General features: G+C 45.6%; 5 protein-coding genes across 7 annotated transcripts; 3 read left to right on the top strand and 2 right to left on the bottom strand.

Annotated features, from left to right (window-relative positions):
- Positions 1-4475: 4475 nt before the first annotated feature.
- LOC119655426 (coiled-coil domain-containing protein 86) lies at positions 4476-9333 on the bottom strand. The gene is made up of 2 exons (XM_038061317.1): positions 8995-9333; positions 4476-4797 (listed from the first exon to the last, which is right to left on the bottom strand). The coding sequence occupies exons 1-2, from the start codon at positions 9237-9239 to the stop codon at positions 4506-4508; spliced, it is 537 nt and encodes a 178-aa protein (XP_037917245.1). The 5' UTR covers positions 9240-9333; the 3' UTR covers positions 4476-4505.
- A 240-nt stretch (positions 9334-9573) lies between these two features.
- LOC119655425 (PR domain zinc finger protein 5) lies at positions 9574-26451 on the top strand. Of its 2 annotated transcripts, none has more exons than XM_038061316.1 (7): positions 9574-10161; positions 17722-18430; positions 18490-18617; positions 18678-18767; positions 18835-18924; positions 18997-19149; positions 25856-26451. In XM_038061316.1, exons 1-7 carry the CDS (start codon positions 10030-10032, stop codon positions 25961-25963), a joined length of 1410 nt encoding a protein of 469 aa, XP_037917244.1. In that variant the 5' UTR covers positions 9574-10029; the 3' UTR covers positions 25964-26451. The 2 variants fall into 2 exon arrangements, with proteins under 2 accessions (XP_037917244.1, XP_037917243.1); XM_038061315.1 differs by having other exon boundaries at positions 18832-18924.
- Positions 26452-33114: 6663 nt separating this feature from the next.
- Positions 33115-81893, top strand: LOC119656033 (armadillo repeat-containing protein 2). Of its 2 annotated transcripts, none has more exons than XM_038062299.1 (10): positions 33115-33757; positions 42105-42378; positions 51577-51682; positions 51765-52057; positions 71559-72136; positions 72526-72660; positions 72718-73349; positions 73623-73806; positions 80725-80970; positions 81039-81893. In XM_038062299.1, the coding sequence occupies exons 1-10, from the start codon at positions 33692-33694 to the stop codon at positions 81810-81812; spliced, it is 3288 nt and encodes a 1095-aa protein (XP_037918227.1). In that variant the 5' UTR covers positions 33115-33691; the 3' UTR covers positions 81813-81893. The 2 variants fall into 2 exon arrangements, with proteins under 2 accessions (XP_037918227.1, XP_037918228.1); XM_038062300.1 differs by having other exon boundaries at positions 33118-33757; positions 71562-72136.
- Positions 81894-99033: 17140 nt separating this feature from the next.
- Positions 99034-214209, top strand: LOC119655492 (gustatory receptor for sugar taste 43a). The gene is made up of 12 exons (XM_038061394.1): positions 99034-99187; positions 99239-99293; positions 104671-104815; positions 112593-112692; positions 112865-112930; positions 113225-113368; positions 123138-123335; positions 153855-153939; positions 154082-154274; positions 183744-183812; positions 197480-197569; positions 213876-214209. Exons 1-12 carry the CDS (start codon positions 99034-99036, stop codon positions 213936-213938), a joined length of 1362 nt encoding a protein of 453 aa, XP_037917322.1. The 3' UTR covers positions 213939-214209.
- LOC119655493 lies at positions 160580-168257 on the bottom strand. The gene is made up of 6 exons (XM_038061395.1): positions 167865-168257; positions 167545-167788; positions 161501-161678; positions 161270-161435; positions 160993-161210; positions 160580-160933 (listed from the first exon to the last, which is right to left on the bottom strand). Exons 1-6 carry the CDS (start codon positions 168093-168095, stop codon positions 160666-160668), a joined length of 1305 nt encoding a protein of 434 aa, XP_037917323.1. The 5' UTR covers positions 168096-168257; the 3' UTR covers positions 160580-160665.
- Positions 214210-237005: the final 22796 nt, after the last annotated feature.

Raw genomic sequence — 237005 nt, 5'->3', positions numbered from 1 at the left:
GCTGTTTGTCGTCTTTGGCTACGCTCCATCGCCGGTCTGTCACGCTTTTTCGTTTCTACCATAGATATTGCCCTTATAGACTTTCCGGGTAGGATCATCCTCACCCTTACGAATTAAATGATCCGCCCACCGTAACTCATTGAGCCGGATTTTATCCATAACCAGGCGGTCGCGGTAAGGCTCATAGATTTTATCGTTATATGAGCTTCGGAATCGTCCGTTTCCGTCTAGGGGGACAAAAGTTCTTCGGAGGATTCAGGTTAAATAGCATGTATGACATGGCTTCCCCTTGCCTTAAAATGTTGTTGGTGGATAAAGGTCTCGAGAGTGATCCTATTGCTTTTATCCAGCCTCGCATATTGGCCAGGGTCAGCATAGTCAATTTTATTAATTTGGTTAGGATGTCGAATTCTCTCATGGCCGTGTACAGTTTTCACACTTCATCTCGCTAACTTGTTGATACAACTTCCGCGCTTGGTTCGGTTGCTCGCTGTACTTCTCGAGTTCATAGACCCGTTGGTTTTCCTAAGTTTTCTTTTCCTGTCACTGAAGTCGCTAGGTTCGACCGCGTTCTTTGAGATTATTGCATTCTTCCATCGTCGAACCAGTCGTTCCGATTTTTTTAGTGATTATGTCCGAATATGTTTGTGGCCATACTAATGATGACCTTCTTCAGGTACTTGTGAAAGTCATTTATCGATGCCTCCCCTCCAGGATCTCTTTTAGCTGTGGCATCTATACCCCTTTACAGGTCTTACGGAGGACTTTGCTATGTGCGGTTTCTGTCGCCTGATCGTCACAGGGGATTCGAGGTGGGGTTGGAGTCCAGAACATCATGCCAACGAGATAGTGATCCGAGTCTATATTGGACTCTCTCTTTGTTCTGATATTGATCAAGACTGAGAGGAGGCACGTGGTCAATTTGGTTGAAAGTGGCCCGACTCCCGCGTCAATCAGTTGTTTCCGACAACTATTTTGCGAGACACTATATATTTGACTGTCATTTACCTCTGTGGGGTATAGCGCGTCAACCACACTCACGCGCCATCGTTTGCGGTTACCTGAAATGCCCTTAAGTCCCCCGCCCACGATTTCCCGAGACGCCCGCATCAACCCTCTATTGTTCTGTGCCAAATGCCCCTGGAGCGACCCACTCGTTAATCATCCTCGAAGAGTGCATTCCGCTGCATGGCATAGCTCGCAATGAAATTATCGCTCCTCCTTAATATGTAACGTATTCACTGCCACTTCCGTCTTCTGACTACAGTGCGCATGAGTGCCAGGCCTAAGCGCCGACCAGTTTCTTCGCTTGAGATAGTGTCATGCCAGCGTTCTCTGATAATACGACGCAGATAAGTGTTGACGAAAGCTTGGAGCTTTTAAGTAACAGTGGAATTTCTTTTCCATCTGCTACTCCCATATAGCAACACCGAAAGAACCCTAACACAGAATAGTCTCAACTAGGTCTTGGTCCTGAGATAACTGCATTTCCAGATTTTAGACAGGGCATCAACGTAGTCGAGGTGTTTGATGCAAGATGTCATAGTCGACGTCCTCTGGACAAGGCAGCATGTAGGACGTCACTGATAACAAGAAGAAGTAATAACGGGGGAGAGATGCAACTCTGGCAGACTCCGCATTAGACCTCAAAATTTTTCGACATTTTACCTCGATGCAGCATGCGAAATTTCGCACCATCAATGTCGCTTCGACAATGGCTATTAGTTTCTCCGGAGTGCGAGAAAGATGTCAGCCCCCACCTTGGCATTCAGATCACCGATTACAATGTCACATTGAAGCCTCTGCGTGTAATTGCTCGTAGAAAGCATCCTTCTTCACTATATTGGAAGTCCCCTGTCAAGAGAGCACGTCGTGCGGGAGCCGTCAGAAAAAACTCGACACCAGATTCGTGTCTGCTACCACTTGGGCTTTCCAGAGTACAAAAGCAGATTGCCATTAGTGTGGCAAGAGGGAGAGGAGTACTCTCGAGTCCCGTTATGTTACTTCGCTCAGACCAAGAATGTCCAGTATGCGTGCGCACATTCCAGAAACTAATCATAGTCTGTTTTCGATACCCAAAGCCCAAAAATTGCTATCCCTTGTAGTCGCTTCTTGCGATAAGCAGGGAGAACATTGAGTGTATTCCTAAGTCCCAAAACACAGGGTATAATTATGAGAAACTGCTAGTTGAGTAATCTGCAGACGGTTGTCATTACTGATTTATGTAAGCTATGCAAGTCGACGTTTAGCCTCCCTACTTGGCTGTTAAAATCTAAGAATGATTTGGACATGATACCTAGCGTAGGCTTCGAGGGATCGTTCCACTGCCTCGTGAAAGATATCGTCCTTTTTCAGTGTCCTCTCTGTATGATAGTAAACGTCAACGCCCTTATATTTCGAAATTTGCCTTGCAAGCGCAAAGCGCATATCCGTTCGCTTATATCTTCAAAGTTAACAACAGCAGGTTACTCCGAGCAGTGCATCGTCCAGTGCAGCTCTTCTAACGCTGTTACATCAGCCTTAGATTGGGACAGGGTATCGACGAGTTTTCGACGTGTACAGGAAGTGTGCGTTCCATGAGAAAATGCGTAAAACCTCACATCCACTTCGCTCTCGGCTTTATCGTTGTAAAATCAATCCCATCTCAGGTACCCTATGTAACTTTATCGTCGTTAATTCGAGTAGTCAGCCCTACACTTAGAAAACTTGTTGTAATAGTTTGTCCCATTTTTGGGCGCGGGAGACTCGCCTTCGTTCTTGTCTGCAGGTTTTTGGCAAGAGAAAACTCCCAGCGATTGCCACGCGGCGATAGAGGCAGGGTTTGATAGCAGAGCTGTTGGTCTTGCTTCAACAGGCGTGACCTTGGAGATTCACTTGTTGGAGCGGGCTAAGAGAACCTTATCGTGTGGAGGAGCTATCTGAATTTGAGGTAGTTATCCATTCCCTTCGGTTGTCATTTTTTTAAAAATCGTTCCGGTTCGCAAAATTGTTGTTTTCAGGGGTTGGATCCTTGAATTTTCTATCGTCGTCGTTTAAGATACGATTCCTTGAATCGCCTCGATCCTTTGATCGTGCCCTCCAATTATTAAATTTGAGAAATGATTCCCTGTCTTCGTCAACTGATTAGATTGAAAGCTAAGTTTTCATATTACTAATGGTCGTTTCGTTGCTCACTATCCAACTTATGACGGATCAGACCAATTTTCCAAATATACAAATTTCTCGGTTGTTATTTTTTCTCGGATAGAAGCCATTTTTCTGTTTGTCAAATTATTCTTCTTACTTTCATTAAACTCACTTCATTTTCTTTCTTTGTAGATGTATTATTTGTGTACATGGCAGCTTTCATATGGGTGAGCTTCGGTGCTAGAGAAAGGTCATCTTATTCCCTAGCTTTAGCCTGACATAGGTCCTATACACATTTTTTGGGTTTTATTGATTTTTATCGTTGCTATTCTTACCAGTTTTGATGGGAGTCTCAAGTCAACCGTTATTAGGTACATTATATTTCGGTCCCAATTACGGGCGGTCAGACCTGAATCCGTAAGGGACTTATGAAGTGGCTTCTGCTACGAAGGTTATTTAGTGCCATGGGGACGGTCCTCAAGAGAATTCCTGGAGGATGTATTCTCGACCCGCTGGTCGATGTTGGAACACCAGTTTATATACCTTTTAGGCGATACCGTCGGGCCCTAGCGCGTCTGGTTTTTCATAAAGAGTACTGCCTCTCCCTACTCTTTTATAGAGGAAAGTAGGCAGTCCTCGGCACTTTCGGCGAGGCTGTTATCAATCGGTAGGGGATGCGCCGGGAATAGTGCCCCTTTAATACGGTCCATTTGCTCGACTTTAAGTAAACAGGGTTTCCGCCAAGCCCCAATTCACCATTCCGTTGTCCCTAATACATAGAAGGTTTGCCATATCTCGACGCCCTTCTGGGAACGGAAGCTTCACAGGGTGTCGTTATCAGGTTTAGGGCTCAATTTACGACAGTGTTAGCTACAGCGCCATAACCCCCAGGAGTGCCCCAAATCCTTCAAGAACCTCAACAAATCCTCCGGTGTTCTCCTTCGCGACTTTCCACCCACACACAACGAATACACAAAGCGGCTCCCATTGTGGTCCCCAAATCAATTCGTTTCGAAGAGGATCGTAAGATTGTGCTTGGAGAACAGGCATTTGCACCCCAGGACCTTCAGTACTGCTACTGTCATATGTTCGCTTGAAACAAGCAAATATTTGGTGAACCTCAATTTTTAATTTTTAACTCTTTTCTTGTCTTTGTCAATTACCGATATTCGAGTTTGAAAACTCTCGTGGTATTTGTCAATCATCCAATACAAGCCTTGTTACTCCTGATTAACATAAAACAGCAGATACCTCTTTTACCTAATGGACACTTACCTTCGTAGTTATTTTACATTTCAAACTTGCTTCTACTTAAGGTGTCAAAAAAAAAAAAAACGAAAACAAACGACTTCAATATTCCTATCACAAATTTATTTCTCCTAAACAACTTTAATATTAGCCAAATCTCTTTTCTCGATCATGCGTAACTGCTTCTTGCGCATTCTCTTGATCTTGGCAGGATTCTTAATGATTTGCACGATTTCAGCCTTTCGTTCGTTCTCCAGACGTCTTTTTGCATTTTCTATTCGTCGCTGTTTCTTCGCTTCATTTTGTTCCTTGCGCTCTTCCTTTATTGATTTGGACAATTCCTTTATGTGCTTCAGTTCATTTCGAAGTTCCACTTTTTTATCGAAGGATCGACGATGTAAGGATTTCTTCACTGTTGAAAATCTGGGAAAGGAAATATGCGTTTCTTAGATAAAGTGATACGCAAATAATCGGGCGGAGAACACATATCCCGGGAATTCTCCTGCGACATATGAATTCGGAGGGCTGTCCCGGTTCGCATAGTACTAAGCCTCACCAAAGATAGCAACGAATTGCACGCTGCCTTTATCGTACTGGATAACTGGATAAGGTACTTCAGAATATTAATCAGAACATAAGGGCCATGATAATAGTCACCTGGTTGGTGTCCAGCAAGACCCAGGATTAAAGAGGAGTAAAAGCGTCAAGTCAAAACGTGACACACGTGTTATCTGTTCTAAACAAGTGAAAGCGGGGAAGAGGCTGCGCGAACGGTTGACCTAATCGACGGCAAACCCCCAGAGAAAAAGGGCTTAACTCCCAAAAAAATGTAGCAATTGAAGAAGACGGCTGAAGCTGCCGGGGAAACTTACCAATTTGGGAGATAATGTTGCGGACAAATTCTCGAGTTAAGTTGGAAAGCTCTTGGTACTGGGTGCTGCAGAGCGCTCGGGTTCTGGATGCGAGAGGACGTTGGCCGAAACTCATATCAGGAAATATTAACGCGTGGACTTTTGAATGGGGCAAGCGGATAACGAATGTGAGAGGATGTATTCTGTTCGAAGCATTACTCGCCAATGTCCGGACGTCATACGCTCGCAGAAGAAGGAACCTAGGCTATGCTCACAGTGACCATTAAGCTATCTGCATGGAAACCAAGGATGAATTGAGGTCGAAAAAAAGTTCTCACAGAATGTTGAGTTGTTCGTCTGGGTGGATGGCGAAAGCTTTTGAGGAGACACGTTTTCCGCGGCGCTCAAACCCAATATATCTAAGGTTGGTGTGGCCAAAGAAAGTCATCCAATCACCAGATGGATGATGGAAGAATGCGACATTATTACGCCCACAAGGCGACTGATCCTACTGGGGAGCAGTGATCCATCAATATTGACTATATGTTTCCGGCCAATGAAGCGTTACCAGAGGTTTAGGGCCTAAAGAGGAGACATATTTCACAACTTGGGGCTGTTTGATACTGGCCAATCGGAAGAGTAAAAAGCACTGCTTTAAGCAGTTGACCTACCGCGTTGGTGCCTACAGGGTGGTAATAGAAAGACAGTGAAGATCATTTCATGATTGACGCCAGAATGACCTTCAGGGAGCGTCAATGTGGCGGAACGAGAAATTTACGTGTCGGTCGCACGCAAGTATGAATCGTGACGGTCATGGCATCGAATGCGAATTTTCGTAACTATTTGTATTCTTTGTGTAAAGGCCGCAAGGGTCGGCACTGCCTTTTTCTCTTACCATAAAAAAAAGAAAATGCCGCAAGAGACAGCGGAGGACCGTTTTTCTTCCCCTACGTTCATTCCACTTACGCGTTCTTTCTCTTGTAGGTTGTTCGTTTTCGTCAACGATGTTCTCTGGAATAGAGGCAAGGCTCGCGGTAACTACCGCGGTGTTTGCATTTTGGTACAGGAGCTCGGCAGCATGGTTCCCCCAGTTTGAGACCCATTTCGGTTTGGCCAGTGCTACAGCGAAAGCCGGCCGCTGGCCTGGCTGCACAAGGAGGCAGTTGAGTTTATCTCCGACGTCCTCGACGACTGCTTTTATAGGCAATTAAAAAAGCAGCTCATAAAATGCCTGTCAGTGAATGAGATGGCTAAACTTCACAATTTACTGACAGTGCTAACGCTAGGGGATCGTATGTCAAGCCAACTGCTGCGTGAAATGAAGCAATTGGGTGGTGTCAAAGTCGGCACCGAGTTGCTACGGCGTTAGTCGTCATCGCGGACAAAATTCATGAGGATCACATGCGACCCATGGTGGTATGTGCCTCGCGAGAACTTAGACCAGGCGGCTCAGCTGCAGCGGTTGAGCTTCTTCTCCAAACAGCTCAATCTCAATCAACGGAACTACAGCACCTATGATCATGAGTTACTCGCCGCGTACCTTGCAATTAGATTCTTCCGGTATTTCCTTGAAGGCAGAGCGTTCACATTATTCGCGAATCACTTTGATTTTGCTTTAAAACGAAAGCCCGACAAAGCGTCCCCTCGCGAACTTGACTTGAGCTTTATCAGCCAGTTCACTTCCGACATTCATTCAAAGATAACGTGGTTGCTGATGCTTTGTCACGTGTTGCAGAGATCAAGATCCCCTCTACCGCTGATTTTTCGTCAATCGCCGAGGCGACGAGAAGGACGACTTAGTTCTTCAGAGCTTGAGGACCAACTCCAAGGGAGTTTCCTACCATCGGTTTAATATCCAGAATATATTGCGAGTCGTCAAACAAGGAACCAAGGCCATATATTCCGGTCAATTTCCGAAAGGAAGTTTTTTTTGGGATATTGGAGTCCTGAGTCCTGAATCCGCACCAACTTGGTGTCTTTTTTGGGTTAAAAACCCAAGTTTTCAAAGAAGAATGAAAAAGTTGACTGACCGTTTCGTCCAGGGCAGAGGCAACTCATCAGACGCTGCCTTACCTCTGCCTTGGGAGCAGCATGAGCAAAAGTAATGACAGATGGTAATCGCTCCATTTGAATATAATCGTAAACACGTAATTGGGTACGCTGTTCACTATCTGGCGCAGCCAGGCATTTGGGCAACGAATCGGTTAGTCACCGCGAAGTATTTTAAGGAGATTAATTCTTTGGTTACGCAGAGCATTGCATGTCAGAAGAACAATATTATAACGCATGTGAGGAAAGAGGTAGGACTGTTCTTTCGGCCCACCAAGCGTTTCTGCACAATCCACCTCGACATCATTGGCCGCACAGTTTTAGGTATTGCTTCACAATCATCGGTATGTTCACGCGGTGGCCTGAGGCGATGCCCCTGAAAGACATCACTGCACAATCTTGTGCAGGACCCTCTGTCGTGGATGGATTCCACGCTTTAGTGTGCCGGCAATAATAATCACCGACTAGGGAATGCAGTTTGAGTCCTCCCTTTTCTCAGAGTTGGGCAAAATCCTCGGCTTAAAACGCTACCGGACAACCACGTACCAACCGCCGTCCAATGGGATGCTCGAAAGGTGGCACAGGACGTTTTAATGGTCACAGATCCTGCCACACGTTTTGCTTTTCCTTCGCACGGCCAATCGAGAAGAATTTGCTGCATGTCCCGTGGAGCTGACATACGGAAAGAACCTGAGATTCCCCAGCGACCCTGTTCTCGACATTAGGTCGGGGCAATGCCAGAGCAGTCCTTATAAGGGCCGAAGTCCTCAAGTGAGACCGACATCATTGCAGCCTCAACGTCGGGGGCACGGTTAAACGGGTCTATTTGGTTCGACTAAAGCCCTTCATCCAGCTAGAAAACGCGAACAGAGCGAGTGGCGCGCAACGCGTCCCTTTTGACTTGCGGCAACCGAATTGAGGGAGCCGTGCCTCTGGTTCCGCGCCTAAATGGCCCCTTGGTTTCAGCTGGGGATGGAATGATGTGGCGGAACGAGCGACTTGCGTGTTGGACGCAGGGAAGAGGACTCTCTGGTATGATACGGATGGGTATAATAGGGCTCGGTATTGGGGTCTTTGCCATGTATAATGGGGCGTTTGCTCTTTCCGTCCCAGAAGAGGCTACGATTATCGGCTTTGGGGATGACCTGACTGTGGTTGTTATGGCAAAGCACCCAGAGCAAGTAGAGGTCTACGCGATGATGAGAAAACGGGTGCGACCTTGATAACGAACCGTTGAAAGTAGAATGCGGTGCGGTGAACTGAGGTTAGCTCAAATACCTGAGGGTCATGATTGATGCCAGACTTACCTTTAGGGAAGGCTTAGACTATGCATGTCAAAAGCAGCTAGTGCCGCCACGGAATTTACAAAAATGTTGCCGAATATTTGCGGACCGAAACACTATCGGAGGTTACTTCTAGAAGGAGTGGTGCGACCCATTCTGCTTACCACCTGTGTTGGCAGTCCGTATTCTGACGATAGAAGAAGAGCACACAGGGCGCAGCAATGCGGTAAGATCAGAGCTATATGATCTCTGGCAACGCAGATGGGACCGGTCTACTAAGGATTGCTCTAACGTAAACACGAGAAAAACAAGATATTTGAATACTCGTTTTCTTTCAAGGACAAAGAATGTGCAACCAGACCTGATACTTTCAAAACACAAAAATTTACAGATTTTATTGAAAAATCAATTATTTCTATGTCTCTCTATGCACTTACTTCTGTTTCACAGACTTCCATGGCCTTCCCGATTTCGGTTGTCCACGCGGAATATTGTTTTCTGCCTTTTGCAATTTTGTTTTCTTCGATGCAGGCGGTTTCGTGGGTGCAAGCTGCTCTGTGGACGCCCGTTTCGATGAATTCTTGTTGATATTCTCCAATATTGAGTCAATATTCGGGGCAGGTTTACTTTCCGTCGAATCTGCAACAATTTCCATGGTTTCACTTTTCGATTCCTTCGTCATTTTTAAGGTTTTTATTGAACTAATTTACAAACAACACGCGAAGATAAACAGAACACCATTCACGTGCGAATTTGAGGTTGGAACAGGGCCAGGGAAGTGTCATGTTGACAGTGGTTGTAAATTGTAAACATATCAGGAGCAGGGTGAATGGTAAGTTTCAAGGCTGATGTCCGGGAAATTGGTTTCGATTGGGAGAAATATTGATTGCTTGGACAGGAATGGGCTTCATTAATCGATTAGAACGAACACGATTGTGATAAGATGAATTAGAATTGGCGGTTTCGCGAAATTCTCTCAAAATCAAGAACTCCAAATTGCGAAATCCCAACTAAACTACACATTGCCCGCCATGGCATTTGACATTTCGTGTTTACCATCAAAAAAGGGTCGCAAGTTTACTGCTCTCCCGCTTGAAATTTTCACTAGTCTCGATTTGTTTATGTTTAATCATCGACAAATCCGTTTTCAAAACATCCCGCAAATATAAACAAATCCCCTTCCCGGTCGTGAACACAATTAAAAGGCATTGAAACCATCATTTTCGACATTTACGTGAAAGTCTTGTGGAATTTGCGCGAATTTCTTTCACTTGTTGTGTGTTGTGTATTTTTCTTTTGCTGGCCTTCTGGTTCGGGGGGAAAACGTCGATCGGTTTGTGTTGGATTCTGTGGGGAAACGTCGATTGTTCGAGCAATTTAAGTTGTTTATGAAGAGCATTCGGACAGCGAAGACATTGGTTTGGCGTTGATTTCGTGGACGGTGCGCGGCTCAATTGAAAATTATCGACGAAATGGACTTTATGCCGGCGAAAAATTTGGAATTGGATAAGATTTGTCGTGTTTGCTTGGCAGCGAAAAAGGATATGCGACCGTTATTTGGTGAGATGGTGGCCGATATGCTGATGGAATGTGCAAGAGTTCAGGTGAGGATGGTTTTTGGGATTTGACAGAAGGTTCCGATCTGATTTCAGGAGGAAACTTGGGACCTCAGTCCTGCACTCAGGGTGGAAACTTCTTCTCTGATTTCTCTTGAAAGATTCTTCAATTTCCCATTTTTCTTAATACTTCCGGATGCGCAGGCTATTAACCCAGTCCCAACGCATCCAAAATGGACCTTTGCCCAGGCTATCATATGAAGCTGATGCGAAGTCCAGAACCTCCCATTTGACGCACCACCAGATAGTGCCTAATAAGTTGGTTCCCTAGAAATGATTTTCGGGTTTTGGCTAATATTTTTTACGTTTTTGCGAGGGTGCCTGAATATTCGCAGCGAAAGGTGATACTATGCTGACCTCGGTAATGAAGAACCATTTGGAAGTGGAAGCCCAAGGACCATTATTACCAACAGGAAGGGCCAGATGCCAGGTCAAATAAGAAAATATTTGTAAATTTTCTTCATGAATGAAGGTGGAATGAAAGTCATCACGAATTAAGCCCTTTTTCTCGAAATTTTCAATATTAACGGAGATGCGAGCGTTTAAAGTTTTTCAAAAGATTTCCTCGATCAAATTTGCTTTGGAATCATCATCCTCCATGACGCAAACCACCGGTATCCCGGTTTTGCGCAGAGATCCCCCGATTCGATGTTCTTAAATGCTGCCTGGCACCCTGGCCTACGCCATCGCTACATTTCAGGCAGGGCCTTCATCGTCTTCTTTATCTTACATAGCTATCCTCATCCATACGAAACCTATTGAGCCGGATTTTATTCACAACCAGAAGATCGTGGTATCGCTCATAGATTTCGTCATTATGTAGGGTACGGAATGGTATATCCTCATGGAGAGAATCATCTTCCCGGCTTGGGCAAAGAGGCTCTCATCATCCTCATACACAATTGTGGCGATCGTACACTTGCCCAGAATTACCGTCCAATTTCCCCCCTCTCCTCCTGTTAAAAAATCCTGAAAGGATATGTCAGTGACTGGTTGTCCGCCCACTTTGGCCACCACATAGTGGAAGAGCAAAATAGCTCTGTTAAGCGTAGGTCCACTGCCTCCAACCTGCTTGACTTTACCAACTTTGTCGCCAAATGTCTAAATTCACGGTAAAAAGTGCATACCATTTACACTGACTTCGCGAAAGCCTTCGACACTGTAAATCACAAGATACTTCTATCCAAACTCTCGTCTCTAAGCGTTCCCATTTCACTTGTTTTATGGCTTGCCACTTACCTTTCCAACCGATCCTGCCGCGACCCTTTTGACGGCTGTACTTCCCGTTCCTCCTCCTCTGGTGTCCCACAGGGATCTATTCTGGGCCGTTTGTTACTTTTATTTTTTATTGACGACCTTCCGCCCCTCCCCCCTCCCTTTTACTTGTCTCTGTTTGCTCTATACAGACGACCTTAAGCTTTTTTCCGCGACAGATAGCTTATCTATTCGCTTACGCGAGGAATTAATAAAGCGGTTGTGTGCCAGCCAGGAGGAGAAAACATCCAAATCCGAATCCAACATCCACTACAAACCGCAGCCGACGTAGCTGACACGGTCTACGCGGTGCTTCTTTCGTCACCATGCATCGTGGAAGCAAAATCAGCCCTACAAACATCACCACTACAGCTGGCTCAGCAATGTTTAAGGCAACTCGCAGAGCTACGAGTAAAGATAAACGGCAGATTCACTCCGTGAATCCATCCGGGTGGTAATCTCATCGTACTAGGCCAAGGCCCCGTACATAGCGCAGCTTTAAAAATCTTGGCCCGAAGGGTATATGTCGGTATCACTGGATGTTCAGTTCCGAAGTCATCAAATGCACGAAGCCATGTAATAGGATATCATCATCATCATCCGGATAGCTGAGTGGTTAGAGCACAGGGCTGTCGTACGAAAGGTCGCGGTTTAAATCTCCCTAGTGTCAGTGGAATTTGTATCCTCATTTGACGTCGGATACCCGTCGACTCAGCTCTAAATGAGTACCTGAGTTCAATCAGGGTAATGATCTCGGGCGAATGCACTCCTGACCACATTGCCTCTTATAGGGTACGTACGCTATGGTCTTGAATGAAGTGCTCTAACACACTTCAAGACCTAGATCCAATATGGATTGTTGCGCCAACGATTATTATTATTATTTCCGAATTATCACCATCTCGCCAGATGCCGGATTTTATCTAATACTAGCACTAAGTGCCAAACATTTATGCTTGGACGATCCTACCTACTTAAAAGATAAAGGGGCGCTGGTGGTGGTGGCCGATGGTAGGTCAATGGGAGAATCCACCAGAATTCCCCGCAACGAGCACGTATGCAGTATGGTTTACTTCTGCATGGTTTGGACCAGAGTATGTGAGAGTCCCAGGACATGAAGGAAAGCCGTGAGGGGTTTAAATGCAATACCTGTAGCTGACAATATTATGGATACTACAATCACCCGCCAAAACGCCAAATTTATTTGATTTCCCGAGCCAATGGCTCATAGTTCACCTTCTTCTCCACGTATTTCCGTTCAATGTTGCTATTATGGGGGGTAGCAACATCAATAATATACGCGGAACGACCTGTCTTGTCAACTAACAGTACGTCAGGCTTGTTGTGCGGTATGTGGCAATCAGTTAGAACTTGCCGGCTGCAATGCATGCTGTAAGCAGAACTATCAAGGACTCCCTGCGACCCATATCGGTAAATCGGACATGTTCCCGTGATCAGCCCATGCTTGTATGCAAGGATTTGATGAATCACCTTACATACATCATTGTGTCTGGTGAGAGGTGGTCCAACGTCTCTAACGCCGAACCACAAATTCTGCGCTGGTCGCTCTCCATCCGTTCTTTCATGATGAGATTTTTATAAGCTCGGGTGGCGATCATGTCGTCCCTCCGTCTCAGCAAAGGGCTCCCTAGCACACAGCCATCTATTTGACAAATGCAAATCGACAAATGGCTGCCCATGGCAATTCACGTGTTTACTGTGCATTGCCTTCGACTTTCATTCATCGATTCGCTTTTGTTTCGACTTCGCCCCACTCGGATGATTGAAAGATCGATCCTTCAAGTTGAGTGGAGTCAGTCCACAGTCTGCCCTGCTGTAAAAATAAGCGCGCAGCGAGTCGACTTGGCGATGATGTTGTGCCGCCACGTCAATTACGCCCCTACCTCCGATGTCACGAGGCAGGTTCATCCGCTCCACGGTAGAGTTTGCGTATCCGCGGTTGGACGTTTTCCAGGTCGGTCTTCGTCCACGGCAACATACCGAATGCATAAGCCAATGAAGGGATAGCAAATACATTCAACGCGTTTATTTTATTCTTCCCCGAGAGATGCGATTTCAACACCAGCTTCACACGTCGTAGGAGTTTGGACAGCAGAGCATCTTTTAGATCACCAACTCGAGCATGGGGTCCTTGCTGAATTCCTAGGTACTTGTAGAAGTCTATCTCGGTCATAGTTTCAATGTGGAGGTCACCAATGCTATCTCCGGCATGCGGCTCGTGATGGCCTTTGCGGATTGCTTGGATTCGAGACTTGTCTAATCCAAATTCCATCCGAATATCACGGCTGAACATGTCAACTATTCGCAACAGACTTCTAACTTCAGTAGCTGCATACAACTTGATGTCATCTAAGTACATCAAGTGTGTCAGTTCGCACTTAGCACGTAGGCCATACTCTATTGCAAAACCATGTCAGGCGCATTGGCAATGGCGGGTGGCTTCGGCGGTGATCCACTCAGCATGCTCAGTATTTTGGGCTAAAAGTCCACCCCAATACTCTTTGGCTTCCGTCACCGGAAACTGGACTGTTTGGACGCGCTCTGTTGGATTCGTTGAGTGGTCTAAAAAATTCTGCTGCGCGTACGTTGCATTCTGGACACGTCTGGAATGGCTTTCGCCATATCGTCGTAACCGACTGCATACGACCGAAAGTTTCTGCTTTAGTGTGTCCAGAATTTCCACTACGTGTGTTTCACTGGGGATGGCATAGTTCCTGTAAACCCTCTGTATTTTATTTCTCACCCGTCTGCTAGCATTGCCAGTGCTGATCTGAATCAGTCTAGCAATGTTCTGCCTTAGTGAGTCCCGCCGACGTTCCAGACGATTTTTCCATGGTGGATCTCTTTGGTCACTCAAACCAATAACGGGAAAGCGAATGACAGTCGCAACTGCACCACAATACACGAGTGATTTTAGTTGTAGCAGCGACATATCAGCACACAGTCGAGATGCAATCTCCTCATTGATTTGAGATAGAATTCTCGGAGTTGCTGGAGATGCATAGAGTCTGGTAATACCTGGTCTATGCAAAGGATCCATTTCCAAGTATTTTATACAAGCTTTTTGGAATTCGTCCCGAACCTCAGCGGAAACCTCAGCTGGACGGTGGACAAGAGTACTTCGGCGATTACTGAAACTGTTGCCTGCAGTGTGGCGTGGTGTTGTTGATGCCTCTCCCCCATCGACTCTTGGTCACCAGTTTTCGCGATGATCTCAAGTCGAACACGCTCCCCTGATGATAGCCGAGATTGTGTTACTGCGAGTAATAAAGCGGTACTGCTCTGCGGCTCGTTGCACAGTAACGTGCGCGAATTGCGGGAACGCTCGACGAATATCTAGTGCAACAAGGGGCGGTAAGATGTTGTACCCGCCTTCGTTGTTATTTCGTAGTAGGGGTGGATAATGAAGAGGTTCATTTCTTCAGTTTACTTCATCCGCTGCCTACACGAACCTGCTGAAGTGCTCGCCATAGATTATGGCGAAACAGCTGTAGCAGATGGAGCAATGCTCCTGGTCGTCGTGGTGCCTAGACGTCGAACCGCCCCACGAATAGAGGTTTCGACGCCGTGCTGTCCATTACGGGAGTCCGATCCAGTCATCAAGTCAGAAGACTCTCGTCGGTTATCCGAACTGGACCCCAAATTTCTTCTCATTTTTTGTGGTGCATTTTATCCCTAGTTGCCAGGTGTGGTGATAGCTTCCTCAGTGAGTAATTTGCAAGACTGCAATGTTTCTGCACTTTCCTCACCTACCCCCTTGAGACGCTGCGCGGGTGTACAGTCTGAATGGCTGACTGAAGCTATCCATCCCTCCTCCTTTTACAATCGGGCTTGGGACCGGCTACGGTGGAGTTATTCTATTATTATTATTCTCGTTTAACCAGGGCGGTTTGTTGGTTCTGTCGTTTTCGGTGCTGACGTTGCGTCGCCTGCTCGATCTGGATGAAGGAAGTTTGTACGTCTCGTGTCGTTCCTCTCATAATGTCGATATCGGCAGCATAGGCCTTCATCCTTCTCCATCTGCAGCTTTTCGTTAAGAAAAAGCTCCTAGTGGTCACCACGTGAAGGTGGAGGTAGGGTTTGGCAGTAGAGCTGTTGGTTTTGGTTCAGCAGGCGTTTCCCAGGTTTCATGCTCCATCGTGGGTATCAATCCACGTTTCGGCCTGGGACTTATACTACCCTTTGTTCGCCTGTAATAATCAGACTAAATTCTAAGTAACGGTGATCTGACAGTGAGACTTCATTTAGCACTCACCAGTTTCTAATCAACTCTAATAACTTTCAAGTGCAGTTTGCTAGGTCCATTACTTCACTTAGGAACGCATCCTACGTTCGCGGTCATCACACCAGCTGAAGTGATAAAATTAAACAGCTTCTCTTCTCTAAGATTGCATTTGCTACTGCCCCAACAAGTATGCTGAGCGTTCGCATCACAACCTAATAAAATTTCAATGCCACTTGATTCTGTATACACTACCAGATCCCTTAGTTCCACCGTGGGCGGAGGGCAGAAAGAATCACAGGGTAACTAAGCAGAGGCAACTATAGCGTTTGTCCTCTTATTAAGCTGGTGTTGTAAGTTGACCGCAACAAGGTCCTGGGAACAGAATTGTCTCAGCATGGTTGCCTCTAACAATTTTGACATCGGAACGCGGGCCCTCGGTCTCGAGGATCTTTCATCATTCAGTCTAATATGAAACCTGCCGCAGTTTGAATCTCATCAGGATTACCAGCTTGTCCTCACCTTCCGCCGAAAGTTCCGCTTTCTTGTGTCCGATTTCTCCGGATATCGCCACACTTGGTGGTGTAGCAACGTCCATGTCCTCATTCCCAAGAAACTTGCCTTTTTCTCAGTGCCTCCTGTTGTCGTCGGCTGGGAGCCTTTCCAGGTTCACGGTGTCCGGGCTGCATGGATATGTTTCCATATACTGGCGTCAGACCAGTTGCGTCCACACCATAAGCTTCTCTTTTTTTCCGTTTTTTCAGGTAAAGGCGGAGGAGAAGATTCTGGCAAGCAAGCTTGCAGTCCTTTCTCCTTTGCGGCTAAAGTTTTCTTCTGCCTAGCCTTTCTCCAACATATTTTAGAAGAGTTAGGCAACACTGTCATGGACAGGTCGGTCCTAGTCAGGTTTCTGGTTCCGCTTGTTAAGGGAGTTGCTGTACTATCCTTTCTCGCCGACCGCGTCGTAGGCACCGGCTATAGGTTTTCCACTGAAGTGGAGAGCCTGTCTTTCACAGATTTCTCCGTGGGGGAACATGAGGCCTCCGAAATCCGTGGGTCCTGGTGCCTGGTGATCGCTGTGGGTGTAGTCATTGCTGACGCGCCAGGACATACTACGTGCCAGTGTAGGGCTGACAAAAGTTAGGTCTACGGTTGAGGCAGACCTCCTTTTCTGAAGGGTGTTTACATATCCTTCGTTGGCCGGAATGATATCCAACTGTGCGAAAGCGTCTAAAAGACTGCGGCCTCTTGCATTTGTCTCTTTGCTACCCCACTCACGGGCCCAAGCATTGAAGTCACTAGCAATCACCCTTGGACTATGACCCCTTGCGTCGAGAACGACACTGTCAAGCATTTCCTCGAATTCGGGTAGTGTCAGGCTTGGTGGGGCGTAACAGCTGTACACATATACTCCGTTTATTTTCGCCCACGCAAAGCCGCTGTATGTCTGACCCCCAGTGAATTGTATGGCTTGTCGATCACATGCCCATATCGCCGCTCCATCAGTCGAATCTGTAACCCATACGCCACCGTGAGAGTCGACCCTACAATGATTGAGGTTTATTTGTCGTCCGTCCTGTCGCTCTCTATGGTTCTGAATGTTGACCGACTATAAAAGACAATGAACGGCGTCTTGCGGTAATGGAGACAAAGATGTTGCTTTGGATTAGTGGCATGACACGTTTTGATCACATCCGAAATGAGGATATCCGCGATTGATATGAGGTTGCAATGATCATGGAAAAACTGTGAGAGAGGTGTCTTCGAGAATTCACTTGCCAAGGTTGGCCTGAACTTCGAAGTCGATGGTAAGCGACCAAAAGACCTGCCGAAACAACGTTGGCTTGATACGCTGGATTGTGTTTTAAAAGCCTCGCGACTGCATCCAGATCAGGCATTTGATAGAACCAAATGGTGAAACCGATCACAATGAGCCGATCCCGCTTGTGAACGGGACGAAGACTGAAGAAGATTTTTAAATTCAATTTTAAGAATGTTGTATTATTATATTAGATCAGCTTGAAAATAATATACCAAATTGTATTTTTCAGATCGATAATACGGATGGTTGGCCCGACAAGATATGCGTGCAATGTGTCCATCAAGTTTCGCGCTGTCACGCTTTCAAAACCCGGGTGGAAAAATCGGATCGCGAGCTACGAAACTACATAAAAAAATTGACGGTCATAGTTGAGGAGCCAATCACCCAATTGCCTACGAGTAACTGCAACGACATTACACTGAAAAATCTTCAAACACGACACGTGCCCAACACAGTTCAGGCCAATGATGTAACCACACAAATGGTCATTTCAAACGGACAACTGCACAACGCACACATTTTGAATGCAGCACAGATTGTTACACATAACGGGCAACATGTCGCGCAAATAGTAAACGCCGGTCAAATTGGTCAATTATTACAGTCAGGGAGTACCGTTCAGATGATACATCCAAATGGTCAGCAGACACAGGTGGTGCATATACAACCGTCATCGGAAACTCCATGCGAGATTATTGTTCAACCTGATCTGGATGACGATGATGATGAGACACATTTCTTGGAGAGTGTTGAGGTTTCAGAAGCAATAACAACGGAAGAGGTGGATCAGGACGATATTATTCAAATTCATGAAGAAGTCGAGGAGGAGGTGAAACACGAACCTAAACCTGATGAAGAGGAAGAAATTGTTTCCGATGAAATTGCGTTTGCATTGGACATTTCAGATGATTCAGATGCTGATGAAAAGATGTATCTAGGTGAGAAGGGATATTTTTTAAAGTCTTATCGTCGAGGATTGTATTTGTTTCTCCTTTAGCCGAATTCATTAGCTTACAAACAAGCTGTCCGTCGCCTGGGCGATACGTTTGCAATCTTTGTAGAAAAGAGTTTAAGCATAGTCGATGGATACAAAATCATATGAAGTCACACTCAAATTGGATAAAGGTAGAGATTTTCGTACTTAAAAGTGGGAGCAGAAAAATTATGTTTTGTTTCACTTTTCAGGCCAACTGCAAACGACAGCCACAATGTGAAATTTGCCATAGAAGTTTCAAAGGTCCGGGTATGCTCAAAATGCATATGAAGACTCACGAGGTAAGCTTTCCCCATTGTTGCAATCATCAAGTGTTTTGTTTACATTCGATCCTTTTTGTCTCAGAAGACAGCAGATAGAGCACCTGTTTGTACTATTTGTAATAAGGAATTCAAGTCGAAGACAATTCTATACCGGCATAGGCAAACTCATCAGATGGTGAGTTGCATTGGATTTTATTTGAATATAGTTGTTGGCTTTAATGCTGTGGTTTTTGTTTATGGTGCTTAGAAATCTTATCAGTGTGGACACTGTCTGAGGCCGTTCACATCATCCTACACTCTGGCGTCGCATATGACGAAGAAACATGCTAACAGCGAACATACTCGTAAATATAAATGCGCACACTGTGATGAAATTCATACAAATATTGATGATTTGAAGGTAAGTAACTTCGATGTGTTTTGATAAACAAATTGGAAAAATCATTTGAACGAATGGACTCCATTTGATTCTCCCATGTCGATAATAATACTTTTTTTTGCTTGTGTGGCATAAGAGTTCTAATTTGTTTTATTGATTGGCCAGCGGAATTTCACGCCTCGAACAAATTTTTAACGAACGATTTTAACGATCCCAACATTCGATTGCGAAAAATCAAACGAGACTTGACAAAGGAAAAAGATTATATCCTTAATGAAATGATCCATGTTCAGAATACCGGTGCTATTAAATATAGGTCCGGACTGTTTTTGAGTATGATAAGTGAATGTGTTTACGCATAGAGTTTTGAACTTGCTTTTCATCAAGGCTAGCGTGGAACCGTTTGGCACATTACTTCGGCTAGCCCTCCCGCTGGAGGGAGGAGAAAGGAAGTTGTTCAGGGAAGCCCTTGCTATCCGGTCTCTCCGCCGGCGAGCTCAATTTTCTGCGCAACAAGAAGGACTCGAGCGTAAACCCGCCTCGATCTTGCAGCGCCCCTTAATATATCTCTGACTATGTTGCCTGGGGAGAGCACCCCCGTGCCTGTATAAAGCTGTTGACGAAAGCCATTCCACCTTTCCGTAGAGAAAAAGTTGTGTTCCATTGCAGAATACACAATCGGTGAGCCGTCCAGTCTATCTGCCCCTTATCTCATTTGGCCAAGAGATTTGCCACTCGGTAAGTGTGGGTTGATGTTTTTCATGGGCAACTACCTCTCTTACTCGTAAGTCTTCACTCTTGCCGTTGTAGATGGCTTTACGTCCCTTAGCAAGAGGGCAACGGGAATCACTACCACGGTCACTATCACGGCAGTGCGATAAAAGCATATGCTAACCCGCAAAATACTTGGGCAAGGCGCTTGCGATGTATCTTCTTGTCAACCTCCACGCCGTAGAGCAGAACAGACTGCGTTGCTTCCATAAGAAGACGCCTTCGCCATTAGCCAATTCAGCGCCGAGACTCCAGCTGCAGCCTTGTCCGCTGCTGCTTTGATTTGCTCGAAGTTTTTCCTTTGAGTATTAAACCAACGTATTTAACCGCTCGTTTTGACTGTCGTTGGTAAGTGATCAAAAGGTCGACTAAAACAACGGCGGCTTGATACGCTGGATAGTGATTTGGAGGTCGCGCGACTACATCTAGATCAGGCCTTTGATAAAATAAAATGGCGCAATCGATTACGACCAGCCGATTCCGCTTGAAAGAAGAAGATTTAACCGCTGGTTTTGACTCTATAGTTAACTCGCAGGATCGGAATTCTCTTTTTGGCCAAGATGATTACTTTGGTTCCCATGAGAACCATCCGCTTACCCGTCGCATCAATATGCCAAGTCTGCTGGGCGCCTGTTCAGCAGTGCGCCCGGCAACAAGTGCCGCAACGTCGTCTGCATAACCGGCCAGGCGCGGCTTTTCTGGCACGTCGAGTTTTAGACTCGGTTCGGCCCTTTTTTTACTCCCGTGATTACTATCACAGCCGGTTCGGAGACGGTGCGATAAGCAGACGCCACTCACAAAGCTCCCCGCCTCTGCAATTGAGCAAGGCGCTTACGATGCACCTCCTTGTCAAGGGCATCAGCCCATACATCCGCGCCAAAGAGCAGAACCGACTGCGTTGCTTCCATAAGAAGACGTCCCCTAGTAGATATGGGGCACCCGACATTCGCCATTAGCCGACTCAACGCCGCGAATCCCGCTGCTGCTTTGATTTGCTCGAAGAAGCTCATCTTCGAGTCTAGCATTAAACCAAGATATGTAACCGCTGGTTACGACTCTATAGTCAACTCGCCGATGGATATGGGACGCAGGGTCGGGATTCTTCTTCTGGTCAAGATGACTACTTCCGTTGTTTTCAGGCGTAAGGCTGAAACCGTGAGCAGTCATTCATCCGTTTACCCCTCGCATCAATGTGCCAAGTCCGCTTTGCGCCTATTTAACAGTGCGTCCAGCAACAAGTGCTGAAACGTGTCTGCATAACCGACCAAGTGCGACTCTTCGGGCATATCGAGTCTCAGCAGACTATCATAGGAAGCTTTCATGACGTGATTTCCATCCTGCCCTCCTTCAAGCAAGCGATGAACGCGTCCAGCAGCAATTCTGGCCGTTGGCGGCACACTAGTTTGTAAACTTCTACTTCTTCGAGCTCTCTTATTGTGAAAAGGGGGCAATCCTTGACGCTTTCCGTGCTATTGATATCAACCCGTATAGGGTGTCTAGTGAACAATGCCCGCACAATGCGGTCCATCTAGTCGGTACTCAGTATGCAGGGCCTCCGCAAAGTCCTGATTTTCCGGGTGACAAGCTTATAGCCAAGTCCCCACGGATCCTCATTCACCTCGTTTAAAATGCGCCGAAAGTCCAACATCGTTTCGTTTGGCGTCAGGTAAACGCTAAAAACACGTCATCCCTCGGCCTTCGATAAGTCGAGATACCATGAGGACGGTTCCGTGTTTCGGTATTGCTCGCTAATTAGCACTAGATCAGCATTTACTTCCGCAGCGAACTGTGCTAGCAACTGGTAAGCGGTTGCACTCCGGTGCATGTTAATTTGTAAAATGCGGATCATGCTGTTCGCACCCTAGGCCTTTTCAATTCCGTCCTGAAGATCTTACACCGTCCCGGGTCAGCAGTGTGTGCGACGCTCTCACCAGACGCGCTACGATCCCTGTAGAGAACGCAACTCTCGCTTTCATTGCAGGTCTTCGCTTGACGATCCACTGGGCCGCATCTCCGGCATGATCTCCTCCTATCAGGTCTCTTGCAAGCTGCTGACGTGTGCCCATAGTCCAGACACCTGTAGCACTTAGTGAGGACTATCCGCATTCGTACCCTGCATAACTACCCATCCAATTTTTATTTTCCCGCTGCTAAGGAGTTTCCTCGCATATTGCTCAGGGACTTTCACCACGGCGAGCTTTCGGCCTCGGTGGTAACTACCCGGGCATTGGTTATCTCTGGACCTTCACGCTTTATCGCCTCCTCTACTTCGACTTTTTCTGTGAGGTAGTCAAGGTCCCGGATTTCTAGAGAGTACATGGGCTCTATGCTGGAAACAAGAGCCTTCTCCCCCAATAACCCTTTGAACGCTTTGCAGAACGTACTCTTGTTAGTCTTGTTAGCGGCTCGGCTCTAGGGTGGATCCCAGTGACGTGATCTCTATCCTCCTTTAGCGCCTAATAGAGCAGGGAGTGGTCCCTCAGATAAACCCTCAATGAGTTTTTTAATGTGTGTCCATCTTACCGAATTTAAGGCATTTCTGATATCAAGCGTTAAGGGGTCCACTATCTGTTGAGGCCGGAACGGAACCAGCAACTGGAGCGTCATAGCATAGTCAATGCTGCTTTCAAAAATTGAGAAGAAGCTTCGCATAATGGCAGATGGCAGAGCCTTATTGCTACTAAACACACTAAATTTTTGCTGCCAGATCCAAACAAACATACTGCAAAGTTTATCCTGGCGAAAAGAAGAAGGATTTGCAGGACTATTTGTAGCTATTCTGATTGGCCATAATACACTAGCTGGGCATATGTTCAGAATAGGGATTCTTTAAGATGATACGTGTCCATCCTGTAATAAGGGAGCGGAATCTACGAACATTTTCTGTGAGTGTATCAGCAATGGACGCATCAGACATCAAATGTCCTCTTTGGGATAAGTGTTGAACGCCCTGAGCAGCAAGTCTAGCTGTTGGCGGAACGCCAGCTTGTAAATTTCCGCCGGGCTATCATTAGGACCTGGTGCCTTCTTATTTTTCATGATGAGAGCTGCTTCTTCGGACTTTTTCATTATGAAAAAGGGGGAGCCATTGACACCTTTCGCGCCTTTGATATTAACCCGGACGGGATGTTTGAGGAAGAATGCTCGCATAATGCGGTTCATCAGGTCGGTACTTAGTATACAGGGTTTTCGCAGAGCCCCGGTTTTCCGGGTGATAAGTTTATATTCAAGTACCCGTCGGTTGTCATTTACCTCTTTGACTAAGTTCTGCCAGGCGGGAGTTTTGCTTTCGTTAATCACCCTGCGGAGTCTCCTTGTTGCTGATTTATACTCTTCTTTAAGGTGCAAGCCTGCTCGCGGATCTGTAAACTTTGTGCCAAACGGTGAAGCTTATAACACTCTTTCTGTAGTTCGCGGCTTGTTGCGGTTGGGGCCTCTCGGGGTATGGAAGCTTCACAGACTCGTTATCAGGCTCATCATTAAATTTACGAGAGTGTCAGCTGCAACGCTATCACCCGTCGATGTTCTCCTTCGCGACGTTCCCGAAATTTTCCAATGTTAACCCTCGCGACGTTCCACACGCATCATAGTTCTCATCTGTCCACTAAATTTCGCTCGGATCGGTTTAGTCGTTTTGGAGAATTTTAATAAGGTTTTGTTTTACACAAAACCTTAAAAAGCATTACAGGAGCATATTACATATCATTACTCGACAAGCTAAAGGCAGTAATTTCGGAAAAACAGCCAAATTTCAAGAAAACAAATTCTCTTTCTCCAAGACAATGCCCCTTCTCACACCTCTGTGTTTGCTATGGCGAAAATCCACGAATTACGGTTTAAACCACTTGAACACACTCCTTATTCATCAGATCTAGCCTCAAGCAACTTCTTTTTGTTTTCTAATCTAAAAATGGCGCTCTGAGGACAAAGATTTTCGTCAAATGAGAAGGCCATAACCTTCATAAACAATTAATTTGCAACGAAAGACGCCGAGTACTATTTGGACCTCCCCCTCGGGCACTGGGGGAGCTTGTGGTAGTTTACTACTACACTAAGAGTGTCCAAAAACACATGAAGATGAAAACAATGGATTGTAACTCTCCAAGTGGTAAGAAGTCACAGACTTTGAATCCCTCCGCGACTCCGAGAAATCAGGTCGTGGCCGAGGCGCGGATTTTGGAGGCCTTACCTAATTCATGTTCCCCCACAGAGAAAACTGTGGAAGACAGGCTCTCCACTTCAGTGGAAAACCTACACCCGGTGTCTACGGCGCGGCCAGCCAAAAAGTATAGTACCCTTAATGAAAGGAACTGGAAATCTGACTACGGCCGGTCGGTCGGTGACACTGTTACCTAACTCTTCTAAAATGCGGGGGAGGAAGGCTTGGCAAAAGGAAACTTCACCCGCAAAGGAGAAGGGAGTACTGGCTTGCCTGTCAGAACCTTCTCCTCCGCCTGTACCAGGAAAAACGGAAGAAAGGGACGCTGGTAATGTGGACGCAACTGGTCTAACGCCGGTATGTGAAAATAGATCCATGCAGCCCGGACTCCGTGAACCTGGGAGGGCTTCGAGCCGACAACGGAAGGCACTGCGAAAGAAGGTGAAGTTTCTTGGGAATTTGGACATGGACGTTACTACACCACCAAGTGTGGTGATATACAGAGAAATCGGACGCAAGAAAGCGGAACTTCGGTGGAAGGTGAGGACAAGCTGGTAACCCCGGTGAGATCCACACTGAACGCACCTGATTTTTCAGTTAGCGGCGGTTTTCATATTAGACTGCACTTATGGCTACAAATATAAGGTTAGTCAAATTAGTCGGCAGCATGCCGAAGCTTCTTTCTATCTACTGGCGGCAAAGCTGGCAAAGTTGCAGGACTGTCCTTATATATTTATGGTATTGGATCAGTCAAGCAGAGGCAACCATGTTGAGACAATTCTATTCCCAGGACATTGTTGCGGTCAATTTACAATACCAGGTTAATGGTAAGAGGAGAAACGTTACAGTTGCCTCTGCCTACTTACTCTATGACTCTTTGTGCCCTCCGCCGACGCAAGAACTAAGGGATCTGGTAGTGTATGCAGAATCAAGAGGTCTTGAACTTTTAATAGGTTGTGATGCGAACGCTCAGGGTACGCCCCTACGTTCGTGGGGCACTTCAAAGTTGATTAGAAACTGGCGAGTACTAGATGAAGTCTCACTCTCAGATCACCGTTACTTAGAATTTAGTCTAACTATTACAGGCGAACAGCCTGTAATACAAAAACAGAATCCTAGGAAAACGGATTGGAAGAAGTTCGATGAACTTGGTGAGAAAGTTGAGCTCCCTAGGCGACTAAGGACTTCTTTGTTGATAGAAGATCAATTGAAAACTCTGAATCGCAGAGTGCTTTGAATTTCCCGAGGCCAATGTGGTAAAACGGAAATCGTGGTTGCAAAAGCAATAAAGGTGAAGACTGGCTAAACTTCCGGAACTCACAGCGTGAATATAAGAGACTCGTAAAACGTTCGAAACGAGACTCTTTTAGAGCATACTGTGAGAAACTGGAAGGTGAAAGGGAGACTTCCAGGTTGGGCAGAGTCCTTAATAAGAAAGTTAATCGTAGTTTCTTTCACTGTCGGGGTTGCACCAAAATCCTTAAGATAAAGAAGTCAATGATTCCAAATAGCTGATGGCTTCGTCGTCAGGGCAACCTCTGCCCTGTGGAACAACGCGATCGAGAGCGACTGCTGGTGTTGTGGGTTCCAATTGTATTGATTTGAAGCAGTAGATGTATTAGTTTCGTTGGGTTAATTTTCATTTTTCTGCTTGAATTTATTTTAGAATACTTGAAAAGAAAAGAGAAACAGAAAAGAACTTCTTGGACCAGAGCCAACCTGTAATTGGAGAATTTTACTTCGAGTCTTTTTTCTCATTGAATTCCATATTTAAACTAGAATCTTTCTTTTTTTCAGAAACACATACAAACAGCTGGACACATTGCTAGGGAATCTAAAGCAGATGAAAACAATGCAATGGCCTGTAATGAAAATGTGAAAATGGAATCCATAACGACTAGTTAAATTCTCGTTTCCTTGTTTCCTTGTTCCCTTCTCGTCAATTCATGTATTTGTATGAGTTAATTGATTCTCTTAAAGTTAATTTCATATTCTAATACGGAAACAAAATAAAAAGAAAACAAACATAAACGAATTTTACATTATGAGTAACTTTGAATTCAATTTAATTTCTGCAATGCAATAATAATGGGGATATTCTCTTTCTGGCAATAATTTTATTAATTTGTCCATGTTCTAACTGTACAGCGTAGTCGATTATGTTTTACTTTTAAAGTTTTGTTACTAAATTAAAAAAATCGAAATTGTTTTTCAAGGACATGAAGATTTTGATAGGCAATCATGGCTTTAGTTTTAAGAGTTTTTTGAATCGTGTCTTCTAGATTTAATTTAGAAGATAAGATGATGCTAGGTTTAAGTGAAAACGGAAAATGTTAGTGGAAAAACAAACAAAAATTATTAATTCGGAAATATATACATTATATTTACAACAAGCGATTTTCTTTTAACTTTTTAGGTAATGCACCATTTCTGGGCTCTCCTAACCTAAATCTAATCCAAGGTTGAACACTCTAAATTCTAATGTCATCCCTGATCATATAAAATAGGGACTTAAGTCAATGCTTTATCTTGAGTCAGTCATCTCTTCGTAACGATCCCGCCGCATTTGCTGTGCTTTAGTCTTAATCAATTTTAGAGGAAGTTAAAAATTGTAGCGTTGGTTTGTTGATTCTCTCTTAAAGGCCGCAACACCCCCTACTTTATCACAGCTTGAAGTATAAGAAATATTTTCTGGAAACACTTGGGCGGTGGTGATTGAAGAACTTAATTTCTCTTTTTCCTTTTTTACGCTATTACAGTAGAAGTTACCGGATTGGTAATCCTTCCGCCACCTATTCGAAACGTTAACCACGAACTCTGAAGAACTTTCTGGCGTGGAACGCTTTCACTACTTTCGCTCCAGCCTCGGTGGTAACGCCGCCGCCTTTATAAAAATATATCGGTTACTGTCGAAAATTGTAAATGCGTATGGGATCGGCTCATCGAGCATTACAACAATCAACGTTTCTGAACTTGTTTCGATCTCCAGCAAAGCCCAAGAATCAGCGATCACGTTATGAGGGCTTCGCGACAATACAAATGAAGAACTTGAAGCGCATGACGCTCTTGGACGCCCGGTCAAGCACTGGACGCGCGCATCACCCACGAATGGTAAATACCATGGAGATGAACGACTTTTTAAAGACTTGAATCGAGCCATTGCAGCTTGTCGAGCTTCCTCCTCGACGCGAGGAGGCCCACGCACTTATTGATCCATGTTAGGAAGTGGATTTCGTATTTGAATCACTCGCGCAGCGGCTTCCCCGGCACTCTCCATTTGTACCAGTCTTTGGTGTCGGGGGTGTTCGCTGCCGTTGACTTTCTTCGCACATTTCGATGATTTGAAGCGCTAGCGAGTGAACCTTTTCATTTTACCGGATCTGACGGATTATGCTGTCGCGCATCTGTAACCTGGCGCCTCCGCTTTCTATGCCTATAGATTGTAGCTTGCGGACTCTTGTTCGATTCAGATGACGTAGTCGATCTTATCATCGGGGCGGATTTGTTTCGTCACCTCGTACTGAACGGAACTATGCGAAGCAAGGATGCCGCCGCCGTTGCTCAATCGACGAAATTCGGATGGATGGTAGGTGGATAGGTATTAGTGGCCGAGTAGTCTAATCAGCGTTGTGGTGCGCCGTTTTGATGCCTCAAACTCCTAAGACTGCTATTATGAGAGCAAGGAGACAGAGTCCAGCCCGTAGCATTAACGAAGGAAAGCAGCTCTGCCACCCTGCAGCTAGAAATCTCTCTGACGTCCCCAAAGAATGGTTTACCCAGTGTCCGTAGCTTGACTCTAGCTAGAGCTGGGCAATTGCAGGTAAAGATCATGAGGGTTTCCCTTCCTTCTTTCCAGCTTCGGCAATGCGAATTGTAGGGTATGCCGAGCCTGGTGGCATGGTCCCCTATGGGCCAGTGCCCCGTGCGGACCGTTGTAATCTTGAGTGCATTTGCACAGGAGCCCTCGTGATCGGACTATGTTATAAGCGGGCCAAATCCAAGTAGTGCGAGTAGACTTCGCCCTTGACAGCCGCTAGCGAGACACCGATTGTATTCATCGAAGGACTGCCAAGAGCAGGGCTCCGCCTGGCCAATCCGTCAGCCCGCTCATTCCCCTCTATGTTCCTATGCCCGGGAAACCAGAGGAGGGTGACCTTGAACGTACCGCCCAGACTGTTCAGCGCGTCTCTGCACTGCCCCTCCAACCTGGAGGATGTTGTCGCTGAGTACAAGGCGTTCATGGCCGTTTGGCTGTCGTTCAGAATGGCTATGTTACGTTTGGCGTTCAGATCACGCTGCAGCCATCGACAGACATCTAGTATCGCCAGCACTTCCGCTTGGAATACAGTGGCGAAACCTGGGAGACCATACGACTAGGATACGCTGTGTATTCAAGAAAACCTCCGCGCCAACTCCACAGACCATCTTTTATCCATCGGGAATGCCCACATTTCCCGAAGTACTTCGTCTAGGATGTTACTGCGGGCGTAGGACTTCGCTGCCCAGCATCCGGACTCACGTAGTCTGACGGCACTGCTCGCTACAACGCATGTGGAGGTCTAGGGGGAGGAGATGCTGGAGTTCATTGAGAGCATCTGCCGGGCAGGACTGCAGAGCCTCAGTAGCACCTGCACACGCGGTTCTTTGGATCCTATTAAGCTTCATCCTATTGTATGTCCAAGGCCGCCCAACACCAGGCCGTTTTGAACGCGTACTTGCCTGGCCCGAAAACAAAGGACACACGAGAGATTGTGAGGTTGTCCGCGCGTTTAATAAATCCCGACAACAACTGGCTAATGCTACACTCTTGCCATTTCCTCGACAAGAGTCTGGCAGCCGTTGAGCTTCTTCTCCAGGCAGTTAAACCCCGCTCAACAGAAGTACAGCACCTACGATCGAGAACTGCTCGCCGCTTATTTGAGCATTAAGTACATACACACGTGGTTCTTTGAATCCTAATAAGCTTCATCCTATTTTGCTCAAAGCCTGACACCATTCAATAGAGCCGTACGTTAGGATTGGACGCACCACAGCGGTGTACCTCCAGAGAACCATCCTCGGCCGGAGACCCCATTCCTTTGGAAAGGTTCTCTTGCAGACATAAAAGGCTATACATGCCTTCTTTACCCTCAGTTCTATGTTCAATCTCCAATTTAGTTTTGGATCTAAGATTATACCCAGATACTTTGCATCAGAGGAAAGAACCAATCATTGTTCATTCAGGCGTGTTAGGTGGAATTTAGGTAATCTCGCACAGCTGTGGTGGTCGCAAACCGTCGAAGCAAGGTTCTGACTCAGAGTCCTCCTTGCTGGCGGAAAAGTGCGTTTGAACCAGCTCCAAGGCTTCACCAGAAAATGCTGTCCAGGAGCCTTCCGACTTTTTAAGAAAGGATGGGCTCTTATATTCCTTGGACAGAATCTTGCTGAGCCTTGCGGATTTGCTGGTGCGTAAAGCGTATGCCTTGCATTAGCGTCGGAGCCTATCAACGGGTTGGCCTTCTTTATTGCTATGGTGTTCGTCAGATGTTGCAGTTCTTCTGGCGGAGCTGATCGGTCGTGAGCTATGCAAGCCGAGGAAATATACACGTTCTTTCCCCTCGCCTGCTCCAGCTTGACCACGACTAGGCCGCTGGAACTCAGGTCCAGACACAGAAAAGCGTGCAGACTGTTCCTTGCCAGGATAAATGCTCTAGGTCTGATCAGCACCTTTTGTGCTCTGGAATAAATTAAAATGTTTGCTTTGGAGCCCTTTGATGTTTCGGTCGCTTCCGACCCAAAGCTCCTGTATTAGTGTGATGTCAAATGTCAAGCAGATTAGCCGAGGCGCGTTTCGAGTGCTGCAGATTTATCTGCGTTACACTCAGTATGATCTGCTTGCGTGGGGGGTCCGTCGGTCCCCGTCGGACCGTCGACCCTCATCTCCTCCATTGTCGATTGGATCTAATTCGTCGTTTGACTTTACAGAACGGAACACTTTTACCTTTGCGTTCCTGACTCCGAACCGCACATTACAGTCGACTTTTTCCAGTGTCTCCAGGCACTCACCGTTTATACGGAGAAGAAAAGATTGGCTGTTTGTCTGACGTTCCTCCTCTTTGATAACAACCCAGTCGTGCATGGGAATCTTGGGGTTTTGAGATCCTGGGGTCTTTGGCAACCAGATGTGAGTGACCGGTCTCCTGGGAATCTCGTGGCAAGGGATGACATTGAGCTTTTCGCCCTGCCAGACGTCGCTGATCTAAGCGACGCACGGACCGAGAAAGTCCCTAGAGAATTGGTCCTCGCAAGCTATAACGTGGAACCCACGGACCACCTGAGAGGAATCAAAGCAAGGGATGAATCCCGTGTGTTTGTCTTCGGCGTCTAGGGGATGTTCAGTGACCATCCCCGATAGCCTGGCCTCAACTCTGGTCCACACCTCTGGCGCTAGTTTGCCGCTCGCGGAATAACCACCCGCCAGCGCCACACGTAAATGGCTCCTGACCACGTCGCTGAAGGGTTTTCCAGTTCGTAGTTCGTCGGCTGACTGTTGCTGCGTACTTTTCTTCAGATGTTGCTTAGCGTTTGAGTTCTTGCCCACTCTGCTCGATCTCGTTTTGAGATCGATGCGTTTCAGAGCGATGGGTTCCCCTTCTGCTCGTCTGCCAGGCGTTGGTTGTTGTATTCCTCAACAATCGTCTTCCTTATTCTTAACAATCTCGCTGAGAATATGCATGACTTTCTGGTACTGGCTCTTGAGCAGGACACCAATGGACCTTCGCTTTTTAGTCGGTTTCCGGTGACCGACATTATTGTTGGTCTTCATTGTTAAGCCATCCCCCGACGTCGAGGGTTTTGGGTTAAAGTACTATGTCTGGTACTTGCTACACCCAGTTTGACGGCAGTGGATTCCAGGCTGGAAACCACTAGTCCATCTGCCACCTCGCTTCAAGAGGTCCCTGCGGTTGGTTTAAGCACAACGGTGTTACTGTCTCCTGGCTGGATGCCAGCAGGTCGTCCTCCGATTTTTAATTTTGAGTCCGTGTCTTGGTCCTACGAGTAATCCGGGAAGAATGTCCTCCCTGGCTAGCCCGGCCATCAGGGTAAGGGTCTTATTTGAAACTAAAAGTGCCCAAGGTAGTCAGAGTTCGCATACTAAAGATCAAGCTCCCCGTTGGCCGTGCAGTCCTCCGCGTATGCTGTTTCAGCTTAGGCTGGGGGCCTATTAGCACCTTCTCCAGTGCAGGGAGGACGGTCCCCGGGCTGTTGCTTCGGTCCACCCCCCGCCAGATCTACTTGCTCCTAACATATGACCAGCAGCCAAGTAGATCCTCGTCAGTTGGATGAACCCAGCCCTAGCTCGGCTTTACACATTCTTGGGCCCTCCGAAGACGGTTTTCAGCGGCCACCACGAAGAGGTCGTGTGAGCACTTGCCGAATTATGCAACTTTAACCTGAGGCATAATCAGATCAGGCCGAGATCGATGTGAAAAATGAGGTTTATTGAGGTTCAAGAGACGGCATAGTGAGATCAATTATAATCTTATCTGGTTTCCCATGGGGTATGGAGGATGTCGGTAGTACCTATACAGGTTTAATCTGGAGAATCAGGTGGGATGATTGTCCAAACTGGCGCGGAGACTGCTCGTCAGGGCTTTGTTTTATCGATGACTTGGTTTTGATTATTACAGTCAAGCACGCTGAAGAAGCAAGGATACATCCAACAGAAAACCAATCAGGACATCAAATTTTGGCTGCAAATGAGTAAGTCCCATGCAATTAGGGAAGACACGGATTTCCGATAAAAAATACCATCGCTATCCAGGTTCGTAGCTATAAGGTGGCCTTAAAGGGAAGTAATGATTGAAGCTAGCTGAAATTCAATAACCGAGGTTAACCCATAACCAGTAACTTACCAGGGAGATCAGAATAAAGGAGGAGCACATAGGTGTCATGTTAGATATCAATAATTGTTCATTCTCTTTCGATTAATTTGATTACTTGTTCAATGGAGTCACTTTATTTGCTAATATTATATGCCGAAGTTCAGCCCTTATCTTAGGATTAATCCAAATTTCGAATTTAATGTGGGTTGCCTTCAAATTTTATTATCTAATAATTGTGTCATGGCAATCATGTGGGCCATTTCCATCCCTACATCACCGAATAATGCTTGGCAAAAGGACACTGTCCTGAGTTTCCAATCGAACCTAATTTACATTTTCATTTTATGGCCATAATTTATTGTCTCCTGGCAAATAGAGCAACATCTTATCATATTAATTGCCGGACAGTCGGTGGCCATCCATTCAAGTTTTCGTTGCTATTTAACGACATCATCATATTAATTGCTACAGGCAAAATTTCCGATAGGGGACCATCATAAATTTCAAGAAATTCCCGAATAAGTTTCAATTCTTTCTTGGGAACTTTATGACTGTGCTAGATATGACCTCAACAAAGGAACCTGGCCACATTCCGCGGGGATGATAGTTCATAAAGGTTGGATTTATTGCTCACGCACGCAACTAAGTCATCATATTTTTTCAACGTGGTGTGAATTCAATGCCAAGGGAACTATAAAGGTCTAAGAAAAGGAGGCGAAAGTGAAAAGGAAGTTTCATTTTTTTTTCGCAGAATACTTTCGTAGTTACTTCAGTTAAGCGTTGTTGAAGAGTGAATGACGAGGATGAATACAAAGGAGTATAGTCAGGGATTTTTTAGGAAACCAACTAGAGTGCGTTGGGGGTTGTATGTCCTTTCAACTAAAGGTGCTGAAAATTTTATGTTCGGAAAGTTGCATTGATGCGGGTGACCCTTTTTGGTAATAACTTATGCAGTCAGGCCTCGTAGAGTACTTTTCAAAGGTGGTTAAAAATTTAAAGTTTTCGAAATTTCTGGGATTCATAATTCAACTAGTTAAATATGAATATGAGATCCACAAGGACGAAAAACATAATTTTTACCGGCAGACCCTTGGTGAATTTATGAGACCCTCGCTGATAGTATGTGAGTATCGTCATTGAGTTGTCATGCTTAGTCCGATTCCTGCAAAACTAAAACAATAAATTAATCTGCGTATTACAATCGGAGACGGAATAACCTTCCCAACACTGCTCTGGATAGTCGTAGTATTGATTTTCAACTACTCAAGGTGTCACCTACCCCGGCAAAACGTTGGTGGCGGTTTGTTTAGGACACACCGTTGGCATGGCACGAAGCTATCGTTATTCCAGTCACTTAACTCCATAAGAAACTGAACTCATCAGTAACCGAGGGAAAACCAGGAGGGTAACAATTCCTCGGACTATTTTTGCTGCTTTTCAAATATAAGCAAAGTTAATTCAGGCAAACACCTTGAGTCACTACTCCTTGGCAATAACACCGCGACACGCGTGACTCCTTTGAGTCGAAGACTTTCAACTTTTTGGTCACGATTATGTTGTTCTGGAGAAATTACCAGTGAAATGGCGGAAATAGAAAATGTTTTTGGTTTAGGGTAAATTCAATTAGGATATTTTTAACAGCCACCTTGGCGGCCTTAAATCAGTGGTTAAAAGTGATACGTGATGTGATGTTAATTTGAGGAAGCAGTTTGGACGAGGTCCTTTTAGTGAGACGTGATTTTGATTTTTCATACAAATCAGTCAGTTTATGTGTTGTCCTTCCGGGAGCTCAAAAGTGAAGTTTGATGTCGAAGAGATTTTTCGCAAAATTTTGGTAATTATCGAACTGAATCCTTGAAATAAATTGTCATTAGAACATTTTTATTATGTCAAGTTTTTGAGGGTAGCTCGAATAATAGCTAGGAAACATTGTAGAGCAGGTCCTTTGTCGTCCTATTATAATCAACTTCGGAAATCATCCTTAACCGCAGGCCCCGCATTCTAAGGTCGCTCTCTTTTCTAAATTTGTTTTGTATCGCCAGTATTGTTGCGTATACCCCTGTCCAGTCCCAACATCTCATTAATCAAATTGCGTAATCATCATATACACACCTTGATGAGGTTCCCACCTTCGACCTGGATCTCGGTCCAGAAAACAATATATGCCCCTCGTCCCCTGATGAAGCGATGCAAGTGATTGGTGTTTCGTAAGACATTGTGCCAAATGAAAATTACTTCGCCATATTTTGGTGGCCCCACTTTCCAGTACACAGGATCACTGTATGATTCCTGGGTTGTGGTTACCAGCCTGATCAGTTTGGATTATCCTGATTCTTAGCATGGATACTATCCAATTTGTAAGATGTCTCTCCAACCCTATTCTGGTTAAGGCAGCTTCAAGCACTCAGACCTTTGCTAGGCCCATTGTAGTATCCCCTTCAGAGTAGACTTGACAGTAGATGGCCAGATATCAAAAGTCGGTTCTGGCCCCACCATAGCGGATTCAGAACCTTTTCGAGCCACTCTGTTAACTTCGTCGTTACTAGCGATGTTTGAGTGCCCTGGACCCACATAAGGAATGTTTCGTTCAGTCGGCTAAGTTTCAGCAGCACCTGATAACAACTCCACACCAACTGGCTTGATATGTCATTGCTGTTTAGTGCTGATAATGCTGCCCGACTGTCAGAAAAGATTCGAATGGTGCGGCCCCATCATTTTTGCCGCAAACATTCTTCTGCTGCCAATAAAATGGCATACATCTCTGCCTGGAGTATGGTCGTCATTTTTCTGAGATGTCGAGCCAGTTCCCTAATCGGACTTCTCGAGAACACCCTTGCGTCAGATCCGTTTTCCACGACTGACCCGTCGGTGAAGATCATTAAGTTTGTAATCCCAAAAGATTCGTGGCCTTCTATCGACCATTTTTATCTTTTGGTGATGACGACGGAATCTGTCTTTTCAAAGACGAATCTGGAAACCATATGATCGACGGGCAGCGGAGCCACCTGATATTTGCAAAGAAATTTCCAGATGGATGGATGGACCGTATGATTGGCCACCTTTCTACGCGCCAATTATATCCAGCCTATATGCGCTGATAGTAAATTTAGACTAGCTGCCACGATTGGTGTACTACTCATTGCTCCAGTAATACTTAGATAGCCGAGCCTCTGAATCTGCGTCAGCAGCTTCTTGCCGTTAGCAAAGTTCAGTCTCGGCCACCAGACGATGCACGCATAAATCAAAATGGGTATTATTGTACATTTATACATCCAATGAATCTGTTTTGGTGAAAGTCCCCAGGTCTTACCTATCGTAGTCCTACAGCCTTAGAGCAATCTGCAGGATTCCGAAATTGTTTTTTCCTCACTCTAGCATGTGAAGGATCCAACTGATGAACAGCGAATCGATTCCATGCTGTCTTGTGAATGAGGCATAATTGAAGGCGCCTTCGACGGCCCCTAAGGCGTATTCTTTATCGGACATAGCTTTCTCAATTTTTGCCGTTAGTTCATGGAGTGCTGTCTCTATGGATTTGCCTTTCTGGTAGGCATGGCAACCTAATAAAGCAGGCGCCTCTACAGAAAGAGTTGTCCATGTGGCCCAATGTATCGCCAAAGCGTGCGACGCGTCCATGCCCAGGAGGTGCGCATTCCCCAGTAGAAGACCGAACTACTAGTGGAATACTGAATTGGCCAGCCTTCGATCAGCCTGTCACCGAGCCAGAAGGGCGGCTCAAAGGGCAGTAGGCAGAATCGACCAAGGGTAAAAAGAGCGCGCCCATAAGGAAACCCGCAAAACCCTCAAGCTCGCCATACAGCGGAGCAAGAGGGAATGCGTTAAGGAGCTCTATTCGCAAGCGGACGTAAACTCGTGGGGGGAGCGGCTATAGAATTGTGATAGGGATATTCAGAGGCCAATTATCTCCGCAGATCACACGCCCTTCACTCTTGTTAAAAATTATCCAGGGGTTACTCCCCCAGCAAGAGGAGGGCATAAACAGCTTACAGCGACCTCTGAATGTGAAGGCAATACCGCCAGTCACCAATGACGAGCTGCTGAAGATCTGCGCTAGGATAGGTGATAACAAAGCTCCAGGTCTGGATGGCGTGCCGAATAAGGGCCCTTAAGCTTCCCGTGAAATCCAGACCCGGCATGTTCGCTGAGTTGTTCGAAGCGTGCATGCCCGAGGGGTTATTTCCTGCATCATGGAAGCGACAGAAGTTAGTGCTACTGCCTAAGGCCGGGAAACCTCCAGGTGAGCCAACCTCCTACATACCTATTTGCCTTTTGGACGCTGTGGCGAAAATGTTACAGCGAGTAATCTATAATAGTTTACTCCCGGTTGTTGAGAGCTAGGGAGGCCTCTCAGATCGTGTCCACCGGGCTCCGTACTGGGCCCACTACTGTGGAACGTCATGTAGAACGGTGTACTAATCTTCCCTTCCCGGAGGAAGCCACGGTGGTGGGGTACGCCGACGATATAGCGTTGGTTGTGGTCGCAAAGCACTTCGGAGATGCTGAGTTATACTCATGCGAAGCGATCAGTGCTGTTAAGGGGTGGCTACAGAGTTCTGGTCTGACACTTGCGGATGAAAGAACGGGTGAACAGCGGTCCTCATCAACAAGCGCCGTAAAAAAATTTTGCCCGTATTCAAATTGGCAATCATATCATCACTTCTAAGCTGCCATCAAATAATTGGGAGCGATGATATACGGGAAGTTTAGCTATAAGCAACACGTGCAGTATGCTAATGACGAAGCATCCACTGCAAGTGTGGTCCTGACAAGGATGATACCGAACGTGGGAGGGCCACTCTTGAATGAGGCCCGTTGACATTTTGGCAGATGAGATGACGAATATATATAATGCGAAGTCTATCTCTCCTTTATCGCAGACGAAGAACACCGAAGGAGAGAGATCTCTAAATAGGTGGCTGAGAGCGCTTGGGAGGGGGTCGGTGGACACACAGGCGCATCCCTGTCATCAAGCAGTGGTTGGAGAGACGGCACGGTGAGATTAATTATGATCTTACCCAGTTTCTGACGGGGCATGGAGGATATCGCCAGTACCTGTTCAGCTTCAAACTAGATACTTCACCCGATTGTCCAAACTGCAATGGAGTCCCAGAGGATCCAGAGCATGTATTCTTCCACTGCCCAAGTTTGTGGGGGGAAGGAAGAACCTAGAGGGGACTTTGGGAGAGGTACTCGTACCAGAAAATCTGGTGCGAAGAATGTTAACACACCAGGAAGACTGGGATGCGACAACTCCATGGTCGCATCTATTCAGAGAAAACTGCGAAAGGCAGAGGAAACTAGAAAACGCGGTTACGTACGCCACGTAGAGGCCAAAGGGGACCAAGCTAAAATGAGCTGATTCCGCCCCGTGATGTAATACCGTATGGTGGTTCCATGGGCCTTGGGGGGAGTCGGGGGTGATTTTAGTGGGTAAGAATCCCACACGCTGGCGTGTCCAGGCCAGTGTCTTCCATTTCCTAAAAAAAAAGCCTTTTGCCTACAATAAAGTGGCCACTCAGGGATATGTGTATCCCTTAGGAACCGATCTACTAGACTTTTCAGCCCTTTTAGCAGAAAAGAAGTTAGGCTGATCGGTCAGAAGCTTTTTGCGTCTGTTTAGGTGGGTTTCCCTGCTGTGGGAATAAATATTACCTTCATATTACGCCAGTTGGAATATAAGCGTGTGCTAGGCAAGGGCGGTATATATTCCAAATGTGCATGCCCAGGGCATCCATTCGCTCTAATACTTGAGCATGAATAATGCCATCCGGACCTGCAACTGCTGGCTACGTTGTTTGACAAGGGTCTGCTTTAGCTTCGAGGTTCCTTCAAGAGAGTTGGTCTCTTTGCAAAAGCGTCTTCATAATGATCATTTGGTCGACCTTATGCTTTTCTTTAGAGGTTTCTGCAGCTTTCTCCCTATTTTCCGCACCGACAACCCATGGTTCGTGTATGAGGTATATATGCACATGTCTGGTACCTATTGATCCGACGAATGATAAGTGCAGTCGCCGCTTTACAATGCTGCAAATTTATCTGAGAGATATGGCATCTCATCTACGATTCAAATGAAGATGCCCTGGCACTTGTACTTTGACGGTTACAAGCCCGTAGTAGAGCCGGTAGCCCGTTTGTTCTCGAGCTTCTTATTATCCGGTCCAGGAACGTCGATAGTGAGGGAAATTTCCGGCCTAACGGCTCTACCCCTACTTTGCTACATAGTAACATCCAGGTGGAGATGTTGAGGTTATTCTGGACTCCAAGTTATTCCAGGATCTCAACCCTATTACGCTCCTCTGCTGGAAGCCAGAGAAAGCACTTTCTAAACGATGGTAACTCGGAAACCCTCTTCTGGATCAGTCGCGTATCCTCCCACACATCATTGAAAGAGGAGCAGTACTGTCTAAGCCACTCGTTCGTGCTTTCGTCGGCAAAGTTTATCCGTAACATTTTACGGTATACAGCTAGGAGGAGTTTTCACCTAAGCTGATCACACTGTTCTGTATCGCAATCAGAAGGACTGGTGTCGTCATACAAAACCCATCGATCGGCTTCAATAAACTTGGCTGCAAATGAAGCCTTAGCCGTTGTTGGCCGAGCCTTCTTTGCAACTATTTGAGCCGAAGAGTTGGGATCGTCAGAAGACTGCTACCGCCTTGGTTTGTCCTTAGCCGCGGGTGATCCAAATGATCCCCTTCAACATTGGTATAACCCAGGGGTTGCGTTCTGTCCGGAGGCGGTTTTCCCGGGGCCGGTATGCCCAAAGGTGGTTTGCCCGAAGGCTTTTTGCCTGTAGGCATTGTTTTGCACAAAAGCTCTTTGCCCAGAGGCTATTTGTTGCTCGAAGACAGATGCTTACCCGTAGTTTTTGCCTCAGCAAGTGGCATCGATTGAAGCCTGGGGTCAGGAATGCTGAGAAAAGGGTACTGCTCCGCCTCGTCGCCTTCACTCAGAGTTTGATTGTCATGAACAAAGTACTGTTGAATTCTTTTACCGGGGAAAATAAGTCAAAGTCGGTAGAGCCCTTTTTGCCCAGACAAGGCTAGTTGTTCACGGCCACATCTTAACTCTCGTGACCATTCAGCCCTCGGCACAGTAGTCACACCTTGGCTTGGGGTTTTGATTACCGCTTAGCTTCACGTATCAGCTCTGGCTCCCCAGAGGATCCTTCTTACTGAGCTCCCTCACCACGACAAGGTGTTCCCTCTATATCCAGGCGAAGGAAATTCAACTCTGGTATATCTTTGAAAGCCACGACGTAGCTCTTTTTTGATGTTGCTGGGTCAGAATCTTGCTGAGTCTCACAGACATACTGTAGGTTTGAATGACTTGGCTATCAACATAAATACTAATCGTATTCCTTTTGCAATAATTGGTAATCGAGATCGCTTTTGTTTTGTGTTTCAGTAGGTCAGACTAAACCATTTCCAGCCACGCTTTTATGATGCTGATGGCTTCGTTATGGTGGACTTCAAGATCTCCCAGTTGTTTCGCGATAACAGACATGCCAGCCAGCCAGCCAGATCATCTGCAAAACCGATTATCGTGTTTTTTTTTATATGGGAAGGGCAAGGACCCCATTGTACATCATGTTCCACAGGCGAGCGCCCAACACTGAATCCTGTGGTACTCCTGCTATGATGGGGTATTGCTTAGGTCCCTCATCCATATTGCACTAAAGTGAACTTTCCGTGAGGTTACTTTCGGTTTGGTGTTAATAACGAATTTAAGGGTTCTATTGGGCACAGCACCCAAACCGGGAGCTTTATTATCTCCGATTCTTTGACAAATTTGCACAATTTTTTTCTCACTTATCGCGGGTATGGTGAAGACATCCAACATTTGTTTATGTTTTTCACGAGGGGAAGAGCGCCGTCGCTATATTAAGCGGAAAATCCGGGCAGGTGAGTTGTGATGTTCGCCTCTCCCATCTTCTTCATAGCGACCTTGTACGCTGTTCGCTAGGGGCTTTGGTCTGCTTCCGCGTAAAGTTCTTTAATACATTCTGCCTTGATGGCGCATATAGGTTGCTTAAGTCCACCTCGAAAGTTCACGAGTACTTACCGTTTTTCGTCGAAGTCTGGCTTTCTTCTATATCGTTGGCATATTCTTCTTGGTCTAAAATATGCAGCCCACAGGTTCGCGATTTCTTCGTTTCCATGAATATAGTGCTCACTGACAAAGCAGCCCGGCCCTGTCCGAAGAAAAGTGGATACATTTCTGCAAGTATCAACTCTATTTCCGCGAAAGCCTCGAGCAAAATACGACTCCTGGTGTTAGTAGTTCGACTTTCCCAATCACCTGCTGTGATTTTCAGGTTTCGAAACCAGTATACCGCGTTTGGTGAAGCAAAGCAACTATATATGTAGATGCCAGCTATTGTGTAACTGTAGCCCAGGTACCACTCTTATTCTTGCAATGAGCCTCGCTGACTATGGTCGTTTCGATTCCCTTCTTATAGATGGTTTGAGAGTGTAAATCTTGTGCTGCCTTGTTGTCGTTTAGGTTGATTTTTATAAACCCCATTTCTTTATTCCACCCATGGTTCTCTTAAACACTGTGCATCTGCTACTGTCTAAGACGTGCCGACAGACGGCACCCTTTTTCCCCTTACGAAGCATACATTTAGGGTGAGCCTTGCACTCCCTGAGTATATGATTTGCCCCCACATTTTCTGCACGTCTTTGACCTGCAGCAGTCATAGGTCCATTTCCTCGCTGTGTGACCAAATTCAAGGCCTCTAAAGCAGCGATTGAGGGACATCTGTTCTCTGAGTCGAGAAACGGTCTAACCAATTTTTACTTTACCAGCCCCAGCAGTTTGAATGCTGCTTCAGTCGGTGAGCTTATAGTTGCCATTTGAATGCCTCCATATGCCTTCCTGGTCCGAACTATTTTCGACCTACCGGATATTCTTCTTGGTAGTGACTTCATTAATGTCGTTATATTGTATTCCGATCTATTGCTTTTTGGCCCGTAGTTGTGCCTCTTCCTCCAAGGACTTCTCCACTTGCCGAGGAAATTTTCAACCTCCTTGCCCGGGGACATTTCAACTCCAGTATAAAATCTTCTTCTCCATCTGATTCGGCTGACGCTCCAAGGTCCACCAGTTCCGGATCAGATTTGACCTTTCAAAGGATATCAGAGTATGTTATATCACCTTTCTCAGAGGTGATGATCAATTCGGGCGGTAACCTACTTTTGCGGGTCCCGTTCCTCTTTCCGCAAACCTTGGCCTATTCTTCCCATGATTTTTGGGGGTTTCGCCTGCTTTGAGACCACCGGCTTGGTGCTCTCCCCACAATTTTGGTTGTTTTGTTGGCCTTTCCTTTTTCGGGTGTGAGCCCTTTTTGCTTTTTCGCGTCATGCGAGGATCCAAAAGAATCGTTGCAACGGGGTGGTGACATGCGATTTGGATGGGAGTTGCTTCTAAAGTGTCATTCTCGATCTGCATCCTTTACTTTTTATTTGGGGGCAAATGTTTCGTGTTTGCCTGATTTGGTGGACTGTCCTTTTTGAGGAAGTACGTTAATCAGTTGAAAGACGTAACATTTCAAATATGCTTCATTGCCTTTATGAAGATAACCTGTCGAAGCCGGGTTACTAAACAACAGTAACCCGGAGAATATTGGCATAAGATGAATCGTTTTTCCATTTGTATTTTGCCGGGGGTTTTCTACTATCCACCTTTATTTCCGTTTCCTGTGTAATTTTCCCATTAGTCATCTAAGTGTTGTTTTCCCTTTAGTGCCGATAGTAAATAAGGCTAATTCAGTAATTTGACTTCAATCTGTTGTGCAAGTTGTCCAGCTATGCATAATTGACAAAATGACCCAGATTCCATTCAAACAAGAAAATAGAAAAACCTAAACCAAATTGAATTAATGCGAGGGTCGACCCTTATCGGAATCGCCAAACAGTAGATCATATTTAGGGAGAGTGCTAAAAACAAGGCAATACAAATTCATTGATTATTTCGAGGGTGTTTTGTGATTCCGATTGGGGGTGTACGAATAGTTATCCGCCAAAGACTAGATAGATTTGAATCCGTTCCGCTGTAAACGTTTATCGGTAATCAAATAGAATTGAACAAATAGCACTGACTATTTCGTTGTTTTCCTTTGTACGACAAACCCAATATAATATGAATCCTTTTTCCAGCCCATTTCTGATTATGGTCAATTTGTTCGCTTTGAAATGAATTCAACAGTAAATAGGCCACTACAGTTACAACGACAAGGATCTCGGCAACAACAGCACCAGCAACAGCAGCAACAAAAACAAATACCCGCCCCACCTGCACCCTTGAAGCGTGGCGCCAGCTATCATCAGCAGAATGCACTAACAGTCCCACAACGGGGTGGCGGTCACTACAGGAAAACTAGCGCAGAAATCGTCAGCGAGGCTAAAACCATGTTGGCCGGTGGAAATGGTGGTAAGTCAATGAACTGAATTTCAACTTTATTCAAAAATATCCGAAACTATTGGAAAATTCGGGGGTGGCATTTTACATTGTATGTCGGAGGAATGTAACAGGTTCCTGGGAAGGACGGGGATTATCGACTGGTCTCATACTTAGGGAATGTGTTCAAAACAAGTCAATATCAACTCATTGATTGTTTCGAGGAGGTATTGGGTTCCAATTGGGGGTATGTCTACAGACGCCTCTCAGATACATCGAACGAGATATATTTTAAAATGTCCTAGATACCACCCTCCCACGAGTATTTTCTCAAAATACTCTTCGGTTCATTCAGCGCTCTTCTGGCTGGGTATGCAGTGGCATGAGCTGTAAATTCGTTTTAAGTTCCTCCTGATCAACTACTAGTGTGGCTCTGAGACAGGGTAGGTGTGCAATCAAAGGGTGGAAAAACCAGTTGATTGCCATTGCTCACATTCTCATTCGTGTATATCAATTTGAATATGGGAGCGTGTGGCCCCAATTTCACTGCGGTGATACGTTATATTGGTTGGAAGGACATGTGATTTGATCCGGGGTGTTCCTAATAAAGCAGGTAATATAGCGGTCGTTGGCTCCTAATTTATGTTTGATGAATGCTTGCGGTGGAGATGCAAGTGGTTACAGATAAGGGTTATAGGGTTTATGGTTGCAACACTATTGGCAAAGCTGGTTAGCTATGGACATATAATACATATGTGTAGTTTCCTTATTGGTTGTATAATATTCTGAGGAAAATTTAATGATGGCTAGTGTTCCTAGACAGTATTTTCTTTAAGTTTTCCAGCTCCTTTGGCATTAGGAAAGGGTAGTATAGATAAACTCGGTCTGAGACACTTTGTCTACGGTTTTGTCCAGGGCAGAGGCAACTGATCAGACGCTGCTTCATCTCAGCCCTCGGACCAGCTTGCTGTTCGCTCTCCTATATTAATTCAAACGAAAATCCGCCAAGTAGTCCTGGACTAAACCGATGAAGCTAAACTAATTTTTGCTTAGAATTCATCCATGAACTAAAAAGTAGGAGAAAGTTTCTCTCCAAATGGTCCAATCCATCAAATGGGTGGCGGATTCAGGGCACCCTCCCTCCCTCCAACAAAAATAAGCCCTTTTGAAGGTTTTGTGTAAACACAAAACTAAGCTAATTTTAGCTTGGTCCCCTTTCGTCTGTACATGGCGTACGTATCCGCGCTTTTCTGGTCTCCTCTGCCTCTCGCAGTTCGCTCTGGATAGATACGACCATGGAGTCAGTCTTCTTGACATGTTAGCATTTTTCGTACCAGATTCTCTGGTACGAGCATCTCACCTAGAGTCTCCTCTAGGTTCTTCCTTTCCTCCACAAACCTTGAACAGTGGAAGAATACATGCTCTGGGTCCGCTGGGACTCCATCGCAATTTGGACAGTCCGGTAAGGTATCCAGTTTAAACCTTAATAGGTACTGGCGATATCCTCCATGCCCCGTGAGAAACTGAGTAAGATTATAATTAATCTCACCGTGCCGTCTCTCCAGCCACTCCTTGATGGCAGGGATGAGCCTGTCTGTCCACGGACCCTTTCCCGAGCATTCCCAATGCTCTTGCCATCTATTTAGCGATCTCTCCCTTGCGGCGTTCTTCGTCTGTGATAAAGGAGAGATAGACTTCGCATTATATATATTCATCATCTCATCTGCCAAGATGTCAATGGGCCTCATTCCAGAAATGACGAATGCTGCATCATCTGAGACAGTCCTGAATGCCGAGCAAACCCTTAGGGCTGTTCTTTTGTAGACTGAACTCAGTTTGTTAGCGTTAAATGTAATCTGCAATGCCTTTCCCCAAACTGGAGCTGCATAGAGCAGGATCGAACTCACTATCCTAGCTATAAGTAACCTGGAAGCATGCCATGGCCCTCCCATGTTCAGCATCATTCTTGCCAGGGCCACACTCGCAGTGGATGCTTTGTCATAGACATACTGCATGTGTCGCCTATAGCTAAGCTTCCCATCTATCATCACTCCCAAGTATTTGATCGCAGGCTTAGAAATGATGATGGTTCCCAATTTAAATACGGGCAAAATTTCTTTTACGGCGCTTGGCGATAAGGACCGCTTCCGTTTTTTCCTCCGCAGCAGTCAGACCAGAACTCTCAAGCCAACCCCTAACAGCACTGATCGCTTCGCATGAGTATAACTCAGCATCTTCGAGATGCTTTGCGACAACAACCAGCGTTATATCATCGGCATAGCCCACCACCGTGGCTTCCTCCGGAAGGGGAAGATTAAGAACATCATTGTACATGATGTTCCACGGCAGTGCGCCCAGTACGGAGCCCTGTGGGATACCCGCGGAGACAACGTATTTCTGGGGTCCGTCATCGGTGTCATACCAAAGCCTCCGTTCTTGTAAATAGCTGTTGACAATAGCTGCAAGATAAGCGGGAATACCAATCTTCGCTGGAGATTCCCGTATTAGGTTCCAATTGGCCCAATTGAATGCATTTCTCACATCCAGGGTCACTACTATGCAATATTTGCCCTTTCCGTGGATTGCATCTTCGGTCAAGCCAGTAACCATTTTGATGGCATCAATGCTCGATCTGGCTTTACGGAACCCATACTGCCGATCTGAGAGATCTCCCTGGCTCTCAACAACCGGTAGTAATCTATTATAGATTACCCGCTCTAGCATTTTGCCCACAATGTCCGAAAGACAAATAGGTCTATAGGAGGTTGACTCACCTGGAGGTTTGCCAGCCTTAGGCAGTAGCTCCCACTTCTGTCGTTTCCATGATGCAGGAAATATCCCTTCAGACATGCACGCTTCGAACAACTCACCGAACATATCGTGTCTGGATTTTGCGGCAAGCTTAAGGGCCTTATTCGGCACGCCATTCAGACCCGGAGCTTTGTTATCTCCTATCCTAGTCCAGATCTCCATCAGCTCGTCACTGGTGACTGGCGGTATTGCCGTGTCGTTCAGAGATTGCTGGAAGCTGTCTATGCCCTCCTCTTGCTGAGGGAATAACCCTTGGATAATTTTTAACAAGAGTGACGGGCACGTGATCTGCGGAGATGATCGGCCTCTGAATCGCCCCATCACAATTCTATAGGTGCTCTCCCACGGGTTTACGTCCGCTTCTAAACAGAGCTCCTTAAAGCATTCCCTCTTGCTCCGTTGGATGGCGAGCTTGAGGTTTTTGCGAGCTTCCTTATAGGCGCGCTCTTTTTGCCCTTGGTCGATCCTGCCTACCGCTCTTTTAGTCGCTCTTCTGGCTCGGTGACAGGCTAATCGAAGGCTGGTCAGTTTAGCATTCCACCAGTAGTTTGGTCTTCTACTGGGGAATGAGCACCTCCTCGGCATGGACGCGTAACACGCTTTGGCGATACATTGGATCACATGGGAAGCTCTTTTCGTAGACGCGCCTGCTTTATTAGGTTGGTCTAACCACACCTCCATGAAGGTCTGCTCATCTAGAGCTTTAGCGGACCAGCCTGACATTTTTCTCGGTTATAGCGATTGACACCAAATTCGGCACAAAGGTGGGAACTGTGAACGCTCATGCATACAGTGAGTTACATCCTATTACGTCGAATTTAAGAGGGGGTCCCCATACATGCAAAAGGGGGGTATACATTTTTTGTTCATCGAATATAGTCATGTGGGGTATCAAATTAAAGGTCTCGATTAGTACTTTTCAAAGCCGGTCTTAGTTTTCACATTTGTTGGAAAGATGGGGAGTGCGGGGGGTTGAAAGTGATCATTTCTTTAAGGGGGCCATTCTCAGAAACTACCAAACTGAAAAATTTGAAAAAAATCAGGAGGCTGCTACTATATGGTGCCTGGGCTCCGAAATACATTTCATACCAATATCTGTTCAAATAAAGTTAATAATAGTATATTAGTATAATTTTTAGTAATTCGCTGCGAAACTTCCCTTAAGTTCATCCTAGTACCGCGAGGCAGGTAGGCTATAATGTAGAGCATAATCTTGCCAAGTTTGGTGGAAATCGCACTATTACTAACAAAGTTATAACACGTCAAAGTTGTTGCTTCTTTGAAAATTGAAGACTATGAATGTCAATATCACCCGAAAGTGGATACTCTCACATAATATTTGGATATATAATATTAGGTGCTACGTACTAAGAAATACACAAAATCTTTCGTACCTGAAGCGTCCAGCTTCCGGCTTCCCGACTTGTTTATCATTGAACACTCTCATTAGATATAGCTACATTAGAAAATTTCCAGTGGAATCCGGTCTGATCTGCGCTATGTGTGTCACGAGGGCCAACGTAGAACATTAGGTAATACAGACCTTGAAAAAACCACAGCAGATTCGGTGTCTCAGTTGAGGGAGGTTGAGAGTGCGGCGCTGGAAAGGATATTTTGCACAGGAGGAGAAAGTTATTTTGAAAGAAGAAGGGGCGGGAGAATTTTATTTGTGGTTCTGATGCCACAAACTCCTAAGACCATGGCTACTTTGATAAGAGCAAGGAGGCAGAGTCCAGGTGGTTCAGACCTTCAAAGCCAGTCCAAAGCATACATGAAGAAAAGCAGCTTTGTAAACCTGCAGCTAGAGGTCTTTTTGAGGTCCTCAATGGGCTAGCCTTGCTCTCGCTAGAGCTGAGCAATCGTAAGGAACTGCTCGATGGTTTTCGTCTCTTCTCCGCAGCTTCCGCAATGCTTATTGTAGGGTACGTCCATTCTGGTGGCATGGTCCCCTATGGGCCAGTATCCCGTGCAGACTGCCGTAATAATAAAAATAATCGTTGGCGCAACAATCCAATTGGATCAATTTATCTAACTCTTGAGAGTCGACGGCGGCACACAGTGTGTCAAGAGGAGAGCCCTGTCTAGCCGCCCCGTCAGGCCGCTCATTCCCCTCTATGTTCCTATGACCGGAAACCCAGAGGTGGGTGATCTTGAGCGACTATTCAGCGCGTTGAATACAAGGCCTTAGTGACCACTTGGCTGTCGGTCAGGATGGCTATGTTATGCTTGGAGTTCAAATTATGTCCTAGTCACCGACAGCGTTTCAATATTGCCACTGGCGAATCCATGAGGATGTGTGTATCCGAGAAAGTCCCCGCACCGACTCCACAGACCAGTTTTAATACGTCGCCGGTTTTCCACTCTGTCCTGGTTGGAAAATTCACAGCAAAGCTTCTTATGGAGTTCAGCTTGCGCGGGGCGTAGTCCGTGGGGAATGTCCAGAGTTTCCAATGCACTTCATTCAGGATATTACTAAGGCCGTAGAGCTTCGCTGTCCACCATCCGGACACACGAAAGTCTGACGGCACTGCACGGTACAAAGTATTTAATGTTGTGTCTAGGGGGAGGAGGTATAGGAGTACATTGAGAGTATCTCCAGGGTAGGACTGCAGAGCCCCGGTAGCACCTGCACACGCGGTTTTTTGCGTCCTATTAAGCTGCGTTCTAATGTACTTTTTACTCAGAGCCTGCCACCGCACATTGGATGGGAAGGGATGAATCACAGCGGAGACCTCGTCCTTTTGCAGGCATAGAAGGCTATATAGGCCTTCTTAACCAGCAGTTCAATGTTCAATCTCCAATTTAGCTCCGGCTTCAACTTTACACCCAGATACTTTACATTAGAGGAAAGAACCATTTTTCGTTCATTCAGCGGCGAGAAGTAGAATTCGGGTACCCTTGTTTTAGCGGTGAATAGCATCAGTTCTGTTTTGGATTTACGCCGAGTCCACATCTTACCGGGCATAGGCACACCACCCCCAACACTCCTTCCATGATGCCACTCATGATGGAGGGGAATATCCCTGACACCAATATCATCAAGCATACGTCACCACCTTCACCTCGGTCGTGTCCAATATCCGTAAAATTTTGTCTCTCACTATCAACCAGAGCACCGGAAAGATGGTGTCACCCTGGGGCAGGCCAGGTCACAGCTCTGGCAAAGTGGCTGCCTATCAAATCCGACTGCATTATCCTGGTTTTAGCATGGATATTATCCAATGCGGAAGACATCTCTCCAATCCAATACTGGTCAAGACTTCCTCGATGGCATTGGCACTAACGTGGTTGAATACTCCCTTTATATCCAGGAAGGCAACTGGTCTATATTGTTTGTATTCTAGGACTTAGAGAAAAGCATTCTCCCCATAATTGTCCTTAAGTGGATGTCCAGGACGCGCTCTAGGGTCTTCAACTGAAAAGAGGTGAGGCTGATTGGTCTAAAGTCCTTCGCGGATACATGGCCGCCCCTGCCCGCTTTCGCTATGAAAACCACTCGCGGGCGTCTCCAAGACTGTGGTTCGTAGCCCAAAGAGATACAGCTCCGGTAAACTTCGACAAGCCACGGCCAAACCCCTTCTTAGTACTTCTGTAGCATGATTGGCATTATGCCATCTGGGCCTGGAGATTTATATGCGGAGAGATCGATTTTGTCCTCGGTAATTACCAATTTGGTATACTCGCATGACTGGAGCTGCATACGTTCTAAGTAAGGCTCTGACTTATAGTCCTCCTCGCTGGCGGGGAGATGCATCTGAACCAGCAGCTGCAGAGATTTGCTACAAAATTCCGTCCAGGAGCCTTCCGACTTTTTAACAAAGGATGGCGTCCTATGTTCCCTGGACAGAATATTACTGAACCTCGCCGACTCGCTTTCAATGTTCTGACAATAGTCCAACCAGGATCGCTTCTTGGCGGTCTTGATGGCGGATTTGTACTTTTCCAGGTAATCCTTGTATGGCTATCAATATTCATACCTGAAGCATATGTTCAAGATTTCGCTGGTCACCTTCTTGAGGTTGAACAGACCCTTATTTCACGACTGTGGCAGTGTCTTCTTGCTATATTTAACAGGGCACGAGATGGTTTCGAATGCCTTTTCTAGAGCCCCGGTCTTTACTTTAACTGAGTCTGTTTGTCGTGCCAATTTTACCAACTTGCACACCAAAGAGTTTGTTCTTCATAACTTGACTATACTTCTTCCAGTCGATCCTCCTGTGGCCTTTGAAGGGTGTAGAGGCCTCTGCGACAAGATCGAGACTGAAAAGTATCCAACTGTGATCTGAGAAGGATCTCTGGTCAGACACTTTCCAGTTCTCCACCCTAAGAATTCAATTGTCGGTTAGTAGGGTTATATCAAGGACCAATGATGCGCCAAGCGTCACCACTTCTTCTTCTATAGTCTGTTTTTTGTGTTTTTTATATGAGCCCATGTTTTGGCCTCACGAGTAGTTCGGAAAGAATGTCCAGCCTGGCTAGCCCGGCCACCAGGGCAAGTGCCTTATATGAAACTGAAGGTGCTCAAGGTATTCATTCTCAGAGCAATTCCCGAAGATGTTTCTAACGAGGTAGTTGAAAACTGTCAAGTAGGGCTGGATTGAGGAAATGCTAGATAAAACTAGATATTTTGGAACATGATTGATAATTTCGACGAAGTGAATGTTATTATATAACCAGGCATTGAAAGGAGGTCTGAAATAATAAAAGTTGCCTATTAAGAGGGGATAAAGAAGCTTTCTATAAAACAGGACAGTTCAGTAAAGGGAAAAAAGGGACGAACAGCGCAAGGTTGTTTGCGTACAGCAGACAAGGTTCGGTGAGGAAAAAAGTCTTTAATAATAAATAGGAATAGTAGAGGGCCTAGTAAAGAGGCTTGGGGAACGACGGAGGAAATTGAGTACAAAGGCTTTGGAGAGGAATATGTTGTGGCTGTCGGTACCAAAAGTTTTAGAGAAATCTCCATTTTGTACCTTCTGTTGCGAATTAAGATGTTTAGCAAAGAAGTTGGTAACATCGTGAAAGTTGGAGACAGGGGATCACCAGATTTTGATTTGAAGCTTATGAATGAGGAATTTAATCAAGAAAGAAGAAGGGAGACAAATTACGATCTGATTTTCCTCGTGGTAAGAAGTTTCTTCGCGTGTTGCTCGCCAACTCCCTCCACAAGGTGATTTAGGTCCTGAGAGTTGACAGAGGTGATACCAATTCGGGCATTGGTTTCTTCCGAACATTCGCGCTTGATAGGGTAGTCAAGATCTCGGATTTCCAAACAGCAGGTAGGTCCTAGGCTAGAAATCAAAGATTTCTCTTCTAATAGTCGCTTGAGTAGTTCACAGAACGCACTTTTGTTTGTTATCTTTGGGCCTAATTTGACAAGGATTCTACCACTCTTTATTTTTTCGGATGAAAGACACTTCTGTTCCGCTATCTTCGAGCCCAGTTTCACGTCTTTTCTAATGGGACTTTGCAGACCAAATACGCTTTACAACTGCCACACATATCTTGATAATCTCAGCGGTTTTCGTTGCGCCTGTTTCTGGAACAACAGCACTGCGTGGTACTGTCTGGGTTGTCGTCTCCATCCCGGGTGCTGCGTCACGTTGCGAGACTTTTTCTTTATTTGGCTGTGCGCATCCTGATGTTTCGTCACCCCTATTGTCTCTTCAGTTATGTAATTTTTGTTCCCCCCAAGTCTTTACCAGCGCATCGTGTGTAAGGGGGCGCACGGCAATAGTCAGGGACGGGTTCACCTTCTGGGACAAAGTGCCTACCCCAGTTCGCTGTGGTCTAACTTACGCTTAGCTGATCCCGGAACTTATGGACCGATTAGCGCTTCCTCGGAGCTAGTCGGTCTAAAAATCCAGGTTCAGTGCACACTACCCGACTAAGGTCTCGAAGGAACTGGCTTCCTGATACCCGTTACATCTACCATCTTGGCAGAGCTAGGCTCACATCAAGGAAGGGAAGGATTTCTCGGCAACTCCGGGGACTGTCAGTGTGTCCTGGCGTGTATTGGCCATTAGCAGTTTGCACTTCACTAAGAAACTTTCTCAAGGCTATAGGCAGGTATAGAGCAGGTCGGAAGCTAGCTAGGACGCATAACTTCCCGTATCGAAAGCGACCCCTTAAGGTGCTCGTCCTTTTACTGGGTACACAATACCAAGTGTGACAATAATAATGTAAGTGAAGCATAGTGCCTCTGAAGTTAAAATGGCGCCGATGGGAATGGGGTATGAACAATAACAAAGAGACTCTATGGATGCCTTATTTTCTACAGTTTCGATTGTTCGTCCTCAAACCACTTTCCTTTTTAGTATATAGAATGACTTCATTCTACTCAATAAATCTTGAAATTCATTCGTTAACTTCTTAAATGAATGACAACTAGCAAATAAATTTCAATCCTTTTTCCATTTCCAGGAGGAGCTCGTTTGGTCAGCACTCGACGGCCGATAACACCCCGTGAACCACGTCGTCAACTCTATGGAAAGTTAGCACCACCAGGACGTCCGCCGAGTGCATTTAGGTAACTTTCCCAGCAAACACCAAATGTCAATAGCTAACAACGAGCTGAACACATAAAAATATGTAACCCCCACCACTTTCAGTTTACGCTATCTGCAGTTCGAGAGTCGGGCACTTCCATCGTTGGAGCCAATTCAGCAGCAACAACAGCGTCCACAACAAATCGCCTTAGAGGAAATCCCGACAGTTCCGCGGTCAGGCTCGGTGGGAACTCTCCTTGACTATGTCGGTGCTACCACAAATAACAATTCTGCAGCCAGTTCCAACCAGAGCATTGGAACTACCACCGCCGCCACGACCAATAATAATGTACGACTGCAGGGTAAACTGCCAGCATTGTTGTCGCCACCGAAAATCACGGCATCACTTGATAATTGTGAGTAATTACTGTTGAAATCCCTTTTGCTGATGACAAAAGTTCCGGGAAAATGTTTTGATGTTGGAGGGGTTGATTTGGAAGATTTGATATTTGCGTGGAGATATGCGGGTGTTTATGGCTGAAGTTATGTGTCAGGATACGATTGGATGAATTTTCTTAGAATCCTTCTTTGAAAATCTGAGAATGCTTTGAAGATAATGTTGTGCACTTCGAGTTTAATGTTGGGTGTGAGTGAACTTCGAAGAGTTGTTTTTTGCCAAAGAAAGGACTCTTCGAAAGGATGATTCATTTTTGAAGTTAACCACCCAACCACCAATCATAGACTTAATTTTCGGTACTCTCTTAAGGACGAAATGATGTGCAGACCATCAGTTATCGATGTGAAAACGTGGTAATTAGCAGGCACAATATCTGCGGGTTTGAAACTGAGTTATGTTGCTTTTGAACCATTTCAATAGCTTCCGAAGTTTGGACTCCTGGGATTTCAAAACACCGTATTTAGCACACGAAAAGTTACCTAGAAAAATCCTTTCTCTTCTTCCTTTTCTGCTCGGTCAGCTGCCGGGATAGGTGCTGTCTGTTACCAGGCGAAGTGTTTGGCTAGTTAATGGGTTGTTCTGTTGATGGGAAGTTCTGGATAACACTGTTTCGGACTACTAGTTTTTTGGTCTTAGTTATTTGGTAGATTGTAATTTGACAAGGTCGGTCCTCTCCTTAGATTACAAGTTGGGGAGTAGCATTTTGAGTATCCCATTAGGGTACCCTGGTTGACCTTTGGACCTTTGTATTGGAGACAGACAATGTTCGTAAATATCCCTAGCTTTCTCAGGTGGTAATTTTGCTGTACTCCATTCCAAGGTCCTTTTGGTGAGATTCAAATAATCCTTCCACTCCAGGTACATTCGCCGTATATTCCCTCATCGTTCCTCCCCTTTCCTTAGAATCATAGCCGTGAACCTCCTTGCAATTCGACAGATGGGTTTCGGTCCACTTAGGAGCGATTCTGCTGCCTACTTGGTTGGTTCATCCGCGGCCTCATTGCCGGCGAACCGAATAAGGCCCAGACCCAGACTATCCGGAAAAAGGGCATGTAATTTACGTTGGCATTGCTTCATCGGTATTGAGTTCTGAGTTCTGTTTGGAAATGAGTGCAGTTAGGATCGTAATGTTCTGTCCCCATGTACTTCCTTAGGAGTTGAATTAGGCACACCTATCTATGGCGTATATTTCCCCTTGATAAATATCAGTACTCTTGCCTTTTGGCTGGTTCTCCCATCTAGCGCGTTTCTTCGTGCGGATAAAGGAACGCTCGGTGGATGCGTTAAGGACATGCACATCCATTCATCAGGAAATGTGCGTGCATGGGCATGCTTATGCGCAGGCCAGGTAGGTGAGAAATAATCGCCCGCCCGTAGATAAAAATTGGCTATGGGAAAGACATCCAGAAATCAAACCAAATATGGAGACGAGAAAGGTAGTTTTTTACGGTGTAGGGCTTCGGAAACCCAGTACCGGCGGCTTTTGGGAGTGGGCAAGCGGGCTCCCGGCCGTCGACATCCAACGACCGCAGTGCCTCAGTAGTGGGAAACTTGGCTACTTTGGCATCTAATGCTACAAGAGATCTTAGTGAAGTGGAAATGAGATATACACGGGATCCTTTTCGAAAAGCTCAAAACTTGGGAGGTCACCACTGAAGGCAACTTTACCCCTAGGCAGTCGAGATTCGTCGAGGGGTTCGGAAAGGAACTTGGAGAGTCCCCGGACTGACATATCTATCGATACTGCAAAATGCAATCGTGGAAGGCAGCAAACTGTAACAGCGTTTGTTTCGTGGGGGAAATGTATAAATGAACTCTGTGAATTCGTTAAGGAGAGGCGGAATATCCATCAAAATATCAGGGCTCTGATACGAGGTATTAAGTTGTCTTATTGGTGGAGGAGAAAAACGTCCAAGCATCATGTGGCAAAGTCACACGGGAGACGCAGGTGATACCACTCAAACGTCAGATAGTTGAGAACGCGGGCAAACGGAGTAGGAATGGAATAAGTAAATCCATTGGTGCCCAACAATCGGCCAAGAAGAAAGAAGCCTTCTCGCCAAAGAAAGCTGCGCCAGCGAAAGTTCTGGGTAGTTCTGCGAATACGGGTCCCACTGTGACAAAAGGGAAATAGCCTATAGCTTATAAATCCGAAGAATGGACAAAGGTGGGCGGCGAAAAGCGGCACAAGGAAAAAAAGAAGGCTCGTCCGGAAGTAATCATTATTTCGAAGAAAGGAGATATGTCCTACACCGACATTCTTCGCAGAGTGAAAGCCGATATGGAACCGACAGACCTGGGTTGCAGTGTAAGCCGTATCAGGTGTACGCAAAAGGGGGTTCTGCTGCTGGAACTAAACAAATCTAGCGAGAAGATAGTGGGTAGTCCGCAGGTAGCAAAGGTGCGAGATGAACAAGTAGACGTGAAAGCTGGGAAGCAATAAATAGTGATAGAGTGCAAGTACCTAGATTAGGTCATATCACCAGAGAATATCTGTGCTGCGCTAAGGGAACAATTTAACCTTAGAGACCTAGACGACAGTGCTATCAAAAGGATGAAAGGCATAGCTTGCCGGTGGAATCAGGGATTAAACTGATTACCACGGGCAAGGTAAGAATAGGTTGGGTCGTGTGTCGACTTAGGGAGCAAATATCTCTGAAGGGTCACTTTGCAGCAGCATGTACTAGCCAATATGATAGGTCGAGAAGGTGCAGGAAGTGTGGTGAAGAGGGCTACCTCATCAAAGTCTGCACTGTAGATCCACGATGCATGTTGTGCAAAGGGAGGACGGAGTAGATGATCGGCATGTTGCAGGTGGTGACAGGTGCCCGGCATATAAGAGGGAGCTGGATCATCAGATTGTCATTGCGAGGCAGCTCAAGACTCTCTCAAACCATTCGGGGGTCGAATGTGGATGTGGTGGTAATATGTGAACCGTGCCGAAATTACGATTGTGTGTAGGTGAAAGACTCATCGGGAAGCGCGGCAATATGGGCATGTGGACCGCCAGCCATTCAAGAGACAATAACATTCCCGGGAGCTGGTTTTTTATGGGCGAAAGTCAACGGAGTCCATATCTACAGCTGTTATGCTCCTCCTAGTGCTACATTAGTGCAATATGAGGAAATGCTAGACAGTTTGGTATTGGGCGCTAGAGACCGCAACCCCAAAATCATTCCCGTCGATTTCAGCGCGTGGGCTTTAGACTGGGAAAGTCGAGTGACGAACAGCAGGGGCAAAATCTTGCTTGAAACCTTTGCGAAGCTGGTCATAGTACTCGCCAACGTTGGATGCGTGCCTACTTTCTGAAGCGGAGGACTAGGCTCAATCGTCGATCTAACCTACCTCAGTACCTTGTTGACGAGAGGGATGGTCTGGCGGGTGAGTGTGCACTATATCTACAGTGACCATCAGGCCACCTTTCTCGACGTCACGAATGATGGAGGCGACAGTCGAGTGAGCATCAAAAGTGGAAAAACCCGGATAGTTGGAACTTTCTAGGAAGAGACATTCCTGGTAGCTTTAGAAGGAGGTTACGACCCGAAAGGAACGGCACTGGGAAAAGTGAGCCAATTATGTCAACGGATAACTGAGGCCTGCGACTTTACAATGCCGCAACGCAAGTTCCAACACAGTAGGAAACCAAACTATTGGTGGAACCAAAAAATTTAAATTGCGCTGTTGGGAGCATCGTGTCTGCAAGCAAGGTGGCTTTGCCAAAGGACCAGGGGGAAGCCAGAAAATCAGCAGACGGAGAAAGAATACCGCGATCTTCTCCTCCAGGCGCGACTTCCTCTTTCCGCCTTTGTCCAGCTCACTTTACAACGAACTGTCTCCAACTAGTTTGGGACTTACAGTGTTCTCAGCGGGAAGTGCAGTTGTTTTTGCTTTTTGCGCATTTTCCGCTGCTGCAGTCCTTTCAGCTCTTTTAGCCGTTTTTCATGTTTTTGCTCACGTTTTTTTGGAGGAATGTTGCAGATCGCATGCACATTAACACCTTTCCTCTTCGACTCTAGCAAGGACATTCGACTACGTTCCCACTTGCCTTTTGTTTGAATCTGCTCAATTTCAAGGACTTTCTATGGGTTTCTTTCCGGTAGAGGAATACCGCAGAGTACTGAAGTCGCCGTCCCCGAGCCAGCACTCGCATCGCTTTTTGTGACTTCTTCGTCCTGTTTTTCGTGTTTGAGCTTGGGCACCCCCGCGTCTCGTCGGGTATTTGAGTCGTTCCTGCCTCTTTCACTGGGCACTGCGGTCAGCGACGCATTCTCCTATCGTCCCGAAAATACAGTTAACTCTTCTCTTTCCTAACATTCCATCAATAGTTAGTAACGGGTGTACCCTCGGAGACAAAACCTGTACCTGAGTTCCCCGAGGCCTGACCTGAGTTGAGCTGTTCCCGGAACTCACGGTCGGCTCCATGCACACTACCCGGTCAGGTGAAGGTGCTGGCACAACTACCACCTTGGCTGAGCTAGGCTCACATCACTCTATCGAAAGCTGTTGACGGCTTCGATGACTCTCAGTGTTTGAGCGATTCCCACAAGCCATCGATCGCTTAAATCCGCATAAACACAGTCAACAATCACCGGCAGTGCTTTCTATAAGGTCAGCGTACGTATAACTTTGTAAGCGATTCCGTGTTCCGGCTTGCTATCGAGCTATGTCGTCACCAGTACCATAGATCCAGTGATGTATGCACATGAGTGATAATATTCTGACGACATCGCCTATCGGCTGACTGTTGTATTTACTGTTGTATCTAGAACTCACAAACTTCTTGACCTGGGCAATTCGGTAGGTTCCGGGTTGCTGCAAGTGGTCTTGGCGACCGAAGCTATTTAAGTTGCAGCGAGGTGTGATCTGTAACCGGAACTGCCAGCCTCTTTCCTTGTCTACCAGCGCCCGAGGATAGCCGATCCAGAAGTTCCCAGGCCTTCTCGTAGTTCTCCCCATGCACTCCTAAGTGCTCTACGACTCTCCTCGTATCACCTTTTAATTTGCTCTGCAGCATCATTAGTCTCTCTGCTCGCCCAATATCAGATCCTTCATAGATTGATTGAAAGATACTGCGGAAAGCCTCACAGTGACGAAGGCCCCCATTAAACGAAGGAATATTAGGGACTGGTGGACAAGCAGAAGGTCTATGGCCGCGAATCTAATAAGGAACGCCTTCGGCCTCGGAGCTTCTTAACCGGAAATCGCTTTTCGACAACGGTATGTTACTAAGAGTCATGTTCAATTCATCACGAACCCTGGGAAACCAATCCTTAGAAAACAAGTTTTCCTGCTGTTTTGCCGTATCCTCCGACTCCCCTCGAGCATCGTTAAACCCTGCTGAAAGTACGGGGCGCGGACTTGATGTTGTCCTGCCGCCTGTGATTTCTGCACCGACTGGAGAGCTTTCGGGAATGAGATCGCGATGAACACGCCCAATCAGCTCCTTAGTCGCATTGAAAATACTGATCAATACGGATAATTTATTTTCTCGAAAATAAGTCATGTCCTTAGAAGCATTTCGGCGAAGAAGGTGGTTATGGTCGGTGAGGAAATCCCAGTAGAGCTGCTTCACTTCTTCCCATGCCGCAGAAAAACCCTCTCGCGTCCTTTTTTCTTGCGGGAGCTCACAATTTCGAGTTTTGTGACCCTTTCCTGCAGGGCATCAATAATTGCTTGAACCTCCATTCTAGCTATATTTGAAGATCGCGATAATATCGAGCGATAATGTTCTGACGTATACTGGTCACTCGCGATTCGCTTTTTACTGCGATATTTTCTCAAGAACGTAGGTATACTGCCAACTAGGGGTTCAGAGCTGTTTACTCGGATATCTCGGGGACGTCATTCCGCGGATCGTGAGCAATGAAGATCGGAGACTACTTCTAAGGAGATCCTACCTTAGCATCAATACATTGGGACGGAATAGATTGTTCTCGTCTCCTTTACCTAGGCTTCCTTAGGTAGGAGCTATGATTGGAAGCAGAAGATGAAAGTATGCCTTGAAGTTGAACAGCTTTAGGGAATTCTGTGAAGGGATTGAACAGATCACACAAGCAACAAGGCTGTGCGGGGGAATATCCTCTGTCTGCTTGAAAAAGGAAGATGGGACATTCACTGAGAATGAGGAGGACAGGGTACACCTGCTTCTCAGAACTCATTTTCCGGGGTCCTACCCCACGGTGACAGGCGACAATAGTCTGCCTGACACCCCAACAACGAATAAAAGGGGAAGGAAGGATAGCTGGAAACTAGCAAAAGAGGTATGCTCAGAAGCTAGGCTAAGATGGGCAGTGGGAACTTTTAAACCAGTGAAATCTCCCGGAGTAGATGGCATTTTCCCAGCATCCAGAGAGGCCTAGGAATTATGTTAGAGTCTCTTCTGAGGGTGGTAAAGAGGAGCATAGCCCTGGGTTACATACCAAGGGCGTGGAGACGGGCAAAAGTGGTCTTTTTTCCGAAAGCGGATAAAAGGGATCCTTTTCACCGTAAATCTTTCAGACCAATCTGCCTAACATCGTTCGTACTCAAAACGGTGGAGAAGGTCATAGACAACTATATTAGAACTAACGTTCTAAAGCGTAATCCCCTACATCACTGTCAACACGCTTACCGGGCAGGACGGTCAACTGAAACTACTCTGTATCAGCTGACAGAGGTACTACGGGACGCCATAGAAACAAAAGAAATTGCACTGTGCACGTTTTTGGATATCGAAGGAGCGTTTGAAAACACATCGCACACAGAGATACAGGATGCCTTGAGCCATAAGGGAGTGGGAAACACCCTGGCACTCTGGATGGGTAAAATGCTAGAAAGCAGACAAATAAAGGTACAAACAGGTACAAATTCTATTATCATGAACACCACTCAAGGCTGTTCACAGGGTGGAGTACTATCGCCGCTGATGTGGAGTATGGTAGTGGATGAACTCCTGGACGTGTTAACTAATACTGCAATACAAGTCCAGGGCTACGCGGACGACATTGTTCTAATCTGTAGGGGCAAATATGAAGATACCCTATGTGATAGAATCCAAACTGGATTAAGGGTTACTAGTGCCTGGTGCAGGAAGGTGGGACTGCGGATCAACCCAACCAAAACCACTATAGTACCATTCACTAGGAGGCGTAAGCTGGATCACCTGAAAGCCATAACATTACATGATATGGAGGTGAAACGAGAAACAGAGGTAAAATATTTGGGAATCACGCTAGACCAAAAATTACTCTGGAAGACACATGTCGGAAACACTTGTCGGAAAGCCACGAGGGCTCTGATGACTTGCAGATCCATAGCAGGAAAAAATGGGGTTGTAGCCCGAAGATACTACTTTGGATATATACTGCAATAGTAAGGCCAATGATTACCTATGGAGCGGTAATCTGGGCAGAAAGAACCCAACTCAGCACACAAGCCAGGGAATTAAATAAACTCCAAAGGCTGGCTTGCGTGTGTATCAGTGGGGCAATGAGGACATGCCCAACGGCATCCCTGGAGGTCCTTCTGAGATTAACCCCTCTCCATCTGCACATACAGATGCAGGCAAGGAGATCAATATTCAGGATGGCCGGTAGTATGAGTGAGGCGGGGAGCTGCCTAAATCGAAGGATCCTTTCTAGGCAGTATCCCGAATTACTGATACCGAGGGACAACATGACAATGAGGTTTCACTTCGATAAGAAGTTTGAAACACGTTGGAGTAACAAGGCAAACTGGGAGAGCGTGGCTGCGACATACGGCTTAAACCAGCAACTGATTACTTGGTACACTGACGGAACCCTCACAGCAGAGGGAGCGGGTGCCGGTGTCATTGGTCCAAGGAAAATGTACTTTGAGCCAATAGGCAGGTACACTAGCATATTCCAGGCGGAAATTTACGCCATAGACAAATGTCCCTCTTTTAATCTGCAAAGGAACTACAGGGGGCAGAACATAGCTATTCTCACCGATAGCCGATAGCGATCAAGGCACTTAGGTCCAACCAGGTGAATTCTAAACTGGTATGGGAATGCCTTGAGAGACTGAATACACTCGGTTCGACCAACAAGGTCTGGATACTTTGGGTTCCAGACCATGATGGGTTGGAAGGCAACGAGGCAGCGGATGAACTAGCCAAGAACGGAGCAGGGATGCCTTTACACGGGCCAGAACCCTTCTGTGGAATCGGAAACGGTTTCATGGCTATGAATCTAAAAAACGAAGAGAAATGGTTGAGGGAACTATATTGGGCGGGCCTACCAGGGATGGAGCAGTCCAGGGTGCTTATTGGGGGATACGAACCCATGCGCACAAAGGCTTGCTTAAACCTCACCAAAAAGAACCTTCGAATCATAGTGGGAATTGTCACTGGTCATTGTCGGCTGAACTATCACCTAGGGAAGCTAGGGATATCTACGGACACTGCCTGCAGGTTTTGTGAGGAGGAGGACGAAACCTCTATGCACGTCCTGCGACAGTATCCGGCACTTGTGCAAAGTAGGTCGATACATCTGGGAGAACACTTAATACCAGATGCAAAGCTGAAACATCTGGAAGTGGGGAACATACTAAAGTTCCTAATGGTTACGGGTCTGCTTGAGATACTATGATCAACGGGTACACTATAACCGGTAAAAGGGGCACAATAGTTCTTCAAGGACGCGGTGCGACTTTCCCTTAACAGAATAATAATAATGCCTTGAAGTTATGCAGTATGTCCGCAAATTATTCAGTGAAGGACCTGTCCGGTAAGCGTAACCCTGTAGTTCTCTTCGGGTAAATATGGAAAGCCAATTTTTCTTTCTACACTTTCAAGGAGAAGTTAGTGATTTGATTCGAAGTTATTCATGCTATCGGATGTAGGACTGATAAGAAGTTTGGATACGAGCTATGTTAACTTCTGTAAGACTCTATTCGATCTCTGGAGAATACTCCAACTGTCATCGTTCCTACAACTGTTTCCCAAAACATCCCAATTCCAAAATCGGAGCCGATTCTGTCTCCCTAAACTGAAGTTATAGTCAAAGGAGGAAAATCCTGGGAAAGCGTCGATACTTCACAAGGGTATCCATTCCTACTACAAGACTCCTCCCCACCGCTGTCATCATCGGCACAAAAACATACTCTTCACATATCCAAGTGATTAATTAGTTGTCTACTTGTGTATTTGAAGTATTAGACCGAGGGTGGTTCGCATATATTTTGACAAATACATTCTTCACTGCTGTCCTAGGATCCACTACATGCTACCAACATATTGTACTTGCGGAGGCTTACTTCAATCGCACTGTCAACCACAAATGTGCATCTATTGCGGTTCAGATTGTGGCCTACGACGTAAATGACTTTGGCTATAATTCCTCTTTCAAAAACAATTGCAACATCTGCATACAGAAATGGCTGGATTTCGAGTGGTTACCAGGACCAACAGAAGGGTTGCAGGCATACATTAACATTCTGCGTTGCTCCTCTGGTTAGCCTGCAATACCGTACGAACTACACTACACTACAACATGCGGTCCATGTTGATTACTTGTCCGGCATTATAGATATCCGGATAAAATATGAACTTTATGAGGATACAAACCGCAAATTGGCTACCAGAGAAATATGTTTGGAAAGTGGCAGGAGAGGTTGCTCCGAAAGGAGGACTGGGACTGGCCGGCAGTAAATTGAGTTGCTTCGGATTAAAAACTAACCATGGAGCCTCGGTGTTGAAGGGGATGATCGGGGGAGAATTGTTGCATGGGAAATAATTGGAAGGATAGGAAAATTCTGAGCCAGGAATTAAGCGAAAGTTCAATTCGAAATCAAAGATTAATATCAATTCCAGAGAATCCATCAAAGATACTTCCACCAAACAAAAGATATTCAGGGGGTGGATTTGGCTCCTAATTACGAGGGACATGCAAGCGCACAAGTGTCCTTCATTTCTCAGGATTGAATTCAAAGAATTCCTGTACAGAGTTTCGGAATGACAGTCGATTAAACTGTCGATATTAGTGAAGTACTTCCAAAAGGACATGCTCGGTGTCTTCATGCAGATGTAGACAGGTATTCACAGAAGAACTGTTGACTATCATGCCGTCAATCGAGCACTCTTTCAAGAGATAGACACCAGAGATATGTAAGTCAGTACAAGTAGTGAACATTAGTAAGGACACGAAAAGGAAGACGTGCGACTGCCAGTATTTGTATTCCGGAAGAGAGTATCCTTTATGATTACGTACATTTTTCCATTGCTTTGTATGTCAGAATGTTTAAGATTGTTCCGGGCAGACGGAAGGGGTGGAAGTAACGTCGAAAAAAGGATACGTGCGACGCCGGAATACATTATACTGACGTCAGGTGTAATTCAAACAAATTGTTCATGCGAAACTGGATTTCGTCTTATCCAGTTTGCAGTCACGTCCAGGATAGACGCTCATATCAATTTATAGTCACGAACTTTTCTCTTCGATTTGTATTGATGATGTAGTCTTTAATGTGAATTTAATGAGGACAGATTTGCTCTCTCATCAAATCCGGGGATGGCAGTAATCACTGACGAGCGTGATGATGGTAATCATATTAAAAGATGTTTCTTCCATCTTAATTTGACGTGCCTTAGTGAAGCAGTTGGCGGTAATTACGGAGTCGGTCGTAATTTGGGTCATGAATTGATTAAGGATATCCAATATTGATGAGATGGCAGGTGAACTGTGACTGAATGTCGGCTTGATGATGTGGCTGCATGGATTGATGAATTGGAGTCGAAATCTTGAGAGCATTTGCTGGAAGGGGGAGTCAAGTAATTTGAATGAAACAATTAGGAATAGCCGTGTCTACTGCTGGGAATCTCATCTACCATGGATTGAATTGTGTCAGGTAGCAATTTACTTTTTTGTACCTTGGCGACATAGGATCCGATGTGCCGCCACATCACTTCGACCCCAGCTGAAACAGCGAAGCAAACCGACCACGTGATCTCGGCAATGAGGGTCACGGGACGAATGTGACGCTTCGCGGGCGCTTTTTGAAGCCACGCTAAGGATACCCACTTGGGGCCGCCGTCGGGCATTAACGAGTGCTCGCCTCATTGCAGAACTTTAAAGGGCCCTCGTATGGTGGTTGAAGCGGCCTCCGAGGAGCGTCCACCCTAATGAGGACCTGTCTACACGTCTCAAGATCCATAGGGGTTTTGACCTCCGATATCGCGTATCGGGACGGTGGAGCTGACCGCATCTTCGCAGGCGCAGCATTCCTGATTCGCTTAAACCTATTCTGTTGTTCAGCACAGGGTCGGCGGGGAGGCGCCTGGGCCTGAATTCCCCTCGTTGGGCTGTACGGAGGCCGAGGAGGACGAAAGGTAAGGACCGCGACCACGACGGATCATCGTGAACCATTAAGGCGGTCTTCAGCGTCTGGTACCAACGCTCCAGTATATCGTTGGACTGTGGATGGTATGCGGTAGTCCTATGCTGTTCGAGGCGAAGTAGTTTTTCTAACTCCGCGAAAAGAGTAGATTCCAATTGGATTCCCTGGTCCGTGATGATTGCGGATGGAACACCAAAGTGCGGAATCCACTCTCGACAAAGGAACTCGGTACAAGATTGTGCCGTAATATAATATCGATGATTATGAGGCAAGACTTGAATCCGTGTGAGTCTCGAAAAGGGCCGATGATGTCGAGGTTGATGGGTGTGAAAGCGCTTGGTTGAGCTAGAGAATACGCCTACTTCCTTTCCTACGTGTTTGTTGATCTTGCACTTCTGGCATGCGATGCACTATCTGGCCCAAGAGTTTATGTCCTTTTTCATGGAAGAAGTAAAGTGCGTGAAATACTTTCCTGGGAAAATCGAAGTTTGCCTTCAGGCTCTGAAAATCTGCTTTGTCTTTTTGTGCCTCAGCGATTGTCATATAATCAATCGCGGTGGGTACTGTGAACTCTGAGATTCGAAACAAAGCGTCTTTTCCAGACACCTGTTGGATATCAGAAGTAAACTGGCTGATATAACTTAAGTGTCGAAGTTGGCGTGGGGATGCTTTATCGGAATTTTGTCTAACCGCGAAAGTAAGCGGCTTATGGCCCATGAACACGGTGAACGGCCTACCCTCAAGGGAGAAACGGAAGTATTTCGTAGCTAGGTATACGGCAAGTAGTTCACGATCGTAGGCGCTATATATGCGTTAAGTCGTTTTGAGCTGTTTTGAAAAAAAGCTCAACGGTTGCCAGATTTGATTTACCCATTGGTGAAGAGTGGCGCCTATCGCGTATGTAAGGCATCGACAAACACAGCTAGGGGTGCATCTGGCTGAGGAAATGCCAGTAGTGTTGCATGAACGAGCTGCTGTTTGACTGTCTCAAACGCATGGACGACCTCAGCAGACCATGCAACCTCGCGGGAGTCTTTAATTTTGGGCCCAATCAAGTAGGCGTTCACGATCACTTGGTGGCTTTAGGCAAGAAACGACGATAGAAGTTCAATATGCCCAAGAACCTTTGCAGAGCCCTTACCGTGGTTGGAAAGCTCTTAATCGCCTCAACCTTGTCTGGGCCAGGTTGGTTGCCGTCAGAGATTATCAAGTGGCCGAGAAATTTTACTAGCCTTTGCAGGAATCTGCATTTTTCAACGTTTAGGACAAGTCTCCCCTCAAGGAGACGTTGAAAAATGCGCACGAGGTGTTCAAAGTGCCCCGATTCAGAAGAGGAAGCGACCAAAACATCATCCATGTAGACGAAACAAAAGTTCAAGTTTCGCAAGATAGAGTAGATGAACTTCTGGAAAGTCTGCGAAGCGTTGCCCAAGCCGAAAGTCATCTTAGTGAACTCGAAGAGTCTGCAAGGTGTGCATGTAGCTGTTTTTGGAATGTCTTTGAGAGCGACAAGGATTTGATGATACGCCTTGGCTAAGTCCAAGATTGTCAAAATACGGCAGTTCGTAAGCGATTACCCAAAATTATGGATGAGTGAAGTGGGGTATCGGTCTGGAACTCTCTAAGCCTTCAAACGCCTCCATTCGCCATTTGGCTTAGGGATCTAATGAAGTGGAGAGGACTAATAGCTATTGGATGGTCTATAGATGCCCTGCCCCATATCAGCAAGGACTGCGGAGCTGACCCAAATTGTCTACTGTGCAAAGGAAAGGAGAGTGTGTACCATCGGCACATTGCGGGCAGCAGCAGGTGCCCGGAATACAGGAGAGCCCTTAGCAAAAATCGCAGATGAGGTTGATACAAATCAACCTCAACCACTGCGAGGCGGCGCGGGATCTACTCGCGCAAACCATCCGCGAGAAAAATATCGATGTGGCCATACTAAGTGAACCATACCGAAACCACGGTGGTAGCGTTTGGGTAAAAGACCAAACGGGCCAAGCAGCGCTGTGGACTTGTGGAGAACAAGCCTTCGAGGAAATAATGGAGCACCCGGAGGAGGGCTTCATCAGAGCGAAGGTGAAGGGCATCCACATCTACAGTTGCTATGCTCCACCCAGCGCTACACTCGTCGATTATGAGCGGATGCTCGCTGCTCTTGTTTTGGATGCAAGAGGACGTTGGCCGATAATAATAGGAGGCGATTTCAATGCGTGGGCTCTTGAATGGGGCAGCCGGATAACTAATGTCAGGGGACGTGTTCTCCTCGAAGCATTCGCGGAGCTGGACGTCGTACTGGTGAATGTTGGGTCTTCGTACACTTTTCGGGGAAGGGGCCTGGGCCACTTTAGCCAGTAGAATCGCTTGGCATGCCAGTGAGGACTATGCTCACAGCGACCACCAGGCAATCTGCATAGAGATCAAGGGCGGATCGAGCTCGAAAAAGAGTTTTCGCAGAATGCCGGGTGGTATGCTTGGCTGGACAGTGAAAGCTTTCGAGGGGGACACATTTTCCGCGGTGCTCAAATCCGACATATCCCTGAATGGTACGACTGGAGAGAAAGTCACCCAGATCACTCGATGGGTGACGGAAGCATGCGATGCTACTATGCCCAGAAGGCGATTGCTCCCCAGTAGGCAACCCAACTACTGGTGGAACAACGAAATCGCAAGTTTGCGAGCCGCATGTTTTTGGGCAAGGAGGCTTTGCTAGAAGCTCAGGGGAAAACCCGGTGGCGACGGTCGAGAGGAGGCACACAAGCAATTGCGTGGCCGCCTAAAGGAAGCCATTCGGAGGAGCAAAAAGAACTGCTTCAAACAGCTGTGCGACCATGCCGACATAAACCCTTGGGGCGAGGCTTACAGAGTGGTGATGAAAAGGCTGCGGAAATCACCTAAGGTAACCTGTCCGCGCCTCCTGAAACAGATTGTTACCACTCTGTTCCCTCACCACGAAAATAGGGGAAGGAAAATTTTTGTCCAGCTAAATGACGGGATAATACCGCCTGTAACTGTGGAGGAGCTGCCGGAAATATGTGGTAGGTTCGGTAACAACAAGGCCCCAGGTTTGGATGGCATCCCCAACCGAGCTTTGAAACTGACAGTGAAGACTAGGCCCGACCTTTTCGCCAACACCTTCGAGGCGTGCTTTAAAGAAGGAATATTCCCTGCCCAGTGGAAAAAGCAAAAGTTGGTGTTGCTTCCGAAGCCTGGCAAGCCACCTGGAAACCCAGCGTCGTATCGTCCTATCTGCCTGTTGGATACAATGGGGAAGATGATGGAGAGGGTCATCTACAACAGACTCCTGCCCATCGTCGAAGCCAGCAATGGTTTGTCGGAACGCCAGTTTGGTTTCCGACACGCCCACTCTACGGTGGACGCAATTGGCATGGTGGTAAACCTGGGAAAAGGTGCGCTGATTTCTGGTGGCTGCTGTGCCGTGGTGGCGTTGGATGCCAAAAACGAATAGAATTAAAGGGGCGTTGGCTGACATAGGTGTCCCCGGATATTTAGCGAATTTGGTGGAAAACTACCTCTCAGAGAGGACTCTCTGGTACGGGATGGTTGAAGGCCCCAAAGAGTACATTGTCACAGCCGGGGTACCACAGGGATCGGTACTTGGTCCCCTGTTGTGGAATATCATGTATAATGGGGTGCTTGCTCTTCCCGTCCCAGAGGGGACTACGATTGTCGGCTTTGCTGATGACCTAGATGTGGTTGTTGCAGCAAAACACCCAGAAGATGTTGAGGTTTACGCAACGGAAACAGTGAGAGCGGTAAAGTCCTGGCTAGAAAAGGCCGGGCTGACCTTGGCGGACGCGAAAACGGAAGCGGTCTTAATAACGAATCGCAGGAAAAATAATACTGTGAAAGTGGAGGTCGGTGGACATACGGTCGTATCAAAACCGGCTATCAAATTCCTGGGGGTAACAATTGACACCAAATTGAGTTTTAGGGAACACTTAGAGTATGCATGCCAAAAGGCAGCCAGTGCCACCACGGCACTTGCAAAAATGTTGCCAAATATTGGTGGACCGAAACATTGCCGGAGGTTGGTGCTAGCCTGAGTGGTGCGCTCCATCCTGCTCTACTCGTCGCCTGTGTGGGCCGAGGCGCTTGCAAGCTCACAGAGACGGAAGCAGGTGAACTCGGTTTACCGGCGGATGGCTTTGAGGGTTTGCAGTGCTTTTAGAACCACATCAGATGAGGCAGTATTGGTGGTGGTAGGCATGATCCCGGTGGACATTCTGGCGAAAGAAATGAGTGTCCTGTACAATGCAAGACGTATGGAGGGGCATGCACAGCGTAGAAATGTGGCAAGGTCAGAGTCGCTTGATCTCTGGCAACGCAGATGGGACGAGTCTACGAAAGGTCGGTGGACGCACAGGCTCATTCCCAACATTAGAGTGTGGCTTGAGCGAAAACATGGGGAGACCAACTACCAGATTACCCAGTTCCCTACGGAACACGGTGGTTGCTACAGGCAGTATCTGCACCGTTTTGGGTTGGATGATTCTCCGAACTGTCCCAGATGCGATGGCATACCGGAGGATCCAGAGCATGTGATGTTTCACTGCCCACGATTTGCGATGGAGAGAAGGATCTTAAACCAGGTGCTGGGCAGGAGCGGGACCCCGGAGAACTTGGTTGCTGATATGCTGGATTCCGAGGAGAAGTGGCTTTCGGTTGGCTCCGCAATCATCCAAATGCAGGAGGAGTTGCTGAAGGAGCAAAGAAGGAGGAAAGCTACAAATAGGAGAAGGATGAGTGCCTAAGAGCAAACCTACCCCGCGAAGTAATATCTCAATGGTGGTCCCGCGGGGCTGGGGCTGGAGAGACCGGGGGTGGTTTTTAGTGGGTGTGAATCAAACACGCGCCCGCTGTAGTTCCACCGTTCGGGCGGCGGAGCTGCGTCGGACGTGTCTTTCTAAGATTTTCCACCTCCGTGTACGCACAAAAGAAAAAAAAAAGATGCCCTGTTTAATCAAGTATTCAAATTCTTTCTTCGCAACAGTAAGCTTTTGGGGTAAAAGTGGACGCTCTTACGAGAAGATTCAGCTGGTAGTTTTGATTTTGTGCTGTTTAACCGGCTTAGAGAAACTACTTTGGTATGTCGGCAACATGCTCGAAAATTATCGTGCCATTTTGGCAGACAGAAATTTTCCCTGACGTCTGTAATGAGGTTGTGCGGGTTATCAAAGTCTTGTCACGCAAGTCCAACAGTAGCCCCCCATGCTAATATCCGCCAAAATGAAACGCCACGAAAACGTCTGGCGCAGTCCGAGACTCACATCCGCCTGCTTAAAGCCATATGAACAGATGGGAGAAGAGTTTGCGGCAGCCAGTCGTAAGTTTTGTGGGATTAAAGTGTTCGGACGGGGTACAGGGAGAACCGACATCTCAGTGCCCGTGTCGACGTGCATCCGGTGGTACATTTAGTCGCTTAAGCTCGGTTTTTACGATGGTATCAACAAATTGTCGAGGTCGATGAGGGTCCCGGCGTACGACTACACGAACGGTCATTTCGGGAAGCAGACCTCGACCGTGATTGTGATCGAGATCTACCTCCCGAACGCAAATTATCAACCGTCGCTGCTCGCTTTGCGACCGCGTCGCCAGTGTTGTCACCATTGACTTAAGTTTCTCCACTTACCGAGTTGTGTTTCGGGAAACTTCCGCAAAAAGGGGGCGCGCGTACACCTCGTGTATCTTGTCGGATGTGGCGGACAACACCTCCGGCGATCCCGAGTCCGCGCAGACCAAGATTGCGCGGGTGCTCTCCGGGAGTCGTTGCAGTCAGAGGGAGTTTAGCAGCTCAGAGCCGACCCTTATCCCCACCCAGTTGCTTCATTTTTTGAAGCAACTGGCTAGAGGTACGGTTGCCTAGCGTCAGCTCATTCAGCAAGTGGTTAGGCTTCGCTTCCTCACTTATTGAAAGGCGCCGAATCAGCTGCTCCTTCAAGCGGACGTCCGTGACGAGTCCAATAGCTTCCTCGTCGAGACTAATGAGGGCGTGGTTGAACCGGGTGGCATCCGTCGTGACGCCCGCCATCGCAAATTGCGCTTCCAGTTGGTGGAACTAAGCAGCCGCATTGCGCCGCCACAAGGAGGGCACCCTAATGGAGACTGCCGCTGGTGGTGGTACTGCACCTTCCGCAGATTTCTCCTTTCCCGACATATTAGGAATATCAGGGAGAGCGAAGAAAAAGAAAAGGGACAGCACACCTGAGTAGAGAATGGCTGTGGCCCAACTAAATTTGTGTCCGCCGACGCAACAATTTCCGCAGCCACGCGGAAAACGGACTGGCAGAGATCGGAGGGAGCAAATGACAAAAAAAAAAAAAACTGAAAAGCCCCACCGACCGTAGCAACATTTCAATTTAAGGAAATAAATAAATCAGAAAAAGAAGAAATAAAAATGAACAGTGAAATGAAAAGGGAAAAGAAAAATGAAATAAAATAATTGGATAATGAAATTAAATAAACTAGGTTCCTGGCTTTCTGGCACTGCTCCAGCTGAATGTCGACTCAGCCTGTTGTTCGCTATTATATTGTACTAAGAGACCTGTGGTGGCTTTGGTGTTGGACCGCTCAACCCTCCAGAATTTTGTCTTCACTGTACTTGGAGATGGACGATGCTCGCACCAGTTTAACCGCTGATTCCATCGGAAAGCAAATAATAGTGGTCTGTGTACCTCCATGTGCCTTCTTCATCCTCTTTATGGTACCTTTCTATTCCGATAAAAAGTTGAATTGTTCGCTTAGCACAATACAGATATCTCCCGGCGACGTAACCTCGTATAAGTCTTTCCACTCGATTATTATCACTTGCTTTCGAGCTTTCACTCTTGCTCCTTTACCAGGCCCCTTTTTCCACTTGAACGCAAAAATTCTCCGCTGACATCTCGTTGCATTTTTTTATTTCCAACGTCAAATCCTTTTTCTGCGTATGCCTGATACGACTCGCACTACCACCCAGGGCTGCCAATTGTGGCTGGGGCTGGATCCGCTTTGACTTTGCGAAGGATATCGACGTAAGAACTCTCGCCGGCTAACGTTTCGTTGGAAAACATACCTTTTCCTTCTTGGTTATCAGCTGGGTACCAAAGGGTCCAATAATTCCATCCCTACTCTGTTTGCCAGGGTACTCACCTACTCTATGTTGAGTGCTAAGTGCTATATATCAAAGCCCCGGTATTTTGCTGGATATTTTGCTTCTCGTTAATGAACTCATAATGAAAAAAAACACTGTTCCAGGCTCCTGCCTTCTACGCTCGTCATTTACAATGACAGCATTTATGTTGATCCCGGGACTATCCATATTCCTTTCCGCGTCTCGAAATGAATCTCGATTGCCTACGGGCAACGTTGCCCTTAGTGGTGACTTTCCTTGCTTTGTGGTCTTACCAAAAGGATCCGGTGCGGGCCTAATTTCTACTCCACTATTATCACTTGTAGTATTAGATGTCACAGTAATCAAGTTTCCCACTAATGAGATGTTTTCGAAGCCCTGCACCGTCCTCCCTTTTTCGTCCTCCATATTTGGTTTGACTTCTGGGTATCCTTCCTATAGCCAATTTTATTCACGGGTGAGCGTTTCCTCTCACCTACCCGGCCTGTGCATATGCATTCCCATGGGATTATGTGCATGCCCACAACCGATTCGCCAAGCGTTCCTTTATCCGCACGAAGGACGATTTGGCAACTCCACGCAAAAGGCCATGATGTTTCTAATGACACCAGATAGCCTCCAGTGAGGCTTTGTGGGAAGAGTCACTTTAAACGAGTCTCATGCAGGTTCGAGTCTGCACTCCTGCAGGATATGGGTATTTCCCAATGTCTTGACAGCTGCAAGGACTAGGCCATTTTCGAGACTAGAGTAGGTGCTTTCATACTAGCCTTCCCAGATATTCTAGTCTCTGTTTTTCATTTACCTTGCATGGTATCCTTTCTGGAACCGACAGTCAGTCAGATCCAACAGTTTGTAATCCAATTTTGCGTTTGCGAACCGATTGATTTATGTCGTCTGCAGTGTCGAGGCGCTCCTTACATACAAATACGTACTCCTTTCTTCCTTGAAAAACGCTTCTAATGCAATTCCATCTTTTTTATTAAAAAAACCCAAGCAGTATCCGAGGAAATGCCACCACATCATCCGGATCTTCAAGACTCCATAGACAATAATCTCAGCCACGAAGACCAACCACAGCAGGAGCAGCAGCAGAATCAGCACCAGCTAGAGGATAACGTCACATCCGATAAAATTGACATAAACCAAAATATTGAAAATGAATCACAACCATCGGCAGCCATAAAGGACACTTCCACCGCAGCAACTACATCCTCGTCCCATACGTCTTCATCGAGAGCTGGCAATCTTCTCCGGACGCGTCAAACCAAATCCTTCGATGTGGCGCTATCATCCGCCAGCGGCGATGGTAATGTTCCAGCAACGATCCCGTTAAAGGATAAAATTCCAAACAAAGTGGATTTAGTTGGAAATCATCGTCGCAAGGATAGTCCTGTTCGTATTGGTGGTGCAGTGGGGGTAGGTGGAGTGAGTGCTCCTTTTGTGACCAGGACACGTCTCACCCGAAGCAATGACCTCTTAGCACAATCGACTACCGAAACGTTATTGGATTTGCTCAAAGCACATGCTGGAATAAAGGAATGCAATGAGGAAACTGTTCAGCATATTAATGCCGTAAGTATGTGGAGGACAATTGATGTCGGCAAGTTATTGGTATTTATGTTGGATCAAATGGCGGGAAAAAGAGTGTCGACTTTATAGTTTTATTCATGGACTTGTCTCGTGCTGAACAAGTTAATGTGAGGATAAAATTCAGGATATCCTATTGGGTTTTATGGGAAACTGTTCGGGAACTCCGGGATCAGCTGTTTCGATAAATCTCAGGAAAGTTTTATGATCGAAATCCTGTGAATAGTTACAGTCTCGGAGCTCAATGTCCTTGTTAACATCATTTGCATCGAAATAAGGTTTAATAATCTGCTCGATTTTCCTCTGATAATGTCATTGGAAAAGGAGTTGATGGCTTAGTGCTTTTGTGAAAATAAATTCCAACTCAATTTCAGATCCTGGTAGAACTCTATACGAGGGTCAAGGGAGCTAAGGGCAATTGGCGAGGGGCTATCTTGGGTGGCTTATATGGCCTAGTGGAGTGTTCCTCACCGAAGATACTTCTGGCGGTCGCTCGGGTAGTTTTAGCGGTAAAACCAATTTGAATCATATTGAAATCCTGGATTATCTAATGACCTTATTTACAGCTTTGTGTCACGGGCAGCAACCTAACCGGAGCCTGTAAACTTGTCTTCAAAGTGGCTCGCAGCGAGACTAACGACCACCTATTCGCGGATAGTGACGTCCCAGAGTTACTCATCGAAGGACTTGGTCGTGCCAGCCCAATCGACGAGCCTGAAGCTTGCATCTACGGCTACGGGGCTGTCCGTTTCCTTGCCAGCGCCATACAACAACAACCCAACCCTACAGCAAACGTAAACGGGAAATCCCCTATCACTCAAGTGACTAATAAACAGAAATCAATTGCTCATCGTCTTGCCCGTCACGGGGCTGTTCAACTTATGGTCCTTCATCTACAAATCCTTAATGAAGTCGGTGCCGTGCAGAAACTTTCCGGGCCACCCTTACACGCTCTATTTCAATTATCGGCTGCCCTACGAGCGCTGGCGGGAATACCGCAAGTCATAGTGAATAGTGTAAATCTCTCAAAGTCCTTGGTGACAAGTGTAAGTTTGCCCGAAGGAAACTTCCCCATCATTAAGGAGACGAAGGAAAAGCAGGACATTAACTTGGAGCTGGCATGTCCGCACTTGGTGAAGGCCGCTGAGATATGTTTGGGTGAACCCGAGGTGCAGGCGAATATAGTCAGGACATTAAGGTAAGGACGGGGTGGGTGAGTGCAGTAAAGTAACAAATGTTTGCAATAGCAATAAAGGACCACATAAACCTTAACTATAAATTAAACGGTTGTTTGAGTATCATTGACTAGACCAGGTTGTATAATGAACTCGGCAACATTTGCTATTCAGGGAGTGCATTTACATTTTTGGCAGCATCCTTAATGGTTTCTTGACTTTTTCTTTGGCTTTTTTTCAAACAAAGGAGTTGGTATCTTACGGTGAAATCCAAATTTAATATTTATTGATTCCAGTGTTATGTCTGAGCACGATAGCTGCTGCGAAGCGTTGTCTATGTACGCGGCCAGAATCGGGATGTTATTGGGTCCCAGCAATAATATACCGAATTGCGGAGTGGAGAAATCGTTGGCATTGCTCAGTCGGCTAGGATACATCCTCGGAAATATTATGGCGAAATTTGATTCAGCAAGAGTTCAGGTAAGTTAGCATGTTTACAAGTGGATTTATTGTTGGATAATGGACTAGGAAGTTTGGTGGATCTGGATATGTATCATATCTAAAGCAGGACCAAACTGTCAAGATGTTATATCTCAGGACCAACTTTAAGTTTACTGAGCAGTTTAAATTCTTCCTTAATTGTTTCGGCCCGGATAGCTTGCGGTTGAGTCGCTTGCCAGTCAATGGAATCACTGCTTCCCCCAATGATATCACTGTCCCTCCTGATGCCTCTCCTACTTACCCTCCTAATTAGCTCTTTTGCCTATTTTGACATATTCGTGGATACGGTGGTTCATTCGAGATTTAGTCAGCCCCTTGATATAAGGACGAGTTCAGTCTAAGGTGGAGTCTTATTTAAAGTTGTCCATCGTTTTCTTCCGCTGCTGTTGCACTGGAAAGCTAATAGAATTCCCATTTCAATACCATTATGACCTCCCTTTTTATAAGCTTCAGTTTCATTAAGTTGTTATTGAATTTCGTTGGTGTCCTTCATTATTCTTTGGGTCGAAATTATCCTGAATATTTAGAGTGACCTACTCAGAACTATACGATTTAAGTATCTCAAATCAATGCTATCAGGTAGTGGTGAACTGCGGTATGAAATTGCTGCACGCATTAGCGCAGCCTGAATGAAGTGGCATTCCACAACTGGCGTTTTTTATGATCGACGTATCAAATTCAAAATTTACGGCAGAGTCGTTCGCCCCTTTGCCCTCTTTTGTTCTGACTGTTGACGGACTGTAAAAGCGAATGAATGCCGCCTCGCAGTAATGGATACGAAACCTCTTTGTTGGACCAGTGGTGTGACACGTAATGATCACATCCGAAATGAGGATATCCGTGATCAATGGGCTGTTGCGAGAGACGCGTCTGATTCTCGCTAACGAGAATTCACTTCCCAAGTTTGGTCTGAACATCGGGGTCCGTACGAAGCAACGATGGCTTGATATCCTGGATGGTGATTTGAAAACTTCGAGATCGCATCTAAATCATGCCTTTGACAGACTAAAATGGCGCAATCGAACAGGACGAGCCGACCCCGTTTCTGAACGGGACAAAGGCTTAAGAAAAAGATTAAGAGTGACAGCAGTTAGTTCCCTGCACATTTCGTACATGATTAGAGTCTTATTCCGGGCATTGTCGCTTGTGCCATTATTAAGGTCAACCATTTTTAGACAGATTTGTGTCGAAGAGTAGTTTCAGCCCAACTATAGATTTCAACATCGTTAGTATAGAGAATTTGAGTGTGTTTCATCTTTTTGCGTGGTATAACTTGCTGTGTGAAGCCTCAAAATTACGACCGAGACTGTTCGCTACCTATAGCTACTGGCTTTCTAGGTATAACTGATGTTGCAAGCTTAGTTCTGCTGAGAAGAATTTTAAGGGATGATATTCATTCGACGTTCGACAGAGCTGAGGAAATAGAGAGAATTTTAGTGCAACTTTTCTAACCCAACCAACAGCCAAGAGCAAGTATTAGCGTCATCTGTCAGTTTTTTGGGCAACATGTATTGATTCTTTTACAAGACAGGCGCTGTGAAGAAAAGGCCTTCATTTGGACGTAATTCTACATTAGACGAACTAGCCTATTTCATTCAGCAATATTCGTTCTTTGCAAGCGCGATGTGATCTGTGCTGACAAAGATCAAATGACATTTTGCAAGGTTAATAGTTTGTCATTCACCATAACTATGCATTTGCACAGCTTCTTTTTGGAGAGACCTGCCAATGCAACGAAAATTTATAATTTATTATTCATTTATATGACTGCAGTAGGCTACTCCCATCACTATGGGATACAAATAGTCAGAACTGGCTGTCCAAGGTACTGCCTATCGCATTGTGAATCACTTGGCCATCATTGGTAAACCTGCTTTCCAAAATTTAAAGGCAAACCCCATGCGGAATAAAAGTAAATTAAACAAAAAACCGATGCTATAACAAGGAAGGAGGGAGAGTTGCCTTCATTTGGGCTCAGCACAAAAATACGTCCGTCAGCGAAAGGCCGGGACATCGGAACGTCTAAGTAAAGAGGAATCCTTGCAAAGTGCGGGTACGGCAACTCCAGTACCCTGCATTGCTCTGCTTCTGGAAAAAAGTCCAGTCAAAATCGCTAAACGAGAGCAGGTGGATTCGGTTACGAACCGAGTGGAAATGTAGTCGACTGTCCTAGCTAGAGCCGAAGAGGAAAAGCTCACCAGGAAATGTGCGACAGTGGTGAAGCATATGCGTTTGGTAACGTCGTCAAAAATGGACTAATGGAACTGAAGGAACAATTGGACTGAATTTCCTCCGACAAGCGAACAGTGACAGCAGCAGAAGTCGCGTGACAAGCAGAAACAGTCTCACTTCCTGCTGAGAACACTGTAAGTGCTTGAATAAGACTCTATCCAAGTTGTTTCCAGGGCCCAAAAAAGATAAAAAAGAAGGACAAATGGAAACAACACGCTACGTCGTCGGAGAAGAAGATTACGCATTGAAAACCACTAACAGAAAAGGCAAGGAAACGAAAAAGGATTAGATCGTCGAGTCTGCTCAATAAGCTGGCGGAAGGCAAGGCGGTCATGGAAGCTCTCTCCGCTACAAGACAAAATTCGAAGACGATGGAGCAGAAGTGTCTTCCATATGGAAAACGAAGGGTGGCGGAGTCCATGCTGAATTAGATCCGAAGACAACTACCAAGAGTACGCACGGTGAAGCGATCAAGGGGCTACTGGGGACGAAGGTTCTAGCTTCTAGGCTCTACGCTATGTGCTCCCTATAAATTCGAGATCAAGACTGTTTCACAGAAAAGGTTGAAGGGGAGGAACCCATAATGCGTGAATATCCAGAGGTAACCAATGTTCGGATAGGTATCACCTCTGTGAATGCTAAAGGCCAAAAATTCGGTGTGTTGGAAGCCGTCGAGTAACACGCGAGGTATCTCCTTAACAGCGGTAAAATCAAAATTGGATGGGTAGGACTGAGGGCACGAATGCGGACAACCCCTGCCAAGTGTTACAGATGTCTGAACTATAGGCACACGCCTGTAACTTGCCAGACACCTGACTGGAGGACAGCTTGCCGCAGAAGCGAAGACCTTCAACGAAAGCAAGAATTGTGTTCTCTTCAAGGATTGCGGCGTGCCTGATGAAAGCATTGCACATATAGCTGAACTAGAAAGGGCCAGGACCGCACAAATTAGCATGCACCGGAGTGCCACCATTCACAAGCTGCCAGCGCAGTTCGTTCGAAATAAAAGCTGGTCTAGTGCTAATCAACGAGCAATACTGGAGCACGGACCCGCTTCACGACATCTTGGCCTGTCGGTTATCGCTGTCATTTGGGTTCGAAGGAATGACTTTGTCTCTCTTGTCTTTGTGCGAATCCTGGTAGGAGCTGACATCAATACCAGAGTCCTTGAATGCGGCATGCCTCACCTAGACATCTACGCTAACTTTCCGGCCCCCATGTTGCCGAGGGCATACCCTACGTAACTTTTGCAACGGAATCTCTGGCACCGTTGATCATCGAGGGGTGAGTTTTGGAAGCCTTTTCAGCAAGTGTTCACCAGTGAATAGCATTGGAACTGGTTGGCGCAGCGTGCACCAAAGCTCTTGCAACAGGCAGAGTCGCGCTGGAGAGCACTTTGGTGGGTGGTGGCTTTGCTGTTGACATTGTTGTAAGTTCAGTGATGAGTTGTGTGAAGCTTCCATGCCTCGGAGAGGTCTCAACAGGCTTTCTGTGTACTTGTGGATGGCGGAAATTGTCCACCTACGGTAGGAGTGTCATAAGTTCTGCCTTTTGGCAAAACGTTTACACGCCTGCGAGGGGGCGTGCGCCACAAAAGCAAAGTACAGATCAGCAAAAAGGAGCCTTCGCAGCACGATAAATTAAAGAAAGCTTGTGGCTGAGATTACCTATCGAATGAGATAAGTGGGGGCTAGTGGGGGGCTTGGGTATCGCACCTGGAAAATCGCGGCTCTGCGGAACCCCTGCATACTAAGTACTGACCAGATGGACTGCATTGTTGACGAAGGCTTGGAGCTACTCTCATATAGCAACACTGTAACAATCCTAGTACAGAATAGTCTCAGCTTGACTCTGGTGTTGAGATAACTAAATTTTCAGATTTTAGACAAGTTAGGGAAAGCGGATCTGGTCGAGCGACATCCAGTTCGATGTAACCGTTGGCAGAAAAAACGCTTTCTAGATATATAAATTGATCGACGTTTTCGATGCCATGCCCAGTAATATAGGTAGGGGGAGTGTGGTGAGTCGTCAGAGGGAGAGCCTTGGTTTTGTCGGTGTTTATCTTCAATCCAATTCTATTTGCCTTTTTTCTAAATCCTACTTGTCTAAGATCTATGACTCCTGTGAGAGAGACATCATCACGAGGCTTTGAAAAAGGGGTTCGACCTTATCGTATTTCCGAAATTTGCGTTACTGACATACAGACCGCTACCGCTACCAGTGGAGACAGAGGTCAAACTGTTGGACCACGAGGAGTTAAATTAGACTGGATTCTATATTGCTTAGGAAGCAAGACTAGTTCATGTAGCGAATGAATGTACCAATACGAATTACAAGTTCACCCAATGGAGAAAATGGGAAACGAGGGCTTTATTAATAAGAATTACGAAGTCCGTTTTTTTAGAGACTAGACTTTTCAGGAGATAATGGGCCCAGAAGCGATGTCCCCAAAGGTGAAGGTGAAAGGAGTCCACATATATATACAGCTGCATTGGTACTACCAACTTTACCCTTATAGATTATGGACGAGAGGACAGGTCCTCAAACTTATAGCGGGGAATACAAGCGCGTGCACTTTTGAGGTTTTGGGAGGGTTTGGGCTAGCCGAACAATAATATTATGGGAAGTGTACTGTTCAAATATTCATGTATGTATCTGGACTCTTGGGGCCTTTGCGTCAGGTGATGTGTTCAATTTGAACTGGTGCAGGTACTGTCGAAGTCCTCCATGATTGATTTTCCCATGCCATTTCTCCAAACACTCTTTGCTGACAGGGATTAGCTTCTATTTCCATCGACCCTTTCCAGAGCGTTTCCAATGCTGTTGCCATCTACTTACATATTGCCTTTCGACGTTTTTCATTCGCGGTAATTATTGATTTCATGTTATATGTTTGTCATCTCATCTGGCAAGATTCCCTAAATGACGAACGGTGTATCTTTCGAGACAGTTCTGATGGCAGAGCAAAACTTAAGACCGGTCCTTTGAGATCTGCAATGCCTTCCTCCAAACTGGGGCTGTATAAAGTAAGAGCAAGCTCACTACCCTGGCTAATGGCAAGCTAGAGGTGTACCGAGGCCCCTACGTTCCAGTTTGAATGTGGGCATAATTTCTTTTACTGTGTTTGGTGATGAGAACTGGAAAATAAAGCATATCATTGGATATTTCTCAGCAGTAGGCCCAGTTTGGAGAAAATATACTCCTGGGGTCTGTCATCGCTGTTATACCAAAGCCTCCGTTCTTGTTGCTATCGACAATAGCAGTGAAATAGGCGGAAATATTGGAAAAGCATTTCTGACTCCTAGACCTACCATCACGCCTTGCTATTTGCTAAAACCATCTTCTCTGTGAATTACATATAGTTGATGGCTCAATGGTTGATTTAGTTCTACGAAACCCATGTTGCCAATCTAGGAGCCACACTTGGCTCTCATCAACCGGGAGCAATCCATTGTAGAATACTCGCTCTTGCATTTTGCTCATAGTGTTCAGCACACAAAAGGGTTTACGAGCATATTTTTGCGGACAGGCATCCTCCAAACAATTTAGCGAGCATGCCTGGTCTGGATTTCACAGTAAGTTAATGACTTTATTTGGTATGCCGTCCAGATCCGTGGTTTTACTGTCGCCTGTTGTTTCGCTGATCCTCATCATAGACAAGTGACTGCCGGAAACCTCATCACATTCAGGGGTCGCTGGAATCTATATCTTTAACAACAAGGCAGGGTACGGTAGGGTGCTGAGATAAGTGGTCTCTGAATCGTTCCATGATGGCTCTATAAGCATTCATCCAGTTTCTTCCTACAATATTGGTAGCAGGCAAACGGATTTTGGTCAGTTGGATGAACCTACTCTCAGCCTGGTCCTGCATTCACTTGATCTGTCCGAAGGTGGTTTATAGCGGCCACCGCAGGGAGGACGTGTCAGGACTTGCCGAATTTTGCAACCTTATCAGATAAGTCCGCCGTAGGGGATTAATCCTCCAGGGTATATTGGAGATATCGGTACCATAGGTTCCTGCGTATGGGTTTAAGGTATAGAGTTCTTTAAAATGAAGATCTTTCAAATATTCAACAAATATCTTTGTTTGTCGAGTTACTAAAAATGGTATCATTCAAGGACCAATGTTTCTGCCATCGTTTATTCTTTATCTGGTATCAAATTGTGCAGATGATCACGTATAAGATATCTTTACTCTTATCTCTCTACTCATTGTCGTTTGTGTTCTCGTCTGATGTTCAGTAACTTTGTATCTTTTATCTATATAGTACTAATTTGCATCCTTCAATTAGATTTGAAAATGTTGTATTAGCTTGGAGTGAATTTCATGCATTTTATGATAGTTATCTCAGATGTGTATATCTTTTTTACGGGTATCTATTTACAAAAGAATCAAAGTTGCGTCACCGGAGTGCTGAAACATTTATTTTTGTTGTTTATCTTGTTATTAGTCAAATATTTAAAAGGCACTATTTGAGTAATATACGTGTATCTACATTGCAATTGTTATGTTGTTGGCACCCACAGAAATTTTGGAACAACTAAGTATTCCTGAAAATCTAGCTCCGATTCCGTGATGGGGATCCTCCAAAATCCTAGATTTCTCCATTGTTTTTGCATCTTTATATGCACAAATTCATTTTTTAAAATATCTTGTAATTTCAGTTTTACGCTAACGATGTGGCTATGGAATACCTTCTGGATTCGCTCAACACATATTCCAAGCAAAAATTGACAATATCAAATCAAATGGGTGATACCGTCTTGGATGTCCTTGTTAAACTTGTCCGCGTTGTGGCCAACATAAGTGTAAATGCGGAAGTTGGACATAGCCTTGGGTCGAGACCAATCTTAGGAGATGTGTTGCATCATCTTTTGATTGTAACCAACGAAGAAAAGGATGATAACATGGTGAGTTTTTTGACACCTCAGTCATTTGTTCATTTTTTAAGAATTTCGTGAAACCTCATCCCTTTCAGACTCCCGAAATGGAAGAACTACTTCAAGCTACACTTGGGGCCTTGCACAACCTCTGCTTCTACCAAGAGGATGGCAATGAAAACAGAGAGGATGTAAGTGACGGTAGTATGTGCGACTGTCTGTCAGCTCTAAGTATTGCCCTCTGTGAGACCCTCAATTCAGGGCCACAGTCCGTTCGCGCAGAAGTCGCTCGAGTCCTAGGAAATATGACCCGAAATGAACTAGCTCGTGAGTCCTTCTGTTCAGCAGGAGGCTTGAAGGCTATTGTCAAATGCTTGGGCTCAGACGACTACGAATTGGCAGCAACATCCTCCGGAGTCCTAGTCAATCTACTGGGCGATTGGGAACGTCGAGCACCATTCCGTGAGCTTAAGGGTCCCGTATTGCTCCGTGACATTCTGCAAAAAGCTGCTGTCCAAGAAGACTGGCTTCTGGCGGGGATTGTGTGCCAGGCGTTTTGGAATTTTCTCATAGACAGCGGGAATGTCATAGGTGCATTGGGAGAAGATGAAGCCGATTATATTGCTGGAAATTTAGCGGAATATTTGGATGAGAAGAGGATTTTTAAGGAAGATCCGCCTGATATGCTATGGGAGCAGTTTGCTACTGTTGCGACCGATTTATTGGAAAGGATCCAGGCGTCTATGTCTTATGGAAACACGCCGTGCTGTTCGTCAGATGATGAGAATGATATTATTGGATTTAATAACGTTGATACTCCGGAGATAAGCGAGAAATGGAAAGGAGAGTTTAAAAGGTGGTTGGACAATTAAAAGTTCAATACTTAGAATGTTAAATTTTTGTTAATAATGTTTCGTATTTAAACACTTTCAAATAAATGCATGATAAATTAATTCAGTTGTTCAAAACATCCAAATAAAACCTGGAGTTTATTGCGTATTTGGGAGAAAAGACAAGAGGAAAAGAATACTTGGTCGGTGGTTAGTTAGCCTGCCAACTTTTTATAGGAAGTAGTCTAACAGCTAAATCTATATCCTCTTTCCGAAAAGAACGATCGGCTGGTAGGTCATCAGGAACCTGACAAATGCTGGGGAATGCTTGTATCACAGAAGGTTAGTGGAAAATGCTTCGACAAAAAAATAGCTTCGTCGGGAGTTTTGACGTCGACTACTCGAATTGGAGTAACACGACGCCTAACAATTTTTGGCGCGACTACTTAAGCGATACAGACGCTAAAGTCTGGGTTCTACTCATATCATCATCATCATCATCAAGGGCGCAATAACCGGTATCCGGTCTAGGCCTGCCTTAATAAGGAACTCCAGATATCCCGGTTTTTCGCCGAGGTTCACCAATTCGATATCCCTAAAAGCTGTCAGGCGTCCTGACCTACGCCATCGCTCCATCTTAGGCAGGGTCTGCCTCGTCTTCTTTTCCTACTATAGATATTGCCCTTATAGACTTTCCGGGTTGAATTATCTTCATCTATACGGGTTAGATGACCCGCCCACGGTAACCTATTCAGCCGGATTTTATCCACAACCCGACGGTCATGGTATCGCTCATAAATTTCGTCGTTATGTAGGCTACGAAATCGTCCATCCTCATGTAGGGGGACAAAAATTCTTCGGAGGATTCTTCGCTCGAAAGCGGCCGAGAGTTAGCAATTTTTCTTGCTCAGAACCCAAGTTTCCGAGGAATATATGAGGACTGGCAAGATCATAGTTTTGTACAGTAAGAGCTTTGACCCTATAGTGAGACGTTTCGAGCGGAACAGTTCTTGTAAGCTGAAATAGGCTCTGTTGACTACCAGTAACCTTGCGCGGATTTCATACTCATATCCCGGAATCATAAACTAACACAGCAGTCCTTAAATCTGGCGACGGCAAATTCCTCGTTGATCCGCACGTGTGGCTGCAAATAGGTAGACATGAGTCTAGGACTTTGACGAGTGTTTTCTTGCCGCTTCATTATCGCAGATATCAGCGCTCCCATCTTAGATGCAGACTTCCGGTGTCCCTAAGGATTGATGGTGGATCTACACAACAGATTCCTCGTTGCTTCCAAAATACCGAATAATGTTGACATCGTCTTTGAGGACGCTGCTGACCCACGTATTCGCGTACTTGTTCAAAAATACCCCAACATCACTGATGAATGTTGTCTCTCTGAGCCAGTTAAGCATGATGTTCAGAACTAGGTCAACACTAGTAGCAACCACCTTTTTCTAAAGTGTGTCCTTTACCACCGCGGAAGCTCGTAATTGCGCGGAAAGAATCCGAGGAATTTTTTAAGTACATTATTTGCAGTTGGTCTTCACTACTTCACATGGTCTCTAAACCCAATGGCCATTGGAGATCTTGCGGCGATTACAGGCATATAAACGCCCATTTCACGCAACCAAGATTTCGCGCATTCTATCGCTTATTCCCGTATTTTGGCATCATTCTTCAATTTTTCTAGGATAACTTTTTAACTGTACAATTTTTCAGAGATTCATTCACTCTGTGCTATGGAACCTCCACTTTTGTTTCGTATATTTGGATGATGCTCTGGTCACGTCGTCCTCTGAACTCTAGCCTTTAGAGCACCATAAATGTATTTTTCGACGTCTCCTTGAGGCCATGGGGGAGGTTTCTTGGCCACCTGATAATCCCTGAAGGCATCCAACCGGACCCAGCCAAAGTGCAAGCGCTTTCAAATTGCTTCCGAAAATAGCTAAAGATCTGAAAAGGTGTTGGCTACTGTTAGACCACCGTTGATCGATTCTTAAGGCTTTCTTACCTAGGCCGAAGAGCATAGACTCCCGCCTGATTACATGGTCCCCCTTAGACATCGCCTTAGGTGCTGCCTTTTATCAAAAACGGAACCAAATCTGGCAACCGCTGAGTTTCTACAGTCCTTGAGGGTTTAACTTGAGCACCTGTCTGGACGACTTAATCACATGGTCTTCTTAAGATACGGATCGATTTTGTGACCACAATCAGAGCCCCGCTGAGACAAGCAACAACGGTACCAGTCTATACCAAGTGCATGGCTTAGCATTCATACTGGTGGATGCAAGACATAGCTAAATCTCTACCGAACTAAGGAGTACGGCACCCTTGTTGAAACACAACACCACGCCGAGGCCCGAAGGTCTCTTCTCGTTTGAGCATAACCACAACCCCGATGAAACTCACCCTAGGGGACCAACCGCAAACAACCGAGCTGTATTCACATACAACGGGAGTTCACCCGAAGTATGAGAGTCTAGGGGCTATCCCGGTTCCCATGGTACCAGTATACCCCTGGTAAGGTTTCGTGACCAAATTGCCACTTCAGATGAGTCCCCGTGCAGACTCGGGTCTGATCGCTCTGATTAGGCCTTTGGAGCATTCGCCTACTGTATCACGGCCTGCAAGCCAAAGTGAGTACAGCGTCTCCCGGTGCCACCACTATGGAAGTTCTCCTCGGCTACTTGGTTTTGGTTTGGCCGATAGGGTTGCCGCCCCGTCTTCCCCACCGCCACCTCTGAGCACCGCGGAGTTTCTACAACAGTAATTATAGCAACTACAATCGTATATTGTTAGCCGTCCGGTAAAGCGTCTCCTGGATAACTTCAGCGCTTGAGCTTTATTAGCCAATATGCTCCGACATTTAACGCGTGCCTAGAAAGGATAGCGCTTTGACATATTCTACTGAGATCAACGTTCTCGTCACCTTCGGTTTCCCAGCAAAGGTTGAGGCGCAAAAGGATGACAGAGTGTTAGAGCTGGAGGACCAACTCTAAATATACATTTAAGGGTTTATTTTATCTCCGGATTAACATCTAGTATCAACTGTTAGACGTCAGGCAAGGACCAAGACCATATATTCCAGGTGCCCTCAGGCATTCGAGCAAATTATCGGTTAGTCAACGCGAAATATTTTTGTCCGTTCATGAATGAAGATATTAACTTTTAGGAGAGGCAGTGCATTACATTCCAGAAGTGCAAAGCAGCGAAACATGTGAGGAAAAAGACGGGTGTCATCTTTAGGTTTACCAAGCCCATCCCGTACACTTTATCTTGATTGATTTGCCCCTTTATGAGACTTACATAGCTTTAGGTATATAGATTCAAGCGGTGGTCTGTGCTGATACCTCTGAAAGCCATTACTGTATAATTTTGTACGAAGATCTTCCGTCGAGAGTGTGCTTGCAATTGTTATCACCAACTAGGGAAAGCAGTCCGAATCCTCCCTTTTCTCGGAGTTAAGCAAACTTGTCGGCTTCAAATGCTTTGGGATGATCGCGTATCACCCACAGTCGGTTGAGATGCTAGACTGGACACTGAAAGCCGCTATGATGGCCAAAAACCATTTTTTCGGTCTGGATAGCCTATAATGAGTAAATTTCTGAAGGCTCCGCGGTGCTTGAAAATTTGAGACTCGGTGATTTTCTATTCAATATTAGGTCCAGCCTAAATACTCCGGAGTTTCTTGCATATGCTCAAGGATGCACTGCGGAAGCTGAAGTCGTCACCATCTGCCAAACATGCGAAAAGCATGGCCGACGAGCTCAGAGATCTTGACTCCTGCAAGGACTTCCCGGAAACATCTGCCGTCAACAACAACGGCATCTACGAGGTCCCCTAGCGAAGCTCACATCATTTCATTCTCGACGTTGGAGGTATGCCAGGAAGGTCTCCCTGGCTTGGCTAAACCCAGGAGGAAGAGCCAGGAGGACTTACGGCAGCCGAGCTGAGGGAGCATGCGGAAACCCCTTTGGCTTGAGCTGGGGTACGAGACTACAGCGGGGCGAGCAATTTGCAAAACGAGCGCAGTCTTCTAATTAAACGCACCAATTTCTTAGAACGCATCTCGAGGGCTGGAAAATATAGAGACGGTCAGGACAACACTCGATTCGTTGTAGTTCGCGAGTGATCGATCTGAGTGATCCGAGTAGCATCGAGCTAGCTTCGGCCTATCCAGGTGCGAATTTCGCAAGGTAAATAATGAATATGCTAGATTCTTCATTTGAAATTGATATTCGATCGCTATTGATCCTTTCTGGGTTATAGCGCGTCAATGCGCCTTAATTCGGCTCAGAACGTCCCGAGATGCCCGCATTCCTTAATTGTGAACTATCCACTACCACTTCCACTTTTCGATCACATCGCCTACGGCCGGCCTATGCGCCAACAAAGTTCTTTGTTTCAAATAGTATCAGGCTAGCGTACTTTGAAGATTCGTCGCAGGCAAGTGTTCACAATGTTTTGGAACTCTTGAGTGTCAGTGGAGGTCACTTTGCATGTACTGCTTCCATTTAAAAACAGGAACAGAACACTAGCACAGAAAAGTCTCAACTTGATCTTGGTGTTGAGATAACTGGATTTTCCGGTTTTTGACAAGGGGCCCGACGGCAGAAATCACAATCCTTATATATACACATGAGACAGTATCCCCGCATGTGGTGGCACTGGAAACCGCTGTATTCACATTGATTTCTTGATCATGATGCAGTAGGCGAATGGTTCGAGACCTTGGGGAATGAAATTCGATTTTGCACGGGACTCATTGGAAGTGGCTCCGGCCACGAAACCCCATCAGAGGTTATCTGGTATTATGGAAAACAGGATAGCCCTACGAAGGCACAAGATAATTTTTTGGGGGATATTTTTTCGGCCCAAGTATTTGTGGTTAGCCTCCTTGTGAGGGTTTCATGGAGGATGCAGTTGTTCCCATATCGCGAGCGGAGCTCCTTGTGAGCCGGGTTAAGAAAACACTCAAAATCTTCCCCACTAGTTGTAAAAGGCAATTTAAAGGGATAGGAATTTGTGGGCCTGCAAATTTTCAAACTTTACTTTTACCGGAACGTCTGCCTCGGTTAGGGCCTGACCTGAAGATCTTTGGCTATCGAAAATGAACTATTATTGGTTGCCGCAATATGCCCACACTGCTCGACAATGGTATCAAAGGTCCCCAGAATGCAACGATATAAGCTGGGCCTAAGCGAAGTAAAATGATGGAACTCTGGAGAGCACTCTTTTCTTTCTTGCGACACTTATGGGAATATCCTTTCGTACTTTTGAAAGCCAAGTGGTAGCAGACGTGAATCCGGTGGTGGGTTGTTCCTGCAGGAAACGGCAAGGCGCTCTCTTGCCTTGAGTGTCGGTTTCTGATAGAAATCTGACTGCAAGATTCTGGTGAAGGTTAAGAAGCAGCACAGTTGTACAGTGCAATGCATCAGCGAAAACCGATATAGTGAAGAAGGATGCTTTCTATGAGTGATTACACTAAATTCATTTGAGATTTCCCAAAGGTTATGGTACATTGTAATTGTGGGCTTTGTCAATACCTTGCTTGAACATGTGATAGTGAAGCATTCTCCTGTCTCCTGGCGCTTGCATCGGCCTCGAAAGGGATCACCACCTGATGATGGCTTACATTCGCTTACATGTTGCGTAAGCCATTTCTCGCAGGTTTGAAGGGCTGAGACCAACCAAGTTTATCATAAACCGAATCATGGAAACCGAGCGGTGAACGGAAGGCATTGAGGGCTCTACTGACCGCTGCTGGTGATGATAAACGTGCAAACGAGCTTTGACAAAAGAGAACTTGTTATTGCACTGGTCAAGGAAAACGTAGATGCAGCAGAACCCAATGATTTCATAAGTGTATACCATATCACGAAAGAACTTGTATATGGTGGCAAATGCGAAAGTCTTGTGAAGGACGTTGATGGTCGACTCCTCATACATGATGATGGGCAACCAAAAGGGTGGAAAGAACCCTCCACCACATCTGGTGAAGCTCTAACTCCTGTGGATGAATTGGTTAGTCACTGTAATATGCGGATACAGACTGTTCCTTCAAACAAAAGAGAAATCATCTAGGCCACCAATGTTCTCAAACGTCCCTTCGCAGAGTTATTTAACGTTGCACCTGCAGTTTCTGCACATCTCCTACTTTCACGAGACCCTTCCCACAGAGTGGAAGAAGAAGACGATCGTCGACATTCAAAAGTACAGTATCTGTTTTGAGTGTGACAAGTGGAGGGTTATCTGCGTGCTGCCTGCCATTGCAAACATAATACTTAAAATATTCCTGGAACGTATCAAAAGAGACTGATCGACAGAGAGCAAGCTGGTTTTCGGATCCTCTTGCATTGATCGCATCAACATTCTATGGATCATTTTGGAGCAATGTGCGAGGTTTAGATCTTTGCTTCACATCCATTTCGAGAGAGCTCTGGGCGGCGTGAACAGGGAGTGTGTCTGGAGCGCTCTACGCAGGAGGGTATTCTGGAGAAACTAATAGCTATTATCAGAGCGATATATGAAGGCGCAAAGTGTTATGTGTTGTACCGCGGTTAAATCTCAGAGAGATTTGAGGTCCAAAACAGAGTCCGGTAAGGTTGCATCTAGTCACCGATATTATTTCTTCTTGTTATCGGTGGCGTTTTTCATGCTGCCAAGTCCGGGGAACGTGGAGGAGTTCAGTGGACTACGACATCATTCCTCAAATATCTCGACTATGCTGATGACATTTGTTTTTGCGCTTTTACGGGTTCATGGACCTCAGCCAAGTGGCTTTGAATCAGGAGAGCGAGACAAGTGAAGTTAAACTAAACTGATAAACACGAACAAAACCAAAGTTTCCAGTCTAACGGGTTATCATACCCTGCCTATCTGAATTACCCTGCACTGCCTTGAAGGTGTTGATCCATTTATATATCTAGGAATTCTGTTTTTTGCGGCGGTGGTACTGAAATGGATTTTGCCTTCGTCAACACCTGTTTGCGTCGTATTCTGATACTATTGTCGTCGGCGCCTGACACTATCTTAAACGAAAAACTTGGTCGCTATACAGTCCTGGCACCTGTGTGAAATGTGATCCGAAGTAAGAAGTGGCAGTGGATAAGTCACTTATTAAGGTGGGGCCACAATTGCATTGCAATGGAACCCACTCTCCGAAAATGGTCGATTAGTGGATCACCTTAAGAGCACTTGCACCAGAACCGCAAAGGAGGCGTGCGGGCATTGTAGGAAGTCATGCGGCGCATTTGACGTAACCGTGAACAATGGCGCGCAGGTGTAATTGACACGCTATATGGTAACCATATAAGCCCGAACCCACTTGATGGCAGACCGGATCAATCGGAGAGAGACTTATTCTCTTTTTCTGGGTTCACCGACCAGGGTGGTTTGTGCCCAAGTATTTATGAAAACGGTCACTATATTCCGAACTCACGTCGTATTTGGAATTATATAATAGGGTGAAATTACCAACTGTATTACGCTGCTCCTAAGAAAAAGGCGAGGCAGCGTCCGATGAGTAGACTCCCCTCCTGGATGAAGGCGTGAATCGTTTTCGTTTTTAAGGGTATGCCAGGTCTCGCAATATGGTTGTCTGCCAGTGCCAGTAGAAACCACCATAATCCCACTGGAGTCAGTGGCTGTCAAGAAGTTCGCCAGTAGGGCGCCCAGCACTGAACGAGCGGGGGTCTTCCGCTGGGAGGGAAATTGTCCGATTGGAGTAGTGTCTCGATGGCGGGGGAATTACTCATCCGAGTGATGTGTTACAACCGATCTGTGACAGCGTACCTCTGGAATGAGCTGGTAAATCAGGCAGGGTTGCCAATTATGCAGTAGAGGTATCTACCGTGGGTCCTCTTCTTGCCGCTTGCGATAGTTAGCAACTAGGGAAGTTGAACTTGGTCATCTGCTCCCGCACAAGTTTTTCTAAATATGCCGATATAAAATTAATTGACGTTGTTTGAGCCCCTTTCTGATAATTTTTGTCGCGGAGGTATTACGGGTAGGTCTAGAACAGACAAAGGCATCTAGAGCGATCTGAGCTTTATCAGTTTGGGCAGAGAAGCCGGTCGCATTTTAAGATTCGCACCTTGAGCGGTGTTGGGACTGAGCCATGCACTATTACGATGGGATCCTACCATACGCCGTCGAAGGTCTACATAACAACGCATGCAGGGTTGATACCCACCAACTTCAGCCAACGCTACTTACATGTCATTGCCCACACGGTAAGGTCATCATTGTCTACAGTCTCACCAAGAAGACCCTTCTTACATTGTCAAGCACGGTTTGCACAGAGTTGTGTTGACGCGTCTCGATGGGACACTTCGGTAAAGCTGCCCTTAAGCGCTGGCTTCCTGGACTTAGAGGAATTTGTGACGTTTTCCTTATGTCTAATCATCGCAATTTTTGGATTGCCTGTATCTGAATGGTCCCTAAAAGATACCACACAATCGATAGTGTTGGGAATTGTTAATGTAACGATGCATTTGTCATTGTTAGCATATTTTGGTTGTCCTTCGCTATGGCTAAGCTTGGGAAAAATTCATAGCTGTATACCATTCAGTTCCTATATAAGAACCTTTTCCCCATTTATCTTTATATTCGGTTCAAGTTAAAAACGGGATCCATTTATTTTGACAATTCTACCACTGACACCTTCCACCCCATCATCAATAATCCAATCTTTATTCATGACAAACATTTTGCAAAATTTGTTATTACATATCCATGATAACAGTTAAAGTGGCCACAATTTATGAATATCAAATGAGGGGATTCGATGTAAGGATATTAGATATTTTGAAGTTAGCAATAAACAGACGGAAAGCCCTTTAGGTGATATCAACTTGAAATATCAACAACTTCACGAAGGAAACATATAGGAACCTCCAACGTTTCGGTGAACAAATGAAATTCACTGTATGACATGGGTTCGAGTACGTGAGCGAACTATGGAATTCCCGAGGAGACAATAGAATTACTACATGTGTAGATATATGGGTTGAAGATCCTTGAGCGGGTTGTCTTTGTTTTGAAGGATACACGTTAAATACAAGTTTCTTGACAAGGAAATAATGTTAGGGATAAGGCAGGGATGGGGTGGATACAGGTGCGGAGTTATTTTCATGGGGCCAAGGGAGAAGGTAGCTCAGGGAGCGGGGCCACTTATGCTGAGATGTGGTAATATTACAAAACTTACTAAAGTATTTAATTCTGCAGATATCGGAGTTTGGAGCTAGCTCGTCCTTAAATTATCCTTGCACTTTCCTTCCTGGCACACTTCAACTAGCACATTAAATTGAGGAGTACCGCCTGCAATCGATAAGTTGAGATTCCTTGTAATTTCTTTATCCATTTCCCAGTGAAGCTCATGTCCTCAGATACTTTTAGATTAAATTAGTAGCTGCCTCTTCCTGAATTGATGGCTCTGTGATTGACGTGATTATGGCTTTCAGTGGCATTTACTCCTGCAAAAGTTAATCGTTGAGGAATTCTGTGGGTCTCTTTGTTCAAGTTCATGATTCAGCGCATTTAAATGTATCCTGTCGTCCCCTTGCAGACATAATTGAAGTACAAATCACAGCATATTTGCTGTCATTAGGAATGTCCTGTTTAATTGCTGCCATCAATGTTTTTCTTGTCCTTTGCTATATTTACTAACAAACCTCTTCTTGTCAGGAGTTTAGGCTCAAATAAGGTGCCCCTCTTCGTCTTTTCTCCGGAAAAAAAAATCCCTGCAAATACTAGGGACGAAAGTCATCCTATATTTGGGTCTATCAACCCTAAAAACTCTAGGGTCTGGCGACCTTGAACAAATGCTTTTTCGTTGATTAAAAAAACTTCTCCTGATTGAATATATAATATACATGACTAGAGCTATAAAAAAATTGAATTGCCATCTATTTTCCTAGAATTATCACTGGTGGACCGCCTTAACTCCTCACGAAAGTCGTGACAAACGAAACTACTCGTCAGGAAACTCCTTTCCAACCGCCATGCACTTGTATTTTGATTAACACGCTTGACTTCATGACCAGATTGAATGAGTAATAATTTTCCTGTTTTGCTGCAAATGTTGATAAAATCATTCGCAACGAATTTCACTAAATCCTTGACAATTGTCCTGTGAATTGATTTGATTGTTTACTAGAAAGGTTTGTGCTATTTTCTGGTGCGCCATTCCTTTACTGCTTTCATTAGTGCTAATAAGGCTACTCAGGAAGGAAGAATTTGAGCAGGAAACTGTCCAAATACAGTGAAAACTCATAGTGTTCAGTGATATCGGTTTAAGATTAAGGAAAACCTGTTAAACCTTCGCCTAAGGATTAAATTCAATTAGGGGAGAATCCTCAGAATGTAAGTAACTAATTTTTGATTTCAGAGATAATGTGATATCTAAGCTTTGGGTGGATAATCAATCTTTGATGTAGAAAAGTAATACGTTCTATGGGCTCGTTTGTCAAGTACATCTTTAATTGCACACGCATGTATCTGTGTATTCAAATCGCGACTTTTCGGTGCTCCAACCACTGTGACATCCGGGCTATATTCAAAATTGCCAGCGGTCGGTCCCCCATCTAAATACTGATCATGTCCAACAATGCTTAACTTCCACGATCCCTGGGAACCCAGTGGTCCGTTGTCTTATGTTCGCTTATTACTATTGCTCAGTAGGATATGTTAGCCGTTTTTATAATGTACTGACAGGAAAAGTGATGTGCCATGTAATATCTTGACCCCGTTAACCGGAGCAGATGTGCTTTTCTCGTCGAGGTTTTGATTGCTGTTGGGCTGCGTCGGGTTAAAAGCTGTTCGTTTTATTGCTATTTCTATAGTCTGGTGCCATTCATCAAGAAGTTGTGCCAAGTTGTGAACACTGCTGATAGTTAGGAAATGTCAGTCTCACCGATAGTAGCCTCCAATTTCCTATTGCCTTTTTGAAATACGGCGAGGCAGTATATGATCTCCTAGTATGATGCTGTATTCAGAACATTTTCGTATGGAATTTAGTAAGATCGTAGTTCACAACCCAATTTGTCCGACCACACTACTCTTTAATATCAGGGACAAGTTTTCTATCCATCGACCCTTTGCGAATTTGCCTCATCCTTCAAGCTGCTGACGGTATGGACCACTCTTTTCTGTGTGGGGAGGATTCATGCAAGCGCAGAGTTTTTTGATAGTCGATTTGGGGATGATAGTTCGCAAGATTGCACTGTTCGTGATTATGCCTATTTTTGCTTTCAGTTTGGTCAGGGTCTTTTCAGCTCACGGCTTTACTTACCGCTTTATTGTTTATGATATGTAAAACCGATATCTTCCATGTGGGTTGAAGTTCACAATTATAGCTACGCTATCTACAAAGTTGGTAATCGTAACAGCTTTTGTGATGTGAAAGCAACCATCCCTTTGTATTAGCAGAATACCATTTCGCAGATTTGTTCTTACAAATCATTTCCCTTGGACCTATCAGACAGAGTCTTTTCCGAAAAGGCGCAAATACTATTAGGGCCTCACTAAGAATCTTCTTCCTTTTAAAAGGAAGGTGGTTCAATTGGTATTGGTAATCGCGCTTTGTTTTTCTTCACAGCTTCTTTCGGTTTTTGTTGGATAAATTTGACATGATGTTAATTATCACCAACGGCGCCACAACCGGTATCCGGTCTAGGCCTGCCTTAATAAGGAACTCCAGACATCCCGGTTTTGCGCCGAGGTCCACCAATTCGATATCCCTAAAAGCTGTCTAACGTGCTGACCTACGCCATTGCTCCATCTAAGGCAGGGTCTTCTTTTTCCACTATAGATATTTCCCCTCTTAATAAGGAATCCCTGAAGGGCAAGAATGAGCAGGTCGGGTATGAGGGAGTAAACGTCCACCCGTGGTTGAAATTTGACTATGGGAAGGATCTTCACAAATAAAGCTAAATATGGAAACAAGAAAAGAAGTCTTTTTGATGGGGTTTAGAAAATCTAGTATCGAGGGATTTTGGGAGTGGACAAGCGCGTTACCGGCTGTGGATATCTACAGACGGCAGTGCTTCAGCACTGAAAAGCTTAGTCATTGTGGCTGATGCGAAAAGAGATATTCATCATTATCATCAACGGCGTAACAACGGGTATCCAGTCTAGGCCTGCTTTGGGAAAAAACTCCGGGCATTCCTCGGTTTTGCGCCGAGGTCCACCAATTCGGTATCTTTAAAACTTGTCTGGCGCCCTTTTACGACATCGCTCCATCTCAGGCAGGGTCTACCACATCTTCTTTCTACCATAGACATTGCCCTTATAAATTTTCCGGGCTGCATTAACCTCATCCATACGGATTAGATGACCTGCCCAGTGCAACCTGTTGGGCCAGATATTATCCACAACCTGACGATCATGGTATCGCTCGTAGATTTCGTCATTATCTAGGCTTTGACTTTATGGTGAGACGTTTCGAGCGAAACAGTTTTTGTAAGCTGAAAGAGGCTCTGGTTGCTGACAATAACTGTGCGCGGATTTCATCGTCATAGCTGTGATTTTCAACCCTTGATAGGAGAAATTATCAACGGTCTCAAAGTTGTAGTCTTCTATCTTTTTTGTTCTCGTTTGTTGGTTGATTGATTCTTTGGTTTTGGGCGCTATCATGTACTTCAACTTGCCTTCATTAAAGCTCGAGATCTCGCGTCACCTGCTCGATTTGGATGAAGGTAGACTGTACATCTTGAGTTGTTCTTTTTAAAATGTCAATATCGTTAGTGTACGCCAGTTGTTAGGTGAACTTGAAAAAGATGGTGCCTCTTGCATTAACATTTGCATCGCGGATCATTTTTTCCAAGACCAGGCTAAAGAGGACACATGATAGGTCATCCCCTTGTCGTAGACCGTTGCTGATGTCGAATGGTCTTGAGAGTGATTCTGCTGCTTTTACCTGGCCTCGCACATTGGTCAGGATCAGCCTAGTCAGTCTTACCAATTTCGTCGAGATACCGAATTCTCTCATGGTCGCGTACACTTTTAGCCTGGCTATGCTTTCATAGGCGGCTTTCAAGTAGTTTTTTCATCGTTTGGCGCAAGGAAAAAATTCGATTTGTTGCTGATTTGCCTCTTTGGTATGGGCCAATGATGTTCGGGGCATATGGGGCTATCCGGCCAAGCAAGATAGGGGAGAATATCTTATAGATGGAACTTAGCAACGTGAAACCTCGATAATGACTGCACTGGGTGATATCACCCATTAGTTAATGCCTCGTTGCAGGTCGTCAGGCATTGATTCACGGTCCCTCACCTTGAGAATGAGTTGATGAACCACTTGGTGTAATTGGTCGCCTCCATATTTAGCCAATTCGTCTGTAATTCCATCGGCTCCTTGCGACTTATGGTTTTTAAGTCGATGTATTCCACAAACTGTTTCTTCCATGCTTGTTGGTGGCAGCGTTTGTCCGTCGTCTTCAGTTGGCGGGACCTTCAACTCGCCGATATTTCAGTTGTTGATCAGTTCATGGTCGGAAATCAGATTTCCCCTTTGGGTAGTCCTGAAGATTCGCCCGTAAATATTGAAGCTCAACCGAAGTATTCCATTGATGCTTGTCTCGTTGCTAGGGGTCTTTTGAACACTTTAGTCCCTTCCTTCACGTGTCCTTAAGCCAATTCGTGGGTTCGCACCGAAACTTGAAAAACAAATCATCATAGGGATACTGCGCGTACCTAACGAAATATAAGACTCGACCTAAAACTGAAAAAACAAAAAAATATAACAGTTTAATCACCCGCGTGGAGCCGTAAAACTTTGGACTTGAGTTCCGTGACCGAGAGGGAAGATCTAGAATGGATGTTTCCCCTGTCTCAGATATTAATGAGGCGGCCTTTCGGATTTCCACTCTACTTTGGCATCTTCAGCCCATAAAATTGGAGGATGTCTCTTTATTAGTGTGAGTGTTAAAGATATAGGGGAAGGGAAGTCCTCGAGCTTCATTCATTTCTAACCAATCAAGTTCCTCTTACATCATTACTATTTGGTTTAAATTTTCTATTCGCTCATTAAGTCTACTTTTTATGGACGAAATTTTCATAGACATTTTTGTATCTTTCGTTGGAGAAAAAGTTCCTTCTCCCTTCTGGGTCATTGCATTTAATAGGACGTTAGGAAATCAGAGACACTTAGCCTACCTTCAGACCAATGACACACATTGAAGGCTTCTAACGCATTATCTAATAATAAAGTACCTTATAAGGTAATTCCGTGTCGCCGTGGGTGTACAGTCTCGTTTTTATGGTTTTATGTGGGTACCTGCCTCTGCACTTAATCCCATGGTCTTCTTAAGACATGGATTGATTTTGTGACCACAATCAGAGCCCAGCTGCGCCAAGCTACAACAGTTTCAGTCTATACCGAGCGCATGGCTGGGCATTCGTATTGGGGGATGCAGGACCTAAATAAATCTCTACCAAACTAAGGAGTAGGACTCCTGTGTTGAAATGCGACACTACGTGAAAGCCCGAAGGTCTCTGTTCGCTTGAACATAACCACAACCCCCATGAAGCTCCCACTAGGGGGTCAACCACAGGAAAGCACATACAACAGGAATTCTTCTGAAGTATGTGCATCCAGGGGCTATCTCGGTTCCCATGGTACCAGTATACTCCAGTTGCTGAGAACGTTCACGTGGCATGCTGTCCTCCGACAAAATTATGCATATTTTAAACTCCAGGAATTTGAAGTATAATGAGTCTGAGGGTTCGTCGTCTATGGGAATCGAAACCTTTTGTAAGGGTACTCCTCTCTGCCGTTCTAAGATACTCTTTACAGAGGAGGTTGCGTACTAGTATTGGGAGTTCCGCAAATTCAACGAATTGGCTAGACTCTCTCCGGGATCAATTTCGGGCTGACTGTCAGATATTGATTTCTGAAAGCGGATCCAAAGTTGGACGCAGAGAGAACAGGAATCATTCTCGAACATTCCGAATGTATAACGTCCTGTGTTGCAGCTCCAGCAACAAGCTGAATTGATGTCATAGTCTGCGATCAAAAATTATGAGGGCCATTTTCCCCATTCCTATTTCTATAGTCCGAGAATTTCGTGGATGGAAGGATTAATTTGAAAATCAATAAAGCCGCCATTAAGTTTGCAGAGACGTAGATCCAAAGCGTCATCTTTGGCAAGTCGATACCGTGGAGTCGCTTTGCGAAAAAGTCACCCTTAAATTTAAGGATTTAGGATGTCAAAGCAGGGTGGGAATCCAAAAGCCGCGCCTCTTGAACATCTGAGGAAGGAGAAGCATCAACTGAGAATGCGATCGGCCGTGGATATTCTCTCTTAATCGCGGCCCTCGGGTCCGATGTTGCGCCACGAGCGTGGTCGAGCCATTATTTTCCTATTTTTTTTTTGTTTTTCATTTACAGCTTTAGCTCGCGTGTTATATTTTCTCAGATAGGCGGGATATCCCGATGGCTTTTTGTTTTTTTAGGTTCAGGTGCCGACCTCGCATCGGTTTAAGGGTACCTGTAGCTTTGTAGAATGACACGTAAGGTATTGAAGTGTTTAAAGGACCCCCGCATTCCTAATCTTGGCTAGCAAAGAAGTAAACAAGCAAGTGTAGATTCAACACTTCGAAAGATCGTCAGTATTTGTGGACGGTCCTTCACGGTTGATTGCGGTAAATTTCTAGGTTTTTAGGATAACTCTTCCTTCTTGGTTGCCTCCGGCCACTTAGGGTGGTATTTTTGATCATCCGCAGTTCTTAAAAGTTACCACACCTCCACTCGTCATAATCTTGCGACTCCAGTCCCCTCTTATTTGAAAAACTTAGCAGCTTTAAATCCTGTGAGTAGGGGTTTAAGAATGCACTCAAAATCTCCCTGCTTTGAGCGTTCATAGCGATAATGGTGGAAGGTTTGTGAATTTCTGCAACATTCACTGCTTTGTCATTGCCATAAGGTCAGTTAGGTTTCAACTGACCGACAACGTACGAGCAATCAGATTGACAAAATTGTGATCAACAGTAGATTTATTTCTTGCGTAATTAGAGAGGAACTGACATAGATACCTCCATTTGATGGTTGTTTATGTTCGTTGGCATGTTGTATCCGCGTCGTGGGAGCGTTGCGACCTTACCCAGGCCCAAGATCGACCGCTTGTATGACCCAGCTGTCGCTCGACAGTGGGTGGACTATCTTGATAATTCAACGACAGTAACCTTCTTGAGAATATCGATGACCATTGCGCCACCATTTGAAAGGCTCTTTTCTCAGGTGTACACGGGACGTCGGCCATATTACGAAGTAGCATTACAAAATCATGGAAACGGATCGTCAGGGTTGGAGCTTGTCATACATATTATTCCTTTTCTTTATCCGTGTCGTCCTCCATGTTACCTTGTGTGGAAGACGTGGAGGAGTTTAATTGACCATGACATCCTGACCTTGGCTATGCTAGCGGAATCTGTTTGTTCTCTCACCGGGTCATGGGCCTTGGCCAAATGACTCTGAATTTGGAAAGAGAAGCAAATAGAGTCGAAATGAAGATGAACACCAATCAAGCCAAGGTTTTTAGTCTGATGGTTCATCGAACTTTTCCTATCAGTATTAGTGTTTATCTATTCAGCGTGGTTTTTGCCAACGGAGGCAGCGAATCGGATGTCTCGCATCAACAGCTTCAAATCTTCGTTCGTTGTCTTGTCTACAATCTGGAAAGGCAGTTATTTTAAAACCAAGATCAATTTGAGACTGCTCTGTGCTGGCATATGGGGGTAGTACATGGAAAGTAACCATCACCGTTACTGAAATGCTCCAAACCTTCGTGAATACCTGGCTGCGATGTATCATTGTGGTACGCTGGCCTAATACTATTTCGAGCAAAGAACTTGAAGGGTATGCAGACCTGGCGCTTGTACGCACCGTGATTGGAAATTGAAAGTAGCTGTGGATAGGTTACACAAAAAGCAGGAGTAATTATTGCATTGCTGGCTACGACATGCAGTGGAATCCACTCTTCCAAGGTGACCAAGGTGGGTCGTCTAAAGGGTACTTGACGCAGAACAGTATGGGGAGGAGCGCAGGTGTCTCAGGAAATCTGAAGAGTATTTCAGGTAACCGCAAACGAAGGCGCGTAAGTGTGGTTGAGGCGCTTTACTCCACTAAGGGGTAAATGACAACGGTGTACAAGTATCATATTTATTAGAGTTCCAGTGTCGTTCTTAAGGATATGATGATAAAACAAATAATATTTTATTTCAGCACGTTTCCTGTTACAGAACGACGAATTTTTTACACATGGAAATTTCCCAGACCACGATCGGCATCTTTTATTTAAGTCGAGTTCTTGGCCTCGCTCCGTACACTGTCAAATACGACAAAAAGGGTCGTGCTGATATTCGACGAAACATCGTGATCACTGTATATAGCTGCGCCATCATTTTCACTCTCGGTAAGTTTCCATATTTATAGGAGGAACTGACTGATTTTGGATTTTTTCTAGCTTCCCTAACATATAATGGGCTTTTATTTGATGCTAAATCTAAGGTTCCTATAAGGTGAGGTTCAAATATATACATACGTGTACATGCGTAGTACATTGTTGATTTATTTGGTTGTGATCCAATTTGCAATTTGAGAGTGACTGTGGTGGAGAATTGGCTAATTAGTTATCCTAAAATGTGGGAAGGAATGTGTCAAATACATGTTGACTTCAGTGAGTTTTACTAATGTATATGCGGGTGACATAAGAGGATTCACATAGCGCCATTGTAAGCTCCCAGTAGTGACTTTTGAAAAAAAAAAAATTGAAACCTGCTGGAACCCTTTTTTCAAAGCATCTAATACTTCCACGCAACCTTCTCTTTGCGGTGTAGCTAGAAGTCGAGGTATGGATTCGCCGACCATTTTTACCACTTCTTCTGTTAATATTCTATTAAAATTTTTTGAGTTACTCTCTAGTCTTTAATTTATAATTTTACGATTTTTATCAGCAGCTCTGAACACTGAGGTCTTTTATTAGGTCCATTGTGCTGCCCTCGAAAATCACCTATTCAATGGCCACCCGCCTGCGCCATTCGTCAGCTTTTGCAAATTTTAGAACATCTTCCATAATTAGAGAGGGAGGTGTCTTTATCGTTCCGTACTTCGAGGGTGTTAATAGTATAGTAATTTTTGATACCGCCTTACCACCTTATACCGGCAATTGTTTCCTCTGCCTGGTTGACCGCTGCGTTGATAGCATCCACCGTTGATTGGCCAGCGCGAAAATAGAATTGGGAGCAGTCTGGCGCATATAATGGGCTCCAGCAACTTTCCCATACTGTCCAGTAAACAAATGGAACGTTGCGACGATGGCTCACTAGGTGGTTCACAACTCTTTGGTAACAGCACCACCATTTGCCTTTTCAACTGAGTTAGGAAGATACCCTCTTCAAAGCAGGTATTAAAAGTGGAAATGAACCACTCCGGTCTTGCTTTTATCGCCACCCTCAAAGTCACGTTCGGTATTGCATTCAGCCTGGGTATTTTTTTAGCTCCTACCTTTTCGCAGGCAATGGTTTACCATTCCTCTGTTCCTCTTTGTTCTATTTGGAATGTCCTTTGGGGGATGCTCTTTTTCGACCGCAATAGTGTAATTGCTTTGCTGTGGAAATAGAATGGCCAGTATTCTACCTAATAAAATTAGACATTGGATCTGCGGGGCCCTGCTTCCTTCCAACTTAGCCATTACCGCTCCTTAGGCTCCTCTCCGCGGGTTGATATCCGCGGTTTTCTCAGAGTTCTTTAAAGGAGTTCACGAATTGTCTTCCACTTTTTTCTGTGTAATTACCTGTTTTTCATTCGCGCGTTGGTAATTTCTTCTTGTTGGCAGGCATACAGCACGCAGTCGCCTGATTTCGTCATTCCACCACAGTTTTCGGTAACGGTTATTACTGCGCCTTGGTTTAGAAGCAGGCAGGCAGGTCCCAACCACGTTTCTGATAATTTGCTCAGATTTTTCTCCCATTGCACCTGTTTGTGTGGAACTATCCAGAGGACATTTCCGCGTCAAATATCTTCGAATTCCACTGCTTCGTCCGGCATGTCTTTATGTCTCCCGAATGCGCCATTTTCCTGCTCTCTATTACACTAAACAGCTTCTTCGCCACTATACGTGTAGTGTTCACCAACTCGCCAGGTAATTCCCCTTATCAACGCCCTAATTACGAAGGTAATATCTACTACTGAACCAATCCTTGGTTTATGGAAGGTATAGGTACTCTGATATTAGCAAGAACAATGTCCAGCAAAGACAAAGCTTCCAGCAATATCAGCCTCCGGTTAATTAGAAATCTTGCTTCCCCACTCGGTAGGCCATGCGTTGAAATCGCTCGCGATGACAATGGGGGTTCGTACAATTGCGTCAAACGCTAGTTCATGTAACATTCACTCATATTCCATGCTTGTTATGCTTGGAGGAGTGTTAGTTAATTTTAGCTCTTAAGAACCCATAACCAGGCGTTGCTGTTATTTCTTTGAATGGGTATCATCCTCTCGTCCATATTGCGTACTTTTCACTTTTGTCGGTGGCCTACGCCGCAGTATTTCTCCCTCTGAATGGTTCACTAATAATCACCACGTCCACTTCGAGCTCTTTGACTGACTGGCTCACAATCGGTGAGAGTTATCGGAATAAACCTAATTTACTTTTTGCTTTTGGTGTTCTCTTAAAAAGCTGGCTTTTTCCTCTTCCTGCGGTGTGGCTCTCGTCATCAAAACCTGTATCTTTACACAGCAAGGATTCAGGGTCTTTCTCATAATTTTGCGTCAGCTGTCCTTTTTCGCTAAATCGTTTGCGTCGGTCAGACCTATCGGGTTTGGTTGTGCAAGATCCGGCTATATGACTGCGCTCCAGACATTTAAAACGCATAGTAGGAGATACTTTCTCCCGAATGCTGCAAACTATTATACAAATTCTACAAACAGCTGGCAAACTGATGGTTACCTTTTCCGTGCCATCGTATGCTTTCCGCAACTTTTTTATTATATCGATATTACCGTCTGGAATTTGAAATTGCCGCATCTCTTCTCTCCATATGTCCTTCTTCGGTATGTTCTCGTCAAGGTCCCTACAGTCTATACTTATCTCGTGGGTTTCGCGCGTCACCTAAGGATCAACCAACAAACTCCTGGTAGTTGAGCGTCCTTTTGCTCTACGTCTTCCGTTCAGTTCTAGGAGCAGTTTCCCCTCTGCGTTCTTCTGATTCGTGTAACATTGACCCCCAGGCCGCTTAGCGACGAATCTCCCTTAACTTTCGGCAGAACCCCAGCGTAAGAGAGGTCATTTCCGCATTCGATAAAAATTACATCCGGACGGGGCTTCGTTTGTCTTACTTGCTTCCCTGGCATCATATTTGTTCTAATACTTGCTCCCATATTTTGGGAGTTCACTTGTGAAGCCGATTGAAAGTTGAAAGTCTAAACGTTGCACTCCCTCTATTACTGGATCCTTGGATTCTCGGTTCTTCTTTGGAGTTGGAAGCTTTACGGCAGTATCCTCCATTCCTTCTCTGTTTTTCCTTATGCCCTCTATAACTTTCCACTTTGGGTTGGTTTGAGTGGCTCGTTTCAACTTTTTGGTAGCAATAGGTACCTGCCGTAATGGGGTCACGATTGAAGTTTGTACCTTTCCTGAGTTTGTCGTGCATTGCTTCGTCGAATCCAAATCGACAATGCCCATTTCGACGGTCTCTTTAAGGTTTCGAACAACTACCTTAATATGCATAGAGATGAATATTAGGTTTCGGTCAGAGTATTACCCATCTCCTTCAGGCAATTTTCCATCTTGACTGCCCGGAACAGCGTTTGATACTATCAATACCTAGTTGCCCATCCATCTTCACGAACCTGGGTGGATTTTACCACTTCGCTTAAAGGGATCTTGGTTCGTTACCTCCTCCTTATCACTTATTTCAGTATCTGCTCTGATGGTCACATAATCAACAAGAATGGCGTTAATACCCTATTTTTCCTTCAATGTTAACCGTATTTCGTTGTTTTCATCTATATTTTTGTTCAGGTGTTCGCTCCAAATTCAGGCACAAGCTCGCGTCCACGACACAGCCAATTCAATTGCCATCTTTTCACCTCGTTTAGGGCGTGCTACTTCCACCAAACCGTGGTTCACCCGGCTCGGGAAAGTGACAAAGTGGCGCGTTGGATTCTGAAACCCATGGGAATCGTTCACTTCAACCGACCAGTCACAACCTTACCCGAGTCCCCATATCGCTCATGCGGGGAGAAACATGGGCGTCCCACTGACACCTGCGAGTGGGAAGTGCGCTTACAACGCGATACAGATGGTTAATGTACCAGCTGCGTTTGTGCCTGGGACGTAGCTGTCGCCAAGCAGTCTTAACATACCAACAACGTTTGCTTTTCTGTTCTGGGCAGCCTTCTCATAACCATTTTTATCTAGGGGTAGCCCCCACCTACCTGACTTACCCATAAACATGACCATGCACGCACAAAACGTGCAAGTGCACGTTCATACACCTTTGGGAATTCCCCTTTCTACACGAAGGGACGAGTCTGATGGGAGATCTGGTAACTCCTTCCTTTTGGCTGTCTGTCTGTCACACCCGATTTATACGGAAACGGCTATTTTCACGAAATTTGGTGAGAACATGTGGTCTGTGAATCCTTTTATAAGTGGCAACATTTTATGTTGAATTTAAGAGGGAGCTTCCCATATATGTGAAAGCGGGGTGTAAATTTTGTTTCCACAGAATATGATCATGTGGGGCATCGGATGAAAGGACTCGATTAATGTTTTTCGAAAATGATATCATTTTTGGGTGAAACGCAGGGCTTGAAAAGTGTAACAGGTTCTGTTCGCAGAATCTATCAAACTGAAAAATTTGAAAAAAATCAGAATGGTGCGTCCATACAAAATCAAGGCCCCAAAATGCATCCCATTCCGATATCTACTCAACTAAGGTAAATAATAGCATATTACCATATTTTTTAAATATTCCCGAAAATCCCCTTTAAATTTGAAAAGTTTGAAAAAAAGCGACTATTATTAAAAAAGTTCTAGAAGATCAAAGTTTTGTATTTTATGTGAATTTATTGCAATCTAAAACGTGTATGACTTCATGATCGTATAAAGTGAACTCATGTCAATGACGGAGTTGGATATAACAAGGAATATTTTGAATTTTTAGCTATGTACGAATGGAAAAACGTGCATAGGAAATTTCTCACACAAAATGAACACAAAACCTTTATATCCGAAGCATCCAGTTTCCTTTCAGCTTCAAAGCCAGACGGAGGTTTTTATTTCCACTAATAATCGTAAGCGCAACAATTCAATCGGATCAGAGCCTTGAAATCATATACTTGGCGAGCTCTCCTGCTGCCAATAAAGTGACACATGTATATCTCCAACTAGTAATCTCCCGTATGTTCATGAGCTTTAATAAATGACAGAGCTTTAACGTGGTGATTTTTTTTACGAATGAAAGCTCATATCTAGTAAGTGAATTTGGTGGGAAATTTTAAATTAATATTATTGTAATTGTCCATGAACAGTCACTTGAAAATTAAGCTTTCTTATTTCGGTGAATTGGCATTAATGCTTTATATTTTCCATTTTGTTTTCCAAATTCTTACCGAAATTGAACAATGTGTAAGTACAATGAGAGTGTTGAACTAAAGAGTGTTCATATGATGCGAAAACGAACCTGGAAAACGTATCCTTCTTCCTTCAATGCACAGAAATTTATTTCGGAACAAAATTCTATTCTTTCTTTACATATGAGCACTCAGGAAACTATCTTTTAAACTAATGCCATCTAGAATTTGCTTTGTATATAACTGCTCTTTCCTTTTCGGCCTTTATTCACCACTTTTGCAACAAATTTGCCTCTCGACAAAACAACACACATAAAGGCCTTCTTTTAGAATGAACTCGGCTACGTCTAAGGTGGTAACAGCAATCGACGTGTCAGTCGTGGTCTTCGCGACTCTAGCAGGACTCTTCTGTACCATCGTGGGAATACAACAGACACAGGAGTTGAACAGGAGACTAAAAGAGGTAAAAATTATTCAGGATTTATCTCCTCAATCAGGAGATACGTATGTAGTTGAATTAAGACCATTCAGAATTTGAATCCCGGAAAATAGATACATAGAAGCTCATGCCGCCCATATGATATCCTGGTAAGGACCTTCTACAATATTTGATTTATTTATTCTCGCGGATGCTGTCGAATGATGAACGTAATCCTGTGTACACACACGAATTTCCCATTCAATTTCCGGTTTTCTTATCCTCGGACTCGGCCCTCGTCCCTGTGTTAATATCCAGAAATTTTGCAGGTAATATTTACGTATAATACATTTCATATCAAGGACATATGGGGATTTATCATTTGATTAAATGTCAATCATTTCGGAAAAAGGAAGTAGGGCATACACTTTGGCTGTTATTGCTTTGTTGCGGGAAGTACAAAGCTAGGGAGTTTATGAGCGGCAGTGAGGAACGTTGCCTCTGAAGGTGGGGTTTTGGGTTTTAAGGATATTGCTTCATTAGTAAACAAGGGAGGTCAGGAGATTGGAATTTATTTTTGAAGTGGAACTGACCGTTTTAGCTTAGTAGGACATCTGAAACTAGTATCTACCTATGTTTCGTGTTATAAACTTTGGAAAACTGTGGGTTTTCCAGGTTCCGCGGTATCTAATTGTTCGGATAAGTTCGAGAAGGATGTGCAAAAGGTAGGTAGTCACTTTTAAGTATACCTGCGAATAGTTTCCAGAGGGTGGAATAGGGTACGGTCATTAACGATACAAGTTAGACAGAAGTGTCTAAATTAACAGATCGGTAAAAAGATTGTAAAAGTTAGAGTGGAATTCAGTTAGCAGTAAGAGCAGAGGTCTCTGGTTCTCAAGGTAGCGATCAACCTTAAGAATACTCCTAAGTTTGAAGGAATGAAGAAGATGATTCTAGAGTAGGAGGTATCAAAACACTGGGCTACAGTAGTGACGAAATCCTCCTGCTCAGAGAGGAACTAGTTTTATCGATGCTGAAGAGTGAATATCGTCCGAATATACGGTGGTCCTTCGATTTGTAGTATTGCAAATTTATGCTTACTAGAACTATTTCATAGTTTCCTCTCTATTCTTATGGAATTGTAATCAGATATTAGTTTGTAGGTCATGTTCGTGTCTACTTTTTATAGGATTGTGTGCTTCCTTGCTTAATACTTTGTCAATCCCCTATACAAGGTTCTTCAGATAATACCATTTAATCCATCACACTTTTGGAGAGAGATCTTCATATTTATATAGATTTTCACTGTACTTTTCAACTGAACAACTCATCGCAAATAAAGCCGAATATTTTCTGGATCCTTTTGAGTGCAAGTTTGTAGCTGCTTCTTTCTGTCTACCTGATTCGCCGTTCTGTCTTCTGGTCTTTTTTGTCCGCTAAGCCACGGATGTGGAATCTTCGGAATCCATTTTCGATGATTGGAATTAGCTTATGTATCTTTTGTCCGTTCCATTTTCCAGTTGCCTTGGGTTTTCAATTTTGTGTAGTAGATTCGCGAATTCTTTTCAGCGATGATGTCTATTGGCAAGAAGCCTGCTGCGTGGCGTCCGGTCTCGTTAGAAAGCTGCTTATTAACTACAGGGCGTAGGTATATATTCTGTAGGCCTTAACGCAGTACCTCTGCTAGTAGTCTGGTAGTTATATTGTCAGTTAGGTTATTCTTATGCCTTCCGATAACTATGGTGAGCGTGTCTTTTAACCTCTTTTTTTTATCTATAAATATCGGACAATGAAACATGCTTCCAGCCCTCGGGTGTATCGGCGCTTGCAGAGCAGTCAAGGAATTCGTCCAATCGGAAGCCATGCAAATACCTCCTGCATCGACCGTGTCACGTCAGGAACTGTGTTAGGTGATAAGTCAATTCTTCGTATTTTCAATCGATCCATCTCTCAATAAAGGGATCAGTGTATAGGTCCAGGACCCTTTCCTGGAACTTTCTTACCATTGCTACCCTCTCCTATACAGCTCCTTCCTTGTGGCTTTTTGGAAGTTCGCAGTCCCCGGTTTCTCGTCCGCTAAGTCCAGTTAACCATTGATAATCATAGTTTCATGGCATGCATGGTTTCACTTATATAAAGTTCCACGTTTTTTGGATGCATCGCAACTGTTATCATTGCCAACGGTAGGAACCCTCGCACGGAGAGTCGGGGAACACCTGCTGTCAGAATATATGGTGTCCATTTCGTATCAATGAAGTCTCTCGATTATCCGAGCGAAGTAACCAGGGACTTCGAGTTTAATCAAGGTGCCCTTAATTCAAACAAACTCCAGTTGGCCGAATTAAAAGCACATTTTGGACATTTTGCGTCACCATCTTGTAGTACTTACCGACGGCTGACGCCTTCCGAGCCAGGTCCACTACTGTTGCAATTGCATCGACCGTAGAACGGGGTTTTCGAAACTCATACTGCTGTTTCCATAGGCCAGCAGCTCGTCGAACGGAAGCAGCATGTTGTATATCACCGTCCTCAAAATCATTCCCTTAATGTCTAAAAGACAGATAGGGCAATATGAAAAGACTACGTCAGGTAGTTTTTGGGGATTCGGTAGTAGAATCAACCTCTTATGCTGGGTGAGAAGCACTCCTTTTACCATGCATAATTCCAATGTGCTTATCAACCATGTGGCCCTGATTTTAGCACCCAACTTCAGGGCTTTTAGAATCCCGTCTAATCCCGAAATGTTATAATCCTCAATTCGTTCACAGATCTCTTGCAGCTCCTTCTCGGTCACCGCGGGGATCGAGAAGACGTACTGTTGAGCCGTTGGCTGAGGTGAATTTTCTTCGCAATTTGGAACAAGGGTCACGAGCACGTTATTTATGGTGAATTTTTCATATGAATCTGCTTCATTAGAACGTTCTACGGAACGCCTTACGGGTTTATATTATATTTGGTTTTTTAAGACTACTTCAAAGATCTTGATATTTTTCTCCAGCTTGCGATATTCTAGCCTCCCTCTTGGCAAACTTTAACTGCTCGCAGACGCGATATTGTAGAGTCACAGGCCTGCTGACATGGCTGAATTTCTTTTTTCAGCGCCGTGACCCACTTCTAAAGCTGCAGGGAGTGAAGGCTCCGGTGGATAAGCCTTTTCGGTTTCTAATGTCTAGAAAGGTGGCTTGGGATTCTCTGTCAGTATAGTGCTCACTCACCTCACAGACTACCCCCTTGTGAACGGGGTATTGAGGTAATTCTGATCGACAATTGAGCCTAACCATCTGCCTTGGACGGTGGGCATGCATTTAACTTTGGCTGACAAAATATCCAACTCCGCGAAAGTTTCAAGTAGGATTTGACCTTTGGTGTTTGTCAATCGTTAAAATCGCCTGCAATAATTTTAGCTCTGCGGTCTCTAGCCTCTAAAACCAAGTTATCTAGCACCTCCTGATATTGCGCTTTTGTTGCCCTGGGATGTATATATATGGGTGCCCTTGATTTTCGGTCTTTCAATGTAGGCTCCCAGGAATGTCTAGCTTTTTGTATGGTTTGACTTTTGCATCAGCACACTCCCAGATGTGTCTTTCACTCCCGTGGTACCACCGGTTTTTCTTTAAGGTTCACTGATTATTGTCACGTCTACATTCGATTTACGAGTAGTTTGTGAGAACAACCAAATTTAGTCCTACGTTTCAGCTCCCTCCTCAATCCCGGACATCTACGACCATCTGCAACGTGTCGGTCGTCCATTTCCTCTTTTCCTTTGCACAGTATGCAACGGGGATCTCCAGTGTAATCTTTGATAAGATGGCCTTTTCCTCCACATTTCATACACCTTTACAACATATCGTGCTGCTGAAAAGTAATCGAAATCGAGACATCTGAAGCATCTCTTGACATTTACCCCCTAAATCGGCAACCGACCCAACCTATTTTTACCTTGCCCGCGGTAACGCCAAATTTCCCAGGCAAGCTAATAATAGAGTTTGTGAGCCTCTATCACAGCCTCTTCAATTCTGCTAAGGTAAATTTGTTCTCTTAGGATGATAAGAATACCAACCCGTGAAGTAATCTCGTCTAGGTGTTTCGAGCTTTCACTTCTGCTTGTTCACCAAGCACCCTTTTCACCTGGCTACGAAAACTATTGACATCTCAGTGGATTTATTTAGCTTCAACGTCAGATCTCCTTCCTGCGTTCGCCTATTACAATTAACAGTATGCGGTAGTCCGTCAATTTCGGATCCCCTTTCACTTCCTGAAGGATATCGATGTAAGACGTATAATGGAAATAATCAGAACCATGTCCTTTTGCCGCTTTCTGCTCCTTACTTTGCCTAAAATGCATTATATGCACTAAAAGTTGGTGAGATTAGGCAACTCCACTCCACGGATATAAGTGATATAAGGGAGGATATCATTATGAAAAGCACGGACATTGGTGATGTCACTAGAAAGGCACAGGTTCACTAAGCCCTGGGAAGGGAATTTGAGATAATTGGGTTGCAAGTATCAAGTAAACCTTAAGAAGAGCCACAAGCTGCAACTAGTGGACTACATCCGCAGGTGGAATTCCAATTGGGCGATAGGAAGAGCGAAAATAAGTCGGTTTATGTATCGTCTTAAGGGGCAGCTAACTTAGAGAAGTCATACAGTCAAAAGAAATTTTTTCAATATGCTATGGGACGGGATGGTAATCCTGCGGGATATCGCTCATAGCTTCATTTTCAACAGAGAGCGAACGGTCACCACAAGTACACTGTCCTTACTTTCCGGAACAAATTATAGTCAACCCTTTCTTTTATGACGACAACTCGCCGGTGTAATCGAGTGCGGATGCAATATCTCCTCTAATCGCGCGCAATATCTCCTATAATCGCGAAGATGTCCGTACGTGTGGAGGTAGCGGATCGCAGTAATTCCAGGTGCAGCGATAAATAACTCTCCGGGAAACCGGGGGCTTTACTCCGTTTGAATGGATTGATGGCTGAAATAACTTCCCCTCTGCTTGGAGGAATAGTCCATATCCACATGTTACGGTGTCTAGCCATCTTATCTACGAAAGGACGCCGAGTTCTTTCCACCTCTTCAGTTGCTCGTCATCATGGATATGAAGTCGTCCGTTAAAATTCTTCACAGGACCATCAAAAGATATGTGACCACATTCTTTCGAGATGCGTTATGCACTTCTGTAATCATTGCGTTCTGCACCATGTTCCGCTTCCCTGCCCAACGCAATAATTATTTCCCTTTTGTCACGGTGCACACCACGGTAAACTTTTAGGGATTTCATTCGGGATCGGAGTTCGAGCGTGCCATGCCCGCAATCACTCATATCACTCATATCATCCGTCACCGGAAGGGGTTCGTTGCCACTTAGTTTTCCAGAGTATAAAAGCACGTTGCTAGAAGTGAGGCAAGAGGGTGGGGTATATTCTCCAGAGTCGCACCATCTCTCTTTGTTTGGTACCAGATTGTCCAGCTTTCGTCGCTCGAGTTGGCGCATTCTGAGAAACCTCGATACCGTTGTCGAGCTATTCCAGCCAAAGATGGTAGACGTGAGGTCATTCCCTATACGAGTCGTTGATGACCCTTCCGTAGCAGTAAAGTGTCGAAGTTTCCATCCCTTTTAGTTGTCTTTTACGGCGAATATTTTGAGTGTATCCTTAAACCCAATTTACAGGGCGGAAAGAGGTCACATGGAGGAGTAAAGTGAACTGGATGAAAAAAAATCAGTTGATGACGGTGATATACAGCCCTAGCTGATAGTCTACAGGGTTGTAATGAAAAGTCGGTGAATGTCCATATTTTCTCAAAAAGGTAGCAGACAGCTATTTCTTAAAAAAAAATGGAAAATATCCTTTTTTCTCACTACGAAAAGCGTGCAGGAAATATCTGGGAGAATCGACGATAACAAGGTCCTAGGTTTGGGTGCTATCCTCAACAAAGTTTTGAAGCTAGCAGTGAAGATGGTCTGAACTTTCCGCGAAAACCTTCGAGGCACGCCTTAAAACTTGTCTTTTCTCTGGTCAATGGAGAAGGAAAGAGATGCCGGATTGTTTTAACTGCCGGCCAGAAATTTGAAGGAAATGGGAAGGGTCATCTATAAGTAATAGGCTTTCAGCATTCGTTGAAAATGGTAGTCGCTTGTTTGAGCGACAGTATTGGTTTTGGTACGATCACTCGATGGTGAAAACAATGAGCATGGCTGCATACTTAAGGGTAAGTGTCGTTAGTTTAGGTAAGTGCTGCACCGTTCTGACGTTAAGCATGAATAATGCACTCGACTCTGTAGATTGGTAATAAATCAAAAATCTGCTGGCTAAAATAGGCGTTCTTGGGAACTTGCCGAGACTGGTCGTAGACCATCCGTCAGGGGTTCGGCAGACAATGGACACAGGAAATACGTCGGTGCAGCGGGTGGGAAGGTTCGATGCCACATCCTGCACTGTAGAATTTGAGTACACTGGATTGCTCGTGCTTCCCGGCCCACCAGTTTCCGAGAAGGCTACGACTGTCTGTGCGTAGATGATTTCGCCGTGGTTGTCACCGCAAAACGACAGAGTCCCTAAGAACGGCGAACTTCTGGTTGGAAAGAGTTGGTTTGATCCTAGCCAGAGAGAAGACGAAAACAGTGTTATTACGGATCGCGAAAAAAAGAGCATCAATTATTTGAGGTGGATACTGAGTCAAAGGGTGCCAAAAATATACCGGCCAAAGGGCGAGGAATGTTTACTGCAGCAACCTTTAATAATGTTACTGGTCGAAACACAGCCGTAGGTAACTTACAGCTGGGGTAATATGTGCGTTACTCCTACTGGTGCAAAAGCTGATAAGCCTGCAGAACAGAGAGGAGGTCAACTGCGCATATAAACTTATGGCTGCAAGTGTTCTTAGCGCCTTCAGGACAACATCAGACCAGGCAGCATTGGTTATAGCGCATATAATTCCAATTGACTTACTTAAGAGGAAATATGTCTCATGTACTGGAAAAAGGAATGCGCTCATCACCAGCGACCGGAAAATAAAGGGTACCGCTGGGATAGAGCCATGTAATCACTTCAACCGTCGATGGGGTGACACTTAAGGGATAGTCAATGGATGAACGTGGTTGGAATGGGTCAAATGAATTTCTCGCAATTTCTCACAGGATACGGAAGCTATTCTAGACAGCAACTGCAGCACTTAAGGCTGACTGGTCTTCCAATTGTTCTAGATGTGGTTACACGCTGGTGGAGCCAGAATATGTTATGTACCATTGACTCCACATTCGAGGTGGAGAAATGGAGACTGAGAGCATGTATGTAGTTTGAAAGTAGCTCAGGACGTTTAGTACTTACATCTGCATTTACATATAAAGATTTAGGACGACCTAATGTGGAAGGCGAGGGAAAGCCAAGCTGAAAAAGTCCGAATCATGGGATTTCAGCGTAATCCATGCAGTGATACTTAATGTATATGGACTGTACGCGCGGTAGAGAGCTGGCTGTAGATAGTAAAGCCTTTTTTCCAAGACTTTCTAGGTAGAAAAAGACAAAAAAGAAGCTGATCAGAAGGCAATGAATCGATTTTCTCCAGAAACCCTGAAAGATGAAAATGTAACGCTTGATTTAACTCTGTCCACATCCTTACGATCCTTCAACGATTTCGATTTGAAAGTTCAGAAATCATTTCAAGTGTAATAAATTTTATATTGCAATTTTCCAGTCAATATTTAGATTTTCTTTCGGCTGTTGTTGAATTTCGATTATTGTTGATTTATTTTCATCTTTTTTCCTCCATGAAATTTGGCTCGGTGCTGGTGGATGACGAATTTTGGGTACAGGCAGACGACACCCTTTCGTTGTATACGAATGAAGAGAAGGATCGAAAACGAGGATATGCACTGATGATTACTGTCATGGCGGTGATAAGTATGATGTTGAGTAAGTTATGACATAAATACTTTGTTAAGGATTTGTAGTTGGGGAAGGTTTGGGGTTAGAATAGTAGAGAGTTGATGATCTTTAAATATCTTAATGTACTTGGTCTTTGAATGGAAAGGATTATGTAGTCAAGGAAACGTACAAATGCCTTTTTTCCTCTTCTCCTTTTCAGGCTTAGACATTTGGTCCTGGTACAATGTGGCGAGCTCTATGATGACCGACGAAAAGGAATCTCCCAGTAAGTACGCAATCAGAATTAATAAAATAAACCCATATACCATCCTGAAATAGTCCTGACTCTCCTTTTGAGACGATTAAATCTTTCCAAATTGTTGAAACAATCTTTCCTTGCTTCCGGCTACTCCCCATAGTCCGGTCGTAATAGGTTAAGTTCTACTCAAAGCAGTTTGGACAGACCCATTCGTCCTTTCCTGACCATCTCCCATCCAGAACCCCATCTTGTGCACATGTAAGTGTTCATATCTGAGAACGTATCTCACAATGCATTTCATTTATGTTTTCAAACTTGCAGAATTAAACGTTCAATGGTATATCCCATTCTATGGCCTGTACTTCATCCTGATGGGACTTCATGTTCACTTTGCACACTCGGCAGTTGGTCTTGGAAGACGATATCGTCGCCTAAACATGGCACTCAAGAATTCATTTCAAGAAGGTGTGTATGCATGAAATTTATTACAACCGCACCATCACCATTACCATTGTGAGTGGAGCTGCAGATGTTGCTCCTGGAATATGCTCCACTTGGACGGGTCCTTCAAGGGTGACAGGGTGATTGTAAGTGGATTGGAGTAGTTGAATATTTTGTATTGGAAAATTGTCATCACGTTATGAAGACATAGGGTGTTCTTAAGGAAGGATAGTAGGGTTGCGAGGAAGGGTTGCGGGGATCAAAAAGTGTCCTGAAGTTGAGGGATTAACAAAAATGATCCGAAATTTGTTAGGCCGCTATTAAGGCAAGAAAGACTAAGTATCATCAGGAATAAAAAAAGAGGTTGACTGACGGTTTCTTCCGGGGCAGAGACAACACATCAGACGCTGCCTCACCTCTGCCATGGGAGCAGCGTGACTGAAAGTATCGACAGGTGGTAATCGCTCCATTATATTGAAGTGAAATTCGTCGTAAGTTTAGACCTAAATCAGGCTGAAGTGAATTTTTGTTGAGGAGGCGCAGAGGTGAGGCAGCGTCTGATGAGTTGCCTCTGCCCTGGACGAAAGCGTCAGTCAACTTTTTTGGGTGTTTAACTCAAAAAAGAGGAGTCCGTGGACCACAAGAGAGGAAGTAAGTTACTTTCCAAGTGGTCCGGTCCGTCATTAAGTGGGTGCGAACTCAGGACTCCCAGCATCCTCAACAAAAAATCATGAAGAAGTTTCCAAGGGCTTGGGGCTGTTTTAATCGCGACGTGAATGAAGGCTTTGTTCTAGGATTCGGGATGATCTAAACCAATGCATTTCAAAAGACTGACCGACCGACTGCAATCTGTGCCAAAATGTCTGATACTCCAGATAATGACCTCGATGTCTCTTCAGAAGGGAATTGAAGAAAGGGAGTAACTGGCCTCGATATTGTGTTGCTTGATGCACTCCATCTCACATATGTGACTCTCAGTTACCATTCTTCCTTCTCAAGATATGTAGAGAATAATAGCCTCTTTTTTACTTCTCCACCTTTTATTTGGTAATTTATCGAATTTGATATCCAGGTTGACTTTCTTGGGCCGACCCACATTGGGCACTATCTGCCAAAAGCTTTTAACTTTACGTCTGTCGAAGAACTCTACCAAGTGGAGTCCTTTGGCATGATAGGTGTCTCGGCGTTGTCACAAAGATGATATTAAATGATGATATTGATATTGGGCTGTGGTGCCTGTTTTTATACCATCGCTTTTGCACAAGAGCGGTTTGACTTTTGGCAATTTCAAGATTGGATATTTTGAATTTTTGTATTAAATGTTTTTTTTTTTCTTTTGGAGATCAGGTACCATCCTTAGATAGAAAGTATTTTCAATTTAATCTGGTCTTCTAACTTGGCCGTTCGGTCATTATTCTTCTTCAGATGTTTCTGAGTAACCAGAAATCTCTAATTCCATGTGTCCAGGATGATAGTTTCCCAAGGTCTGTGAAATGTTCTGAAAAACTTCCCAAATCCTTGATGAAGGTGTACTAATACTACTGCCAAGGAAAGCTACATCCCCCCAAGGGGTCGTCAACGGTCCTTAATGGGTCATTTACGATACGGGAAGTGGTGTTCCCAATGTGCCCGAGCTGATTGCTAATGTCTTGATACACGTCAGGACGCACTGGGAGTGTCCGGAGCCGTCGACAACTTCTTGCCGTCGTCGATGGGGTGATGTGGGCCTAGCTCTGCCAAGGTGGTAGTTGTGGCGTGTATCGGGGGCCAGCCCCTTCAGGACCCCTGGTCGCGTAGTATGCATTGAACCAGTATTAGTAAACCGCTTTGTCCCGAGAGAGGGCTGATCTGTCCTTGAATTCCGGGATCACCTAGCGTAGGTCAGACCTCAGGAAACTGGGGAAGGGGCTTCGTCCCGGAGGGTATGCCTGCTTTAGACTATTTCGGCCCGCACCCTTGCACACGATGCGCTGGTAAAAACTTCAATAGAAAATAAAAACAACATAAATGAGGAGACAGTGGGAATAGAGAAAGGGTTGACTGCGTTCGTTCGCAGCACCTAAAGGACGCAGCAAAGGCTGAAATACCCGACGCATAAATAAAGAAGATTCGCAAAGTGATGCGGCAACTGGGGCGGAGACGGCAACTCAGACAGTACCACGCACTACTGTAGTTGCGGAAAGGGGTACAGTGGAAACCGCTGAAACTGACGAGCCTGCTTCGAATATAAGCCGAATGGAATCGCAGTCGACTGTTCTTGTCAAAGCCGAAGAGGAAAGGCTTAAAAAGATGCGCGCGGCAGTTGTGAAGTGCATGCGGTTTATTTATTTATTTATTTAATGAGGATAATATACAGGAAACAAATTCCTTATTACATATTGTCCTCAGAGGGAGGAACAAGTGAATGGTTTATTTTACGCTTAAAGCTAGAGAAGGAAATAGAGTCAAAGGAGTATAGAGCCTTGGGGAACACCAGAGAAGGAGAGAAGGAACGAGATGTGTAACCATGAAAAGCCACTTTGCAGGAACGGTATGAGAGATAGAAGGAAAGCTAAGAGACGACTGAGGGAGGGAAGTAGAGTAATGAGATTTTAGAGAGGAGAATGTTATGGTTAGTTGGTAACGTTCTTCCAGAAAAACGTCAGAAAAGGCGGTAAAAACGGGCTGATGGAGATTTAGGAGCTCCTGCATCAAATTTCATATTATAGCCGGACATGGCGAGCAATAGAATATGCGTGAAAAGCGCCCCCTCTCCCGGCTGGGAATACCGTAAGGGCGAAAGGATAGCAGATGCCATTGCAGAGAGAATTGGGGAAAAAACGAATGGAGTATCACAGGTACTATCCGGGCCTCAGAAGCAGAAGGCAAAGAGGGGCAAGAGGTAATAAAGCGCCGCGTGCTCAGATAATGCTCTGCCTAAAATTAAGGCTGGGACGAATGGTGGAGTATCGAAATAAAAGGTGGAGAGACGAAGGAGAACTAAACCGCTAGCTTATTAAGTCGACGGAAAGCAAAACCTTTGCGGAAGTTCTCAGCGAAATATGTTATAGCATCAATCTCGAAGATAGCGGGGCGAAAGTGCCTTTCTTTTGGAAAAAATTAAAAGTGGTGGGGTCCTAGTCGCATTAGGCTCGAGGAGAACAGATAAAGGTACGTTCTGTGAAGCAGTGAAGCGGCTACAGGAGAGTAAGCTTTGGTTTCTTGTCTAGAACCCACGTGCTCTCTACAAATCCGAGATATTGATTGCCTCGCAGAATCGAACGAAGGTGAAAGTAAACAATCCCTTGGTTGGTATCACCTCTGCGAACTGTCGAGGTCAAAAACTCGCTGCGGTGGAAGTTTCCAAGCAATACGTGAGGAAACTTCTGAATGGCAGTAAATTCAGAATTGGGTGGGTAATATGTATGATAAGAATCCGGGCCGCCCCAACCAAATGTTACAGATGTTTAAATTGTTGGCATATGTCTGCAATATGCCAGGTATAAAGTGAATACATGCAACGAAAAGGAGAGTTGCGTTCTATATAGGGATCTGGCGCATCTGATGAACGTCCTGTAAACACTACGGGCTCGCGGCGGTGTTCAGTCTTCAGAGCAGAGCTGGAAAGAGCTCGAGCGTGGTTAAAATGATCCGCATCGTGCAGATAAATATGCACGGGAGTGCAACCGCTCCCGAGTTGCTGGCGCAGAACAGCACTGAAACAAGGAGTAAGATTCATGGGGACTAGACATATCAGGTACCGCTACCATCTGGGTTCGGGGCGGCATCCTCTTTAGGGTTCTTGCCCAAGGCGACGCAGGCATGATGCTTTGGAGGGCGGTTTCTTGGGCACAGAGGGCCGGATCCTGGTCGGGGATGACTTCAATGGCAGGACCTTCGAATGAGGCATGCTTGACCCAGACTCCAGAGGGATACGAATTCTCGAAATGGTGACGAGAATGCGACTCGTCGTTTTAAACCACCAAAACCTTCTAGCCTTCAGGCTGCGAGGGAAACATTCCGGAAGTAACCTTCGTGTTGAAATCATTGGTGTTGCTGGTTGACGAGTGGCGAGTTCAGGAAGACTGCTCGGTAAGCGACCACCATTACATCACTTTCGAAGTGGTTGACACAACCTCCCGGTGTGCTCCACCGCGACACTCTTTCCGTGCGTGAAACGTCGCGGAAGTTTTCGAAACTCTTCAAGCAGGTGGGGTCGCGCTGGAGAGCACTCTTAGTGGCGAGGGAAGAGACATGTACCACAATGACAGAGTACAGATCAGCCAAAAGGAGACTCCGCAGCGAAAACCATGAGCAAAGCTTGCTGCAGGTAGGAGCTGGTCGGCGAGGTGAAAAGAGTCCCGTTAGGACTCGGTTACAAACTGGTAACCCGAAAAATTGTGGCTCTGCGGAAATCCTGTTTCGCATTGTACGGGAACTATTTCTTGCGCACCCCTTAAATGATGATAACGGCAACCGAGGACTGCCCATTTTTCTCTTTAAAAGAGTTGGAGGAGGCAGCCTTCTCTACGAAAAAGAAGAAGGCACTAGGACCCGTTAGCATTCCGGCAGAGATTTACAAACTGGTCGACCAACATCAGCCAGAACTACTGCTGTATTCAATGCTTGCCTGAAAGAGGGCATTCTCCCTTCTTGTTTAAAGGTGACGGGACTTGCGCTGATCAGTAAAGAGAAAGGTGACCTTGAATTGCTGCATAGCGACTATTTTGTACCCTTGGTACTGCTGGGAAAGTGCTCGAAAAGCGCATCAGAAGTAGACTCGTTGAACTGATATGTGCTGCCGGAGACTTATCCCCATGGCAGTTCGGCTTTAGAGCAGGGATATTCACAATTGATGCTATCATAGATGCCATTCATCAAGCGGAAGCACACAGACGCCGAAGTTGGTGCTCCTTGTAACACTTGATGTCAGAAATGTTTTTAATTCCGTAAGATAGAAAGACATTTTAGGCACAATAGACAATACTTCTCATGTGCCGGGCTATCTCTTACGGATATTGAGGGATTGGCTAAGGGTCCACTCCCTGCTCTATCAGACGCTCGATGGTCAGAGGAAGATAGAGGTCACGCCGGGGATAGTACAGGGATTCATCTTAGGGTCGGATCTATGAAATGCTTCCGATGATAGTCTGCTTAGATTTGACATGCTTGAAGAGTTGGTCTTGGTCATTTATGCAGATGATATCGCGGCGCTTGTTGATGGACGCACTGTCGAACAGGCGCAAAATAGGCTTGGCACTGGTAAGCGTACTGGTTTCAAAAAAAAAAACGGAAGTAGCCATCCTGATTAAAAAGAGAATTTCGACCCTGCGTCCCATATTGATCGGCAAGTCAATAATCGAGTCAAAACCAACGGTTAAGTACATTGGACTGACGCTTCACTCAAAGAGACAAGGAGCAGATGGACTGTGCGCCTCATTGGCAACTTAGGTTCGTGGATGAGTTGGAAGCATGGTGAGACTGACTATTTTCTTACCTAGCTTCTAACTTAACATGGACGTTTTCAGCATTACCTGAACAAAGCTGGGGAGGAACGATCTCCTGATTGTGTGTTTTGAAATTGAATTGAAATTGAAGGTGGAATGGGATTCATCAACAACTTTACTGAAACAGATAACATTGTCGAGGGTATGCAGAGGAGCGTTGACAAGTGGAGCCGGGTTGTGCATTACGGGCTCTTCTGGTTGCAAGGAATATAGAGCTCGACCGGTGGTGGGTCGGGATGGCAGGGGGTCTCTTGAACTAACAATTACCTTCTTCCTCTCCCCTCCCGTTAGTGAAAGGAATTTCCTGATTTGAAGCCACGCAAGGCGGGGGAGATCGGGTAATGTCACAAACGATTTCACGCTAGCTCTCTGACAATAGGGGTGTTTAGTTGGTAGTCCGACGGGGTACCGGTGCGGATGTCCAACACTGTGCATAAACGCATCACCTAGCCTACCCAGAAAAGGGAAGTTACATTGACCATTCGACTCGGTCCTTACCGCATTCCTGCTTTCTGTGCGCCTCTCCATACATCTTATATGGTGCAGCATACTTACTTCACTACAATACACTGTAGTACACTGTGTTCGTTATTAAGACTTCGCTAAAGTCAGCATGGCTCTTTCTAACCAAAATTTTACCGCTCTCACTGTTTTCGTCGCATAAACCTGCATATCCTGTGATTATCTTCGAAAGCGACAATCGTATTTCGTTCTGGGATGAAAGAGTAAGCACCCTGCGGTGCCCTCGTTATGACAGTGTACTCGTTGGGGCTCTTGTTCGTCCTGTAACAGAGAGTCCTTTGTGAGAGGTAATTTTCAATTTCGCGTCAGGTGGCTGAATTCAATGCGTTTTTGACATGGCTGTTGTAAATGACTCTCTCCATCATTTTCCCCATTGTATCCAACAGATCGGACGACATGATGCTGGATTCCCAGGTGGCTTACTAGGTTTGCGAAGCAACACTAACTGTTACTTTTTCAATTGGGTAGAGAATATTTCTTCTTTTAGGCACGCCTCGAAGGTGTTGGCGAAAAGGTTGGGCCTAGTCTTTACTATCCGCTTCAAAACTCTGTTAGGAATGCCATGCAAGCCTGGAGCCTTGTTATCGCTGGTTCTATCACACAATTCCCGCCGATGGAGGAACTTTCCGTCGTTACTGGAGGTATTATACACTCTTTGAGCTGAACAACTGTTTGCTTTCCACTGTTTTGATAGTGAGGAAAGAGAGTGAAAACAACCTCTTTCAAGGGACACGGACAGGTCGCCAGAGGTGATCATCACAGCTTTTTCATTACCTCCCTGTATGCCCCATCCCAAGGGTTTATATCGGCATGGTCGCACAGCTGTTTGAAGTAGTTCTTTTTACTCTTCCGAATGGCTTCTTTTAGGTGGCCACAACGCTACCTGTTTGTCTGCTATCGTTACTGGTCTTTCCCCTGAACCTTTGGTGAAGCACATTTACGGTTCGCAAAGTTACTATTTCGTTGTTTCTCCAGTAGTTGGTGATTGGTTTTTCACTTTTCTCTGGCCGTATCATTCAAGGATATGCCGGTCTTGGGCGTGCGGAAAACGTACCGCCTAACTCCCCTTCCTCAAAAGCTTTCACGGTCCACCGGGCAAGTCACCTGGTATTCTGCGAGAGTTTCTTTTCGACCTCGATTCGCTGTTTATTTACACGTCCTCACTGACTGATCAAGTACTGGCTAAAGCTGAGCTCACATAGGTCAGGTCTGCTATAGACTACAGACCCCTTCCTCTGAATGGATATTACGTCTCAATGTTCATGAGAACTACGTCTAGATCTGCGAATGCTTCGAGCAGAAGACGTCTTCTTACATCTGCTGGCTGCTCCATTCAAGAGCTCGGGCATTAAAATGACCTGTTTCGATTATCGGTATGGAGGTTTTCAGTCTTAACTGCACAATATTGGGAAAGCACGATTCCCTAATTGTACACTCTGGAATGGAGTGGACCATGCAGATCGCCTCTTTTTTACTTCTGGAAGGCGGGGTGGGATTCGTCAGCAACTTTATACAGATACAGCGGAGCTCTTTGCAGACAACATCGTCCGAGAGATGCTGAAGAGCGCCAGATGGCAAGAGTTCCTGCAACTAACATTTGCCTTCTTTTTCTCCCCTCCCTTTGGTGGAAAGAATTCTGTGACTTAAAGGACCTTTAAGTCGGGTCAGTGGGAGCTAGCCCAAAGTAATGGGGTAATACCGAATCTCCAGGCTAATTCTCTGGACTATCGCAACGGTGCGCCGTTGGACTATCAACCCAAAAAAAAAAAACAGGAACAAAAATGACCTTACGGGAGGCTTGTCGATGGCTGGAACATGATCCGAGATGCAAGTGTAACATATTCTTTTTGACCATCAGCCAGGTGGCCGTTAAGGTTTTGTATTGAGTGGTGACATCTTTCCAGCTTGTAGGACAGCGCAGGGATGCAATGGACATGAAAAGCACGTTTAAAGTTACCCTCCTCTGGGTTCTCCGTTATAGTAATCTTGTGAATAAACGGACCGAAGGACTGACCAATCGGAACTTCACTCTTGACAGTTTTTCGGTGGTGGCGTCAGTGTCAGGCTGGCGATTGTGAAGAGTGGAATCTTCTCACATTACTCGATAGCCTCTAGCTTCTGATATTGAAAGCCTACCAACTGTGCTGAATCAAGGAGAGTCTGGTCTTCCTATTATAAGGCTCGATCGCGAGATTTTTTGGACCGGATGTAGGCAAGTGCACACAAGATTATGGCCGTTTGCATGGGACACTGACTTTTAGGGGGCCATGACGTCAGACTCGGTGTACTGTCTAATTCTCATTGTCAAAGTTGTGAAGAAGAGGTAGACATCGTCAAGCAATTTTTTGGTATTGCCTAGCTTTAGTTAGAGCGAGCCTTCGAACACTAGGTGAACAATTCTTTGGGTACCTCAAAAAGATCTCTGCCAGAGCTGCTATCCTACGTTACACTTTGGACTGGTTCTGTAGATTTGAGCAGGCTCGAGTTTCTTCCTTTTGCCCTACCCACAGCAGGCAGAGTCTTAGGAGTTCGTGACATAAAAACGGAGCACCAAAGCGCTGATTGGGCTTTTGGGAGCGGCCACTAATACTTACCTGTCCTTGTGTCTCAGAGAACCTAGCCACGTATTTTCCATAGTCAGTTTATGGAAGGTGGCTTGTGAATGGAACCTGGGTATCTGAAAATACATTGACAAAAATGTGTGGGGTCAAGGTGACCTGTGGTGTGATTATGTTATAATATAGACTGAGCAAAGGTTACCCTATTTTTAGAGGAGTTTAGTAACAGGTTCAGCTTTAATCATCATCATCATCATCAACGGCGCAACAACCGGTATCCGGTCTAGGCCTGCCTTAATAAGGAACTCCAGACATCCCGGTTTTGCGCCGAGGTCCACCAATTCGATATCCCTAAAAGCTGTCTGGCGTCCTGGCCCACGCCATCGCTCCATCTTAGGCAGGGTCTGCCTCGTCTTCTTTTCCTACCATAGATATTGCCCTTATAGACTTTCCGGGTGGGATCATCTTCATCCATACGGATTAAGTGACCCGCCCACCGTAACCTATTGAGCCGGATTTTATCCACAGCCGGACGGTCATGGTATCGCTCATAGATTTCATCATTGTGTAGGCTACGGAATCGTCCATCCTCATGTAGGGGGCCAAAAATTCTTCGGAGGATTCTTCTCTCGAACGCGGCCAAGAGTTCGCAATTTTTCTTGCTAAGAACCCAAGTTTCCGAGGAATACATGAGGACTGGCAAGATCATAGTCTTGTACAGTAAGAGCTTTGACCCTATGGTGAGACGTTTCGAGCGGAACAGTCTTTGTAAGCTGAAGTAGGCTCTGTTGGCTGACAACAACCGTGCGCGGATTTCATCATCGTAGTTGTTATCGGTTGTGATTTTCGACCCTAGATAGGAGAAATTGTCAACGGTCTCAAAGTTGTATTCCCCTATCCTTATTCTTGTTCGTGTTTGTGTTTGACCAGTGCGGTTTGATGTTGTTGGTTGATTCGTCTTCGGTGCTGACGTTGCTTTAATACTCACACTAAACAGTCGAACCAGGTTCATTCTCGGAACGATAAGTCCTGCCGGCCATTTTCACAAAATTTCCATCTACCATAAAAATTACGCATCGACATTTTTTGCTCCTTGGCAATGATATACGGTTGATTTGCTTCATCTACAAGGTCATCTCCATTAGCCACAATATTCACCATCAAATATCCATATTACATGTTCTCGTTGAACATTTTTTCTTACACTCATTGGCAATTTTCTCACAGATATCAAATCGCATGCGGCTCATTTTGGTGGTCCGGGGATTTTCCGGGTTTCCACTGTGAATAGCAACAATAGAAAAACTAAAGATACTTTGACGACAACAGAATTGACGCCATCGACTATAACGACAACTAATCAAAAGAAGATGTCATCTGGCGAAAATATAATTAATGGTGGCGGAGGAGGACGACAAATGATGGGTAAGTAAGATTGTAGGGGTGAAGTCCTAGTTGGAAAAATTATGTAGGTTGTGGTTGTGTGGGATTTGGAAGGACTCATCCTTGTAGAGTTTTCTATCCAGTACAAAATCCTTATTGCAGTGGCTTAAATATTCTCGCATTTATTTGTAGATTTTAAGGAAATTGATTAAAAATGTGTGGCCTTCTCATGGCACAGTATTTCATTTTCCAAGGGAGTTGAAGGGGAGTCTAAGGGGGTGACTCTCTTTTTGCCAGTTATAGTCGTGTGAGATATCATATGAAAGAGCTTGATTAGTTTATTTTCAATCTACAATTATTTTTTAGTTCAAGTTCAACCGTGGGGAAATGAAAGGTCACGAAGTGTAAAATTTTCACCCCCCCCCGTTTTTTGAGTCTAAATATCTCTGCAATTCCGTAACCTTAATTAGATGATTCTCTACTAAAGTTTCGAAAGCGAAAGGGTTGAAAAATTCCACACTGGGCGTCTCACCATTCACACGAATCAGGTGCGATAAAGGAAAATATCGGGAATCTCCATACACCACGTTCCACTATACAAAATAACAAAGCAATTCACTGCCATTGAGTGTTGTTGACAATGAATCCCCTCCACAATTAATTAATTAATTAAGGTGTTGTTTGAATAGAGTAATGATTCAAAAGAATAAAAGGATCAGCTTGATTGTTGTCTGTTGGCATCCATAATAGATAGAGAATGAGTTGACGAATCCAGGTTTGGCTCTAGGTGCACTTTCGCTAAGGTAACTTAATCTAGCCAAGTCATTTGTTATCGAAGGATAGCGTTTTTTCCGCAGAACTGCCTTCAGGAAAGGAATCATTAATTTAAATGTTCATTGTCTTGCCATTGCCATTCCTCGCTTTCCAGTATTGAATGGTGAAACGGCCAATGTTGGCTGCTCGAGGTGGAGGTAGATTATCTGGAATCAAGTGTAGGTGGTTGTTGATTTATGGGTTGCGAGCGAGGCATATGGTTTGGAGTTTTTGTTTGATGATTACTTTGTAATCTTCGGTAAGACTCTGTTAGCATTCAAGTTGAATGAGTTCGTTTAATTTGAGGAAAATTGGTAATGATTAATACCTGTACGGGGACGTAATGTTGGTTTTGCCTCTTTGGATAATGAAGGAAGTCAACGAGACTCTTTCTGACTGAAAATTAAAGCTATCATACAACCTCGCGAAACCTAAAACGCACTATGGAAAAACCGCCCAGAATCCTCAATCTATTTGAAGTGAATCATCCGTTGAAACTATTGATAGAGGGGAAACAAACAAGGTGAAAAGTCAAAGCAGCTTTCATGACCTAGGATTCAAGAAAAAAAATGAAGACGACGTGTGCTTCCCTCCTACCTCACTTCCGGCCTAAAAGCAGTGTCACCGAAGAGATACGCAGGTGTTGAACTATCCTAATTGTGTCCGCGTATCTACAAAAGGCAACGGTCAACATCTGCGAATCTCTTCGGTCATTCTGCTTCCAGAGTCAAAGTGTGACAGTGTCTGGTGAGTTGTCGCTGCCTTGGAACAAACCGTAAGCGGGCTTAGTCTCTGTTTTTCAATATTTGGATGTTTTTTTTGGGGTAGGGTAGGTGAATGCATTTACGCACAGACTGTTGGACTTCCGCAACGGTACGTCGTTGGACTACCAACTAAACACCTCCCCATCGTCAGTCAGCTAGCCTGGAATTGTTTGCCACATTACTTCGGGCTAGCATCCGAACTCTCACGCCTTGCGGAGTCTTTAAATAAGAGAATTCTTTTCACTAACGGAAGGGGAGAGGAGGAAGGGAACTGTCCGTTCAAGGAACCCCTTGCCATCCGGGGTTTCCACCGGTCGAGCCCTATCCTCTTTGCAACGATAAGAATCCGAACGTAATGCGCAGCATGGCTCCAACTCTGAGCGCTCTTCATCACAGTTTTGACAGTTTTGTCTGGAGAGAGATCCCTGTGTTTAAATAGAGCTGCCGACGAATCCTATCCCACTTTCCACAAGAAAAAAGGTATGATAGGCAACTCCATTGCAAAACATACAATTTGGAGATTTTGCCTTTCCAATCTGGTGCCGGCAAGATTGAAAACCTTCATGCCCACTTAAAAACTGGGTAAAGAAGTAGTCAGTCGCCAATGAGTTGCGCAGTCCATCTGCCTCTAGTTTCATTTTGCCAAGAGAGTTGTCACTTGTTTAGAGTGCGTTGCCGTTCATCACGAGCAATAACTTCCCTCGGCTCATCTTCCTTGCGCTTGCAAGAAGGGCAACGGGGATCAATCCCGCGATCACCATTATGGCCGGTTCAGAGGCAGTGCCGCAAGCAGACGCCACTCGCAGAGCCCCCCGTCTCTGTTCTTCCGCGAGACGCTTACTATATACCTCCCTGTCAATAGCGTCAGCCCATACCCCTACGCCGTAGAGCAGGACCGACTACCTTGGACTCATCACGAAACGTCGCCTGCTAGACGTAGGACCCCCAATGTTTGCCATTAGTTTACTTAACGCAAAAACTCCAGCTGCAGCCTTGTTCGCTGCTGTTTGGATTTACTCAAAAAAGCACATCTTTGAGTCAAGAAACAATTCAAGGTACTTGACTGTTGGTTTTGACGATTATCGGCTCTCGGAAAGATATGGGAAATTCTCTTTTCAGTCAGGATGACTACTTGGGTTTTTTCCAGTATACGGTTGAAACCATGAGTAGTCATCCATCCGCCTACCCATCGCATCAATATGCCAAGCCTGCTTTTGGTCTATTCGACAGTACGTCCAGCAACACCCGCCGCGAGATCATCTGCATAACCTTGGAGGCGCGATTCTTCTGGAATGTCGCGTTTAAGTAGACTATCATAGGAAGCGTTTCAGGGTGGATTTCTGAGTTACTCCCGACGTGGCCACCATCTTCCTTTGACCCTCTAGCATCTCATACAGTAGGAAGTGTTTCCGGAGATAGTTCCTCAATATTCGTAAGATTTAGTTTGACACGTGGAAAGTATTGTCTAGTGTGCCATCTTACGGAATTAAAGCGTTTCTGACGTTAAGGAGTACCACTCGTCGAGCTCGACGGCTATGTGCCTTCGCTCGACGAACGGCATCCATGATTTGCATGATAGCATCAACTGTAGATTTCCCTACTCTAAAACCGAACTGCAGTGGAGTTAAGTCTCCGCAGCGCGTAGCGTTCCACCGAGTCTACTTCCGATGAGCACTTTCCCGGCAGTGTCAAGTATATAAAGTGGGCGGGATGAAGGCGACAACTCAGGGTCGCCATTTCCTTTGCTGATCAGCGCAAGCCTCGCCACCTTCCAACGAGAAGAGAAAAAGGCACTCTTTCGTTGTATGCGCCGAGCAGTACGTCTGGCCGATATTGGAGCACCAGTTTGTACACCTCTGCTAAGATACCACTGGGTCCTGGCTTGGTTTTCATAGGGAGAAGTGGCTGTTCCAACTCTTTTATAGAGAAGAGTGGGCAGTGCTTGGAGCTCTTCGCGCCGGCGTCATCATCCCGTACGGAGTACGCAGGGAATAGCGCCTGTACAATGCAATCCATTTGGTCGGCCTTAAGTGAGTTTCCGGAAATCTTCGATTTTTCAGGTTACGTGATTGTAATCGAGTCCCTATGAGCACCTATTCACCTCGTTAACCAGATTCTGCAGCAGCGAGCTTTGCTCCTGTTTATTGCTCTGGGGAATCTCTGTTTGACTGTTCTGTACTTTGCCATTATGGTACATGCCTCCTCTCGGTCGTTTAGACTCTGTGTCAATCGGCGGAGATTGTGACATTCCTTCCGGAGTTCTGCAATTTAAGCCATCCACCAATACATAGAAGGTTTGCCACGTCTCGATGCCCCCTTGAGCATAAAAGCTCTGAAGGCCATCGTTGGTAGGTTCGCAACTGAATTTACGACAGTGTATGCTGCAGGGTCACCACCCCCGGGAGCACTCTGCATTGCGGCCCTACCTGTTCCAAGAGCTTCGACAAAACTTCCCGGTGTTCACTTTCGCGACGTTCCATGCACAGAAAGAGCGCCTGGATAGCGCACACAGAGAGTTTGTTTTCGCTCTGTATTGGGCTATCTACGATCCGTTTAGCGCTGGCGGTGTTCTCATCGGGAGGCACGGTTGTTTCTGCTTTTCGCGTATTTTCTCTTGCTCTCCATGTCCGCCTGTAGTACGAAATTTTTTCCAGGAGCTCCAGCTCCATTAGCCTGCTTTTCACCGCCTTGCTGACGTTTGTCTCGAGGAACGTCGCAGATCGTATGCGCTTCACAACTGCCGCGCATTTTTTAATAAGCCTTTCCTTTTCAGATTTTGCCGGTGTGCTCCCATTCGGCTTATATTCGAAACCATCTGGTCAGTTTCAGCAGTTTCTACTGTGCGTCTTTCCGCAACTATAGCACTGCGTGGTACTATCCGGGGTGCCGTCTCCTCCGCTGGTGCCTCATCACTCACGCCTCCTCAGATATTTCAGCCGCCTGGGCAAGCGACGCATTTTCATGCTGCGCATAAACGCAGCCAATCCATTCCCTATTCCCACTATCTGTCTCGCTGGTATTGTTCCCTGAGGCCCGACCTACGATTAGCTGATCACGAAACTCACGAATGGATCAGCGCTCGCTCGGGGTACCCGGTCGACTAATACCGGTTCAATGCACCTCTACCAGGCCAGGGTCTCGAATGGACTGGCTTCTGATACATGCCGCAACTACCATCGTGGTAGAGCTAGGCTCACATCACCCCATCGACGTCCCCTCAGGGACACCACTGCCCGTATCGTAAGCAACCCGTTAAGGATCGTTGATGACCCCCGAGGGCCCATGTTAAGGCCAAGAGGAGAGGCCCGTGAATCAATAAAGCTCTGTGGCAACTTTTACATTAAGACCATGTTTTTTTTCCTTTCTATCCGCTTTTTTGGAAAGAACCACTTCTTATCTTCTATGAGCCACATTAGCTCTGAGAGTTGGTGCTCAAGAATACACTCAAAGTCTCCTTCTCTGGTCGTAAGAGTTGACTAAAAGGGATGCTTCATGAGCTAGTAATCTGCAAATTTTGAAATTTTATTGCTATCGAAACGCCAACAATGATTTGCATAGGGACTGACCTCATGACTATGACCTTTGGCTATCGAAAATGGCCAATATACTGAGTAACGTGTCTGAAAATATCGATGAACATTAGGGTGCCATAAAAAATGCTATTTTCTCAGGTGCTGCTCAGGTCGTTGTCACGTCTCGAAGGGAATCGATGAACGGAAGGAGTTGAAGGCTAATGTCGGGCTAACGAGAAGTTCAGCGTAGTGCATTCTGTGACAAGAGAGAATTTGCTATTGAGCGAGCCAGAAAAGCGGAAAATGTCACACAACGGAACGCCTTCAGAAGTGTATACCGCAACACGAAAGAGTTTACATGCCATCGCACATCTTTCGATGGTCTTGCGAAATTGGAGCAACTGAAGAGGTGGGAAGAACAGTTTTCGACGATGCTTAATGGTATTACATCCGGTGAGGTTCCTCCTCTTGTAGATGAAGTGGTTGGCCCCTGTAGCACGCGGTTGGGAGTGATTCCGCTAAGCAGAAGAGAAATGGTTTCGGCATTAATGCACCCAAACAGAGTAAACCCGTTGGGCCTGACGGTCTTCCCGCTGAGTTATTTATCTGTACACCTGTAGGTTTGCTGCTTCCACTCGTACGGAAATCTTGGGAACCCAACTTCCCAAAAAGTGGATGAAGGGGATGATCGTTAATATTCCAAAGAAGTTTTAAGTATGACAATTGTGCATGAATATGGAGTGTATCTGGAGTGCTCTACGCAGGAGGCGAAATTAGTAGCCATTATCAGAGCGACAAATAATTTCGCAAAATGGCACATGCTGCACCGAGGTAAAATCGAAGAGGACTTTGAGGTTCAAAACGGAGTACACCTGTGTTGCATAATGATTCTGATCAATAAGGGAAGGCCATTGTCATCGGTGACGTTCTTCATGCTACCTTGTTGGGGGGATTTGGAGGAGTTCAATATACCATGGACAGTCTCGGACTCGTACGCACTGTGATCGGAAGGCAAAAGTGGCAGTGGATAGGTCACATATTAAGGAGAGGTGACAATTATATTGCGGATCACGTAATGAAGTGGAGTTCACTCTTTCCATATGGCTGGTGAGTGGGTCACCCCAGTGGCACTTAGCGAGGTACAGTAGAGGAAGAGTGCGAGGGTCTCTGAAAGTCCTGAGGGGTGCTGAAGCAAACTGAAGCCCCACCAAGTGGCGAATGGCAACCATATATTACGTTCAATATGAGAAATATTAAGGAGAGGGGTTTTCCCATCATATATGCACCAAAACCCAGCTGATCCACCCCAGAGAAGGAGGAAAATGCTCAAGCCGAATTCGAGTATATGACAGTGGTAAAAACGATCTTTTTTGTGCATGTTCTATGTTACCTGTTTAGGTTTTGTCTATTTCCTTTGTGTGTGCCGTGTAATACTTCGTACTTTTATGTCTTCTGTGCTTGTCTTGTGTTTTGTGTCTTGTGACCTTGTCCTTGTTTATACTTTTTATCTGTCCAATTCCTTTGTATGGGTATCATTTTAGGAAACATTCCACTTCCTTCGTCTCCCGTAACCATCAGAATGCTGCCACCCCGTTCAAATTCAGCACGTCACCTTCATTATAGAGCTGGGTTCGGAGCGCGGCTAGAGGAGGTAAAATTTGCCTCTTCATGTCCTTTGGACCATTTAATTGGTGAGTGTTATAGTTTGTTATTATTTTGAGTGGATTTTATCGAATCTTGACGAGCCTGGTTTTTTATTTGGCGTAATATCTTGCCCTTAATTATGTGCTTCGATGCTATGCCAGTATATCCAAAATAATATAACTAATATGGAAGGCCCTAGTTCTGCCAAGGGATCAGCGCTTTACAAAAACTTGAGGGTGTGATGCTGAGTTGTCAAAATGCTCAATGCTATATGCTATCCATTCAAGGGGATCTCACCATTGTCATCCCCGAGCGCTTGCACAATGCTTCTAAGAAAGTCAAGCAAATAAGACCCAGATCGGCTATATTCCTTTCTGACGTGGACAAAGAGAACATCTCATCATCATCATCATCAACGACGCAACAACCGGTATTCGGTCTAGGCCTGCCTTAATAAGGAACTCCAGACATCCCGGTTTTGCGTCAGGTCCACCAATTCGATATCCCCAAAAGCTGTCTGGCCTCCTGGCCTACGCCATCGCTCCATCTTAGGCAGGATCTACCTCGTGTTCTTTTTCTACCATAGATATTGCCCTTATAGACTTTCCGGGCTGGATCATCCTCATCCATACTGATTTAGTAACCTATTGACCCGGATTTTATCCACAACCGGATGGTCATGGCATCGCTCATAGATTTCGTCATTGTGTAGGCTACGGAGTCGTCCATCCTCATGTAGGGGGCTAAAAATTCTTCGGAGGATTCTTCTCTCAAACGTGGCCAAGAGTTCGCTAGAGAACATTTGCTCATCCGAAATATGGCAGCGATCTCCCTTGAAAGGAGACGAAATAACCTCACGTAAATGCGACAATCACGAGCATCGAAGGGACAGGGAATCATGGCAAGCACTGTCATGGAGGCAGATCTTTATATAATGCTATGCATAGCCAGAGCACGCTACGTGTCCATACCAAGAGAATGCGCGTCCCCCATCAGAAGCATCAACTAGTGGTAGGATAGTGAACTGGTTTCAATTTGATCGGTTTGCAATCGAGTCAGACGAATGACTAAGAGAGTCGCAAATTGGGTCGACCATTCCGCCAAAGATCAGGTCCATGGAGACCCTAGATATTCAGGAGAATGTTTAAAGTAACTCTAGGCAGAGTCAGACGCAAGCCTGTGCGGAAGTACCTACCGAATTGTGCTGGAACGAGTCAGATTCCGTTCCTCCCCGCAAATCATGTATCCCATTTACCTGGGGACAATTATCCAAAGATTAGCACAGTAGCTTTTCGAGGCTTTTGCATGTGATGGCAAATCCTGTAGTCGCCAGAGACGAACTGCAGGGGATCTGTAACCCGCCTGCAACAACCAAGCTGCTGGCCTGGTTGGCATAAAGAATAAGGCCCTTAGGCTAGAGGTGAAGTCTAGACCAGATATGTTCACTGAGCTGTTCGAAAATGCAGGTTCCTGGGAAGGGCATTTCTCGCATTATGGAAGCCCAGTTTTAAACAACCGGTGTAGTATGCTTACGACATAAGTTCCACCGTGGATGAACCTGAGAGGGGCGCAATATACCTATGTTATAGGTTCGTTATATTCAGGGTACTTTCATATCGGAACATTTTGGCAGGTGAAGTCCATATCGTAGACGAAGGACACCCAGGAGTCTATAAATAGGTAGCATCAACGATGGGAAGTTTAACACACAGACTGATTTTTGCCATCAAGAAGTGCCATCAAGATTTGCCGATGAGAGGAGAAATCTAGAGAAAATTCTAGGTGGGGTGCTGGTACTGGATAATGTGGTGAAGAGAAAGCTAGTAAGATTGGAATGCGATTAACTCCATGATGGATATATTCAAAGTAAACTGTGAAAAGCAGGGAAGGAAGGAGAGCACACAAGCGATTATCCAGATTAGCATCTTCTGAAGATTTCCACCTCCTCTAAAGGGAAAATAGGCAGATAGTAAGGGGAGATACGTTCAAGTCGGTGATGTCGATAATAAATGAAAACAGTCTGTTCGCATCACGTTCCCTAGATTGCTAGTGAGGATAGTTACGAAATTGTTTCCCTACTACTTGGTAGTTTTCGACGTTTCCCATCGACGACGTTCAGTCCGATTTTGGGGCAGGTGAACTCTCTTTAGTGCGAATTATATACCATCGAAAATGCCTCTCTTTCAATTTTTGCATGATCGGTGCAACCCCACAACCGACTGTGGATATCCTCATTTCGAATGTGATCATGGCATATTACGCTATTGGCAAGATTTTTGTCTCCATTACCGCGAGGCACCCTTCTTTGTCTTTTATAATCGGCCAACATTCAGAACTACAGACGTCTGCAGGCGGACGACACTGAGGTAAATTTTAGGTTTGAGACGTTCGTTCGTATCAGAACCCGAAATTGCAAATGGAAAATACCGTGACAAGTTAAAAAGAAGAACGCGATGTTAAATGGATGGAATGCTGAACAGCGCGGAACCCGAGTGCCGCGATGGGGACACAAGAACAACGACTAATCGCATCTTTAAGTGATGTCTCTCTTGATTTGTCTCTACATGGCTTACCTCTAAGTTTCTAGCGAAGCCTCTTTACCCGGAAACATGTAGCTCGCAAAGTAGCTAGTTTGTTCCCCAGTGGTTGGGTTGTTCACTTGGGAACAGTTGCCTTGAGGGCATAGTAGTATCCCATGCTTCCATCAACTATCCGCGGCCTGGTCTGATTATGCTTCAGGTTAAAGTTGCATAATTCGGCAAATCCTCACACGACCTCCTCTTGGTGGCCGCTGGAAACCGTCTTCGGAAGGGCCAAGAGTGTGTAGGGCCGGGCTGGGAGTCGGCTCATCCAACTGACGAGGATCTGCTTGTCTGCTGGTCATGTTTTAGGGGCGAGTAAATCTGGCGGGGGTGGGGGACCGAAGCAACAGCCCGGGGATCGTCCCTCCTGCACTGGAGAATATGCTAATAGGACTCCAAGCCAAAGTTTAACAGCATACGCCGAAGGCTGCGTGTCTAATAGGGAGCTTGGTCTTTAGTATGCGCATTCTGAATACCTGGGGCACTTTCAGTTTCAAATAAGACCCTTATCTTGGGTGGACATTCTTCCCGGACTACTCGTGGGACCAAGGCATGGCCTCAATTTTAAATTACAAAAAAAACGACGATAGAAGAAGAAAGGGTGATGCCAGGCGCACCATCGGAGGGCGAGCTGCTGTCATCCAACGAGGTGACCGTAGCCGTCGAGAGCAGTACACTCGGTGCCAGTCGTAGTAGCGCTGAGCTGAAACAAACCGCAGGGACCTCCTGGAGCGAAGCGGCAGATGGACAAGTGGCTTCCAGCCTGCAATCTACTGCCGTCAAACTGGGTGTAGCTAGTACCAAACATAGTACCCCTAACCCGAAATCCTCAACGTTGGGGGATCCCTCGATAGTGAAAGTCGACAACAACGTCGGTCTCCGGAAACCTCAAGAGCCAGTACCAGAGGGCCATGCATATTCCCAGCAAGATTGTTAAGAATAAAGAGGCCGGTACTGTTGACGACCGGGACGAAAAACACCTCGCTAAATACCTGGCGATTGTTGAGGAATACAATAGCAAACGCCTGGCAGACGAGCAGAAGGGGAAGCCCATTGCTCTGAAACGCAATTGATCTCAAGACGAGGTCGAGCAAGATCAGAAGCGGACCAGAGTGGGTACGAGCTCAGATGCTAAGCAGAATCCGAAGAAAATTGCAACAGTCAGCCGACGGGGCACGAACTGCGAAACCCTTCAGCGACGTGGCCGGAGCCACTTACGTGTGGCGCTGATGGATGGTAATTCACCTAGCGGCAAACTAGCGTCGGAGGTGTGGACCAGTGTTGAGGTCAGGCTGTTGGGGATGTTCGTTGAGCATCTCCTGGACACCGAAGGCAAACACGTGGGACTCATCCCCTGCTTTGATTCCTCTCAGATGGTCCGTGGGTTCCACGTTATAGCGTCGACCAGTTCTCTAGGGACTTTCTCAGTTCTCGAATACACACAGTGCATTCCAAGTGAAAGCATTGGCAATATTGGAAGTCTGTCGATAGCTGGAGCGAGATTTGAGCCGCAAGCGTAACTAGCCATTCTGACCAATAGCTAAGCGGCCATCAAGGCCTTGTACTCAGCGACAACATAGCCCGATCACGAGAAGTTCTGTGCCAAAGGCGTGGAAATGCATTCAACATTACGGTAGTCTGCACGTGGTACTGGCCCATAGGGGACCATGCCGCCAGGCTCGGCATACCCTACAATTCGCATTGCAGAAGCTGCGGGGAAGGGAGGGAAACCCTCATGCACTTTCTCTGCGATTGCCCAGCTCTAGCTAGAGTCAGGCTACGGCCTCTGGGTAAACTATTCTTTGGAGACCTCAGAGAGATTTCTAGCTGCAGGGTGGGAGAGCTGCTTTCCTTGCTGAATGCTACGGGCTGGCTTTGAAGACGCGAACCGGCTAGACTCTGCCTCCTTGCTCCTATAACAGCAGTCACGGTTTTAGGGGGGCTCTCCGGAGCGGCCACTGATACCTACCTACCTTCCCATCGGATGATTTGAGTGATTTTTTCTCTGGTCGTACAGTCTAGGAATATGTCACGCTTAAGCGCAGTGGAAAATGTGTCCCCCTCAAAAACTTTCGCCGCCCACCCAGGCAAAGTACCCCGCATTCTGCGAAATTTTTTGTGAGCCCGATTTGCTCTTGATTTCTATGCAGACTGCTTCCTGATCGCTTTCAATATAGTCCTCACTGATTTGCAAAGCAACTCTACTGGCTTAAGGGGTGCTCACTTATGTCAGGTCCACTATAGATCACAAGCCCTTACCTATGAAAGTGTATGAGTTCTGGACATTCGCGGGTACCACGTTTAACTCTGAAAATCTTCAAGCAGAATACGTCCTATCGCATTCGTTGTGCGTCTGCGAAAAGCCCACGCGTTAGAGTCCTCCTTTATGATTATCGACAACCGTCCTTTTATGTCCAAACGCTCAGCATCTACTCATAGTCGGGAAGAGTGGCACTGGGTGGAGAATAGCAGCTATATATGTGGATTCCTTTGACTTTTAATTTCACTAATCCATTCTCCAGATATTCCATTATTTTCTAGTAGAGTTGTACTCCGCACGTCCATAGCCCCGCTTGGCCCGTTTGGTAATTGACCCAGATGTCACCATCGTGATTTCGATACGACTCATTGATTATGGCTTTTCTTTTGAATGGCCGCCTGGCAGTGGTTGAGGTTGACTTGTATCATTTCTGCTGTATTCCGGGCACCTGCTATTGCTTGTAAAGTGCCGATGGTTCACAGTATCCTCCCTTTACACATCAATCAATTTGGGTCAGGTCCACATTCCTTGTCCTTGTCCTTATCTATTGTATTGCTTTTGCATATCATTAGATTTGCTGGTTGCCTTGGCAATATGATTGAAGTTAAGGCATCTAAAGGATTGTAATAGTGTCACCTGGTTCCTAAGCTGACACGTATCCCAGCCTATTCTTATTCATTCTGCTGCCAACAGTTTGAGTACGGCTCCTACTGGTAGACTGAAAATACGGTGTGTTGTCTTCCACTGTAAGCTTTCCTTAGAATTTCCATCACTTGCTTTTGCACTTCGATGAGGTCGAATTGCTTTTTCAAGGCCAGAGGAATCTGCTCCTTTTAGATTTGTGATTTCTTGAAGTTCAATATAAAGTCTCCTTTCTAGGACTGTCTAATGTGACTAACATTATCTCTCAACTTGGTTAGTTCGGGCCCTACCTTCGATCTCCTGAAAATGTCAACGAGTGACCCTTCTTTGGTCTTGCTTCTTCTGATTTTATTTTTTCGAAGTTCCACCTTGCTCCGGATGTGGAAGACATATTCCTTGATAGATTCGCTCCCAATAACGAAGAATAGATGTACCTTAGTACACCATGATAATCGAAACGCTAAATAATCGATATGTCCTCGTATCAGATTGCCATACCTCTTGCTTTTTCGGAACGGATAATCACATACTATCGTTCTAATCACAGCAAAATTGGGTGATAACAACCACATATCAGCGTGAGGCCGCACTAAATAGTTCAAACGATTAAATTGAAATTTAATCCGTCGGTTTTTAACCAATAATAATAATTTTAATCAACGATAAGTGTCCATATACTCCTATTTGTTTCACAGGATTCTACTGGGACACAATCGAATCTGAATTTACCAAACAAGTCCACGCTTCATGAATTCCCACTGATATCGGATTATGGTCATTAAATTAACGACAAGACCGGGTCGCAGTTTCACGTATCTGCTCCACACAAATACAGGAAAAACAGATTTAATCGAATCGAATTATTCTCATATTTATCAAAACATTTTCGCACAGCAAACAAAGTGGCACACCCCCTTTTGCATAGTAATCAGTTAAAAATTCAAATTTTGCATATGAAAAGTATCAAAGCCAAGAAAAGCCATAAAATCTTTTTCCACCCCCAAATTTCAATACATTAAAAGTCATTCCCCTCCCCTCGCCCGGTTGACTTGTAAACACAATTTTTCTGGCTTCAACAATCCTAGGCGATCCTAAATACACAGTGAAGCCAATAAAATACGTTCAACTCTGGTATCCTTGCACGATAGCATCACAATATTGAAACACGCCATTAATCCTAATTCAATCTTGCTCGCTCAGTGGCAACATATTCACGAGTGGAGATGTCCTGGCCAAGGATGCTAAGAAGATTTGCAAGTCCTTTTAACACGTCCTTTGCCGTCACGAATTACGCACGTTTTCGATTTATTGTATTTAACGATGTGATTTTTATTCGATTGGAGATTTATTCGGAGATCTGAAATACATAGAACTCCTTGAGTGGAGTTCGACAGGATTCCAGGATCGTGGGCTAGGACGTATGGAGAAATGTGGGCGGAAATGCGCTTGAATAGAGATCCAAAATGGGAGAAATGCTCCAATAAAACGTAAAACTCTTTGCGTAAATCAAATTTATGAATACCTTTCCACACACTGGGGATGAATGCGTGGAGGTATTCATGTGCGAAAAGATTTAGAAATCGTTAATGGAAAATAGAAAACAAATCGGAAGCCGGAAGGTTGGGAATTCAGGTATGAAACGTTTTGGGCTTTGCTGTGTAGTATTTAGGTCTGTGAGTATATTTGCCCATTGGTTCCATTTGTACAAACCAATAATACTGTTAAGAAAAGACGCGCTGCTTCCTAGAAGGGTTTTTGTGCCCCTTTATCAACAGGAACTGTGTTATGTTCTCTAATTCGTTGATTCAACCTGGCGTCTGGTATTAAGTATTCTTCCAGGTTTATCAGCCGCCACTGTCCGTAGATATTCCTGGCAGTCACCAGTGAGTATTTCTATTATGATCCAGAGGCTCTTCTTGACCAGGTTTAAACAATCTTTCCATCGTTGGATTTCCTATTCCCCCATGAGAACCCCGGGCTGATCCTGGTAAGTTCGCCCAGTACAGTTCTCTCCACCGTTCTCTTCCCACCTCAGGGGTCGTCAACAATCCTTAACGGGTCGCTTACGATACGGGGAGTGACGTCTTCGAAGTATCCGAGCAAGTAGTTCTGATCTTCTAACTGTTATTATAGCTGCGTCCTAAGTAGTACCCTCGAGAAAGTTTCTAGGTGAAGAACGAACTGCTAATGACCGATATATGACGGGATACACTGGGAGTCCCCGGAGCCGTCGATAACTCTTTGTCGACATCGATGGGGTGACGTGAGCCTAGCTCTGCCAAGGTGGCAGTTGTGGCGTGTATCAGGAACCAGCCCGTTCGGGACTTTGTCGGGTAGTGTGCATTGAACCGGTATTAGTAGACCGTGTTGCCCCGAGCGAGCGCTGATTCGTCTGTGAGTTCTGGGATCAGCTAATCGTAGGTAAGGCCTCAGGGAACTGGGGTAGAGGCTTTGCCCCCAAGGATGCACCCGTTCCTGACTCTTGCGGCCCGCTCTCTTGCATATGATGCGTTGGTAAAAATCTTAAATGGCGAATACAAACAAAAAGAACAAGGAGATGGCGGAAATGTAGAATGAACTGGCTGCGATTATACGCAGCACGAAAATGCGTCGGAAGGCAAAATGCAGGGAAGGATGCAGCAAAGGCTGAAATACCCGACGAGACATCGAGATGCGCAAACAGAGAGGAGGATTCGCTAAGTGATGCGGCACCTGCAACGGTGACGGAAACCCAGACAGTACTACGCAGTGCCATAGTTGCGGAAAGACTAGCCAAATGGTTGCGAATATAAGCCTAGTGGAAGCGCTTTGACTACTCTGGCGAAACCTGAAGAAGAAAGACTTGTCAAGACTGCACGGCAGTAGTGAAGTGCATGTGATCTGCGACGTTTCGCCAGAAAAACCTCAGCAAAGAGGTGAAAAAAGGGCTAATGGAAATGGAGGAGCTCCAGGACAGAACTTCATATTATAGGCAGACATGGAGAGTAAGAGAAAATCTGCGGGAGGCAGAAATAACCGCGCCTCCCGACGAGAACACTACGAGTGCCAAGCGGATCGCAGGCAGTCACTTGTAGAGCGAACTGGGGAAAAAAACGAAAACAGAAAGAGGCATCTGAAGGAGATTTCACTCAGGTACTCCCCAGAGCTCAAAAGAACAAAGCAAAGAGGGACAAGCGGTAACAACACGTCGCGTCATCAGAGAAACCTTTGCTTAAAATTAAGACGGACACGAAAGACGGGGCACCAAAAGAAAAGGTGGGAGACAAAGGAGGACTGGATCGCCAGCTCTGGTTATTAAGCCGACGGAAGGCAAGACTTTTGCGGAAGTTCTTAGTGAAATCCGTTACAAGGTCAAACCCGAAGATAGCAGAGTAGAAGTTTCTTAGATTCGTAAAACGAAAGGTGGTGGAGTCCTAGTCGAACTAGACTCGAGGACAACAAAGAAAGTTACGTTCTGTGGAGCAGTCAAGGGGCTTCTGAGACAGAAAGCTTTGGGTTCTAGCTTGAAACCCACATGCACTCTGGAAATCCGACACCTTGACTGCCTCAGAGAAAATAACGAGGTAAAACAGGCAATCAAATGCGAATGTCCGGATAGGTATCACCTCTGTGAACTTCCGAGGTCAAAAAACTCGCTGTGGTGGAAGTTGCGGAGCAATAGGCGAGCAACATTCTAAGCAGCGGGAAAATGAAATTTTGTTTTTGGGTACTGCGCAGGATACCAATCCGAACCGCCCCAAATAAATGTTACAGATGTTTCGATTATGGGCACACTTCTGCAACCTGCCAGGGACCTCACAGAAGGGCAACATGTCGTAACTGCGGCCAGTCAGGCTATAAAGCAATGAAAAGGTAAGCTGCATCCTATGCAGGGACCTTTGCGCGTTTCATCAGAACATTGCACACGCTGCGGGCTCGGGGCGGTGTTCAGTCTACGGAGCAAAACTGGAAAGAGCTAGGACGTGGTCAACATGATTCGCATCCTACAAATCAATATACACGAAGTGAAATCGCTCACGAGTGGCCAGAGCAGTTTGCTGCGGAGACAAAAGTTGATTTCGCACTCATCCGTGAGAAGTACCGAAAGCAGGACGCAGATTCATGGTACCCTGACATATCAGGTGCCGTTGCCATATGGGCTCGGGACGGCACTCTCGTTAGGGTTCTTACTCAAGGTCGAGGGGATGGGTTTGTCTGGATTCGGTGTTCAGATATAATGTTTTCCAGTGTCTATCTTACGACAAATGAGACGATGCTGGACTTTCGACGCAGTTTTGGAGGCCACTACCTTGGACACGGATAAATCCTGTCCGGGGGTGACTTCAATGCCGGAGCACTTGACTGGGGAATGGTTCACTCAGATTTCAGAGGGAAACGAATTCTGGATATGGCGGCGAGAACAGGACTTATAGTTCTAAACATCGGATCCACCCCAATGTTCCGGCAGCCAGGCTGCGAGGGAAGTATTTCATACCTAACTTTCACGTCGGAATCACTAGTATTGCTGGTGGACGGGTGGTGAGTTCTGGACGACTTTTAGGCAGGCGGCCATCAATACACTGCCTTCGAAGTGGTGGACACAAACTCTCGGTTTGTGCCACTCCGGCGTTCTTTCTGCGCACGGAACGTTGGGAAAGTGAACATCGGGAAGTTTGTCGAAACTGTTGGAACAGGTGGGGAGGGTACTCCTGGGGGTGGTGGTGCTGCAGCTGACACTGTCGTAAATTCAGTTATGACCCGCATATCGACGGCCTGCGTAGCTTCCATGCCCAGGAGGTCATCGAGAGATGCCAAACCTTTTATAAATTGGACGGCGGAAATTGCAGACTTCCGGAAGGAGGGCATGGGAAGATTGAAATCGAAACAGATGATGAAAGGAAGCGAGGGGAACAAAACTAGAGAAACTAGGTTTCAGAAATGCAGATGACGTTATGTTGGAATGCTAAGGCAGGCAGTTTGAGGAAAGACTACCGATGTAGTGTCACATCCATCCACAAGAGAAAGATGTGGATGAAACGGCTAGTCACCGTAACAGGTGGATACGGACTGTTCCTTCAAGCAGGAGAGAAGGTATTTCGATCAGGAATGCACTCAAGTGGAGTAAAGCCGCTGGGTTTGACGGTCTCCCTGCAGAGTTATTTATCGCTGCACCTGCAGTTACTACTGATTTCCTGCTTCCACTCATACGGAAATCTTGGGAATCCGAAAATTTTCCCAGAGAGTGGAAGAAGGGGATGATCATTAAGATTCCAAAAAAGGGCACCCGTTTTGCGTCTGACAATAGGAAAGGTATCTGCGTGCTCTCTGGCGTTGCAAAGATAATAGTTAAAATAATCCTGGAGCGCATCAAAGAACATCTCGAAAGCTTTATTAACAGACAGCAGGGTTGTTTCCGCTCCGGATCCTCTTTGTGAATCATTTTGGAACAGTGCGCGGAGCTTAGATTTTCGCTTCACCTGCTCTTCGTCGATCTCAAGATAGTTTTCAGCGTGAACAGGGAATGTATCAAGCATGCTCTACGCAGAAGGGGCATTCCGGAGAAACTGACAGCTATTATCAGAGCGACATATGATGCTGCAAAATGTCAAGTGCTGCACCGTGGTTAAATTTTAGAGGAACTTGAGGTCCAAAGCGGAGTTCGTCAGGGTAGTGTTTTGTCACCGATATTATTTTTCATGTCATCGGTGACGTTTTTCATGCTGCTCCGTCCACAGGACGTGGACGTAACATCGACTACGCTGATGACATCTATTTGCTCTCTCACCGTCATGGGCCTTGGCCAAATGGCTCTAAATTTGGAAGGAGGGGCAAGTAGAACAGAATAGGAGATAAATATCAACAAAAACAAGGATCTCAGTCTGACGAATCATCGCATTCTTTTTATCTGCATTAATGGGCAGAGTATCGAAAACGTAGATTTGTATATTTAGGAAGCGTGGTTTCTGCCGACGGTGGCACTGAACTAGATGTTGCTTGACGAGTTAGCAATGCTAGATCCGCTTTCGCTGCCCGGTCTAAAATCTGTCGACACTATTGAGACTGTTCTGTGCTAGCGTTCTTTCTTTGTATCTATATGGGAGTAGTACATCGAAAGTGAACTCCATTGTTACCTAAAAGCTCCAAGCTTTCTTCAATATCCGTTTGCATCGTATCATCGTAGCGCACTCTACTGACACTATCTCAAATGAAGAATTTGATCAGCGCATAGGCTAAGCACTAGTGTGTGGTGTAATGGGAAGATAAAAGTGACAGTGGATAGGCCACACATTACGGAGGGGCGACAATTCTGTTACCGCCTGCACCATGCAGTAGAATCCTCTCTTTCAAGATGGGCGACGAGTGGGTCGCCCCAAGGGCACTTGGCGCAAAACAGTAGTGGAGGAGTGCTAACGTCCTGGGAGGTCGTAGGGAGGGAGGGGGTTGAAGGGCCTTTTAGATGCCGCGTTATACCCCACGAAGAGGTGGAAAGCAACTATACATATACCACTCTCAAATGGTTCCCACGAGAATGGGAACTAAGGAGATCCGTTGTGCTTCTGCTGCCTCTGGTAACACAGTAAAGGTACGGTTACCAATAGAAATAAACAGTTAGACTCCGTTGGTGTATAATGTATATACATTTCTTAAAAATCGGTCGAACTAGATATAAAGGCAGTTAGCTGATAGAATTAGTCCTCAGACTTCGGCAACTGGATGAGAGAAACTCACAGTTTGGGGGTTGATGTGGCGGCCCCTCTTCTAAAATGGATCATGCATATTTAATTAAGATTATAGCAAACTACTAAATGCCATCCTCATCGAATTTCTAGTGGAATTATCTCTTTTCAAACTACCAGGAGCAGAGAGTCTCTTATATTCCCAACACCCAACATATTTTCCCGCTTCATCCTTATCGGGTGCATCATTTAATTCCCAGACATAAATCCAGATAATTAAACATTCCGTGACTAATGATACGACACGAATATCAACAATTCTGAAACTAATATTTACATTCAATTCAACTCTGAATAATTCACGTTAATGCGATATACTTGGCACCCTCCCCACTCGGTGGGATTCATGTTTCCCTAATAATGCGATATGAAGCCGAACGTTCTCCTACGACCTTGTCGTCGTCCATCTTTAAATCGTATTAGAATGAAAGTATGATTTCGTCCTCGCCTCTAAACCGGCACTAATAGGGCTTAAGTTTCTGAAAAAAATGTCAAGCGAAGGATGACACAAAGACTGTCATTAATCAATGTCCAAAATTTCTTTCATTCGTTTTATTCCTGGAGTTTTCTGGGTGGGCGCTACTTTTCAGGACTCGCATGAAGTAATATTCTTCATGGAATGTATTTTTTTGAAAGGGATTTGGCGGGGGGGGGGGGATGTGCTTTCCAGGAATTTATTTTGAGAATAAGAGAGAAAATTAGCGATTTCGTCCTGCAATATCGGCGCTTAAAGGGAATGCTAAAGGTTCCTGGGTCGGTGAGTAGACTCTCGTGGTTTCCTCTATGTAGCTTTCGAAATGTGCAGGATATCTACCAGATAATGTATCTTCAAAGTGCTCACGGTTATTTCCACTCATTTCCCGCCACTCTACATGCTTTGCTGGGTGAACCATTTCCGAGATCCGGGCCTTCGGTGCCTCTTGACGATCACGCTGCAGAGCTTGAAGTGAAGTGTTGTGTGATCCAGGGAACCATGCTGAGGCTCATGTCTCGGAAGTCACCTAGCTGGGATGGGATTACTGCAAAGCCATCTGGCGGGCCATCCCACTTTATGTCCAATGTCTGCATCAGTGCTATTTATGGGCGGGCTATTTCTCTGCTTTCTGGAAGACTGTCAAGGATAGACTTCTCAGGGAAGGATAAGAGTAATCCTCGTTCGTACAGGGTTACACCTCTTCTCCTGGCTCTTGGCAAGGTCTTGGAGAGAATTATGGTCCAGCGAACGTGGATGAGAATATACCATGTGGTGCCCGATAGACAGTACAACTTTCGACCTGGCAGGTCCATTGATGGTGCCTGAATGGGTGTGATCAACTTTTTTGTCCGTTGTGTTAAGAAATACGTCCTTGGAATCTTCGTTGATTTCCAAGGCGCTTTTGATTACCTGAGTTGGTAATTTGTGCTGTCAAAGCTTTGTGAGTGGCTGCACTGTGGACGAGCTGCTTCTATAGTAGGAAAGTATTCATCCAAGGTGTCAGTGAGCTCGTGTGGGTTAATATCGAGCGCAGCTGCCCTCAGGGATCTATCGTAGGTCCATTTATATGGAACCTGATAATGGATGAAATGTTGGGAGAGCTTGATTCGGTGGTTGAATGCGTTGCTTAAGCGGATGATCTCCTCATTCTTATTGACGGGATTAGCTGACTTGAGCTCGAGCAGCGGGGCACTGAGTGGATGCACATAGTAAAAGCGTGGTTCCTATGGTAACGCGGTCTCACCGCAAGGCTACCTATGCCGTCCGTCTCAAACGCAACCTGCCGCCAAACTGAGTGGATTCGAAATATTGGTAGAAGTGGTATACTTGCAACTCCCAATCGCGGAACTCTTGTGCTTGTGTCCGCACCTGATCGAGCTCAGGACCCGTTTAGCTAAATTGGTATGCGGCAGTTAAGGGTGCGCGAGGAGGTGTAAATGGGGTCTTAGCTGGAGAGCTGCTATGTAGATCCATGTATGTTAGATTGCTGCTTATATGTTCTATGTACGGATCCCCTCTGTTGTATGAGTTTGCAATGACGATGCAGGGTAGGAAACTGCTTTACACTTGTCAGTAAATGGCGTTGTTATATATGTCGTACGGTTTTGACCGATCTCATGCAGATATTGTTGGTGATCCCCGTCTTAATCTAAAGGTAAGTTAGTGTGCCACTGCCTACAGGATTAGGAGGAGTGTACCTTTACTATAAATTGATTTGGTTAGTTCGGATCAGGTGGATGGGTTACGACCGGTTTCGATTAAAAGGAAGGATGAGATTGTAACATCTAAGTGGCAGTTTAGATGGAATGAATGTGGTAAAGGTCGGATCACATATGAGTATGTTGAAAGTGTGTCTGCTAGAGGAACTTCCTCTCGTCGACTTTAGGTTTGAGATGGGCTTTCTCCTGACGGGACATGTTAGTTTTCTTCTCTTGAAACCTTGCCCTCAGTTAGGGGTGTATTCTGTTTGGGACAGACTCAGAAGACCGCTTTCATATTCTGCGTGTCTATCCAGCGTACTATAATATCCGCAATCTAGATGGCATGGGGTTCATGGGCGAATGGTCATAGTGTTCGTTGGAGGGGGGGCATGCATTGTAAACAGAGCAATAGGGATTGATTCCAGTCAACCCATAAGGGAACGCCGACGCCAAATACTCGAGGAGGGCGATCAGATCCGAGTCTATAAAGACTCCTTTGCAATGAATTATCATCGGAGGTTATCTGGTACCATAGGAACCGGGATAGTTTTTTGGGATCATACGGTCCAAAAGAATTCCTGGGGAGTATGTTTTCGGGCCAGTTATTTGCGGTTGGCAAGATGCGCTTTTCCAGCTCGTTGCTCTCGTGTTCCCTTTATTGCAATCCAATTCAACCCCCGCTAGGTCTTCCACGCAACTCCCGCAACGATACGCCGTCGGACTATTAACTGAATACCTCCCCGTTGTCAGGGAATTAGTCTGGAATCGTTTGTCGCACTACTTCGGGCTAGTCTTCCCGTAGAGCAGAACAGACTGCACCGCACTTATTACAAGACGTCGCTTAGGACCATATGACTTTCAATGCTACTATTAGCCGACTTGACGCCGAAACTCCAGCTCCGGTTTTGTCCGCTCCGGATTTGATTTATTCGAAAACGTCAATCCAAGGTAGTTAACCTTAGATTTTGAGTTGAATGTCGATCCGACGATCGGTATGGGACGCAGGGCCGGGATTCCCTTTCAGGTCAGAATGACTGCTCCGTTTTTTAGTAGTGCAAGGTTGAAATCATAAACAACCATGCATCCAGTTATCCATTTACTTTGTGTCTGTTCCACAGTGGATCCGGAAACAATTACCGCGACATCCGATTTCCATATCCGACCAGGCGCGACTCTTCTGGCATGTTGAACCTTAGCAGACGATCATAGGAAACTTTACGTAGTTTCGGCAATAAGATGGATCCTGTAATACCTCCTCCATGATCTCGATCCACCTTTATTCCTCTGTCGTCTCTCAGAGAATTACTCAATATCCGCAAGAGATATCTCGGCACATGGATAGTATTGTTTAGTGTGCGTAGAATGTCTTCCCATCTTATGGAATTAAAGGCATTTCCGACGTCAAGCCTTACGAAGAGCACCACCCGTTTAGCTTGGCGACAGTGTGCCTTCGCTCGATGATCTGCATCCATGACAGCATCAACTGTGTATCTCTCTGCTCTGAAGTTGAACTACTATAAATAAGTCTTCGGCAGCATGTATCGCTTCTGTAAGTCTACTCCTGATGAACTTTTCGAGTGCTATCCCGGCTGTGTCGTGCATCCAGAGTAGTCGGTATGCAAACAGCAGCTCACCGTCGCCCTTCTCTTTCCTGATCAGCCTAAGCCTTGCCATTTTTCAGCGGGAAAGAAAAATGCCCTCTTTCAGGAACCCAACCGTTGGGTTTGGCTGAGATCGGAGCACCAGTTTGTAAATCTCTGCTTGGATAATATCGGGTCCTGCCGCGTTTTTGTTTTTTTCAACCCTTTTACAGAGAAAAGTGGGCGATCCTCAGGTTTTCTAACGCTATTGTCATCATCCAGTGACGGATGCGCAGGAAATAGGGCCTCCGTAATGCTGTTCATCTGCTTGGCTTTAAATGAAAAGGGTTTCCGTAGAGCCCCGACTTTTCGGGTTACCAGTTCAAAACCGAGTCCCCTCCTATCCCCATTCACGTCGGCAACTATCATATGTCCTGTCAGCAGTGAAGTTTGCTTCTTTTAATCGTACTACCGAGTCTCCTTTTGCCTTTTCCGATCATTTGAATGCTCTGTCAAGCGGCAGTTTCCTCCATTTACCAATATATAGAAGGTTTGATGTAGTTATGTTCCCTTGCCGATAAGTCCTCCACAGTCAGCCAGCATTCCACCAGCGACACTATTGATTCCCATGTGGAGGCTACGTTGGAAATATTTTTTTTGTAGTCTGGACGTCAGAAAGTCAGGATGGATCTGATATCTAAAACTACCAGCCCCGTTCTAGCTGCAATTTCGTGAGTCCATTTCCATCTGAAGTTTGGGTGAGGCAATCCTTATTGAAGGGCCCTGGTATTGAAGTACGACGACGATAACCCTGAGGTGGATGTCGCCTCGATGGTACTCTTCACCAATTAGCACTAGCTCAGCTTTTATCTCTGCAGTGAACTGCGCCAGCAACTCATGAGTGGTTGAAATTCGGTGCATATTGATCTGTATAATGAAGGTCATGATAATCGCGCTCTAGCCCTTTGCAATTTCCCTCAAAACAAGTTCTCCTTTAAAACTTCCCCACTGCCCCTGCACATGCTACCCTCCTGTCAGGTCCTCGGCAGGCCGCAGACATGTGCCTATAACCTAAGTGCCAGTAGCACTTGGTGAGTTTTTCGCTTTAAGAATTTAGAGAGGTAATATCAATCTGGGGTTGGTTACTTCTTGACATTCTCGCTTGGTGGATGTAGAAGATTACATCCATCTTTTCTATTAGACAGTTATGAACACGGATTTTGAGAGGGTAGGCGGGTTTTATGCTAAAAACCAGAGGCGTCTCTCGTCGCTCCTAGTAGTCCTTTGATCGCCTTACAGAACGAATGAACCTGATTTGATTAGAATTACACCACCCTTCGTTTCTGAATGCAAGACACTTTTACTTCACTATTTTTGGGTTTGATTTTATAACGGGTCTCGTCGAGAACTTCTGCTAAGATCTTGTCTTCCATCGGTTAAGTTCTCCTTCGTCTTCCCACCTTTTCTTTAGTGCTTTACCATTAGTGCCCGCCATAACTGTAGGGAATTAAAGACACTTCTGGCGGGGCGTACAGTTGCCTCTTTTTCTTCTTCACCTTCTTTTTTTGAGTGCTGGAAGGTACCTGGGTGAATTCTCCTTTAGATACATCGTTATCTTTTCGTTTCCTCCGCAGTTTGCTCTGCATCGGACTATCTGTTTGGAGATTACAATGCCTTCAGGAAGGGGTCATTCACTGTTGTTTTTGGGTAAAAGAAAATGTCATCCAGGAGTGCCTCCAGCTTCATAGCTTTCACGTTCTTTGTAACGTTTTTCTGGAGGAAGGTTGTAGACCGCATGCACTTCACAGTTTGACTTGGGGTTTTGATTTCCGCCTAGCTTATCTCTGTTGCCTCTGGTTTCCTGGAGAATCTACTCTACGTTGCTGAGCTTCTTTATCATGATAAAGTAGGTAACCATCAAAGGAAAATACTTTGACATAATGGTCGACTCGAAGATGGGCTTCTTCGAGTAGATTTGTAGCGCCCCAGTTGGAATGTCTGCAATAGGTCGGTTATTGGGCCATGTCGGAGGCTCCGTATCTAATAGACGTCATCTTCTAATAAAGTGAAGTGCTTAGCGCAGGTTCAACGACGGGTATCTTTGCAAGCAGTGTCCACCATTGTTTTGGAGCCAGCAGTTTTGGTGATAGTAGAAGTAATTCCGATTGGTCTACTCATCCCGGAGCGGAGATTTATATACCACGGAAAAGACGAAGAGGACAAGGAATCGTTCTTTAGGAAAAGGCTCGCAATTTAGGCCCATTGCGACAAAGAGGGGGGGGGGGGGGGGGGGGGCAGACAGATGACAAATCATCAGAGGTGTGCCCCAGCGGTTTAGCAAAGAGACGGTGGGATTCTGTAAAGGGGAGGGGGACGTCTGCCCAATTTTCTTCTTCTATATATGGATTTGTATTGTCAACGTTTGTTCATTGGAGGGGTCAGCAACTTTCGAGTGCCTTGATTGCGGCCATGCTGCAGAGTTAGGGCACATGAAACCTTTCTAGCCGGTTAATCTCTTGTAGAAGAGACAGTAGACAAGCTCATCGGAAATGAACACATATTATAAATGCATGGTAAGGACGATATTGTGCGATGGGTCGCACTCTCTGAACGGTGGGTTAACTCACAAACTTTCCCTCAGGGGTCGTCAACGATCCTTAATGGGTCGCTTACGATACGGGAGTGGCGTGCCCGAGCAAGTAGTTCTCACCCCCTAGCTGGCATAATACCTGTGTCCTAGGTAGTTACCTCGAGAAAGCTTCCCTCCCTTGCACACGATGTGCTGGTAAACTATTTAAATGGCGAATAAAAACAAACCAAACGAGAAGATAGTGAAAGTGGAGAGTGAGCTGGTTGCGTTTATTCGCAGCACGAAAATTTGTCGCTCGCCCCAGCGACCAGCGAAGGACGCAGCAAGGGCTGAAACACCCGACGGGATATCGGGATGTGCAAACAGAGAGAAGGACTCGCAAAGTAATGCGGCACCTGCAATGGAGACAGGAACTTGGACCATACCACACCGATTTCATATTATAGGCGGACATGGAGAGTAAGACAAAATACGCGGGAAGCAGAAACAACCACGCCTCTTGACGAGAACACTACGGGTGCCAAACGGATCGCAGACAGCCCATTGCAGAGCGAACTGGGGAAGGAACGAAAGGAGGAAGGGACATCCGAAGGAGACTTCACTCAGGTATTCTCCAGGGCTCGAAAGAAGAAGGCGAGGAGGAACAAGAGACAGCAACACGTCGCACCATCAGAAAAACCTCTTCCTAAAATTAAGGCGGACACGAAGGGCGGAGTACCAAAAGAAAAGGTGGGCAGACGAAGGAGGACTAGAAAGCCAGTTCTGCTTATTAAGCCGACGGAAGGCAAGACTTTTGCGGAAGTCCTCACTGAAATCCGTTACAAGATCAAATCCAAAGATAGCTAGCAGAAGTGTCGTCCATTCGTAAAGCGAAGGTGGTGGAGTCCTAGTCGAACTAGCTCCGAAGACAATAAATAAAGTTACGGGAGAAAACGCTTTGGTTTACAGCCTGGTACCCACGTGTTCTGTGGAAATCCGAGGCCTTAACTTCCTCACAGAAAAGAACAAGGCAAAAGAAGCCATCAAACGCGAATGTCCGGAGGTAATCAATGCCCTCATCGGTATGACCTCTGCGAACTCCCGGGGCCAAAAAATCGCTGTGGTGGCAGTTGCTGAGCAATTCGAAGGAATCTTCTAAATAGCGGGAAAATAAGAATTGGTTGGGTAGTGTGTAGGATACGAATCCGGTCCGCCTCAACCAAATGTTATCGATGTTTGGATTATGGGTACACATCTGCAACCTCTCGGGAAACTGACAGAAGGGCAACATGCCGTAAATGCGGTCAGGCAGGTCATAAAGCGAACACCTGCAATGAAAAGGAAAGCTGCGTCCTATACAGGGACCGTTGCGGGACTGATGAGAACGTTGCGCACACTGCTGGCTTGGGGCGGTGTCTGGTCTTCAGAGCAGAATTGGAAAGAGCTAGGACTCGGTCAACATGATTTGCATCCTGCAAATCAACATGCACCGGAGTGCAACCGCTCACGAGTTGCTAGCGCAGTTTGCTTCGGAGACCAAAACTTATTTAGCACTTAGCAGTGAGCAGTACCAAAACAAGGACCCAGTTTCATGGCACCCTGACATATCAGGTACCGCAGTCATCTGGGTTCGCGGCGGCACCCTCTTTAGAGTTCTTACCCAAGGCCGAGGGGACGGCTTTGTCTGGATTCGGTGTTCAGGGATAATATTTTTCAATGTTTATCTTACACCGAATGAGAGGATGCGGAACTTTCGACAGGCAGGCAGGCTTGATGCTTTGGAGGAGGCTGTCTTAGGCATAGAAGGGCGGATCCTGGTCGGGGGTGACTTCAATGCTATAGCACTTGAATGAGGCATTCCTCACATAGACTCTAGAGGGAGGCGAATTCTGAAAATGCCGGCGAGAATAGGACTGGTAGTTCTAAACACCAGATTCATCCCAACGTTCCGACGACCCAGAAGGGCACCGAGACGTGGCAAACCTTCTATGTATTGGTGGACAGCGGAAATGAGTGTCACAGGCTCCGCTGCTCAACACAACGTCTAAGCGACCGGGAGGAGGCATGTAGCATAGTGACGGAGACAAATCAGTCAAAAGGAGGCAACGCAGCACAATAAACAAGAGTAAAGCTCGCTGCTGGCAGGATCTGTTCGACAAGGTGAAAGGGGATCCGTGGAGACCCGATTATAAACTGGTAACCCAAGAAGTTGGGGCTCTGCGGAAACCGTGTTCATTTAAGGCTGAGGAGATGGACTGCACTATAGAGGTGCTATTCCTTGCGCACCCCGTATGGGATGAAGACGCCGGCGCGGAGAGCGCAGAAGACTGTCCACTTTTCTCTATTAAAGAGTTGGAATAGGCAGTCCTCTCTATGAAAAGCAAGAAGGCGCCAGGAACCGATGGTATTCCGAGTGGCCCCGAGTGGCCGTCTTCATACCACTCGCTATGTATGCTTGACACTACTGGGAAAATGCTCGAAAAACTCATCAGAAATAGACTCGCTGAAGTGATACGCGCTGTCTCCACGGCAGTTCGATTTCAGAGCAGGCCCATCCACAGTTGATGCTGTCATGCAAGTCGTGGATGCCTTTCGATGAGGGAGGCACATAGCCGCCGAACTCATCGGTGCTCCTCGTAACGCGTGACGTCAGAAACGCCTTTAATTCCGTAAGATGGAAAGACATTCTAGGCACAATAGACAATACTTTCCACGTGCCAAACTATTTCTTACGGATATTGAGTTTCTATCTGAGGAACCGCTCCCTGTTCTATGAAACACTAGAGGGTCAGAGGAGGATGGAAGTCACGTCGGGGGTAGCACAGACCCCTGGAACGCTACCTATGATAGTCTACTTAAATTTGACATGGCGGAAGAGTCGCGTCTCGTCGGTTATGCAGATGATGTCGCGGAGCTTATTACTGGACGCACAGCTTCTTGCTGGACGAACAGGCGCAAAGCAGAGTCGGCATATTGATGCGACAGGTAAACGGATGGATGGTCGATAATCAAGTCGAAACCAGCGGTAAAATACCTTGGGCTGACTTTTGATTCAAACATGAGCTTTTTTGAGTAGATCAAGGCAGCAGCGAACAAGGCTACAGCTGGAGTTTCGGCCCTGCGTCTAGCAGCCGACGTCTCCTGATGAGTTCAACGCAGTCTGTCTTTCTCTACGGTGCAGAGGTATGGGCTGACGCTCTTGGCAAGGAGGTACATCGTAAGCGCCTTGCGCAGGTACAGAGACGGGGACCTTGCGGGTGGCGTCTGCGTACCGCACTGTCTCTGAACTGGCCGTGATGCGTTTACGCACAGAGTGTTGGACTCCCGCAACAGCACGCTGGCGGACTACCAACTAAACACCTCCCCGTCATCAGAGAACTAGCCTGGAACCGTTTGACACATTACTTCGGGCTAGCCCTCCCGCTCTCCCGGCTTTGGGAGCCTTCAAGTCAGGGAATTCCTTTCACCAACGGGAGGGGAGGGGAGGAAGGGAGTTGTTAGTTCAGGGAACCCCTTACCGTCCGATCCCTCTGCCGGTCGAGTTCAATCTTCTTCGTAGTAAGAAGAGCCCGAACATAATGCGCAATACGATTCCAGCTGCCAGCGCTCTTCAGCATCTCTCTGACAATGTTGAACTGGCCGTGATGGTGATCGCGGAAGTGATCCCCGTTGCCCTTCTTGCTAAGGAGCGTAAAGCTATATACAAGCGCAAGAGAGATGAGCCAAGGGAGGTGGTTGCTTGTGAAGAACGACAACGCACCTAGGCAACTCTCTTGGCAAAATGAAACTAGAGGCAGATGGACTGCGTGGCTCATCGGCAACTTAGGTGCCTGGCTGAATCGGAAGTATGGTGAGACTGACTATTTCCTTACCCAATTTTTAAGTGGGCATCGAGGTTTTCAGTCTTACCTGCACAAGGTTGGAAAGGCACGATTTCCGGATTGTGTGTTTTGCAATGGAGTTGTGGATGACGTCCATCACACTTTTTTTTCTTGTGGAAGGTAGGATGGGGTTTATCACCACCTCTATTCAAACACATGGGTTCCCTCTCCTGACAACCTTGTGGGAGAGATGCTGAGGAGTGCTGTCAGGTGGAGTCGTGTTGCCCATTACGTTCAGGTCCTTCTCGTTGCTAAGAAGATAGAGCTCGACCGGAGGAGGACCCGGATGGCAGGGGGATTCTTGAACTGGCAGTTCCCTTCGTTCTGTCCCTTCCCGTTGGTGAAAGGAATTCCCTGATTTGAAGGCTCCGCAAGGCGGGAGAGTCTGGGGACTAGCCCGAAGTAATGTAATAAACGGTTTTAGACTAGCTCTCTGACGATGGGGAGGTGTTTAGTTGGTAGTCCGACGACGTACCGAACCGGGAGTCCAACACTGTGTGCGTAAATGCATCCACCTACTCTACCCAAAAAAAAACTCACAAACTTACACTTGATATTATAGTGTAGATCGAATCAATCAATGCAATTTTTCAGAGGATACGATGCCTGCTATTGGTATCTTCGGTACCGCTTTGGATTAGATTGATTATGTACCCTTGCTTGGCTTCAGATTCCAAGTCTAGAAAGTAATGCTGAACGATGCGCTTAAAGTGAAGGTAACTCCTAAGAATGCAGTAGGGGATAGATCAGACAAGAAATGTCGGACGTATTTTTAATTCCACATCAATCAATCAATCAATCAATCAGATTGCAATAGTCAGGTCCATTGAGGAGGCGGTGATGTTTTTTAGTGGATTATATATGAAAATCGAACCGAGTGCAGCGAGATTGAGCGGCTGAGGCTCTACTCCCTCAGCCATCGGACCATCAGGTTTTGTTTGATAACTTTAAATAGAATAATTGGCTCGCCATTGTTTGGGTTTACAGTACTCCAGTATCGCTACTATCCAGTACTGTAAAATGGAAAAGCAGACCATGAGGTATGAAGCAGCAAATTAGCCCTTCCATTTGATACCCCGGATGACTATGTTACGATGGAAAAGAATCTTCCTTGTTTCAACGAATGCAACAAAGAAGCAGGCATAAGATTAAATCGTATATCATAGTGGGTTGCAAAGCCTTAAAAATGAAGGACAAGTTGCAGTACTCATCTGGTTGAAAAAGTTTGCGGAAACCATGGGGTCATATCGTATAATCTGTCTTGACATCCCATCCCTTACTTGAAAGTTGATTCTGAAAAGTAACTAACAACTTTGAAAAATTAATCATATATGCTAAATCCACTTGTGTGCATTATTTTCACCTACTCAACAGATTGCATCCAAATTGCATCCTTATAACTCGTTATAAAATTTGTTTCCAGGATATTCAACAACAAAGCATAACACACTCGAGAGATTAGCATACACACATGAATCTCTGGGAAAGGCGATGAATGCCGTTTCAGGGTAATTAATTACATTAAAATCCTCTTCATCTACATGTGTACTTACTTACATTTAATTAATTACAATTGTTATCTCTGCGATGTGTCCTTGGAATCCTTATGATATGAAAGTTTGTATTTTCTCGTTGCCGGTAAAAATCCAGAGCCTTCGGTTTTGCGGTTCTGCTCATGTTGGTATCATGCCTCCTGCATCTGGTCGCCACCGCATATTTTCTGTTTTTGGAAGTGCTCGTGAAAGGAAACGCGATGGTATCTTGGCTACAGGCCCTCTGGCTATTGTTCCACATATCGCGATTGCTGCTAATCGTTGAACCATGTCATATAACAAGCGCTGAGGTAAGTGACAGAGAGTGAATTGTTGTTTTTTGGAGAGGGTGTTTTGATTTTGTTACAGGATTTGCTTTACCTTTTAATTTAAGATGCATAATCTGGCCCTGGTTTGTTAGGAAAGGACATTTTTACGAAAACAACACTTCCCTTAATATACTATAAAATTTCATTGTCAATCTAAAATCTGATCCTTAATAGTTTACCCTTAATCTAATATAATCAGCACCCCGAGGGCTTTCCGAGACACTAGCACTTCTTCTCTACTGTTCTGCGCCAAGTGCTCTTGGGCCGACCTACTCGTCGACCAACTTGGAAGAATGGGTTCCTTAGCGTAGCTAGCATCGCATCGCATCGCCCTTCCTTAATATGTGACCTATCCACTGCCAGTATCACGTTCTGATAACAAAGCGTACGAGTGCCTGGCCCGTGCACCCACTAAGTTTTTCGTCTATAATGGTGTCAGGATGCGGATGGGAGGGGAGCGGGAAGGGTCTTGGGATTAGAAGCTGGAGTGGCACCAATGATGAAAGTGTCTATAAAATTGGAATTGGGAGTAGTTACCCGTGCAGAGGACTAATTTACCTTGGGGATCAAAGAGGTGGTTTTGAAATTAAGAGCAATCGAAGGAACAGATGATAAGTACTTGGTGAGAAAGTTTAGGGCATGGCGGGTAGAACCGCGTCGACGCGGGGAGAAGATCTGGTTCGAGATGTATTTGGACCGGTCTTCTTTTTTGAAGGTGTTGCATTAGTGAGCGTCACCGTGTTTGTTCAATTAGGGCAACAGAAGGTGGTACTCCAGTAATGAGACAAGGACCCATTCAGGAGGAGCTCGTCAATTCTAAGCCCTCCGCCAATGTCGAAAAAAACGTTAGAGAAAAAAAAAAAGGGGAGGTCAATAAAAGTATCAAATGAGTAATTCCGGCTCATAGAGAACAGAGCCCTAATCCGGAATTGAAAAGTTGCGATGTCCAAATTTGTCAAAGACAAGCACAACATGGTCCAAGACACAAAAGATATGGTAAGAGTTATGAGAGCCCCTTATAACAGATTGGGGGATGAAACATGAGATGTTTTAAGTGCCCCATGTTTGGATATTAATCGAAGGTATGCCAGGGAGTGCAAAAACGATCCCAAATGGCTATGGTGCGAAGCAAAGGAGAAACGGGAGAGCTGGCATATTGCTGGAAGTGGTAAAGTGAATTCGAGGAAATGTTTCGCGATCTTGCTCTCGATGCGAGGGGATGAACTCCAAAGGTGATTACCGCTGACTTCAACGTGTGAGACTTTGAGTGTGGTAGCAGAGAAACAAATACAAGGAGCGCAGTCTATTAGAGGCTTTTGGGTAGTTAGATATAGTTCTGGCCAACGAATATATTGCAAACACTTTTCGGAAATGAGGGTCACCTTCAATCGCTGACCTGACCTTTGTCAGCTCCGCATTTGCTCGCGGTATGTTCTGGTGGTCAGCGAGAGCTACACTCACAGCGATCAGTAAGCAATCATCTTTGGTTTATGGGGGAGTCACTGGGCGAAGAAACATTACACCGGAAACCGAGAAAACTGTTAGACTGGTCTGCGAAAGATTTGGATGAGCAGGTTAGTTCCACCTAGTATAGCAGGCGCCTCTACAGAAAGAGGCCTCCATCATAATACATTGTCAAGACATGTCGTACATGTCTAGGAGATGAACATTCGCTACTGGAAGACGCAGCTACTGGTGGAATAATGAACTGGCCAGCCTTTAATCAGCTTGCCACCGGCCCGGACGAACGGTTCAGAGGGTGGTAGGTAGAATCACTTACAGGCTAAAAGAGAATGTCTATGAAGAAGCTTGCAAAACCATCAAGCTAGCCACCCAAAGGAGCAAGAGGGAACATTTAATGGGGTTTGATCGGAGACGGACGTAAACCCTTGAGGTGGTGCCTGTAGAATAGTGATGGAACGATTCAGAGGCAGTTCATCTCTGCAGATGACGTGGCCTACCCTCTTGTTAGCAATCATCCAGTAGTTACTCCGCTAGTAAGGGACAGCGCTGACAGCCTTCAGCGACCTCTGAATGTCACGGCTATGCGGTCAGCCATCAGAGAGGAGCTGTTGGAGATCTGCGGTAGAATAGTCAACAGTAAACCAAAGACCTGAACCTATTAACCTTGAAATCCAGACCGGATATATTTACTAAGTTGTTCGAAGCGTGCATGTCCCAGGGCTTATTTTCTGCAGCATGGAAGCGGCAAAAGTCGGTACAGCCGCCTAAGGCTGGTAAACCTCGAGGTCAATCATCTTGCTACAGGCCCATATGCTGGGGAAATGCAAATGCGAGTTATCTACTATAGATTGCTACCGTTTGTCGAGAGCTAAGCAGGCATTTCAGATCGATAGTACGGGTTTCGAAGATGCAATTCATGAGAAGGGTAGTATCAACAAATATGGCATGGTGGTGACCCCAGATTTTGAAAAATGCATTGAATTCGGCCAATTGGAACTAAATACGGAAAGTTATTCTCATTCGAAGCAATCGGTGTTGTTAAGGGTTGGCTAGAGCGTTCTGATCGGACACTGTTTGCGCAAAGCATCCACTGCAAGAATGGTCCTGGCTAGGATGACGCCGAACATGGGAGGGGCACGTGATACTTCCACCTTATTTATAGCTAGGATGGTGGGTTCGATCTTGTTCTACGCTACCCCAGTTTGGAGAAAGTTATTGCAGATCTCAGTTAGCTCTCATAAACTGGGCTTCAACAGAAGGAACTTTAAAGGTGTGCTCTGCCTTCAGGGCTGTCTCAGGTAATGCAGCGTTCCTCAGCTCGAGAATGATGTCGATTGATATCCGATCTCTCCTTTATTGCAGACGAAGAAAGCGGAAAAGGAAAGATTTGTGAATAGATGGCAAGAGGGTTGAGAACGCTCGGGAAAGGGTTGGTGGACATGCAGGCTCATTCCTGCCATCAAGGAGTGGTTGGACAGACGGCACATTGACATTAATAATAATAATATCCCCACGGAGTACGGAGAATATCGCCAGTACTTGTATAGGTTTAAACTGGATACCTCACCTGATTGTCCAAACTGAAATGGAATTCCCCGAGGACCCAGAACACGTATTCTTCCACTATCCAAAATTTGTGGAAGAGTGGAAGAACCTGGAGAAAACTCTAGGAGAGATACTGCTACCAGAGAACATGATGCAGAGTGCTAACATGTCAGAAGAACTGGGATGGGACCATGATCGCATACATCCAGAACAAACTGCGAAAGGAAGAGAAAACGAGAAAAGCGTGGTTACATAAGTCGCTTAGAGAGAAAAGGTGACCAAGCTAGAGTGAGCTGACTCCCTCCCGTGATATAACACCTTATGGTGGTTCCAAATGACATGAGGGGAGTCGAGAGTGGTTTTTGGTGGGCATAAATCCCACACGCTGGCGTGTCCAAGTCAGTGTCTTGAAGATTTCCACCCCCTCAAAAAACAAGATAGGAGACGTCTTCAACAAATGGGATGGGATTGTTGCGGATTTTGAGGGGCAGAGTAGAGATATCCCCCTACATTTTCGGCGTTAAGCGGGTGTTTCCGGGGAACAGGAAGGTTTCGCATTTCTGGGGATTTAGATATAGTTTCCACTGAGCTTCGAGATAGGCTGTGAGCTATCGGGGTTTAGAGGGTTTTGGCCTTCCTTTTGAATCGGGACAATGTGAGTAGTCTGTCAGTCGGCGGGAAAGTGTGCATTGTAGAGGCAATGGTTGATGAATGAGAATAGGATGACGGAAGGCGCATTTCTTGAGGGCGATAGATGGTGTTTTTTCGAATCCTAACGATGATTTGGTGATTGATTTTATTGGTATAGCCATTGACAAAATGGATGGGTGGAATGTTTTCCTAGAGTTCAGGGTCAGGGAGTGGTGGCGAGAAAGGGCTCATGCTGGTTTGTGGTGGTATAGAAGAAGAGATAGAGGGTTGATCGATGTGTTTAAAGGAAGTGATCTGCTACGGTGTCCGCTTTCTCGGCGGGGAGATGCCTTGAGGAAGGATGACACCATGTTGGAATGTTTTCTCTAGGCGGGGACAGTGTTGATGAGGCCGCTATGGAGGTGGTTGGTGTAAAGGGCTTAAATCCTTTCGCGGATTAACCTATCTAGGGACTGGATTTCACTTAGAAGGTGTAAGGATTGCGGAGAATGTCTGTTTCTAAATAATCTCCGCGGGAAGGTTCTCTTAATTTGATATTTTCCAGGATAACTTTGGAAAGGGAGATCAGATTTGGGCAAGTGAGGGGACGAGCCGAGATCAGTTCGTCATATATTTGCTGAATCGCTTCAGTCTATTGTAAGGTCAATGGTATATTTGGATTCCATTCCATTTATGTGTTTCCAGGCAGCTTTCAGGAAGTCAGAGACTTATGGCAAGATTATGCATCGTGGCCGCTATATCTGGTACGGTGCCAAGGAAAGGAAAAATGTTGGCGTTTGGGATGACCGTAATATTACCGCTGAAGAGGAAATATCCGTTGAAGTTAGGGAGGGCTGGACTGAAGCGCCACAGATTAATGCAGGAGTTGAATTGTTGATGAATTGGTGGAGGAACGTTGCGTTCGATCTAATTATGGGGGCCCAGGGTTTGTCGAATATGAGGGGTTGGGATGGTCAGAAGGATTCAATTTTTTGCAGGAGGAGGAGTTTAGGGTGATGTAAATAGAATTGAAAGTGTTGGGAAGTAGGAAAAGTTGGGAGGTAGGAAAAGCTGCGAGGACAGGAATTTCTCGGAAAAGGAAATAGCCGTGTTACAGCAGATATTGTGGTCTTGGGGTTGGCTTGAAATTGGGAAAACTGGAGTCGTATCTATAGCCCAACCTGGTTTCACAGGGGAACTATATGGGGTTTATGTATGCTCATAAATAGCTCGAATTCGTGCTCGGGAGCTCTGTGGATATTTGACCCGATTATCATAATATTCATTGTTGAAAGCCAGGATACTGAGCATCGCGTTAAACATCTGGAGGAATTCCGGGGATTTCTGATGAACTCGAGAAGATAAGGTTTGGTAAAGTGTTTGGGAGTTGCCGGATGGGCGCGAGGTGTGCGGAGCTGGCTCGTATGATATCTGTGAAGGATACGGATGGCCGTGTGAACGTCGGGTTTGTTATGGGCGGCCGGTAGGAACGAGAGGGTGGTGAATGTGTCAGTGCGTTTCTCCTCACTACAACGCGGATGGAGGCCGAACACTTGCGGTAATTGGCGAGGTGGACGATGTAGTGGGTCACACTTGACGCTACGGTAGTTTAGGTGACAGTTTGACGCGTGGCCCTGTCGCTGCCAGTTTCTGCATTACATCAGCTTTTTATCCTTAATGTGCCCAAATGACAATGGTACGCTGTATCAATTCTCGGTGAACGGGATGTTAAATGTGATCAACCTCAGATAGCTTACAGGAGGTTTACATTGTTCGTCTTAAACTCACGCCGTGACAAAGGGTTTGAAGCTCATCGGTGATCTCCCGAAGGTGGAAAGTTGTGGCGATATCTCGGAGGTTTGCAGTTTTTCGGGAAGGTAGAAAGGGCCACCATTGGGACATTTTTAGGGTCGGTTAGTGGTCCGCGGAATTAGCCAGTATATGGTATGTGATAGTACTTCTTATTTAGGTAACCGTTGGGAAGTGCCTGAGCGATTTTGGACATGACTGTCCTGAAAATGTTCTTGCTTTCTACTGCAGCGCGTAGAGGTATCTTTTGACTCCTTTTGCTTTGTTGAAGTCGTCTGGGAGTCTCCCTTCAGCGAGAGCTCCACATCCTCGATCACTGCTGCTGGTTCTGCGACTCGCTGTTGTTCGGTTCCGCCGGAGCCCACGAATGAGGTCCTCTTACGATCTATTTTCCACGAACGCTTTCTCAAGTTTTATATGTAGGTGTCTGTATTGTTTTTTGAGTGCAATTGTTTCCTGTATGTCGGATGCAGAGAGCGATGCGCTCTTCACTGTTTCATCCGAGCTGCAGATCGTATCAGAATTATTCTCAGAAGGCATGCGGGACTCGGGCGTGTTGGTATCATCAGAGTCGATAGGAGGTTTGTGCGATCTTCCAGCGTTTCTTCCGTGTCACGACTGTGAAGGTGCTTTCTGGCCGGAGCATTCTTATTTTCGGCCCATTTGGATTCTTTTTATTTATCGTAGCCTTTTTAATACCACTATACTGAATTTGGCAGTTCGCTCGACCATTGCTTACGCGACTGCTTCCTTGGAGAAATCACGTTGAAAGGCTGTGGTTTGCTGGAAAAAAAGAAGCCTCTCACGTTATATGGCAGGGGGTCAGAAGAAACACAGTTTTATTTTATTACCGATAGATTTATACGTACACATCCTTCACATATCTTTACAGATTAAAATCTCAATTATTATCACAAAAAAAGATTTACAAATTTTTCAAATGCTCATAATGCTGGAATATATCGACTTTGTATTCAACCGTAAAATTATATAATTCCAAGATCATAGATCGAATGGCTTTATCTACTGTTTTGCCACCTCGGGTTTCAACATTGAAAATATCTTCCTTGGTATCCACGATGAAATCCTGTGGGCTGTAGTCGATTGGTTCCACCATTTCCATGAGAAAGAATGTTGCGATTCTTATTCCCAATGGATAGTACTTTATGAACTCCTTCACCATAGAATTGTAGCTGTGGGAATAAAGATGTTCAACACCTCCTTCACGGATCAGTATAAAATTTCTAGCTACCTCAAGAACTCGGGGACATCTTCCACTTGCATTCCTCCTACTTTACACACATTTTCGATTAGGGTATCCCAGTAAGCCTTAAATACTACGTGAAACTTATCGCTACGGACATCGGTTCCTGCTGAGAGGGCTAAGAGGGTGGTAAGGTCAACCATTGGTGATGCGTAGACGATGGTTTGGAAATCGAACATGATAACTTCAGTGGGTACCCCGGGGTTCTACAGAAGAAACTACCTTACATTAATCTTTCCTTTGCTGAAACTATAAACTTTCTTACCGTTGGGCTGTATTTGAATGCTATGTTATTTCGTAGATAGTCCCCATGACAAATGGTTGAAACAGGTTCGACAGGTTTGTGCACCAATTTGGCGAGGCCTACATAGTCTGTCATAAGGTTTACCAGGTTGTCCAAGAATTCTTGAGGTATGATCTTCGGAAGTTCGCTGAAAACATGCAATACCTGTTATTCTACAAGTTCAGGACATTTTTATGAAAAGCTGCCAAGTACCTTTTGTTTATGTTGTTTTTAAATCTTTCTGTTGATTGAGTCAATATATTTGTCCAAGTATCCGGAATGTCGGTTAGAAATTTGGACTGTTTGATCATGCCGATAACACTTTTGAATTTTTCTGGATTGCTTAGTTTGAGACCATAGCCTTGCCCGTGAAATTCGCCTAGAAGTTTTACTGAAAAGATACAGAAAGGGCGAAATTTTTAATATAATAAATATATTTTTTATAGACGCAGTGTTCGAAAAGCTATGGGAAACTCCGCGTTACGTGGCATTCCTTTATCGGGAAAAAATGGTGATGAATTCCCCAACCAAGCGGAACCGCAAGTCATCTCACTGGAGAGGATAGCCTTTATCTGAAAGACAATGGTAGAGGAAGAAAGGTTGCTCAAGAAGTGTAGAGTGGTCCTACGTAAAATCAAGGCTGCTATCATCGTTGCAAGGAACATCTCCGTGGATGTCAAAAATGGTATACTGGAGATGGAAGGACTGCGGACCTTATAAGTACACCAACGAAACTTTTAGAAGACAGCCGAAGAGGAGCTGAAGGAAGAACACAACCCTGGTGCGGCTCCTAGTTACACAAACGAAGTGCTCTCAGTCCGCCAGAGAGGGAACAAACAATCGGCAAAAGGAGGCGAGGGGAAAATAACGTGGATCTGCCGACAAGGACGCAGCAAGAAAAATCCTCCCAATGTTCTGATGTCCGACAAACCCCTACCGGGTAGAACATCGGGAAAATCGACGCTGGAAAATTTGTCGAAGCTCTCTCAAGGGGGTAAATTAACAATAAGGTCCAGGCGTAGACAGAACTCCGACTGATTGACTAGCTGATCCAATAATAATCCTTATTACCGCAGCTTGTAATGTATCCGCTCCCAAAAGGAAACAAAAGGAACTCCGCCAGGAAATCAACAGGCAGATGGTACTCTGCTGGCGGAACCTAATCAACAACGTTAACAGGTAGTCATGGGGCCGCGGATATAAGCTCCTTACCGAAAACTTTGTCTGTCTGCCCAGTCTGCATTGTAAAGGATCTAGAGAAGGCGGTCTTGTCCATGAACTTGTAAGTAAATACAAGCCGAACTTGCTACTCAGCGCATTCAACGCATATTTGACAGCCAATGTATTCCCTCCCCTTGGAAGGTTACGAGACTTGTGTTGATAAGCAAGATCAAAGCCGAACCCGAGGAGCCGTCAGCGTATCGTTCTCTCAGTATGTTGGACATAGAAGAGAAGTTACTGTAGAAGCTGCTCAAGTCAAGATTGACAGACGTAATACGTGTTGTGGGAGGTTACTCATCAACACAATATGGTTTTAGATCGGGACGATCCACAACTCATTCGATTGGGGAGGTGATCCAAGCGGTGAAACTGGCAGAGGCACACAGTCGCCATTGTGGGCGGCTGGAGCTTTTTGTGATCCTAGACAAGAAACACATGCTTCGAAAATCGGTAGATACTCCCGCCTACCTATTACGGATTTTGATGGAGTATTTAGAGGATCGTGCCATGTTCTCTGAGAACTGAGAAGGACAGCGCAATGAAAGTAATATCGGAGGCGGCTCGGTCTTATCCTTGGCCCGGACCTTTGAAATGATTTTATGATAGTCTTCTAAGACCCGAGTAGCTTGATGAATCGCATCTGATCGTATACGTGGATGATGTTGCGGCAGTGTTTACCGCATGTACGGTTGAGCAAGCTCAACGCACACTGCAAATGATGATGCGGTCAATAAGAAGATGGATGGCTGAACATGGATTCTCCCTAGCTGAGGACACCTATGCCAACAGTCCTTTCAATTCAAGTTGGTGAAACCATGATCTTGTCGCAGCTGGCGATGAAGCGGTTTTGTGAGGATTTACCCTGGTAACCGAGCTAAACCGCCAGGAAAGAAACGAAAACAGCAAAGTGACGATGCTTGGAATGCATGGAAGATTTCGTTTTCGCCAAGGTAACGCTTGACATTCATACCAACGCAAGCGAATCGTATCAAATACCATTACCATTTTCGAGTATCTGCTTTGATTGAAAGACCGCATAGCACTTTTAACTTTAAAGAGCTATTTCTAACGAATTATTCCTTGTTAGAAAATTCTTTTCATCAGGGGTTGGGAAAGAAGGAAGGGAACTGAGAAGAATCCGGAAAGGGTCCTGGTCCTTAAATACCTTTTAAGCGCGTTTTTAAAACTAGACCTGATTGAGTTATCCCCAGTTGATGAAAGAAGCAGAAACTACCGACACCAAACAAACAATCGGGAGGCCGTTCTGTATGCTACAGTGTTACGGTTTGGTTTTCGTCAAGCCCATTTTGCGATCGATGGCATAAATATGGTATTGAAGCTGGCTAGTGCTGCGATGTTCTCCAATAAATGTTGTATCATGGTGACCGTCAGCCAAATTAGGAGGGATAGGAGCTCATTGTTGAAAACGGGTGTACCCAGTTAAAGGCACCTTACGACTTGGGATTTAAGGATACACAAGTTTTCCCTGTTTACCCTTGTTGTGGTCTAGTAACCTGCAAATTTCGAAACTCTATTACTATCGAAACGTCAACAACGCTTCAGATAAGGAATGGCCTCACGGCTACTACCTTTGGCTATCGTTGGTTTCTGAAAAGTTCGCACACTCTTTGACCGCCGCTTCGCGGGTCCCCAGAATGCTCACTTTTTACACCTGGAGTGAGAATTAGAATGACACAAGCTGGATATTCTGGGTTTAAGGGAAGTAAGATGGTGGAATTGGGGATGGAGACAAGATCTTGATTGCAACATTCCAGTTCAGGTTAAGGAGCATCCCAATTATATAGTGCTATGCACCAATAGGTATCTCTGGTGTACTGGAAAAGGATGCCTTCTGCTAGCGATAACACCTAGTTGAGAAGAGGTTTCCTTAAGGTGACATTGTGATCGTGATGGGTGATCTGAAGGCGAAGGTTGGCTCTGATAACACCTTGCTCGGAGGTATGATGGGGAAACAAGATCTTGGCGACTGTAATGGTGGTTTGCAGATTTCTGCAGCTTCCACCGCCTTGTCATTAGTGGAGCATTGTTTGAGCGCAGAGCTTGCCATAAGGTCATTTGGTTTTTAACTGACGGACACAACACGAGTAGACTAAATGTCAGTAGTTATCTTCTGGATGGGGGTAATATGAGAGGCATTGGCCTGTAAAAAGGTTGTTATTTGATAATCACTTGTCTTCGTTTGCGGGTAACGTCTGCTACTTCTCGTAGGGCTACAGAGCTGTGACCCCGTAAGCTCAACATCGACCGCTTATGTGGTCCTGTCGCTCAGAAGAGGGGAGTTATTTTGCTGATCCCACGGAAGGTACCCTGAGTAACTCATCTGAGAATATTGATTAGCATTGGCCCACCATCAAAAAGGTTCCTTTCTTGGGTGTTACGCAGGTCGTCGACCATTTCCCGAAGGGGTATTATAAGTTTCCATTGAGTGCTGCAAGCGTGAAGCATTCGAGTTCCATCACGGCCATCATTCAAACGACATAAAGTCACTGGGTACGACGTTCTTCCCGCAGAGCTATTCATGCTGCTGCTTCTAATCTGAAAGTCCTGGTAATCCGAGACCTTTCCCAGAGAATTGAAGGAAGGGATGAATCATTAAGAAGGACACCCGGCTTGTGTGTGGTAAGTGCATGACACCCATCACATCGCACATCGAAAATTTGATCGCCAAAGAGCAGGTCGGTTTCCGCTCTCCATCCTCCTGTACTGACAACATCAACACTTTGCAGATCATTTTGTTGACTGTGCGGACTTCAGATTTTCGCTTTATCTGCTCATTAGCGGGTTTGAAAGATGTCGACAGCGTGAATAGGATGTCTATCTGGTGCGTTCTACGCAGAAGGGACATTCAAATCTTAGAGGAATTCGAGGTTCAAATTTGAGTCCGCCACAGGGTTCCATCTTGTCATCGATATTATTTCTTCTTGTTATCGGTGACGTTTTTCATGCTGTCTTGTCCGGAGGACGTAAAGAAGTTCGATGGACCATGATATTTTCCACTATTACTGATGACATCTGTTTGCTCTCCAATCGGGTCATGGGCCTTGGCCACCGATAAATGGGTTGCCCCAAAAGCACTTGGGAGGTGTACAAGCGTTTAGGAAGTCCAGGGAGAGTGGAAGCACATTTCAGTGGAGGACGCCACGGCAGATGGCTGGGTTCGCCCCTGGACTATAATTCTATTCCAGAGCAGTTGGAGGAGGGAAAATATGACATATCGTTTAGTAGTCTGTAAGTCGCATTCATACGCCAAGTTCCTGCTTTGAGGAGTGCCGTTGCTGAATCGGCACAGCAAAATTAACAGCCAACTGATAGGGCATAGTAGCTACTGGAAATATGTGTACCGATTCGGGGTGGAAGATTCTCACTCTTGCTCTGAAGATAGTTGGGACCCACAGGATATGCTACTGTCCATGATTTTGCTTAGAGAGAAGGAGTTTGGAAGTTCGTAAAAGATACCTCCCTTGAGTTCAACGTACAACAATATAATTGGGCATTCATAGTTCTAACCTTTTACCAAATTTCGTGTCAATAGGTGTAACCGTTTCTGAGAAAAGTTTGTGTGACATACAGACAGACAGATAGTCCAGCCTACGGAAGCATTGGATGAGCAGACCTTCATGGTGATAGGGATAGACTAATCTAATTGGGCTAGGAGCCCAACGAAACGAACTATTCATGTGCACAATGCATTTCCAAGGTATATGGCGCGTCCATGCCCAGAAGGTGCACAATATTCAGTAGAAGACCAAACTACTGGTGGAAGACTGAACTGGCTAGCCTTTGATCAGCCTCCCACCGCGCCAGATGAATGGCTCAGATTGTGGTGGTGCAAAAAGGGTGCACCTATAAGGAAGCCCGCAAAACTCTCAAGGAGGAGTTCTGCTCTGGAACTAAATCACTGTCGAAAAGCTTATGATGGGACAATTCAGAGGCCGATCATCGCCGTAGATCGAGTGCCTTAACCTCTTGTTGAAAGTAATTCCTTTAGCAAGAGAGGGGCGTTGCGAACTTTCAGATATCTCAGATGACCTGTTGGAGATCTGCCGTAGAGTAAGTAACACCAAAGCTCTAGGCCAGGAGGGAATTCCGGAAGGGGCCTTTTAGCTTACCACAAAATCCAGTTCGGACGTATTCGCTGAATTGGAACTATGGAAGCGCAGTATGGAAGCGCCAATAGCTGGTACAGCTACATTAGGCTGCTAAAACTCCAGGTGGGCCATTCTTATATAAGCCCAGATACTAGATACTATGGATAAACTGTTGGAGCACGTAATCTATAATAGATTGTTAATCTGTAATCGATTGTTGCTGTTTGGCCGAGAAAGCGATTCACGGAAAGGATAGTACTAGCAAATATTATGTGGTGGTGACCCTGGACGTGAAGAATGCATTCAGCTCGACCAATCGCTGACGGCGATTGGTGGTTCTACCTATCTCGTTGGTATTGCCAATAGTTACTTGGAAGAACGGACGCTCTGACATGACACCGATGATGGAACTTGAATCTTTCGGTTCCGGATGAACTGATTGTCTGAACTGCGATGGAATCCCGGAGGATCGAGATCACGTATTCTTCCAATGCCCGAGGTTCGTGGAGGAAAGGAGAACCTTAGAGAGTACTCTAGGTGAGATGTTATCATCAGAAAATTTTACTCATAGAATGCTAGCATGCCAGCAGGAGTGGGATGTAGTCGACTCCATGATCGCAGCAATCCAGGATAAATTGCGAAACGCGGAGGATGTGAGGAAGGCGCGGTTACAAGGGCCGGGGATAGAAAAAGGGAGACCTGCTCTGGATTTTCAGATAGTGGTTATATTGCTCTCCTCCAAAGGAGCTAGAGTAGTGATATCCAATCAATGTGTACACAGTATAAAAGTCGGCTACTGGTGGTTTCCTAGAGCTTTATCAACCTCTTGTTCATTAGATTATAGAATGAAGTGGTTCATTTAACCGTAAAGGAATAGTTCGTAACGGCCAGGAAAGCCTACTCCAATATTTGACAATAAAAACGTACCTGCTAATAATATATGTTCCAGGGACAGATCATACCGCTTTTCACTCATTTTGTAGCCAAGAACTGAGAAATCACCCAACACTATAAAAGCCTCCGCTTTTTTCCGACCCGAATAATAATATTTGACGTATTTGCTGGTATCACCCAATGCCGGTAAGGTAGCCGTGTACGCGGCAATTTCATTTGAGAATAAATTATCAAAGCCGGTACCATTGTAGACTTCTTCTGGAACGCTGGGTGTTTTCTATTTTCACGAAAAATAAAGATAGAAAACTATTTTAGGAAATTATAAAAAAAAAAAATTAAGATCCGTCACGTACTTTTACAACTAAAAACAATTTGTACTCATTTCCATTCTCCTCTAATACCACTTGCACTTTGTAACATAGCGTTAACATAAAAGATTCACTCGTGGTTAAGCATTTCACAGATACATCTTTTAGCACCGGTAACTGATCGTTGTCGCTAAGACTCTTGGAAGATAGTTTACCCTCCGCCAATATGGTGGGTATCAGTTCGTTTTTGATCCATAATTCATTGCTTTCCGACATTGTTACCACTAAATTATAATAAAAGATACTTTCTTCGGAGTGGATATGCTGCTAATACTCCAGATTTTATTCTGTTCAATCTAGAACCCCCAGCGATCAACTGAGCCAAAATTCAATGGCACGGTCAACTATTACGGCCGATTCTATCAAGCTTTGTTATCATTGGTATTTGCTACTCAAACAGGCTTTTCAGTAATGGCTCTCCGACATGATGGAGTGGGAGGTAGAGTCCATTTCAAAGTTAACTACTAAAATTACTTCATCCAACAGATACTACTGTGTACATTGCCAGTAGATAATTACGTTGCTGCGGCGCGTCGTTGTTAAAAGATACGAATTTGGCCATTATCTGTTCCGTGATTGAGTACTCATACGAAGCGAAAAAAGATAAGACCGCGCTTTAGACTTTTAGACCAAAATAGTATATTCATTGATAGTCTTAAGTTTTTATGGTAGTTTAAAGATAGTTTTTTTTTCCATTCAGTTCTTCAACCAGAAATGTTTAAAATCGTTTTCAGTATTTTTCCCACTGAGAGCGGAAACCACCCTTAAGAGCGGAAAACAGCGATTTAGAGAAGCGTGTTCGATATTATTCAAACGCATCTTCAGATACATATCTATATATTGTTTTTTTTTTCTGTACGATGTGCTCAGTCAGAAGATTGCATAATCTATTCTGTTTATATATTATATATGCATATATATACATATGTATCTATATCTGATAATGAAATTCACGCAACAGTTGGGAGATGTGATGAAATTTCATGGGAATGACTAGAGTAGATAAGTGTATAGATTTTGCTTAGGATAATTAATTAAAATTAATTGCTGGCTGAAATGATAATCAAAGAACTTAGGATTTACACACTGAAAATATGTCTTCTTTTATACCATCCATATCAATCTATGCCTGAGAAGATAGACAAAGCAATTACCCATCTGTAAATACAATAAAACGATAAGAGATCTTATGAACAGCAGAGCACTTGGAAGTTCAATAATTCAATTATTATTATTTATATATCGCGCTTCTCAGATACTTTAAGTTTGTTCTTCAACTTAAATGTAAACAGAAGATACTGAGGAGCTGACATGTAGATACCACAAACAACATTTTGCTATTTTTTGAACCAAGTTGGTCACTTATTGTGGGTATGAGTCAATTTTTGATTAAAAATATGATAGAATACTTTTGAAAATGAAATAGGGGATGAAGGTAGAAATCTTGGAAGATATTCGGAGTTTATGCTTGCATCTGAAAGCGGAACAGTGTAGATGGAAATCATCCAAAGATATTCGGGGCTTGTATGTAGTACTCACATATAAAGATGATTCTATTTTTTTTTGAGTACGTTTGCGCGTTGGACTCCTGCAAAGGAACACCTTTGGAGTACCAACAACATAAACGCCTACCAGTCATAACAAAACTAGCCTAGAACTGTTTAATACAGTAGTTCGGCCTAGCCCTCCCGTTCTTCCGGCTTAGAGAGTCTTCAAGTCAGGGAGTTCCTTTCAATAGCGGGAGGGATGTTAAAGGAACCCCTCGTCATCTGGTTCCTCTACCGGTTGAGCAGAATCTCTTCGTAGAACGCAATGCGGAACACGGGACCATCTGCCATCGCTCGTTAGCATCTCTCTAACAACGTTGTTTGGAAGGGGTTCCCCTGTGTCTGCATTAAGTTGCTGACGAAAACCACCCCCATTTGTCACAAGAGAAACAAGTCGGGAAAGCGGAAGCTAGACGCCTCAGGTATGAAAGGTTTTGTGTATTTCTTTTATAAAGAGATTTGAGTGTGCATTTGTCCCATTAGCATGTACCACATTCATAGTCTTGAATTTCCAGAGGAGCGCCACTTTTGACCTAGTATAACTTTATTAGTAATAGTGCCATTTTCACGAGATTTGGCAGGATCATGCTCTATACTGTAGCCTACATTGCTGCAACATTTTGTGATTCTAGGGTGAACTTGAGGGGGTTTTCCTGCCAATTATTAAAAATTATAGTAATGTATTACTATTAACTTTATTTGACCAGGTATTGGTATGTAGGGTATTTCGCAGCCTAGGCACCATATAGTGGTAGCCCCCTGATTTTTTTCAGATTTTTCGGCTGGGTAGTTCCTGAGAATGGGTTCGTTAAAAAAATGACCACTTTCAACCCCCCGCACTCCCCACATTTTCAACAAAAACTAAGACCGGCTTCGAAAAGTACTAATCAAGACCTTTAATTTGATATCTCACATGACTATATTTGATGAAAAAAAATGTATGCCCCCCTTTTGCATGTATGGGGAGCCCCCCTTAAATTCGACGTAAAAGGATGTAACTCACTATATGTGTGAGCGCTCATAGTTCCCACCTTTCTACCAAATTTGGTGCCAATTGCTACAACCGTCTCCGAGAAAAATTCGTGTGACGGACAGACAGACAGACAAACAGTAAACAGATTTTAATAAGGTTTTGTGTTTACATAAAACCTTAAAAAGTGTGTACGCGTCATCCATATGGTGCAAATAAAATTATCATATATTGTGCAAGTAAAACTGAAAATCTCCATGCACACATAAAATTTGGGTAAGGAAACAATCAATCTCACTATGCTTCTTGTTCAGCTGATGAGCCATACAGTCCATCTGCCTCCTGGCTTATTTTGCCAATAGATTTGCCAGTTTTTCAGTGTGCGTTGATGTTTTTCACGGCAAACCTCCTCTCTTAAATATTCTTCAATTGGGCAAGGCGTTTACGATACTCCTCCTTGCTAAGGGCATCAGCCTATACCGCCGCGCCGTAGAGCAGAATGAACAGCGTTGCTTCCATAAAAAGATATTTTCAGGTAGATATAGAGCCCCCAGAATTCGTCATTAGCTGACTTCGTTACTTCTTTGATTTGTTCGAAGAAGGTCATCTTTGAGTCAAGGATTAAACCAAGGTATTTAACTGCAGTCAGCGCCTGTTCAACAGTGTGTCTGGCAACAAGTACCGCAACTTCCACTGCATAATCACCTAGGCGTGATTCTTCTGTTGAGTCTTCGCAGACTATCGTTCCAGAGGTCCGGCCCTAGGACGTCTGATAGAGTGGAGAGCGGTTTTCCAAATAAGCCTTCAAAATCCGGAAGTGATAATCTTTCACGAGGAATTAATTATTAAGTATGCCTAGCATATCACCTGTCCACTCCATGAAATTAAAGGCCTTTCGAGGCGTCGAGATTGGCTGCCGTGTGTCTGAGGTCGGTGAACTACATCTACGACCTCCATAATCGCATGCATCGTGGATTTTCGTTCTCAAAAGCCGAACTTCTTTTGGTATAAGTCTCCGGCAGCATGCATCGCGTCAGTAGGTCTGGCCGATATTAGAACACCAGTTTATGCAAGTACCAGGATACCACCTTTGCACTTTTCATAGAGAGAACTAACTCTTCCAGTTCTTTCAGAGTGAAAGGCGGCCAGTTCTCGGCACCTTCAAAGTTGTTGTCATCAACCCGTACGGGCTGTTTAGGGAGGGTTTCAGCACAATTCTGATTTTGGGGGTGACCAGTTTAAAATGAAGACCCTAGGATTCGTCATTTACCTCTACGTGCTTTTTTATCGCTCTGGGGAGATTCCGTTCAGCTGATCGGTACACTCTTATTGAGGTATTATACATCCCTCTGCCTGGGCGTTTAAACGATTAAGCTCTCGGTGTTCGACGCTACTCAAAGTATACCTGAGCAATGCTTCCTTCGCAGATTGAGCGTTGCAACGCTAGCATAAATCCGATCTTTAAAACAATGAGCTCGATTCTTGCCATCACTTGCGGGATTCATTTCCTGCTGTGGTCCAGGTGAACCATGTCTACACAAGCGCCCTGGCATTGAAGTCACTCCTACCAGAATCCGTTCGTCTTATTCGGTGTTAGATAAATTCTAAAAAACATTACTTCTAAATATCGAATCCAGACAAAGCCATTTCCTTGGATTTGGGCAAGAACCCGGAGTTGGGTACCGTTCCAAACCCAGTTGGTAGCGCAACAAAGATAATACCAAACCAATTCTTATTTTTACGCTGTTAAGGAGGTTGCTCGTGCATTGCATGGCAACTTTCATTACATTAGCAGAGCTTTTTGACCTTTTGGCGTTGGTTACGTCTAGACATTCACATTCGATGGCTTCCTCTACGTCGACCTTTTCTGTGAGAGCGTGAAGAAGATTTCTAGCAAACACATTGACTCTAGATTAGATTAAAATCCAGGGTCTCCTTCCCCAGTCGCCTTTTGATCGCCTCACAGAACGCTCTCTTGTTAGTGATCTTCGAACCTAGTTTAACGAAGATTACGCCTCCCTTCATTTACCGAATGGCAGGCACTCTGCTTTACTGTCTTCGGGTCTTATTTTGTTAGCGGATCTCGCTGAAAACTTCCGCAAATCTTTTGCCTTCCTTGTTCTTAATGAGCAGAGCCGGCTGTCTAGTCCTCCTTCGTTTCCTTACCTTTTCCTACCGAGTAGGTTGGAGTTAGAGTATCTTTCACTTAAAAGTGATGATTAGCAAACCTTTTGAGCGGGATGAAGTGGGATCAGAGTTAAATAGATGAAAGAAGGTAACGCATAGTAAAGATGTGAATTATTTCTGGGAGTTGTTCAGCGATTTTCATTTGTCAAGCAGAAGGCTTCGAGCTGGATTTTTTTCTGTTGGGATGAACATATATGCGCTGTTCATACCATAGAAATGATGAGTCCTGTTAAATGACAGAAAGGATCCATCCGTGGTTCCTATGCTCATCTTCTCTTTCTTCTCCGACCTTTGTCCTGTTTTGAAGCGGAGTCGGTTCATCTTGGTTGCGCCATTTTGTTCAGTCAAAAACTTGATCCGGAAGGACTGGCATAGCTATCAAATCAGTGTCCAGCGTATCATGTAGTGCGCAAATATTAATCGCCCATTCCAAAGGGCTGTAACGAGTTCATCGGTTTTTCCAGTGAGGGTGATAATATTTATCGTGCGGACATGTATTTGATTTGCTTGGACTAATTTACTTACGTTCTGATGTCGTCCATGTGTCAAGAACCCTTACTCCCCCTCCCTCCTGCTCTGTCCTGCTGTGTCGACTGAGGCGAACGCTTCAGCATTTCGTCGCTGTGAGTAGAGATGAAAATCTCGCGAGGTAAACGTAGCGTGCACAGTGACAAAAGCGAATTCGTCGTTCTGCTGCGGCTACAGGAAAGCAGACTTAAGTCCGGGGCTTCGACGAAAGTTTTCATGGCGTTTTGTTATAGTGGACATCGGCAGTCCCATATTAGGCCCAGGCTTCCTAGGCCACACGTATTGCTAGTGAATTTGCAGAACAGGTCTCTTATAGACCTCGTAACCTCGCTCAAGTCCTCAGGAAAACTTGCCACCTCTAATGTCAACTTTTTTATCATTTTTGAAAATGTAGCCGACCCTCGCATTCGCGCACTCCTTCAATAATACTGCAACATAACTACCGAAAGTAGCCAGTCGCAGTCACATCCGCACTACTGGCTCCTATATTCTTGAAGGTGCGTCCATTACCAGCCCAGAAGCTTGCTGTTGCTAAGAAAAAATTTGATAAATTTTTAAAGCAGATTATTTGCAGACTATCAAATAGCTGCTGGTCTTCTCCACTATACATGGTCCCAAAGTGCAACGGGGAATGGAGACCATGTGCCGATTACAGACGTCTGAATGCTCAAACCATTCCAGACCGTTATCCCATACCACCCGGATCTACGCAAGGTTTAAGCCATCACAGACTTCCCACAACCTAACACAGTCAAGGATCTGCAAAGGTTGGTGGGCATGTTCAACTTCTGTCGCCGTTTCTTGCCCAAACTTGTCTGCACCCAAAGGCTCACGCGTAGTTGCGTGGTCACCAGAGTGTGTTCAGGCATTTGGCGCTACAATCGAGGCATTCCCTCAATTAGATGCACCCTTAGCTGTATTCGTTGATACTTCAGACATCGCATTAGGTGCTGCTCTCCACGAAAAGGTGAACCAAAGCTAGCAGCCGTTGAGCTTCTTTTCCAAACAATGAAATACAGCTTAAGAGAACTACAGCACCAATGATCGTGAGCTATTAGCCTCCTACACGGTAATCAAATACTTCCGATATTCCTTAGAAGCAGGCCCTTCACAGCGTCCACGTACCACAAACATTTCCTTTTAAACAAAAACCCGACAAAGCGTCCCCTCGCCAACTTCGGCACCGGAACTTCACAAGCCAGTTTACTTCCGACATCCAGCACGTGTCCAGCAAGGATAATCTAGTTGTAGACACTTTGTCACGCATTTCAGAGGTCACAATCCCCGCCACGGGCAATTTTTCGGCTTTCGCCAAAGTACAGAAGGACACAATGTTTCAGAGCCTCAGGGACAACCCCAAATAAAATTTTCGGGAGTTTCCCCTGTTCGGTTCAACCTCTGAAATGCTTTTCGAGACCCCCGGAAACGAGCTTAGGCCATATATTCCAGGCATTTTTCGCCAGGAAGTATTTCATTCAATACAGGGTCTTGCGCACCCAGCCATTCGGACAGCGAATCGGTTGGTCACTAGCAAATATTTCTGGCCTGAATGAATAAGGATATTAACCCCTGGCTAGACAGTGCATCGCGTGCCAAAAGTGTACACCAAGCACGTACAAAAAGAAGTAGGCTCATTCCCATGGTCTACAAGCGTTTTCACACGATCAACATTACTGCACAATTATGCACCGAAGCTCTTTGCCGGGAACAGATCCTACGCTTTGCAGTTCCAGCAGAAGTTACTATTGACCAGGGAATGCAGTTCGAATCTATCCTGTTCTAGAAATTAGGTACATTCCTAGGCCTCAAACGCCATCGGCTGATTGCGTATTACCCAAAATCCAATGGGTTGCTGGAACTGAAGGCCGCTATAATTGTATACGATGACTCTTCGTGGCTGCGTTCGATATCAGGTCAGCCCTTTCCGACACTGGACTTCTGCGTTTGCTCTAGGACCCCATGGCCAAACTAAAATCCCTTCGCCATCCCGTCATTCTTCGGTGAAGGCCAACGTCCCCAAGGACCGGGACGTTTGCAAACACGTCTTGGTTGACGTGTATGCTTCCAGGAAGCCCCTGAAGCCCCTGCTACCACCATATGAGAGCCCATTTAAAGTTTTAAACAGAACGGAGCACTTCTTCAGGCTTGACGTCGACGGCAGGCCCAAGAACTTCAAGCTATCGCCTTTTGTTCTCGGGGCTGAGGTCTCGAGGAAAAAAGGTAACAGGGCGTGAGATTCGATCTGCGCCTCTAATTGGCGGGCCAGGAGTCAGGTTTTGGCGCTGAAACTTGACACGATGAAGAATTTAGATATTTGGATCATTACAATTACGCTGTACATATATTTGTACGACGATTATGGAGAGAACGCCTTTTTCTAAGTCCCAGCATGCCTACCTCAAAAGAAAAATCCATAAAAACCGTCCTCCACATGGTAATTATCACGGTTGAGCAGTCGTGGCAGTACAGGCAGTATACCCCAGCTGCCTTCTTAGATACAGAGGGTGCTTTCAACAACGTTAGTACCAACGCCATCAAGGAAGCCTTGACCAGTATTGGATTGAGGGGTATCTTACGCATTGGATTATATCCATACTAAGTACCAGGATAATCCACTCGGGTCTGGGAGGCAACCACTTGACCAGAGCTGTGAACAAAGGCACGCCCCAGGGTGGCGCCATCTCTCCGGTGCTTTGGTTAATAGTAATGGACAAAATTTTACGTACATTGGACAGCAGCGGGGTGAAGGTGGTGGCGTATGCCGACGACTTGGTGATATTAGTATCAAGGATGTTTCTGTCCATTATGAGCGACATCATGGAAGGAGCGTTGCGAAAGGTGTGCCTGTGGGCCGCAAAATGCAGACTCAGCATAAACTCAACCAAAACACAACTGATGGTATTCACCACCAAGCCGAGGATACCTGAATTTCATCTACCACGGTTGAATGAACAAAGATTGGTTCTTCCTTTAATGCAAAGTATCTGGGTGTAATCCTAGATCCAAAGCTAAATTGGAGATTGAACATCGAACTGAGGGTTAAGAAGGCTTGTATAGCCTTCTGTGCCTGCAAGAAAACTTTTGCAAAGAAATGGGATCTTCGGCCGAGGATGGTTCGCTGGATGTATACTGCTGTAGTGCGTCCGATCCGAACGTATGGCTCTATTGTATCATGCATGCTTTGAGCAGAAAATACAATAGGATGAAGCTTAATAGGATTCAAAGAACCGGGTGTGCAGGCGCCACTGGAGCTCTGCATCTCCTTTCCCTAGACTTCCTCATTAAGTACGTGCAGTGTTGTTAGACTATGTTAGTCCGGATGCTGGGCAGCGAAGTCCTACGGCCACAGCAACATCCTAGACGAAATACCTCGGGAAATCTGGGCATTTCCCACTGACTATGCCACATGCAAGCTGAACATCACCAGAAACTTTGCTGTGGACTTTCCAACCAGGACAAAGTGGAAGATCGACGGCGTGTTTCAAGGTTATAACTCAGTATTCTTTACCAATGGTTCAAAGATGGCCTGTGGAGTCGGCGCGGAGGTTTTCTCGAAAACTCGCAGCGCATCCAAGTCGTATGGTGTTCCAGGTTTCGCCAGTGTATTCCAAGCAGAAGTGCTAGCGATATCGGAAGTCTGTCGATGGCTGGAGCGAGATTCGAGCCCCAAGTGTAACATAGCCATTCCAACCGACAGCCAAGCGGCCATCAAAGCGTTGTACTTAGCGAAGGCACCTTTCAGGCTGGCGAGGTAATGCAGAGACGCGCTGAACCGTCTGAGCGGCAAGCTCAAGGTCAACCTGCTCTGGCTTTCCGGGCATAGGAACATAGAGGGGAATGAGCGGGCTGACGGATTGGCCAGGCTCTGCTCTGCTCTTGGCAGCTTTTCGGTGAATACAGTCGGTGTTTTACTGGCGGCTGTCAGAAGCGGAGTCTATTCGCACTGCCTAGCAGCCGCGGGCTATAGATGGCGAAGGCTTACGAGTCGTGCCAAGTCAATGAGAATTTGGCCCGCTTATAGCAGCCCGATTACGATAGCTCCTGCGCCAGAAGCGTGCAAATACATTCAAGATTACAGCAGTTTGCACGGGGCACTGGCCTATAGGGGATCATGCCGCCAGGCTCGGCATACCCTACAATTCGCATTGCCGAAGCTGCGATTATCTTCTTAGGAATCTTCCAAAATACTGATAAGATTGTTAAAATTTCCCTTTTCTTATGAAGATAACCACAAAATCATTTTAATTCCCAGTAATATGATATTGTTAATAGTTGTTGTGTTGCATTCTTTTTCCAGTACTTCTGGAAGGTAGCCAAATAGGTGATAAAAGCGTAACGAGTATTATATAAACATTTGTGCATATGACTTGCAAGTCTCAAGATTAATTCAGTAGCGTAATTTTTTCATTGTTTGTATTCCGAGCCCTCGTATCTATTTATCTGTTACGCTAAGAGATAGTAGCAGCAGATCAAGGCCAGCAAACGTTTTCAAGCGTGTTGCATGCAAGCAACATGTTTATTTGTGGAATCACATATGTATGTAATTGGATGATTTAGAGAAAAAAAGCATATCGGTTATTTAGAGATATAAGTAATTGTTGATGCAGTACCAACAACAGATGTATCTGCCAAGCATTTATTCGCTATCTCGATATTATCGGAATTTGTAGGATCGGTTCCTTCCGGGAGGTCCTGGCAACATCAGCTGTGGTCATCAGGTCCGCGGAATAAATTTCTAATATCAACTTCTGCTTTGGGAAAAGGAGACCACAATCCTTGGAATGATTTCTGGATTCCGTGGCGGGAGCACGTCTAGTAGAAGGAGCGATACTGAGGAGCAACAAAATCTGTCATTAGTTTATCCGCTGGAATTTTGCCATGTACACAATATTAACAAGGGATACTGCACTGCATCCTAAAAGAATTATTGTGCCTCTTTATTGGTATAAACAATCTATAACCAACAGAAACTTGATTATGTTCCCTATTTCCATGTGCCATTCCATCTCGAATACTACTAAGTATTCTCCCTGGCGCCTGACTCTACCATTGCCAGTACCCTGTTTGTCTGGCCTGGTTAATGAGTACCTTCTTCTGGCTAGGTTCCTGTTCCACTAAACGTCATTTGACTTTCTTAACCGGACAGCTCGTCTCAGATGCCTCAATTGGCTCTTGACTTTATTGCTCACCTGTAGATGAGTCATGTTGTCACTCAAGTGTTCTGTATAGGAGCCCCAATTTGTTCTCCTGCGATCCTTTATTAATCTATCTAGGTTATGTATTTCTAATTTATTATTGAGCATAAATTCCAGAAGGTACTCACCTCTTCGATTAATGTCGCTGTTTCCCCAAGCCTCATGGTGAGTATTAGTATCGCAACCGAGAAGAAGTGATAGCGCATTCCTCTCACATAACTTTGCCAGTCTAACGACTAATTCCGATGGGATCCAGGTGTCATCCCTTAGAAAGTACCCTGATACCAAAACTGCCTCTCGAGTTCTTTCCCTCGCTTCCAGTGAGACCTGGGGAGCCGATGTCTTCATTTAGAAAGACATACACATGTATCTTAACTTTTTTTTGAGAATGATACAAGCTCATGGTTTTTCACAAGAGAAACTCCAAATAATCAGCATTCTTTCTCCTTGTAGACCGCGAATCTGCCTCGGTACACCCAAGGTTCTTGAGCGAGCACTATTCTAATGTTATTTTCAGAGCTTGGAGGTTTACCTGGGCTGTTTTTGTGTGGGCCATCGACTTGGTCACCCAACATGAGTCCAAGAAGGTCAAGATAAAGGGCGTTCAGCTTCTCTACTTCTGTGGGCAGCATGTGTCCTTCGAAGTATCCTTTCTTGATTTCTCCTTGTGCACATGCAAAAGCATGCCACCAAATCTGCCATTGATGCGGTAGTCACGACGTTAGATTCCCTACAGGGATAGGTCATCTACCCCGATCGTGAGGAATTTGCCTTTGCCCTCCTTCTTGCTTCAAAAATTCTTCGTAACCGTCTATGGATATTCATGTTTTGAGTGATGAGGAGGCTTGGAATTTGTTCGTCTCAATCGCTGTGGTTTTGGGAAAGTAAGCCGTCACCATGTATACCCCTGGAATATCAACTGGAGCGCATGTGAACAGTTCCGTTGCTTTCTATCCTGGCAGTTTCGAGACTATAGTCCTAATTGATTCCGCCGTGTCCTTCGTGGTGCAATCTACCAGTATAAGATCTGGTTGAAAGCGTATGCCGGTGAACATCAATTCCATTTTCATCGCTTATACATCTTCATGCTGATGAGGTCCTCGATTATTTCCGGCTTCTCTCGAGTGAGTATTTGCTATTGAAATACTCTGGGCATTAAGACCAGTCGAATGTTTATTACCGCATTAGTATACCTAACGGCGCGTCTCTTGGTTCCTGCCTTCATCCCTGATCGCCATGAGGTTTCCTTTTTCTTGGGTTCGGGTTAAGGTTTCTTGGGAGCATTTCCCTATTGTGAGCTAATTGCGACTGCTCCCCTTTCTCTTGGCCCTGATGCTTAATGCTTAAGCACCTGCGCCAGTGAGGTTTAACTAGTTGCATTAGGACGGTTGCACCGAGCATTGTTAGTGATTTCTATTGAGATTACTTACTACTTTACTATTATTGAGATCATGACTACACCAAAATATTAGCAAGAAAAAGTGACAAGAGTAGCAGAATCCTATTCTGCGGGACCGGCAAAAAGCGCCGCTGTATCCCCCACCTGAAGTACTCGAGTTAGAGTACGAATAGGGGTCAGTGGTCGTAACGGACAATGAGTTCGAGCAGCCCGAGACTCCGACGAAATTCTAAATGAACCCACAGCGGTTGAAAAGGGGTTAGCTAGGTAGGTAGGACAAAAAATTCCACCACTCCATGTTATAGAACCTTTGAATGATTTCAAACAAATCAGGCAGAACATTTCTCACGCCCTTCCCGATAGTTACTTAATTAAGAAGTCAGGTAATTCTTACAAAATAATTATGAAAACTCCGACGACTACTCTTCGGCTAAGTAAATCCTAATGGAGAACAATAATAACCTACACCCTTCCCTCCGAAAAGACAACCAGTCTTCTCCACCGAGGCCTTGATTCCACATTTTCAGTTCAAGAAGTCGCACTCCAAAATGCTGGAGGCCTCAACGCCAGGCACCAGTTTTGGTTTGATGGACGGTAGAAGCAGAATGGGGAAAGACTCTACTGTTCCCTAAAAAACGCCTATCCAACCATAAACCTGTTCCACTTTAGCCTAGCTCTTCCCGCCTCCCATAATGGTTACTATCACTCATATCTGGATCACGTCATCATTAGCAGTAGCAGTACTGTTAATCGCCATTCGAATATCATCAATCTATATACTTTCCTGGAAACCGTCCCCGGCATCAGTGACCATGGTGCTGTAACCTTCGATATCAAACTCCCTGAAAGAGTCATCCGCCTCATTCCATCTTCCGTTCCGGATTACCAGAAAGCGAACTGAAAACTCATTAACCGGGTCCTTAAGTTCTAATCTACTACTGGTCCCATCCAACAGCATGGTATCCAACAACACCATCGACAGCTGAAGTAATTCAGCAAGTATGAAACGAACTGATTCCAATTTGTCTCTTTAACTACCGCAATCTCATCACTCTCCCCAATGATATCCTCGATGATATCAAATTCAAAAAGACTTTTCTACGGAGACTATTTGGAAGCACGTATTCTCCGCAGTCCTCTCACTTCAGTGAAGAAATGCGCAACCTTGACGAGTCAATCCCTCAACGAATTTTAACTCTATATACCGACTACCTCCACAGATGCCTCTCAAGTATCGAACTAAACCCTGGCACATTTCCCACAGACTGGAAGAGTGCTCGTATGATTCCCATTCCAAAAAATTGCAAACCCTCTTAATACCGATAGCTACAACCCTATCTCCATCCATTCTTCCTTCGCCAAGATCTTTGAACGGACCATTTAGTCCATTATTGATGAGCATTGTGAATCCAATTGCATCACTCGATTGAGCACGTGCTTCTTGTCTTTAAAATGGACATTCCTCTCGGTATTAATCAGAAGACTCCAGCCATATCCTACCTCCTCGACCTAAGAAAAGCTTTCTAATTCGTATGGAAATTCGGGCTCTGTCGCTTTCTGAAATTCTCACCACCACCCACCACCTCTATAAGGTAAACCTTAGCTTCCTAAGTGGGTGGAAATCCCAAGTCAACATCCAACAACATCTTGCAACCCCATACATATGTCTAGCAAGAATTCTCCAAGGTTCAGTCCTTGCAGAACCTTGTTTTCCCCATTTACCGCTGACTTGTCTAAATGGAGTCCTAACTCTAACCCCATCAGAATTCTTTAATATGAGGATGACCTGATATTTTACACTACCATGAAAAATATTTCCCTCGGGCAAGGTCGTCTGAATTCCTAGTTGGACCTGGAGCTTTATGGATACTTTTCCCGTATGGAATTATCCTTTAATCACCAAAAGTAGGAAACAATTGTGTTCCGCAGCAACATGAGGATTAAGCCGAAAATAAGGAGAGACGTTGTCGTCCTTTTACTCAAAATCCATGACACACCCATTCCCACTGTGAACGAAGTCACTCATCTAGGGGTAACCATGAACTCCCGTCTTTCCCACGTATCCTATATTTCGAAGGGGTTTCACCGTGCAAATCCCTGTATCCCGTCCTAAACTACAACGCCCCAAGAAATTAAGCTGTTCTGCTACAAACAGCTTACCAGACCTCTCCTCATTCTGGGTTACATCTTCCCCGTCCTAAATAGAGAGGTTCGTTGAGAGACATGCCGCCAGTGCTCCTGGATCTACAGGAACCACGACCATCCCAAATATATGTCCAACCAAATCCTATATGATTACCGACAAACTCCCCGCAGCGACGTTGTCCTTTTAGGTCGCGCCATTAATTTTCTAACAAAATGTTAGACATAACCCAATTCCCCCCAAATCCCTAAACTGCCTCTTCTATTTCCAAAGTACATCGGTAATTCTCCTAGTCCCAATTCACAAAATATAACCAAATTACTATTATGCTGTTAAGGGAAAGTCGCACCGCGTCCTTGAAGAACTATTGTGCCCCTTTTACTGGTTATAGTGTACCTGTTGATCATAGTATCTCAAGCAAGCCTGTAACCATTAGGAACTTTAGTATGTTCCCCACTTCCAGAAGTTTCAGCTTTGCATCTGGTATTAAGTGTTCTCCCAGATGTCTCAACCTACTTTGCACAAGTGCCGGACACTGTCCCAGGACGTGCATGAAGGTTTCGTCCTCCTCTTCAAAGAACCTGCAGGCAGTGTTCGTAGATATCCTTAGCTTCCCTAGGTGATAGTTCAGCCGACAATGACCAGTGAGAATTCCCACTATGATTCGGAGGTTCTTTTTGGTGAGGTTTAAGCAATCCTTTGTACGCAAGGGTTCGTATCCCCCAATAAGCACCCTGGACTGCTCCATCCCTGGTAGGCCCGCCCAATATAGTTCCCTCAACCGTTTCTCTTCGTTTCTTAGATTCAGAAATATAACCAAAACATACCTTTTTGGGATTTCGCTCGGTATCGGAGTTCGACCGCGTCACGGCCGTCACCCTTTCTGTTTATCGCTCCGCTTCCAAGATTCCGCAGTCAACCAGATCTTATGACGTCTTTCAAGTCCCTTGCACTTGAGAAAAGAGCACTTTCGTCAGGGTCCGAATGCTCATCGATATTCTCAGACGGGTTACTCAGTATATCTGTCGTTCGATCAGCAATATAGCTCACCTACTGTGCAGCGACAGCTGGGTCGTACATGCGGTCTATGTTGAGCTTAGCTGGTCACAGCTCTCCAAACCTGCGAGAAGTGGCGGATGCAACACGGAAGCGAAAGTAAGCGACCATCAGATGGTTATCCCTTTCGAGGTCGACGTTAGCGTCTGTCTTGTTATGTATATCCAGGAGACAACTCCCAAATCTACTGCTAATCACGAAGTGGTTGATCTGATTGGTGGTCGGTCAGTTGAAACCCAACTGACTTTATGTCAGGCTCTGTTCTCTAATAATGCACCACCAATGACGAGGTGGTGAAGTTGCAGAGATCCATGAACCTCTCGCCGCTGCGTTCGCCAAGACCGTGTTTCCCCATCAAATGTCCGAGCATGGTAGTGTCAGATCACCTATCACGATCACGATCTTTAGGAAACCTCCCCCGAATTGCGTTTAATTGCTCGTAGAAAGCATTCTTCTCCAGTATATCGGAAGCCTCTGTTGGTGCATAGCTTTGTACAACTGTGATGATCCTTAATCTGGACCGAAATCTTGCAGTTAGAAATCTGTCAGCAACAGCCTCCCAGGTTCAGAGAGTGGGCCTTGCGGTAGCCATCAGAAGCAACCCGACACGTGGTTCGCGTTTGCTACCTTTTGGCTTTTCAGAGTACAAAAGGATATTGCCGTAAGTCTGCCAAGAGGGAGAGGAGTACTGTCCAGAGTCCCAACATCTTACTTCGCTCGTTTCGATCTTACTGTTTAGTAGGCTTGATTCATTAAAGATGTTTCATACTAACTTTTTTGACAATATTCCGGGACCACCTACGTTTCTTAAATTAAAGTTTCTCTTTCTTTTTATCTAGGCCAAAAGAACAATCATGATTGTCTCCGAAATACAAAGGAACTGCAAGGACGACTTCATTATGAGCCGAGTAAGTATCTCATACTAAGTTTTCAAAACGACTTCCTGAAAGAAAATGCACATCCAAGACAATGGCAGAGTGAAGAATGAAAACAAAATATCCTGGCACTAATTTTTATTTCGAATGTAGCATCCATTTGTGCAAGAATCCTTGAGATTGTCTATGTTTTTGCACACTAAATAGTAAATAGGGAAAATAGCAATATCCTTGACTGCTACCTTACCTCAATGCTCCTTTGTTGTATTCAGTTTTAATAAAAAGGATTCCATGGATGAGAGGCATGAGTCGGGTACAAAGGATGTAAGTCCGAGTGGATAGCGTTTAGGAATGATTATTAAAGTAGCCTTCCATTGAAGTGAGGCTATTTTCAGTGAATATTCGGTATTAAAGTTTATTCGGGATTTGATGGATATGTGGGGCTGACCAGACCAAGAAGGAGCAGAAAATGAGAGACACTCAAAAATTGGAATTTTCATCGAAATGAAAATTTTTCCTGAAAAGTCCTTTTACGTTATAAAAAGCTAACAACTACCATCATAACATCACCGGTCGGCCAAGCTTGCCAAGCATTCCGTCAGCCATATAATCCATTCCGGCCATTCTGAAACGGAAATTAAGCCGTAAAACCACAGTTTTCGTCCTAGTTATCCTGAAAGCCGTAAATTACGTGAAGTACAAGAAGAGAGACATTTAAACCGTCTTGCTTTTTTGAATCTCGGCTTCCTACACATTTGCAAGAATCTCAGCATTTTCCGCTGATAAGGATATTCCCAACTCGTCGCTCCTGAAACCATTTATGCAGGACCCCGAACGCTTTAATAGTCAGTGTCGACTATCCGAGGAAAAAGAGAGCACTTATCCGAATTCCACTCGATTAAGTTTGTCCCTTATATGGGGTGTGCTGATTTCCTTCGTATCAAATATAGAAAGCTGAGAGTGAGAAACGGTAAGAAAAAAGTCCTTTTTTCCAGGCAATGTTAACTCACACTCAGATACAAATATATTCGGTGATTTTCCTTCCCGGATTTCTTCTGCTATCCGAATTGGCCGGTCGAAGTGTAAATGAGAATTACTTCATTCGGAAAAATGGATGAGGTTTGGTTTTGGCATCGAGAAATCTTTTCGGTTTGGGAAGTTTTCTGGCAAACGAAATGACTTATCATTTCCACCTAATATCCTATCGTGTATGACTTTTTTTCGGTTCTGGCCGAAGGATATCGGGTACTCATTCATATGTGAATGCGTGTGGGCAGTTTGACCGGTGGTAATGGCAGATTTTTATAGTCCTGGATGTTGGAATCATTGGAATTTCAAAGTGAGGAAATAGAATCTACGGAATAATGAGGCTTGGGTCATCTATCGAGTGTTAATTTAAGCTTTCAATGGGGGTGAGTACATGAGTAGTAGTCAGTTGGGTATGCAATATTTCAACAATGTGTTGATCATGAGTTATAAGGTCCCTAGCCGGCCAAGGAGAATATTTACAAATCAGTAGTGCAATGGCCTAGGATAGGATTAACTGTGCGTCCTGATTTCAGTAAAAGGCGTGAGTACCTCCTGTATAGGTAGGCCCACAGTCCTCTTCGGACGTGGATTATTTTGGAGACCACAACCATAGCCTTGTCCTGTTTTGTTTATACTGAGTGCAGACTCAGCACTCATTCCATGGAAGACGAGGCCTATCTAGTACTGCCGCAACTAACAGCTATGGCGCCCGAGTGGTACCCCGTAATTCTACCCTTGGGTCCGCATGAAGCTCTGCCCGCAATGGGGACCAATCGCAAACAGCCGGGTTGAGAACATATACCAAAGAAGTTCTTCAAGAACACATGCCCTCAGGGGCCATCCCGGTTCGTATGGTATCAGATAACATTCCGGTGAGGTTTCGTGGCAAGAATCGCTTCAGATGAGTCCCATGCAGATTCGGGTCTCGAGTACGTGGGGCTGACACTCGACCGAAAGGTTACAATTTGATGACCAGAAACTAAATACTCATGGTAAATTGTGGTGCTAGAAAACATTGTCGTCAAAGAGTTGGTTTCAGATTCCGTGTTATCTATTTTCACTTTGATCACCATTGTTTGGCCATAGACCCAAATAATGGACGGTCTTCGCTTTTGCCTCTTAAGGTTTTGTGTAAAAGAGAACCTCATTAAAAGTGGTCTACCCTATTTCTGTATATCCGTCTGTGTTTTTTTTGTAAAGCTGGAAAGCGTGCGCTACAACCGCCACTCCACAGCAGGCATTCCCTCTCGTTACCTCAATCCCTCTTTAATATTGCCTCCGTCAGCAGACATCGTTTTGCGGGGCGGGTAAAGGGACTCAAAATTCCAGTTCGTTAAAGGGTTACTCTTTTCCATAGCGTGTATCTTTCTCTTTCGTTCCGTCCACAGCAGTTCAGTGCACTCAATAGTTCCTCCAACTTTAGCATTTCTGAAATTGGTATTTCAGCTCTTGTATATCTCGAGTAATAGAGCAAGACGTACTCCAAGTCCTCTCACTCTGCACACATTTTACAAGAAGAGCTGATTTCATGTCCTTTCCAATACAAATAGTGATAACTTATTGGGCCATGTCCGCGTTCTGTCAGTTGGGGGTCAAGAATACAATCAACATCTCCCCTGCTTGTCGTAAGAGGCGGCTTAAAAGGGATAGCAATTTGTGGGGTAGCAACCCGGAACTTTCGAAACTTGATTGCTATCAAAACGTCGACAATGCCTCAGACAGGGACTGACATGGTACCAGATGGGAATCCGGTGTCGGGTTGTTTCTGACGGCTATCGTAAGATGCGCGCACTTGATCTGGAGGCCGGTTTCTGACAGACTTCAGGAGCATGCCAATAGTACAATGTAATGCATCACCGGAAACTTCCGATATAGTGGAGCAGGATGCTTTTTACGAACAATTGCATGTAGTTCAGAAGAGGCTTTCTAAAGGTGACATTAACATGGTGATGGGTGATGTGAATGCCAAGGTGGTTTCTGGTAAGACCATACTCCGATAACGGAAACACGGTCTTGGCAATCGTAAGAGTAACGGCGGGTGGCCCGTGGATTTCCACAATTTCCACCGCTTCGTCGTTGGCGGCATATGTTCGAGCACAGAGCCTGGGATATGGTGAGTAGGGTTTCAATTGGACACCATACGAGGAATCAGATCGCCCACTTCGTGATCAGATAGATTTAGAAGTTGTCTCCTGGATGTGCATAAGAAGAGAGGTATTGATATTTTTTTTTTTTTTTTGGAAGTAGGGTAGGTGAATGCGTTTACGCACAGAGTGTTGGACTCTCGCAACAGCACGCTGGCGAACTACCAACTAAACACCTCCCTGTCATCAGAGAACTAGCCTGGAACCGTTTGACACATTATTTCGGGCTAGCCCTCCCGCTCTCCCGGCTTTGGGAGCCTTCAAGTCAGGGAATTCCTTTCACCAACGGGAGGGGAGAGGAGGAAGGGAGTTGTTAGTTCAGGGAACCCCTTACCGTCCGATCCCTCTGCCGGTCGAGTTCAATCTTCTTCGTAGTAAGAAGAGCCCGAACATAATGCGCAATACGATTCCAGCTGCCAGCGCTCTTCAGCATCTCTCTGACAATGTTGTCTGGAGAGAGCTCCCCTGTGTCTGCATTAAGCTGCTGGCGGAGGCCGTCCCACCTCTCGCAAGAGAAAAAGGTGTGTTCAGCGTCATCCGCCACTCTATTTCAGAACACACAGTCAGGAGATCGCGCCTTCCCAACCCTGTGCAGGTAAGACTGAAAACCTCCATGCCCACTTAGAAGTTGGGTAAGGAAGTAATCAATCTCACCGTGCTTTCTGTTCAACCATGGGTCTAATTTGTCGATGAGCCGCGCAGTCCACTTGCCCCTTGGCTCATTTTGCCAAGAAAGTTGCCACCTGTTAAGGGTGCGTTGACGTTCTTCACGGGCAACCACTTCTCTTAAGTTTTCGCCCTTACGGCGATAGATAGCTTTGCGCTCCTTGGCAAGGAGGGCAATGGGGATCACTCCCGCAATCACCATCACAGCCGGTTCGGAGACAGTGCGATAAGCAGACGCCACTCGCAAAGCTCCCCGCCTCTGCACTTGAGCGAGGCGTTTACGATGCACCTCCTTGTCAAGGGCATCAGCCCATACCTCCGCACCATAGAGAAGGACGGACTGCGTTGCTCCCATGAGGAGACGTCTCCTAGTTGATATAGGGCCGCCGACATTCGCCATTAGCCGACTCAAGGCCGCGACTCCTGCTGCAGCCCTGTCCGCGGCTGCTTTGATTTGTTCGAAGAAGCTCATCTTCGAGTCGAGCATTAAACCAAGGTATTTAACCGTTGGTTTTGACTCTATAGTCAACTCGCCGATCGATATGGGACGCAAGGTCGGGATTCTTCTTCTGGTCAGGATGACTACTTCGGTTTTTTCCAGCGCAAGGTTGAAACCGTGAGCAGTCATCCATCCGCTTACCCGTCGTATCAATATGCCAAGTCTGCTTTGCGCCTGTTCAACAGTGCGTCCGGCAACAAGTGCCGCAACGTCGTCTGCATAACCGACCAGGCGCGACTCTTCAGGCATATCGAGTCTCAGCAGACTATCGAGACTATAGAATGGATCCCTGCGCTACTCCCTACGTGATTTCCATCCTCCTCTGGCCCTCTAGCGTCTCATAGAACAGGGAGCGGTCTTTCAGATAATCCCTCAATATCCGCAAGAGATAGCTTGGCACGTGAAAGGAGTTCTCTAGTGTGCCCAGCATATCTGTCCATCTTACGGAATTGAAGGCATTTCTGACATCAAGCGTTATGAGGAGCACTATCCGTCGAGATCGGCGGCTGTGTGCCCCGGCTCGATTAAACGCATCTACGACCTCCATAACAGCATCCACTGTAGATTTCCCTGTTCTAAACCCGAACTGCCTTGCGGATAAGTCCCCGGCAGCACGGATCGCTTCAGCGAGTCTACCCCTGATGAGCTTCTCGAGCACTTTTCTGGCCGTGTCAAGCATACACAGCGGTCGGTATGCAGACGGGAGCTCCGGATCTCCTTTACCCTTACGGATCAACGCGAGTCTGGCCACTTTCCAGCGAGAAGGAAAAATGCCCTCCTTCAAGCACGCGTTGAACGCTTCGAGCAGCAATTCTGGCCGTTGGCGGAACACCAGTTTGTAAACTTCCGCCGGGATGCCGCCTTGCTGTTTTTCATAGTGAGAACCGCTTCTTCGAGTTCTCCCATTGTGAAAAGGGGGCAATCCACGACGCTTTCCGCGCTGTTTACATCAAGCCGTACAGGGTGTCTGGGGAACAATGCCCGCACAATGCGGTCCATCTGGTCGGTGCTCAGTACGCAGGGCTTCCGCAGAGCCCCGATTTTCCGAGTGACAAGCTTATAGCCAAGTCCCCACGGGTCATCATTCACCTCATTAATAAGATTTTGCCAGCCGCGAGCTTTGTTTTTATTTATAGCGCTGCGGAGTCTCCTTTTTGCTGATCTATATTGTGCCTTTATGGCACATGCGTCCTCGTTGGCGTACAAACGTTGTGCCAAACGGCGGAGCTTATGACACTTCTTCCGTAGGTCGGCAATTTCCGCCGTCCACCAGTACATAGAAGGCTTGTCGCGCCTAGGGCCTCTCCGGGGCATGGAAGCCTCACACGCCGTCGTTATCAGATTCATCACTGAATTTACGACGGTGTCAGCTGCGACACCACCACCCCCCGGAGTGCCCCCAAGCGCGGCCCTACCTGCTCCAAGAGCTTCGACGAACCTTCCGATGTTCACCTTCGCGACATTCCACACGCAGGGGGAACGTCGTGTTGGTGCTCGCCGGCAAGTAGCGTCAAACACTTCGAACGCAATGTACTGATGATCACTTGCCGAGAAGTCCTCTAGGACTCGCCACCCGTGCACCGATGATGCCAGAGATTCCGACGCAAAAGTTATGTCGGGAATGCTTCCTTCACAACCTGAGCGCCGAAACGTTGGCGTGGATCCGGTGTTTAAAATTACGAGCCCGGTTCTCGCCGCCATTTCCAGAATCCGTTTCCCTCTGGAGTCTGATTGAGGCATGCCCCATTCAAGAGCCCTGGCATTAAAATCACCGCCAACCAGGATTCGTCCCTCCGTGCTCGAAACGGCGTCCTCCAGAGCATCAAGCCGGCGTTGAAAGTCCGGAATCGACTCATTCGGCGTCAGGTAAACGCTAAAAAACGTTATCTCTAAACACCGGATCCAGGCAAATCCGTCCCCCCGGCCTTCGGCAAGAACACGAAGTTGAACGTCGTCCCGAAACCAGATGGCAGCGGTGCCCGATAAGTCGAGATACCATGAAGACGGGTCCTTGTTTCGGTATTGCTCGCTAATCAGCATTTACTTCCGCAGCGAACTGCGCTAGCAACTGGTGAGCGGTTGCACTCCGGTGCATGTTAATTTGCAAAATGCGGATCATGGCGTTCGCACCCTAGCCCTCTCCAATTCCGCCCTGAAGATCGGACACCGTCCCGAGCCCGCAGTGTGTGCGACGCTTTCGCCAGATGCGCCACGATCCCTGCAGAGAACACAACTCTCGCTTTCCTTGCAAGTCTTCGCTTGATGACCCGCTTGGCCGCATCTCCGGCATGCTGTCCTCCTGTCCGGACCCTTACAAGCTGCTGATGTGTGTCCATAGTCCAGACACCTGTAGCACTTGGTGGGGACTATCCGCATTCGTACCCTGCATACTACCCATCCGATTTTGATTCTCCCGCTGTTAAGGAGTTTCCTCGCATATTGCTCGGGGACATCCACCACGGCAAGTTTTTGGCCTCGAGCATTTACAGAGGTGATACCTACCCGGGCATTGGTTACCTCTGGACATTCACGCTTTAGCGCCTCCTCTACTTCGACCTTTTCTGCGAGGCAGTCAAGATCCCGTATTTCCAGAGAGCACACGGGTTCTAGGCTGGAAACAAGGGCCTTCTCTCCCAATAGCCCCTTGACCGCTTCGCAGAACGTGCTCTTGTTGGTCGTCTTTGGGCCCAGTTCGACGAGAACTCCACCACTCCTCGTTTTCCGTATCGAAGACACCTCTGCTCCGTTCTCCTCGGGTTTCATCCTGTAGCGGATTTCACTAAGGACTTCCGCAAATGTCTTGCCTTCCGTCGGCTTAATGAGCAGAGCCGACGATCTAGTCCTTCTTCGTTTCCTCGTTTTTTCCGCTACTGGCTTTGGGTTGGCAGCCTCCTTGTTTTTGGACAGACGTGTCTCTGGCGCCGGAGTCCGTTGTTTCTTTTTATCCTTTTTAGCCTTCTTTTTTTGGGCCTTGGAGACTACTTCGATAAAGTCTCCTTCAGGCACGTCGTCCTCTTTCCGCTTTTTCCCCTGTTCACTTTGCAGAGGGCTATCTGCGGTCCGTTTGACGCAAGCAGCATTCTCAGCGGGGAGTGCGACTGTTTCTGCTCTACAATCGTCTTCCGCTGCTCTCCACGTGCGTCTATAAAAGGAAATGCGGTCCAGTAGTTCCTCCAGTTCCATCAGTCCGTTTTTGACGCCTTTGCTGACGTTTCTCTGAAGGAACGTTGCCGACCGCATACGTTTCACCATTGCTGCGCACTTTCGGATGAGCCTTTCCTCTTCGGCTCTAGCGAGGACGGTCGAATGCATTTCCACTCCAAATCCATCTGCTCAGGACTAGCGTTTCTCACTGAGCTTACTTCCAGGACAGGGGCACTGCAAGGTAATGGGAGTTGCCATCCCCGCACGGTACTGATATTGACTTCGAAAAGGATCACCATCTGATGGTATTTTACGTTCAATTGGGTGTTACGTCCGCCACTTACTGCAGGGCTCGGGAGCTGCAACTTCCAAGTTCAGCATCGACAGCTTGTATGATTCAGCTATCGCTCGGCCGGGGGAGATATCTTTCTGATCGAAGGGGGGATATATTAAGTAACCCGCTTGAGAATATCGATGAGCTACCATCAAAAACGCTTTTCTCTCGGGTGCTACATAGGTGTCGGCCACATCCCGAAGTGGTGTCATAAGTTCTGGCTGATGGTCCTGGAAAGGACGTTAACGGTCGGCCACGGTGACGAGAAACTGAAGAGGTGGAAAGAACACTTCACTACAGTTCTTAACCGTATCACATTCGGTGAGGTTTTTCCTCTTGTGGTTGATAGGACTTGTCACCGTAACATGCGGCCACGGCTTGTTCCTCCAAGCAAACGGAAGAAAGCCTCTGGACTTGACGGTCTCCTCGCAGAGTTATTCATGCCTGCATCTACGGTTACAGCAGATCTGTTACTTTCACTCGGACGGAAATCTTGAAAATCCGAGACCCTTTCCAGAGAGTAGAAAAGGGGGATAATTATCAAGATTCCAAAGAAGGCATCCATTGTGAGTGTGGCAATTGGAGGCGTATCCGCATGCTCCCTACCGTCGTAAAGGTATTAGATAAAATAATCATGGACCGTATCAAACAACATTTTGAAGGCTTAATCGACAGAGAGCATGCTGGTTTCCGCTTGGGATCCTCCGGCATTGACCAAATCAACACCCTAAGGATCTTTTTGAAATAGTGTACAGAGTTGAGGTTTTCGCTGGACCTGCACTTCATCGAGAAACATTCTCAAAGCTCTACGTTGGAGGGGAATTCCGGGAAAAAAAGTACCCATTTTAAGAGCGACATGTGATTGCTGAAAATGTCACGTTACCCACCCAGGTAAAATTTCAAAGTATTTGGAGGTCCGAAGCGGAGTCCGCGAGGGTTGCATCCTGTCACCGATGTTCTTTCTTCTTGTTATCGGACTTGGAGAAATTCAATGTACTCTGTCACACCAATATGCCAAGTCTGCTTTGCGCCAGTTCACTTGTGCATCCGGCGAAAAGTCCTGTAGTATCATCTATATAACCGACCAAGTGCGACCCTTTTGGTATGTCTAGTCTTAGCGACCTATCGAAAGAGGCATTCCAGAGGTCCAGCCCCAGGAATGTACTATCGCGTGATCTCTATTCTATTCAGGCTCTTTAGGGTCTCATAGAGCAGGGAAGGGTTTCTCAGATAATCCTTGAACAATCGTAAGAGATGGTCATATAGTATCCGGAATGGATTGTTTAGTGTGCCCAGCATGTCTTTCCATTTTACACAATCAAAGGCGTTTCTGACATCAAGCACTGAGAGGAGGCCTTAGCTTTCTGAAAAACTTTCACGACTTGCATGAGAGCATTCAATTTGGGTTTTCCTGGTCTAAAACTGAACAGTGTTGGGAATAAGTCTCCGGCAGCACGTATCGCTTCAATGAGTCTACCCTTAATGAACTTTTCGAGCACTTTGCCGATCGAGCTGAGCATAAAGAGTGGTCGTGACGCAGCTTAGGGTTTGGGTTGCCTCTCCTTTTGCTCATTAGCGCCATACAAGCCACCTTCCAGGGTAAGAAAGCGATCTCCAGAGCGGCTGTACTGTACTGTTCATTTTTGTGACATTTTACTCACAGAGTGAACGCCGAGGGGCTGATTCACGTCGTGAGGTAGCACCAGCTGTTTCGTTTTTCCTCCACTTTGCTCTGCAGTTGCTTATTTGTGATCCACTAGGTGCTTACGGTGCTACGAAAGCGGTTATTGCTTCTTCTTTCTGGACATCTTTTGTTGGTCTTCATATTGGACCAAGGAGCGGGTCGCAATAGTAAGAAGCACACTAAGCGACCAGGGTCTCTGATACATAACTGATACAGGTTGGCTCACGGAAAAGAGTAGTCAGCGACTCGGTTGACTCCTTATGATAACCATTAATCATTAATCATTAATCATTAATTAATCATTAATCATTAATCATAAATCATGAGCCTTTTCCTTAGTGTACATCCTTCTTCTATAACTTGTTCAGTGTCAAACGTTTGCTTCAAACGCATCTGTCAAGCTATCATTAACTCTGACATGCGCTGTTATGTCGGACATTGTCATTCTAGTAACGCTTACTATGGGGGGAGGGGCCTTAGAATATACTCAAACTTGAGAATACACTCATTCTTCCAAGCTTGTCACGAGATGTGACTAAAAGGATTAAACATTTACAGGCTAGCAACCTGAAGAAAGCCTGCAGCCAAGTGTTAGCATACGCGACTCCGATACCAGGTTTTTTCTGATGGCTACCGCAAGGCGCTCTCTTGACCTGGAAGCCCATTTTTGACAGACTTCCTGGAAGTACATTACAAGGCACTGACATCGGCTTCGAAAATGATCACAATCTGATGATCGCTTTTGTTCGGTTGCATGTTGTGTCCGCTAATTCTCGTATGGCTGAGGAGCTGAAAATCGACCACTTCTTTGACCTAGGTGAGTCTCAACTCTGGGAGACTTACCTTCCTGGTTGAACTGCAGATATACTGACTAACCCACCTGAGAATATTGATGAACATGATGTTGTCATCAAAAATGCTCTTTTCTAGAGTGGTTGTCGGCCATGTTCGGAACAGGCATCATAAGATCTGGCTGACTACTGAATCGTGGAAGCAGATTGATGAACGGAATGGATTGAAGGCGTCTCATATCCGCAGTTCACGGCATTCCTGCGCTGGGGAGATCTCATACCTAACTTGAATGTTATCCGAAAGGATCCCACTAGAACGAAGATCAGGAACGTATTTTATGTTCCAAGTCAGACCTCTAATGGGGTCACCTTTAATCAGGAAATTCTTCCAGGGCTGAAGCTACCAGTTCACATCTTTAATATTCCCACTCGAAGTCGAAAATTTGATTTTGTGTTTCTCAGTGCCATTACCAAGATGCAGACGTGAAGAGAGGGAGGTGGAAAAGGGGGTTTCCAGAAGCCCGGAATTTTCTTGAGGGCTAGGAAAAGATATTTCAATGAAAAAATGAGATACTAATTTTCACCCCTGATCTGATTTTCTCTCTTGATAAGACAAGAGAGTTGTCAACATTACGGATTTTTCGGAGAGACAATTTGATAGAACCTATTGAGGGTGTTTTCTAAAAACGGTTACCTGTGGGATTAACTGTTCCCCTTGGCGGGCAGCTGTTGGACCTTCTATTGAGTTGCCAATGACAACCCTCCCGATGAAGAGAGTGGGTCACAAAGGACAGCTTTTACATGCATGACTTGTTGCATTGGGTAACGACCATGAGTGCCACTGTGGACCTGATTTAGGGAGTGTCAGAGACATGAAGAAAGCTAAAATTTCCCTAACAAAATAAGCCTCTAACTGGGTTCAAGTACTGAAAAATTTATCATTTTGAAGATTTACCAAATGGTCAACGTGCCTTTTCCGATACGTGGTTCCGTAGGTTCTCTCCCTGCCTTGGTATCCTTGGCCATTTTATTGGAGGATCCCCCAATTTAATGTGGGTTTTGAGGGGTTAAACAGGAGGAGGGAAAACATTTAGGGATAGAGGAGTCCTCGGATTCGGTGCGGACCCACGTATCGGAAAATATGAATTTTGGTATAATGACACCTACACACGTGCCGTCAGAGCATCTCGATGGAGCTTCGGGTTTTTCGGATAGCCCCTCTTCGTTGTCTTTTGTCACTTAGGATGGTCGTCAATTTCGCCATGCTTTTAGGCTTTCGGGATAGCTCCCCGCATTTCAGTTATGTCATTACAAGTATGTGTACTGAGACTCTCAAGACCGCAGATAGTGCCAACAATGTCTTGTCTCTTCTTCTTTAAAATAGGATCAATTGGAAGTTGTATGTTGAAAACTCTTTACCCAGATCTCGCCAAGTGCGAAATCCGCGTCGTTATTCGCGACCACGTTGTGAAGGGTGAGATCGCTGTTGAAATTCTTAATGACGTTAAAACTTTTTATGGTGGTTGCCCATTACATGTCTGAAATCGAAAGCAGTCTCAATAGTGCAAAGGAACTAGAGGAGGCGGTCCTGTCCATGAAGGACAAAAACCACCAGAACTGGATGGAATTCCCAGCGAAGTGTTGAAACTCGTATAAAAATACAAGCCAGATTTGAAACTATGCGCACTCAACGTAGCGGGCGTTTATCTTTCCCACTGGAAGCTTCCAAGACTTGTGGTAATAAGCTTGGACAAAGGCGACCCACAGGCACCGTCAGCGTATTGCCTGCTCAGTATATATAGCGGGGAAGCTGGTTGGGAAGCACATCAAGGCACGACTGACTGACGCAATATGTGCTGCAGGAGATTACACACCAAAACAATATGGTTTTAGAGCGGGGGTGATCCACAATTGCCAGTGAGGAGGGGGTCCAAGCAGTGATATCACTGGCTGAGGGACACAGTCGCCACTGTGTGGTGGTCCTTGTGACCCTAGACACTAGACATAAGAAATGTCTTTAATTCTGTGAGGTGGTGTGACATGCTTGAGGCACTGGAAAATCGTTTCCATACTCCTGGTCACCTATTGCAGATATTAAGGGATTATTTAAAGGATCGTGTTTTACTCTACGAGACCCGGGAAGGATAGCGCAAAATGAGGGTAATATCGGTCCGGACCCTTGGAACGTCTTATACGGTAGTCTTCTACGACTCAAGATGTCTGATGAATCGCATCTTGCCGGACACGCGGGCGATGTTGCGGCATTGGTTACCGCACGCACGGTTGAGTAAGTTCAGTAGCACACTGTGAATGGTAATGCGGCGAGTAAGCAGATGGACGGCTGAGTATGGATTCTCCCTAACTCTGGAGAAAACTGAAACCGTTGTGCTCACCAAGGAGAAGGTTCTCATACTCCTTTCCATTCAGGTTAGTGAAACCATGGTTTTGTCGAAGCTCGGCTGTGAAGTACCTCAGTATCTTGGTAGACGCGAAGATGAGCTTCTGCGAGCAGATTCTTAACAAGGCTGCAGTTAGAATGTCCGGGATTTATCGGTTGACGTCCAATGTCGGAGGCCCCTTATTCAGCAGGCGTCGCAGTTCAGTTCCTCTCCTCCTTTACTGTTTCGAAATATGGGGTGATTCCCTCAGTAAGGAAATTTACGATAAGCCTAGCGCAAGTACAAAGACAGAGGCTCTGCGAGTTGCATCCGCCGATCGTATCGTCTCGGAGCCAGCTATAGTGATAACAGGGAGCGGAGGCTTATATAGCTCAGAAAAGGCGATTGAAGCATGGTAGCAATCCTGGGAAACAGAATTGAGAGGTAAATAGATCGCGCATTTCATAAAGGACGTGCGGCCGTGGCCCAATCGCAAGCAAGGTGCTGGTGACTATCACCTAATCCAGCTGCGTAGCGCGCACTGGTATTTTCAATCTTATCTGCATACAATCGGCAAATCATGGTCGCCCGACTGTATTTATCGCAAGAACGTGATGGATGATGCCTGTCCCACCTTATTCTTCTGCACAAGGTGGAAGTGCCATCGCTATCACCTTCCGATGGAAAGGTGTCTTGGGTCTCTGGACACCATAATTGAGGCAATGCTGGAGAGCGAAGACACGTGGAGCCTAATGACATGTTTCACTCAAGGCAGACGAAGAAGGCAGAGATGCCAGGATAACTGAGGTTCCCTGAATCCATGGGATTTCGCTCCTATTACTGAGTAGATCAAGCCTGGGCTAATGTGTCAAACGGTTCCGAGCCAGAGTCCTGGACACTCCAGGGCGATGTTTTAGTCGGTAGTCTGTCTGAGACTACCTATATCCTTACCAACCTTATTCAATTCAGCACACTCGACTGAATAATTCTTTTCTTATATAATAATTTATTTATTCGTCCTTTCATTTCAGATGGAAAAATTCTGGCAACAATTGATAGCTGACAATACAAATTTCTCTGCTTGCGGCATGTGCACAATTAATCGACAAATTCTTACATCGGTAAGTTGAAATCCACGACGAAAATGTCAATCGCATCCTCACGTTTTCACTCCAACCCCCAGAAAAGTATTATCCCTTCCAGCAATTTTTTTTCCTGATAGAGACACATGTACGCAAGGGTTCATTTTTCTTTCCATATCGCTCCGTGCCTCCCTTCGTGCCTCTTCTGGTTCCCTCGTTGCTGAAGGAAAATTCTTTTGTTTAACAGATTAATTACAGTAGAACATACCCATAGATACTTTCTCCTTTTTTTCTCGGACTGAAAGTTTGGGGAAAGTATTCATAAGGGAGATTCCTTTCGGCGGAAATTTCGTTTTTGAAAGGGGTTCGTTCGTTCATAATGGGTGTGGTGAAAGGGCTGTTTTCTTCTAGCTCTGACTGGAGCCGTGGCGCTTTGCTAATGTTTAATGATTTGCAAAAATCCCATTTTTAACGTAGAAAGGGTGAAATGAAAACGAATGATTTATTACTGGGAACTTGTTGAGAACGGGACTTGGCTAAGAGGGCTTTTAGCGTCCTTTGTCTACGACAAGACGGGCTGCGAGAATATGGCTGGAGAGTGTATAAACGTTCTTTATGTTCCAGAGTATATGTTTAACGTGAAGTAGTTAGTAGAATGTAACAGATGTTGGGGAAAAAGTGAGGTCGGATTGGGGTGGACGCATATTTAGTGCTTCTTAAGTAACTTGGAGAAGCCATGAATGTTATATCGTAATCAAGATATATCAAAACGACTTGTGTTCTTGACAGCAGCTTTTCGATTCAGTCAATACTTTCCTTTCCATATTTCATCGATCGACTTTTTCAGTACTTTTGTATTTTGTCTGCTTTTCCCCTTTTCCAAGATTTTGGCCAGGGTTCAAATAAATGAATTCTTCATTATCCTTTTTGATATCAAATTATATTATACAAGCCTCGGGCTTTATAATTAAGTCCCATTTGTTTCTTTTTAAGAATTATAAGCTATTTCAGAAACGTCTGTATCTTATTGTTGTGGTATCACCAGACCGATAGGCGAGACCAGTTTGACAGTTGCATGGCTCGACCATCGTTTAAGGATACTGAGCCACGGAAAACGTCGAGCTACTCTGAGGAACAGGGTCATATTCAATTCGCCCAATACGCCCCGATACAGTCGGGCAGTAGGATAATGGCTTGAAGAATCAATATGTAGTGGCGAAGCTAGGCTGACAAGGTGCTTCCACACTATGTATAGCTCGACATTGTAGGCCCTTCGCTTATTGCCTCACGATCATTGATCGCTTAAGGCGAGGGCCTGAAGTAATACCTCTGAAGGACATAACAGAACAGTCATATACTGAGGCCCTCTGTCGAGAGCGAATTCCGCGCTTTGGAGTGCCAGTCGTAATCACCACAGACCAAGGAATGTAATTTGAATCTAGTCTCTTCCCGGAGTTCGGAAAGTGTACTACCTACAGTCCAATGTGATGCTAGAACGTTGGCATCGGACGGAGAATGCAGAGCATGACCAGCCATTCTCGCCGTAGGCCTTACCACCTTACAGCCCTCCGCGAGGATTTTGCTGCCAGCCCTGCTGAGCTGGTGTATGGGGAGAACCTTCGGCTTTTCGACAACTTGCTCCTGGACAAGAGAGACGACCTGAAAGAGATCGGATTGTTACGTCTATTATGAGAAATATCAGAGAGATATCAGATAAATGGCGAGAGGAAAAACATCATAGTTGCCTCCGCTTCTTTACCCTATGATGACGCAAGAGCTTAGGAATCTGGTAGCGTATGCAGAATCAAGTGGTCTCGAATTCTTAATAGATTGCGATGCGAATGCTCAACATATTTGTTGGGGTAGTAGAAAATGCAATCCAAGCGGATAGAAGCTACCTGATTTCTTCACTTCAGCTGGTCTCCTGACTGCAAATGCTGGGTGCACCCTTGCGTTCGTGGGACCGTGAAGAAGCGAAGTAATTGACCTAACAATCTGTACCTTAAAAGTGTTAGAGTTGATTACACACTGGCGGGCGCTAGACGAGGTCTCACTGTCAGATCACGGATATCTAGAATTTAATCTGACTATTGCGGGCGAACAGTGTGCAGTACAAACACCACCCTAGGAAAGTGGATTGAACAAAGTTCAATGAACTTCTTGGTAATAAAGTACAGTTCCCTAGGTGACTAAGGATTCCTTTGGTGCTAGAAGATGAATTGGAAACTCTGAACTGCACACCTTTAGAGCGCTATGAAGAGGCTTGTCCTATTTCCCGAGGCCAAAGCGATAAAAGTGTTCCTTGGTGGGATTGCAAAAACCCCGGAAATCAATCAGGTGACTTCTGAACCATGTCTGCAAAAGTAATAAGAACGAAGCCTGGTTAAATTTCCGGAACTCACAACGTGAATATAAGAGGCTCATTAGGTGTTGGAAACGAGACTCTTTTAGAGCGTACTGTGGGGAAGTGGAAGGCGAAAGAGGGACTCCAAGGCTGTGCATAGTCCTTAAAAGGGTTGAATCTGCGAAATTCGACTTTCTTAGAAAACCCGACGGTACTTTCACGAGTTACAGACTGAAATCAGTACAGACCCTCCTGTAAGTACATCATTCCGGAGAACAGGTGAGAGAGGTGGTAGGGAGAGAGTTGACGGTTCTTTCAACCCTTTCAACATGCAAGTGCTGCAAGGGGAACTGGAACCGGTTTTTACCTATGAAGAAGTGAGAACTGCGAGACTATCCTCTAAACATTTCGAAGTATCTGGCAGGAGAAGGAGGAAGTGCGCTCAGCGGCCTCGTGCCAGACTGGCAGCTGCGTCGGTGGTAGTTCAGTGCGCCGACGAAGGTGATTTCACCATTGACAATGCAGTTGTATTCCTTGCGTCTCACGTGCCGCCACATCACTCCGTCACCAGCTGAAACCGTGCGGGTTCAGCGGAGGAAACCCGGACGTTATCCAGCTAATGCGTTTACGTGGAGAACTTGCTTTTTTGGAGCGTCCCCCGGTTCGGCGAAGGCTCTCAGTCTTGACAAGGAGATCCATTTGGGCCGCTACGAACATCGATGTTGAAAGCGGACTTTAAAGGGGCTCTTGTATAGTGGGTGCAGCGGCCTCCGAGAAGCGTTCATCCTACGAGGTACTGTGAGCATGCCTCGAGGTCCTTGCGGGTGTCAACATCCGGTGTCGTATGTCGGGAAGGAGGAGTCGATCGCAGTTTCGAAACCGCGTCCCTGGGCATACGTAGCATGCTAGAGTTACTTAACCCTGCTCTGATATCCAGCACAGGGTCGGCGGGTAGCCGCAGATTTTCCTGTACACCATCTCCGCGGGGCTGGCCGCGAACTCCTCTCGATGGGCTGTGCGAAGGCCGACGGGGATGAAATACAAGGACTGCGACCACGACGGATCGTCCCGAGCCATTAAGGAAGCCTTTAGTGTACGATACCAGCGTTCCAGCATCCCATTGAACTGCGGATTGTATGCAGTGGTTCTGTGACACTTGAAACCCAGGAGATTGCCTAAGTTGTGTTGATTACGGTGGGGGATCCAGTCCCGACAGAGGGCCTGGGCATATAATTGCGCCGTAATGTCAGTCAGAGGCATTGCTTCAGGCCACCGCGTAAACCTGCCGGTGATTGTGAAGCAATACGTACGACCGTGCGAGCCCCGCGAAGGGTCAATGGTGTCGAGCTGTCTGGTGTGGAAGCGCTTGGTTGGCCGAGGCAACTTGTTCCTTTTACGTTGTTGGTAATCTTACACTTCTTGCAAGGAATGCAATGTCTGGCTCAAGAGTTTCCGTCGCTGTTCATGGACGGCCAGAAGTATTTTCCAGTGATTTGAAGATTTATCATCCTGATGCCTGGGTGCGCAAGATCGTGTACTGCGTAAAATACTTCCTAGCGAAAATTGGTCGGAATAAATGACCTAGGTCCCTTGCTTGAGGTCTCGCAGTAGTAGTAGAGTAGGAGTTTGAAGAGAAGATAGGAAACTCATTGAACTTCTGTTTGGGGGCCATCAGGCTCTGAAGCTCTGCGTCTTCCTTTTGTGGCTCGGCGATTGCAATATAATCAACCGCGGTGGGGACTGTGACTTCCGCGATTCATGACAAAGCGTCCGCCACGACGTTGTCCTTTCCAGACATGTGCTGGATGTTGGAAGTAAACTGGCTGATGAAGGGCAATCGCCGAAGTTGGCGAAGAGACGCTTTGTCGGACTGTTGTTCAGCCGCGAGGGTAAGGGGTTTGTGGTCCGAGAACACTGTGAACGGCCTTCCCTCAAGAGAGGAGCGGAAGAATTTAATGGACAGGTTTTCGGCGAGTAGCTCACAATCGTAGGCGCTATAGTTATGTTGAGCTGGGTTGAATTGTTTCGAAAAGAAACTCAATGGTTGCCCGTGTTTGTTCATCCGTTGGTGAAGAGCGGCGCCTACCGCTTTGTCTGAGGCAGCGACGAACAGGGCTAGGGGTGAATCTTGCCGGGGAAATGTCGTGCTACAACAAGCTGTAGTTTGACAGTTTCAAACGCCTGGACAGCCTCAGTAGACCTCGTAACCTCGCTGAAGTCTTTTGTTTTGGGCCCAAACAGGTAAGCGTGAAGGATCGTTTGGTGATTAGCGGCCTTGGGTAGGAAATAACGATTGAAGTTCAACATGTCCAAGAACCTTCGAAGATACTTCATTATAGTTGGCAGGGGAAAGTTTTTGATAGCTTCAAACTTGTCTGGGTCAAGTTGAATTCTGTCGGGGGTGATTATGTGGTCGAGAAATTTCACCTGCTTTTTTACGAATTTGCATTTTTCGACGTTAGAGCCCGGCCTCACGGTAACGTTGAGAAATGCTCTCGAGACGGTCCAAGTTCGCAGATTCGGAAGAAGAGGCGACCTAAATATCATTCATGTAGACGAAACAGAAAGGGAAGTTTAAGTTTCGTAGGACAGAGCGGATGAATCTCTGAAATGTCAGCGCTGCATTGCATAAGGCAAATGTCATTCTGGTGAACTCGAAAAGTTCGAAAGGTGTGCAAATAGCCGTTTTCGGTATGTCTTCGGGAGCTACAGGGATACGCCTTGCCCAGAACTAAGCTTGTGAAAATACGGCAGTTTGTCAGTGAATGCGCGAAGTCATGGGGGGGTGGTATAGGGTATCGGTCGAAAATTGTCAGAGAATTTAGACGCCTGTAATCCCTTCAAGGCCTACACTCGCCGTTTGGTTTAGAGACCATGTGAACTGGAGATGAACAACAGCTATTGGAAGGTATACATATATCCTGTCCCATATGATAATCGAACTCTTTCTTTGCAACAGCTAGCTTCTGGGGTGATTGGGGACGCACCTTTGGGAACATCATTGATGCGGTCCTATACATCGTGCTTTACGGGCTGCAAGAAGATGCTTTCAGTAGTAATGTTGCGATATTTTCGGAGGAGTGCGCGAATGCGATGGTTGCAATGCCCTCGAAAACAATCGAAAGATTGTTGATTGAGCAGGTGGACACTTTTTCTGACGACCTTAAAGAGGCTTTATTCTACAAGTCCACTAAAAGCCCATAGTGGCACAGGGAGTCTGCGTTTAAAATGGGGGTGCTAATGTCCGCTAAAACGAATCGCCATGAAAGCGTTCAGCGCAATCCGAGACTCACGTCCACCTATCTGCATCCATAAGCGAGGATAGGAGAGGAGTTCGCGGCACCCAGTCGCAAGTAAGTTTTGCGGAATAAGCGTCTTTGGACGGGGTACGGGAGAACCGATACCTCCGCGCTTGTGTTGATGACGTGGTACTGCGTTTTGGGTAGCGGTCACTGAGGCTGCCTGCGAGCCTAGTTTGTGTTGAAATTGCATCCGGTGTTACGTTTAGATGCTTTAGCTCCAAATTTACGATGGTACCAGCAAATCGTTGGGGCCAATGAGGGTCCCGGGGTGTGACGGGGTGAACACCCACTTCGGGAAGCTGACCTCGACCACGACTGCGATTGAGATCTATCTACGAACGCAAAGTACTCACAGTCGCCGTCAGTTTGTAGACCGCCTTCGCAAGTGTAGTCATAATAGACCTTAAGGCCCTTGACCTCCCGACGTGTCTCCCTAGAAACTGCTTCGACCACGAAGCGCGTGTCGACCTCGTGGACTTCGTCGGCCGGGTGGACAGCACCTCCAGTGGCTACGAGTTTGTGCAGGCCAAGATAGTGCGGGTGTTCTCTGGAGCTGCTGCAACCGTAGGTAATTCAAAAGCTCTAAACCGACCTTATCCCCAACCAGGTGCCTCATTTCTCGAAGCAGCTGGCTGGGGGTACGGTCGTCCAACGTCAGCTCGTTTAGCAAGTGATTCAGCTTCACTCCCTCACTTACTGATAGCCGGCGTATGAGCTGCCTCTTTAGTCGGACATGGGGGCAGTCCTCCAACACGCTCGCGACTAGCCCGATAGTCCCTTCGTCCAGACCGATAAGCGCGTAGCGTTCGTTGTGATGCTTGCGAGTGCGAATTTCTAACTGGTGGAACCACGGCGCCGGGTTGGTGTGTCAAAAGGAGTGCATCGGACTGCAACTGCTACCAAAAGGGACATCGCGTCTACCACCGTTTTGCCCTCATGAGACATGCTACTTGGAGCCGATCAAGCTAGCAAACCGGTGGCGAAACACCAGAGCCGAATCAGACAATCGGAGCAGTCGATAGTTCACATCCCCGCTGTGCCATCACATAGGTATCTTTACGATTGCATAATCAAATAATTTAGTAAATGACTGTCGGGCTCCTCTAGAAAGCTTCCAGCCAGGGAGCGAGAGAATCGCCTTCTGATACGAATGGCCCTCGCTGAAGTCCTGGATGAGACACACCACATTCGCAGTGCATAGTGCATGGAGGTATCCATACGAGATCCCGTTTATCTAGAGTTCGAAGTTCGAAGCTCAATTAATTCTTACAACTTTATTGGCAGTGCAGCTTGAATTCCTGATTCTTTTGGAGCCACCTTTGCTTGTAGCATCCGAGGTCACTCCAGTATATAGCCCGAATAAGGCTCCTCTGAAAACTTTTTTGTTTTTTTTGGCTCCTAGCTCTTCTTGTTCTATGACAGACCTCCCACGTTTGGAGACAGGACGAGTCCAATTTCTTCTTATTGTTTGGAGTTTTATTTGATCGATACCAGTGCACACTCAGTTTGGAGAGGTAGACAGGGCTACAGGACACTTTGTTGAATGTCCTTCCGGGATTTATGAGGAATTTTATATTCATTCAGTTTAACTGCTACCATAAAAGCCTGATCAATATTTTCGTTTTCCGAAAAGAATCCTTTGAATTCCATAGATTTCTAAATATTTCAAATCCTTTCTCTCCCTACATGAACTCTACCTGAAAAAAGGTTTTGAATGATTCATGAATTTCGAATGGAACTCTCGAATACGCCGTTCTGCTCACTCAGTAATTAAAGCGAAACTGCTTTGCAATTAACAAATCACACTTAGTCAATAATTCCTCCCCCATTCAACGGATAGAATAACCCCCCTTCTGGCACTATCCTCGCAAAAAAAGGACTTATTTCACTTTAAAATGATTCGCCTGCAGTCATCAATTCATCTGTCTATTGATCCTTTCCGATATTATTCCAACAATTTGCATAGACCGAGCGTTCCCTGGCCGCTTCTTCATTTATATGCCATACCTATCGATGGAATTTTAATTATAAACTCAGCCTGCTTTGTATTTGGGAGGGTTGAATGGCGTCAGGAAACAGCAAACCAATAGAGCTTCCAGGATAACACCTACAAAGTTATGCCGGCAGCGTCGAAATATTATGCATAGCTGGTGTTAGAGAGAGGCTTGACGGCAACCCGGAATGGATAATATTCTTTGTGTAAGATGGAGCCGAGAATAGCAGGAGGAAGAGACCATTTTAGAAAAATGCGAAAAAAGAAACGAGGGAACGTCTAGACGAGGGGGTAGAATAGTTTGATATCTGAAGTAATCCCTCGGGAATTTTTATGCAATGGGAGGAAGATGCACGATTTTGCAACGGAAACATATGAATCCAGCTTGCATATGAATATGGAGTCGATGAAAGAAAAGATAAAAGGGATGTGCAGGAAGAAAAGATGAAAGGGTTGTTTGGGATTATTATTTTGTTCTGGGATTTAAAGCTTAAATGATCACGAATAGTTCATATGGTGGAAGGCCTTTATGAAAGGATTTCATTGACGAATCCCGTTCTCATCGATCGAATTCTGACTACAAAATTCCGGTCCAGGCTAAGGAGCATCACAATTGTACATTGCTATGTACCAACGGAGACCTTCGATATAGTGGAGAAGAATGCTTTTGACGAGCGATCTCACGCAGTTCGGGGAAGTTCAACATTCACCGGTTGTATTATCCAGCTGTCGTTTGACAGTAGGAGAGCTACCTTGTTGATCATTAAGTAAGCTACCTGAGGACAGCCATCAGAAATGTTCTTTTCTCGGGTGTTACACAGGTTGCCGGCTATGTGCCAAAGGGCCGAGGTCAAATATTTTCTGCTTTAGTCTGTCCAGAATTTCGACTGCGGATATCTCACTGGGGATAGCAAAGTTCCGGTAAAGGCTCTGCACTTTATTTTTCACCCGTCTGTCAGCATTGCCAGTGCTGATTTGAGTCTGCCTAGTAGTGTCCTGCCGCAATGAGTCGTGCCCATGTTCCAGCGAAGACTTTAAGCGGACGGCGAAGAAGAGTTTTCCGCTGATTAGTGAAACTGTTGCCTGATATGCATCAGCTCTTCAGTAGCGGTTTACAATAGCCAACTTGGATAGGCTTGCCAGCGATCTCTAAACCTGTTATGGGCATGGATTGAAGAGAATAAAAGGATGAGACTTAAGGCACAGTGATTCGGAGCCTTAGCATTGTTGGGTTATGAGAGTAGGAAGGCCGACTTTGGTGGACGATGGTTCACCTTTCTGGGCGGCAGTGACTCGATGGTGGAATCTTTTGGCTAAGGAGCTTTAAAAAGGGGGGGGGGTGTCTATACAGAGCACAGGCAATAATCCCTAGAATACCTTAACAAAAATGGAGCGAGGGAAGCTGTTGGGCGACGCAATTTCCCACATTTGAACGGAAGTAGTCACAGGTGTGCTTCCTCATCGTGCCAGGTCTCCTTTCGCTTTGCTGGAAACTAAAATTGATGTTTTGTCGGAATTTATCAAAGGCAAAGAGAGAGAGAGAGAGAGAGTCCTTAAGTGCTATTCTGGAAGACGCGACAGGAATAGGAGTAATGAAAGGAAATGCCTAAACCGACTCCCCAGACATAAACGCAATTAACGTTGGTGACACTGATTTGTATACCTGCTGAAGTAGGGACACATAGAAAAGTGTAACGGAAACACAAGAAACACCCAAGTGAACAACAGGTTCCTAAGTAGCAAAAAAGGGCGATAACTCGACAGTTTTTTTTAAGTAAAAATAGTATAGTAGTATCTTGGCCTTAACGATCTATGGGTAAATGACAGCGTTGTCCAGATAACCTACGAAGGAGGTATCATATTGAAGTTGAAAACATTTGGTAAGTTCAAAACTGAAGGTTTCCGCAGTCGCCTAAAATTTTACTTCAGAAGTATGATATATTGTGTGCTCAGAATTACGAGATCTACCCTCGAAAGCAACAATCTACCCGAGGTTACATCCGGGACTGTAATGGAATGAAGGAATCTACACTGTAGCAGTGAAGCAGTTCAACCTGTAGGAACTGTCATAGTCAAACGGTAACTATTTGAGTAGTAGTGGAGGTGGTACACATTTCCTGGACGTAGCTGCTGACTGCATAGCGTATTTTGTCTGCAGATCTCTTTGAATGGATGCTACTAGTGTATACTGGGGTTATTGGCTGGTCGGGCTTATGTAGAATGTGTGGGGAAAAGGTTGACATTGTCATACAAGGAGACAAGGAACCCAAGTGGCCGTTCTGGGATAAAAAGTACAAATTTGAAAAACAGTCGCACTATCTGTATCGGGAAGCCTGTACTGTCACACGCACTAGAAAAGTAGGCAGTTCAAGATTTGTTCCTGTAGACTACATAAATTTCGCTATAAAATCCTAGAAACTTGGGACATAACGAATGGGTAGTCCAGTCGACAAGGGGAGCCGCGTTATAAATATTCGCCCATCAAGCTATACAGGAACGTATGAGCAACCTTCTACTGATTTTATGTGAGCCAAAATCATCAGGGTTCGGGCACCCTTAACGAGTGGCAACTTTCTTGGCAAAATGAGCCAAGGGGCAAGCGGACTGCGCGGCTCATCGACAAATTAGACCCATGGTTGAACAGAACGCACGGTGAGATTGATTAGTTCCTTACCCAACTTCTAAGTGGGCATGGAGGTTTTCAGTTGCACAGGGTTGGGAAGGCGCGATCTCCTGATTGTGCGTTTTGCAATAGAGTGGCGGATGACGCTGAACACACCTTTTTCTCTTGCGAGAGGTGGGAAGGCCTCCGCCAGCAGCTTTATGCAGACACAGGGGAGCTCTCTCCAGACAACATTTTCAGAGAGATGCTGAAGAGCGCTGGCAGCTGGAATCGTATTGCGCATTATGTTCGGGCTCTTCTTACTACGAAGAAGATTGAACTCGACCGGCAGAGGGATCGGACGGTAAGGGGTTCCCTGAACTAACAACAATTCCCTTCCTCCCCTCCCCTCCTGTTGGTGAAAGGAATTCCCTGACTTGAAGGCTCCCAAAGCCGGGAGAGTGGGAGGGCTAGCCCGAAGTAATGTGTCAAACGGTTCCAGGCTAGTTCTCTGATGACAGGGAGGTGTTTAGTTGGTAGACCGCCAGCGTGCTGTGGCGGGAGTCCAACACTCTGTGCGTAAACGCATTCACCTACCCTACTCAAAAAAAAAAAAAAACCAATCAGGGTTCGGGGACATGCCAAGATGTCTAGTTTTAGGTGTCAAAGGATGGAGACTAAAAGTGATTACCTTAATGGCTTCAGTGTTTGAGCCTCAGAATGAGGAAGCTCACTTTGCGAATCTGAGAGGGTGTCGCATTCGGAGCATGTATCGGGATGTCACGGAATACTACATAAAAGTCGATCGTCAGATAATTGTTTGAGGGCCTGTATCTTAAAAAATTAAGAAGACGTAAGGCTATATCTATTGCCGTTTAGCTGGCCTAAGAGTTTACCAGACAGAACTTCAGGTAGTCTCTTTCACATAATGGAGTAAATTGGGTTGGATATTGAATAAATATGTACATTGAGTCATCCACTTACTATTACAGCTCATCAAGATCAATTACAGTCCTCGATGGTAGGGGCTTATCTAAAGGTCTAATGGCATTTCTCCATCTTCCATCTTCGGATATTTCCCTTCGATCGGGGAGGTAGGTTTTTCATCATAGATGATCGGATGTCAGTCGGTACTATTCTCAACGTTTTGAACACCGGATCATCCAAGACGGATCTGAACGAACAACGCATTCCTAATATTTTTTTTGTAGACCACTGTCTTTACTGGTCGCGAGCAACCTTTTATGGATTCTTAACTTTAAAAATGTCGAATTAGCATATGAAGCAGGATAGATTTGGGTGCGTATGGGTGTTTATTAGTTTGAGGCACGAACGTCATTCAACCTGACATGAATGTTTTAAACAACTCCGGGAATTTTTTTGACTCTATGCTCAACGTTTTAATATCCTCCCTAGATAATAATAATAATGATAATGGAAGGGTCAATGCGCAATTCTAGACCAACAGCATTCTGTCCAAGGAGCAGAAGGGTCGCCAAGTTGGTTCAAGGGGTTGCAAAGAGCAACTCATCATCGACTCGGTTGTTATAGGCCAAAGAAACCTCTTTAGTTGCTATATCGATATGCCTAGGCTTTCGGCAGCGTTCCGCATACCCTAACTAATCGATGTCCTACATTTGTATCGCATTGATCCGAAACAAATAAAGTTTTTGGCGGCAGTCATGGAAGGGTACCACCTTATCAGTGGATACATCAGAGCATATCCATGTAGAGAGAGGTATCTTCCAGAGGGATTCTGTGAGTTCCCTTTGGTTTCTTATGGCATTGAACCGCCATTCATGGCTACTGGCTACTGAGAGGGCATGGTTTTGCAATGAAATGTGGTCAGCGTGCTAAGTGTGAACTGGAACACTTGATGTACTTAGATGACTTCAAACTGGTACTAACGACCCTCTCTCTGTTGCGAATAGTAGAAATATTCAGCTGGATCATCATGAGTCGCATGCCGGACATAGCATTGGTGACCTCCTCATCTAGGCTATGACCGAGACAGACTTTTACAAGTGCCTAGGAATTCTGAAAGAAACCCATGCTCGATCTGAAGGATGCTCTGCTGTCCGAATTCCTGCCACGTGTAAAGCTGGTACTGAAATCGCATCTTTCGGGGAAGAATAAAATAGACTCATTGAATGTATTCGCTGGCCTATGCATTCGGAATATTGCCGTGGACGAGGTATCCATCCAGCGGCGGATACGGACTACTATGTCCAAATTCCGAATGCATCATCAAAACTCTGCCATGGAGTGGATGAACCTGCCTCGTGACATCGGAGGTAGGGGCGTAGTTGATGTGGCTTATTTTTACAGTAAAGAGTAGGCGAGTCCCTTGAATGCGGCTGTTTGTAAGGCAGACTGTGGGCTAACTCCACTTAACCTGATGGATCTATCTTTCAATTCTCTGAGTGGGGTGAAGTCAACCAAGAGTGCATCCACGGATACACGGTAAATACGTGAATTGTCTTTGACAGCTATTTGTCAATTTGAATTTGTCGAACTGTTTGTCGTGCTGGGGAGCTCTTTGCTAAGACGTGTATGCCATTCACCCAGAAATAACATATGACATTCTGCATACGTTCTCGGTGTTGCGACGGATTCTCCCATTTGCCTACCACCGGCCACCACCACCAGAACCCCTTTACTTTTTAAGTAGGTAGGATCGTCTGGCCCTAAATGCTTAGCACTTAGTGTTAGTATTAGGTAAAATTCGGTATTTGCAAAAGATTGTGACAACTCGGAAATAAGACTCCGCTGTAGTCGGGCCCAAGCTCGGTTGTGAAACGAGTAGGGATGAATAGCCTCAGTCTGGTTGGTGAGGAAAGTACGGGAACTTTGTAGTTTAGCAGATTACTCACTGAAGAAGTTAACACCATACCTGGCAGTTAGGTATAAAATGCAGGGGTTAGATTTTTGTCTGCTATTTGTAGTCTAGCCTAAAATTGATAGACAAGGGGTAGCTTCCTCCAAAACCCAATTTTTAGTTTTCAATGTAAATATATATTTCAGGAGCAACTCCCCTCCTTCATCAGTACAAAGCCACCTGCTTTGTAAACTAAAAATTGTAGTTTGGAGGAAGCTACCCCTTGTCTTTCAATTTCATAAAATGCAAATTTACAAATGAGAAAAAGGAAACTTGGCGTCCAGTACGGATGACCGGCAGAAGTCCTTTGACTTCGTGTCTGGGTGGGGTTCCCGTAATGGGCAACACGGTGTCGAAACCGCTAATCGTGGGCGGTTCGACGCCTAGGCGCAATGATGATTAGGAGCATTGCTCCGCCTGCTGCAGCTGTTTCGGTACAATCTGTGGTGATCACTTCAGCAGGTTCGCGTAGGCAGCGGATGGAATGGACTGACCTGTTTATCATCCGCTCCTGTTACGAAATAACGACGGGGCGGGTACAGCATCTTGTTGCACCAGAAATATGTCGAATGCGTTCCGCAATAAGCGCAGCGGGACACAAACCCGGCTGTTATCAGGGTACGTATTCGACTTGAGGTTATCGCGGAAACTGGTGACCAAGTGGGGATAGAGGCGGCGGCATAAATAACACCACGCCGCACTGCGGGCTTCAGTACTCGCTAAAGCACTCTCCTTCACAGTCCTGCTGAAGTAACCGCTGAATTCTCGGAAATGGATCCTTTGTATAGACCATGTATTCCCAGGCTTTATGTATTCCTAGCAATTATTGAAGAAATTGCATATCAGCTGTGTGCCAAAATGTCACTGCTGGAATTACAATGACTTGTGTTCTGTGGTGCAGTTATGGCTGCCAGATTACACGGTCGGAAGATTCGCTTTCACGTTATTGGTATGAGTGCTCGAAAAGATCCACGATGGAAAATTCGTCTGGAACGTCGACGTGGCTTACTAAGCGGTGAACTTTGGGGGGTGGGCGGGGGCTTCTGTCCAGCATGCTGAGCATACTAAGTGGATTACGGTTGAAGCCGGGATGAATTTTTCGGGAGTTGTCGAAGAAGAGGTTTGATGAGCCATAAACAGTTTGAAGAACTGGAGGGGCTTGGTCTAGGTCGGGTGTTGAATTTCTGGCACAAAAAGTTCACCAGTGTATATGGTTGGATAGCAGATAGTATAACTCAGGTCATTAGTAAGTCGGATAAATTTCTATTCTTTCTCACTGCGGGGATGATATACTTATTCCTACGAAGGACACGATGCTGGTTCCCGCGAACACAATAGCGGTTACTTGCTTACCAACCCTCTACAGATTCATAGTGACCATTATCAGTGGAATGGTTAGTGCGTACGGTAAGCTTCTGCTACCGGGCTACCGAGTCGGATCAAGGGGTTGCAAAGAGCAACTCATTATCGACTCGGTAGTTACAGGCCAGGAAACTAGAGGTCCAAGAAACCTCTTTAGTTGCTATATCGAATATGCCAAGGTCTGTGGCAGCTTCCCTCACACCTGGCTTGTCGATCCCGGACTTTTCAACTTCTTACTTCTTGTGTGCTATCACCTGGTTATCAGCATTGGGGAGATGTGCCTTGGCTTGATGGCGCGTTCTGCGAGCGGTATGGGGTGATGCCTGTCGGTTTTTGTTGTTTTTTCCCCACTCATCTGAATTCTAGAAATATGAGGCTACGATGTCTGTCATATCTCCTCTCGCGTGGGGGGTGGGGGGGATCGGTATTCGCAGACAATCAGGTGATATTCCCGAATGATATGGGATAGGTTCACCGCAGGAGGGAGGAGGTATCTGGTTTTTAGAGACGTTGTAAAGCTGGTGCTTAGTTTCAATCCGTGAAAGTTTCTTCTACATGTTCCTTGGAAAATTTGTTATCCACCAACGCTACCTGGTGGAGAGGCCTCTTAGCCACCACAGTAGAAGATATTGGGATGGTGTCGAGGCAGCTACTTTGTGATATAATCGGATTGGATTCACATTAGTTGAGGGTCTTATTCCTTTTACTTCCATGACTGGTTTCTTTCAGGCATCGGTTGCCTGTCTCCAATATTTACCCGTTGTTGTTCATTAACAGTGACTATGTACTCGACCTTTTCCGACTCATCTCGCTAAATGAATCCCGCCTCCAAGCGATTTGCAGTCTTGCGAAAAATTTGACAGCTTTTTGGTACTGACTTTTCATCGGGAGTACCATTTGGAAATTTTTTATTCTTCGGCTATGACTGGATCCTTTTTTAGTCTTCGACTATGACTGAATTCTGCTTCCCAGACTGCAACAGTTTCCCTTTTGGAAACTATCGATTATCCTGTGTATTACTCTGCAGATAAATTTTGCTTGCTTTCTACAGTTTCTATCCTGGATGTCACCACCCGAAGGTGCACTCTAGCGGCTAAAAACTCCGTAGGTTACCCAACTACTGGTTTGTTTTCTTTCATATTTGGTACCTTTCTTGATGTAAAGCGGTATATATCCCTAGCTGTTGTCCAGTTAGCCAGGTCTTAACTGTCCTTAAAATAATATCAACGGATATATGAACCAACGAAACAGATCCCTCCTACTCGGCTCTTTGAAATCCTTATTAAGAAAGGCTGTCAGAACTTGCCTGCTGTGCAGCTTCAACCTAGAGAACAACAAACTGTGCTCGAAAGAAGTTAGCCTTCCTTCTTTAGCCAGTAGATGTTTTGAGTTGAAATTTCACTGGTGTCTTTGGGAGGGGGTCCCTTTACTTGGCCAAACTGGAATGGCCCACATATTAATCAAGTTTCATAACTCTAATATGGAGCAGCTGACTTTCGGTACCTTTGATTGATTGATTTTGGTAAGGGACGATTAAGGGAATTATCTAAATTGGCTAATTCAAATTTCATCCCCTGTTGGTAACATACAATCGCCGGACATTAAATGATGCGAACCACAATATGTGGATGTTTTAAATTTGCTTAGTTTCTTCTTCATTGCTTATAAAGTGCCTTCCCTTACTCTCACGGTATATCCTTTTCCACCGCCACCATCCTTTCAGTCCACAACGAAATAGAGTTTTAAATCTAGTTAAGATTTGCATCTCTATTTTCTGAAGTTTTTGTTCTATTCGAAAGTTTTCTGTGTGATTTGCTTTTTTCTCTCTCTCCTCCCACTAACTTTCGTCCTTTCTTCCTTTCAGTTCAGTGGTGCAATCGCAACGTATTTAGTTATTCTGATACAGTTTCAAAAAACCGACGGATAAATTGAAGAAAAAGTGGAGAAAGGGCAAAGCAGACATGTAGCGTTGGAAGGACTCTCGCAGAAAGGAAAGCAAAGGAGATGGTGGTGTCCATGGGAAGTTATGTCGAAAAGGATAACGAATGCTGGAGTAGATGGAATCTAGAAATATGGTATTACCTCTGAAGCGAATTGCTTTGAGGAAGTAAATGAAAACTTTGAAGGAATGTTTCATTATTTTTTTTTGTTTGTTGTTAAATTTGGAGATGTTTCTTCGGAGGTTTTTATAAATTCAAATAAAGGGTTTTTTTTAGAGAACCGTCAGAGTGTTTTGCTGTTGCTGCTGCGCATATTAGATACATTGTTGTATTAGAATTGTGGACGCTGACATTACTTTATGATTTTTTCAATTTGAATGTAACTCTTAAGTGTTGAGGATGCTGGGGGTCCTGAGTCCGCATCCAATTGATGATAGACCAGACCACTTGGGAAGCAACTTACCTCCTCTCTTGTGGTCCACGGACTCCTCTTTTTGGGGTACACACCCAAGTTTTTTAAAAATCTTCACTGACGGTTTCGTCTAGGGCAGAGGGAACTCATCAGACGCTGCCTCACGGCTACAGGCAGCGTGACCGAAAGTGGCTCCTGGTGGTAATCGCTCCACTAATATAATCGCCCCGGACAAAATCATCAGTCAAGATTTTTGAACAAATAAGTATTCAATTTTACGGAACCGTTGGTGGACCGTGAAAAGATGAAATGATTATCCTTTCTCCGCGCGTTCCAACCTGTAATGCACAGTTCAATGCCGAACGCAGCTTCCCTCTCGCCCTCCCTCCTTATATTTCGGAAAATAAACCAGTACGTGTTCTGATTCCTCCAGGCATCAGCATATGTTTCATGATAAAGGCTGCCGTCAAGCCGAATGCGATGTAAATTGCTTGCGTATCTGTCGTGTCTAGTGATAAACTGCATACAATTATCATTTATTTCACCGAGACCGTATCAACTGAATGGGATCGGCTGGTATTTCCATATCGTGAAGGCAATCCTGATTGATACCATCTAGCGATGCACTGTTGCCAAGAGCAAACTTCTGTGAGACGACCTTTCTCTCAAATCTGCTCAGGCGGCCCCTATATACAGGAGTGTTGAGGTGGCTACTTTCGATAGTGTGGTAATTGCTTCTCCTACCTTTTTATTCACCATCAAAAGAGGAAGCTTTTGAATGCTAGCCTTTCATGAATTCCTATATTCTATTACTTTGACTTTTGGTTCCCACTTCCCCTACCCCCCTGTGATGTCCGTATATTTCAACCCGGTTATCTGGTTCATGAGAGCTTCAGGAACAGCACCATTGGGTTTAATTTTCCTTAATGAAGGCCTAGCTCTGATCCCTCTAGGATATCATTCGAATCTTGGATAGATTTTAGCATACCATCCCATTACATAAAGTAGGAACGGCTACGCGGGCACACGCAGAGACTTATCACGAACTCCATGGAGCGGAGAAACCACTTCAGAGACGGAAAAAGGAAGCCTGGGAGAACCAACAAGTCTGTGAACTAGAAAAGTACTTGGCAAGGAGCGCAACGGGGATCCTTCTCGCGATCACCATCACAGCCGGTTCGGAGACGGTGCGATAAGCAGATGCCACTCGCAAAGCTCCCCGCCTCTTCACTTGAGCAAGACGTTTACGATGTCCCTCTTTGTCAATGGCATCAGCCCATACCTCCGCCCCATGGGGCAGAACCGACTGCGTTGCTCCCATAAGGAGACGTCTCCTAGTAGATACAGGGTCCCTAACATTCGGCATTAGCCGACTCAAGGCCGCGACTCCAGCTGCAGCCCTGCCCGCCGCTGCTTTGATTTGCTCGAAGAAGCAGGGAGCGGTCTTTCAGATAATCCCCCAATATCCCCAAGAAATAGCTTGGCACGTGAAATGAGTTTTCTAGTGTGCCTAGCATATCTGTCTATCTTACGGAATTGAAGGTATTTCTGACATCAAGCTTTATGAGGAGTACTATATGTCGAGATCGGCGGCTGTGTACCTCGGTTCGATGAATCGCATCTACGACCTCCATAACAGCATCCACTGTAGATCTCTCTGTTCTGAACCCGAACTGCCGTCGGGATAAGGCCCCGGCAGCGCGGATCGCTTCAGCGAATCTACTCCTGATGAGCTTCTCGAGCACTTTTTCGCCCGTGTCGAGCATACATAGTGGTCGGTATGCGGTCATTCACCTCGTTACAAGGTTCTACCAGCCGCGAACTTTGCTTTTATTTATAGCGCTGCGGAGTCTCGTTTTTGTTGATCTATACTATGCCTTTATGGCGCATGCTCCCTCGTTGGCGTGCTTATGACACTCCGGTGCATGTGAATTTGTAAAATGCGGATCATGCTGTTTGCACCCTAGCCCTCTCGAATTCCGCTCTGAAGATCGGACACCGTCTCGAGTCCGCAGTGTGTGCGATACTCTTGCCAGACGCGCCACGATCCCTGCAGAGAGCGCAATTCTCGCTTTCATTGCAAGTCTCTTCTTGATGACCCACTTGGCCGCATCTCCAGCATGCTGTCCACCTGTCCCGCCCCATGCAAGCTGCTGACGTATGTCCATAGTCCAGACACCTGTAGCAGTTGGTGGGGATTATCCGCATTCGCATCCTGCATACTACCCATCCGATTTTGATTCTCCCGCTGCTAAGGAGTTTCCTCACATATTGCTCAAGGGCTCCACCATGGTGAGTTTTTGGCCTCACCTCTGTAAATGGTGATACCTACTCAGTCATTGGTTACCTCCGGATATTCACGCTGCATCGCCTCCTCTACTTCGAACTTTTCTGTGAGACAGTCAAGTTCCCGGATTTCTAGAGACCACGTGGATTCTAGGCTGAAAACAAGAGCCTTCTCCCCCAATAGCCCCTTGACCGCTTCGCACAAGGTACTCTTCTTAGTCGTCTTTGGGCCCAGTTCGACGAGAACTACGTCACTCCTCGTTTTCCGTATGGGAGACACCTCTGCTCCATTGTCTTCGTGCTTCATCCTGTAGCGGATTTCATTATTCCGCAAATGTCTTGCCTTCCGTCGGCTTAATGAGCAGAGCCGACGGTCTAGTCCTTCTTCTTTTCCTCGTCTTTTCTGCTCCTGGCTTTTGGTTGGGAAACTCCTTGGTTTTGGACAAACGTGTCTCTGGCTGCAGAGTCAGTCGTTTCTTTTTTTCCTTCTTCGCCTTCTTATTTTTGGGCCCTGGGAACAACTTCGATAAAGTCTCCTTCGGGCACCTTGTCCTCTTTCCGCTTTTCCCCAGTTGGCTTTGTAGTGGGCTATCTGCGGTCCCCTTGACGTAAGCAGCATTCTCAACGGGGAGTGCGGCTGTTTCTGCTTTCCAATCGTCTTCCGCTGCACTCCACGTTTGCCTATAGAAGGAGATGCGGCCCAATAGTTCCTCTAGTTCCATAAGCTCGTTTTTGACGCCTTTGCTGACGTTCCTCTGGAGAAACGTTCCCGACCGCATACGCCTCACCACTGCTGTGCATTTCATGATGAGCCCTCCTTCTTCGGGTCTAGCGAGGAGGTCGAGTACACTTCCACTCGGTTTGTGTCTGAATCCATCCGTTCAGGACTAGTGATTCTGATTGAGCTGTCTTCCGGAACAGGGGCACTATAAGGTATTGGAGTTGCCATCTCCGCACGGTCAGTCGCGCCATTTCGCCCTGGTGTCACATCGGGTATGTCAGCCCCCGCTGCTTCTTTCGCTGATCGCTGCGGTGAACGACGCAGTTTTGTGCTCCATCCAAACGCAGTCAGTTCTTCTTCCTTCCCTGTTGTTTCGTCGATTTTTTTATTAATGTATGTTTATTCTCCATGACGCCGACAGAGAGTTGTCGACGGCTCCGGGGACTCCCAGTGTGTCCCGACGTGTACCGGTCATCCGCGGTTCTCTCTTTACTGAGAAGCTCCCTCGAGGCTACTACCTAGGACGCAGGTATACAACCAGCTAGCGGGTCAGAACTGCTTACTCGGTAGCCTCGGGGTCGTCACACCCCGTATCGTAGACGACCTGTTAAAGGTCGCTAACGACCCCAGAGGAAGCGGGGTCAGTGTCAAGAATTACATTTGGGTTCTTCTCGTTGCAATAAATATAGAGATGTACCGGGGATGGCAGGAGGTCCCTTGAACTAACAGCTCCCTTCTTCCTTCCTGCCGTTTGTGAAAGGAATTCCCAGATTTGAAGGCTCTCCAAGGCGGATGAATTCGGGGGCTAGTTTGAAGTAATATGACAAGCAGTTCCAGGTTAGTCCTGTGACGATGCGAAAGTATTTAGTTAAAGAGCCCTTTTGCGGTGTTGGAAAGTTCTGCGAGCAGAGTATCGAAACTTCCACACATGTTTGGGGACAGGGTCCGGTGCTGGTGCAAAATAGGTTGAGGCACCTGGGAGAATGCTTAATACCAGATGCCAAGACGAAACACTTGGATGCAGGGAACATTATTTTTGTTCGTACAATGAGGTGGAAAATCTTTGAAAGGCACGTCCGTTCTAGCTTCGCCGCGCGGATATCAAAGTCGGGGGGAGGGGGAGGTAATTGTGGGATTTCTACTTACTAAAAACTACCTTCAGTCTCTTCTGCTTCTGCCCCCACTCGTGGTGAGTTTGCCTTTAGGGACTCGTGCTTTTCGTCCTTTGATCTTTTCTCGCCTTTACTTCCTACACTAGTTTGTTCAGCATGGGTTATGTGCTAGTTGGTTTCACCGTGTCTCCATTCAAGGTAAACCTTAATTTTAAGACTGAGCCTGTGCTGTGAGCTGTGAGCCTGTGTTCGAAGACTCATCCCATATGCATTGCCAGCGATCATGCGATTCTAACCTTGAGGCATTCCTGCGCTTTGTGTGTCTCTCCATTCGTCTGGCATGGTTTAGCAGACTCATTTCATTCAGCTAAACCTTTACATTTTCTAAATGCTTTTCTGCAACAACTGTAGCTAAGATTTCCTCAGGGACGGAAGAAGAAGCACCCCATTATACATGACATTCCATACAAGGGGCCCAGTACCGAGCCCAGTGGTACCCTCGTTGAGACGATGTACAATTTGGGACGCTCGCCCGTCCCGTATCAGAGAGTTCTTTCTGAGACCAGACCCGCCGGATATTGAAGAGTTCTATGTTAGCAACAATGGCAAATGGTAACGATGACATGGTGTCATCTTTTCTAAATATTTACGACGTCGTCAAAACTTTATTGGCTACAAGGCCAACTGGAAAAAGAGATTGTGGGACAAATCGTGTAGGACAATTATTTATTGATGACTGAAAAGACTACCGATTGAACAATAGCCGACCTATCATTACATGGGAATCCTGCTATACAAAACATATAATTACTTGGGGACATAGTCTAGTTTAATAGCTGGATGGATGCTTCGTGTTGGAGGACTCAAAAATGAGGGTTGTATTATTCCGATAGGCTATAACCTGGGCCTGAACATGAAGTCTAAGTATTAATGACTGGGTGAAAGCTATTTCTCTAAACATTAGGAAAGGTAAAGCAGCAAGTACTCCCTTAATTCTTTAAGGAAAATCTGTAGCACTCCCAATAAACCTCCATAAACTTCCAGCAACGTGGACCCATTTCAAACAACAAACAACATCCAACTCCCAGAAAACAAACAACATATAACACGATGTCTACTTCGTGTACATTTACTTAATAGTGTGGGTTATTACGGAAGGAAAATGGAATGCGGAAAACCAAGGATAAACACGAGAGCCAGACAAAAAATATCGCAGAAAAGAGCACCAACTCCGAAGGACAAAAAAACCGTTTGGAGGTTTCGACTGAAATGAAACCAAGTGACAAAGTATCCCTTAACGTCCCTTTTCGTTCCTTGCGTACGGCTGTGTGCGGAGACCGAACACAAGCTCCTCAAAAGCGGATTATAGCTGTCTAGGAAGACAGCTGTTTGAGCTTCTTCCTTTTGCTTACGACACAGCATTCAAGTCTCTATTTTGGATTCCTTGACATGATCCACATTAATTTGATTCTAAGTCTACGGATTCCCTTAAATTTCTCCAAGTCCAAGTTCCTTTTTTCCGGGTTTCAGAAATGGATAAACGTACAATATATAGCATGTATTTGTGCTGGCAGGGATAATGGGAGATATGAGCGGTCAGGACGAAAAAAGGAAATCCCTTGTTTCGAGGTGAAGCAAAAACTTCTTGGAATTCGGATGTTAATTTAAATTTGGACGGGTCTATTTAGGAGAATAAAACGTGAAACTAATGAGCTTTGAAAGGAAAATATCCTTTTTGTTGGATATTTGTATTTATCGAAGGAATATTTTTCCTTAAATTATGTATCAGGGTTTGGTTTTTATTTCTGTCACTAAATAATGTGACTTATGTTTCCCAAGTATCCCTGAAAGGTACTAAGGGATGGAAACACAGCCTTGAATCAAGGAGAGCTAAGAAAATATGATAATAATTTTGTTATAGTGAGTCCTAGATTTGGTTTCGAAACAGGGAGGATGTGCCGTTTTATTCTGAACGCAGTTTATGAACTGTGAGTATTTGTTGAGGAAGGTCACTATATAAAACGCATTACAAACGCAGCTAACGAATTTCCAGAGGAGTGACCTTTTTTGGCGTCGTAGGCACCACGATGCCCAGGAGTTCCTACTTTAGATTTGCCTGATTTTTTTGAGAACTCAAAATGTAATTATTGTGTCCTTTTGCTCTGGAAATCTCAAATGACATCGGGGTTGCCGAGAGTCTAAATCAAAATTGTCAAGCGTCATTCAGAAAATGAGGTAGCATCCATTTCTATGCTGCTAATATAAAGCTGCAGACCCAATGAATCCAACTCAATGAATCCCACTTCAGGATTTCCCCAAAAACCTGCTTGATATAGAGGTTACTTCTGGGTGTTATAATGTGACTTCCACCAGTTTAGGCCCAACTTCGCAGTTTTTTTAAGACACGGATTGATTTTGTGACCACAATCGGAGCCCCACTGTGACAAGCAGTAACGGCACCAGTCTGTACTGGTGGATGCAGGACACACCTAAATCTCTACCGAACTAAGGTACCTGAGCTGTAAACGCCTGCAGTTTTTAGGCCCTAAGGTCTCGGTTTACTTAGAGGGGGCCAACCACAAATAATCGGGCTGGAAATATATGCCTCAAGAATTCTTCTGAAACATATGAATTCAGAGACCTATGCCAACTCCCATGGTACCAGATAACTTCCGGTGAGACTTCGTTGTAAAAGTCACTTCAGATGAGTCCTCGAGCAGATTTGTGTCTGACCACCCTAACTAGTCCTTGAAGCATTCGCCTACTGCATCACGACCAGCAAATCAACGTGAGTACAGTGTTTCCCGGTGCCAATACAGGTTCTTCTCGGGCACTTAGTTTCGATCTAAGTCTAGACTCAGATTTTCTTTTCGTTGAATTGGCAACCATAACAACCATAACAACCCATAACAGGCGAGCCGAAGTAGGCCCTCCTGTCAGTACTCATGATTAGAGTACATAGTCAGGTGCCACCTACTGAGCACAAAGCCAAAACAAACAAGCCCCCGCGCAAACCCTCTTCTGCCAGTACTTGTGCTTGGAGCCCCCCCTCATTCATAAATCAGCATTTGCCTCTAATCAAGAAAAAATCTTACGTGCAAGTAGCCCCCCCACCCCTTTTTAGGCCCATGAGCAAGCCGCTTTTGTGCAAACCGCTTTCGAGCAGACCGTCTTCGGACAAACCGCCTCTGAGCCAACCACAACTGCTTAATGGATCGTGGGCGGTGGTAACTCCCCTTAGCTGTTCGGACTGCATCACCGCAAGGCATTAAGTTGTGCTTTGTGTCGGTACCTTAGAATATTACGACTGAAACTTGTCTAGGAAAGTATCATTGGCTCAGCCACTGTTGCTCCTCTCTCAACGGTTTGTGCGTGAGTATATGACTTACCCTGAGGAAAGGCCCTAAGTTACCATCGTTCAGCAAGTGCTTTCTTTAGCTTCCAAATGAGGAGCATAATGGCGTTAAAGCTCCGAAATACGTTAATGTCCAGACGGCCTATAACACCACCACCTAGATGCTGCTTCAGGACAGAGCGGGATAGCGGCGAATTTCTTTACTAGCGGCATTGCTAACCCGGATGCTAGGGAGCGAATGGTTCTACTACGAACTTGAGACCCCTACGTTACAAGTATCGTCTCTTAAGGCCAGGGTAGGGTATAAACAACCTACGGTATCTTCTTTTAAAGCATTGTTGAGTTCAACGGCTGTAAGGCATTTATATACCGAATCCAGTTTAAACTTCCGAATTGCTGCCAACGAAAGAGCTAGGTCGTAACTGACGTCAAGGCTATCCCGACTAAAAACTTAACTGATGCAGATACGTCGTTGACATCACACAGGCAAGTAGAAATAGCGGCTCTTGTTTGAGAGTAGCGTATAGGGAGTAATATCACGCTGTCAGATTACAGGTTACTCCCAATTGTAGAGGAAGCACTGGTCATGTCCGCACAATAGAATGGTTTTCGTGCTGGCGATCAACAGCTATCAACGCCGTGGTCAATCTGGCCGAGGAAGCAATTGCAGGTATATCAAAAAAGGGACGAAGACGGCTATGGTTTCGTACCAGGGCAGAGGCAACTCATCAGACGCTGCCTTACCTTAGAGCAGCGTGACCGAAGCGGCTCGAAAATGTTAAACGTTCCCATTTATAATTCGCAAAATACGACAAGGATGCGAGTTATATCCAACGTAAATCCGCCCACAGTTCGGACCAAAGCCTGGCCGGAGCAAGCCAATTTTTGTTTTGGGATCGAGGAGTCCTAGTCTGCATCCACTTAATGTCGGACCGGACCAACTTGCCTCCGCCCTTTATGGTCCAAGAGCTCTCTTTTTTGGGTTTAACATTCAAATTTAAAAAAATTAAAAGACGGACGAAGACGGCTACGGTTTTGTGCTGGCAGGGCGGTACCAAAAATACTATGCTACCAAAGCCTGGCCGGAGCTAGCCAATTTTTGTTTTGGGATTGAGGAGTCCTAGTCTGCATCCACTTTATGTCGGACCGGACCAACTTGCCTCCGCCCTTTATGGTTCAAGAACTCTCTTTTTTGGGTTTGACATTCAAATTTAAAAATATTAAAAGACGGACGAAGACGGCTACGGTTTTGTGCTGGCAGGGCGGTACCAAAAATGCTATGCTATCGTCACCTTCGATGTAAGAAATGCTTTCAATTTAGCGTAATAGCAGCATATTACTGGATCTCTAGGTACTCACGTATATTCACCTAATCATCAAGGACCATTTCGTGGATAGAAAGCTTCTCTATGGTACCGACGAAGGCCCACTTAAATATTTGGTAATCCCCGGAGTACTTCAAAGTTAGTTGCTGGGCTGATTACTTTGACACGTTATGTACGACAGTGTGCTACGCATGTGACTCCCACGTCAACCTACCCTTACCGGAATTGTGATAATAGACAATTATTTTGAGGATGTAGCCTGAGCATGTGAGATTTCGGTCAAGGATGAAGGAATGGCTGATACTGAATGGGTTGGAGTTGGTAGAACACAAAGCTGAGAGTAGACTAGTGAACAGTCACAAGTCAAGAGGAGTTCTAAGGTTTCGTGCGGGACAGGATATGATAGAGTCCAAGCCAATCAACAATTATCTCGGTGTTATCCTGGAACGCCAATTAATCTGACCCACGCAAGCGAGAAAGCAGTGAAAGCTGTATCTGCGCTAACTGCTATCATGTCCAATATTGGAGGATTCAAACCACCTAGCGAGCTGTTGCAAGCCAGAGTGTGTTCATCAATTCTGCTGTACGGAGCACCTGCTTGGACGAAGACTGTTAGTGTTAAGGTGTTAAGAGTGGCTAGCGCATTCCGAGAGTGGAAGTTTACTGATATTTTGACTGACGAAATGCAAAGACTAAAAGGCATGCAGTGACCACAATGCCAAGGAACCATCAAGTTGTGGCAGGAACTTCAGAATTGTTCAGGCGAAGGGATATGGACGCGCAGACTGATTCCAAGTATCTAACCTTGGACTATCTGCTGCCATGGCGATGTGCGCTATGACTTGATCCAGTTTCTGACCGGGCATGACAGATATCGCTGGTATTTACATCGTTTTGTCCTAAATGCGTAAGTGAATATGAGAACCCGGAGTTCATTCCTTCCTTGTGCACGAGATTTGTAAGTGGGAGGCAGCAGCTTCAACTTCTCTTGGGGAACGGGTAAAGGTGGAGATGATTATTTCATAAATGTTTAAAACCTAAGGACTAGGGAATGCAGTTAGTGGCACTATACAGGAGGAGCTTCGATAGTTAGAGCGGCCACCAAAAAGTCGCAAGGGTGAACAATTGTGACGGTAGGAGTAAGCCAGTAAGATTTTAATCCGCTCTGCGAGGTAATATCTATAGATAACTCAGAAGGGCATAGCAAGTGAGAAGAGGTGGTTTTAGTGGCTTAGAGTCGCACACAGTGGTTTTTTGGTGTTTTCCACCTTCATAGAAAAGAAAAAGATTACAGGTACATTGAGTTCTTAATGGGCTTGGGTCCACCTCTAACAGCTCAATTTCGAAATCAGCGGAAGAGATATAGGGTGATGTACCAACTAGCCATATCTGCTAGAGTTACGACTCTTGGGACGTGCATCAAATCCTCTGTCCGAATTAAAAGTTCACCTAGTTGGTCCAGATGATCATAACTAGTATGTCGGAAGCTTCTGAAAAGAGCTGTCCATTCAATACACCAAAGAAGATGAAACACCATGGTGGAACTTGGATTTGGCGAATCAGAGGAAAACGACAAGAGCGCAGCAACTGGCTCTGAAGTCTGACTTAACAGGTGGCTGGGGTCAGCTAAATGATCATCGTGGAGAAGACTACAATAGGTAAGACCTGAGGACTCTTTTCACAACGGGCTTACTGGATATAAATATATCCATGGTAAAGCCCTTTTCTAGGTATGAGCGCATTATTTGTTGGCAGAGGCTAATAGCGGGAAGTGGTTGGCACAGAGTTAAGGCTCTTTTGCCTAAGTATTACTGCACCGTTGGCTGCTAGATCCTAAATCTATCACCCATTCATTTGGGGGTGAAACGGTAACTAGTTAAGCGCAGATGAAGGCTTGATATCATTGGAAAAGGCACCAATCGTATTGTCATGTGGATATTCCTGGGCAAACATCAAATGATTCTGACACCTGTCGATAATATGGTTTCCAGGTCTGTCTCTGCCGTAAAGAGAAAAATAATCGACCTAAGGTTCAGTCATTAAAAATGGACCAGGTTTACGAGGGTATTCTTGGTGATGACCATAGTCTAGGTGATATATGCCATTTTCTTGGTAGCGGTGAAAAGCTGAGACGAAAATGGCTGGCTTGTGTCTTTCGAATGTTCTTATGACAACATCATATCAAGCCAGTTGGGTTGGAGGTGTTATCAGTTGCTGGTGAAACTTGGCCGGTTGAACGAAGCATCCTTGATGTGGGTTGCAGACTACTTTAACGCCGCTGAGACTGAGGAGGTTGACAGGCATGTCAAGGGTATGGTTCTACAGTGATATAACCAGAATCAGTATTTGTGGTCAGGACATCCACTGTCAAGTCCAGCTGGATCGAAAAATGTTAACTCTTGCCGATAAGCGATGAGTGAATCCGTAGTCTCTACGTCGGCATTTTTACTACCCTTTAATAAGGGTTCATAGGGTTTTAATGGGTTGTGCCAATCAGAAATACAACCAGATTGTCGGTCGCAAAGCTTTTGACTTTTTGGAGGATTTGTCAATCTATTGTTAAAACAAAGATGTTGCAAGAAACAGTCCAAGGTATCCTCGACTTCAGAGACCGTACGCATGAAAGCGCTTCTTAATTACAATTTTTCTTTATGTATTACTGGCCTCGCGGAGCTCCTTCCCGTTCTGTATATGCGTGGTGTTTCAAGTATACCTCCTTACTGAGGGTACCATTCTATACGGACTTGTAAAAAAGTAAGGAATGAACAGAGTTCATCAACAAAGGACCTGTACTGGATATGGGACCTCCGAAATTAGCTACCAGCCTGGAAACCGCCAGCAATTTAGCTGACGGCTGTGTTTCGAATCTGCATTCGCCACTAGGGAATAGGGAAAATCGAGAGCCAATGAACTCTCTCTTCAGCCAGGACGGCTTGGTGTATGTTGAGTTTGTTCAACTGTGCGTGCTGCGATCAATGCAGCGATAACATCCATGTATCTTACCAAATGCGATTTATCAGGCATCTCGAGTCGTAGTAGACTATCATATAAGGCGTTTTCAAGGTCCAGAATAAAGATAGATCCCTGAGCAGCCCTCGATGTGCCCTTTATTCTAGGTTGTCCTTCCCGGGTTTCGTGGAATAGGATGCTCTCTTTTAAATAGTCCTCCAATATCCGCAAAAAGTATTCTGATACAGAGAAACAACTTTCCATTGTCTTGAGAATGTCACACCACCTCGTAGAATCGAAGGCATTTCTTACATTTAACGTCATAAGGAACCCAAGGTGACTCAGTACTTAAGCCCGTCTCGCCACTTAGATCAAAGGGAGTCCTGGGGTTTTACGTGGATACCTGTTTCATGGACTTAATCCCACGGTCTTCTTAAGACACGGATTGATTTTGTGACCACAATCAGAGCCCCGCCGCAGCAAGCTACAACGGTACCAATCTATACCGAGCGCATGGCTCAGTATTCATACTGGTGGATGCAAGACCTACCAAAATCTCTACCGAACCAAGAAGTACGGCACCTGTTCTGACACGCAACACCATGCTGAGACCCGAAGGTCTCTGTTCGTTTGAATACAACCACAACTCCCATGAAGCTGAACAGGAATTCTCCTGAAGTATGTGAGTCCAGGGACTATTCTGGTTCCCATGATACCAGTATATCCTTGGTAAGGTTTCGTGACTATTGCCATTTCAGATGAGTCCACGTGCAGACTCATTACTGATCGCCTTAATTAGGCCTTTGGAGCATTTGCCTACTGCATCACCGCCAGCAAGCCAATGCGAAACAGCGTTTCCCGGCGCTACCCCTATGGAGGTTTTCCTCGGCCAGTTGGTTTTGGTTTGGCCGACAGGGTTGTCGTCCCGTATTCCTCCCCGCCACCTCTGAGCACCACCGCTTTGACCAGGTGATTGCATCAATTGTGGTTCGTCCCATTGTAAGTCATGACTAGCTCATGCTAGCAGGGTGGCTTTTGGTTGTTGATTTCGTGATGGAGTTTTTTTTCGCTTTCTAGCATTTTAAGGATTTTGGGTTCCTTTGTAGAAGTGGCAGAGTTACTTTTTGGGAGCTGATGTACTGCTCGTCGGGAATAATGCCCTCACATTTTGGAGTACCACCTATATTTAGGACAATAAGTTCCGTCCTGGTGTCCGGAGAATCATGTTTCATTCGATGCCTTTGGCTTTAAAGTTTCCTATGTTTCGAATCTCGTTCTCCAAGCCGCCGAGACTATTCCGAAAAGCGGACATAGCTTCGTTTGATATGAGGTAAAAGCTAGAAAAAGTTATTTCCGCACTCAAGTGGAAGGCTCTCCTCCACCATGGCTCCATATTCGTAGTTGCTGGTGTCATTCACCTGGATGGCTGGAACCTTACATATATCTTACCTCGATGCTCCTGATTGAGGAGTGACCACTCGGTTTTTATCTTTTGAATCAACTACCTTTTTTTCGCGAGACACCATGAGGATGCACATGGATTCTAGACTGGAAACCGCTTTTCGCCTAAAATGCCTTGGATTGCCTTGCAAAATGCATTGTCAGTCTTCGGCTGATAGACAGATTTGATGCTGGTTCTTTCAGTATTTTGACAATTTTCCTACCAGGAGCGCTTGCTCACTGTTTTGACGGCCCGACTTGCACCTCTTTAGGCAGTCTTTGTTTGTATGTATTTGTCCTCCTCTTTTCGTGGAGTATAGGTCTCCGGTTTCAATGAAACTGTGATTCAGTCTAGTCCATGTACCTCCTCGCTTCAGGAAGACCCTGCTATTGGTTTCTACGATACTATGGCTGGAATCTTGTTTTGCTCTCAACAGCAACAGCAGTTCGTTCTCCGATGATGTGCCTGGCATCGACATGTCTACATCTCTTTTCCATTCTATTGTATTGCTTTGGAATCCATGGGTTGGTTCTATTAGTAATCCGAGAAGAATGGCCACTTTGGCTAGTAGGTTGACAGGCTTAATAGAAACTGAAGGTGCCCAGGGTATTCAGAGTTCGCATGCTACCTACCTACATTTTGGTCAGACAGCCCTCGGCGTACGCTTTTCCACTTTGGCTTGAGGTCCAATTAGGTCCTTTTTCTGTGCAAGTAGGACGGTCCCGAGGCTGCTGCTTCGGTTTATTCTTTACCAGATCTGCCAGTCCCTAAAATATGACCAGCAGATAGAGAGATCCTTGTCAGTTGTGTGAATATAGTTACTCCTGGCCCTGTATACCCTTGACCCGTCCTAAGATGATTTACAGTAGTCATCGCGGAGAAGCTGTTGAAGGACCTACCGAATTATGCAATCTTAACTTGAAGCATAGTCAGACAAGGCCGCCTCTGTTGGTGACTGTGGGTTTGAGGCCTTTATTGCTCATAATGAAGAGTTTATATTCAACAATACATGGAGGTAGTTCTTGAAGAGGTGTAGAGGTCCTGATAGAATCTGTTTACCAAAAACATCCCTTAATAAAATCAATGCTAAATGGCTAAATGGCTTAATTGGCTCCATGGTTTCAAGACAACCAACCAATCCAATCGAAGGGATTAGGACTGCCGCATTTATGGACTATGCAAACAATTTATTCACAATTATCTAATGCTTAACCCGTTTGTCCTTAGCCATTGGGGGTACAACCATATGTAAAATTGTACAATTACAAAAACAACTTGAAAATGTTCAATTCCAAGAAACTTGTCTAGTAAACATAGAGTGCTGCAATTAGGGAGTGGTATTCATATTGTTTCATCAGTTACAACAAACTCTGTCCTTAAAATCTGCGGGAAAAACAGATCCAACAGATTCATTTCTAAAATTATGTCCCGGAGACTGTAAACCACGAAATTTCGACGCAAATATTACAAGACCACAAATTAATTTGTCATCTCTGTACTAGGATCCGTTTGCCAACAAACTATTTCGTTGTCCAAAAGTTTAAAGTGAAATCCTGCCGGGCAAAACATCGACCCCATAACGTCTATCCGGGAATAGCACCCACATGAAGGGTGAGTTGAAATTGCTCATAGTTTTTAGACAACTTCGTCAATCCACTGCCATCGTTTCCTCGCTGCTTCCAGTCGCACTTCGCCAAGATAAAGTTCTGGTATTTCTACATCGGAGAAGGTCCCATCCACGGGGTGAAATTTTCTTGCTATGCAAGGATAATGATATGAGTGTTGTCCTTCGAGAGCTTATTGTTGTAGTAACTGAAGTAGCATATTGAACGCTCGATTCTCATGCACTCAGCTCAGGTCCTTCGAGTTCCAGTAATTCTGCTCATGAAATCCTATCTCAAACTTGACCTATTAAGGTAAAAGGGGAAAAGTTTTGATATTTCGTTGGAAAAATGTTTTCCAGGAAAATACCCTTTTGGATTTGAGTGGATATGGGAGCTACAGCTGCTGGTTTAGCTAAATTGTTTTGCTAGAGGAGCTGCAGTAATGAGTTGTCTAGTGCGAATACAGAATTGATCAAAAAAAGGGAGGGGGTGTGGGCCAAAGGAAAACTAAGGGAAATTTGGAGACAAGGAGACTAAAACGATTCAATGTAAACCTAATTATTAGCTACGCTCCACATATCGTTGCAGAGGATTGTGGAGGTCGAAATTCCATTGCCTGTACTCAGATGTTAATTGATAAAATATGTCACTACGAACTTTTTGTAATCAAGAGAGTTTGGGAGATATCTGGATTTGTTGAAAAAGTTCAGACATAATTCACAAACGTGGATGGACTTTGAAAGCAAAGGTATCGTCAGCAAATTATACAGTTTGAACCCAATACAAACCGAAATAACTTATGTGTGAATGACAGGATATATAGTGTCCCAAAAATTGAAAATTAATTGAGGGTAAGGTTCATATATAGTTGGTCTCTTAGTCGACCGCGATTTCTTCAAAGCAGTATCGTAGTGTTGAACGTCCTGGGTGGTTTAACGTGAGTACTTGCCATGTAGGCATAATCCCACGGCCCTCTTCGGACACGGATTGATTTCGAGACCACAATTAGAGCCCTGCGGTGACTAGCACAACGGTACTGGCGGATGCAAGCCCTATCCAACACCTCTGTCGGAGTTATGGCACAAGGGAGCCAACAGCAAATAACCGTGCCGAATGCACGTCCTCCATTAATTCTCCCAGAACATATGCTCTTAGAGAGTCTCCCTGGTTTCCATGGTAGCAGATAAGTTCCGGTGATGCTTCGTGACAAGAGCCACTTCAGATGAGTTCTTTACAGACTCGGGTATGGTCGCCCTTCTCGAGTACGTAGGAACGGCACTCCCCAACGGGTTGACTAGAATTAGCTCGGTGCCAAGAGTCGCCAGAAAACCTTTCCAGCAGTTAACTACAGCTCTTTGTAAAGGATCATAATCTTAGTACAAGCCCTCCAGTCCCCAGTGTGTGTGCGTCGGCAAATCAAAAGGCACTAAAAACGATAAGAAAGTTTAGCATTGCCACTCGCGAATTTAGTTTTGTAGAATAAAAAAAAACCAAAAACATTCCGAATCAGTAGAAGATGAGTGCGCCCCCGCTGAATGTACTTTCATCTTCGTGATGTGGAAAAGAAAAACGCCGCTAGATCGGCCACAACCCTTCCATTGACTCCGTCGACACCACCTGTCGTCGGAGAATGCTTCTGATACCATCTGCTCCGACAAGAAGGCTAAGGGCGCACCGATTGCTATATTCAAGATACAGGACTCAGTTGTTCTCAAAAGGCCAAACAGATGCCTAGCAAGGGCGGGTGTTCAGCGTATTCCAACAACAGTCAGTCGCGGCATCTGCAGCAGGTACTGACGATCCGGAGTTGCCACAGGAGGGTGATCCCCAACCAACTACAGGTACCATTGCTACCTTGCCCAAATTCCCAACCATGTAGGAAGTCACAGCCTAACGCTCGCCTAAACAAAAGACTCCGTAGTAACCTACTTCATCAAAAGAAAAGGAGGTAAGTCGTAAGAAACTTCCACCAGTCGTTAAAGAGATTAACGAAATCCAAGTCCAAGATCAACCACGCACTCCCCAACAGCTATCTCATTAAAAAATCCATCTATGGAAAACCGCCTGAACAGCGATAAAATCCTGGTGAAAAACGACGACAAGCTCTTCACCTACACCCTTCCTTCCCCAGAAACCACAAGCCTCATATTCCGAAGTCTTTCCCGCTCAGGAGATCGTATATAAACTGAAAGCACGAGAAGCCGCGAGCGCCACGAGTGCAAAACTTTTCGTCACGAGGTGGGCGACGACTTACAACGTAAACCCTGACTTACAACAATGGAAACCTGTGGCTGATCACATTCGACCTCTCGTTTACTAAGGATCAGATCAGTTCGATTAAGAATAAACAGTAACGGGGGCCACGAGACAAAAAATCGCCACCGAAGCTACCGCTGCGTCAAGTGTGATCAGCTTCATGGGACAGGCGAGTACACTAAGTCCTTGGAGCAGGTGCCTAAATACATAAATTTGGGGGGCAGGGGGAGGACCACCACCCTGCCAACTACCACAGCTGTCCCACTTTCACCCCTGTCACAATAAGGAAAAACGCCCAGAAGCGTATGTCATACTTTCGTTCCGACGCTGCTCAAAGCCCTTGAATCACTCACCGTTCGATAACACACCAAGCTTTTATACGACCCTCTGTGTACTTTGCAGATACAGTTCCGCACCCACATGTCGCAGATGTCCGGCAATCCCTATCACCACCTTCAATCCTGACTTCTTCAAGTTCGACTGGAAAGGGCTGGCCAAACAGAAAGCGGACTGTCCTCGCGGACAGGGTGAACTATCCGCCGCGTACTCTGTATTATGAAATATTGCATCATCCTAGTCAAACTGCAACCGGTTTACCGCTGCGGAGTAGTCTCTTTCCCGGCGGACTGCGGACACGTTTTGAAAAATTACAGACTTCGCTACGGACAGGGGAAATGGATACCGAAAAAAAGTAGAAGTTCTTTTTCATCGGACATCGGACATTCAATCACTTTTTGCATAAAACTAGTCTACCCTAAACAGTCCGCGTGCTGTTTGACATCATCCCTCAGTACAGTTCGCACGGACAGTTCGCTTTCTGTTTGGCGAACGCTGAAATCTCAGCAATTTCTCCAGATGTTTATGTAACAATGGACGTTAGGATAATTGAGTTCAAAATCAACTCCATTGGCGGTCGAGCCCACAAGTATTAGTTCGAATTGAGGCTCAATTATAGATACAATCCTGGTTTTCCCAATTCCAACAGGACGGACGGACCCGCCCCAACATAACCGCCAAGGCCGCAATACATGTGCTTCTAAGAAATTTCCATCTTCATAACTTTTCCTATTCCTTCGACACTTTCAGTTCGATTGAAATTACTTTAACCTCCTTCCGAACCTCGTCTTCACGGCCTTCGTAGCACTCGTCAATTACCCCGATCATTCTTTCGATACCAGGGACCTGCGAAAAATTCAATCCTTCTGCGCGTTTATAATTGCCGGCTAGCTGAGCTCTAGGTACCCGTCGTTGTTCGGAGAGCCCGGATAGGATTGTCCTCCACCAATTTCTCGACAATTCGAGCCCTTACATCGACCTTTCCAACTTCAGCCCAGCCTACCCTATTTTCAGTAAAAGCTTCGCCCACTCCTATCTCGACCATTTCCTCATCATCATCATCATCATATTACTGTGGAGATCCCTAACCCCAATACTTCCCCTTCCTTGATACCGTCCCAGGCATCAGTGATCACAATTCTCGACATGCAATTCCTCAACAGGGTCGTACGCCCGATCCCACCTTTAGTTTTTGACTTTCATAAAGCCAATTGGGAACGTATAAATGCAGCCCTCAAATCCAAGCTTCAGCCTCTCCTACTCCCCTCCAACAGAAAAGTCTCTTACGATATCATCGACCTGATAAGTATACGACGAACTGATCTTCACCCGTTCCCTCAGTTACCGCAATTTGATCTCCCTTCCTGACCCCTTCCTGAAATATGCTCTCCGCAATCCTTACACCTTCTAAATGAAATCCGATCCTTAGACAGGTCAATCCGGGGAATCTTCACTAACCACCAAAACTGAATCGCCAATACCGAACAAGACGCTGCCAAATACAAGGAGTCCAGAAAAATCTGTCCCCGCCTTCGGAATAATTCCCAACAACGTGCAAACTTTCCCCGAAGCATCTCCCCTCCCGAAAAAGCGAACGGCCTCGTAGACCGTTTGCTCCAAGCGCACTGATGCATCCTACATCCCCATGGGCAGCATTTTGAAGACGAGGTCAATGAGCCCATCTCCTTTCGCGCCCATCCTTTCTACTGCCATAAACCAGCACGAGCCTTTTCTTCCAACCACTCCTTGACATTAAACTCCAGAAAATCATCCCATCCTCATCCGTTCCATCAGTGTAAACACCACAAAAGATTTAATAGTTGCATCAACAAAGCAAAGACCGATCTAAATGCATCTCAAACTAAATTCTGTACGACTCCTGTCAAACCCCCGCATTGACGCTGCCCTAGCCCGTCATGACCTCAATTTCTTTACCAAGTGCCAATTTCATCTCGACCCAGTCATAAACTCAAGCTACGCAGATCGAGATCTTTGAAGAAAGCCTTCTGCGAACTCATCTGTTTCCCCAATTGCTCCTTACTCTCCAATCCCAAAACTGACTTTTGATCCCCAGGGTAGAGTAGTCTTCCACACGGGTAACTGCTTCCAATTCCAATTTTTCAAAGGAAGTCGCACTGTGTCCTGAAAGAATTAACTATAGTGTGTTCTTGAAGCCTCTAACCGTCAGGAACATTATTATCTTCCTTACGCCCAAGTGTTTCAACCTGGCACCTAGTATGAAGTCTCCTCCCAGATGTCTCAAACTACTTTGCACAAGTGTCGCGCATTGTCCCAGAGCATGTGTGTGATTAAGAGCCGCAGAATTATAGCCTCACCTCAAGGTGCCCGGAGACTGTAACTGCTCATTCTCTCCTGAGGAAACAGACCCTGAACAATTTTCAGTAGGAGATTGGCACATGCAATTCACGCAGTTGACTGACCTTTGAACCTTCCTATCAAAATATTGTAGGCGGTTCCCCGTGGGACTACATCCGCCGCTGCGCAGTGTTGTTTGTAATAGTCGACGCTTCCTTCGGCCTTTTTTTTAGACTTCCTGCTCCATTTCCTGATTAATCCTACCCATTGTCCTCTGGGCCGCTGGTTTGACTCGATGACCCGAAGTTCACTATTCCGTCAGCATTTGGATTTCCATTGGTGAAAATACAACGTCTCGGAATGGAATTTTGGATTTCGCACGTCAATCGGACGCTCTCCTCATTCTTGGACTAGAAGCTCTCTAACCGCTTGGCTTGTTAAAGACGATTGCCTGGCGCTGGTGCTCATTGTCATTCCAGGATACAGTGTGAGTTGGTGATGGAATAACAAAAGTCAAAAAAGTCAAAAAAGTGATTGACGGTTTCGTCCAGGCAGAGGCAACTCCTTTATGTATAAATTGAAAGTTGTAGTCATGCATTGAAGTCACCGGCGATGACTTTTGGTTCTCGTCCTTTTGCCTCCAGCCTGTCCAGCATATTCTCAATTTCAGCCAACGTCAGGCTTGGGGGCGCATATTGACTATATACGTATATATATATGGTTACCATTATGACGCGTCAACGACACCTACCTGCCATCGTTCGCGATTACCTGAAATCCTCTTTAGCATCGCCCACGACGTCACGAGACGCTGGTACTTCTCCTCTACTGTTCTGCGCCAAGTGCCCTTGGAGGGACCCATTTGTCGACCATCTTGGGCTAGTGGATACCACTGCATGACGTACTCCGCAATTGAATTGTCGTCCCTCTTTAATGTGTGACCTATCAACTGCCACTTCTGTCTTCTGATTATAGTGCGTACTAACGGCAGGCCTGTACGCGGACCAAGTTCTTCGTTTGACAGACAGATATTGAGGAAAGCTTGAAATTTTTGAGTAATAGTGGAGTTCACTTTTTACTCGCATATGGAACTATAGAAAGAACATTTGATCTTGGCGTTGACATAACTGCATTTTAGATAGGGCAGCGAAAGCGGATCTAGCGCTTTTAATGAGTCGGATAACATCCAGTTTGGTGGCGCCGTCGGCAGAAACCATGCTTTTAAGATATACAAATTGATCGCCGTATTCGATGCTGTGCCATTATTGCCGATAGGGAGTGTGCGATGACCCATTCGACTGAGAACCTTGGTTTTGTTGGTGTTTATCCTCAGTCCAACTCTACTTGCCTCTCTTTCAGAGTCATTTGGCTCCGGCTCCGGGTCCATGACCCGTTGAGGGAGCAAGCAAATGTCATCAGCGTAGTCGAGGAGTTTGAGGAAAGATTCCATCGTCCATTGAATTTTTCCACGTCTTCTGGCAGGGCAGCACGAAGAATGTCAGCGATAACAAGAAGAAATAACATCGGTGACCGGATGTAACCCTGGTTGACTCCGCTTTGGATCTTAAAATCCACTCTGATTTTACTTCGTTGAAGTACTTGACATTTTTCGCCATGTCGTTTTGGTAATTGATATTAGTTTCTCCGGAATGCCTCTAATGCGTAGAGTGCTCCAGATACATTCCCTGTTCACTCTATTGAAAACTTTCTCGAAATCGGTGATGATCAGATGCAGCGAAGATCAAAACTCCGTGCATTGTTCCAAAATGATCCGCAGGGTGTTAATTTGGTCAATGCAGGAGGTTTCGGTGCGGAAACTAGCCTGCTCTCTGTCGATCAAGTTTTCGAGATGTTGTTTAATGTGTTCCAGGATTATTTTAGCTATTATCTTTGCAACGGCAGATACTGCTCCAATTGTCACACTCAAAAGAGGTTTCCTGTTTTCGAATCTTAACGATCATTCCCTTCTTCCACTCTATGGTGGGAAATGTCTCGGATTCCCAAGATTTCCGCACGAGTGGAAGCAACTGATCAGCAGTAACTGCAGGTGCAGCGATAATAACTCTATGAGGACACCCTTAAGCCCAGCGGCTTTATTGGGTTTGACTGCATCGATGGCCAACTGATTTCTCAGTCATCCACAAGATGAGGAACACCTCTACACGAAGCCAATTGTGGGCTGCCTTATGCATTCCTGTATCGCTTAGTGCCCGTATGCCCACAAGGCCGTCCTACCTATAGGATCGGCTAGCCACACGTAATTGTTCCGGATTCTATAGGGTTCGCTTATTTCGGCCACTTTCATCTCCCATCCCTGGGTGGTTTTGGAGACCCTAGAGGTCTGAGTACCGTTTACAGAAGAACGTCCTTAAGGGTGTGTTCTGCCTTCAGCATCGTCTCAGACGATGCAGCTTTCGTCATCTCGGGAATGATGCCGATTGACATCCTGGCAACCGAAATGGTGAACATTTATAACACCAGGTCCATCTCAGGTGAAAAAGCCGAAAGGGAGAGATCCATAAGCAGATGGCAAGAGCGATGGGACCAGTCAGAAAAGGGTCGTTGGACTTACAGGTTGATCCCTTCCATCGAGGAGTGGCTGGAGAGTAAACATGGCGAGATCAATTATAATCTCACCCAGTTTCTCACCGGCCATGGAGGATACCGTCAATACCTGTACAGGTTTAAATTGGACACCTCCCCTAATTGTCCAAACTGCGGGGTCCCAGAGGATCCAGCGCACGTTTTCTGCCAGTGTCCTAGGTTCGTGGAAGGAAGGAGGAACCTAGAGGAAACCCTGGGTGAAGTGCTGTCACCGGAAAATTTTATCCGGAGAATGGTAGCTTGCCAGGAAGACTGGGATGCGATCAATTCTATGATCGCTGTAATCCAAGATAAACTGCGAAAAGCAGAAAAAGTGAGGAAGACGCGGTTACGAACC

This window comes from Hermetia illucens, chromosome 4 (assembly GCF_905115235.1).
Source record: "Hermetia illucens chromosome 4, iHerIll2.2.curated.20191125, whole genome shotgun sequence".
Classification (NCBI taxonomy): Eukaryota; Metazoa; Arthropoda; class Insecta; order Diptera; family Stratiomyidae; genus Hermetia; species Hermetia illucens.
The sequence above is the reverse complement of the archived record's forward strand: the minus strand, read 5'-3'. Positions and strand labels throughout refer to the sequence as shown.

What these genes read in the sequence shown, in the direction of transcription:
- LOC119656033 (XM_038062299.1), top strand. Translation starts at nt 33,692, where the DNA reads ATGTGTTGTCCTTCCGGGAGCTCAAAAGTGAAGTTTGATGTCGAAGAG. An exon ending in AGATTTTTCGCAAAATTTTG is followed by an intron (nt 33,758 to 42,104) that starts GTAATTATCGAA and finishes TCCTTTTTCCAG; the next exon opens with CCCATTTCTGATTATGGTCA. An exon ending in CTGTTCAGCATATTAATGCC is followed by an intron (nt 72,137 to 72,525) that starts GTAAGTATGTGG and finishes ACTCAATTTCAG; the next exon opens with ATCCTGGTAGAACTCTATAC.
- LOC119655425 (XM_038061315.1), top strand. Translation starts at nt 10,030, where the DNA reads ATGGACTTTATGCCGGCGAAAAATTTGGAATTGGATAAGATTTGTCGT. An exon ending in TGATGAAAAGATGTATCTAG is followed by an intron (nt 18,431 to 18,489) that starts GTGAGAAGGGAT and finishes TTTCTCCTTTAG; the next exon opens with CCGAATTCATTAGCTTACAA. An exon ending in CACACTCAAATTGGATAAAG is followed by an intron (nt 18,618 to 18,677) that starts GTAGAGATTTTC and finishes TTCACTTTTCAG; the next exon opens with GCCAACTGCAAACGACAGCC.
- LOC119655493 (XM_038061395.1), bottom strand. Translation starts at nt 168,095, where the DNA reads ATGTCGGAAAGCAATGAATTATGGATCAAAAACGAACTGATACCCACC. An exon ending in AATTGTTTTTAGTTGTAAAA is followed by an intron (nt 167,789 to 167,864) that starts GTACGTGACGGA and finishes TCGTGAAAATAG; the next exon opens with AAAACACCCAGCGTTCCAGA. An exon ending in AAAAACAACATAAACAAAAG is followed by an intron (nt 161,436 to 161,500) that starts GTACTTGGCAGC and finishes GCATGTTTTCAG; the next exon opens with CGAACTTCCGAAGATCATAC.
- LOC119655426 (XM_038061317.1), bottom strand. Translation starts at nt 9,239, where the DNA reads ATGACGAAGGAATCGAAAAGTGAAACCATGGAAATTGTTGCAGATTCG. An exon ending in TGGAAGTCTGTGAAACAGAA is followed by an intron (nt 4,798 to 8,994) that starts GTAAGTGCATAG and finishes TTCCTTTCCCAG; the next exon opens with ATTTTCAACAGTGAAGAAAT.
- LOC119655492 (XM_038061394.1), top strand. Translation starts at nt 99,034, where the DNA reads ATGGAAATTTCCCAGACCACGATCGGCATCTTTTATTTAAGTCGAGTT. An exon ending in AAATCTAAGGTTCCTATAAG is followed by an intron (nt 99,294 to 104,670) that starts GTGAGGTTCAAA and finishes ACACACATAAAG; the next exon opens with GCCTTCTTTTAGAATGAACT. An exon ending in ATCGACAAATTCTTACATCG is followed by an intron (nt 197,570 to 213,875) that starts GTAAGTTGAAAT and finishes TCTTCCTTTCAG; the next exon opens with TTCAGTGGTGCAATCGCAAC.